The following is a 288,358-nucleotide window of genomic DNA, read 5'->3' as shown; positions in this document are numbered from 1 at the left end:
ATAGCACACCGTTTTTCATCATTTTTGAGGATTTGAAAAAAAATCAAAAATTCAAAAAACATGGGTTATACCCCATCGTTTTTTGAATTTTTGAATTTGTTTTTAACCTCGTTTTTCATCATTTTTGAACATGGGCTACAGCCATTACCGTACGGCATACTATAGCACGCCGTTTTTCATCATTTTTGAGGATTTGAAAAAAAATCAAAATTTCAAAAAACATGGGTTATAGCCCATCGTTTTTTGAAATTTTGAAAAAAAAAATTAACCTCGTTTTTCATCATTTTTGAACATGGGCTATAGCCCCTACCGTACGGCATACTATAGCACGCTGTTTTTCAACATTTTTGAGGATTTGAAAAAAAATCTAAATTTCAAAAAACATGGGTTATAGCCCATCGTTTTTTGAATTTTTGATTTTTTTTTACCTCGTTTTTCATCATTTTTGAACATGGGCTATAGCCCCTACCGTACGGCATACTATAGCACGCCGTTTTTCATCATTTTTGAGGATTTGAAAAAAAAATCAAAATTTCAAAAAACATGGGTTATAGCCCATCGTTTTTTGAAAATTTGAAAAAAAAAAATTAACCTCGTTTTTCATCATTTTTGAACATGGGCTATAGCCCATATCGTACGGCATACTATAGCACGCAGTTTTTCATCATTTTTGAGGATTTGAAAAAAATTCAAAATTTAAAAAAACATGGGTTATAGCCCATCGTTTTTTGAATTTTTGAATTTCTTTTTAACCTCGTTTTTCATCATTTTTGAACATGGGCTATGGCCCCTACCGTACGGCATACTATAGCACACCGTTTTTCATCATTTTTGAGGATTTGAAAAAAAATCAAAAATTCAAAAAACATGGGTTATACCCCATCGTTTTTTGAATTTTTGAATTTGTTTTTAACCTCGTTTTTCATCATTTTTGAACATGGGCTACAGCCATTACCGTACGGCATACTATAGCACGCCGTTTTTCATCATTTTTGAGGATTTGAAAAAAAATCTAAATTTCAAAAAACATGGGTTATAGCCCATCGTTTTTTGAAATTTTGAAAAAAAAAATTAACCTCGTTTTTCATCATTTTTGAACATGGGCTATAGCCCCTACCGTACGGCATACTATAGCACGCTGTTTTTCAACATTTTTGAGGATTTGAAAAAAAATCTAAATTTCAAAAAACATGGGTTATAGCCCATCGTTTTTTGAATTTTTGATTTTTTTTAACCTCGTTTTTCATCATTTTTGAACATGGGCTATAGCCCCTACCGTACGGCATACTATAGCACGCCGTTTTTCATCATTTTTGAGGATTTGAAAAAAAATCAAAATTTCAAAAAACATGGGTTATAGCCCATCGTTTTTTGAATTTTTGATTTTTTTTAACCTCGTTTTTCATCATTTTTGAACAGTTTTCATCATTTTTGAACTTGGGCTATAGCCCCTACCGTATGGCATATTATAGCACGCCCTTTTTCATCATTTTTGAGGATTTGAAAAAAAAAAAAAAAATCAAAAAACATGGGTTATAGCCTATCGTTTTTTGAATTAAAAAAAATAATAATAACCTCGTTTTTCATCATTTTTGAACATGGGCTATAGCCCATATCGTACGGCATACTATAGCACACAGTTTTTCATCATTTTTGAGGATTTGAAAAAAAATCAAAATTTCAAAAAACATGGGTTATAGCCCATCGTTTTTAGAATTTTTGAAAAAAAAAATATCCTCGTTTTTCATCATTTTTGAACATGGGCTATAGCCCCTACCGTACGGCATACTATAGCACGCCATTTTTCATCATTTTTGAGGATTTGAAAAAAAATCAAAATTGCAAAAAACATCGTTTTTAGAATTTTAGATTTTTTTTAACCTCGTTTTTCATCATTTTAGAACAGTTTTCATCATTTTTGAACTTGGGCTATAGCCCCTACCGTATGGCATATTATAGCACGCCGTTTTTCATCATTTTTGAGGATTTGAAAAAAAATCAAAAATTCAAAAAACATGGGTTATAGCCCATCGTTTTTTGAATTTTTGAATTTGTTTTTAACCTCGTTTTTCATCATTTTTGAACATGGGCTATAGCCATTACCGTACGGCATACTATAGCACGCCGTTTTTCATCATTTTTGAGGATTTTAAAAAAAATTCAAATTTTCAAAAAACATGGGTTATAGCCCATCGTTTTTTGAATTTTTGAATTTATTTTTAACCTCGTTTTTCATCATTTTTGAACATTGGCTATAGCCCCTACCGTACGGCATACTATAGCACACCGTTTTTCATCATTTTTGAGGATTTGAAAAAAAATCTAAAATTCAAAAAACATGGGTTATAGCCCATCGTTTTTAGAATTTTTGGAAAAAAAAATATCCTCGTTTTTCATCATTTTTGAACATGGGCTATAGCCCCTACCGTACGGCATACTATAGCACGCCATTTTTCATCATTTTTGAGGATTTGAAAAAAAATCAAAATTGCAAAAAACATCGTTTTTAGAATTTTAGATTTTTTTTAACCTCGTTTTTCATCATTTTAGAACAGTTTTCATCATTTTTGAACTTGGGCTATAGCCCCTACCGTATGGCATATTATAGCACGCCGTTTTTCATCATTTTTGAGGATTTGAAAAAAAATCAAAAATTCAAAAAACATGGGTTATAGCCCATCGTTTTTTGAATTTTTGAATTTGTTTTTAACCTCGTTTTTCATCATTTTTGAACATGGGCTATAGCCATTACCGTACGGCATACTATAGCACGCCGTTTTTCATCATTTTTGAGGATTTGAAAAAATTTCAAAATTTCAAAAAACATGGGTTATAGCCCATCGTTTTTTGAATTTTTGAATTTATTTTTAACCTCGTTTTTCATCATTTTTGAACATGGGCTATAGCCCCTACCGTACGGCATACTATAGCACACCGTTTTTCATCATTTTTGAGGATTTGAAAAAAAATCTAAAATTCAAAAAACATGGGTTATAGCCCATCGTTTTTTGAATTTTTGAATTAGTTTTTAACCTCGTTTTTCATCATTTTTGAACATGGGCTATAGCCCCTACCGTACGGCATACTATAGCACGCTGTTTTTCAACATTTTTGAGGATTTGAAAAAAAATCAAAATTTCAAAAAACATGGGTTATAGCCCATCGTTTTTTTAATTTTTGATTTTTTTTTTAACCTCGTTTTTCATCATTTTTGAACATGGGCTATAGCCCCTACCGTACGGCATACTATAGCACGCCGTTTTTCATCATTTTTGAGGATTTGAAAAAAAATCAAAATTTCAAAAAACATGGGTTATAGCCCATCGTTTTTTGAATTTTTGAATTTGTTTTTAACCTCGTTTTTCATCATTTTTGAACATGGGCTATAGCCCCTACCGTACGGCATACTATAGCACGCCGTTTTTCATCATTTTTGAGGATTTGAAAAAAAATCAAAATTTCAAAAAACATGGGTTATAGCCCATCGTTTTTTGAATTTTTGATTTTTTTTAACCTCGTTTTTCATCATTTTTGAACATGGGCTATAGCCCCTACCGTACGGCATACTATAGCACGCCGTTTTTCATCATTTTTGAGGATTTGAAAAAAAATCTAAATTTCAAAAAACATGGGTTATAGCCCATAGTTTTTTGAATTTTTGAATTTTTTTTAACCTCGTTTTTCATCATTTTTTAACATGGGCTATAGCCCCTACCGTACGGCATACTATAGCACGCCGTTTTTCATCATTATTGAGGATTTGAATAAATTTAAAAAATTCAAAAAACATGGGTTATATATAGCCCATCGTTTTTTGAATTTTTGATTTTTTTTTTAACCTCGTTTTTCATCATTTTTGAACATGGGCTATAGCCCCTACCGTACGGCATACTATAGCACGCCGTTTTTCATCATTTTTGAGGATTAGAAAAAAATTCAAAATTTCAAAAAACATGGGTTATAGCCCATCGTTTTTTGAAAAAAAAAAAAAAAATTATCCTCGTTTTTCATCATTTTTGAACATGGGCTATAGCCCATATCGTACGGCATACTATAGCACGCAGTTTTTCATCATTTTTGAGGATTTGAAAAAAATTCAAAATTAAAAAAAACATGGGTTATAGCCCATCGTTTTTTTAATTTTTGAAAAAAAAATTAACCTCGTTTTTCATCATTTTTGAACATGGGCTATAGCCCCTACCGTACGGCATACTATAGCACGCAGTTTTTCATCATTTTTGAGGATTTGAAAAAAAATCAAAAATTCAAAAAACATGGGTTATAGCCCATCGTTTTTTGAAATTTAGAAAAAAAAATTAACCTCGTTTTTCATCATTTTTGAACATGGGCTATAGCCCCTACCGTACGGCATACTATAGCACGCCGTTTTTCATCATTTTTGAGGATTTGAAAAAAAATCTAAATTTCAAAAAACATGGGTTATAGCCCATAGTTTTTTGAATTTTTGAATTTTTTTTAACCTCGTTTTTCATCATTTTTTAACATGGGCTATAGCCCCTACCGTACGGCATACTATAGCACGCCGTTTTTCATCATTATTGAGGATTTGAATAAATTTCAAAAATTCAAAAAACATGGGTTATATATAGCCCATCGTTTTTTGAATTTTTGATTTTTTTTTTAACCTCGTTTTTCATCATTTTTGAACATGGGCTATAGCCCCTACCGTACGGCATACTATAGCACGCCGTTTTTCATCATTTTTGAGGATTTGAAAAAAATTCAAAATTTCAAAAAACATGGGTTATAGCCCATCGTTTTTTGAATTTTTGAATTTGTTTTTAACCTCGTTTTTCATCATTTTTGAACATGGGCTATAGCCCCTACCGTACGGCATACTATAGCACGCCGTTTTTCATCATTTTTGAGGATTTGAAAAAAAATCAAAATTTCAAAAAACATGGGTTATAGCCCATCGTTTTTTGAATTTTTGATTTTTTTTAACCTCGTTTTTCATCATTTTTGAACATGGGCTATAGCCCCTACCGTACGGCATACTATAGCACGCCGTTTTTCATCATTTTTGAGGATTAGAAAAAAATTCAAAATTTCAAAAAACATGGGTTATAGCCCATCGTTTTTTGAAAAAAAAAAAAAAAATTATCCTCGTTTTTCATCATTTTTGAACATGGGCTATAGCCCATATCGTACGGCATACTATAGCACGCAGTTTTTCATCATTTTTGAGGATTTGAAAAAAATTCAAAATTAAAAAAAACATGGGTTATAGCCCATCGTTTTTTTAATTTTTGAAAAAAAAATTAACCTCGTTTTTCATCATTTTTGAACATGGGCTATAGCCCCTACCGTACGGCATACTATAGCACGCAGTTTTTCATCATTTTTGAGGATTTGAAAAAAAATCAAAAATTCAAAAAACATGGGTTATAGCCCATCGTTTTTTGAAATTTAGAAAAAAAAATTAACCTCGTTTTTCATCATTTTTGAACATGGGCTATAGCCCCTACCGTACGGCATACTATAGCACGCCGTTTTTCATCATTTTTGAGGATTTGAAAAAAAATCTAAATTTCAAAAAACATGGGTTATAGCCCATAGTTTTTTGAATTTTTGAATTTTTTTTTACCTCGTTTTTCATCATTTTTTAACATGGGCTATAGCCCCTACCGTACGGCATACTATAGCACGCCGTTTTTCATCATTATTGAGGATTTGAATAAATTTCAAAAATTCAAAAAACATGGGTTATATATAGCCCATCGTTTTTTGAATTTTTGATTTTTTTTTTAACCTCGTTTTTCATCATTTTTGAACATGGGCTATAGCCCCTACCGTACGGCATACTATAGCACGCCGTTTTTCATCATTTTTGAGGATTTGAAAAAAATTCAAAATTTCAAAAAACATGGGTTATAGCCCATCGTTTTTTGAATTTTTGAATTTGTTTTTAACCTCGTTTTTCATCATTTTTGAACATGGGCTATAGCCCCTACCGTACGGCATACTATAGCACGCCGTTTTTCATCATTTTTGAGGATTTGAAAAAAAATCAAAATTTCAAAAAACATGGGTTATAGCCCATCGTTTTTTGAATTTTTGATTTTTTTTAACCTCGTTTTTCATCATTTTTGAACATGGGCTATAGCCCCTACCGTACGGCATACTATAGCACGCCGTTTTTCATCATTTTTGAGGATTAGAAAAAAATTCAAAATTTCAAAAAACATGGGTTATAGCCCATCGTTTTTTGAAAAAAAAAAAAAAATTATCCTCGTTTTTCATCATTTTTGAACATGGGCTATAGCCCATATCGTACGGCATACTATAGCACGCAGTTTTTCATCATTTTTGAGGATTTGAAAAAAATTCAAAATAAAAAAAAACATGGGTTATAGCCCATCGTTTTTTTTATTTTTGAAAAAAAAATTAACCTCGTTTTTCATCATTTTTGAACATGGGCTATAGCCCCTACCGTACGGCATACTATAGCACGCAGTTTTTCATCATTTTTGAGGATTTGAAAAAAAATCAAAAATTCAAAAAACATGGGTTATAGCCCATCGTTTTTTGAAATTTTGAAAAAAAAATTAACCTCGTTTTTCATCATTTTTGAACATGGGCTATAGCCCCTACCGTACGGCATACTATAGCACGCCGTTTTTCATCATTTTTGAGGATTTGAAAAAAAATCTAAATTTCAAAAAACATGGGTTATAGCCCATAGTTTTTTGAATTTTTGAATTTTTTTTAACCTCGTTTTTCATCATTTTTTAACATGGGCTATAGCCCCTACCGTACGGCATACTATAGCACGCCGTTTTTCATCATTATTGAGGATTTGAATAAATTTCAAAAATTCAAAAAACATGGGTTATATATAGCCCATCGTTTTTTGAATTTTTGATTTTTTTTTTAACCTCGTTTTTCATCATTTTTGAACATGGGCTATAGCCCCTACCGTACGGCATACTATAGCACGCCGTTTTTCATCATTTTTGAGGATTTGAAAAAAAATCTAAATTAAAAAAAACATGGGTTATAGCCCATTGTTTTTTGATTAAAAAAATAAAAATGTAACCTCGTTTTTCATCATTTTTGAACATGGGCTATAGCCCCTACCGTACGGCATACTATAGCACGCCGTTTTTCATCATTTTTGAGGATTTGAAAAAAATTCAACATTTCAAAAAACATGGGTTATAGCCCATCGTTTTTTGAATTTTTGATTTTTTTTTTAACCTCGTTTTTCATCATTTTTGAACTTGGGCTATAGCCCCTACCGTACGGCATACTATAGCACGCCGTTTTTCATCATTTTTGAGGATTTGAAAAAAAAAAAAAAAATCAAAAAACATGGGTTATAGCCCATCGTTTTTAGAATTTTGGAAAAAGAAATTAACCTAGTTTTTCATCATTTTTGAACATGGGCTATAGCCCATATCGTACGGCATACTATAGCACGCAGTTTTTCATCATTTTTGAGGATTTGAAAAAAAAATCAAATTTTCAAAAAAACATGGGTTATAGCCCATCGTTTTTTGAATTTTTGAATTTGTTTTTAACCTCGTTTTTCATCATTTTTGAACATGGGCTATAGCCCCTACCGTACGGCATACTATAGCACGCCGTTTTTCATCATTTTTGAGGATTTGAAAAAAATTCAACATTTCAAAAAACATGGGTTATAGCCCATCGTTTTTTGAATTTTTGATTTTTTTTTTTTACCTCGTTTTTCATCATTTTTGAACATGGGCTATAGCCCCTACCGTACGGCATACTATAGCACGCCGTTTTTCATCATTTTTGAGGATTTGAAAAAAAATCTAAATTAAAAAAAACATGGGTTATAGCCCATTGTTTTTTGATTAAAAAAATAAAAATGTAACCTCGTTTTTCATCATTTTTGAACATGGGCTATAGCCCCTACCGTACGGCATACTATAGCACGCCGTTTTTCATCATTTTTGAGGATTTGAAAAAAATTCAACATTTCAAAAAACATGGGTTATAGCCCATCGTTTTTTGAATTTTTGATTTTTTTTTTTTACCTCGTTTTTCATCATTTTTGAACTTGGGCTATAGCCCCTACCGTACGGCATACTATAGCACGCCGTTTTTCATCATTTTTGAGGATTTGAAAAAAAAAATAATAATCAAAAAACATGGGTTATAGCCCATCGTTTTTAGAATTTTGGAAAAAAAATTAACCTAGTTTTTCATCATTTTTGAACATGGGCTATAGCCCATATCGTACGGCATACTATAGCACGCAGTTTTTCATCATTTTTGAGGATTTGAAAAAAAAATCAAATTTTCAAAAAAACATGGGTTATAGCCCATCGTTTTTTGAATTTTTGAAAAAAATTTTAACCTCGTTTTTCATCATTTTTGAACATGGGCTATAGCCCCTACCGTACGGCATACTATAGCACGCCGTTTTTCATCATTTTTGAGGATTTGAAAAAAAATCTAAATTTAAAAAAACATGGGTTATAGCCCATTGTTTTTTGATTAAAAAAATAAAAATGTAACCTCGTTTTTCATCATTTTTGAACATGGGCTATAGCCCCTACCGTACGGCATACTATAGCACGCCGTTTTTCATCATTTTTGAGGATTTGAAAAAAATTCAACATTTCAAAAAACATGGGTTATAGCCCATCGTTTTTTGAATTTTAGATTTTTTTTTTAACCTCGTTTTTCATCATTTTTGAACTTGGGCTATAGCCCCTACCGTACGGCATACTATAGCACGCCGTTTTTCATCATTTTTGAGGATTTGAAAAAAAAAAAAAAAATCAAAAAACATGGGTTATAGCCCATCGTTTTTAGAATTTTGGAAAAAGAAATTAACCTAGTTTTTCATCATTTTTGAACATGGGCTATAGCCCATATCGTACGGCATACTATAGCACGCAGTTTTTCATCATTTTTGAGGATTTGAAAAAAAAATCAAATTTTCAAAAAAACATGGGTTATAGCCCATCGTTTTTTGAATTTTTGAATTTTTTTTTAACCTCGTTTTTCATCATTTTTGAACATGGGCTATAGCCCCTACCGTACGGCATACTATAGCACGCCGTTTTTCATCATTTTTGAGGATTTGAAAAAAATTCAAAATTTCTAAAAACATGGGTTATAGCCCATCGTTTTTTGAATTTTTGAAAAAAAAAATAACCTCGTTTTTCATCATTTTTGAACATGGGCTATAGCCCATATCGTACGGCATACTATAGCACGCAGTTTTTCATCATTTTTGAGGATTTGAAAAAAAAAAAAAAATCAAAAAACATGGGTTATAGCCCATCGTTTTTTGAATTTCTTTTTAACCTCGTTTTTCATCATTTTTGAACATGGGATATAGCCCCTACCGTACGGCATACTATAGCACGCCGTTTTTCATAATTTTTGAGGATTTGAAAAAAAATCAAAAATTCAAAAAACATGGGTTATAGCCCATCGTTTTTTGAATTTTTGAATTTGTTTTTAACCTCGTTTTTCATCATTTTTGAACATGGGCTATAGCCCCTACCGTACGGCATACTATAGCACGCCGTTTTTCATAATTTTTGAGGATTTGAAAAAAAATCTAAATTAAAAAAAACATGGGTTATAGCCCATTGTTTTTTGATTAAAAAAATAAAAATGTAACCTCGTTTTTCATCATTTTTGAACATGGGCTATAGCCCCTACCGTACGGCATACTATAGCACGCCGTTTTTCATCATTTTTGAGGATTTGAAAAAAATTCAACATTTCAAAAAACATGGGTTATAGCCCATCGTTTTTTGAATTTTTGATTTTTTTTTTTACCTCGTTTTTCATCATTTTTGAACTTGGGCTATAGCCCCTACCGTACGGCATACTATAGCACGCCGTTTTTCATCATTTTTGAGGATTTGAAAAAAAAAAAAAAAATCAAAAAACATGGGTTATAGCCCATCGTTTTTAGAATTTTGGAAAAAAAAATTAACCTAGTTTTTCATCATTTTTGAACATGGGCTATAGCCCATATCGTACGGCATACTATAGCACGCAGTTTTTCATCATTTTTGAGGATTTGAAAAAAAAATCAAATTTTCAAAAAAACATGGGTTATAGCCCATCGTTTTTTGAATTTTTGAATTTTTTTTTAACCTCGTTTTTCATCATTTTTGAACATGGGCTATAGCCCCTACCGTACGGCATACTATAGCACGCCGTTTTTCATCATTTTTGAGGATTTGAAAAAAATTCAAAATTTCAAAAAACATGGGTTATAGCCCATCGTTTTTTGAATTTTTGGAAAAAAAAATAACCTCGTTTTTCATCATTTTTGAACATGGGCTATAGCCCATATCGTACGGCATACTATAGCACGCAGTTTTTCATCATTTTTGAGGATTTGAAAAAAAAAAAAAAAATCAAAAAACATGGGTTATAGCCCATCGTTTTTTGAATTTCTTTTTAACCTCGTTTTTCATCATTTTTGAACATGGGCTATAGCCCCTACCGTACGGCATACTATAGCACGCCGTTTTTCATAATTTTTGAGGATTTGAAAAAAAATCAAAAATTCAAAAAACATGGGTTATAGCCCATCGTTTTTTGAATTTTTGAAAAAAAGAATAACCTCGTTTTTCATCATTTTTGAACATGGGCTATAGCCCATATCGTACGGCATACTATAGCACGCCGTTTTTCATAATTTTTGAGGATTTGAAAAAAAATCAAAAATTCAAAAAACATGGGTTATAGCCCATCGTTTTTTGAATTTTTGAATTTGTTTTTAACCTCGTTTTTCATCATTTTTGAACATGGGCTATAGCCCCTACCGTACGGCATACTATATCACGCCGTTTTTCATAATTTTTGAGGATTTGAAAAAATGTCAAAATTTCAAAAAACATGGGTTATAGCCCATCGTTTTTTGAATTAAAAAAAAATAATTAACCTCGTTTTTCATCATTTTTGAACATGGGCTATAGCCCATATCGTACGGCATACTATAGCACGCAGTTTTTCATCATTTTTGAGGATTTGAAAAAAATTCAACATTTCAAAAAACATGGGTTATAGCCCATCGTTTTTTGAATAAAAAAAAAAAATTAACCTCGTTTTTCATAATTTTTTAACTTGGGCTATAGCCCCTACCGTACGGCATACTATAGCACGCCGTTTTTCATCATTTTTGAGGATTTGAAAACAAAAAAAAAAATCTAAAAACATGGGTTATAGCCCATCGTTTTTAGAATTTTTGAAAAAAAAAATTAACCTAGTTTTTCATCATTTTTGAACATGGGCTATAGCCCATATCGTACGGCATACTATAGCACGCAGTTTTTCATAATTTTTGAGGATTTGAAAAAAAAATCTAATTTTCAAAAAAACATGGGTTATAGCCCATCGTTTTTTGAATTTTTGAAAAAAAAATTAACCTCGTTATTCATCATTTTTGAACATGGGCTATAGCCCCTACCGTACGGCATACTATAGCACGCCGTTTTTCATCATTTTTGAGGATTTGAAAAAAATGCAAAATTTCAAAAAACATGGGTTATAGCCCATCGTTTTTTGAATTTTTGAAGAAAAAAAAACAACTCGTTTTTCATCATTTTTGAACATGGGCTATAGCCCATATCGTACGGCATACTATAGCACGCAGTTTTTCATCATTTTTGAGGATTTGAAAAAAAATCAAAATTTCAAAAAACATGGGTTATAGCCCATCGTTTTTTGAATTTTTGAATTTTTTTTTAACCTCGTTTTTCATCATCTTTGAACATGGGCTATAGCCCCTACCGTACGGCATACTATAGCATGACGTTTTTCATCATTTTTGAACATGGGCTATAGCCCATATCGTACGGCATACTATAGCACGCAGTTTTTCATCATATTTGAGGATTTGAAAAAAAAATCAAAAATTCAAAAAACATGGGTTATAGCCCATCGTTTTTTGAATTTTTGAATTTTTTTTTAACCTCGTTTTTCATCATTTTTGAACATGGGCTATAGCCCCTACCGTACGGCATACTATAGCACGCCGTTTTTCATCATTTTTGAGGATTTGAAAAAAATTCAAAATTTCAAAAAACATGGGTTATAGCCCATTGTTTTTTGAATTTTTGAAAAAAAAAATAACCTCGTTTTTCATCATTTTTGAACATGGGCTATAGCCCATATCGTACGGCATACTATAGCACGCCGTTTTTCATCATTTTTGAGGATTTGAAAAAAAATCAAAAATTCAAAAAACATGGGTTATAGCCCATCGTTTTTTGAATTTTTGAAAAAAAATTTAACCTCGTTTTTCATCATTTTTGAACATGGGCTATAGCCCCTACCGTACGGCATACTATAGCATGCTGTTTTTCATCATTTTTGAACATGGGCTATAGCCCCTACCGTACGGCATACTATAGCACGCCGTTTTTCATCATTTTTGAGGATTTGAAAAAAATTCAACATTTCAAAAAACATGGGTTATAGCCCATCGTTTTTTGAATTTCTGATTTTTTTTTTTACCTCGTTTTTCATCATTTCTGAACATGGGCTATAGCCCCTACCGTACGGCATACTATAGCACGCCGTTTTTCATCATTTTTGAGGATTTGAAAAAAAATCAAAATTTCAAAAAACATGGGTTATAGCCCATCGTTTTTTGAAATTTTGAAAAAAAAAATTAACCTCGTTTTTCATCATTTTTGAACATGGGCTATAGCCCATATCGTACGGCATACTATAGCACGCAGTTTTTCATAATTTTTGAGGATTTGAAAAAAAAATCTAATTTTCAAAAAAACATGGGTTATAGCCCATCGTTTTTTGAATTTTTGAAAAAAAAATTAACCTCGTTATTCATCATTTTTGAACATGGGCTATAGCCCCTACCGTACGGCATACTATAGCACGCCGTTTTTCATCATTTTTGAGGATTTGAAAAAAATTCAAAATTTCAAAAAACATGGGTTATAGCCCATCGTTTTTTGAATTTTTGAAGAAAAAAAAACAACTCGTTTTTCATCATTTTTGAACATGGGCTATAGCCCATATCGTACGGCATACTATAGCACGCAGTTTTTCATCATTTTTGAGGATTTGAAAAAAAATCAAAATTTCAAAAAACATGGGTTATAGCCCATCGTTTTTTGAATTTTTGAATTTTTTTTTAACCTCGTTTTTCATCATCTTTGAACATGGGCTATAGCCCCTACCGTACGGCATACTATAGCATGACGTTTTTCATCATTTTTGAACATGGGCTATAGCCCATATCGTACGGCATACTATAGCACGCCGTTTTTCATCATTTTTGAGGATTTGAAAAAAATTCAACATTTCAAAAAACATGGGTTATAGCCCATCGTTTTTTGAAATTTTGAAAAAAAAAATTAACCTCGTTTTTCATCATTTTTGAACATGGGCTATAGCCCATATCGTACGGCATACTATAGCACGCAGTTTTTCATCATTTTTGAGGATTTGAAAAAAAATCAAAAATTCAAAAAACATGGGTTATAGCCCATCGTTTTTTGAATTTTTGAATTTGTTTTTAACCTCGTTTTTCATCATTTTTGAACATGGGCTATAGCCCCTACCGTACGGCATACTATAGCACGCCGTTTTTCATCATTTTTGAGGATTTGAAAAAAAATCTAAATTTCAAAAAACATGGGTTATAGCCCATCGTTTTTTGAATTTTTGATTTTTTTTAACCTCGTTTTTCATCATTTTTGAACATGGGCTATAGCCCCTACCGTACGGCATACTATAGCACGCCGTTTTTCATAATTTTTGAGGATTTGAAAAAAATTAAACATTTCAAAAAACATGGGTTATAGCCCATCGTTTTTTGAATTTTTGAAAAAAAAATTAACCTCGTTTTTCATCATTTTTGAACATGGGCTATAGCCCCTACCGTACGGCATACTATAGCACGCCGTTTTTCATCATTTTTGAGGATTTGAAAAAAAACAAAATTTCAAAAAACATGGGTTATAGCCCATCGTTTTTTGAATTTTTGAATTTTTTTTTTAACCTCGTTTTTCATCATTTCTGAACATGGGCTATAGCCCCTACCGTACGGCATACTATAGCACGCAGTTTTTCATCATTTTTGAGGATTTGAAAAAAAATCAAAATTTCAAAAAACATGGGTTATAGCCCATCGTTTTTTGAATTTTAAAAAAAATGTTTAACCTCGTTTCTCATCATTTTTGAACATGGGCTATAGCCCCTACCGTACGGCATACTATAGCACGCCGTTTTTCATCATTTTTGAGGATTTGAAAAAAAATCTAAAATTAAAAAAACATGGGTTATAGCCCATCGTTTTTTGAATAAAAAAAAAAATGTTTAACCTCGTTTTTCATCATTTTTGAACATGGGCTATAGCCCCTACCGTACGGCATACTATAGCACGCCGTTTTTCATCATTTTTGAGGATTTGAAAAAAAAATCTAATTTTCAAAAAAACATGGGTTATAGCCCATCGTTTTTTGAATTTTTGAAAAAAAAATTAACCTCGTTATTCATCATTTTTGAACATGGGCTATAGCCCCTACCGTACGGCATACTATAGCACGCCGTTTTTCATCATTTTTGAGGATTTGAAAAAAATTCAAAATTTCAAAAAACATGGGTTATAGCCCATCGTTTTTTGAATTTTTGAAGAAAAAAAAACAACTCGTTTTTCATCATTTTTGAACATGGGCTATAGCCCATATCGTACGGCATACTATAGCACGCAGTTTTTCATCATTTTTGAGGATTTGAAAAAAAATCAAAATTTCAAAAAACATGGGTTATAGCCCATCGTTTTTTGAATTTTTTTTTAACCTCGTTTTTCATCATCTTTGAACATGGGCTATAGCCCCTACCGTACGGCATACTATAGCATGACGTTTTTCATCATTTTTGAACATGGGCTATAGCCCATATCGTACGGCATACTATAGCACGCAGTTTTTCATCATTTTTGAACATGGGCTATAGCCCCTACCGTACGGCATACTATAGCATGCTGTTTTTCATCATTTTTGAACATGGGCTATAGCCCCTACCGTACGGCATACTATAGCACGCCGTTTTTCATCATTTTTGAGGATTTGAAAAAAATTCAACATTTCAAAAAACATGGGTTATAGCCCATCGTTTTTTGAAATTTTGAAAAAAAAAATTAACCTCGTTTTTCATCATTTTTGAACATGGGCTATAGCCCATATCGTACGGCATACTATAGCACGCAGTTTTTCATCATTTTTGAGGATTTGAAAAAAAATCAAAAATTCAAAAAACATGGGTTATAGCCCATCGTTTTTTGAATTTTTGAATTTGTTTTTAACCTCGTTTTTCATCATTTTTGAACATGGGCTATAGCCCCTACCGTACGGCATACTATAGCACGCCGTTTTTCATCATTTTTGAGGATTTGAAAAAAAATCTAAATTTCAAAAAACATGGGTTATAGCCCATCGTTTTTTGAATTTTTGATTTTTTTTAACCTCGTTTTTCATCATTTTTGAACATGGGCTATAGCCCCTACCGTACGGCATACTATAGCACGCCGTTTTTCATAATTTTTGAGGATTTGAAAAAAATTAAACATTTCAAAAAACATGGGTTATAGCCCATCGTTTTTTGAATTTTTGAAAAAAAAATTAACCTCGTTTTTCATCATTTTTGAACATGGGCTATAGCCCCTACCGTACGGCATACTATAGCACGCCGTTTTTCATCATTTTTGAGGATTTGAAAAAAAACAAAATTTCAAAAACATGGGTTATAGCCCATCGTTTTTTGAAATTTTGAAAAAAAAAAATAACCTCGTTTTTCATCATTTTTGAACATGGGCTATAGCCCATATCGTACGGCATACTATAGCACGCAGTTTTTCATCATTTTTGAGGATTTGAAAAAAAATAAAATTTTCAAAAAACATGGGTTATAGCCCATCGTTTTTTGAATTAAAAAAAAAATGTTTAACCTCGTTTCTCATCATTTTTGAACATGGGCTATAGCCCCTACCGTACGGCATACTATAGCACGCCGTTTTTCATCATTTTTGAGGATTTGAAAAAAAATCTAAAATTAAAAAAACATGGGTTATAGCCCATCGTTTTTTGAATAAAAAAAAAAATGTTTAACCTCGTTTTTCATCATTTTTGAACATGGGCTATAGCCCCTACCGTACGGCATACTATAGCACGCCGTTTTTCATCATTTTTGAGGATTTGAAAAAAATTCAACATTTCAAAAAACATGGGTTATAGCCCATCGTTTTTTGAATTTTTGAATTTTTTTTTTAACCTCGTTTTTCATCATTTCTGAACATGGGCTATAGCCCCTACCGTACGGCATACTATAGCACGCCGTTTTTCATCATTTTTGAGGATTTGAAAAAAAATCAAAATTTCAAAAAACATGGGTTATAGCCCATCGTTTTTTGAATTTAAAAAAAAATGTTTAACCTCGTTTTTCATCATTTTTGAACATGGGCTATAGCCCCTACCGTACGGCATACTATAGCACGCCGTTTTTCATCATTTTTGAGGATTTGAAAAAAATTAAAATTTTCAAAAAACATGGGTTATAGCCCATCGTTTTTTGAATTTTTGAAAAAAAAATAACCTCGTTTTTCATCATTTTTGAACATGGGCTATAGCCCATATCGTACGGCATACTATAGCACGCCGTTTTTCATCATTTTTGAGGATTTGAAAAAAAATCAAAAATTCAAAAAACATGGGTTATAGCCCATCGTTTTTTGAATTTTTGAATTTTTTTTTAACCTCGTTTTTCATCATTTTTGAACATGGGCTATAGCCCCTACCGTACGGCATACTATAGCATGCTGTTTTTCATCATTTTTGAACATGGGCTATAGCCCCTACCGTACGGCATACTATAGCACGCCGTTTTTCATCATTTTTGAGGATTTGAAAAAAATTCAACATTTCAAAAAACATGGGTTATAGCCCATCGTTTTTTGAATTTCTGATTTTTTTTTTTTACCTCGTTTTTCATCATTTCTGAACATGGGCTATAGCCCCTACCGTACGGCATACTATAGCACGCCGTTTTTCATCATTTTTGAGGATTTGAAAAAAAATCAAAATTTCAAAAAACATGGGTTATAGCCCATCGTTTTTTGAAATTTTGAAAAAAAAAATTAACCTCGTTTTTCATCATTTTTGAACATGGGCTATAGCCCATATCGTACGGCATACTATAGCACGCAGTTTTTCATCATTTTTGAGGATTTGAAAAAAATTCAAAATTTCAAAAAACATGGGTTATAGCCCATCGTTTTTTGAATTTTAAAAAAAATGTTTAACCTCGTTTTTCATCATTTTTGAACATGGGCTATAGCCCCTACCGTACGGCATACTATAGCACGCCGTTTTTAATCATTTTTGAGGATTTGAAAAAAAATCAAAAATTCAAAAAACATGGGTTATAGCCCATCGTTTTTTGAATTTTTGAATTTGTTTTTAACCTCGTTTTTCATCATTTTTGAACATGGGCTATAGCCCCTACCGTACGGCATACTATAGCACGCCGTTTTTCATCATTTTTGAGGATTTGAAAAAAAATCTAAATTTCAAAAAACATGGGTTATAGCCCATCGTTTTTTGAATTTTTGTTTTTTTTTTAACCTCGTTTTTCATCATTTTTGAACATGGGCTATAGCCCCTACCGTACGGCATACTATAGCACGCCGTTTTTCATAATTTTTGAGGATTTGAAAAAAATTAAACATTTCAAAAAACATGGGTTATAGCCCATCGTTTTTTGAATTTTTGAAAAAAAATTTAACCTCGTTTTTCATCATTTTTGAACATGGGCTATAGCCCCTACCGTACGGCATACTATAGCACGCCGTTTTTCATCATTTTTGAGGATTCGAAAAAAAACAAAATTTCAAAAACATGGGTTATAGCCCATCGTTTTTTGAAATTTTGAAAAAAAAAATTAACCTCGTTTTTCATCATTTTTGAACATGGGCTATAGCCCATATCGTACGGCATACTATAGCACGCAGTTTTTCATCATTTTTGAGGATTTGAAAAAAAATAAAATTTTCAAAAAACATGGGTTATAGCCCATCGTTTTTTGAATTTAAAAAAAAATGTTTAACCTCGTTTCTCTACATTTTTGAACATGGGCTATAGCCCCTACCGTACGGCATACTATAGCACGCCGTTTTTCATCATTTTTGAGGATTTGAAAAAAAATCAAAAATTAAAAAAACATGGGTTATAGCCCATCGTTTTTTGAATAAAAAAAAAAATGTTTAACCTCGTTTTTCATCATTTTTGAACATGGGCTATAGCCCCTACCGTACGGCATACTATAGCACGCCGTTTTTCATCATTTTTGAGGATTTGAAAAAAATTCAAAATTTCAAAAAACATGGGTTATAGCCCATCGTTTTTTGAATTTTTGAATTTTTTTTTTAACCTCGTTTTTCATTATTTCTGAACATGGGCTATAGCCCCTACCGTACGGCATACTATAGCACGCCGTTTTTCATCATTTTTGAGGATTTGAAAAAAAATCAAAATTTCAAAAAACATGGGTTATAGCCCATCGTTTTTTGAATTTTTAAAAAAATGTTTAACCTCGTTTTTCATCATTTTTGAACATGGGCTATAGCCCCTACCGTACGGCATACTATAGCACGCCGTTTTTCATCATTTTTGAGGATTTGAAAAAAAATCAAAAATTCAAAAAACATGGGTTATAGCCCATCGTTTTTTTATTTTTTTAATTTGTTTTTAACCTCGTTTTTCATCATTTTTGAACATGGGCTATAGCCCCTACCGTACGGCATACTATAGCACGCCGTTTTTCATCATTTTTGAGGATTTGAAAAAAAATCTCAATTTAAAAAAACATGGGTTATAGCCCATCGTTTTTTAAATTTTTGATTTTTTTTTAACCTCGTTTTTCATCATTTTTGAACATGGGCTATAGCCCCTACCGTACGGCATACTATAGCACGCCGTTTTTCATAATTTTTGAGGATTTGAAAAAAATTAAACATTTCAAAAAACATGGGTTATAGCCCATCGTTTTTTGAATTTTTGATTTTTTTTTTTAACCTCGTTTTTCATCATTTTTGAACATGGGCTATAGCCCCTACCGTACGGCATACTATAGCACGCCGTTTTTCATCATTTTTGAGGATTTGAAAAAAAAATAAAAAATTCAAAAACATGGGTTATAGCCCATCGTTTTTTGAAATTTTGAAAAAAAAAATTAACCTCGTTTTTCATCATTTTTGAACATGGGCTATAGCCCATATCGTACGGCATACTATAGCACGCAGTTTTTCATCATTTTTGAGGATTTGAAAAAAATTAAAATTTTCTAAAAACATGGGTTATAGCCCATCGTTTTTTGAATTAAAAAAAAAATGTTTAACCTCGTTTCTCATCATTTTTGAACATGGGCTATAGCCCCTACCGTACGGCATACTATAGCACGCCGTTTTTCATCATTTTTGAGGATTTGAAAAAAAATCAAAAATTCAAAAAACATGGGTTATAGCCCATCGTTTTTTGAATTTTTGAATTTTTTTTTAACCTCGTTTTTCATCATTTTTGAACATGGGCTATAGCCCCTACCGTACGGCATACTATAGCACGCCGTTTTTCATCATTTTTGAGGATTTGAAAAAAAATCAAAATTTAAAAAAACATGGGTTATAGCCCATCGTTTTTTGAAATTTTGAAAAAAAAAATTAACCTCGTTTTTCATCATTTTTGAACATGGGCTATAGCCCATATCGTACGGCATACTATAGCACGCAGTTTTTCATCATTTTTGAGGATTTGAAAAAAATTAAAATTTTCAAAAAACATGGGTTATAGCCCATCGTTTTTTGAATTTAAAAAAAAATGTTTAACCTCGTTTCTCATCATTTTTGAACATGGGCTATAGCCCCTACCGTACGGCATACTATAGCACGCCGTTTTTCATCATTTTTGAGGATTTGAAAAAAAATCAAAAATTCAAAAAACATGGGTTATAGCCCATCGTTTTTTGAATGTTTGAATTTTTTTTAACCTCGTTTTTCATCATTTTTGAACATGGGCTATAGCCCCTACCGTACGGCATACTATAGCACGCCGTTTTTCATCATTTTTGAGGATTTGAAAAAATTTCAAAATTTCAAAAAACATGGGTTATAGCCCATCGTTTTTTGAATTTTTGAAAAAAAAATAACCTCGTTTTTCATCATTTTTGAACATGGGCTATAGCCCATATCGTACGGCATACTATAGCACGCAGTTTTTCATCATTTTTGAGGATTTGAAAAAAAATCAAAATTTCAAAAAACATGGGTTATAGCCCATCGTTTTTTGAATAAAAAAAAAAAAATTAACCTCGTTTTTCATCATTTTTGAACATGGGCTATAGCCTCTACCGTACGGCATACTATAGCACGCCGTTTTTCATCATTTTTGAGGATTTGAAAAAAAATCAAAAATTCAAAAAACATGGGTTATAGCCCATCGTTTTTTGAATGTTTGAAATTTTTTTAACCTCGTTTTTCATCATTTTTGAACATGGGCTATAGCCCCTACCGTACGGCATACTATAGCACGCCGTTTTTCATCATTTTTGAGGATTTGAAAAAATTTCAAAATTTCAAAAAACATGGGTTATAGCCCATCGTTTTTTGAATTTTTGAAAAAAAAAATAACCTCGTTTTTCATCATTTTTGAACATGGGCTATAGCCCATATCGTACGGCATACTATAGCACGCAGTTTTTCATCATTTTTGAGGATTTGAAAAAAAATCAAAATTTCAAAAAACATGGGTTATAGCCCATCGTTTTTTGAATTAAAAAAAATAAAAATAACCTCGTTTTTCATCATTTTTGAACATGGGCTATAGCCTCTACCGTACGGCATACTATAGCATGCTGTTTTTCATCATTTTTGAACATGGGCTATAGCCCCTACCGTACGGCATACTATAGCACGCCGTTTTTCATCATTTTTGAGGATTTGAAAAAAAATCAAAAATTCAAAAAACATGGGTTATAGCCCATCGTTTTTTTAAATTTTGAAAAAAGAAAATTAACCTAGTTTTTCATCATTTTTGAACATGGGCTATAGCCCATATCGTACGGCATACTATAGCACGCAGTTTTTCATCATTTTTGAGGATTTGAAAAAAATTAAAATTTTCAAAAAACATGGGTTATAGCCCATCGTTTTTTGAATTTAAAAAAAAATGTTTAACCTCGTTTCTCATCATTTTTGAACATGGGCTATAGCCCCTACCGTACGGCATACTATAGCACGCCGTTTTTCATCATTTTTGAGGATTTGAAAAAAAATCAAAAATTCAAAAAACATGGGTTATAGCCCATCGTTTTTTGAATGTTTGAATTTTTTTTAACCTCGTTTTTCATCATTTTTGAACATGGGCTATAGCCCCTACCGTACGGCATACTATAGCACGCCGTTTTTCATCATTTTTGAGGATTTGAAAAAAATTCAAAATTTCAAAAAACATGGGTTATAGCCCATCGTTTTTTGAATTTTTGAAAAAAAAAATAACCTCGTTTTTCATCATTTTTGAACATGGGCTATAGCCCATATCGTACGGCATACTATAGCACGCAGTTTTTCATCATTTTTGAGGATTTGAAAAAAAATCAAAATTTCAAAAAACATGGGTTATAGCCCATCGTTTTTTGAATTAAAAAAAAAAAATTAACCTCGTTTTTCATCATTTTTGAACATGGGCTATAGCCTCTACCGTACGGCATACTATAGCATGCTGTTTTTCATCATTTTTGAACATGGGCTATAGCCCCTACCGTACGGCATACTATAGCACGCCGTTTTTCATCATTTTTGAGGATTTGAAAAAAAATCAAAATTTCAAAAAACATGGGTTATAGCCCATCGTTTTTTTTAATTTTGAAAAAAAAAATTAACCTCGTTTTTCATCATTTTTGAACATGGGCTATAGCCCATATCGTACGGCATACTATAGCACGCAGTTTTTCATCATTTTTGAGGATTTGAAAAAAATTAAAATTTTCAAAAAACATGGGTTATAGCCCATCGTTTTTTGAATTTAAAAAAAAATGTTTAACCTCGTTTCTCATCATTTTTGAACATGGGCTATAGCCTCTACCGTACGGCATACTATAGCATGCTGTTTTTCATCATTTTTGAACATGGGCTATAGCCCCTACCGTACGGCATACTATAGCACGCCGTTTTTCATCATTTTTGAGGATTTGAAAAAAAATCAAAAATTCAAAAAACATGGGTTATAGCCCATCGTTTTTTTAAATTTTGAAAAAAAAAATTAACCTCGTTTTTCATCATTTTTGAACATGGGCTATAGCCCATATCGTACGGCATACTATAGCACGCAGTTTTTCATCATTTTTGAGGATTTGAAAAAAATTAAAATTTTCAAAAAACATGGGTTATAGCCCATCGTTTTTTGAATTTAAAAAAAAATGTTTAACCTCGTTTCTCATCATTTTTGAACATGGGCTATAGCCCCTACCGTACGGCATACTATAGCACGCCGTTTTTCATCATTTTTGAGGATTTGAAAAAAAATCAAAAATTCAAAAAACATGGGTTATAGCCCATCGTTTTTTGAATGTTTGAATTTTTTTTAACCTCGTTTTTCATCATTTTTGAACATGGGCTATAGCCCCTACCGTACGGCATACTATAGCACGCCGTTTTTCATCATTTTTGAGGATTTGAAAAAAATTCAAAATTTCAAAAAACATGGGTTATAGCCCATCGTTTTTTGAATTTTTGAAAAAAAAAATAACCTCGTTTTTCATCATTTTTGAACATGGGCTATAGCCCATATCGTACGGCATACTATAGCACGCAGTTTTTCATCATTTTTGAGGATTTGAAAAAAAATCAAAATTTCAAAAAACATGGGTTATAGCCCATCGTTTTTTGAATTAAAAAAAAAAAAATTAACCTCGTTTTTCATCATTTTTGAACATGGGCTATAGCCTCTACCGTACGGCATACTATAGCATGCTGTTTTTCATCATTTTTGAACATGGGCTATAGCCCCTACCGTACGGCATACTATAGCACGCCGTTTTTCATCATTTTTGAGGATTTGAAAAAAAATCTAAAATTCAAAAAACATGGGTTATAGCCCATCGTTTTTTGAATTTTTGAATTTTTTTTTAACCTCTTTTTTCATCATTTTTGAACATGGGCTATAGCCCCTACCGTACGGCATACTATAGCACGCCGTTTTTCATCATTTTTGAGGATTTGAAAAAAATTCAAAATTTCAAAAAACATGGGTTATAGCCCATCGTTTTTTGAATTTTAAAAAAAATGTTTAACCTCGTTTCTCATCATTTTTGAACATGGGCTATAGCCTCTACCGTACGGCATACTATAGCATGCTGTTTTTCATCATTTTTGAACATGGGCTATAGCCCCTACCGTACGGCATACTATAGCACGCCGTTTTTCATCATTTTTGAGGATTTGAAAAAAAATCAAAAATTCAAAAAACATGGGTTATAGCCCATCGTTTTTTTAAATTTTGAAAAAAAAAATTAACCTCGTTTTTCATCATTTTTGAACATGGGCTATAGCCCATATCGTACGGCATACTATAGCACGCAGTTTTTCATCATTTTTGAGGATTTGAAAAAAATTAAAATTTTCAAAAAACATGGGTTATAGCCCATCGTTTTTTGAATTTAAAAAAAAATGTTTAACCTCGTTTCTCATCATTTTTGAACATGGGCTATAGCCCCTACCGTACGGCATACTATAGCACGCCGTTTTTCATCATTTTTGAGGATTTGAAAAAAAATCAAAAATTCAAAAAACATGGGTTATAGCCCATCGTTTTTTGAATGTTTGAATTTTTTTTAACCTCGTTTTTCATCATTTTTGAACATGGGCTATAGCCCCTACCGTACGGCATACTATAGCACGCCGTTTTTCATCATTTTTGAGGATTTGAAAAAAATTCAAAATTTCAAAAAACATGGGTTATAGCCCATCGTTTTTTGAATTTTTGAAAAAAAAAATAACCTCGTTTTTCATCATTTTTGAACATGGGCTATAGCCCATATCGTACGGCATACTATAGCACGCAGTTTTTCATCATTTTTGAGGATTTGAAAAAAAATCAAAATTTCAAAAAACATGGGTTATAGCCCATCGTTTTTTGAATTAAAAAAAAAAAAATTAACCTCGTTTTTCATCATTTTTGAACATGGGCTATAGCCTCTACCGTACGGCATACTATAGCATGCTGTTTTTCATCATTTTTGAACATGGGCTATAGCCCCTACCGTACGGCATACTATAGCACGCCGTTTTTCATCATTTTTGAGGATTTGAAAAAAAATCAAAAATTAAAAAAACATGGGTTATAGCCCATCGTTTTTTGAATTTTTGAATTTTTTTTTAACCTCTTTTTTCATCATTTTTGAACATGGGCTATAGCCCCTACCGTACGGCATACTATAGCACGCCGTTTTTCATCATTTTTGAGGATTTGAAAAAAATTCAAAATTTCAAAAAACATGGGTTATAGCCCATCGTTTTTTGAATTTTTGAAAAAAAAAATAACCTCGTTTTTCATCATTTTTGAACATGGGCTATAGCCCATATCGTACGGCATACTATAGCACGCAGTTTTTCATCATTTTTGAGGATTTGAAAAAAAATCAAAATTTCAAAAAACATGGGTTATAGCCCATCGTTTTTTGAATTTTTGAAAAAAAATTTAACCTCGTTTTTCATCATTTTTGAACATGGGCTATAGCCCCTACCGTACGGCATACTATAGCATGCTGTTTTTCATCATTTTTGAACATGGGCTATAGCCCCTACCGTACGGCATACTATAGCACGCCGTTTTTCATCATTTTTGAGGATTTGAAAAAAATTCAACATTTCAAAAAACATGGGTTATAGCCCATCGTTTTTTGAATTTCTGAATTTTATTTTTTAACCTCGTTTTTCATCATTTCTGAACATGGGCTATAGCCCCTACCGTACGGCATACTATAGCACGCCGTTTTTCATCATTTTTGAGGATTTGAAAAAAAATCAAAATTTCAAAAAACATGGGTTATAGCCCATCGTTTTTTGAATTTTAAAAAAAATGTTTAACCTCGTTTTTCATCATTTTTGAACATGGGCTATAGCCCCTACCGTACGGCATACTATAGCACGCCGTTTTTCATCATTTTTGAGGATTTGAAAAAAATTCAAAATTTCAAAAAACATGGGTTATAGCCCATCGTTTTTTGAATTTAAAAAAAAATGTTTAACCTCGTTTCTCATCATTTTTGAACATGGGCTATAGCCTCTACCGTACGGCATACTATAGCATGCTGTTTTTCATCATTTTTGAACATGGGCTATAGCCCCTACCGTACGGCATACTATAGCACGCCGTTTTTCATCATTTTTGAGGATTTGAAAAAAAATCAAAAATTCAAAAAACATGGGTTATAGCCCATCGTTTTTTTAAATTTTGAAAAAAAAAATTAACCTCGTTTTTCATCATTTTTGAACATGGGCTATAGCCCATATCGTACGGCATACTATAGCACGCAGTTTTTCATCATTTTTGAGGATTTGAAAAAAATTAAAATTTTCAAAAAACATGGGTTATAGCCCATCGTTTTTTGAATTTAAAAAAAAATGTTTAACCTCGTTTCTCATCATTTTTGAACATGGGCTATAGCCCCTACCGTACGGCATACTATAGCACGCCGTTTTTCATCATTTTTGAGGATTTGAAAAAAAATCAAAAATTCAAAAAACATGGGTTATAGCCCATCGTTTTTTGAATGTTTGAATTTTTTTTAACCTCGTTTTTCATCATTTTTGAACATGGGCTATAGCCCCTACCGTACGGCATACTATAGCACGCCGTTTTTCATCATTTTTGAGGATTTGAAAAAAATTCAAAATTTCAAAAAACATGGGTTATAGCCCATCGTTTTTTGAATTTTTGAAAAAAAAAATAACCTCGTTTTTCATCATTTTTGAACATGGGCTATAGCCCATATCGTACGGCATACTATAGCACGCAGTTTTTCATCATTTTTGAGGATTTGAAAAAAAAATCAAAATTTCAAAAAACATGGGTTATAGCCCATCGTTTTTTGAATTAAAAAAAAAAAAATTAACCTCGTTTTTCATCATTTTTGAACATGGGCTATAGCCTCTACCGTACGGCATACTATAGCATGCTGTTTTTCATCATTTTTGAACATGGGCTATAGCCCCTACCGTACGGCATACTATAGCACGCCGTTTTTCATCATTTTTGAGGATTTGAAAAAAAATCAAAAATTCAAAAAACATGGGTTATAGCCCATCGTTTTTTGAATTTTTGAATTTTTTTTTAACCTCTTTTTTCATCATTTTTGAACATGGGCTATAGCCCCTACCGTACGGCATACTATAGCACGCCGTTTTTCATCATTTTTGAGGATTTGAAAAAAATTCAAAATTTCAAAAAACATGGGTTATAGCCCATCGTTTTTTGAATTTTTGAAAAAAAAAATAACCTCGTTTTTCATCATTTTTGAACATGGGCTATAGCCCATATCGTACGGCATACTATAGCACGCAGTTTTTCATCATTTTTGAGGATTTGAAAAAAAAATCAAAATTTCAAAAAACATGGGTTATAGCCCATCGTTTTTTGAATTTTTGAAAAAAAATTTAACCTCGTTTTTCATCATTTTTGAACATGGGCTATAGCCCCTACCGTACGGCATACTATAGCATGCTGTTTTTCATCATTTTTGAACATGGGCTATAGCCCCTACCGTACGGCATACTATAGCACGCCGTTTTTCATCATTTTTGAGGATTTGAAAAAAATTCAACATTTCAAAAAACATGGGTTATAGCCCATCGTTTTTTGAATTTCTGAATTTTTTTTTTAACCTCGTTTTTCATCATTTCTGAACATGGGCTATAGCCCCTACCGTACGGCATACTATAGCACGCCGTTTTTCATCATTTTTGAGGATTTGAAAAAAAATCAAAATTTCAAAAAACATGGGTTATAGCCCATCGTTTTTTGAATTTTAAAAAAAATGTTTAACCTCGTTTTTCATCATTTTTGAACATGGGCTATAGCCCCTACCGTACGGCATACTATAGCACGCCGTTTTTCATCATTTTTGAGGATTTGAAAAAAAATCAAAAATTAAAAAAACATGGGTTATAGCCCATCGTTTTTTGAATTTTTGAATTTGTTTTTAACCTCGTTTTTCATCATTTTTGAACATGGGCTATAGCCCCTACCGTACGGCATACTATAGCACGCCGTTTTTCATAATTTTTGAGGATTTGAAAAAAATTAAACATTTCAAAAAACATGGGTTATAGCCCATCGTTTTTTGAAATTTTGAAAAAAAAAATTAACCTCGTTTTTCATCATTTTTGAACATGGGCTATAGCCCATATCGTACGGCATACTATAGCACGCAGTTTTTCATCATTTTTGAGGATTTGAAAAAAAATCTAAATTTCAAAAAACATGGGTTATAGCCCATCGTTTTTTTAATTTAAAAAAAAATGTTTAACCTCGTTTTTCATCATTTTTGAACATGGGCTATAGCCCCTACCGTACGGCATACTATAGCACGCCGTTTTTCATCATTTTTGAGGATTTAAAAAAAAATCAAAAATTCAAAAAACATGGGTTATAGCCCATCGTTTTTTGAATTTTTGAATTTGTTTTTAACCTCGTTTTTCATCATTTTTGAACATGGGCTATAGCCCCTACCGTACGGCATACTATAGCACGCCGTTTTTCATCATTTTTGAGGATTTGAAAAAAAATCTAAATTTCAAAAAACATGGGTTATAGCCCATCGTTTTTTGAATTTTTGATTTTTTTTTAACCTCGTTTTTCATCATTTTTGAACATGGGCTATAGCCCCTACCGTACGGCATACTATAGCACGCCGTTTTTCATAATTTTTGAGGATTTGAAAAAAATTAAACATTTCAAAAAACATGGGTTATAGCCCATCGTTTTTTGAATTTTTGATTTTTTTTTTACCTCGTTTTTCATCATTTTTGAACATGGGCTATAGCCCCTACCGTACGGCATACTATAGCACGCCGTTTTTCATCATTTTTGAGGATTTGAAAAAAAAAAATTTTTTCAAAAACATGGGTTATAGCCCATCGTTTTTTGAAATTTTGAAAAAAAAAATTAACCTCGTTTTTCATCATTTTTGAACATGGGCTATAGCCCATATCGTACGGCATACTATAGCACGCAGTTTTTCATCATTTTTGAGGATTTGAAAAAATTTTAAATTTTCAAAAAACATGGGTTATAGCCCATCGTTTTTTGAATTTAAAAAAAAATGTTTAACCTCGTTTCTCATCATTTTTGAACATGGGCTATAGCCCCTACCGTACGGCATACTATAGCACGCCGTTTTTCATCATTTTTGAGGATTTGAAAAAAAATCAAAAATTCAAAAAACATGGGTTATAGCCCATCGTTTTTTGAATTTTTGATTTTTTTTTAACCTCGTTTTTCATCATTTTTGAACATGGGCTATAGCCCCTACCGTACGGCATACTATAGCACGCCGTTTTTCATAATTTTTGAGGATTTGAAAAAAATTAAACATTTAAAAAAACATGGGTTATAGCCCATCGTTTTTTGAATTTTTGAAAAAAAAATTTAACCTCGTTTTTCATCATTTTTGAACATGGGCTATAGCCCCTACCGTACGGCATACTATAGCACGCCGTTTTTCATCATTTTTGAGGATTTGAAAAAAAATCTAAATTTCAAAAAACATGGGTTATAGCCCATCGTTTTTTGAAATTTTGAAAAAAAAAATTAACCTCGTTTTTCATCATTTTTGAACATGGGCTATAGCCCATATCGTACGGCATACTATAGCACGCAGTTTTTCATCATTTTTGAGGATTTGAAAAAAATTAAAATTTTCAAAAAACATGGGTTATAGCCCATCGTTTTTTGAATTTAAAAAAAAATGTTTAACCTCGTTTTTCATCATTTTTGAACATGGGCTATAGCCCCTACCGTACGGCATACTATAGCACGCCGTTTTTCATCATTTTTGAGGATTTGAAAAAAATTCAAAATTTAAAAAAACATGGGTTATAGCCCATCGTTTTTTGAATTTTTGAAAAAAAAAATTAACCTCGTTTTTCATCATTTTTGAACATGGGCTATAGCCCATATCGTACGGCATACTATAGCACGCAGTTTTTCATCATTTTTGAGGATTTGAAAAAAATTAAAATTTTCAAAAAACATGGGTTATAGCCCATCGTTTTTTGAATTTAAAAAAAAATGTTTAACCTCGTTTCTCATCATTTTTGAACATGGGCTATAGCCCCTACCGTACGGCATACTATAGCACGCCGTTTTTCATCATTTTTGAGGATTTGAAAAAAAATCAAAAATTCAAAAAACATGGGTTATAGCCCATCGTTTTTTGAATTTTTGATTTTTTTTTAACCTCGTTTTTCATCATTTTTGAACATGGGCTATAGCCCCTACCGTACGGCATACTATAGCACGCCGTTTTTCATAATTTTTGAGGAATTGAAAAAAATTAAACATTTAAAAAAACATGGGTTATAGCCCATCGTTTTTTGAATTTTTGAATTTTTTTTCTAACCTCGTTTTTCATCATTTTTGAACATGGGCTATAGCCCCTACCGTACGGCATACTATAGCACGCCGTTTTTCATCATTTTTGAGGATTTGAAAAAAAATCAAAATTTCAAAAAACATGGGTTATAGCCCATCGTTTTTTGAAATTTTGAAAAAAAAAATTAACCTCGTTTTTCATCATTTTTGAACATGGGCTATAGCCCATATCGTACGGCATACTATAGCACGCAGTTTTTCATCATTTTTGAGGATTTGAAAAAAAAAAAATTTTTCAAAAAACATGGGTTATAGCCCATCGTTTTTTTAATTTAAAAAAAAATGTTTAACCTCGTTTTTCATCATTTTTGAACATGGGCTATAGCCCCTACCGTACGGCATACTATAGCACGCCGTTTTTCATCATTTTTGAGGATTTGAAAAAAATTCAAAATTTAAAAAAACATGGGTTATAGCCCATCGTTTTTTGAATTTTTGAAAAAAAAATTAACCTCGTTTTTCATCATTTTTGAACATGGGCTATAGCCCATATCGTACGGCATACTATAGCACGCAGTTTTTCATCATTTTTGAGGATTTGAAAAAAATTAAAATTTTCAAAAAACATGGGTTATAGCCCATCGTTTTTTGAATTTAAAAAAAAATGTTTAACCTCGTTTCTCATCATTTTTGAACATGGGCTATAGCCCCTACCGTACGGCATACTATAGCACGCCGTTTTTCATCATTTTTGAGGATTTGAAAAAAATTCAACATTTCAAAAAACATGGGTTATAGCCCATCGTTTTTTGAATTTCTGAATTTTATTTTTTAACCTCGTTTTTCATCATTTCTGAACATGGGCTATAGCCCCTACCGTACGGCATACTATAGCACGCCGTTTTTCATCATTTTTGAGGATTTGAAAAAAAATCAAAATTTCAAAAAACATGGGTTATAGCCCATCGTTTTTTGAATTTAAAAAAAAATGTTTAACCTCGTTTTTCATCATTTTTGAACATGGGCTATAGCCCCTACCGTACGGCATACTATAGCACGCCGTTTTTCATCATTTTTGAGGATTTGAAAAAAATTCAAAATTTCAAAAAACATGGGTTATAGCCCATCGTTTTTTGAATTTAAAAAAAAATGTTTAACCTCGTTTCTCATCATTTTTGAACATGGGCTATAGCCTCTACCGTACGGCATACTATAGCATGCTGTTTTTCATCATTTTTGAACATGGGCTATAGCCCCTACCGTACGGCATACTATAGCACGCCGTTTTTCATCATTTTTGAGGATTTGAAAAAAAATCAAAAATTCAAAAAACATGGGTTATAGCCCATCGTTTTTTTAAATTTTGAAAAAAAAAATTAACCTCGTTTTTCATCATTTTTGAACATGGGCTATAGCCCATATCGTACGGCATACTATAGCACGCAGTTTTTCATCATTTTTGAGGATTTGAAAAAAATTAAAATTTTCAAAAAACATGGGTTATAGCCCATCGTTTTTTGAATTTAAAAAAAAATGTTTAACCTCGTTTCTCATCATTTTTGAACATGGGCTATAGCCCCTACCGTACGGCATACTATAGCACGCCGTTTTTCATCATTTTTTAGGATTTGAAAAAAAATCAAAAATTCAAAAAACATGGGTTATAGCCCATCGTTTTTTGAATGTTTGAGTTTTTTTTAACCTCGTTTTTCATCATTTTTGAACATGGGCTATAGCCCCTACCGTACGGCCTACTATAGCACGCCGTTTTTCATCATTTTTGAGGATTTGAAAAAAAATCAAAATTTCAAAAAACATGGGTTATAGCCCATCGTTTTTTGAATTTTTGAAAAAAAAAATAACCTCGTTTTTCATCATTTTTGAACATGGGCTATAGCCCATATCGTACGGCATACTATAGCACGCAGTTTTTCATCATTTTTGAGGATTTGAAAAAAAATCAAAATTTCAAAAAACATGGGTTATAGCCCATCGTTTTTTGAATTAAAAAAAAAAAAATTAACCTCGTTTTTCATCATTTTTGAACATGGGCTATAGCCTCTACCGTACGGCATACTATAGCATGCTGTTTTTCATCATTTTTGAACATGGGCTATAGCCCCTACCGTACGGCATACTATAGCACGCCGTTTTTCATCATTTTTGAGGATTTGAAAAAAAATCAAAAATTCAAAAAACATGGGTTATAGCCCATCGTTTTTTGAATTTTTGAATTTTTTTTTAACCTCTTTTTTCATCATTTTTGAACATGGGCTATAGCCCCTACCGTACGGCATACTATAGCACGCCGTTTTTCATCATTTTTGAGGATTTGAAAAAAATTCAAAATTTCAAAAAACATGGGTTATAGCCCATCGTTTTTTGAATTTTTGAAAAAAAAAATAACCTCGTTTTTCATCATTTTTGAACATGGGCTATAGCCCATATCGTACGGCATACTATAGCACGCAGTTTTTCATCATTTTTGAGGATTTGAAAAAAAATCAAAATTTCAAAAAACATGGGTTATAGCCCATCGTTTTTTGAATTTTTGAAAAAAAATTTAACCTCGTTTTTCATCATTTTTGAACATGGGCTATAGCCCCTACCGTACGGCATACTATAGCATGCTGTTTTTCATCATTTTTGAACATGGGCTATAGCCCCTACCGTACGGCATACTATAGCACGCCGTTTTTCATCATTTTTGAGGATTTGAAAAAAATTCAACATTTCAAAAAACATGGGTTATAGCCCATCGTTTTTTGAATTTCTGAATTTTTTTTTTAACCTCGTTTTTCATCATTTCTGAACATGGGCTATAGCCCCTACCGTACGGCATACTATAGCACGCCGTTTTTCATCATTTTTGAGGATTTGAAAAAAAATCAAAATTTCAAAAAACATGGGTTATAGCCCATCGTTTTTTGAATTTTAAAAAAAATGTTTAACCTCGTTTTTCATCATTTTTGAACATGGGCTATAGCCCCTACCGTACGGCATACTATAGCACGCCGTTTTTCATCATTTTTGAGGATTTGAAAAAAAATCAAAAATTAAAAAAACATGGGTTATAGCCCATCGTTTTTTGAATTTTTGAATTTGTTTTTAACCTCGTTTTTCATCATTTTTGAACATGGGCTATAGCCCCTACCGTACGGCATACTATAGCACGCCGTTTTTCATAATTTTTGAGGATTTGAAAAAAATTAAACATTTCAAAAAACATGGGTTATAGCCCATCGTTTTTTGAAATTTTGAAAAAAAAAATTAACCTCGTTTTTCATCATTTTTGAACATGGGCTATAGCCCATATCGTACGGCATACTATAGCACGCAGTTTTTCATCATTTTTGAGGATTTGAAAAAAAATCTAAATTTCAAAAAACATGGGTTATAGCCCATCGTTTTTTTAATTTAAAAAAAAATGTTTAACCTCGTTTTTCATCATTTTTGAACATGGGCTATAGCCCCTACCGTACGGCATACTATAGCACGCCGTTTTTCATCATTTTTGAGGATTTAAAAAAAAATCAAAAATTCAAAAAACATGGGTTATAGCCCATCGTTTTTTGAATTTTTGAATTTGTTTTTAACCTCGTTTTTCATCATTTTTGAACATGGGCTATAGCCCCTACCGTACGGCATACTATAGCACGCCGTTTTTCATCATTTTTGAGGATTTGAAAAAAAATCTAAATTTAAAAAAACATGGGTTATAGCCCATCGTTTTTTGAATTTTTGATTTTTTTTTAACCTCGTTTTTCATCATTTTTGAACATGGGCTATAGCCCCTACCGTACGGCATACTATAGCACGCCGTTTTTCATAATTTTTGAGGATTTGAAAAAAATTAAACATTTCAAAAAACATGGGTTATAGCCCATCGTTTTTTGAATTTTTGATTTTTTTTTTACCTCGTTTTTCATCATTTTTGAACATGGGCTATAGCCCCTACCGTACGGCATACTATAGCACGCCGTTTTTCATCATTTTTGAGGATTTGAAAAAAAAAAATTTTTTCAAAAACATGGGTTATAGCCCATCGTTTTTTGAAATTTTGAAAAAAAAAATTAACCTCGTTTTTCATCATTTTTGAACATGGGCTATAGCCCATATCGTACGGCATACTATAGCACGCAGTTTTTCATCATTTTTGAGGATTTGAAAAAAATTTAAATTTTCAAAAAACATGGGTTATAGCCCATCGTTTTTTGAATTTAAAAAAAAATGTTTAACCTCGTTTCTCATCATTTTTGAACATGGGCTATAGCCCCTACCGTACGGCATACTATAGCACGCCGTTTTTCATCATTTTTGAGGATTTGAAAAAAAATCAAAAATTCAAAAAACATGGGTTATAGCCCATCGTTTTTTGAATTTTTGATTTTTTTTTAACCTCGTTTTTCATCATTTTTGAACATGGGCTATAGCCCCTACCGTACGGCATACTATAGCACGCCGTTTTTCATAATTTTTGAGGATTTGAAAAAAATTAAACATTTAAAAAAACATGGGTTATAGCCCATCGTTTTTTGAATTTTTGAAAAAAAAATTTAACCTCGTTTTTCATCATTTTTGAACATGGGCTATAGCCCCTACCGTACGGCATACTATAGCACGCCGTTTTTCATCATTTTTGAGGATTTGAAAAAAAATCAAAATTTCAAAAAACATGGGTTATAGCCCATCGTTTTTTGAAATTTTGAAAAAAAAAATTAACCTCGTTTTTCATCATTTTTGAACATGGGCTATAGCCCATATCGTACGGCATACTATAGCACGCAGTTTTTCATCATTTTTGAGGATTTGAAAAAAATTAAATTTTTCAAAAAACATGGGTTATAGCCCATCGTTTTTTGAATTTAAAAAAAAATGTTTAACCTCGTTTCTCATCATTTTTTAACATGGGCTATAGCCCCTACCGTACGGCATACTATAGCACGCCGTTTTTCATCATTTTTGAGGATTTGAAAAAAAATCAAAAATTCAAAAAACATGGGTTATAGCCCATCGTTTTTTGAATTTTTGATTTTTTTTTAACCTCGTTTTTCATCATTTTTGAACATGGGCTATAGCCCCTACCGTACGGCATACTATAGCACGCCGTTTTTCATAATTTTTGAGGAATTGAAAAAAATTAAACATTTAAAAAAACATGGGTTATAGCCCATCGTTTTTTGAATTTTTGAATTTTTTTTCTAACCTCGTTTTTCATCATTTTTGAACATGGGCTATAGCCCCTACCGTACGGCATACTATAGCACGCCGTTTTTCATCATTTTTGAGGATTTGAAAAAAAATCAAAATTTCAAAAAACATGGGTTATAGCCCATCGTTTTTTGAAATTTTGAAAAAAAAAATTAACCTCGTTTTTCATCATTTTTGAACATGGGCTATAGCCCATATCGTACGGCATACTATAGCACGCAGTTTTTCATCATTTTTGAGGATTTGAAAAAAATTAAATTTTTCAAAAAACATGGGTTATAGCCCATCGTTTTTTGAATTTAAAAAAAAATGTTTAACCTCGTTTTTCATCATTTTTGAACATGGGCTATAGCCCCTACCGTACGGCATACTATAGCACGCCGTTTTTCATCATTTTTGAGGATTTGAAAAAAATTCAAAATTTAAAAAAACATGGGTTATAGCCCATCGTTTTTTGAATTTTTGAAAAAAAAAATTAACCTCGTTTTTCATCATTTTTGAACATGGGCTATAGCCCATATCGTACGGCATACTATAGCACGCAGTTTTTCATCATTTTTGAGGATTTGAAAAAAATTAAAATTTTCAAAAAACATGGGTTATAGCCCATCGTTTTTTGAATTTAAAAAAAAATGTTTAACCTCGTTTCTCATCATTTTTGAACATGGGCTATAGCCCCTACCGTACGGCATACTATAGCACGCCGTTTTTCATCATTTTTGAGGATTTGAAAAAAAATCAAAAATTCAAAAAACATGGGTTATAGCCCATCGTTTTTTGAATTTTTGATTTTTTTTTAACCTCGTTTTTCATCATTTTTGAACATGGGCTATAGCCCCTACCGTACGGCATACTATAGCACGCCGTTTTTCATAATTTTTGAGGATTTGAAAAAAATTAAACATTTAAAAAAACATGGGTTATAGCCCATCGTTTTTTGAATTTTTGAATTTTTTTTTTAACCTCGTTTTTCATCATTTTTGAACATGGGCTATAGCCCCTACCGTACGGCATACTATAGCACGCCGTTTTTCATCATTTTTGAGGATTTGAAAAAAAATCAAAATTTCAAAAAACATGGGTTATAGCCCATCGTTTTTTGAAATTTTGAAAAAAAAAATTAACCTCGTTTTTCATCATTTTTGAACATGGGCTATAGCCCATATCGTACGGCATACTATAGCACGCAGTTTTTCATCATTTTTGAGGATTTTAAAAAAATTAAATTTTTCAAAAAACATGGGTTATAGCCCATCGTTTTTTGAATTTTAAAAAAAATGTTTAACCTCGTTTTTCATCATTTTTGAACATGGGCTATAGCCCCTACCGTACGGCATACTATAGCACGCCGTTTTTCATCATTTTTGAGGATTTGAAAAAAATTCAAAATTTCAAAAAACATGGGTTATAGCCCATCGTTTTTTGAATTTTTGAAAAAAAAAATAACCTCGTTTTTCATCATTTTTGAACATGGGCTATAGCCCATATCGTACGGCATACTATAGCACGCAGTTTTTCATCATTTTTGAGGATTTGAAAAAAAATCAAAATTTCAAAAAACATGGGTTATAGCCCATCGTTTTTTGAATTTTTGAATTTTTTTTTAACCTCGTTTTTCATCATTTTTGAACATGGGCTATAGCCCCTACCGTACGGCATACTATAGCATGCTGTTTTTCATCATTTTTGAACATGGGCTATAGCCCCTACCGTACGGCATACTATAGCACGCCGTTTTTCATCATTTTTGAGGATTTGAAAAAAATTCAACATTTCAAAAAACATGGGTTATAGCCCATAGTTTTTTGAATTTTTGAATTTTTTTTTAACCTCGTTTTTCATCATTTTTGAACATGGGCTATAGCCCATATCGTACGGCATACTATAGCACGCAGTTTTTCATCATTTTTGAGGATTTGAAAAAAATTAAATTTTTCAAAAAACATGGGTTATAGCCCATCGTTTTTTGAATTTTAAAAAAAATGTTTAACCTCGTTTTTCATCATTTTTGAACATGGGCTATAGCCCCTACCGTACGGCATACTATAGCACGCCGTTTTTCATCATTTTTGAGGATTTGAAAAAAATTCAAAATTTCAAAAAACATGGGTTATAGCCCATCGTTTTTTGAATTTTTGAAAAAAAAAATAACCTCGTTTTTCATCATTTTTGAACATGGGCTATAGCCCATATCGTACGGCATACTATAGCACGCAGTTTTTCATCATTTTTGAGGATTTGAAAAAAAATCAAAATTTCAAAAAACATGGGTTATAGCCCATCGTTTTTTGAATTTTTGAATTTTTTTTTAACCTCGTTTTTCATCATTTTTGAACATGGGCTATAGCCCCTACCGTACGGCATACTATAGCATGCTGTTTTTCATCATTTTTGAACATGGGCTATAGCCCCTACCGTACGGCATACTATAGCACGCCGTTTTTCATCATTTTTGAGGATTTGAAAAAAATTCAACATTTCAAAAAACATGGGTTATAGCCCATCGTTTTTTGAATTTTTGAATTTTTTTTTAACCTCGTTTTTCATCATTTTTGAACATGGGCTATAGCCCCTACCATACGGCATACTATAGCACGTCGTTTTTCATCATTTTTGAGGATTTGAAAAAAAATCAAAATTTCAAAAAACATGGGTTATAGCCCATCGTTTTTTGAAATTTTGAAAAAAAAAATTAACCTCGTTTTTCATCATTTTTGAACATGGGCTATAGCCCATATCGTACGGCATACTATAGCACGCAGTTTTTCATCATTTTTGAGGATTTGAAAAAAATTAAATTTTTCAAAAAACATGGGTTATAGCCCATCGTTTTTTGAATTTAAAAAAAAATGTTTAACCTCGTTTTTCATCATTTTTGAACATGGGCTATAGCCCCTACCGTACGGCATACTATAGCACGCCGTTTTTCATCATTTTTGAGGATTTGAAAAAAATTCAAAATTTCAAAAAACATGGGTTATAGCCCATCGTTTTTTGAATTTTTGAAAAAAAAAATAACCTCGTTTTTCATCATTTTTGAACATGGGCTATAGCCCATATCGTACGGCATACTATAGCACGCAGTTTTTCATCATTTTTGAGGATTTGAAAAAAAATCAAAATTTCAAAAAACATGGGTTATAGCCCATCGTTTTTTGAATTTTTGAATTTTTAACCTCGTTTTTCATCATTTTTGAACATGGGCTATAGCCCCTACCGTACGGCATACTATAGCATGCTGTTTTTCATCATTTTTGAACATGGGCTATAGCCCCTACCGTACGGCATACTATAGCACGCCGTTTTTCATCATTTTTGAGGATTTGAAAAAAATTCAACATTTCAAAAAACATGGGTTATAGCCCATCGTTTTTTGAATTTTTGAATTTTTTTTTAACCTCGTTTTTCATCATTTTTGAACATGGGCTATAGCCCATATCGTACGGCATACTATAGCACGCAGTTTTTCATCATTTTTGAGGATTTGAAAAAAATTTAATTTTTCAAAAAACATGGGTTATAGCCCATCGTTTTTTGAATTTTAAAAAAAATGTTTAACCTCGTTTTTCATCATTTTTGAACATGGGCTATAGCCCCTACCGTACGGCATACTATAGCACGCCGTTTTTCATCATTTTTGAGGATTTGAAAAAAATTCAAAATTTCAAAAAACATGGGTTATAGCCCATCGTTTTTTGAATTTTTGAAAAAAAAAATAACCTCGTTTTTCATCATTTTTGAACATGGGCTATAGCCCATATCGTACGGCATACTATAGCACGCAGTTTTTCATCATTTTTGAGGATTTGAAAAAAAATCAAAATTTCAAAAAACATGGGTTATAGCCCATCGTTTTTTGAATTTTTGAATTTTTTTTTAACCTCGTTTTTCATCATTTTTTAACATGGGCTATAGCCCCTACCGTACGGCATACTATAGCATGCTGTTTTTCATCATTTTTGAACATGGGCTATAGCCCCTACCGTACGGCATACTATAGCACGCCGTTTTTCATCATTTTTGAGGATTTGAAAAAAATTCAACATTTCAAAAAACATGGGTTATAGCCCATCGTTTTTTGAATTTTTGAATTTTTTTTTAACCTCGTTTTTCATCATTTTTGAACATGGGCTATAGCCCCTACCATACGGCATACTATAGCACGTCGTTTTTCATCATTTTTGAGGATTTGAAAAAAAATCTAAATTTCAAAAAACATGGGTTATAGCCCATCGTTTTTTGAAATTTTGAAAAAAAAAATTAACCTTGTTTTTCATAATTTTTGAACATGGGCTATAGCCCATATCGTACGGCATACTATAGCACGCAGTTTTTCATCATTTTTGAGGATTTGAAAAAAAAAAAAAAAAAAAAAAACATGGGTTATAGCCCATCGTTTTTTTAATTAAAAGAAAAATGTTTAACCTCGTTTTTCATCATTTTTGAACATGGGCTATAGCCCCTACCGTACGGCATACTATAGCACGCCGTTTTTCATCATTTTTGAGGATTTGAAAAAAAATCTAAAATTCAAAAAACATGGGTTATAGCCCATCGTTTTTTGAATTTTTGAATTTGTTTTTAACCTCGTTTTTCATCATTTTTGAACATGTGCTATAGCCCCTACCGTACGGCATACTATAGCACGCCGTTTTTCATCATTTTTGAGGATTTGAAAAAAAATCTAAATTTCAAAAAACATGGGTTATAGCCCATCGTTTTTTGAATTTTTGATTTTTTTTAACCTCGTTTTTCATCATTTTTGAACATGGGCTATAGCCCCTACCGTACGGCATACTATAGCACGCCGTTTTTCATAATTTTTGAGGATTTGAAAAAAGATTCAAAATTTCAAAAAACATGGGTTATAGCCCATCGTTTTTTGAATGTTTGAATTTTTTTTAACCTCGTTTTTCATCATTTTTGAACATGGGCTATAGCCCCTAACGTACGGCATACTATAGCACGCCGTTTTTCATCATTTTTGAGGATTTGAAAAAAATTAAATTTTTCAAAAAACATGGGTTATAGCCCATCGTTTTTTGAATTTTAAAAAAAATGTTTAACCTCGTTTTTCATCATTTTTGAACATGGGCTATAGCCCCTACCGTACGGCATACTATAGCACGCCGTTTTTCATCATTTTTGAGGATTTGAAAAAAATTCAAAATTTCAAAAAACATGGGTTATAGCCCATCGTTTTTTGAATTTTTGAAAAAAAAAATAACCTCGTTTTTCATCATTTTTGAACATGGGCTATAGCCCATATCGTACGGCATACTATAGCACGCAGTTTTTCATCATTTTTGAGGATTTGAAAAAAAATCAAAATTTCAAAAAACATGGGTTATAGCCCATCGTTTTTTGAATTTTTGAATTTTTTTTTAACCTCGTTTTTCATCATTTTTTAACATGGGCTATAGCCCCTACCGTACGGCATACTATAGCATGCTGTTTTTCATCATTTTTGAACATGGGCTATAGCCCCTACCGTACGGCATACTATAGCACGCCGTTTTTCATCATTTTTGAGGATTTGAAAAAAATTCAACATTTCAAAAAACATGGGTTATAGCCCATCGTTTTTTGAATTTTTGAATTTTTTTTTAACCTCGTTTTTCATCATTTTTGAACATGGGCTATAGCCCCTACCATACGGCATACTATAGCACGTCGTTTTTCATCATTTTTGAGGATTTGAAAAAAAATCTAAATTTCAAAAAACATGGGTTATAGCCCATCGTTTTTTGAAATTTTGAAAAAAAAAATTAACCTTGTTTTTCATAATTTTTGAACATGGGCTATAGCCCATATCGTACGGCATACTATAGCACGCAGTTTTTCATCATTTTTGAGGATTTGAAAAAAAAAAAAAAATCAAAAAACATGGGTTATAGCCCATCGTTTTTTGAATTAAAAAAAAAATGTTTAACCTCGTTTTTCATCATTTTTGAACATGGGCTATAGCCCCTACCGTACGGCATACTATAGCACGCCGTTTTTCATCATTTTTGAGGATTTGAAAAAAAATCTAAAATTCAAAAAACATGGGTTATAGCCCATCGTTTTTTGAATTTTTGAATTTGTTTTTAACCTCGTTTTTCATCATTTTTGAACATGTGCTATAGCCCCTACCGTACGGCATACTATAGCACGCCGTTTTTCATCATTTTTGAGGATTTGAAAAAAAATCTAAATTTCAAAAAACATGGGTTATAGCCCATCGTTTTTTGAATTTTTGATTTTTTTTAACCTCGTTTTTCATCATTTTTGAACATGGGCTATAGCCCCTACCGTACGGCATACTATAGCACGCCGTTTTTCATAATTTTTGAGGATTTGAAAAAAGATTCAAAATTTCAAAAAACATGGGTTATAGCCCATCGTTTTTTGAATGTTTGAATTTTTTTTAACCTCGTTTTTCATCATTTTTGAACATGGGCTATAGCCCCTAACGTACGGCATACTATAGCACGCCGTTTTTCATCATTTTTGAGGATTTGAAAAAAATTCAAAATTTCAAAAAACATGGGTTATAGCCCATCGTTTTTTGAATTTTTGAAAAAAAAAAAAAAACTCGTTTTTCATCATTTTTGAACATGGGCTATAGCCCATATCGTACGGCATACTATAGCACGCAGTTTTTCATCATTTTTGAGGATTTGAAAAAAAATCAAAAATTCAAAAAACATGGGTTATAGCCCATCGTTTTTTGAATTTTTGAATTTGTTTTTAACCTCGTTTTTCATCATTTTTGAACATGGGCTATAGCCCCTACCGTACGGCATACTATAGCACGCCGTTTTTCATCATTTTTGAGGATTTGAAAAAAAATCTAAATTTAAAAAAACATGGGTTATAGCCCATCGTTTTTTGAATTTTTGATTTTTTTTTAACCTCGTTTTTCATCATTTTTGAACATGGGCTATAGCCCCTACCGTACGGCATACTATAGCACGCCGTTTTTCATAATTTTTGAGGATTTGAAAAAAGATTCAAAATTTCAAAAAACATGGGTTATAGCCCATCGTTTTTTGAATGTTTGAATTTTTTTTAACCTCGTTTTTCATAATTTTTGAACATGGGCTATAGCCCCTAACGTACGGCATACTATAGCACGCCGTTTTTCATCATTTTTGAGGATTTGAAAAAAATTCAAAATTTCAAAAAACATGGGTTATAGCCCATCGTTTTTTGAATTTTTGAAAAAAAAAAAAAAAACTCGTTTTTCATCATTTTTGAACATGGGCTATAGCCCATATCGTACGGCATACTATAGCACGCAGTTTTTCATCATTTTTGAGGATTTGAAAAAAAATCAAAATTTCAAAAAACATGGGTTATAGCCCATCGTTTTTTGATTTTTTTAGTTTTTTTTTAACCTCGTTTTTCATCATTTTTGAACATGGGCTATAGCCCCTACCGTACGGCATACTATAGCATGCCGTTTTTCATCATTTTTGAACATGGGCTATAGCCCCTACCGTACGGCATACTATAGCACGCCGTTTTTCATCATTTTTGAGGATTTGAAAAAAAATCTAAATTTCAAAAAACATGGGTTATAGCCCATCGTTTTTTGAATTTTTGATTTTTTTTTAACCTCGTTTTTCATCATTTTTGAACATGGGCTATAGCCCCTACCGTACGGCATACTATAGCACGCCGTTTTTCATAATTTTTGAGGATTTGAAAAAAGATTCAAAATTTCAAAAAACATGGGTTATAGCCCATCGTTTTTTGAATTTTTGAATTTTTTTTAACCTCGTTTTTCATCATTTTTGAACATGGGCTATAGCCCCTAACGTACGGCATACTATAGCACGCCGTTTTTCATCATTTTTGAGGATTTGAAAAAAATTCAAAATTTCAAAAAACATGGGTTATAGCCCATCGTTTTTTGAATTTTTGAAAAAAAAAAAAAAAACTCGTTTTTCATCATTTTTGAACATGGGCTATAGCCCATATCGTACGGCATACTATAGCACGCAGTTTTTCATCATTTTTGAGGATTTGAAAAAAAATCAAAATTTCAAAAAACATGGGTTATAGCCCATCGTTTTTTGATTTTTTTAGTTTTTTTTTTAACCTCGTTTTTCATCATTTTTGAACATGGGCTATAGCCCCTACCGTACGGCATACTATAGCATGCCGTTTTTCATCATTTTTGAGGATTTGAAAAAAATTCAAATTTTCAAAAAACATTTTTTCATTTTTTTCAAATCCTCAAAAATTATGAAAAACGGCGTGCTATAGTATGCCGTACGATATGGGCTATAGCCCATATCCTCGCGGTATATAGCGGTGTATGAGAATGGGTGTTGAGAGAGATTCCTCTCATCCTCCGCAACACCCAATGCATTCTCTATGGCAATAGCACAAACTTTGGCATGCTACTAGTCCTACATACTTACACCTAGCAACCCCATTCTAGCCTACTTAGGTTCATCTTACGGTGGACATGTTTGCCTGAAAAGGAATCTTTGAAATGTTTCATAGTTTTAGAAATATAGTGCTTTCAAATTTACAATGGGGCTCAATGGCAAAAATTATGAAAAACGGCGTGCTATAGTATGCCGTACGATATGGTCCAAAATGAGGATAATCTATTTTTTTTTTTCAAAAAACGATGGGCTATAACCCATCATTTTTTTTATTTTTTTTATTTTTTTCAAATCCTCAAAAATGATGAAAAACGGTGTGCTATAGTATGCCGTACGATATGGGCTATAGCCCATATCCTCGCGGTATATAGCGGTGTATGAGAATGGGTGTTGTGAGAGATTCCTCTCATCCTCCGCAACACCCAATGCATTCTCTATGGCAATAGCACAAACTTTGGCATGCTACTAGTCCTACATACTTACACCTAGCAACCCCATTCTAGCCTACTTAGGTTCATCTTACGGTGGACATGTTTGCCTGAAAAGGAATCTTTGAAATGTTTCATAGTTTTAGAAATATAGTGCTTTCAAATTTACAATGGGGCTCAATGGCAAAAATTATGAAAAACGGCGTGCTATAGTATGCCGTACGATATGGTCCAAAATGAGGATAATCTTTTTTTTTTATTCAAAAAACTATGGGCTATAACCCATCGTTTTTTTTATTTTTTTCATTTTTTTCAAACCCTCAAAAATGATGAAAAACGGCGTGCTATAGTATGCCGTACGATATGGGCTATAGCCCATGCTCCAAAATGATGAAAAACAAGGATTAAAAAAAAAAAACGGCGTGCTATAGTATGCCGTACGATATGGTCCAAAATGATGAAAAACGAGGATAATTCTTTTTTTTTAATTCAAAAAACGATGGGCTATAACCCATCGTTCTTTTCATATTTTCATTTTTTTTCAAACTCTCAAAAATGATGAAAAACGGCGTGCTATAGTATGCCGTACAATATGGGCTACAGCCCATGGTCCAAAATGATGGAAAACGAGGATAATTTTTTTCCCCAAAAATTCAAAAAACGATGGGCTATAACCCATCTTTTATTCATTTTTTCATTTTTTTCAAATCCTCAAAAATGATGAAAAACGGCGTGCTATAGTATGCCGTACGATATGGGCCCATGCTCCAAAATGATGAAAAACGAGGATACAAAAAAAAAAAATCTAAAATCTAAAAAACGATGGGCTATAACCCATCGTTTTTTTTTTTCATTTTTTCATTTTTTTCAAATCCTCAAAAATGATGAAAAACTGCGTGCTATAGTATGCCGTACGATATGGGCTATACCCATGGTCCAAAATGATGGAAAACGAGGATATTTTTTTTCCCAAAAATTCAAAAAACGATGGGCTATAACCCATCTTTTTCTTCATTTTTTCATTTTTTTCAAATCCTCAAAAATGATGAAAAACGGCGTGCTATAGTATGCCGTACGATATGGGCTATAGCCCATGGTCCAAAATGATGACGTTCTCTCTACCGCAACATACTTAAAAGTATAGCGGTGTATGAGAATGGGTGTTGCGGAGGATGAGAAACATTAGCATGTTTTGCTAACAACAGAGAAGCCTACATACTTACACCTATAGCTTAATGCTGGAGTGTTTCAACTTTACTAACTGAGGGCTAACACACAATTACCAGGAGATGTTCACTGCGTGTCTGACTGATGGTGCAATGGTCTAATGATCAATCTCTCTGTACGGACATTCCATGTTCAAGTCCCATTGCTCCTATACAGCACAATGCTCGAGTACTTTGAACTTTTCAAGGCTAGAATAAAAAATAAAAACTCAAAAGCATCAGGAGACATCTGCTGAATGCCCTAAGCCTAAGGTGCAATGGCTCAATGGTGAGGTGCGCTTGATCGGTTGCCTCTGCTACAGACAGTTGGCAGGTTCAAGTCCCATGTCATCAAGGTGCTGGAACGGACCATCGGGAGACGGTGCTCTCTCCCCCTGTTTCCTGAAAAGTAACAGTTGGGGGTTATGTTTGAAAGAACCCTGTCCACCTAAAATTTTACAGATAAGAATTAGGTCAAACGTTTAAAAATAAAATAGCAATGCATTTTGGCCCATCATCTGACAGAATAGTCTGTGTATTTGCATACTGGGCCCCGATTATAATCGTCGACAATGGCAATGTCATTTTTCTTGACTTTTGACAATGAAAAAACTACACACTATAGTATATTTGTTTTTTTTTTCATCTTTTTTTTTATCGTCGCAAAAACCATGAACTATAGTTCATGGTTTTCGCAACGATTTCAAAAACAAATATGAAAGAAAAAACGACATACTATAGTTCATGGTTTTGGCCCATCACCTGACATGCATACTGGGCCCTGATTGGTGGCCCAAAACTTGGTTGGAAAGTCCCTCTTTTATGTATTTTTTTTTTAATGTCTAAATTGGACATTTTCATGGTAAAAGGTTAGCTGGACAGGGTTCTTTCAGACATAAGCCCCAACCGTTACATCTCAGGAAACAGGGGGAGAGAGCACCGTCTCCCGATGGTCCTCCAGCACCTTTATGACATGGGACTTGAACCTGCCAACTGTCTGTAGCAGAGGCAACCGATCAAGCGCACCACACCATTGAGCCAAGGCACCTTTGGGCATTCAGCAGATGTCTCCTGGTGATTTTGAGTTTTTATTTTTTATTCAATCCTTGAAAAGTTCAAGCAATACGTTTTAAAGGGGGCGCTGAGGTGCTCTGGGGGGGGAATGATATACTGACCATGATACCACGCTGGGCACTCAACCTACATTGTTGATTGCCTAAACGGAAGTGCTGGAATTTGGCAGAATTGGAATAATGACAACTTCCAGGAGATGCTGGAAGCCCCACTTCTGGCTAGGCACTCTTAGGTCTTGACCAGGCTTTTCTCTTTGCAGATGAGGAAGGCTGGGATCTAAGCTACCATGATACTGATACAGGCCTGCCATTCCTGTGACAGGGCATGACATTCCTGAGACATCGCTGACAGGTTTAATGTAAAGTGTAAAATCTGATATTTGGAAATCGATGAGATGTTTTCTAAATTATATAAGGAACACAATAAACAATAAAAAATAAAGCTTACATTTCAATTGGATCTTGGGGGCGGTAAGGGACCAGGATATTGGATAGAGGGCACTGGCCCAAAAAGGTTGAGAAACACTGCCCTAATTATTATGTCTTTCCATGACAAATGACAGAGAACATGTAGTTTGAACTTTTTTATTCATCCTTTTTTTTTAGTTCTTTTTACTTTTTTGTTTTACGAAACAAATGTTTGCAGATGTCCTATGAATAAACAACAGCACCCTTTCTCCTTAGAACGAGGGTTCAGCACCCCTCTCCTTCCAAGAAAAGAGACTCTCCTTGCCCAATCACCACCTCTCCAGATTCACAAAGTGACTCCTATTTCATGTATGTAACATTCGTTTAAGTGCATTAGTAGACAGTGTAACCTTTTTTTTTTTTTTTTTTTTTTTAATATGTGCAATAGCTGGGAACTACGGCTGATGTGAAAAATATATTTACATTGCAGCTATGATCCACATTAACTGTCTTAACCATCACTTAAGCTAGCATCAGAACCGGAGAGGGAGACAATCACAACATGAGGAGTCTCCTTTCAAACACCGCCATCTTAAAACAGCATTACCTACATCATCATCATCATCATCATCATCATCATCATCATCATCATCATCATCATCAAGATTAACTAGACTCTTTAGTCGAACCTTTTATCCTCCAGTAAGACAAAAAGGTTAGAATAGATAGAATGGTTTAAAATAAAGTTTAGTGATTGTGCTTTTAAAACCAAAGTAAAACAAGTAACAAAACATTGACGACAACACAGAACATAACAGTGCATTACAAAAACAAACAAACGACAACAAACAAACAAAATCCCAAAGTGGCACTTTCTTGGGGCGGCTAAATAATATAGCAATTTACAACATGGATGGAAATGATAAAATAATTATATTTACTGGCATAATAAAATTATAATTAGCAAAATAAAACAAAGGGAGACAAATTTGAGGTACCACAATGGGTGAATAAACAAAAGGACATCATGTATACACGTATATTTACAAGACAGTCCACCCCTCTCTGCTTGCAGCTATTTGTTACAGTAACATCTGACTGTATGGGCTCTCCAAACTTCTTATGGATGCAAGCTGAGTCATGTCAATGTCTGGAGTACAATATTACTCCATATTGCATTGGAATAAAACATAAATATACTACTGCGTATTTTGCTTTGACTCCATCGTTCTTTTATTCCCTGTCAGTCACTTTTTAATTTTCTTTTTAAATGGACATAGAAAATGATAAGTTAGAAAAAAGAAACAAAAGAAAACAAAAAAAACAATTGGTCTGTTTTCCAGATGTAGAGAAACACTATTGACGTACAGTATGAAGTCAGCCAACATGATGGTGAAATACTGAGATATTTAAAATTGTAAGAGAAACAATGGTGCTCCGTTCTCAGGACAGTTCCTGACAGTTCCTCCTGGCTATTCTTCAGCTTTCCACCATCTGTCAAACCACAGAACAAAACACAGCAGTTATTTCAATTGTGCATTCATCATTCATTGACTGCAAGTTGTGAGAAAACTGCCAAACGCAACACTGTTAAAGCAGTGGTTCACAGAAAAGGGGACCGGGACCCCCATGGCGTCCTTGAGGGGGTTCCAGGGGTTCGCCAGCTAAATGAGTTATTTTAGCATTAAATAAAATAGCATTTAAAAAATATATATTATCCAGGAGTCCTTGACATGAAAATGAACCACTGTGTCAAAGAATATCATTGCAGAAATATCTCCATATTTCAACAATTTGTGTTTTAAACTTGACTTAAACTTTGTCATACAAGACTGTCAAGCAAAACTAGTGAAACTAGCCGATCTACAAGCCCACAATGTGTCGGATTATGACGCGGTGTGAGCTTGGAGATTGCTATTTTCACTATTTCTTGACATATGTTTTTTCACCGTTGATGGCATTCAGTACCTCAAGCTCTTCATCTCCTGGCTGGAAGGCCCCTGTGGTGTTGAGCCCCATGTCTGTGGGGTTCCTGCGGCCCCCTGGACAACCCTCTCCTCTCCGTCTGCCCCCCGACCCCCGGGAGGACATGGAACTGGAAGAGCTTGGGTCCCGAGGACTGTTCACTGTTGGGAACTGGGGCCGGCAGTAGGGCAGAATGTCCTCTGAACCTGGGCGACACAAGTAAACCATGACTTTGTAGTTAACGTATGATATATTGTATATACAAACGTGTTCAGAATCTACAGCTTGGTAGGCTGCAGATAACCAACACATCATCATAGGCAACACAAAATGTATGGTTAACAACAACATAAATATTGGCTACTGCCATTGGTTAATGTCAGTATTTGCCAATACCGATATTGACAGATAACGGCAAATATCGTCCGATAGCGATATGTGGCCGATACATTGGTGCATGCAAACTGTGCTGTGTTGTACCTGGGTGCTGGCGAGCCTTGTTGCCGGCGCCGCCCTCATGTTTATTCCCTTTTCCTCCATGTGCCGTCTTCTGTCTCTCCTGAGCCTCTCTCCGCTCAGATGAACTGGTCCGTGGGTCTGATCCCTCTCTGGGCCGATATCCCCCTGATCCACCCCTCTTGTCCCTGCTCTCACTCCCCTTGGGGGACAGCATTCCCCGACCTTCGAGGACCGACTTGGAGGGGTGTGTAGGGGACTTGAGCCCGGCTGGAGGCGGAATGGGGGGAGGTGGAAGATCTGAAGGATAAACACAGGAAAAAAAGTAAGATGAACCCCAGGGATCAAAAGAGTGTGGCTTTATCACCAGGCGTTATTGCCTGGCACAGCAGATCATGGATGTGTGTACTTTGAGGATCTTCTAATGTGTACAATGTGTCACTCAGTTGTCTCACACCTGCAAGGTGACATACAAACACAGCTGCGGTGTGTGTACATCCACTCAGGGTCGTGCGCACATCCAAGGAAACCGCTCCCAAAACAGAGTAAACAGAGCGGATGACATTGGAAGAGCAGAATCCGGGGAGAGAGAATTACGAAATTTGAGTTAAGAAAGGCAAGTGAGGAGAAGGAACCAGTGAGCAGAGAGGAGTGGGGACAGAGGAGAGTGTGACGGTCAGCAGCTGGCTCCGTGACCCGCTCCACTTCCCCTGTCGATGAATCAATGCTGCCTGTCCTTGAGCCATTATTCATATGACGCCAAGCATCGGGCCGCAAGAACACTTCACACAGCCGTCTACACATAAACGTAAATGCACAGAGAGAAACGCCTGGTCTCTCCTTCGAATGACTGCGATCGATGGCTTCGCATCTTCTAATCAGCTTGCAAACGTGAATGATAATGTTGTCGGTGGCCTGGCACCGTAATCAACACCAGATTGGAAAGTTAGTGAACATAGCGAGTGCTGCCGTTCACACCCAGCATCCTGAAGGCCACGGTAAACATTTTCAACATGTGTCCGACCAGCAAAGTCTTTTAGCGGAATCAAAAGAGTTTATTTGCTTTTTGCATGCTTAGGGCTAAAGGGGGAAGGTGACGGGACTCTGTGTCTTGGCATTGGGCTACAAACTAGTGGCTTTAATGCACCTTCCTGATTATCCTCCACCTTCATCCAGCCTCTCCTGAATACAAAATGGGCCAGTCAATATCACCCGGCAGAGGGGCGTCTGCAGTTTTTTAATATCACTGCTGCCTCCTGGGTCCTGCTTTGAGTCGATCAATGCCACTGTCTGTGAGATATAGCACACTACAGGGGAGGAGTGAACAACAGTCAGATTTATGAGGGAATATAGGGAAGGACAGAGTTCGAGTCTGTATAGCATCTCCGGTGCTGCCAGGGAGGGTGTATCAGGGGCTACTGTCAGACTGCCAACTGCTATACAGCATGCCGCTTATACATTTTCCTGATTCGTTACCTTTGACAAGGAGGTTATGTTTACGTCCCTGACTCCGTTTGTCTGTGAATGAAATTTCTCATGCGGTAATGAGTGAATTCTCAACCAGCTGCTCTGGACACAAGGGTAATCTCTCAAGAACAGATTCTGTCCTGCACTACCGAATCTGTCAGCAAGGCCATTCAGAATGTGTATACACTGATAGTGGGAATGACACACCACAGGAAGTGGAGGGCTGAGTCCGGGCCAACTTCCTGTTATCCACATTGTACTGGGGCCTACCCCCAAGCCCCCAGTAAGGCTATCCAACGTTGAAGATGCCACTACCTGCTGGCGAAATGTGGAATTGCAGCACAATGGAAGTGGACGGACGTTCATGACGTCACGTGAAAAGCCCGCTAGGCTAGGCTAAACTTCCGCCCGCTCGAGCCATTGAGTTATAATTATACTTCCGGAAGTCTTCCGGGTGCTTCAAAACGCCACTGAGCAACTTCCACTGAAATGAATAGCGGGGCGGAGTGGGGCTAACGCTCCAGTTCAGTATTACACGATAACTTATATGATATTATGATTGTATGGTTTTGCTTTTCAAGCTGTGGTGGCTTAATCAAAGTAAAAGATCCGAGCCACATTCCTTCTTCAATAATGACAAAACAAAACCCTACACATAACCTTAAACCCCCCCCCCCCCCCCCTGGAACTGGAACAGAGGCAGGCAGACATTAGAGATTCATGTGACTCATGTGGGGAAGGAAATATAACCTGGGTGTCTACAAACAAGCGTGAAATGAGTAGGTCAAAAAGGGGTAAGAGGAGATAGCAGGTGGGAGTGAGGGCATGCTTCCTGAGCTGGCTCCACTTGTCTCGCTTCCATTTTATTGCCCTCTTAACTGCTGGTATTTATGTGTATTTATGCCTGTGTTGGGTAGTTTCACTCTGACCTCCATGTGGAAGGACTTCATAAGGAGTAAATCAGGGGGTGGAGGAGGGAACTAAACTAAAATCATTTACATGAGGATATGAATAAAGGTGATAAATTGTGTCTGAGCATTTGTATAGGCTCAATGGTTTCCCTTTTTTCTTTTTCTTTTTAAATTCTGCCTCGCTTTACATTCCCGTAAATTTCCTTGTCTCACCTCCTGACCACCTGACCACACATGGGTGTAGCCGTGGCTAGGATGGGGGGTTGGGCAGACAGGCAGAGGCAATATACTCCAAATGAAAAACAATCCATTCAGATCAAATGCAATCAGCCTCCGTCCATCCCCTCTCTCTACGAACAAAGATGGAGGACAAGAAGCAGAGAGCTGGAGGAGAGAATGGAGAGGGATGGAGAGGTCACTTCAAAGGGAGGGGCAGCGGATGGGAGAGAGGCAGGAGGGAAGGATGATGGTGAGAGGACGGTGGAGGATGGGATGGTGTGGGGGGATGGTAAGGATTCTTCTGCACTGATATAGCTTGTCTGGCTCCCAGTGAGCTGGATATTAAATCTCCTGTCAAGTGCTTCCAACTCACAAGGACACCTGACACTAAGAGGGGAGCCAGCACCATGGAATGCACAATGTGTATGACACACACACACACACACACACACACACACACACACACACACACACACATTATATGCAAGGTCGTGTGCACGCATCCGCCTCGTTGACGGCAGACTGCTGGGCAAGCGCTGGCGCTTTGGCATGGGGGGGGGTCAGATCAACATGGAATTCATTCTGTACTGGCCATATAAGGAGCATGTCTTGAGTGTACAGGGTTTGACGAGGTCGGATCAACATATGGAATGTCAGAACAGGTCAGCTCCATGTAGATCTAAGGGTGGTAGCGGGGACATTCTCTTGAGTGTACAGGGTTTGATGAGGGCCGGGCCTTAATTTTCGGGCCTGCACTAATAACTTTGGGGCAGGCCTGTCTAGAGTTTGAATGGACCGGTATCAGTCAAAAGGGAGACATCGAAGAGGATGGATGGATGGGGAAGCATCAACATATGGAATGTTAGAAGTAGAACCTGATCTGGCATTCCATATGGGCTTCCATATGGTCTTAATTGCGACAGCAGATCGCATCAGATCTGGGCACCATATACCGTATGGGGGCTTTCCCATGTATGGGGATTTTGAGTGATACACTGACGCAACTAAATGAAAAAAGCTTTACAAAACCTCTAACACAAAGAAAAAAAGGAGTGGCTTTACTATGTATTCATATACATATACTGTATACTCATGCTGATAAGCCTACACATTGTTTGCTTAACCTCCAACGCTAAACATTTTCTCTACTGTACAATGTCTCCCCCAGTGTTTCGTTTATGCTCATCTCCCGTAGAGTAGAGGGTGGCACTTCAATATGAGCGTCAGAGCACCTGGATCAATTTCATTAGTGGCTGGAGTGGAGAGACAGCCCAGTGTCAGCAGAGCCTGGCTAGGCAGAACTCCCCTGAGACAGCCCCCCCCCCCCCCCCCTTCCTTTGCTGCGCCATGCCCCTGGCCCCTAGCCCACCACAAGCCTGCTCAGCACCACCGCAGATTAGAAGTGATGCCACGCATGCACACACAGGGGGAAGATGATTAAAACTCTGGCTTACGACACAGACACACTCAGTCATTGTGGACAGCGCATGGTGCTACTAAAGGGTGAGCCATAGATGTACATTGCTGCCCATCTGGCTTCTTTCAGGGTGCAGCCAAGTATGTTGTTATGCTACCAGTTCCTCTTTAAGCTTGCAAGCACTGCAAAGTTATTGATTCTTCCATGTTGTAGTCTGTCAACAAATATGTAAACAACAACAGTTTATTGATGGTCCAAGATGGAAATCTGCAACAGAGGGACAAATGTGTATCCATGTTTCTAGGGTTGTAAAAAGAACCATTGGAAAAGCCCTAGCACAGGTGTGCCCAAAAGGGAGATCGCGATCTACCAGTAGATCAAAAAGGCCAGGCAAGTAGATCACATGACATGCCCCTAAAGACAATTTAATTTAAATATAAACTATTGTTGGCATCTGCCACTTAAGTTGACTTGATTCATTGACATCAAAAGGGGCCTGTCAGCTCAAACCCACAATGCAATACTTTGTTTTCAAGAGTGTTGCTGCGCACAAATGTCAGTAGAATTACAAAGTAAATACAAAATCTCTTCCCATTCCAATTGTATTTGTCTTACATGTAATGCCAGCGCCGCTATTCCAAAGCCAGCAATGGTATTATATATTTTTCGGTGGGTAGATCTTATTGAGCTGGTCATTTTGAAAGTAGCTCTCAAGTCAAAAAAGTGTGGGCACCTCTGCCCGGGCCTAGCGCATTCAGCTGAATAATTGTCCACCACATAGAACTGCACTGACACTGTCTGCAGTAATGTAAATTACGAAAATAAATTAAGTGTACCCTCGTTGTAGGCTTCACGTCTCTGGTTCCCTGGGAGGCCTACAGGATGTTGTTTTTGCTTCTTAGGAGGCCTCTTTTGTATGACCGCCGTGCTCATGTTACTGTCTGTAGACACTGGGCTGCCTGGTCGGTGGCCGGAGGCATTCATTGGGTACTTTCGTGCTGGGAAAAAAAATTAAACAAAAAAGTTTATTTCACCAATAACTATAAAAGTTCCTGAGAGGAGATTATGCGGTACAAAAGTGGAAAGTCCCACACTCCTTACCCATGGGTCCAGCCATCTCCTGGCCCTGCGTGTTGGGATACTTGGCCACTTTGAGGCCTGCGTACTCTGCGGCTGCGGCGACGGCCTGGGCGAAGTCGGCGTCCGTGAAGAAGGAGCCGTCCGACGAGCTGACGGCGCTGGACCTCCCCGACGAGACGTTGTCCTCCTCGGAGGCCGAGCCCCAGCCGTTGATCATGGAGCCCGTGACCGAGCTCTCCAGGTCGCCCACGCTGGACGCCGGCGTCTGCTGCTCGAGCCCCCGCAGCAGCAGCCTCCGCGGGTGCATCTGGGGGTGAGGGGGGTGGGCGTGGGGGTGGGTGTGGTGGTGGCGGTGGTGGTGGTGCACCTTGGCCACCTCCGCGTCAGTCTCATCGCCTTCCTCCTCCTCCTCCTCCTCTTCCTCCAGCATCTCCTCCTCCCCCTCCTCCTCCATGCCGTCTGTGTCCAGGGCCATGGGGCTGGAGATGTAGCCGTACGTGTGTGAGGGAGACAGCGGTCTGGGTGGAGGTGGGGGGCTCACGCCGTGGCGCCTGGGGAAAATGAGCATTCCGTCAATACTGGTTAATTTAATATGCAATGAATATCAAACACCTTTTCATTACATGCTTTGGGTGTCACTGTTGCAGGGGATCACGAAAGACATGCATTTTCGTCAAAAACAAAAAGCCTCAGACAGAATCAATGGCAGACAACTGTATGGTAGGTCTCACAAACTTCAGAAAGGGACAGGGACAGTCCCTCAGTTTGAGCATTTTATTTTGGCCAGGAAAAACGACTCAGCATTCATCAGAGGAATTTTTGTATTGCATGCAATGCAACCAAACTATTTGTAAGATATTTTTAGGTAATTCTCAAGCCTTTATAGAGAGAAATGGGGAAGGACATGCAGCAAAGGGCCACAGATCAGATTCGAACCGGGTTGCACAATGACTGAGCCTTAATGGTATGTGCTCTACCAGACAGCCAAACTCTTATGCATCCTCAAAGAATTAAAATGTGTACATTCTCAGGGGTTTACTGTGTACATTGAAGCTGTGCAAACCTGCGCTCGTGGCTGTCGGACGTATCCTGCAGCATGGGCTGCATCTCCTCCTGTGGCGAGGGCGTGAGGGTGGCTGTGGACTGGTGACTGTAGGATACAGCAGCGGGGGAGGACGCCGCTCCACGGACAGGCGGGGTGGGTCCCCTCTCCATCTCCTCCTCCTCCTCCAGGTCGTCTGGCTGCAGGTACATGCGGGAGGGGGGCATGGGGCACTGCATGTCTGGATCGTAGCTGTCCACATGGAGAAACAAGGCATGTTACAGAACTTTTCATATCACTCACTGGAAACAGGGAAATAATTTACTAAATATTCATGTCAAGGTTTAACGTGTATCTAGTATTAATGTATTTAAACCCGGGGTGAATGAAAGGAGAAAAAAATCTAAGGAGAATGGAATAATAAAAAGCTGTGCATTAACATGTGTGTGTGCACGTGCACATATCTCACCTCTCATCCATGGACAGAGAGTACTCCTCTGTGTTCCGACATGGGGGTGGGTTGGCAGGGGGAGGGGGCAGAAGGTCAGCCCAGTTCATTGTGCTCTGTTTGGGTAGTTTAGGGGTGCGCACTCCCTTCTTCTGTCCCTGACTCCCTGCTCAGAAAAGAGGGAATTGTTCAGCCACAGACTACTCAATGCACTGAAAAGTCCTCAGTGTTCATTTAACTCTGAGAGTGTACAAATGGAAACAAATGGACTCCTAATGGTCCATTTCATTCCATCCTATATTAAAATTGGCTTAATGGAGGAGTGGCCGGCCACCCGGGCAGCTGACGGGCAGGCGGACCATGTCGCCCCTCATGTCACCATGACTCAGGCATAACCATAAGGAGGTATGACGTACGTAGGTGTGAGGGCCGCGTACTGGCACGAACTCCAGAATCTCTAGGCTGTAATATTCTCTTCATGTCTATGAAACTGCTAAAGAAATGTATTGCAAATATATATGAATTAAAAGCCAGCAGATCATGAAACATACATTTTGCAAAAAAGGTTTCCATGGAAAAAAGGAAAAAGAAATGTACAGATGACAGCTTTATCCCTAATGGAAGCTTGTCTTTATGCGTGTGCTAAAATGTATAAATGTTCTAGTTAATGGCATGGATGCCATCAAAAACAGTAATCTTTCAACGCTAAATGTTAACCGGTGCCAAGAGAAAAAGAGAAAGGGGGGGGGGGGAATTAAAGCATTAGAATTGCGAGCCAATGGGCTGTGAGGCACATGGAGCACTTTAAAAGCTCCTGTTTAATGACTCACGCATCAAACGCAATATAAGAATAGATCCCTGGCATTAAGGTGGCAGTGTTGCATGCTGTCTGCAAGGTGCAATCATTTGTCCTTGTCTGCACACTTCGGAGCTCTGTTGAAATTATACTCCCCGGCCAGAATAAAAAATGATGTCAATTAATGACTGCATCACAAGCTAAGCAATCACAAACATCATGAAATTATATAGTCAAAAAGCCAATTGAATACAAAATTGTATGCACAACGAAAAGGATCTTGCACTTATTCTTGCTTATATTTTTAGGGATACTGATGCACATGAACATTTCCATGGCTGGATACTGATGCACATGAACATTTCCATGGCTGGCATGCATCTCGTGTCTTTCTTCCATCATTGGTGTTGTTGTTGTCGTTCACCCCATCCTTTTATTTAACAATTTTCCACTTTCTGAAGGCATCTACTTTCCATTTCTCTTCAACATAGACTGACACGGAAATTAATCAAATTACCATTTTAAAACATCATGCATTATTAGCATCTAAAAGTGATTTATTGCTTTTGTGGAAAAGTGGGATTTTTGAAATTGAGCTTCGAGGCAATGAATGTGATTAAGTGGTTCGCTGCAATAAGAATGTGAAAAAGCACAACAGAACACCAAATGAACATTAAAGTACCTCAACCCATTAGGAGAGCTGGCAGTTCGTGGAGATAAATATTGATTTCGTTACCAATGATGGCTGCTATACCACTCTTTTCCCCTCCCATTCTTACCGGAGGTACTGCTGCTGCCTCGGTCAGAACTGTTGTAAGAGCCCCCGTGTGGCTGTCGTGGGCCTGGTTGTAGGGGATGGTGGCTGGCATAGCCGGGCTGTCCCCTCCTCTGTAGCGGTCTGATAGTTGGACACAACAGGAATGTATGGTTAGCTTCACCTTGAAGGACTTTGGGAACAGGAGACGTTGGAGCAGTAGATAGAATGAAGAAGGAGTGGGGAAAATACAGAATGCCACTGCATGGCACACACATCTATCAAATCAAAAGTTTAAGATTGTTTTACAATGACAATGTGAAATCTAAGTACAATGCTTAGATACACTGTCATTCAAGACAAGATGCATGCCATTCATGGCCATGGTCATAGTGATGAGACATGCAAAACAAACACACACACACACACACACACACACGCACACACGCACGCACGCACGCACGCACGCACGCACGCACGCACGCACGCACGCACGCACGCACGCGCACACACGCAAACGGTGTCATGTAGGCTGTGACTACATTGTGCAGGCGGAAATAATGTGATGATAGTTTCATTCAAAGCACATTAGACTGAACAATGTTATTCTTTCCTTTAGATATTTGGCAGCAGAGATAATCCCTCACACCTGTCTTCATCATGCAAGCACAACCCAGAAGGTACATAGAAAAATAGAGAAGTTCAACCCTGGAACTCATTCTAGGGCAGAGATGTAGGAACCCCAAAACACTAAGACAGATGAAAAGGAGAGAAAGAAAGTGATAATGGATATAAAAGACAACAAGAGAACCAAATGAAACATGAACATTCCCCTTCATGGAGATCCACAGTGATGCTGCAAGAGTGCGGAAAGAAGGGGATGGATCGTGTAGAGGAAGATCATGGCTCTGGCACCGTGGCCTCTGGGTTTCCACTCACCCTTGTTGAGTTTGTTCTGCTCCATTATGTTGTACTGGAGCTGGGAGCCCATGTCCTGCTGTTTCTGTTGCTGCTGGGCTGGGGTGGGCTTCCAGCAATGCTTCTCGTTCACCCCTTCACCCCCTATACCCCCACCTCCACTGCCACCAGTGCCTCTGTCCGTGTTCATGTTGTTGCCCATGATGGAGGACTGGATGAGCTGCGTGGTGGCGTAGGGCGTCGGCTGCCCACCTGGCCCGACAAAGCGCCCGTCCTTTAAATTGGGGCTGTTGAATGTCTTCATCTCGTTGATCTTGTTGGATAGGTCGACGTCTCCGTAGACGCCGGACTCTGGCACCATCAGGTTTGTCTGCTTGTTCTCCATCTGGTTGTTATAATTCGCGATGCAGTCGGCTGGAGAACATGGGGAGGGTTGTTTAATGTTTAGTAACATTGGCCAGGCTTCTAGTGCGGAACATCTTAGTAGCAGTGTTTGAGACAATAGAAGGTACTTATCCCCTTACGAAGTTACAAGAGAAAGTATTTTTGCTTTCTCTTGTAAAATTCATGAAGAATGAATGTATTCCTTCTTGTCTACATTACAAAAGAGCACTGTGCCTCTCAAACAGACACAACGATTTCAGTTCAAAAGCTCACTTTTTAATTGCCAAATGGCAATCTGCTTTACATGAGTGACGGGAGTGCTATTATACATTTCTGCTCTGGATTTCTACATCAGCCATGTCTCACTCCATGACTCAACGTGGTCGAAGACGGAGCATCATCTCTGTTCTTCCTCCATTTGACAGTGGGTCGGCTTTTGCTCATTGAGCGGGACAGAGGGACGTGTCTGTATCAAAGACCTGCGTTGAGGAGCGTGGTAAAAGCACAGCTCCGCTGACAGATCCCGCTGACAGATCCAATTTTCCCTGGCTCATAAAATATTCAAATCCTCCCGCAGATCTGAGAGTCAGCCTTGCGGTAAATACCAAGGACAGCCATAGGTGCACACTGCTCGCTCGCCGAGCATGCCTCACATTTCAGCAGAGTGTGGGATAGCTAAACACTTCAAAGGTGGATGTGTCAGAGGGCCCCTATGGCTGAGATGAAGGGACATTAACTCCTATCCTAGTCAGTGATCCTGTTAATGTTCACAGAGTTTAGGGTTGGCACACACACAAAGCAAGTGCACTACTAGGGTGCTAGTTGTTATGGGGGGTCATGCAATGTGTGGGGAGGCTTTTGACATGCTATCCCTTCTAAAACAACTCGGAGCATCCCTTATTCTGATTTTGCGTGCGTCCATGCACACACATGCATTTACTGTATGTGTGCACTACTGTATGTACAGTATACCCTTGTTAGTGAAAGATACAGTAGTGCTGACTAAACTAAAAGGCCAGCTGGTGGTTTACCATCACTCTCTCTCTCTCTCTCTCCTTCTGTTACCACCTGTCTCTCTGCTTTCAATACTGTATGTCACCATAACACACTTTCATTCTCTCTCTTCTGACATTTCAGTTTCTTCCTCAATCATTCTGCCCTTCCTTTCTTCTGCATTTCATATTTCAGGTGCATCTTTCTCTCTCCCTCTCCCTCTCCCTCCCCCTCTCCCCCTCTCCCCCTCTCCCCCCCCCCCCCCCCCTCGCTCTCTCCTCTCTCTCTCTCTCTCTCTCTCTCTCTCTCTCTCTCTCTCTCTCTCATCCCTCTCCCTCTCCCTCTCCCTCTCCCTCTCCCTCTCCTCCCCCTCTCCCCCTCTCCCCCCCCCCCCCCCTCTCTCTCTCTCTCTCTCTCTCTCTCTCTCTCTCTCTCTCTCTCTCTCTCTGGCCACAGTCTGCCGTCCAGTTCTGACCTCTATGCTCGCTCCACATTTCTTAAATAACTGAGCACTTAGGGGAAATTACATTACCGGCTATAACAACAGTATGGAAATCAGCAAAGCAATTCGATTAGCAACAGAGTAAAGCCATAAGCTCCTTCCAGTGTACCCCTTCTATTTCCTGCCTAAAACAGCTCCACTTTAACCTCAAATAAATCAAGTGTGCAGGCAGTACAGGCACTCTTAATCCTAATATTTCTCCAAGTTTTCTTCTTCATACGGATCCCTAATGAAAAGAGAAATACATGGAACAACTCTCCAGGGACCTAACCCAGATATTACTTGCTTTGCACTACAGCTCTCTGCAAGTTCCTATGTTCCTTTTTGGCATCTGTCTTGTGGGAATATTCTCTAAGGACTGAATGGTGACGGGCTATGTTGGTTCTGACACTCACCTGGACGACTGTATGTTGCCAGGTTGCTGTCACTGTTGCCGTTGCCAGCAGTGCAGCAGTTGATGCTACAGTCGTTGTGGTTAGAGCAGGAGTTGGGCCACGTGTCAGCCAGCCAGGGCTGAGTGGCAGACTCCCCAATATTCAGCAATCCGGGCCTACAGAGAATGAGACCAAAATGGTTAACAACAGCAGAGGACCAAGCCAGCCAATAGGAACCCAATCCAGTGAACCAAAACACAGCACAAAACTAAACACAGCAGTAAAGCAATATTGACTAGGTGAACACAAGCCTTGGCTTCTATTTATTTAACACAACATGTGTTACAGTATGCATTAGGATTAAAAATAAGAAATATCCCCCACATTTCACGTAGATATCTTCAGATTTGGATGTAGATATAAATAGATATCTTTCATCTTTTGCTTTGCTGTCTCTTTCTTTTTCACATCACCCGTTCCACTTGCCCAGGGTGCACATTAGGGAGAAGCCCAGCTAAATAGATTGTGTGCGCTTGACTTGCCCACAGCCGATGACACTGTCCCCTCGTGAGCATTAGCGATCCGCTTGGATTAGACTGCCAGATAGAAATCACCAATGTTGCCAAATGCACATCCTCAGCAGCCAGTGAACCACAAATGTCCCCCCATTACATTCCAAAGTGTCAAAGAGCATCGCTATCTTCTTGAAAGGTGTTGTAGCTTGTACACGAAGAGGGGAGACTCCATGATGTACAGTATGTGATGGATATCAGTACTTCTAGATTGTCCAGCTCCTTTATACAGGAGACTCAGGACAGACATTGGATGTTTAAATAACTGAGATTGAACAAACTCTTATATCTTATTCATTGAATCAATCTCCCATGCAAAAAAGGGCTCAGTAGGCTACTCTTTTTTCGAGCCAAGAGCCATGCATTGTTACCGTGCACTTTTCTTAATAGAATGACTTGTCTTGTGGTATACTGTACTTTACATATTCCAACACTGAATTAACATAGAACTCCCCCCCCCCTCTCAATTTCCATTCAAATGATTAAGTATTGTTTTTGAGTTGTATGATCATTTGAATAATTAACACATTGTCTTGTGGCGCCAAATACAATCTCACAATAGCTGCTCAATCACCCAGACAGTCGTGTGTTTGTATTGAATTGTCTTTGTCCATTGTCTTTGGGCAGAGCAATGTGTGATTCAATCACAGAACAGGATAATAAGCTGGCTGCATAGATTCATAGCTGGCGGCTCAACACAGCCAATGTACAGCTCAACACAGCCAATATACAGTATGCATGATGCAGGCACAAACACAACCCCATCCCATGCACACACATGTGATGTATATTTGAAACACTATTCATGCCAGGGCAATGAAACAAATATTCCACTCATTTGTCTGAATGTGAAAAAATCTCCCCAAAGAGGACAATGTTAAACAAATTCATGCAGCCTCAGCCAAGTCACTAGGATAGTACTAGTCTGTCTGACAAAACGCACCATCCCACAATATGTAAAAAGATGCTCCAGTATCACCATCACTAGTATCTGGGTGTGTGCATCTCTATTGATGTTTTACAGTGATGCTATGGCACAGCCTTGTGGCTGGACACGGCTTTCCTCCATTTGCAACGAGGATGGGCTGTTGGCAGAATAGATGGTGCTTTGTTCCTGTTGGTAACACACAGTGGTGTAAAGTAACTAAGTACAGTACATTTACTTAAGTACTGTACGCAAGTACAATTTTTAGGTACTTTTACTTTACTGGAGTATTTCCAATTTTGTATAGTTTTACTTGAACTCCACCACAATTATTTAAAAACTTTAGTTACTTTGTTTATTATTATTTATAAACTTGTAGCTTGTAGCTCGGATTTTTATACATTTGAAAACTTGTTAAATGGGACATTCTGCATAATGAGTACTTTTTCTTTTGTATATTTTGATTCCAATACTTTTGTACTTTTACTAAATGAATTACCGACGTTTACTTGTAACAGAATATTTCTACATTGCAGTATTGATATGTATATGAGAACTTTTTCCACCACTGGTATTCACAACATACATTGTGCTCCACCTTCTCTCCACCACTGCATTGACCGTTTGCTTAAGCACAGCACTCCCCCTAGTGTTCTTTTGGGGAAATTACACTTTCTGATCATCACCAACTAAGCTAAAGGGATTCGGCACCATTTCAAAAACAATTTTCACTAAATGTACAAAATGTTGTTAACCCTTAATGTAATTCAAATGTACTAAATGTCTGCACTATTTGACTCTTCCGACATAGAATACGTCAATCAATTCTTACCTCCCAGCACTGCTGACAGCTTCTCCTCCTCTCTGATAGGCCACTGTGGAAGGAGAGAAACAAATTGACACGCTGCCATCACCGCTGACACCAACATAAATCATCACCATTATCAACATCATCCAAGTATAAGACCCAGTTATTCACATAAAATGTGACTGTGGTTAGATTAGGACCTTGGTGTGTATGTAGTACGTGCATATGTACCTACAGTATGTATGTGTTTATGTATCCATGTATCCAATGCATGTGCATTCATGTGAGTAATACATGACAACCCCTAGGCTGAGTCACAGTCAGCAACAGTGGCTGGAAGCGTATAAGAAGCTTATCAAGGATGGGGCTGCACCGCTTGTTGCCCGCCTGGCGTAGCCTCAGCAGGTTTGGAGCTCTGTGCATTACAAGTTGGGCTCTTTCAATGAGGTCTAAGCCGCCGGTGTGTGAAGGCGAGATAAACTCCCAACTTTAATTACAATCTCCTCCCTGAGAGGAGAAAAGTTAGGACTGTGTGTGTGTAACAAGGGCTGAGGGAACGTCCATTGTGCCTGCCCCTCTTTCAAAACAGGACGTTCAGCCTGGGTCTCTGCAGATAGCAAGAGAACCAATGAAGAATTAAATAATGCAAAAACTTTGGAATTACAACACGCTTGTAGATCAAAATCGACATCATGTAGCATTCTGGTTGTTACATCGGGTGACACGGCTGGTTGAGGGATTATGTGCTTACGGAGACAGAACCCATAACATCAAGCATAAAAGACTTCACCCAAAAGTCAAGCTGACTAAATGTCTGAAAGTGTTCCAGCGGATTGCAACAGTATAAATACAAGAAGAGTTGATTCCAAGCCTTCAGGCGGACGGGACAAACAAAACCCTCACAGTTTAGACATAGATTCAGCCCAGATAGGAATAGGATTAGTCAGTCCAACCACAAAATCGTAACTCTCTCTCCCTACCTTTCACTCATTCTGTCTCTCTCTCGCATCAGCCCTGACACATCTCTAAGCTACAAAGAGAAAGCCAGATGCATGAGAAACCCTATGAGACAGAAGGAGAGAGAGAGAAAGCATCCTTCTTTCAATGTTCACGCCGTGTCACCTCAAATCAGAGACTACCACTTTATTTTTTCTTAGCTCCTCTCTACCTCTTCTATCTAATTGGTGTATCGCAGTGCTGGAGTTTGATTCTTTTAAATCCCTGTGGATCTGTAGATGCCAGCAACGCTTTGATCAAGTTTGGGCCAGTTTTAATAGCATCTTAGTGGCAAGGCCTGCACGTCTTTAACTACTACATTCTGACATGACCCTAACATTTGGTGGAATATTTTTTGATTAGCTCCTTCTCTTACATTCTGCAGTTTTTAATTGAGTGCCCCTTTCCAACCTGTATCCAGTCAATGGCTCTCTCCATAACTGTGGCAGTTCAGATCATCAGGGAAAATGTTTGACAAGTAAAAATATGCATCTGGTATACACAAGTAGGCACATTTTCCGCCAACCTGCAGAGCAAAAGTGGAGAAATTGAGAGTGCTTACCTGTAGGTGTGAAGGTAAAGGATGGCACTGTTGATCGAAGCACAGCCCGAGAAGAAAAGAAAAAGGAATACCAAATTAGGCACACCAGTATTTAAATGTATCTCGGTACACCAACATGTAAACAATGTGTCTCAACTTTCTGGAATGTGCTCGACTGAGCTTATTTCTCTCTGCCACAGCACTCAGGTTAGAGTACACAACATATCCATTACAGGGGGAACCCAGCCATGTGCCACACCATCACAAAATCTGAATAAGTTCAGCTCCACCTCTTAACTCCAGCTATTCTCACACAGCATGTGCTGGCCCCTATACTAGCCTTTGAAACCTTCCGACAGCCATGGAACCCAAGCCCAAATGCTGGTTCCAAACCAGGCCCTGTGCACCGGAGGCCTGCTGGGAGGAGGGCACACACTAATGAGACCTTGCCATCTCTTACATACATGTCATCACCCTCACAGCTCTACTGCTCACACCCAGATACACAGTGAAATGACATTGGTTTGCTTCTTTAACGATCACTGTGTGGATGATTATGGGTGGTTATGTGGGTCTCTTTAGAATATCGTCTATACTGTCTGGCTTCTGATTTAGACACCTGAGACAACTAAGACAGTTGTAACTTTCTCATGTCCTCTCATATATGAAAATAAGTCTTTCAATGCCAGCACCAAGAAATGTCCCGTAAATGTCACAATTATCTCATCACTTTGGATCTCTCTCTTTTGAAGATCAAAGAGGCATAAGAGATTTAAGCGCATGGATGGCTTTATCTGCTTGATGTACTGTACGCATTGGAGCTGGAGAGAGACTGACAATTGGTATGCAAGACACCGTCAGAAACGCTAACGTGATTGAAATAAATAAATCAAATTACCACTCTGACACGAGACTGTCACAGATGCTCAGTAGCTAGCTAGATGAATCCTCCTGGCAGTGAAATAATGGTCACACGCTCCGGGAACACACGTATACAGACAACTAACCCATATTATTCTCTTCAGCGACTGTTCAGGCATTATGTTGCTAGTATAGAGACTACCGTTTAGTTAACTAGCTATGCTTGAGCTATTTCTTGAAAAAATTTATAAATACAAAACATGGTCATTTTATACTTTATTTCAAATCAGCTCAAGATAGAGAGGGGGAATAATACTACTGGAAAGAAATTTAGAATTCTGTCCTTGAATAATTATACTATTAAAATGCTATTTATTTTGGTTCGGGAAGATCTTGACACACACACACACACACACACACACACACACACACACACACACACACACACACACACACACACACACACACACACACACACACACACACACACACACACACACACACACACACACACACACACACACACACACACACACACACACACACACACACACACACACACACACACACACACTCCTGTACTGCCTCCGAATTCAACCTACTTCGGCCTGAGTGAAGTGTTGCTTCATGTGGTTGCAATTATACTCTTCTCCTCCTCTCAAAACATTCTTAGTTACCAGTTCCAACAAAGACTATGGCCTCTTGTGGTTTGGGACTGCAGGAGAAGGAGGCAGGGGAGAAAAACTACTGTGCCCATGAACGGCTTTGTGAGTTAACGTGAGGAAACACCAAACCTACAGAGTCATAGGGAGCCACAGAGGAAACCTCACACACAGTAGTCTCCTCTCCTGTGGCTCCTGGCCGCGTCACATGACTGTACTCATAAAGCCTTCAGACGTCCTGTTCTGTAGCCACAGGTTCCGCAGTAACTGACCACTGTTCCAAAGTCACGTCGGTTCAAACTCTCCAGTGTGGGCACCGTTTTATTGTGGGCATGAAAGACAGACGTTTTCCACATGAATATAACTATTTAATCATCCACTGTCGTTAACTTACTAATATGTTTTGAAAATCATGATTTCCTCATGTCCCTGTGTCTATTATAGGTTACAGTAGGTCATCTAAGCAAAACAACAAATTGACTGATTAAATAAATGTTAAGGGTGTGGTGGTACAGAGCATTCTTGTAGTGAAATATTGTAATGGCATGAGAGAAATTGTTGTTATTCCTTGCCTCTGCATTTGGGGGCCTCCGCAATCTTGCCACTCCCATTATCCCCGACCTCAGGGGAACTCTATAAACTTGAACTATTGTGTGTCAATCATGTTCCCCACATGATTGACATAATTGGCATAGTACTTGTTAACTCCTCCACATGAAGCAGGCCTCATGCTATAAGAACAGCAAGAATACTTTGTGCTTTCTGTTAGAATGACTCAAATGTAAATGAATGTACAGTAGACTTGAGATGAGTTGAACCAGTTGCAAGGAATATAATGTGTTTGAATTAGAAAATTCAGACGCCTGGACTGTTGCCAAATATTCAGCTAATAACTGACTGTACATTTTCTCACTGACTTACATCTCACTGCCATTCAACATTTCCTTCTAATTTCTTACATACATATCATGTTAAAGGTGCACTGGAGAGTGTTTGTGCTTAAACGTTATGTTAGCAGCTCCAAGTGTCAGTGAGAGATAACTGTATATTCCCTGCCTCTGAATCTCTGCATTTCAATAAGGAGTCGATGGGATGATACGTTTTCAATTATTTATGTGATTTAGATTGATAAAACAGTTTGTTGCTTAAATATATTGTACATTGAAGTGTGGTGTGATGCTGTTGCCCTTGTGGTACTAACCCTTGCGTATGCCTGCATAGCTGCTGGAGAGACCACTCCTCTTCTTGCGGTGGCGGTACAGCCAAATGCTGAAGACCATGAGGATGATCCAGCAAGCGGCTCCTATGCCTGCTATGAAGGCTGGCTGCTTGACCACATCTGAGATCTGCTGCGACAGAGGGTTCTGTGGGTTCCCAATGCCCTCCGTCATTCTCCCCGACGCATCTGTGGAGGGGCAGGTACAGGGGACGGGGTTGAGTGTTTGGAGGGGGGGGGGGGGGGGGGGGGGGGGGGGCAGGGTAACGAAAGGATTAGAAGAAGGCATGAATGGAAATGATGAAGAATGAAAGGAAGCGTTTGGAAGAAAATTGAGTAGCGCATGAAAAATATGAAGAAATAAGTGTGAGGCAACAGTGGAAAATCTCAGCAGGAGAGTGTGAGGCTGTTTTCCTGCAGAGATGGAGCTGTCTCTCTACAATATTTAAAGGCATTCATTGCAAATCCCAGTTAACAATGGCAGCTGAGCAGACAAAAGTGTCGACCGAGGAACCCAGAGATTCAACACAGGGGCAGTTTCACCTGACAGGTCTGATGAGTGAGTCAACATTTGTTTCCCAATTACCATTATATTACTTGAACCCAATGAGATCAGCCTTAGAAAGAAACCTGGCGCACATTTGTGACCATCTGGTGTGTGAATGACTTTAAGCTTCAACTGTGAAATGCACTTGAACCACTTCAACTCTGGCAACAGAGTTTTGGCCATGTCAAAATAGTTGAAAATACTCATTTAAAAAATGGACACAAATAATTTATAAAACATTTGTGATTGAATGGTCCACAACACTGCTCTCATTTCATCTCATCTGTCAGTTCCATTTCTGCTGGATTGTTTGCCTGTCTTTGCCTATTTTCCTCATGTATTTTTCATATTGCAGACATTTTTAACTGTCAAGATTTTTCTAGCCAGAGGCAAAAACTAAACAAAGTTTTCAAAAGAGACAAGCTGTTAGCTTCTAAACGGTTTCTCTGTCTCTCTCTCTCTCTCTACCTCTGTCTGTTTGGTTGTTTTCATTTCCTCTGTTATTATACTTTTGTTTTTATGTTTCTCCTCTGTTCATTGTGTAGCTGTAACAAGAAACGTGTGGTGTGCTAATGTGACTAAAGCAGTCAACAAGGACGGCACAGGTATTTTGGCTGGAATGGCACACAACACAGCAAACCCTCACTGTGTGACAAATTCATTTGAGTGGAGCACCGGTCCCCGAGGCACACTGCTCCACTCCAGTGTTGGAACATGGCAACAAACCGCGGCAGGAACTCTTCAAGTGAGAGAAATTGTATCAGTCACAGCCTGTGCTTCTTCATGCCCATCCCAGCCCACTCAATACCCATTTAAAACAGACAGATCTCTTGCTCTCTCTGCCACACGTAGGTATTTCACATGCTTTCAATCTCCCTCCCCGGTGAGCTTGCTGAAAGCTTTTGTGGAACATAATTGCTGAAATGTCAGAAAATGTGTCCGTCTAGAACTTTAGACTGAAAGAGTGCAAAGATCTGAAAAAGAAAAAGAACTTGGATTTGACATGCATGCAGCCCTTACTGCATTGGCCCACGTTAATAACATGGCATGTGAAATCCTATGGCGCTAAGCTTATTGCTTTTGTTGTTTCAAATGAAAAACGGAGGAGGGCGTGGCAGGAGGCTAAACAACTCAGGCACGCAGGAACAGCATGTAACTGTTGTGATCACAATACGAGCTACTGAAGGTGAAAGGCATTTCAGGGTACACTGACAGTGTGCTGAACACAAGCATTAAGGTAGATCATTCATGCTCATCATGCCATGCATATGAGGGAGGATATGGTGGATAACCGGAATGTAATCATTTTAATTATAGTTTTAGCCATTGCTATTGACAGCACAGAGGCAAACATGATTGAATGCATTGTTCATTATAACAAGGAAACAATTTTTTTTGTAGCAATTCATTGTAGATGTCCTTTTATAATGTACAAACGTAAAGAATTAGCCCATAATATTTGGCAGTCTATTACCCTTGGAATCTAGGGTGCAATGAAACTAGTATTGGCCATACTGTATGTACAGTAAGTGAAATGGTATTTTGGCCTCCTGCAAAGTCTATTTTGGCATCGTCCCTGCGGACTCTACTCACCAAGCTGGAAGATGGTGACATCACTCTTAACTCCTGGACCAGCACCAGTGCTGGCTGCTACCTCCACGCTGTAGCGGATCCCCGGGGCTAAACTTGGGATCATCACAGAGAAGGTTGATCCGTCCACTGTGCGGTTGATGTGGTACCTGCTCTCATTCCCCAAACACCAGATCTGCCACAGAGAGAGAGTGTGTTATAATAAAGTGTTTTACGATGCCTTCATGACCACCTAGGCTGGACAGGAACTGCTGCTGAAAGTGTATAATCAGGAGTAGGCCTGAAAAATTACAGGATGTTACAATATGGTGGACAATACTGTATGTAGCCTTGCACTGTACTTCCTGCATTTCTGATTAGACACTGTTTTGACTCAGTATACCTGTATATACACAAAATATCACACCCGTGTGAAGTGAGGGGCGCTCTTATCATCGTACTGTACTGTACATCATCATCCATTCAATGGGTATTCAATGGAAATTTAGTTTGTGTAAGAGGAAAATCTACACTATAGCTGAATATAGGAGGGGCTAGCAGTGACAGATATGTTCTGTATCCATCGATCCAGACCCCATTAATCTTTCCCATAGGAAATTTCCAAACATAATACAGTACATTGATTATTTTAATCCTATAATAAAGCCAACCAGGCTCCTGGTGAATCATGACCATATGAAACATTTGATTCTGCAAATAATAATAATAATACCTTTAGGACAAATGCAAGGGGTCTGGATCGATGGAACCAGAAAATGGCATGCCCTAATGTTTGGTAGCTACCACACAGGAAATACAGTCAATACTAAACCCTCCCCAACACATTCAAATGTTCTCCATAATGGTCTCTATAACTCAACTACTGCATATCAACAATGTGTGTATCGCATTACGTCTCTCACAGTAATCCCAGTAGGAAAACATGAACAGAAACCTGTGCATTTTGTTTGTCAGGGTGCGTTCGACACAGGGTCAGTACTACCCTGGGTAGCCATAACATGTCAGAGTGAGGCCGTAAGCCCATGAAAAACAAACGTGAATCCGTAATCATCCCCATAACCCAATTACAGGGCGGGGAGGGGTCACCTCACTGCAAGGGCTGAACTAACTCAATCCAGGGTCACAAAGAGCACTATACATTCACCTCAGCATGATGCCTTCAGACCTCCACATCCTGAACCAGCCACTCTCTGCTTTTTTTTACTCCCACCACCTTCCACCCCCCAGTTAACTAGTTTCACAATGTGTGTGTGTGTGTGTGTGTGTGTGTGTGTGTGTGTGTGTGTGTGTGTGTGTGTGTGTGTGTGTGTGTGTGTGTGTGTGTGTGTGTGTGTGTGTGTGTGTGTTCCCTGGAAGAGTGTGCATGGTTGTGTGTGTGGTGCTACAAAGCTCTGAACATCTCGGAGGCTCTTGCAGCGAGAGAGGAAGCGCCCCTAGGGACCAGGCACAATAATGAGCAAGGAACACTTTCGACCTGGACTTAACAACCATGAAATTACTCTAAACCCCAGAAACCAGAAAACCTTTACCTGGAAAATGAACAGTGGCTTAACTTTTTAAACAGACTGCGTTGTACCCCCCCCCCCCCCCCCCCCCCCCATCATAATTTAAAATACATTCCCTATATACAAAACAAAAACGTTTTCCAATTAAAATGATACGACATACACAGAATAATACTTGAGCGGAGAGTGCTGCCACAAGTGAGGTCACTCCACAAAGAGAACGCAGAGCTGAAGCCATGTTAGGTCACTCCACAAAGAGAACGCAGAGTTGAAGCCATGTTAGGTCACTCCACAAAGAGAAGGCAGAGTTGAAGCCATGTTAGGGCAGCTAAGGCCTAATTTATCATTTGTCCGCTCGCCAAATACAACTAAATGTTGGCATAATCAAAGATTCAAAGTATAGAAATCATTGGAAGTAAAACAACAAATGTTTGTACAGTTTACTCCTTTCCATCCTTTGCTTGAAAGCTCATTACTTGCTCTTCTTCTGTCATTAGTGTATTTTTCTATCATGTATTTAATTGCTTGCAAGCGTCATACACAGAAAGGTCGGTTTCTAGTAATGAGACCATTATGCATGCATTCATATAATACTTAAATGCATGACTATAATACACATGACTGACAATTAGAAAGAGTACCTGTATTTATTTGTCATGTGTAATGAAATTAAATAATGAGCAATATTAGAGGGACTGAGCGATCCATTCATAAATATTAGAGACATTACTGTGTGGAATGAATACAAAGATGTATATGATGACCCTCTCCACCAGATGGCGGTGGTTCACAACATTTTCCTCCAGCTACCCTGCTCATCTCATTGTCTCCCACTCTCCAAGCCTCGCACACACAAACCGACGTGCCTTCGAAGGTGTGCCTCAACCCAGAATGCATTACCTTGCTGTATCCGTGCGCATTACCTCGCTGTATGTACCGTATGCATTGTCTGTGTTTTCTGTCATGGGCTCTGTGCCCACACAGCTGTCTGTGATGACTCCTTTGTGCTCCTCTGCAGTAAAGCCTATCAGACCTCAGACGTACATACATGGGGCTGCTGGGCTGGCAGACCTTACCTTGTATTCCTGGACCACCCCGTTTTGCTCCTCCTGCGGAGGGGGTTGCCAGGAGACCACGACGGCAGTCCCATTGTCCCCACTCTCCGTCACCGTAACATCCCGAGGGGGGGCGCTGGGAGCTGAAGGACAGACAAAAGACAAAAAAAACACACCTTCATACAACGTACTGTATGGTATTTTCCACACACACTGTACGCAGTCTGCTCCCATCCCAGCAGCAGCGCTTCTTTCATCTCCATGTGAGACTGAAGCTGAGGCGAGAACAAAGGAACGATAATCACACTCATATTTATAATTAGGCTGCTTCAGAAAACAGTCTCAATTCGATAGAAAGGTACATACAAAGATGTGCTGAGGGTAAATTAAGGGAAATTACTGTTTATTCATATACTGTAAAGTGGGGGCCATGATAGCGTGTATGATGCTGCCCCGGTGAGTATACTGTAATTAAACTAAATGAATTATGAACACAATGTAACCATCTTAATCGCATTCTGATTGAGTGTAATGAAAGCAGGCATTTTTTCCCACTCATGGGAGAACAGGCATCACATTTGGAACCAGAAAACAATTACAGACAAAATTGGGATCAAGAAAGAGAAGTCAAAGAGATGAAAGCAACACTCCCCACGCATCCCTTGCATACACACACATAAACAAACACTAATAAACACTCGTTAGTCACATTCTCGTGAATTCCGCGAGACCGTTGACTACAGAATCAACAATTAGGAACTGGGCTGGGATTGGAACAAACCTCGTGAGATGCCCAAAACCACACCCAGGGAGAAATTAGCACAGTATTCATTGGAATGTTGTATGGGGTTTTTGTCATGGTCTGCGTGGCTTTCGTGGGCCCTTTTCAAAGAGCTGAACATCCGTACTAGCATGGTTGAAAACACCACATTTTAACATAACATAATCTTGCCCACCCGGTGCCTGCTGTTAACAGCTCACGCACATGCATGCTGTGCATAGAAAATCATGTAAACAACATGTGCTGCGTGCGCGCGTGCGCACACACACGCACACGCACACACACACACACACACACACACACACACACACACACACACACACACACACACACACACACACACACACACACACACACACACACACACACACACACACACACACACACACACAAAAGACTAGTAAAGACTTGTCCCACTCACCTTCCTCCAGTGTTTTGCCAATTTTTACATCACTGTCTGTGCCCTGAAACTCGTTGAAGAAGGGGCGGACTTTGAACTCGTACGTCACTCCCTTGCGGAGCTGTGGCACCACAGCGATGTCGTCCCCCGTCGTGCGCACCTCAAACACAGCCCACTCGCTCCTCTGTAGGCCCTCTGGCGAAGGCCGGTACATCACCTTGTAGCCTTGGACGTACTGAGACTGCTGCTCCACCTAGTGGTGGATACAGGAACACAGACCGGGGTCAGCTTGACTCCATTGTGCCCATGCACAGTTAGTTTACAGTGGAAACTCTTACAGCACTGTCTGCATGGGATTACAGCACCAACAGGCAGAATTTGGCTCAGGGTGACTGATGGCACCAGCCCTAGCTAAAATGGGGTGCTAAGTTATCACATTGCTCCTCTATTTATCCATCCACATCGCCATCTTTCTCTTCATCTGTCTCTCTATGCGCCATTTAGAGCAGCAGCGTTCTGCGCTAACCACAGTATGAGGTCATCGGCCAGAGGTTCCTCAGAGTCTGGAGCTGGTTAAAGGGCTCCCGGAGAAGCCTCTCTCATCCTGGCCTGCTCTGCAGTCCAATGACTGACGGAGTAAAGGAGACATATTTTACTGAGGAACTTTAGTGCCTGATTATACTGTTAAAAGATAGAAAAATGTCAACTAAATAAAGAAGGCATAGCTAAAAGGCAGCTGTTGGTTAGATTTTGATGTTGCTGCATACACTTGGTGCATAGAAGACAGCCACTAGCCATTATGCTAATATCACTACCAGTCCCCGTGGAAGGCAGGCAGCACTGCCTTGTAAAGATTTTAATGATTTTCTCCATCTCTTGCCTATAAAGCTCTGCTGTCGGCTCAGGTGGTCTTCATTAGACTGAAACTGTGCAACCGCTTAAACACGACACAAAGGAAAATGTAAAGACCAAAAAACTCCACACTGGGAGTACATTTAACACCACAAAACCCAGGAAACCATAGCATATAAATGCACAGCTCTTTCTATATATAAAAAAAATTAAAACTAAAAAAGGTCCTGCTTTCTTCCCAGGACATTCCAGAAAGACAGGGGAACTGGGCAGTCGTGTTTTAAATCAGTCTTGGCATGTCAGTATCCTTTTCACATTTCCCAGTTGCCATTCATCACTCACTGTGGCACTTCATTACACCTGGGAATGTAGGGGTGGCCTGGTGTCAGAAAGGAAAGGTTTGAACTAAACCCCAGGGGTTTAATGTGGAGATGTTCATGTTCTACACCCGGATATCTACAGTAGTATTGTGTAAATCAGTGATTCACAACCGTCAGCCCTCTGGGCCACTGGTACTATTGGGTTTATATCCTTTATACTACCAGGTCTAAATACTCCCTGATACGACAGCTAATATAATAAGGTGAAAGCAATTTGTGTAAAATAATTTGAGAATAATTTGAGTAGTTTAGATGATTCTCAGTGTTAATTTAACCCAAAAGGGTCCAGGGTCCATTTGGGTTAAATTAACAGAAGACTGTTACACATCTAGCATCCACTAGAAAAAAGAACAAAAAAAGTCTAACCACCTCCACTTCACCTCAGATTATCTTCTATCTGCACCATTCCCTCTCCTCCTACATCTGCAAACCATTTCTAGGTAAGAGCACGAGTTTGCCGCCTCCTCCTTCTCAGTTGGATTATTTTAACAGCTGCTGAGTGTTTCCAATTTGCGACGGCACAGATTGGCACACCATACACTGCTATGCAGCAGTGCTTAAGTTATGGCAAAGGGCAGGGCAGGGCGCTACCGTATATAGTCTAGGTGTGTGTGCGTGCGTGCACGCCTGCTGTGGTGTTGGTTTGCGCTCTGGCCATCCGGCCAGTTCTGGTCCATGCCAGATGGACACTTAGAACACTTTTGACCACGTTCCAGACTCCCTCTCCCTCCACAGTGTCCTTCCTCTGCATGGCGCTAGGACGTTAGCACATTAGCACTGCTGAATGGCTAGACAAATTGACCGTGGGCATAGGAACACACCAGAACTGCCCATGGTGCTTCAGGGACCAGCTATTCAAATGACCCAAATCATAACATGTGGCTGAAATACAGTGCACCTGCATTTCACAAGGTCATCAATTATCAGCAGACGTGAGAGGAAGAGAGAGAGAGAGAGAGAGAGAGAGAGAGAGAGAGAGCACTCACCGTCCACTGTACCCTGACAGAGGAGGAGGAGAGGATGGTGGGGTTGTGTAGGTGAATGACCACTTCTCCCAACTCCCTCTGGATCTGACGATGGTCTACACCTTGACTGGTGGGGGGGATATCTGTACACACACGTGTGCGCACACACACACACACACACACACACACACACACACACACACACACACACACACACACACACACACACACACACACACACACACACACACACACACACACACACACACACACACACACACACACACACACACACACACACACACACACACACACACACATACAGTATATTTAAACACAAATAAGCTTAAGCTGATTTCCATTGTGGGGGATGAAATTATCAGAGACATACAGAACAGCCTGTGTAACTACCTCCGGTGGAATATCTTTGTGCATCATTAACTATAACGTAAATATACTTGACTAGATATGCGTAGCACCTTGTTAACAATCCTGTGGACCATACATTTGAATAATTTTAAACTCTCTCCTCCACTCTGAGCATTGTGAGCTTGTAGAGTTTCTATTTTCTCTAACTGATGTACTGTACAGGTATAGGGTTTAATGAGGTATGAGGTGGTAATTGAGGGCCCCTAGTACTATACCTTGTGTTTTCACAGCATCAGTGATAGGACTGGGGTCACTCAAGCCATAGGCGTTGGCTGCCCGTACTAAGAAGAGGTAGACTGCACTGGGCTTGAGATTCTTCAGTACGTAAGACTCGGTCTTCACATGTTCTGCCAGGGTTTGCCAACTGCTGCCTGATGCATGACTGTGGAAACAGCAGATAAGGTCAAGGATGGTCATCTTAATACTTGGAGGTGGTAAAAATGGCCACAAGGCGAATATTGTCAATGAATCCGTGACTTAGCTAGTTTGTCAATGCCTTTACCTGAAGGCCTCTATAATGTAGGACGTGGGTGTGGCTCCAGCATTAAGGTTGGGCTTCCAGGAAAGGGTGACGGTAGTCCGGGTGACGTCAGTGACCTCCGGTTTAGACGGGGCGCTGGGGATCAGGTTGGGGTCGGTCGGTCGTAATGGTTGCACTGGGACACCAAATTCTAAATGCATAACAGAGAAAGGGAGACAGTGTAATAAAGATACTGTATTATTTTAATTCCAGTGATGACATAATTATACGCCATCTCCATCTTTCATTTCCACAGTTAAGTTTATCTCACTGTCCTTTTTACCAAGTAATTTCACATAAAATCCAAAGCATTTGCAAAATGAGTTTAAGTTAAGTGAATTAAATTTTGACTCATTTCAGCACCTGCATACTGCTTTCTGTCACAGAATTATATTGTAGATTTAGATTATAAATACATTACCCACTTAAGACTAGAATAGATTTAGGTCATTTGAAAATAGCTGATCTACAAGCTCACAATGCATCGCGAGCTTGTAGATCTGCTTTTTTTTATGATTGTTATACATTTTCTACAATTTAAAACTTTTGAAATGGGACATTCTGCATAATGAGTACTTTTGGTACTTTAAGTACATTTTGATGCCAACACTTTTGTACTTTTACTAAAAACATAAATGTGAATAGGCCTACTGGACTTTTACTTGTAACTGAGTAGATTGTGGTATTGATACATTCACTTAAGTACTTCTTCCACCGCGATGGGTTGATGGACTTACCCTGCACCTCCAGGTAGGCTTTCCACGAGGCCTCCCCACTGGGAGTGGAGGCAATGCAGGTGTACATGCCAGTGTCACCAAGCTGGAGACAGAGAGGAGAGGAAACCAGTGACTTTGGTTAATGCTAATTTGTGGTTAATGCTAATTTGTGGAGCATGTGAGTGAGCATGGCATACACTTTACGGCTTTCCACGAGGCTTCACTACTGGGAGTAGAGGCAATGCAGGTGTACTGTACATGAGAATGACACCACGCCGAAGTCATAGAAGAGAGGAAACTATAGTGACTTTGGTTAAGGCTAATTTGCATAGCAGGCTCTCTCTTTCTTTGTCCCTGTATTGGGGCTGGGAAATATAATATATTATTGAGGTATTGAGGTGAAAAATAATGCCAAACCTAATAGCTCTCTCTCTCTCTCTCTCTCTCTCTCTCTCTCTGTTACTGCTCTGCTTATTGACACACTGGTGCAGTCTCTGGCAGTCAGCTGTCATTGCCTAGTAATCTCACCAGTCACCATCGTCTCCCTCACAGCACAAACTGAAAGCAGCTGGAAGGGCCAAGTGGCAGACCATTCTCAGTCAAATGGAAAAGATCTCCACAGAATCACAGACTAATTGGAGAGCTTTTTCTCAGCCTACATCCCCCAGAGTCCCAAACACGGAAGTGACGGCTCCATGCAACAGATGCGGTGACAATCTGTGGTGTAGAAATACGGTGGAACATTTGTTCAAAGATTATGGGACTGAAGCTTGTTCAGCAGAATGAAATGTTTGACATACCGACAATCCTGAGGAATGTTAAATTCAAATTTCACACACTGTGTGACATGATATAAAAGTATAATTATATTATTCATTTATTCAATATATACATATGTGGTTTCAACTGTTTGAAAGTCTGAGGTTAGGACAACAAAAAATATTTTGTTGTGGTTTCTAGAAGTAACAGTAGAGCACCGTGTGCTTGCGTGCACATGTTTTTGATTTAGCTTGCGTGTGTCTGTGTGTGTGTGTGTGTGTGTGTGTGTGTGTGTGTGTGTGTGTGTGTGTGTGTGTGCACGCGTGCGAGACAGAGAAAACTAGACTAGATTGTTTGCGTAATTGACTGTGAACAACTCCTCAAGGTGATGATGATCCTTTTCCTCCTGACAGCTAAAGCAGTCACGTTAAAAAACAACAACAATAATAGTCATGGAGCTATGGTGGAACCACATTAATGAGGAAAAAAATAGCTTGGCATGTCAAAGACATGACAAAAACAATTGTCGGCAAGAAATGACAAGTTCATTAATCTAAAGTGCCTGTGGAGTGTGCTGGGCTACAGCAGAGGGAGGGGTTGAGGCACATCCCTTCTCACTGGCGGTCCAATCACACTGTAGCCTTGTCACCACAAGACACCCCAGCCTTCATCAGAACACCGCAATCTGACGTGAACTCTGACCCTGTGACGCCTCCATCTGGAGGACACGTCAGCACCCCCTTCTCTCCCACACACACACGCACGCACGCACGCACACACGCACACCCACATGCACGCACACACTGCTGAATGACAGAACTAGAGTGTGTTCGACTTCACAGGATCCACTTCAAACCAAGACAGCTGACTGACAGCTTTACGGAGGCTGGGTGCTGGTGGAGACCACATGCTTTATTTGCCAAGCAGCAGGGGGTTTGCCTGCCATAGCAAGGGGTTTGCCTGCCGCGCCATACATCTGATACATAATCATATGCACTGCTCTGAAAGGTATTTGGATGTATTGGAAATGATTAAAAGGCACTATTTTCCAAAAGGGTTCGAATGTTTTAAATATAGGCTAGCCGATCTACAGTACAAGCTCAATGCATCACAGTGTGATGCATTCTTATCATCAATGATGCTGCTTTGCACAGCAAAAAAAAAAACAGAGAAAAAGAGGTGTTTCTCACCTTTGCATAGCGTATCTGTAAGGATCCTGTGTCCAGTTGTTTGACCCTGGAGTCATGCGTGGACACCAGCACGCCGTCCTTCCTCCACAGGATGGTGGGCGTGGGATTACCTGAAGCCACACAGCTCAAGACCACTGTGCCGTCCACAGCCACCGTTTGATTGGTTGGACCCTGACGGACTACTGGAGGGGGGCGGTCTGACACGACTGTGAAAAAGGGAAGGGGAAAAAAATGGCATAAGCGAGTGTGTGGAAATGTAGAAAACAAATGAAGAATGGTTGTGTTGTAGAGAGGATCGAAGGACGGAGCATTCAGGCAATTTCAACAACGCGTGTGTGTTGTCGACTGTGTGTGTGTGTGTGTGTGTGTGTGTGTGTGTGTGTACACAATAGGCAGAGAAGGGTACAAATGAATCTAACAACAGAGTGTAGCCAAGTGAGCATTTGAACAGAGCAAAGGGTAGTGGGAGAGAAAGAAATCCAATTTGAACAACTGGAAGCAATTTTCTAATCATTCAGCAGCAGGGGCTGACCTTAGCCAAACAAAGCGGTGTAATTAAAATGAAACAGGCTCAAATACTTTAGTCCTCTCTCTTTGCAGTTCCACCAGACGTCTGGTATTATACACACTCTCACAGCCGACAACCAAGTGGCCCATCCTCCAGCCATAAAACACTGGACAAGAGAGAAAATGCTTAAGAAAAAGAAAGAAAAACGGAACACAGTAGCATGAGGATTTTTCCATGTCTTCTCCCCTTCTCCGCCTGTGAGCGCTGGTGTTTTTTGAGCGGTACCTCCGCTCCATTACGCAGCTATGTGTGTATGTATGTCTGTGGGACAACACAAGCGTTAGCTAAACACAGCTCATTTGCATCTATCTGCGGCTAGTATGTGATGAGTGAACATACTTCAATCAAACAATCTAACCTCTAATTATGATGAGTGTGTGTGTGAGTGTGCGTGTGAGTGAGTGAGTGAGTGAGTGAGTGAGTGAGTGAGTGAGTGAGTGAGTGAGTGAGTGCGTGCGTGCGTGCGTGCGTGCGTGCGTGCCAGGGGGGCAGTGAAGCCAATAGTGTCTGAAGCCAGTAGGAAATCCTGACTTCCTGAAAGTTCATATAATGGCCTGTTGTGGCGCTGTCATTGGGCCCAAAAAACTCCAGGTCCATGTATTTGGGCCCAACTTCACCTAGACTGCATTACCTTAATAAACATGGTCATGAATACTTTCTGCTTCCAGTCACTAGTTTAAAGTCTCATTTCTCATGTCATAATATTATTTTTGTCTGGGCCCAAACGGATCTAGAAAGATTTACAATTCAAGGACTGACAGGCTTCATCTTACGTCCATATCAGACCCGGAGAACACTTTGTCCATATTGTTTTACAGTCTATGGTGTGTGCGTGTGTGAGTTGAAGAAGGAGACAGACAGACAGTGAGACAAGACAGGGAGACACAGACACAGAGAGAGAGAGAGAGAGAGAGAGATAGAGAGATAGAGGTTAAAATTACAGACACACCACAGTGTGACAGGCAGAGTCTGAGGGGATAGAGTATAATTACATACACATTTACATTATAGCATCACTTTTTCATTTTTATTTTGGCCACGGTGTGCACCATCTATCATGTGCGTGCTACTGTAGGGTTATCTAACTGCCTCCTATCATTGTTATGCACACTACTATTGATAACCACTGCTGCCAGCCATACTGATTTACAAGCTGGCCCTTTTCAGTGAGCAGCAATCAAATGAAAATCTAATGCGGTGTAGAAGTGACACAGAATGATGCATGCACATGTGCGTGCATCGTAAGATGAACACTGCGGTGCAACTCTCTGTGCAGCTTTGTCTTTGCTTTGGTACTGGGGATGGTGCAATTACAAAAACATTGTCAGCATGACCTGTAATTACCAGATCTGCCTGTGGAGAAGTAGGGGCCTGCTTACTTTAATAACTGTTATTATTATCCAGAGAGCAAGAGCGAATGAGAGAGAGAGGCTGAGGGAGACAGAAGCCATGCTGGTTCGGGCTTGAAATGAAGAGGGATGGTTGGCAAATTAAGGGATGAATCAAGGTGAGTGGTAGACAAAATAATAACTGTCCATGCAGGTCCGTATGGGAATGGCAGGAATGAAGCCAAAGTTAGTGCACCAGGCTGACAGGGACTGGCTACTAGGGTAATTAGAGGGGACCTGATCCAGACCTCACCACACAGCCACAATCCTCCAGCACAAGACGGCAGCAAACCAGCCGTACAACACTGGAGAGACACTAGCCAGACTGAAGGCTCTGAAGCCAAACGCTGAGCCACGGTCTGGGTGAACAGGCACCAGAGAGTCTCTACCCCCTGACAGGAACACATACAGTGGGCCAGACCAATCCCCACAGACCTCAATACGGATATTAATACGCTCCCCAGCACAACCACAGCCTATCAGATGTACAGTCTTAGCGTCATGAGTAAGGATTTACTGAAATACTGATATTTATCCACTCAAACTTTTTCTTTCAATGTTCCTCTCTGTTTAGTCCCTCCCCGAGCTCTGCCATAGACAGAAACCGCCTTGAGAAAGGCTGCCACTCACCGTCAGTGACCTCTAACAGTGCTTTGGTGATGACACTGCCAGCGATGTTGAGGGCCTGGCAGCTGTAGTAACCCACGTCTGAGCGCTCTGCGTCAGTGATGGTCAGGTCTCCAGTCTGAGATACAGAGAAGCGGCTGGATGGCTGCGGAGGCTGATAGGAGAACAGCAGGTTCTGGAAGGAATGAAAGAAAATATATGTGTGCTGCAGTGGGACTTTTATTAATTCTAATTATAATATCTATATCTATATTTAAACAGTAGGGGCCCTATCTTGCACGCCGCCGTACCCCTCATCCCTAAACGTTTTTTTTTTTTTTAACATTTCTAAATAGTTCAAATAGCTGTTCTACAAGCTCACAACGTGTCGATGTAGATCGGCTAGTTGAACTATATTAAAACGTTTTTCAAAATAGTAAAATAACTAAATAAGGCTAATAAGTTCAGGCATAAGGGCCCTATAGGTGTCAAATAATAATAATAGAAAACCTCCATACAGTAAGCATCCATAATACACATCATATATACCTGACTGCCCTCCCGTTGCCAGAAGATGGCTGGCTGAGGGTTTCCAGTAGCTTCACATTGGAAGGTGACAGTTCTGCCTACTCCAACCACCTGGTTTCGAGGTCTCACGACAAATACTGGTGGCACTGGGGAAGGAAAACGGTTGGTCATGTAGAGCAGTGGTTCCCAAACATTTTAGCCCGTGACCAAAAAGAGAAATTTGATGTCTCTCCGGGACCCAAACTAATGAAAATAGCATACAAGCTATCAGCTATTTTTGTTTTTTATCTTAAACATTTGTTTTCTAATTTATGGAAAAAGAAATTAAGTCAAGAAAGATTTTGCTTTTTTGGGAAAGTTTTTTGAAATGATAATAATTAAAAACAAAATGTAGTAAACAAAAAATAAAGGGACCCATAAAGATGTGTCCACGACCCACAAATGGGTCCCGACCCAGTGTTTGGGAAGCAGTGAGAGAGTGTGAGAATTGGCCATATTCAGACCGCAGCCATCTTACCAGCCATACCATAGACAGCCCATTCATCCAAACAGAAAAGTCCTAATTATATTAAACAACGTCAAAATCACCAAAATTGCAGCTGTAGGGAAAGCTTGAATTAGCCTCTTTCAATCTGTAAAGTGTTTGTTTCATAAAAATCTTTTTATGAGCTACTTCCTAATTCCTTACATGTGATTTTTTTCTGATTGAGTTTGGAAGCGCTCAACGGGCCATGTGTACCACCTGTTTTGAATGTGCACATAGTGCAGCAGGCAGCAGGAGGTTGCTTTACAGATTAGATAGGACTTTTCTGTTTGGATGAATGGGCTGTCTATGGGAAGTAGCACCTAGGTATCACCTTGCTGGCTGCGTTCTGAATATGGCCAATAGCATGGCTTCAATAGGGATATTTGAATTGAGAACCAGTAAGAATTTGACTGGGGCAAAATATATAGTGTCTGTATACAAATTAGTTACGACTGACTGCATACACAGTATATAAAGATTTCATGGAAAACTACAACCAACGGTTACCATGCCCCTTCATTTACATGGGCAAGGGCATGGTCCAATAAAATTTACATGGAAATGGGAGATAAATTTGAGCCATCTGTCCACGCTGACACCCTCCAATAGAGCAGGCCAGGGCCAGGATGCAGGGTCCATGCATCTTAATGATAAATCCCATCTCAGACTTTGCACAGTGTCACAGCCCAATGTCATCCACGTGGGCGGCTCTGAGTTGACATTAGACTTTGCTGTACTAATAGGACATCAATGTTGGGTGACACACCCTGAATACAGAGGGCCAGAGGCTGGGCATTTTCCTTCTTCATTTCAAAAGACAGCAGATACGCCCTCGTAATGTGATACTTCTCCTCACATCTTAATGCTTTTTCATACAGCAGCTGTGCAATACATCCACACATAAAAGCAATCTGGAAAATGTCATATTGAATACAGCCACAATTTGTCCATAAATAGGATGGCGTGGTGTTGGGCAATGCATAAATGCAAGAAGGGGGGAAATAATAGAATGCAATGATGTGGCTTTACCTTGGATGCCCAGACAGAGCATATCTTTACCCATTAATGTCCTTTATTCGCCGTTGCCCGTGACAACAGAAACATGAAAGCTGATTGGAGGGTGGAGAGGTGAAAGGAGGATGGAAGGGGTTGTGACAGCATCCTGCCTCTGTCAGAGCGGTGAATAGGTGACGGATGACATTTCAACTTACCAGAGATGACTGAAAAGGAAACAAAAACACACAACAAAAACACAAAGGGGGGATAAATAAATAATAAATTGGATGACACAAAGGGAAGAGATAAGGACAACAATGTGATGTTCATGGTATGGGTAAACAATACCAAATCATGTCAATGTCATTTAGTGAGGATGAGACATGATGGCATAATCACACCCCTAGTTTAAACCCCAGTGACAAAATTGCACGCACACACGCATGCACAGACAGACAAACAGACAGATACAGAGATCTCCATATATGGGCATTAAAATGGAACACATGCAGACAGACTCGGAGACTTGGATTTTCGGTTCTGGATAACTGTTTGTCTGACCGACTTCCCACTCACCCTCGGGTTCTCAGCGATACACGCGGAAATTATTTTCATCACAAGCAGGCTTGTATTCATGAAAGTGTTGTTTGTGTCGAATTGCTTCACAGTGAATGGAAATGAACAGAAAACTTGATGAATAATAGAAAAATGTGTATATAAACTCCAACACAGCACTAGGAGTATAATGAAATTGTGGTGTTTTGGATTTAATGAGGACATGGACTGCTTACAAGACACAAGACATCTACAAGCTTGTGAGCATTCAGCCTTCCATTTTCGGGGGAAAACATGCCCAAAGATAAGTGTGCTGAAATTATATATTAAAATGATGAAGAGAGGCACACATATCGTGATGAGACCGTCTTTGCCATTGATCTACATTGTGTGATACCCACATATCTTTTTCATGGTTTTGCGGGCGTTGCTCGCGTGTGTAAAGATGAACGTCTCCGTGGACTCTAATGAGGTCTTGGAGTACCCCCCTATAGCCGCAGCTGGATCACAGAGTCTTTCAAACATAGCCTTGCATATGTAAGACCGGCCCCATAAAAACACAAGGTGAATGTTAACTGTCACTCTCTGGTCATAAATCTCTCCCAGCCAATCACTCACCTTATCTAATCTGTCTGCTTCAACGGCTCCCACGGAAACATAAACGCTGTCAGTCAGAGTAATGACCCCCCCCCCATAGCTCCCCTCCTCCTAACACTGGCCTTTAAAATGCAGATAAGGCACACATCAAAAGGTCCCAGAAAAAGAGGCTTCGCCGCCATCCGTGCGTCCAACCAGGAGGGAAGAGCGGAGATAGACGCAATCATACGCACATGCACAAAAGCACACACACGCAAGCAAACACACACACACACACACACACACACGCACACACACACACACACACACACACACACACACACACACACACACACACACACACACACACACACACACACACACACACACACACACACGTAGAAAATAAAAAATACACCACGTAGAAAATACACAACCCCTACACACATCCGTTCATGTGCGTCTAAGCCTTTAATTAGGTAACCCTACCCCTGCCATGCCACTGTGATCACAGTGGTGGACCTGGAGGGAGAGGTGAGTCTTAAATCTGTCTGGGCTACTTTAGTGAGAGATCTCTGCTGTTGAATCACGGCAACACTGTAACACAGAGGGGAAGTCTCTGTATCAATAAGCTGATCACAGAGAAAGAGTCAAATGTATTGAGCAGTATAGCCTCCAGCCCACCCGGGGGCAGACTATAATGCCAATGACCACTGCAGAGACATTAATAGGGATTTGAGCCATGCTGCAGACCGGGAGGCTAGAAATGGACAACAGCATGCTGAGGACTTAGCGTGATTAATAGGAGCTCCCATTGGGAGGCCTGTGGGAGCGTGTGGTCAGCTTAAAACCTCTGCCCCATTGTATGTCTCTAAATGTTTGTATGTCCTTAAATGTTTTGATGAATTGAACAATGTGGACCCTGTTGTAAACAAGTGTAATGCTTAATTGGGTCGTCCACTCACAGTTGACAGTCTTTGTATTGAGTTTGTGCTTAAAATGTACTGTAAATTCTACAAACTGTTAATAAAGATTTCAATCAATCAATCAATCGGAGCCCTTCCATGCCATATATCCACTGCGTTGTGACTTACACAGCACCGTCTGTGACAGGCAATACTACATAAGATGGATGCATCTGATGGTAAATGTACACATGAGATTTAGAGAAGGAGTGATGAGAAGAAAGCATGGCCTCTCTAACAGCTTTTTGGAGCTTTTTTTTAATCTCCTTGACTGCATAAAGACTGCTGACCTGATTAATATGAGAACAGCTGACAAGTACTGTAGAAAGCCCAGTAAATGAGTAAACGGTGAAGGTTCTTCTCATTCACACTGTTTTGGCACAGGTTCCAGGTCTCATTCCAGTCCTGTTACATGGGTTATTAGCAACGCTGTTCTGGGGACTACCATTCTATTCAAGGCCTTTCCACTAATAAATCACTGTTAATGGCAAAACTTACCAGATGAGAAAAAAACACTAGTTCTGTGAATTATCTTTCCACTACATAATGAATTCACATTCGTATGATGAATATTCCAGGGTGAGGTTTCTTTAACAAAACATAAACATCAGTTAACCACACACCAAAGCGCACTGTCGTAAAAAAAGGAAAAAGGTGGGTCTGTACAGTACACACACACTTCCAACCACATGCAACGACACACGCACACGCACACAGACACATGCACACACACACACACACACACACACACACACACACACACACACACACACACACACACACACACACACACACACACACACACACACACACACACACACACACACACACACACACACACACACACACACTACTGGAAAGACCATCTCTCTATATTGTCATCTGGCTTAGATTAATGATTTTACAATCAACCCGTAAATATAACCTGTGGCTTGGCCAATTATGTGTTCTTACGTCAATAAATGGAAATTTTGACTTGACATGTTTATGAGTGTGTAAAGGAGGTGCTGTAGACAGACAAACGCATGTGTAAAACAATAATTCACTGATTAAGTTAGTAACGAGAGCAGAGCGCAGAGAAAGAAAAATAGCCCCAGGCGCCAAGTGCACAAAGGCTGCATTGTTCACTGACACTCTGGCCATGGAAGGTGCTAAAAACTCTCAGACCATTCTTCTTCAAAACAGTCTTCTGATTCTTTCATGGGCTTTGAAATTAAATTAGGTTAAAGGATGGCAAATTCAACAGAACATGCCGAGTAATATCAATTTCACAGACTGCGCTGCAATGATAAACAAATTACATAACAGTTCTTGTAGGAACAACTTCTATTGCTATTGAGTTTAAGTTGCTGAGTGAGTTTCCCTTTTCCATTTCAATTCATTTGGTTTTATTGGCCATCCAGCCATCAGAGAGGATTTGGCAGAGACTCGAGTTCAAGGAATGTTTACATGAATTCCACTTAGGCTCACTTTGACTAAAAACGAAATGTTATTAACTGTATTGTGGTGCAGTATTCTCTGAACGACCCTGGCCTATCATTAAAACTATATTACTAAACTACGTTTGAACTGTTAAGGAACTCTTGTTCAGTGCATCAGCAATATCCCAAATATCAGAATATGGTGCCTGTATTGTGTTTGTGTTTATGTGAATGTGGACAACCGCCTGTTCTGGAACCCTGGACACAGATAACAGCACAGCAAATCTATTCCATAACATTTATGAAAGCTACACATAACATCCAGAGTGTAAAAACTTTTTTTCCATGTACCAGGCAGAATTAAGACAAATTGGTTGTGACTAAAAAGACAGACAGCTTCTCCCCTGGCCTGGTGTGACAGTATTCTTTCTTGACAACTTCAGCTACATCTTAACTCCCTCCCTCTACGCATTGACCATTCTACTCCAGTTCATTTAGACCTGCAATTACCAGACTCTCCATCCCTTTCCTTTTGGCTGTGTCTGTAATTAGAACCAAGTCATTTCCGGGCGTGGGATTGTGGCTGGCTTGTCTTTAATTAGCTGGACTACTCAATGCCCACAACCTCCCTGGCCTCTTCATCTCCTGGTCTGGCTACAGCTGGAGATGATGGAGATGGACAAGGTTTATAGGAACTAACCATACTATATATATATTCGATACACAGAGACATATAGGTAGGCTCAAATAAGCCATGATACAATCATATAGTATGACTTGACACACCATTATGTCTTATTATTCATCCAATATTGCATTTGGTGGACTGTTAATTAAAAAAACGGGGGGGGGAAGAAAAGAAAAAAAAACATCACACTTGTGTGAAGTGAGTGGTGCCTTTTATCATGATGTCACAGGGGGCGGAATAGATACACACACACATAGCCACACATTAGAGCGGTTCAGCACCGCTCAAAAAAAGAAAAACATCTACAATGGTGCCTATAACCTAACTATTTAATCAGTGATCTTGCCATCACTTTTTGCAAAAAAAAAAAAAAGGAACTGAATTTATCTTACTCTGCATGCCGGTTTTAGCTTACTCATACAGTAACGGAGCCATGAGGCCCTGGATAACAGATTGCATGCCTGCAGGGGCAGAATCTCCGATAAAAGTGACTAGGATGTTTTGCCTACGTCTCTACTTGCAGGCCTCAGGGAATCCGCCTGAGGACAGGGCGGTCATGTGCTAATGAAGAGAATGCAAAGGTTTTAGCCTCTCAAAAATTATTCGAAGCCATGTGGGGGTTCATTGAACCAACACATCAATGCTGTTCTGTTTCATTAGTCAAGCTTTCATCAAGAAGAGCGAAAGGGTGGAAAAAAGGCAATAAGAGAGATGGATATATTGATGGGCTTATTGACAGGACTGTCTAATCTCGTCCCTCAAAGCAGGCCAAAGATTGCTGGGTTGTGGAGAAAATGAAGAAATAATTGCAAAGGGCAGCCATGTGAAGATGAGGTATCTGTGTTTGTGGGTAAAAAGGGGGGTTGCCTGTGGAATGGAAATGTCTTGTCTCTCTATATCTCCTGTAGACTGCTGGGAGTGACATTAATATAACTGACCTCACCGCAGAAACCTCTATTCCCATTCATCCCCACGACCACAATATGCCCCAGTCCCTATTCCCCTCCCGTTCTGCTCCAGTGGTGAGCCACCATCACCATACTTGATACCCCCTCATCCAACCTCCTCCATCCTCCATTCACTGAACCTACTACCTCCCGCTTTGCCGGCTTTTCTCCTCCCTTCTTCTCTCTCCTGACTCCCCCACATTCCCATTAGTTTGCCGTTAAATAGCCCCAGTGTTCCCCCTTGGTTCTCTGGAGAGTTTGGGGAGGGGGTGATCCCAGCCCCCAACTCCCACTGAATGGCTTCTTTCTGAATGTTCACGCTCTGTGACCAGCTGCTTTAGATTCTCGCTGTGTTAATAGGATGTCCAATCGAGAGCGGACCACGACAAACGCCATAGGCCCACTGATGATACTGTATGTCTCAAATGTGAAGGGAGACCACCCTCTGGAGAAATGCCACTTGTACAGGGCAGATGAGATCGATCGCTGTTGAGCTCCCATGTGCACGATGTAACGGGCGCTATGGATTTTCACATTCTCCATTTATTAGAAATCAATCAGCTAATTGAGAGCGAATAGTTGAAAGTGATGAGCACGGAACACTAAAGCCGAGAGCTATAATTGCAATGTGTTTGGGCTAAATTGCGTCTGAAAAGAACCCCGCTATAATCTATGAGTGGGATTTAATTTAGAATAACTTGGGGTATGAAAAAGAACCATATAGGACAATTAACTCACAGCCCTCAGAGGGGCCTATGAATTAAAAAGTTGGGCAAATAACAATTAGGGTGTAAAAATGTGTGACTCTGTGGTCTTTACCGTGAACGGTGAGCGTCGCAGCTGCCTCCGCTTTGCCCACCATGTTCTCTGCAACACAGGTGTAGGAGCCCACATCAGCCGAGGTCAGGCGACGGATCTTCAAGGTGTGGTCTTCACGGATCTCAAATCTGAATAAAAAACAATGTGTCCGCATAATACTGGTCAGGCACACAGTACCCTTTTAAACGCGAAGCATCGTAAATTAGCCGATGACAGAGACAAAATGCAAGCAGTGGGTTCAAACACAGAGAGGTGGAGAAGAGGGGAGGAGGAAGGTATTGTGTGCAGAAAGGGAGAACGTGATGAGTCATATTGTACCTTCCCTTAGGCAGGTCCCCATCGTCTTTCCTCCAGCGCACGGTGGGAACTGGGTCACCACGGGCCTCGCACCTGAACTCTACACTCTGGTCCACCAACACCACCTGGCTGCCTGGACGTTTCACAAAGCTGGGGCGCTCTGCACAGAAACATACGCAGCATGCAACATGTATCAGAGACCATGCAAAACATGCTACGGTACGGGTGTAGCTGCATTACGTTCAATACATCATGTCTCAAATATGTCTCTTTGAATTGAGTTACACTTAAAGGACCACTTCACCACTTTTCAACCTATCTTCATATAATAGGTCCTCACTAATAATCATGATAAAATGGCACGATTTGTTTCTACTCAGTCTGTGTCTCATAGGAGGGCTGTGGGCAGTTTAGAAACTGTCTTCCAGTGACATCATTAGGCAGAATTTTTTTTAAACAAGTTTTTTTACAAAAATTGTTAGATTTTCATTATCCTGAGAACGATGGCTTCCATTTTCGCATTGCAACTTTTCAGGACTAGAAAGCCTGCAGTTTCTATTAGCTTGTATTCCCCACCGATGATGTCACTGGAAGACAGTTTCTGATTTGCCCACAGCCCTCCTGTGAGAGACAGACAGAGTAGAAAAAAATTGCGCTGAGGATCTATTATATGAAGATAGGTTGAAAAGTGGTGAAGTGGTCCTTTAAGATCTGGTGATCTGACGGTTTTAAATGGATTGAAATCAAATTGAATGTTGGATTAAGTGCAATGAAAAGACAACCGACTAATCCCAGATATCTGGTGTAGCTTCAACTGCCTCACTGAAACCTGAACCATTCTCTTTCATCCTTTTCTTTCCTTCCTTCTTTATTTTTTCTTTCTTTCCTTTCTTTCATTATTTCCTTCCTATATAGCATATATTATGTTATTTCCAAGAGCTCAAAAGTCAAAAGTCCCTCTGAGAATTCCTTAATAAGCAACCACTACTGTTGTTTACTCAAACAAAGGCAATAGCTAAGGGCGCATGGCTTCTTTGAAGTCTTGTATTATTTCTGCATGCATAATTATTGATCTTGTGAGGAAAGACTATGCAGGCTCTGGTGCTGTTCTTGTATAAAAGGTCCATTGGGAACGGAAGTGAAGAAAGTGAGAAGGGATTGCTATAAGTTCAGTAGCATGGGCGCTCTACACTGGAACACTGCTCTGTGCGTTCGTGTGTGCATGCGTGTGTGTGTGTGTGTGTGTGTGTGTGTGTGTGTGTGTGTGTGTGTGCGTGTGTGTGTGTGTGTGTGTGTGTGTGTGTGTGTGTGTGTGTGTGTGTGTGTGTGTGTGTGTGTGTGTGTGTGTGTGTGTGTGTGTGTGTGTGTGTGTGTGTGTGTGTGTGTGTGTGTGTGTGCGCGTGTGTACTGAGGTATGTCAGAGGTCACTCATGGTGAAACAGGGTGCAGCTGGTCAGAGGAGAGAAGCTGATATGGGATCAGTGGGGGATTCATAGTTAACTGTTGAGATTGCATGGAGGTCATCTCACACTCTATTTGATATGGGTCACTGACACCATTTAGTTTCCAAGAAGATACACACTCTTAACATCTGGACTCTGTTGTGTCCATGTATGTGTGAATGTGTACAGGGGGTGTCAGGCAGAGATAATAGATATAAAGGGGATTACCTACCAAGCACAGTAAGTTCAGCTATTTCACTTTCACGTTCTCCAACCATGTTTGTGCCCACACACACGTACTTCCCAGCATCGCTCTTCCTGGCGTTGGTTATCATCAGCTTCCCTCCACGTATCTGAGTAGCAGAAGAAGAAATATGAGGTCCAATCAGGAGAGAAGTGACTGGAACAGGGGAAATATATCCTTCTTCTCAGGAACATATTCGTGACAACATATTTTCAGCTTACATTGTCTAGTGACGTGGCCGTGCATGTATAAAATAGGCTTAAGAGAGAAATGTTGCCCAGGGTCGTTTTCACAGACAACCAAAAGTCACACAACAGAAAGTCACATAACAACATACTGTAACAGAGTCTTAAAATGTCCTGGTACTGAGCTATGTAGCTCTGCTCTTGGTTCACAGAGATGTACTCTATATCCTCTTTGACTTATACTTGTGGTCTGTATTACTTTATCAGTCAACTTGCTCCTTCTCAGGGAAGGCTCAGCCAAAAATCACTTTCCCAATCTGACACAACCACATTGTTCCCTGAGGGAACACCTACAGTGAAGCACTGCGGTGGAGTCGATTCGGTGGAAGCACTTTTCCAGTTGTCAAAGTGAGCTTCAACACAGCTCTCTCATCTATTGGCAAGAATGTTTCTAAACTGGAAGGACCATTGCCGTTGAGTACAGTATACATTACATACATACAGGTGTAAGCAACAGCATGCATGTGTGCATACTGCATACGTGAGCATTCACGGCACGCACCCAATAGGCATGTGTTTAGTCCAGGTGAATGTGATGTCTGTTATTTCCCAGGGCTTTGATTACAGGCTAGAGGAGGAGGCTTTGTTCTCAGGCAGCCAGAGAGGCAGCCCAGGCCCCAGTGCAGGCCCCCCAGCCCCTCTCTCAACTGACAACCATGCCAGTCAGAGCATGGACAGACAATAGTATGGTGCACCACTGATCTGCCTGCTCTGACGGGGCTTAAGGTTTTAAATGCACACCTCGGCCCACAAGACGGGGACCCCCACCCTCACGCATGTAATGGATCCCCTTATTAGAGAACCACTGAGGTGTGCATACTTGACAGAGTTGCACATGCACACAATCCCTGGTTTACTCAAGCCCTCATACATGTGTGTTCGGTTTACGCTTTGCTTTGCTATGTCTCACTCAATCTGCTTCACGGAAGTAAACACTCCACATGCACATGCATTGCACTGCAGGTGATCATAAAGCAGTTTCGTCACTGACATAGGGAGCACAACCTTGATACCCCTCGCGCTGAGTTTTAATAGGCATTGGAACCTTACGTAACAGCCAGACACAGAAGCCATTGATGTATGCTGAATGAGATGAGATGAGATGAGGATTTATAACACTATGCAAAATCTTACTTACTATGCAAAAAACACAACCCATCTGTGCTGTATTAAAATTCATATGCAAGGTAAAACTTGAATAGTTATTCAAATCTGGAATCTACTGTAAATATGGACATCACTTTTTACTACCTTCTATGCATTTGCTTATGATTTGGGATTTGTGAGATTAAAATTTAAATTAACTTTACATATTGTAAATATGTAATCTTAAAAAAGACTGTGGCCTCGCTGGAGTGGCGGGGGAGGGGGGGTGTCAAGTGTCCTTGAGGAACAACTCAACTCACTTCAAAACCGGACACATTCTTTCTGGATTCTGAGGCCTTCCTCTGCCCCTCACGCCACTGTTTAATATTCATGGTAAAAGAAGAGGCAAGGGGGAACATGAACTGTCAGGCAACAGAAGGCTGGCTTTTTTGGGGCACCCCGCGGTGCTGGAGGGGTTTGAAGTGTCATTATGTTACTGTTTGTTTGAGGAAAGGCTTAACAGCTAAAACATTGTGGCACTCACAAAGGCCCAAGGTCAGGTCGGACCAGAGGAGGAGGAGGACCGTTGGTCCCACAAGGTTTTGACATAAGGATCCACTTTGGGTCCAGTGCACTCTGTGTATTTTCCCACCTCGCTTTCCCATACTTGAAGTGCCAGAACAGCAGGGATCCTGTGAGCACTTACTTTCCTCGCCGCTTTCGTGCAAACAACTATTATTATTATTATTATTATTATTATTATTATTATTATTATTATTATTATTATTATTATTATTATTATTATTATGTATTTATTTTTTGTGTGAAAATTGTCGCCTATAATGAGATAAGGAAACCAGGTTGAAACTAAGTAGTTAAGTCCATCTCTGGCTTCTATAATTCTTTAACCAAAAGTATTAACAACAGCTCGTGAATAATAACTATAATTGAATCCGCTGGAACACTGGTTCTATTTTTCCTTTTCCTAACGTAACGTTTTGGTCATACAACAAGGTTTCCTAATGTAACGTTAAGGTTTAACGTTAAGGTTCCCTTAACATAACATTAAGGTTTCCTAATGTAACGTTAAGGTTTAACATTAAGGTTTCCTTAACGTAACATTAAGGTTTCCTAATGTAACGTTTTGGTCATACAACAAGGTTTCCGCCCAACAGCGACATTATCCTCTGTATGCAACACAAACATCACAACAAAAAAGCCTGCTGAAAGCCCCAATAATCTGACCATTATCCCTGCTTTACAGGGAGATGGCTCTATCCTGCTGCCTTTTGTCTCATGTCTCATTTGGCAGTGCTGATAATGCAAAAGCCCAGCCATTCTCCATGCACTCTGTTGGTATTCATGATGAACCATTTCATTTCCCAGGCTGATAATTAGCCATGACTATACTATACAAAAAGAGCCTGGACAATGTATTGCACCTTGGCTATTTGTGATGCTGCTGATTGATTGTCTCTGTCAGCAGACAATGGTTGGTTTAGACTCAAAATATCACCCGTCCCACAATGTTGTCATTTCTTCCTCTCTCTGTTCTATTATCATGCCCTCATCGCTCCTGTCAGACCTGTTTTATTCAGGTGTGAAGAAGCCATCCAGCTGCCAGCCAGTGGTACAGCAGCATTAATGGATTGAAGACCTTGCTGTCTTTTGTTTGCGTCTCGGTGGAAGCCTGTCATCACTCGTCCAGATGCAGGCATGGACGTACAGTATGTGCAAGATGCCGTACGACATGTCATCGCCATTTATACAGACAGCTGACTGAACTAGATAGGAGAGCAGAAACAGACACTTCTCTCAGATGTCCCTGCCTCTGTGAAGTTTACAACCCTCGTCTTTATCCTTGCAGCCACCAAAAGCCTAGCAGACCGCGCCGCAGTCGAACAGAGAAAAAAGAGAGTAAATCCCTGCTGCAGGTGGTTTGCGGAGTCTGACTCTGATCGTCAGCGATCACCAAGGAGACCGCACGTCCCAGCATGTCGGGGTGTTGGGGAAGGAATGGCCTGAACCCAAGACAACAATGCAGGGTGGCGCAGGAGCCCTTTGATGAGCTCAGCTGTTCATCACATTATGGAGCCTTAAATGCCCCCCCCCTCCCCTTCACGACCCAACCTTCATTTCAATCCGTACCAGCTCTTTATCCACCCAGACCACCAGATCATTTGCTTGCTGTAGACTGGAGACACTCCTTTTGCTGACAGTCAACCATCTCAGAATTCAACTTTCTGGATCAAGCATTTGCACCATGAATTCTCCCACCTGTCAGCCCAGCTAATTGCACACAGGGGGCCAGGATTTAGATGTAGAGCTGCCTTAAAAGCACTCATAGGGGAGCAGTCATCCTGAATGTCCTCGTCCTAGACCAGCACTTTGCTGCCTGGCTGGCCCAGACGGCCTGTTAAATCTACTACTTCACTTCCGCCCACAAAGCCCAACTCCACTGCAGGCCACAGGGACATAGCTTCAAGTCACGGAGCCAGTTACAACATCCTACATTTGCTATTCATACTGTACATACAGTACATCATTGCACAAAATCGCAAATACAATCGAGGGTGTACGTCTTCACTTCCACCACGCCGGCATGTGGGGGACTGGACGGATGTTATCGTGAAGATTTGTAAACAGCAGTACTGGCTGGTGTGTGTTCTATTTAGAAGGGCTGCAATCTAATTATGAGAAAGGCCATGTGCAAGAGAGCTGCATATAATACTGAGAGAACTGGAAACAGTGCCTCATTGTCCTCAAAGTTCCTCTCCTGTAGTATATTAACGCAAGAGGCATGTTTGGCAGGGTTGATAATGATGAGAATTACTGTACTGTACTGTACTGTACTGTACTGTACTGTACTGTACTGTACTGTACTGTACTGTACTGTACTGTACTGTACTGTACTGTACTGTACTGTACTGTATGATACACCAGTGATTCTCAAACATTTGTACAGCTCTAACAGTGATTCTCAACCATTCAAAGACCCCCAGTGTGACATGCATTAGGCAGGCTACGGACCCAAATGGCATTTCAATCTTTTGATATTTTATATTGTACAATCTGTGTCAATTGAATAGACCCTCAAGGGACCATTTGGTTCCCAGCTATCCATTTGGCTGGGGACTCCCTGGTACTCCCTCAAGAACCCCACTCTGTGAACCACTGTAATACACAACATATACATACAATAACCTAGATACGGGGCAGAACTCGCTGAACGGAAGATCATACACTGAAACCGTTAAAAAGGCCAGTTATGATTTGATTCAATTTAAACTAGATAATGTACTTGTTACCTTCAATTATAATGGTGCACAGTCAAGACGCTGCCTCTTAATCTTCTGCCAGCGGAGCTTGCACCTTTGAGTGACGAGCGTGCACACTGTTTATGAGTTAGAGCTGTGATTAGGCTCAATGCGACCAACCTTATCCAGCCCTCACTAAGCAGAGGTCTTGTGCTTAGTCATGTACAATCCTACACTGAAGACAGCCAACAGTGATAAATCACTGTTTTGACTTGGCCGGTAATGAAAATGTATTGAGCACAACCAGCTTAGGCAGGAATTCAGTGCTGCGCTAAAGGCATACAGACAAGAAAAGACATATTTAGAAGCAGGTATAGTGTTTATTGTCTTGGTAGGATTTGGTGTCTACACCAATGACACCATACTGCAAGCTATCTGTCCAATGAGCATACATTATAAACACATGAGTCAGACTTGAGAGAATAAGCTAACTACAGCCTCCACACTGTCTGCTTCTGTTACTTTTGTGTGCTGAGTCACAGCCTTTCCAAACCTAGAGCACACATCCAGTCAGCGTAATCAAAAGCAATAACCGTAAATCATTTCCTGCTCAATGGGAATGACCGATACTGGTAAAGAGTTGCATTGGGTTGGGTTCACAGTTCAGCCGGGGCTTATCGAGCCCAGAACATTCACACAGAGTTTGATTGATGCCGCCGTGCTGTGTGAAACGGTCTTCACTAAAGAAAACTAATTGGTGGTCGGTGTGGTTCTAAATCAGACGTAACGAGTTGTTTGCATTCCCTGGGCACTGCAACTGACACTAACTTTCCCTCCTTTGATTCTGGTCAGCTCGTTTCTTGGTGCTAATCTTCTTGATTTCATCAGTGGGCGATCCAAATCAATGTGTTGTTGCTCACTAATGTAACGGGACTCAAGGCTCACTCATTAAAAGCTCCATCCAATCAGACTGGCTACTTTTGACCTTTCACTCTTTCTGTAGGTGAGTAATGAGCTGAATGAACCGATGGCTTCACCTGCCTCACCAGGTCGGTATGCAGGCTGAGTGACAATAAATCTTACAGTACGCTTGTAATAAAAATGTAATAACAAGCTTTTATCACATACCCAGCCTTGATTTGCTCTGGGTGAGGGGGGTGATAAAAAGACAGAGCGGGTGATAAGCTGGCAGCCAAGGCAGCTGACCAATCAGTGTAAGCTTAATTACCACTGTGCGCTGAACCTTCACTGCGAGAGACCTTGCAGGGAAAGAAACTCATCATGTCAAAGATGACAAAACTCGGCTGCAAAATCAGGGTTGCTGTGGATGGTTTGATGGGATTCATGGCTGATGCACAAAGGAACCACAGCGCAGAGCGGAAAACAACTAGTGACCTTTGACGGTTCACAGAATGGCTGCATACCAACAAGGGTAAGGCCCATTAGCAGCACCTGCCATGTTCTCAGCCAACTCCCTCCTCAGACTGCCAGGACATCCCATTGGGAGAAAAAAAAATTCCCCCGTCGCAGTTCCTTGTTGACAGTAATGTTGTATTAAATTCAAGTGTTACTGTTAAATTAGTATTAAATTAAATAAGGCAGTTCAGGGCCACCTAACTTTCATTTGGGGTGGCGGGTACATTTTAGATCCAGCGTTTGTGCCGTGCATAGCTACAACAACGCTACAATATAACAACACTCACATAATACTTTATTTAAATCATACCTATAAAGCAAAACAAATCCAATTGCGCATTAGATACGAGTCTGGATGAATCAAGCAGGCTGGACTGTCCAACTGACAGCCACATTCCTCCTGCATGTCATGTTGTATTTACTGTAGATGCTGCTGTATTTATCATATGAGCATTGTAGCCCGCACCATGCACAACAAACAGCATGATTGTATAAATACAGATCAACCCAATATTTACTTTGTTGCCTTACTTAGTATACCATTCAGCGTATGCATTTGCCACCCCCTCATTATCCAAAATGATTATGCCTGGCAGCCTGGGTTATAATCTATTGTCTTAGACTACATTTAGAGGGTTTTTTACATCGTTTAGTATTGTCTAGTCAGTCATGTCTATGAAATCTCTGTTCATGAAGTCTTGAGTATAGTCTACTGTACTTACAGTGATCCTCTCATCTCGGTCATCAATGTTGCTCCCGTCTTTCTTCCACGATATGCTGGGTTCAGGATGTCCACGTGGGGGTTGACACTCCAGGACTGCAGGTTCGCCGGCTGCTACTATCACATCTGCAGGGTTCTGCCTGAAGTCGTCACGCAGGACTGCAAGAGGACAGAAGGAGAGGACAAAGTTAGGCATCTACTTAATCCATTTTGACCTGAGATCAGATTCGAAAAATATCTTCTACATCCTGACAGATTTCTGAAAAAGCTATGTCAGTCGTTCTTCGATTTTTCAAAAATAGCAGACCTACAAGCTATGAGCTTGTAGATCTGCTATTTTTCAATAGCTAAAGCATAACATACTACTAACACCAAAAGGGGTTCCCACCCAGAATGGGTTAAAATAGAATATGCAATATGCAAATACATTAAAGAGAACTCGACACATGCTCCCCCCAGTGTCCTCTCTCTTCTCATGTGACCTTTACAGTAGGAGTGATAAACATATAGGCTATCAGTGTCTATCAACATCTCTAATGGTATTGATCCGTCTTTCTTTCACAAAGACATGCACACACACACATGCCCACTCATTAACACGCACACACGTGCGCGCACGCACACACACACACGCACACGCACACACACACACACACACACACACACACACACACACACACACACACACACACACACACACACACACACACACACACACACACACAGTTCGTCACATCCCTATCGTCACCTATTCATATCACTTACTTCCCTCTACCCATACAGCCCTTTTATGCTGACATGGATGTTTATTTGCATTACATCCAATCTGCTACCAGGGCTGCATCCCTGAAGATTAGCAAGATAGGTTCCCTATTTGCATTGATTTTCCTTGCTAGAGGAGCTGCATTACCATGGAGATGGCAAAGAAAGATGCCACTGCTTTGATTCAAGAAATCACCTCCACAGACTCAGATGAATGCATTAATTCACGCATTATTTTGAGGCCGCTATTTTATTCAGGCTATGTTTGAGCATAAGTAAAAACAAAAAGGGGAAACTTTTACTTTTGTGCTAGGTCAAAATCACAGAATCCTATTGCAGTGACTTAACATATTAACGCTTGATTTCTTCAACTACAGTATTTTGTCTGGAATATTTAATACCATCAGTTACTATCATAACTATAGTAGCAACACAGCATGTCCAAGTATGTCTTCTGCGTGGGGTCACAGTTAAAGCAAGCTGCCTCCAAATATCTAGTCTTGAAGATAAACTGAGGAGATTTATGAGAGGAAAGAAAGAAATGAAAAAGCAACAACCTCCGATCTACTGTACAGACATTGTGTGCCAGTAATCATTTTCCCAGCTCCACTGTATACTTGCATAAAACATACGAAAACAAGCGCTCATAAATTTCAGGCTGAAATTCAAGCCAAGCTTAACTATGCAAGGTCAGCACAATGTGAGCTTATGCATTGTTGTCCCGTTTCCCGTGTGTAGGTGTGGGTGGGGGAGGCCGGGGGCCCGGGCGAAGACGTGTTTGATGGTGTGTGTGTGCCTCACGTATAGCTTCACATTAAAGTGCATTTTGTTGTTCTTCATTTGGAAGATGAACAGATCCAACTCTTGTGTTATCTCACGCTCCTCAACTTGCTCCCGGTCACCCGCGCTGTACCTCCGCCGTAGATCAAAGTCACGCTCACTCCGGGAAGCCTCACCTCCTGACAGCCTACAAATTCTTGCTTAAACCCTTTAAGCACTTAATTGGCCATTGCCGAGCCCCAGATACTGCTGTCTGCTTCTTGTAACATGGAAGGGGAACCCTATCCCAATGTAGGGAATAGGTTTGTGAGGGAGATGGCAGGTAATGGGTTCCCCAGTCCTCACATTTAAATCAAAACCACAGCTCCTCATGTACTGTATATCTGAAACACTACTGTACCGGACCTCACTAGTACTATACTCTTCATACTGGGACATATGAGTTTAACAAAACACCATTTAATTGAATATATATATTCAATGAAATTATATCTCATAGTCATCATAATAGAGTAGAAATGGCAGAAATGCATGGGTATGTAGACACGGTTCGCGAGGAGGGAAAATGAGAATGCAGCATAATGTAGACTCACTGTCATTCAAGTCAAACTCTACAGTAGAGCTGCGTGTTGAGCACGATGGGTTATTTGCCAGAGTCAGAGGTCATCTATAGACAGCTAGTAGTGTGAATGGACACTGTAAAGCATGCATGCAAAGCAATCAACGTCACCCTTATCATTTTTGCCAGTGTGGCAGCCTTGAGCACACGCTCTCTGCGGTTTTCTTTGTGGTCGCTGCATGGTGATTCAAACATACCAAGCATACACGATAATGTGATCCTAGCTCTTGAGACTGAGTCATGCACTGAGAACATGCTGATGTACAACCTCACAGCAACTCGTCGTGAGCTTCTAGATCTGCTACGTGACTCTCTGAGGCAAGTATGAACCATCAGGCTTTGGATGGGTGCCAAATTACAATGCACAGCACATTTGCACGTCTGATTATTTGAATCCTGTTTTCTGAAGTTAGAGTGAACAGTGTATTCATGGTGTGCACACAGTATGTGAACATTAGAGAGTTAGTGTGTGCGCGTGCATGTTTGTGTGTGTGTTTTTGCCTGTCTTTCCCTTATCTCGTGCTGTTTGTGGAGTGACTCCTGCACGTACGTATCCAGTGATATATGTTTGGGGGAGTGAGATAAGTGAGTTTCAATGTCACGTTAAGCTGCCTATTCTCAGTGGATCACCACTGCTGGCCTCGCTGTATACCCTCTGGTAAGCATTCATACACCTTCTCACCGGAGATGGTGGGCAATAGCCTGGTTAATAAACCAGACCGAATCAGCCGTTGGCAAAAATAAATTGCTTGCCGGATTACGGTCTGGAGAGGCTCAATTGTACGCCCATTTCCTACACCAGAGAAATGGGGCGGCCAATCGGGACACGGTATGCAATATGGGCGGGCTTTGGTACAGTGACTTTCAATGCTTGAGACCTTTGACTGACAGTAGCTCTGACCAATTGCGTCAAAGAGAAAATGTTTCAACCCGCCCCCCCCTGGAAATGAAATCCAAGCTGAGCCTCCCAAGACTAATATCCCGCGGTCTGTGCGATATTAGTCTGGTTTATTAACCAGGCTAGGTGGGCAAGGGAGGAAGGATGCAGGAGAAGCGGATAAAAGGATGCTTTATTGACTAATGCGAGGCCCGAGGGAGAGATGGCATCACCGAATGTTTACACCAACAACTCTGTGACCTACACCCCCTCGTCAACATCCCTGGTGGACTCCTCTCCTCCTCCCATCCGACACCTCTTTGCTATAAACACAGCTGAGTACAGTGCAGCTCACAGCCCTGAACATCTGCATGGGAAACAAATCCTTTGGGATGGAAGGAGAGTGGGAGAAAGGGGGGGCAGACGGCCAGACAGACAGACAGATGTACATTTGGAAGAGGTACAAAGCCCCCCCAAAAGCCCTATCAGATCCGGAGATTCTCCCTGGATTCAGTGAGATGTCCTTTGTCGCTCCTTGCTGTGGACATACAGTATCAAGCATTTTTCCTCCTATTCCCAAGTGGGAAAGTGACTCTCATTCTGTTGTGTTCCGTGTGTGTGCGTGTGTGTGTGTGTGTGTGTGTGTGTGTGTGTGTGTGTGTGTGTGTGTGTGTGTGTGTGTGTGTGTGTGTGTGTGTGTGTGTGTGTGTGTGTGTGTGTGTGTGTGTGTGCACTCGTGCGTCTGTGCGTGCACGCGTTGCTTGTGTGTGTGTGTTTGGGATAATGAGTCTACTCTTGCATTCTGTCTCTCTGTAGAGGCTGCAGCTGTCCCCTAGCAGATACTATTTCCTGTGCTATTAACAGGCCAAGCTCTGCCTGTGTATGTATGTACTGTATGTGCGTGCGTGCGTGCATGCATTTGTGTGTGTCTTGAGAGATTCTCAGGTTGACGTTTAATAATGTGGAAATGGGCCAAAGACACACTGGTCGCAGCAGGAAGACGCCTCATTGTCCATCCTGGATTTTCTCAAAGCAATACACTGCTGATTGTTTGGGACAGTGAAACGTGTGGTTGTGGCACTGCCTGCATAAGCTATAAGGAAACACAGTATTTTCCAGTGGTCTACAACTGAGACGTATCTTTATCTCATCAGGATGACATGGCTCACAGTCAAGACAGCTGACTGCCTTCGCTATAAAACATCCATACTTCTCACTGCCCACCTGCTTTGGCAGTGACAGACATCTGCACTGTATATATACTAGATAGACCATTTGTATGCTCTCAGAGTTAAATTAACACTTAAGATTTTTCTGTGCAGGGCCCTGACACACTCACGCTAACCACGCTGCACTGTACTGGTTTGACAAATCTCTCTCCAGGTCCACAGTAGCGTGCTGGGAGTGTTCTGGGCCTAACACAATTAGCTACCATCATCTCCTACACTCAATCACTCCCTTAAAAAGGTCAGTTTTGCCCTCACGACTCCCAGGTTTGCTCGCCTTCCACCCCTCTCCCGGGTGTGCACACACACACACACACACACAGACACACGCGGCATGCACATGCACGCTTGTGCGCTCTTTTTTTTCCAGGGGGAAATTGAAAACAGATGCTGAAATGTCAAATTGAAATGAGATTCTCCCGTGCTGCGCCTCCATCCTACATTAATGAAAATAAAGACCTAATGCCACACACAAGCCTGGCCGGGAAGATCAAATGTGCTTTGTTCTGAGGAAATTAAACAAGAGTGCAGCATGCTACCACCAAAAATAACTTTGGGAGTATTAGACACACAACAACAAAGCAGTACATGAGTATGGCTTGGGGTATTTCCTTGAAACAGAATGGACAATGAGTCTGTCTGTCTGTCTGTCTGTCTGTCTGTCTGTGTCTGATCTCTCTCTCTCTCTCTCTCTCTCTCTCTCTCTCTCTCTCTCTCTCTCTCTCTCTCTCTCTCTCTCTCTCTCCTTGCCCCCATTTTTTATGAAGCAAGCTGTGTTCTCTAATAAACTGAACAAATTTGCTTGATTTGGGCCATGGGGTGCAGTAACGCGAGGTTGTCACGGGCCAAACATCGCTTCTAATAAATCACCCGGGAATACGAGCCGGGGGACCAAGGTACAGCACAACAAACACTTACAGAAAATATGAAATGACTTAATCCCTCCCAGATGTGCATGGTTACACACATCTGCTTAATACGGCTGCAGGACAACCTCTCCCTTAGTCCCTTTCGTGTTCCTGACTCATGATCTTTACTCTTCTGAGCCCTCTTTCTTTGCAAGTACAGGACAAGCTGAGGTCGAATAACATCCAAAACAAAGAGTGCACATTTCAAAAACAAATTAAAGAGTGGCTGGAGGCGCGCTGTTTTCATTTACTAGTTTAACTGTCAATCAAATCACCCGTTTAGACAGATCTTTCTGAAAAAACTAATATTTATTCAAAAATTACAAAAATGTTATGCTGCTATGCTGTACAAAGAACCTCTGAACCTCCTGAAGGGTAAAACCACAAAAAGGGATTCCCATCCTAAATGGGTTAAACAATAATTGCCCAGATCAGCACAAATCAATGCTTTTTCCAGTTAACTGGCAATTATGCTAACATGTTACACCAAAAATACAGTTTACAAGATCTTGTTTACAGTACAGTTTTTTGCACTCAGGTAATACAATGACCGCTCTCCCCTTACATTGATCACACTGTACTGTACACTGTTTGAGAATAAGCACAATAGATTGAGGAACACTGTGTTTGCACCTGCTGCATATGATAAAGCCGCTTGAATTTAATTGATACTGTACACCAGGTATATCAGTTACAGTACATACAGTAAATAGTAAATACCTTTATACCTGACGTGAAAATAAAGTTTAAACGTGAGTAATATTATGTGTTGTTAAACTTGTTTATGCCGTGAGCAAATGTTGGCCTGTTCACTCAGCTTCCCTGAGTGCTGAGAGCATCCATATTGATGCTTGTTGTTCTTGCCTCCGGCTCCGGCTCTGTCCCGTAGACCAAACACCTCTCATACACCCCCTCTATATATTTCCCACTGTGTCTCCACATTTCGATCCCTCTCCAACCCTGTAGCGGTCGACCCCCTTCTCTCACCTCCCTCTCAGCTCACACACTCCCAACAGTTTACATCAAAACATGCATGGCCCACAGCTATAGTGTCTTATACCCCCAATTGCCTCGACTGCTAAGGCTGATGTTGCTGGATAATTTGCCAGAAGTGTATGCACTATGCAGGGGGTGTGTGTGTGTGTGTGTGATTATTTTTCACTGTATGACTGCGTTAGTTTTGCTGCTGGGTGTGAAAAATAACTGGGATTGCGCTGTGCTCTGGAGATACCTCCTCCTTGCTCTCTTTCTACTCCTGTTCATTCCATCGCCCCTCCTCCCCCTCTCATCCCCACCACAGTGGATATGTGAGATTGGACACGGCAGCTTCCCGCTTCTCTTTCTCAGTCTGGTTCTCGTTCCTCTGCACTGAGCTCATGCCCTCACGCTCCTTCTCGCCCGGCCCACTGACATTGTATCCGTCAGCGCGTGCACAGTGTTAATTTAACTCTGGGGGAGTACAACATGGTCCATTCGGTTACATGTTGTATATACTCTCAGAGTTACAAATGGATACATTAACACTTTGTGCATTTTGCTATATGCATGAGCCTCATGAGGTTACAGTTACAAACATTACAGTATGTCTGACAACGTCTCTGCGGACACAAGCAGCTGCGTGATTGGTGTAGAGGGAACATTTACAGTATTATCGTTTCTGAGTGTCGAGTGGGGACCTCATTATGTTCAAAACTGTGATGTGACATGTTTTGAGCTTGTAGATCGGCAATAATTTCTCCTTTAATGTGACACTGTAGTGTGTAGTATGACAAAGTATGGCATTAACTCATTCCGCTCCATCTGGTGGCTGAATTTGCCCTACAGCAACGGTATGTATATTACTGTGCGTAATGTGTTACTGTAGTGTACAGTATTTCTTTGGAACTGAGTTAATGGCAATCGATTCCAAGTAAGGTATGAACGCTCACCGTTCACGATTTTAGTTTTGCTTTTATAATGACATCCATGACATTTGATTTGAAGTCCCATGAGTTTAAAATACTCGACGGTCTAGGTGCCTGCTTGATCGAGAGGTCCCTTGTAAACATGTCAACAAGGACACAAAGACTATTACCAAAATGGCCTTCAGAGTTTGCACCTGCACACACCAAATGCCATTAGGTCATCCAAGACTTAGACATGATGCGATGTTTCTAAGAATAGATGCAGGATCTCCCTTATAAACCTCATTGACCTTTGGAGCAAACAATGTCAACCTCTCTGCAAACAAGTCATGGGCAAATATCCAACGTCTAAAAGGTTCCTATTAATAGCTTTGCATGTCTCTCCACGTTAAGATGTAATGTTCTGCTGCACTGATAAACAGGCTATTAGTGGGGTTCCGTCTCCATGTTAAATTTAGTTGTCATTTACAACTCATGTAAAAGTTTCACTTTCAGTACCAATTTGAAGGTGAGGGTCTATAGAACCATTTTGGTTTGAGTGGCAATCACCAAAATAAAATAATTGGCCTATAGGGGGCGTAGTCAGGTGCCAACCCCCATCAGCCCTACCAAAATATGTAAACTGTTGTAACTTTTGATTAAATTATCCAATCTGAACATATGAGATATGTATGGATTCACAATCAGGAGTAGCATTTGGTACGTAAACCTTATTACACATATAATTGGTGTAAATCCACAAAAATAGCAGGAAAAACGAGCTAAAAACTAGTAGTGGGGTCCCTAGACAGACCGTCATTTACAACTCAACAAAAGTTTAACTTTCACTTCTAATTTGTATATATATATATAACAAATATATATATTCATAAAAAACACTTTAGGATCCGTGTTTAACTTTTTTGCTTACCTTCAAAATATCAATTCCACAAGAGAGCAATCAGTGCAGCTCATGCTCTTCTGCAGTATGCTTAGTTTTATAACTAAAAAGCTACCAAGTCTAAACAATTAAGACACACCTGCTACTCTTCCCCCTATAGTGGCAGTACATAGTATAACTAATAAAATAAAATAAACAAATATAACACAGGAGTGGTGTATTATATTCCAATATCTAACTTTAGTTCCCCACATATGTACTGCATTGTCTCATTTGTGTGAAATATTATATATTGTCCTATTATATGTATTTTGTTTTTATACAATTAGTCATTCATGATAACATAGGTATTGGCACCAACATCACCATTCTAGGTTCAACAGGATAGAAGTTAGGCGTAATGTAGTAATTCAATGTACATTGGCAGCCATCTTTATTTTGTTTCTATATCAGATTATTCAAAACATTAATATTTGAAATCCAGTTGATTCTTCACACAGGATTAACTTGATATAGCAAGAAAAACAAAGAAAAAACAGCAATATAAGAAAATTAAGACATTTTTCAAATAAACATAATTCCGATTTTGGCCATTTTGGAAATTTGGCAAAAAAATATATTTCTTTAATTTGTAGACTTGCCACTCGAACTAAAATTATTCTATAGGTCATTCTCTACAAATTAGAAGTGAAAGTTAAGCTTTTGTTGAGTTGTAAATGACGGTCTGTCTAGGGACCCCACTACTAGTTTTTAGCTCGTTTTTCCTGCTATTTTTGTGGATAAACACCAATATTGGGTGGAAAGAAATATATGTGTAATAAGGTTTAAGTACCAAATGCTACTCCTGATTGTGAACCCATACATATCTCATATGTTCAGATTGGATAATTTAATCAAAAGTTACAGTTTACATATTTTGGTAGGGCTGATGGGGGTTGGCACCTGACTACGCCCCCTATAGGCCAATTATTTTATTTTGGTGATTGCCACTCGAACCAAAATAGTTCTATAGACCCTCACCTTCAAATTAGTACTGAAAGTGAAACTTTTACATGAGTTGTAAATGACAACTAAATTTAACATGGAGACGGAACCCCAACTATATAGTCCTTCTCACAGCTGGCCCGGGTTCAAATCTGACTCAACTCACCAAGGCTCTCTGCAGCAAGTCACCCCTACCCTCTCTCTCCAGCCTTTCCTATCTCTATCGAAAATAAAGCAGAAAAAAAAAGAATAATAATAAAAGCAGTTTGGAGTTTGGACATGAGATGAGATTGCTGCTGGGCGTGAAAAATAACCATGGATTACACTGTGCTCTGAACTTATGAAGATTCCTCCTCGCGCTCTTTCAAATTCAACTCTTCATTCCTTTGCCCCGGCCCCGCCCCCACCCCTGCAACCCTCGACCCCACCACAGGCTTATGAGATTGGACATGGCAGCACACAGAGAATGAGCTCCATACAGAGTACCATCCTGAGATTTCATTTAACCATGATGAACCCAATACGAGCTTGTAGATCAGCTATTTTTGCTATTTGACGTACAGCAGTAAGTACAGTATATAGTGGTTAACTCAGAAAGTATACAAATGTAAACATACAGATGTAAACCAACCATGCCGTGTAGTTGAACAAGGGGCCGGGTCTAGAGTGGTTTATTACAGTCTGAACACAGGGCTGGGCTGCCGGCATCCAAGGCACAATATGGCATCCTGGTCCTCTCAGCGGCAAATAGAGACACTCGTGGGTGCACTCGTCATGCTACAAGGAGCCAATGTGGCGCTCACTGTACACTTGTACACTGGCGCTCATTTACGTTATACACTCAAACAATTATTAGACTACACATGCACACACAGATCTTAAAAAGCAAGGACATGCACTGCACACACATGACTCCATGGACACGCATGCACACACGCCACACACGCATGCACAGTCACACACACACACACACACACACACACACACACACACACACACACACACACACACACACACACACACACACACACACACAATACAGTACAGCCACACCATCTGCAAATGAACACACATGCACACGCACCCATTATGTACGCACGCACAGTCGCACACACGCACCGCATAAAGGAAACCCTGCCCTGCAGCCGTACAGACAGAGAGGCCATTGAGTGCCTGTGTTTGTTTAAATGGTCATAAGTCTTCTCGTCAAGCTTGCAGAGAGAGATGGCGTTTGGCGAACATGGCGAGAGGCACTCAGGGCAGCAAGGAGGCAGATATATGTACTGTATGAGTGAGTGAGTGAGTGAGTGGGTGAGTGAGTGAGTAAGTGAGTGACTTGGCACCTCCTAGTTCAATAAACAGTGCCTACTTGATTGGAGTACTGGAGTTGGACTAAAATGATAGTGCTGGGGCTGAACAGGCAGGAATGCACCGCAACAACCCCCCCCCCCCCCCCCGGTGCCAAAGAAACTCAGAAAATACAATCCCCATAAAATGCCAATAGGGGGGCTCGATCGCCACCGTGCAAACTGTGCAACAAACATCTGCATGGGATTATCACATTTAAACTTTATGATTGAACAACACAGAGGAACAGTTTATAGTCCTGTCCATGCCTGAGACGTCATGTGATCTATCCGCACATGCAAGTGATTTGGGGGGGCGTTTCGGTTCTTTAAGGAGAGCGTGTTACCTGTTGTGGAAACATGCTGTCAAATATTATAGCTGCCAAATGCATTCCGACATGTAGCGCTCTCTCATTAGGGACTGCTAAGCTAAGTCAAACACACTGCTAACACCACAGTGGTCTTTCTGTTTCCATCTGGGGAGTTTCACACTGTTGTCACATAATATAAGTGAGATAAAGAGACCTTTCATTTGCACCATCATCAGTGTAATGCCTAATTTATGCTCCACCGTACGTTGCCGTGCGCCCGAAACAAAAACAGCAGATCTCAAAGCTCAGACCGTGTCGCAAACGCAAACTTGTACATCTGATATTTTCCACATTTACGAGACATTATGCAAGGTATAACTCACACTTCAAAAGGGCTGTAACAACCGTGAGGTTGCAGCAATCAACACTTGTGTACTATGATTGATCTACCAATGTTATTTTTGCAACAGCGTTTGGTATCGTTCCACCATTTGAGACAAGCTATGTTTTCGTCCTGCAGTGTTCCACATCTCACCTGTAGGTGGAGCTCCACAGCCCTCTCCTTCCAATCAAAGATCTGCCACCCCACTAACCCAGTTCTCCTTACTCATTCGCTGACCCCGAGACTGAAGCCGCCTTCACATCAATACAAAAGATGCAACACTGTAGTAATAGTACACATATAGACGTGCACACGTGCATGGACAAGCACACACACCAGTGATACCTGCAGGCACTAGACCTCTGTTCATATCATACTGGCCCTCTGTGAAGTAGGGCAAGAGAATCTTCTGCTTTGTGTGCGACTGTGCGTACACAACACGCAACACTCACACCACACACAGAGGCGAATAGCCCGGAGATGAATTGATCTATTTACTACTTTGTGCTTAAGAAGTTACATCAAATACTGAACGTCTCCTCGTCCCCTCCTATATTCAGCTATAGGGTAGAATTTTGTCCTAGCACAAACATTAAATGCCATTGACAATGAATGGAGAATTTACTGTACGTCATATGTGTCTGAGAAAATCGTACAATTCGTACAATTTGTCACACACGTTACCGCAGTGAAATTTGTTCTCCGCATTTGACCCATCTCTTGGAGCGCTGAGCCACAGCCAAGGAGCGGTGAACTGCAGCCGTGCCGCGCTTGGGAATCATTTGATTAGTTGATTTGACCCCCCAATCCAACCCATTGATGCCAAGCAGGGAGGCATTGGGTCCCATTTTTCCAGTCTTTGGTATGATCGAACCCCGACCTCCCAGTTTCAGGGTGGACACTCTAACCACAAGGCCACTGTCTGGTCAGATGATAAGAGCGCCCCTCACTTCACACAGTTGTGATTTTTAATACAGAAAATGAAAAATGCCCTATTATTATGCATTGTAATAATGTATTCACCTCATTTTTATTTAACATTGCAGGGACTCATTCTTGTCTATTATGTGTTCTGTGATTGTGACACTTCAGTAGAAGTGTTTCCTAATTATCATCTCACTTAAGATCTGTTCCCACGTTCTTACAGTGGGAAGGAGAGAGAGAGAAGCAAATAGGCTTAGGTTTCACTCTCTGTCTCTCTTGCTACTCTACGGTAATATACTGTGCCCCAGCAAGGGTCTTCATGGTTTAATGGGATTTTACACACAACAGAAATTGGTGAGCGCAGGCTCATCATTTAGACATTTACTGTTGTGGCACGCTCATTACTGTAAATCCCTTTACTGCACTAAAATCAGACCTAAACAAATCAACAGTCATACGTCTTCGCTACACCCATTCATAAAATCCACCGTGCAGCTTACTGTAGGTGGTACGGTGGTATCTCCGTGAGCTGTTCTCCTTCCCCGTCTGTGCGGTCCCAGCCCTCTCTCAGCATCCGCGATGAGGGCCTTATTAAAACAATCTTGCCAATTAACATTCCTGGCCCCCGGAGCCCCTTCGACCCTCCCCCCAGACCTCCTCTATTGCTCCTCCAAACCCAATCACCCCTCCTTACCCTATCGACTGCAGAGCAGCTACACACTGCTCGGGACCCTTAAGTGTGGCTCGGCTGAGAGGCGCCTTTAATTCCCTTTCTCCTTCTGAGAAACTCAAATCAGGGTGTGTGCGTGGGTGCGTGCGTGTGTGTTTGTGTGTTTACAGTACGTTTGGACTGTCTGTACACTCTATCTGCCCGTGTCTTTGTACACGCCTGCATGTTTTGCTGAGTATACAGGTATAGTGCATTGTTTGTATGCTCATGTCGCATGTGTCTCGTGAAAGAAAGAGAGAAAATAAGTCAGACAGGTTGTAGAGGGCGTATAATTGAGTTAGAGCACCAGGTAGCATGTTTTATGGACTGTGCAGTTTATACAACTACCTACTAACTACTACCTAATATGACTTGACGTGCAATGACATAGGCTCACCTGTGCAGGGTGGACAGCTTGTGATTCTGAGCAGAAATGGGGAGCCTGTCAGCTAGTTCACTCACACCAGCTAGGAGAATATATCCACACAGTAACATCCTTAGTGCTAATTTAACTGACAGTGTAAAAATGTACCTTTCCAGGTTCATTTCTACACTCCCACAGTAAAATAAACACTGAGGATTCACCCGTCGCCGGAGTGCGGCATTTGACCCAGCGCTTACCCTCATCCCGAGTGTTCAGGAATAAAAACATCTGCTCCAGATATCTCCACTTGCCTATTAAGCCAGAGATCCCAAGAGCAGATAAGAGTGCCTTCTCCAGCCTCTCACTCATCTTCCAAAAACAGAGATCTATTACAGACAGCACTGGAGACTGATATTGTGTTATTCTATAGCGGCGCTGTGCAAATAGTCACCAGGGCCAGAGTGGATGAGACCCTGGTGTGGAGCTTACAGAGGAGGCCATCGACCCCAGCCTGGGCGTCTGGCTCTGTTTCGGATCAGAGATAATGGATATCATAAACATAATCGAACCTCCTGCCCAATTGCCACAGCTCGACTCAGCTGGAACCGCCACTGGCTGACACACGGCAGCTTCCACTGTACGCCAGGCTCCCATGTTGTGGATATGCCGCAGCTTGTGTTTGGTAGTCGTCGTTCACTTCAGTATGCTTTCTGTGCCTCTAACATGGGCTACGCTTGATTAAACCGTTCTTAATGAGATCCGGTGGAGGTTGACATGAGGTTTTTCTCTCATCTGAAGTATTATGCCAAACCATCTTAATACAAAGCAGACAAGCTGGAAGGTCTCCCTTTGATCTTAATTTGGCGTAATGGAAATCTTAACCTAATACACTTAGTTCCCAATGAAAGTCTAATTTGATAGAGGTTTAAGGGGGTTGGAAACAGTAGGAGTGAGTGATTGTTGTGAGGAACGCACAAGTCTCTCGGCGAGGGAGAGGACTGTAAGCTAGCATTACATCAACGGCTGTTGCGGAGGTAACTGGGGGTGGAGGAGAAACCCGATAGGGGCTGTGTGGGGAGGAAACAGGCAGCCCGAGAGGAAAGAGGGATTGAGCAGGGAGGGGGTGAAAGGGGAAAAACCCAAGGGGATCCAAAGTAACGTTACAGCCGATCCTTCAGCCTTTCGTCATGGCCACTTTCATTTCCACCAAGCGCTGGGGAGAGAGGGAAGAGAGGATGGAGGAAGAGTGAGGAAACGAGGAATAGTTTGGGAGGTTAAGTTGAAGTGTAAGTGTGTGTGGGGTGGGGTGGGGTAAGGCTAGGGGGTACCAGAGATAGAGCACAGAGGAATGTTAAAGAGGCTAAGACGAAGCAAATAAGGGTCCTGGGATCCCAACATGTGCTGCTCCTAGAGGGGCACATCTTTCTCTGATCAGTAAGCGTCCCCGTCCCAATGGCTTCCACATGCACCCTAAACTCTCCCAGATGGACCCGGGCAAGATGAAAAGATGGCCATATCCCTATCTAAGAAGGGATCCGTTACACTGGGAAGACATAGACTAGAGAGAGAGAGAGAGATAGAGAGAGGGACAGATATGAAATTAGATCTTTAGTATAGGCATGTTACAAGGGCATGTACTGTACTGTACGGCTACATTATCATTGCCAAACACTTTGCCGCTATAGATTTACACTATATGGTTGTCAAGTTGTCCAACAAGCAATATCAAGCATGGCTGATGCCAAGGAGAACATTTCATATTATGCGTGCCAAAGATTACACTGATCCCTGTGAAATTTACACTGTGTAAGGTTTCAAGGACTGATGTTGAGCCCAGCATTTTCCATCTTCATAAGAAGGGGCTCAAACTAACGAAAATAGGGAAAAGTGCCCTCATAGTTTTTTCTCCTTTGTTTTATGAGTTTCTTTGCTACTGTTAACATGGCTGAAACATCCTGGAGAGCTGATTTATGATCTGTCTCTCCAGGGCACAAAGCCCAACCCTGTAGCAGGGGGAAATTTAAGGCTACTACACCAACATACTCACAGCAGACTCCAAAATATCCACTAGATTTATAGAGGTGGGAGAGAAATCCTTTGCTCTCTTCTTCCCTGCTCGGTCTCAAGGAGTCAGACTTACTGAGCACAGGCAGAGGTAGGCTAGGTTAGATTTACCCTCATTGCGAGTTGAGCAGTTTTATGGTGCATTCTGGGTAAACATCTATTCTAGCAATGACTTCAATTTATTTCATGCAAGACTACCTTCTCTAAGACTCGACTGTGGAATTGGCAAGTTTTTTCCTTTTTTTTACTGAGGTCATACTTCCTAAACCGCATGAGGAAAATTTCCCCAACAGTGTTTATTCTTGAATCATTCATGGCATGCATCTGTGTAAAAATACACATCGACCATAAGCTGGTGGTCTAATAATGTACAGTATATACTTACAACTGCAATGCTTTGATGTCCCTACATTGACACTACATGGTCACACTGTTTGTGTGGATGGGATAGATGCCGTTGATGAAAATGGTGAGATATAAGCATTCAAGCAATGAATTACCGGTACATCCAGAAATGTTGGACAAAGCATATATACAGTATATCATTATTTTCGACCCCAATCCTTCAACACCAGTCATTATAAAGGACAGCTTGTGTCTTTAGAGGACGAGTCGGTGACATCTTAAGTAAAATACCCCTTCTGGCAAGTTCAACTTCTTTTGAACAAGGAAGGCCTCTGGCATCCATGGTATGAAATATATCAGGTTTATTGTAAACAAAAACATTCACTGGTGGCATGTTTCAATTGCTCATTTTAAAATGGAACCTCATACCCGTAGTTACATTCTTTCTTTTGTTTGTTCCCTGGTCTGTTCTGTTAGATTATCCGTCCTTTCTGTTCTCTTATTATCTTTCTATGGTTGCTGTCCTTTGAATAAAACAAACATTGCCTGATCTACCTGTATTGGATAGCCAGACTGTGATATTAGGCAGCTTCCTATGCCACGGGAGTATTCGCATAGAATCCACAAACAACTCCATGCATTAATTTATTTTATTTATCGTATTTAATCATGTGAGGAGGTGTATGACAGCTAAGCCTTCAGAGCTAACCATATAAGTAGAGTATCATCATCACTCACTCCCATGTTCACCCCCTACCCCACTGTGATCTGCTGAGCAGGTGCCTATAGGGACCTCTGGATCACCCCTCCATAAAGAATCACACTCAACATGGATGCCATTCTCGACATCCAAAGGCATGTGGTCAGTGCAAAGCCTCCGTGCATCGTAGAGGGATTACGTCGAGAGGGGGAAAAAGAGCCCATCTGGAAGAGGCGGGGGACCGGGGAACCGGGGTGGGGTGGGGGGGGGGGGGGGGCTTAAAAAATGGAAAGGAAAGACCTGGGCCGGGTGATGCAGAGGGTCGGGGTGAAAGACGCAATAGGAGGAAGAGAAGGGGGGCCAGATGTTTGAGTCTCCTCCCTGCCAAAAGGAGATGCAGAGATGCATGAGCGAGTGTGCTGCTGGAGCGGTAGACTTGGAGAGATGGGTGTGTACCGTACTGTGTAATCAGGCCATGAGAAAGGCAACAGAGGCTAAGCAGGAGATCATTTGAAGGACAGATTAAACCTTGGCAGAAGGTTGAAATGCCTGAGAGGAAAACCCCTGTCATCATTCAATTAAGAAATGAAATCTAAGCTTCAGTATGATGACACTACAGTATGCAACACTGTGTGCTACTTCTGGCTTCTGGATTGTTTACTTAAGCGAGTGAGAGAGAAAGTAGGAGTTGATCATGGGTTGTTTTTGTGTGTGTGTGTGTGTGTGTGTGTGTGTGTGTGTGTGTGTGTGTGTGTGTGTGTGTGTGTGTGTGTGTGTGTGTGTGTGTGTGTGTGTGTGTGCGCGCGCGTATGCGTGTGCGTTAAAGACTGCCAGGCCAGTGGTACAGCTCATTTAGCACCTGCTGAACCAACTAGCTTACCACACTCACTGGGCTGAAGTGTAAAACAAGCAAATGTTAAAACCAAACACCAAACACTCTGTTCTCCTAGCAAACAAACTTTGCCCTGGCATTGAGGGGGTAGAAGGAACGGGGAGTTAACGAAAGACACCACCCGGCAGCGGAAGTAGCCCCTGCCTCGCCTCTCCTCTCCTCTCCTCTCCTCTCCTCTCCTCTCCTCTCCTCTCCTCTCCTCTCCTCTCCTCTCCTCTCCTCTCCTCTCCTCTCCTCTCCTCTCCTCTCCTCTCCTCTCCTCTCCTCTCCTCTCCTCTCACTCTCCTCTCACTCTCCTCTCCTCCGTATCTACTCCTGAAGAGCAGAGAGAGGTCAGGACTCAGTGAATAGATAAACTCTCCCTCCATGCTTAGTTCCTAGCCATCTACTGAGATAAGACATGCCTCACGTTCCTTACGGGGAAGACAGCTTGGCTCTGCTACAGCAGTACTGCATCTCACCATCGAAGCAGATCAGCACACGCATCCATGTTTACTTGTTTTTTCTACCAGACCCAAATATGACAACAAAGCCATGATAAGAAGGCATGGAGCTAAAAAGCTACATTGTGCGCAACAAAGAGGAAAAACTAATCTGGGCACGGATGCGACGGGGCTTGTTGCCCTCGAGAGTGGGGCAGATGAGGGCGCTCCGTTTGTTTTGGGACAAGGGGAAAATAAATCAGAGTGGTTCTCATGGTATGCGGGTGAGACCTGCCTGAGAGTTCCAGCCCATAGGGGTAGGGTGAATTAAATACTCCTCCAACATTTCTATTGAGTCTGGTGTATCAAATATATTCTGTGGGGTTTCAATATCTCAGAATAAAAGCTTTGGTTGAAACCGCACATAGCTTAGCTAAATTATAAAGAAACATTAAATTTCCCTGCAACCAACTAGATCCAACCACAGAGTTCTGGGAGACTCCAAGACATTCTGCCCCATTGTGTTTCTCGGATCTCCAGTAAAAGTTGCATGTGCCTCTCATTGTCAGACACAGAGCCCCTCCCCAGATGTCTGTATTTGTGGGAGATAGCATCTCAGTGTGCCTCCTCCTCCTCGGAGCTCTGTGGCTTTTGTGAGACGTCCAGAGCCTGTGGGAGGCAGCACACCTGCACAACAGACAATAGGAGAGACTGCTGTATAGATGCGGTTTTGTCTTTGAAGTGGTGATGGATGTGAGCTCAGTACCTGGGGCCCTCTTCTACCGCACGTATCACTCCGTGGTCTTTGACGAGAACATGCTTTGAGAAGAGTCAACTAGAGCTTTTTAAGGGTATTTAAGAGGTTGGTTGACCCACAGTTCCACATTAGATGAGACACACACATTGAGACGCACGCAAAGCAAAAACCACAACACTGTGTGCGTGGAAATGGTTACAAACGCTCCAACCTAAGTCACAGTGAATGTCAGCTGGTCAATATTGAACTCAGCAGATGTTCATCGCCGTTAATTGCCGCAGAGGCGGATCAGAGTTGGGTATTAAAACAGAGTATAGTTGAGAATGTACTGGTTGCCAGGTGGGGGGTGTACACATTTTCGATTGCTTGGCAGTTCCAATCACGCACACCATGGAAGATGATTGGAGAAAGACGGGGGGTAGCTCTCATATTGCGATATAAAAATGAGACGCATTTCTTACCAGAATATCACAGACTCGCCTCATTTCTCTCTTCACCATATATGATGTTAGTGTGCTGTCCAACAAGCCTCCTAACCATCAACTAGCTGTGAAATATAACATCATAAACGGCAGCAGGTTTTTGATTATGAATATCCATGAATTATTCAAAAAGTACTGATGGTAGCATTTCTCTCTCCCTCTATCTATTCCCCCTCTCTCTCTCTCTCTCTCTCTCTCTCTCACCCTTTCTTTCTTCATCTTCCGTGATGAGTTGGACCAATCCGCCTAACACCTGTCTTCCAGTAGGAAAGCTAAAAGAAATAAGACTAAACATTCCCGGGGCAGTGATGGGGCAGGGAACACATGGCAGTGTGTGGAACACAAGCTACTGTACCAAAACACTGTGAATGACTGGTGTTAAAGTGGACACCTCACCTCTTCATTGAAGCACCTTTGAGGGTGACAACGAAGTCAAGTGAGTGGAAACCTTGACTAGGGTAGCGGAGGCAGCCCAAGCATGCAACACACATGAGTGACTGCGCCAGCGCCAACTCTGTCAGCACATAGCTAAGTAGCCCGGCGGCACTGTCCTTAAAAATCCCTGGGTCTGACCCCGTATCTGTCACCATCTATTTCACTGCCTCCTCTTCAAGCACAACCTCATGACTACATATCATCATCAGCACAGCACTACAGGCCTTAGAATAATAATATACATTGAATCTTACTGTACATCACTGTAGTCTGCTGGAGTGATAGGAGCCAATGGGGAATAATAGTTTCCTTCCCTCAGCCACTGACAGATAAGGCCATATGTCTTACCTCAGTGATGACTAATGATCTCTCTAGGGGCCTCTCTAGGGGCCACAGCATTGTTACAAAGATAAGGCTTTAATTTAAAATTTAAATGTTTTTTTGTGGCTTTCGCCTTTATTTTATATTTTTTATGGAGGGACAGACAGCCAATTTCCTGTAGTCTGACAGGACATGGGGAGAGAGATGGGGGGAAGACATGCAGTAAAGGCCGTCGGGATCGGGAGTCGAACCCGCGGCACACTGCCAGACTGGATTACCAGCCAAGGTGCCTGGACCATTGAGCCATGGCCCAGGCCATAAGGCTTTATTTTAATCCTTAATGTTTTGTGTTGTATCCCAAACAGACACGAGAACCGTTTCTAGGAAGCCTTAGAACAGCTTTTTTTTTTTTTTATAGCCACAAAAACAAAAGATTATCATGTGCAACACTGCACATGATAACCTACCTCTGAGAGTGTAAATGGACCCTCTCAGGAATGTACTGTGCTTATACAATTCAGGCCACCAAAGAAAGGTTTCTGAGATGCCTTCCAGTGGCCACTTGGACGAAGTCTTTCATGGGATACAGGTAGCCCTGTAGCCAAACAACACTGTGGTAATTTAGGCCACCAAGGGAAATTGGTTTCCACAGCCCACTTAGAAGTCTTTCGTGGTGCATGTACAAGTGGCCCCTGGAGCCAGACCAGTAATTTTGTACATCCATAGTTCCATAGACCGAAGAGTTGCTCTCCACTCTATCCCAGCTGTGCCAGCTGTGAAATACAGTCCATTTACCATTTACCAATACAGAGTTTCTCTCAGCTCTAGGGGCTCCATTTTCGTCACCGCTAAACCCCTTATCCCCTTAGCCTTTTCTTTACTATTTTGCTAAAGATTTTTTAATAGTTAAAATGGCCAGTGAGCACAGAGATAGTCTCTATTGACTTAGTCCAGTACACACAGGCAAACAAGACAAGTCACAAAGGAAAGACTATGATGAAAAGTTCTCAGCCAAGAATTGACTTTTCTGAAATAGCACCACTAATGAGAAAGAAAATGCAATCAGTCATTGAAATAGATGGTGCATGACATCCATTCACTAGTTTAAATTCTCTCTCTCTCTCTGCCCCCCCCCCTCTCTCTCTCTCTCTCTCTCTATGTCTCTCTCCGCTGCACTCGCTAACAAATAACACATAGGCTGACATCGCACTCATATGCACACAGTCACTTGGCATGAGCAGTGTTTTTCTCACTCAGAACACAAATGTCTGGTCACACTTAATATTATATTATATTATTTATTTATATATTAATTATAATTTCTTATATCCTCGTCCTATCCCATCCATCCACACATCTAACACACTTCAAATGATGTGTTCCAGATCAGAGCCCCAACCACTAGCAATGTACATTGTTTCGAATGGTTGAGGTGATCATACGCCACTGTGATAAGAGCCATCTAGGGCCATTCACAAGAAATAGGTGAGCCATGTCGGCTTAAGGGTCTCTCCATCTGTCCAGTAAAAGCCCCCACACGACCGTCCTCACCCACTCAAGAGTCACGACATGCGTATACGTCCATCATGGATAAAGCATAGAATAACATCTCCCCACTCATGTATGCATGAGCGTGTTCGAGAGCACTCGTTGCACTGCTGTTTGCGTGTCCTATTAAATGATTTGAGCTCCTTTGCTTAGCTTGACTGTGTGTGTGTGTGTGTGTGTGTGTGTGTGTGTGTGTCACAGTGTGTGTGTGTGTGTGTGTGTGTGCGCGTGCATGCATGCGTGTCAGTGATTGCATCACACCACAGGGCTTGTTACAGAAACCATGTTACACATTCTGAATGGCTGCTACGCCTATAAAGGGCTTTACTGTACATAGCACGCCACGACAGAATATTTAGTCTTACACTCTGTGAGAATGTACAAACATTCCCGTGTCAAACCTTCCAATGTTTAATCTCTGTACTGAAAACCCTGAAATCTTTGCACATCTCTCTGCTAATACACCAGCTGTTGTTGTCAATGAAGGCTCCAAATCAGTTTCCATTCTTGAAGTGGCCTGCACCTTTGACTCTAGCTTAGAGGAAGCTTTTATGACCAAATACCAGCAGCTCCTCCAAACCATCACAGAGCTATAGGCTTAATAGGTGCGTTCATTTTTGGCAGCCTTGGACATGCTAAACAGACTAAACCCTCGAGGCCTGTGCAATAGGACAGCACTGATGGTCTCCAGTTAGTTCGCTATCCTGGAACAGAATTCCTTGGCAGGTCATCATGAAATACAAAAGGCCACAGGCACATGGATCATATCCAGGACGCCATGCTTGATTTTTATACCTCAATCTCCTGATAGAGAAAACTAAACATTCTAGGCATAGATCACTATATTTTCCTCCAGCCCCGCAGTTAAACAATTTCCACTCAGATAACCACGCAAATGGAGCCTCTGGGCAAGCCCCAAGTCACAATTATACTTTAAGAGGGCAATATTTGCATTAAACTAAACTGTGTGAGTTCAGTTGTCTACTCTACACAATGGCACATTTGTTGAAGTCCTGATATACAGTATTTGTCTGAGAGGTCTTTCTTTCTTCTCTCCTGCTCTGTCTTTCTTTTCCTCAGGCCAAGGGGAAAATGATTCTGGTTTTCCCTCTGCCTTGCTCTCTCCCCCATTTTTGTCACAGCTATTATTTCATGAAATCCGACACTCAATGTTCTGTTTCTTTTCAATTTCCTTTTCAGCGTGGCCCGAGTTTTCCCTCCTCCCATTTCAACCGCCTCTTATAGCATGGTGAAACGTGCCAAAAATATCCTCGTGCCCAGTAACAACAAACACCACTTAAAACTTTGTTCTATTAAATCCTTCATTCCTCGTTCAATACACGAGCAAAGAACAGTGGGTCATTCAGTTCTCCACCGAGAAACGTGTCTCTCTTCACCCAGAATCTTTGCATTGGCTCCTGTTGCACCTAAGTGTGTTTGCTCCCTCCTTTAGAGAGTTTGTGCAAAAACAAGTGCAAAAACAAGCTCAAAACATACACAGACAACAAGAGCACCACAGTCTTCCCTCCCTCCCTTCACCACGACTTCCCCTCCACATAGATAATATCCACACTAATGTGAAAGAAGAAAAGCAGGCTAATTGACCAGAAATCAAGGCTAATTGACTCCTATTTAGCCTCTTCCTGTCCCGCAGCAGTATAGGGCTCCGGGAGGGTGTGGGTGGCGGTCTCAAGCCACTTCACAGAGTACCACCAACAAAGGTAATAGGCAGAAGGAAGTGTGACATTGGGCTTGATCCTGGCTGTCTTATGTATCTGAGTCTCCTATCTGTGGGGTGTGGTGTGCTACTGAGCTACTGTGGTGTGGCTGAGCTACTGGGAGCAGAGGCCTTGACCTGCGTTAGCTTCTGCTCCATTGGCTTAGCTGATACACATCTCCTCCCCGGGCTGTTCCCACCATAAAGACTCATTCAGGCATTACCACTGCATGGAGGAATTACCCAAGGCCTCTCTCTCCCCGCCTTGGAAGTTACACTTCTGACTTTCCTTTCCGGCATGATGTTTTAACATTTCCTCTGTGTGTCTGCATTAATAGGTGTGTATCTATTGCGCACGTGGCCCAGCGAGCATTGCTGACTTGATTTTGCCTTGCTCCATGGGTGACAAAGTGGAGCATGGCAATTGATCTATGAGGTGCAAAAGCAGAACATGGCGATGGGTAATAAAACAAATGAAGCAAGACTTAAATGATGTTTGCAACCACCGTGACTACATGACCTACATTTGAAGAGTGGAGGAATGCTGATGCTTATCTACTGCAGGCTCTTGCCGGAGGGACAAGATGAGTCAATGTGGTACATAAAAAAGAACCCTTGTTATTCACTCTAAAGTTCTCTTGGCTCCCAGCTGCGAGGGATCACTGCTGAGCAGGCGAGTGTCGCCTTTTACTGATGCTGCGATAGTTTGCTTTGCGCAACATTCTGTGAGGACCGCCATAAAGTATCAGACGAAAGCCCCAGCAGGGTTACATTAAAGGAATTCCTGTGAAGCCTCACCACTCCAAAGCATCGCGTGGGGAACAGGATCCTTGTTTCTGCTTCACCCCCTTCTACACAGATGCCAAAGTCATTGTTGCTTCAAGCCGTCTTTTCAGATGGGGAACCGGATCCCACTGACTGCCAGTGTCACCAGCGCCCCCCTGGTCCTCCCTTGTCATTCAATACCAGCTCTCCTCCTCACAGGAATGCACTCCACTCTTTCTTTATTCTTCTCACCTCTCATTCTTTTTTCCCCTTCTCTCTGGACTCTGGTGCCCCGGGCAGTCTGAATCAGTGTGTTGGGTTCTGTCACATGTATTAAGCTTGTATAAAGTGAAACGGGAGACAGTGACCTCCTCCGTGTCCAGCAGCCCCAAATCCCAGGCCCCTCGTCTGGTCAGTGTCAGAAGACGGGCTGAGAACATGAGCATGTCAGGCTCCACAGAGAGATGACACTGGATCTCAGAGAGTGGACCATGAGGAATGTTCTGCAGAGGGTTTCCGTTGACTGAACTGAACCTCATCACTCTAGTCTGGACCACGCTAGAGTACTCAGAGAACCATCTGCTCTGCTGTCTGAGGACAGGCAAGCATAGTCTCTCTAGGATCCAGACCAAGAAAAATAAATGATGCTCGCTGGTGCAACATGTCATAATATCTCGACATGGGGTAGACAGTAACATGGCCACTTCTTTTTTAACGCACTGCCACTGCCACACTTCAACATGATCCTGTGGAGAGAAAGAAAACCTTTTTGCGTCCTATTAATGGACAAAACTAGCGGCAATTATAGAGGGGGCTCTTCCATTACAGAGGGGAGGGCTATATGACACCCCCTACCTAGGTAGACACGACAACTCTCCACACTTCACATTAGCATAATCTACGTTCACCACGTGGACAGCAATTTGTCTGGAAAATATCTTTCCCCACAGGTTCATAATTGGGAGGGAGTCCATTAAAAACAACTGAATTACCATCACAATGGGCTCACCATACGGTATGATGCTGCCAGTGTTTGAGAGAGTAATTGGCTCCATTAAAGCAGGATAGTGTACGTGAAAATGAGATTTTGACGGCATGCTTTCCTCTATTGATGTGTGCCATATCAAACTAGTAATTGTATGTCTAGTCTACTGTGTTCAGATGTCATGCTGAGATAAATTTGGAAGATTATAGCAGTTAGTATAGCAATTCTCTACAAAATAATACAATACTGACCAGTCAGTAGGGGTTGGCATTTCAATTAACTTAAACTACATGCTTTGTTCATCAGTGTCCCAGGGGTCTAGGTCCGCTCCTTTTTCCCTCTACACCAAATGTCTTTGCCGAAAGACGCTTTGCATTGTGAGCTTGCAGATCGATGGGTCATGGTTAAGTTATACTTGTGTCTTTTAGCTGTCTGTCTGTCTGTCTGTCTGTCTGTCTGTCTGTCTGTCTGTCTGTCTGTCTGTCTGTCTGTCTGTCTGATTCTTGTATGGATAGAGCAGGGACAGAAGAAGGGGAGTTTTAAATGATCCACAAGGCTGATTGCTCACCTCTGTACGGTATGGCAGGGCACTGGAGAGAATCCCTTTACAGTTTAGCCTTAATAAAAGCCCCTTTAACTCTGCAGCACCTGCAGCTCAGGACAGCTCATCTATAGCTAATGTTAACAAGCTGTACGGGAGCCGGCCCCTCTGTGATAAATCTGACCACTGGCCGAGAGCTCTTCCAAGCAGACCTTCCCTAATGATGAATGGAACATGTTGCAGCAGTCCTTGAAGCACTGGGGTTACTATCTGTCTCAATTGAGTTCAATGGCTTGTGATTTCTACGGCATCATGTGTGCCCTAAAATAAATGAATGCAATAAACCTATTACCTGTCTGAAATGGTGGCCCAATTATGACTGTCTCCTTCAGCATGTAGCCTTGCAAAACCAAACTGCATGAAATTGATTGCCCAGACACCTGGACCTCATTCAGTGACTCAATTTTCTTTCTCATTCTCTGACCCTGTCTGAATCTGTATATATCCCATCAAGGGGAACGCTTTTAAAAATACATCTAACAACGATTTTGTGTTCTATATAAAACTAGAACAAGAACAGAAACCGAGGCTAATCATTTGATGGCACAAACGCAAAGAGGAACCCAATGCTTTTGCTGATAGTTGTGATATTTTAACAATAGATTTTTCAGATCCATTTGAAAGAAAGAGAGAAAGGGAAAGAGAGCAAGAGAGTGAGTGGGGGAAAGAGAAGCAGAGAGAGAAATGCATAACTTCCAGATGTTGAATAATCACCTGCCTCTCCATAGTGCCCTCCTTCCTCCTATCATTAACATCCCTCAGATTCTGATTATTTCATTCTATTCACTATTCTTCATCATTCCTGCCTTAGGAACCCCCCCCCCCCCCTCCCCCCTCCCATTTCTGACCTCATCTATTAGACTCTCAAGGTTACTGGGCCGAGCACAAGGACAGTCCTTTGAGACAAACAGGGAAGCCATAGGTCTTTGCAACACATGGATGCCACAACTGTAGATAAATAGAGATGTTTTATGGTTGCCGGTGACAATAAAACACGCTGAGATCAGAGACGTGCTTGCATCTGCAATGTGCACATTGTAAGCCTTTGTGATCTCAGAGGGATAGAAGTATATCCGACCCGACACAACACACATGGTTTGGCTCCTTCAAAATAAGGGTTGCACGAGTAAAATGCTGGCGGTATACGGGTGAATTAATTATTTAATCAGTCAGTGAGACAGGAAAGACAGGAGGATGTCATACAATTAAGGGCTTCGGGTCAGATTCAAAGTCAGGCCAGCCGCTAGAAGAACTTATTCTTACCAGCCTGTGTTAATTAGTAAATTATGTTAATGACCATGCAATGGAGAGAAAAAACACATAATTATGACTCTTATCGGGTGGCAGACTGCAGGTTGTAATAATATTGCAGTACACAAAGCTTAGTGTGTCTCACCTGTCTGCATATGTACAGCATGCATGAGTGCACGCACGCACACGTGTGTCACGGTGGTGGGTCCCACGCAGCAGTAGCTGCTGTGTAAGGCCGGTGTAGGGGGTTGACTGCAAACCGGTCTCTCCTGACTCTTGTTTTGCATTCTTCATAATTAGAAGCGTTCGAGCATGCCAGGCATTCCTAATAGAGGTGTTTTACACTAACGGCTGACACCATCACTCAGTGTGAAGCCAATGGTTCTTTCCCAAAGGTCAACAGCCTTGTCTTCCTTTCCTGCAAGCTGCCCCATCTCCAACTTTGGGTAGGGTGGTGGGAACACTCATCTGCCTCCCAAACCCCCCACTCTCTTGTTCCTTCTGTTTCCCCCTACCTCTAGAACACCTGACAACCAACACTAGGGTAGTGTAATAGTTATACCATGCCCTCCCCATAGTGACGGATGGCTCCAGTGCTCCCTATAGCAATGGAGACGAATGCTAAGCATGCATTATTAAGGGCCAGGCCAGAGCGGAGCAGAATATTTTGATATTGAACCCCCCCATCTTATGAATAATTCCAGCAGGGTTCCCCCAAAATGGATTACCTTGTTCCCCGTGTATTAGAGGAAGAGAGCCTGCTTCTTTGTCTCCAGGGGGTTCAGGTAGCGAAGGATGCTGGTGATTGGAGATAAGATTGCATGCTATAGAGGGCTCATAATAATATTTGCTATGGTAAGAATGGGGAGAGCTTGGTTGGTTTTTGGATGGTATGGCATTGTATATTCCCTTTGATCCGGTGGTCAAAAGACAGCTCCGTAGAGAGCTGCGCAGTTCGCACTGGGCAGAGGAGTGTGTGGAATGCAGAAGGAGGCAGGAGAGGTCTGGGATAGGGGTGGGGGAGGGAGGGAGGGACAGGCCCAATTATCTAGCAGGCAGGGAGAGAAGGGAGCTGGGGGCTCTGCTACTTAACACTGGGCCAATTAGGGAAAAGTGAGACAGACTCCTGCCACTGGCCTGGTATACTGTACACCCCCACAGACAGACAGGCAATCAGACAGACAAACAGACAAACCCTGTTGAAAGATAGATAAACCAAGTAGAGGTAAAACCTTATTATATATAACATGTGGCACCACGCAAGCCGGGAACAATGCAAATCAGGAACAATGCACGTTGGGATTGCATGTATGCATTTGCCGAATATACTCGTTGTACACATTGTACACATTGAACCCGTGGTTGGATTTACGAGTTCGGTACCCAAGGGCACAGGCCTACTCGGGAACGATGCGCATCGAGAACTATACAAGTTGGGAATGCATGCCCCATGCACCCGTTCATGCAATATCAGTTCTCAGAGTACCCAGTGCGGTACACACTAGGGTTGGGTGACGATACGAATACATCGTCAATCGCGAATATACGAATCCAATCGCCGAATATTTTTATTAGGCGATTTCTCGGGACGATTTAGCCCAATTAACATGTAAAGTGTGAGCAACATGTAGTAACAGCGGCCGGGTGAAAATCCCCCGTTATAATGGTATGCTCCCAGCCTCCCACTGTCCCCGCACTCAGCACTGTCAGCAGCCAGCATCGGGCACCGGGGCACGGCACTTACGGCAGCCGCCAGCCAAAGTAAAGGCTGGGAGCTGGGAGGATGTAGCCTACATGTTGTTTAAGCTCCGGAGTCCAGACCCATGCAGTTTAATAATATACAGTCACAACAGAATGCACACTGCTGTCTCGTGTCTCATCACAATCCCAATGCGCCACCCGTGAGTGGCGGGGGGGGAAATAAAAAAAACTTTCTACTAGTGTTAGTGTATAGGCTCGGGGATCATAATAGCGCTTAGCTTAGCATTAGCTTAGCGTGTAGCCAATACTGGTGCAACCCACTGATTGAACTTCATCTCCGCCTGTAATCCAAGTTATTTTTATTGACAACGTGAACGAACCCCGACACCAGCGCTGCAAAAATAGACAGATCTACAAGCTCTCAACGCGTAGCGAACGGCACTGCAAAAAGAGGCAGGACGCGATGCCTTGAGAGCCTGTGTGGATCAGCCCGGGGCGGCCGCAGCAGCTTGTGGGCTCCGCTCCGAGCCTCCGACGTGCGGGGAGGGAAGGGAGCTAGTTACCCTGCCTGGCTGCGCTGCAGTCTGCAGAAACAGACTGATCTACAAGCTCTCAACGCCTAGCGAACGGAGCTGCGAAAACAGGCAGGACGCGGCGCCTTGAGAGCTTGTAGATCTGGCTTTTTTGCGACCTGCAGTGAGCTGTTCTCACTTTACTTTTATGACACGAATACATCGTCAATCGGCGAATATTGGTCAGACGATTGGCGGTTGAAAAAAATTGGCATATCGCCCAACCTTAGTACACACTACCGTATGACTGATCAACTAAATATGGAAATACATGGATTCTGATGTGTTCAGAATGTGCTGACATCACATTGATGTACACAAATGGAGTTCCATTGTACATGTTACCGCTTACATATATTGGCGGCACAAATTGCAGGGCAAAGCCGTGAAGCAATTCGCGTTGCTTTGGCCAATCGGGAAAGCTGATGCCAGGGGGAAAATTGCACTATCCTAGTGCCTATATTTATTTATTTTTGCCTATAGACATACGGTACAGACATCTCTGATTTATTTCTGCATGGAAACAATTACGTACATTATTGTAGCTCCATTCAAATGAAGACCAGATTGTTCAGTCAATGATTTAATTATTTAAATCTTGTTGACTGAATTCTTATTAGTAATTAATTGATAGTGAATGAATTGTTGAACATTCATGTGAAATAAAATAAAAAATCTCTATGAATACATTCTTCAGTAACATCACATCAGAAACATATACATACTATTCTCACAGCTCAAGGAATAGAGAAAATACTAGAGGAACACTTTTTTTCACCAAGCTGAATTTGTTGACAGCTAACTTGAGAAATATCAAGATGATTATAACCTATGGGCTTATATACTGCTGGTATATAATATTGTCATATTTCTTTCTGAGTGGCTTAATAGCGTCATTACTTAGTATGCAATGTATCCACTACAACAAAAGATCTCTATGCTTGTGCCAGTCTTCGTGAAGATTGACAATAATTACCCTCTCTCTTAGAGACTTATCGAAGTGACTGGGGATTATATCTTGTGGTAAACAGAGAGCCTTTCACCAGGCTATGCCTTCCTCTCCTTCTAAAGTATGTTATCCCCTCTGTAGTAGAGAGTCTGCTGTACCACAAGCCTGATTTCCAGCATGTCTGCATCAAAGATAAATGAAACAATCAAGTGTAGGCTACTCCGTTTAATTCGATGACAAAGTTAACAAACTTTAATTCATTCAGAAGCCTCACTATAGAGCTTTCATGTTTTGTAATCGGCCCCTTTTTTGTTAAAGGATTAGGGTAATTTAAAGCTATATAGCAGCTTACAATTTTTATGGGATCAAACCTGTGCTGAATGCCTTGTGAATCTCACAGTGGCCTTTTACAACTAGCTACTCGGGATGAGTTACTGACACAGACATGAATAATGAAATGAAGCCAACTTAGGTCCTTAGTCATTGACCCACAGAAAGCGTGATAGGACTGGCTGAAAATTAGCACCTCAGTTCCAGGAAAACATTGTATTCTGGTAAAAGCAACCCATATCTACCGTAAGCCATGGATGACTGTATACCGGCCTTATTATCTTCCACTTATTTTAATTATTTTATTGTCACCTCTAATTTTTTAACAATATAGACAAATTGTTCACTCATTTCAGGAATGTCTGGCAATGTCTCATTTAAGTTGAGGCAAATTGGAGGGTTTCTGATCTAAACTGCAATGCATTGCCCAGTCAAGTCAAGTCAAGTCAAAACAGTGGATTCTCTGGTTTCAGACCAGTGAGTGTATAATTTCAAGTACCACAGGAATGGAGCCTCAGCTCCGTATTGAGACAAAGCATAAACTCTCCTCTGAACGTAGTAGTGGCGCACGTACTGCTCTGAATTTGGTTTACTGCTCTGCTGTTATCGCAGCAAATCCAAAAAATGGTCTCCAGTGCAATCAAGAAGACCACAGCATTCTCTCCAGCAACCTGCATTGCAGATTAGCATCTGCTTGTAGGGCTGGAGGACAGGCCCAATCATTATCAAAGTGCCAGCCTGTATTTCTGTGTTCCAGGAATGCTCCTCTTTGATACAAGGAAGCATTTAGGTGTACACAGTAAAATCTGCAGTGTTAATTTATCCATATGTTACTCCAAGAGCGACACATGGATCCTTACCTGATTTTGGTTACATTTGTATATTCTCATTTGTATATTGTATAGTTCAAGTAATGCTGAGGATTTGACTGTGTAGTAAACAGGATAAAGCGCTTCGTCCCCTATAGTCTACAGCTGGTTCCCAGTACAAAGGCTCATGCAAGCCAATAATTAGCCACATGTCCTCTTCACACGCTTGTCCTGACCCCTGACCCCTGAACTTTTTTACTCAGTGCTATTTCCTGTGACCCCGTTTTAAGGCTTCTAATGTATGTGACCCTTTGATCAAAGAGCAGCGCAGATGTTTAATACATGCAAAGCTATTAGTCCCCTTTGGTGCTTTTTAATGCATCATAATTTGGAGATAAGCAGATAAAAGGTCAAAGGGGCACTTTGCTATGACCTGGGAAGGGCCACGGTGCTTGATCAGTGGTCATCATTTAACAGGCCTGCTCCTCCAGGAGAGTTGGCGTGTCAGCTCAGGCCACTTAGATATGTACGAAGCAGTCCAATTTAAATCACGTCTGAGCAGAGATTAAAAGTCAATGGTGGAAAGGACAAAGTCGTCAGTCTTCTATCCCTCAGGCACACTCCGTCCTCTCACCTCGCCTGCTAAGGACAGAATAAGTACTTTTCTGTGGAACTAGACTAAAATGTGCTCAATAGGAATTTTATCAGAGAGAATTAATGTTAACTGAAATTATTTTTTTAGGGATTATATAGCCAATAAAACTGTGAATATGAGTCAGGAAGAAGAGGACCCAGTTTATGGACAGTGGGAAATGACTGTTGAGAAAATGTGTATTTGTGTAAGACTGAGTGCACTGCTAGAACGTTGGTTTCCTGTGATGTGCAGCTGTTCCAGCTGTGTGTAGCTAGATGTATGCACGCACGCACGCACACACACACCACACACACCACAGATTAATCTAAGTTTACCGTCTTCTCTTTATCATTTCCAAACATCGAACAAACACATAAATGTTTGAACATTTTTCAACACAATAAGTAATGTCAAGATGAAAAAGGCCTTTTCCATTAGGTGACTAGAATAAAGAGTTGAATTACAGTGGGTATGCAGATGGTCCGGCATGAATCACTGGATGGGCAGCAGGTTGTATAATATGCTGATGGGGATATCAAATGAAGACATCAATAAAAATTTGTACAAAGAATGAAAAGACATTATGAACTATGTTTTTCATGAATCAATCTACTTATACGCTATGGGGAAAAATCTATTGCCCCTGTCAGCAGTGAGAAAGCATTGCGAATGAGCCATTCATCATGAAAACTATGGTTTATACGAATCCATAGACCTATTATTTCTACCTCTTCGGTGCCACTTAGAGCACTAAATGAAAATATCAGATGGATGATTGAATACGCAGCAGATTGTAAAAGGAAAGTAAGGGGTGGCAGCCGAGAAATGAAGCACAGATAACTTATAATCTTCTTTCTCCTTCAGCAGTCAATGGCTGTCCATGCATCTTCCTGATTGTAATCCGTGGACGGCCACAATCAATGGAGGCTGCTGTGTGTCCAATCAGCAAGGACAGTACAGTAGCAGGTGATAATGATTTATCCTGATGAGCAGTTGACTAGGGGACATTGTGTTGGGGGTAGGGTCTGTTCACCTAATCACAAAACACCTGCATACACACACTGCAACATCCCCTGCACCACTGGCATCCACTGGCCCGTCTTCTAGAAAAATGAGGAGCAACTGGCTGTGTCCCTTCACTAATCACGCCCTGGTAGACACATGTGCACATGTAAACATGAGCACATAGACACATACAGTACAAAGAAGTTATAGATTGAGTCAATTATAATTACTAGCCCTTACACGTTGTGAGGTATTTGCCCCGGGTGCGTTTGTAATTGACTAATAAATTCGTTACGCCCTCCATATACAGCCAATGCCTGTGTGAAAAGAGGGAGTGATTGGTGCAGGCAGTAAGGAGCTACGGCAGTCACAGTGACACACAGACACACACACACACACACACACACACACACACACACACACACACACACACACACACACACACACACACACACACAGACATTGTTAGAATTATAGTATGATTTAACTGTTGACACTGTATTTCTGTACCTTTTGTATGTTGTAAATAAAATAATTCTGTCCACACAACCTTCATTTGATAAAATATCTACACACGTGACGTGAAGACAAAAACTACAAATGCTCAAACAAGGTGGTTGGGCTAGTAGGTGGCGACAAAATGTACTGTATATCCTGATCCAAGATATCCAAGATCCAACATTCTGAGCTTATTTGCCTTTGGTGGTAGCGACTTCTGGCAAAATCTCATCTGTGGAAGACGGCACTATATTCAACATTATTGTTGTTGTTGTTGTTTCAGGCTCATGCCGATTATAAAGCAACAATGGCCAGTCACAAATTCAGTTTGGTAATTGTTTTCCAAACGCTCCATTTTACATTTACAGTTTTTGAAAGTCTTCTCTTTTTAGTGACCTAAAATGGCATGAAAAGGAAAAAAGAAAGGAAAAGGCAAGAGCAGCCAGTCCATAAAAGGCTGCTTTAGAAGACATGAGAAGAGAGAATGCTCTAATCCTCCCAAATTAACAGAGTTTTTATATCTAGCCAAAGATATTGGCGCTTCTCCATTACATCACCATGCCCAGCGTCTTCCATTTGATTCATTTTGTAGTAATTATTTTGTCATTACGTTTCTTCAAACACAACAATTATTAGACACACTTTCAGCAAGTAATACAAAAAGACAATAGGCACAATAAAATGGGGGAGGGGTAATGTACTGTAGTAATGAAAAGTAATAAGTAATAGAGTAAAGTAATAAAATGGGGGAGGGGTAATGTACTGTAGTAATGAAAAGGCAGAGAAAAAGCTCATGGGAATTTATGCAGACAAAGTCTTAAATCTTATTCAAAATCTGCATATAAGCACACACGTGGATACAAGAGAGGAAGATCGCACGCACGCACGCACGCACGCACGCACGCACGCACGCACGCACGCATGCAGGCACACACATGCATGCAGGCACACACACACGCACACCCACACACTTGTGCGCGCAGCGCACGCACACACAAACAGCATACATACGTATGCATTATGCATACGTATGAACTGAATTAGCATAATAAAATGAGTGGAAACTGGAAAGTGCAGTAGGAAAGACACTGAGGATGATTTACCAAGGGGAATAGATCAGTTGGAACGTGTTGGGCATGCAGGGTTATGTGTGTACACACCAGTTAGATGCATTTACCTCCCTTTTAACACTCAATATGCTTGTTTATGCCCGACGGTAGTACCATTGACCTTGGGTTCATCCGCAGAGTCTTAAAATAGAAAGAAAAGCGCCTATAGCTTGAGCATATATTTAACATACACCTACACATTGACCTGGCTTCAAAGGCGAGCACGTTTCCAGCTAGTTATTTAAGAGGTGCTTTAGCGTCGAAGTGTGGAAGGAACACCCGTCCGTGACCAGATTATTTAAAGTCATGACCTCTCACCTTTAACCATCGACATGTCAATACAACAATTCTTTCATTGACAATATGTAAAAGTTAGCTAAATTCGTACAGCCAAGTGTGATTACTGAACCAGTATGAGAACCTGATGAGTTAAAAAAGAAAAAAAAGGACTTGAATAGGCTACATTGAAGCCTATAGGTGCCAGGACTGCTACGCCATTGGTCCGGGCTTCTCAGTTTAAACTTTTGAGTTTATTTTCTGAGTTTATGCTATGCAAAACTTTGTACATTCCCAGCTGTATCCCTCGTCAAGCACTAAAAAGACAAAGCTAGGTAAAGGCCTGGGAGCTGCTAGAATGAGGCAGTGCTCCATTAAGTGTAGCAGCCATTTGCACGCATGGCAAATGGAAGAGGAAGGAAGGTGGCATGGACCATGAACCCCTCCTCTGTCCCGGGTAATGACAGAGCAGAATTCCCCAAATGAAAGGGTGTGGGGAAAGACATGGAGAGACAAGTGAACTAAATAAGACGAGAGAATAAAAGAGGTAAGAGGAACTCTCACAGTCATCCGTTTTGGCCCCATCAATGGGTCTACTGTACCCTTTTGGATCTCCGGAAGCAAAGTTGACCAAAGTTCCTCTTTGGACTCTTCCTCTAAAACTCCTCACAGGACGGAGGTTATCCTCTAAAGCATGACTTTCTGTTTTTCCAAGCTTAATTATTACCAACGCATCTGTCAGAACATGAGGCCTCAAAGAGGCTTTTTGTCAAAGAAAATACATAAAAGATGAGAGGGAGGGAGAGGAGGGGAAAGATTCACTTTGAAGAAAACACATTTAGGCTGGTTATGGTCGTTTTCCCCTGTGTTGTATTTCCATTGCCCTCCCTCATGTTCAGTGAGATTTGAAGATCGTCTGGAATCTCCCAAATCTCCGTCGGCATGAGGCCTGCTTTGCGAACGACCACATCCCCAGAGAAATGTAAGATGGGATTGCTTTCATCCCGAGTCAAGAAACATTCTCTCTCTCTCTCTATGCTGCCTTGGATACACACTGGTAGGGTTCTGGCAGCTTAGACCAAGTGGGCAGAGCTCAGAGAGGTTACCTTTTACAACTTCCTGCAAATACAGCCATAAATGAAAACCTTTCACAGAAAGTCATTACTCTTAATGATAGAGCTGATTAATATCACCATTATCTTCACCCTCTCATTTCTCCCTCGTTAAGAGGAAGGGGATGTTATGAAGAAGGATTAATTAGCCTGTTTAACTGACACCTGGCGATTGGAGTACATTGATAACATTTGCCCTTGCACACAGTTGACAGCGACAAATAAGTCAACTTTATATTTATTTATCTGAGTCATATACTCTTGGAAAGGAGCCAGCTTAGGTGGTTTGGGCATCTGTCTAGGATGCCTCTCGGGTGTCTCCCTAGGGAGGTCCTCGAGGCACGTCCCACTGGGAGGAGACCCCGAGGCAGAGTCACATCGACTCACTGGCCTTGGAACTTCTCGGGATCACCCAGGAGGAAGTTACTAATGTTGCTCTGGAGAGGGAAGTCTGGAGCTCTCTGGTGGAGCCCCCACGACCCGACTACAGATCAGCGGATGGAGATGGATGGATGGATTAGTCATATACAGTAGTTGTATGACATAGGGCCTAGTAAAGCAATGTCATACAGCTTTACTGTCAGAGTCAATTTGCTTGCGAAAATGTACTGTATTTATGTACAGGTATTCAAATTTGACCGGCTAGACAAAATTCGACATTGAAATGAACACTGTGCACTGAAATACTATGTGAAAATGTGAAACCAAGTCACGTAACTATGTTCACCCAAATGCACACAGATAAAACTCTGCGCACACATTGCAAAACAAGACATGAAGTGCTGTACCTATCTTCCCTTCATTTGCTGCTGTTGACATTCCGGCAAATTAAATAAGCCAATTCAAGCCGAAAAGATAAATGTGACCACTGCTCACATTTATGGAGTTTATCCGGAGACAGTCTGGCGTGAAAGTGTGGATATGGCACAGTGAACTTCCCTGTTCCGGGTGAGAGCTCTGGCTATTACATTGTGTTTCAATTACCGGCTGCAGCTGACAACCATATACACACAGCCTTAGCAAACAAAAAGAAGGACAAAAAAAGAAATATCATTCCATTCAAAGATGTGTTTGAATTTAAAATTATTAATAATTTAAAATTATTAATAATAACAACAGCCTTCTGCCCTGGACATCCAAGCACTGATGGAGGACAGCAGCCACTGCGAAACAAGACAGCGAGGGAGAACCTCATTCTGATAATGATAGGTCAGCTAGCTACCCCTCCCCCACCCCAACCCTGTATAGTATACTGTCTTGTCAATTTGACTTATGTGATTGAAATTGTACAGCGGGTCACCTACTGTAACCAGGGTGAATTATACCCCATTATGGCTAACTGATACTCATACAGTTCCCGTTGAAGCTAGCCCGGGTCACGAGGCTGACCTTGATGACTGATTCCGTGGCTATATATCACGATAAAGAGCTTAGCGATGAAACGTGTGATACACAGGGCTAATAGGTGAGCCTATCCTTCAGTGTTTATACACAGAATCATTTTCACTTTCGTCAGCCTCGTCTCCATCACTACGTCGATTTCTTCTTTTCCTGGCGAGACATGGTGATCTCAACCGAGGTGAGACATTATCAGTGAGAGACATGAATAATAGCGAAGTCAAGGAAGCAGCCCAGGAGCCCAAGGCCTCCTGCAGTGATAGATAGGCAGGAGGACGAGCACCGTGGCACTCTGTTGGTATGCTGTGAACTGCAACCAAGTGGGACCAATTAGTTATTGGGAACTGGAATTATTCACCGTCAACCCGAGGTATTGATTAATGATCTTTCTGCACTCGTTTATCTAAAATGTGTGCGAGCCGCGCGCGTGCGTGTGTGTATGTATGCTCGCGCACGAGAGAGAGAGAGAGAGAGAGAGAGAGAGAGGCAAAGAGAGGGAAACAGAAACAAACAAGTTAGACTTGAGGTATGGTGATGAAGTGTGACAAACAGATCGTATTAACACACAGAGTAAACCTGCAAGGCCCCTCTTCACCCCAGTCCACTCAAACACAACAAGACAAACAGGGTGACCCTGCTTTAACCCCAGCTCTGTCCATCCATCACCCAGCAGTGCACGTGCCCTTGCAGGTGTGCGTGCACTGCACACACACACACACACACACACACACACACACACACACACACACACACACACGCGCGTGCACACGCACACACACACACACACACACACACACACACACACACACAAAACCATCCTCTCAGACTGAGGCCCATATCTCTGAGTTGTCAACATGGGGCCATGCAACCCTGTCGAGAGACTTCATGCTGCTTCACTCCATTAATGCCTACAATGTGAAAGCACACACACACACACACACACACACACACACACGCACACACACACACACACACACACTAAAGGTCTAAAAGACCTCCTAGCAAGTCCACATGCTTTGATCAGGATTGGTGTAAAAAATCACACTTGTGTGAAGTGAGGGGCACCTCACTCCTTTAAACACACATCATACTCTAAACAAACATTAAAAGGCTATAAACTTGGCTACATGACTTGGCCACACACGTTTAGTACTCTAAACAACAAACTGAATGGCTTTCCACCACAAAAACCTTCTGTGTTCATAAAAAGTAGATACAGTCTGTGTGCAACTTTTCAGTACTAGTAATAAAGCATAGTGTACATTCAATTAAAAATAACCCAAAGATAAGGGGTCACTGGCAATATTCCCTCAGATTTCTCTCTCTCTCTCTCTCTCTCTGACTTGCTGTTTATTATATTTCTAAACTATGGGCATGAATTAGGACAGATAGATGGTACTTCCATTCCTCGGACCTCAAGACAACAGACAGACAGATACTGTGGAAGATAAGGTAGATAGACAGTCAGACGTATTCCGTAAGGCAGAGGAAATCCCTATCATTTGTCTAGGGCCCTGCAGACGTATGTTCAAGCTCAAGTCAGCACCCCCCCCCCCCCCCCCGCCCCCCTTACCACCACCACCACCCCATGTCTCTGGTTTAAGGTTCATGTAGAGGTGAGGGTCCCCGGTACCCAACCCGCCCCCTTTTCAGTGACCTCTTGCTCTCACCGTGTCTCAGTGCAACAGACCTCCTCAGGGCTCGACCTCTTTCCCCCTACAAACAAAAAACACACGCACACACATGCACACATTGCTCTGCTGTGCTCTGCAGGTGTTGCAATACGCGGGCAAGCTAGGACCACCCCTCATCCTACATACACAGTGAAATGCTCATTGATAGTTTGTACATTTTAAACTCAGAGAGACTGTAAATGTAACAAAGGATTTGAAATAGAAAGAAAGGTGGTTGAGAGAGACAGGAGAGAGAGGGAGAGAGAGAGAGAGGGAGAGAGAGAGAGAGAGAGAGAGAGAGAGAGAGAGAGAGAGAGAGAGAGAGAGAGAGAGAGAGAGACACCAGGTTGACAGAAAACACACACATTGTGCCTTTTCTAAGAACACAAAGAGACAAGAGCTGACATCGCTCTTACACTGCATTTTTTCAGTCTGGTCTGTCACAGTTTGACAATACCGACTGCTGAGTGTGGGTAAAAGAAACACAAGGGAACAGATCTGCACAAAGACGCAGGTCTTAATTCCAATGGCAGGTAGAGCGCTCTGTTCATCAGAGGATAGAAAGGATTGAGTGTGTGGTCAATGTGACTCAAAGTAAATAACAATGGACGTTTGATCTTAAATGGTAAAGCAAGATAAGGAAAATAAACTAATCTAAAATGTCCTCTCTGCTGGAAGAGGCAACCTTCCATGGCGTGAATGAGACAAGACCTAGGATGACCCTGTGCCACCGAGAAGATTATCTGTCAACATGTCACAACGTCTTTAAATGGCCAACAGTTTACAGCACGGCCTGTCTCTTGACACGTGCAATAAAAGATGGTTTCACAGTGTGACGTGCTGTCTGGGCCCATGCATGGGTTTTCATTTACCGCTAACCCATCACCCCTGCACCCTCTTCATACTCTGGGCCAGAACCGTGTCACTTTGTCTCTGTCCCCACCTTCCCCCCTGCGGCGAACAGAATGTCACCACCACTGATGGACTGACGGATGAGTGCATCCTGGGGCAGGTCATTACAGAGGATTACACACTACTGCGCTGCTACACGTATGACTGCAGTTACCGTGCAACATGCACGTGTATCTATAACATTAAGCCGACAGAGAGGCTCGATCAATTTCCATCATCCATAATCAATAGTGAGTGAGTGTGCTCATCCATAACAATGTGATATGTGATCGGTAATTATATAGGCTGGCCTCATTGCCAGGCAAGGCGGTGCTGTGCCCTGACCCCCACCTCTTCACCTCTCCGTGCCCTTGGCAGAGCTCTAGGTGGTAATGAGAGGGCAAAGGGACAGGGTTAGCCCCGAGGAGCAGGGGCCAGGGGCAAAACACACACATGCACATCCATGCTAAGCAGACATCCATTACGAATTCCACTGGCAGCATTCCATGATGTCAGTCCCATCACGGCTAATAAAAGTGGCCTGTGATCCACAGAGCCCTGCTGAGGACAGGGGATTCTAAAATGAGAATTCTGCATATCTTAATCCCTGTGTCAAAGGCGGCACGCCTCAACATTAATTGTTCTTGTCACCTTAGGGCGGGCTGGGGTTGATATTGCGGGGCAATTTCTCTTCCTCCCTTTTCATAATAGAGGTTATAGGATAAGGCAAGACGAGACTACAGAATATCACTCTTTTGAACATTTCAAAGTCAACCAATTAAAAGCAACAAAATTAAATTTTAAGCAGTACCTGAAACGAGCATTACATGTGCCTTTGATGTGACATACACACATAGAGGAGAGAGAGAGAGAGAGAGAGAGAGAGAGAGAGAGAGAGAGAGAGAGAGAGAGAGAGAGAGAGAGAGAGAGAGAGAACAGTGTGTCCTTTACTCCCCTAACAGCAGTGCGTTTCCCCACAGGACTGTGGGTTAGTGACAGCTTGGGCCCATCACTAAGATGAATGGTTCTGTCCTACACAAGGCCTTTTAATTAGCTCCACAAGCTGCCTTTCATAGAGCACACACACATGGTTATATCCACATACGCTCACAGACACACACACAGACACACACACAGACACACACACAGACACACACAGACACACACACACACACACACACACACACACACACACACACACACACACACACACACACACACACACACACACACACACACACACCTAGAAAGTATACATTCGGCAGGACATTTCAAAACTTTGGATAATCAGCGAATAATGGTTTGTAAATCAATTAATCTATTTCCACATAATATATGCAAGCCCACCATCCATGCACCACCTACAACCTGTTGGTGATAAAAAGTCATTTCCGTTGAGCACGATCAATCCATCATCATTACAGTGGCAGAGAGGAGGGGCGTGGAAAGGGAAATGCCTGGGATGGTGAGTGGGCGGGGGTGGCATTCAGCAGACAACCTGGCAACCAGCAGACAACCTGGCAACCAGCAGACAACCTGGCAACCAGCAGACAACCTGGCAACCAGCAGACAACCTGGAAACCAGACGGGTACCATCATGGACCCGGACAGGAAGTAAGAGATCATACTCCTCTGATCATACTCCTCAGCTTCTCATTTCCACCCCTCTCTCCTTCCCTCTCTCCTTCTCCTTCTCATTTCCACCCCTCTCTCCTTCCCTCTCTCCTTCTCATTTCCACCCCTCTCTCCTTCCCTCTCTCCTTCTCCTTCTCATTTCCACCCCTCTCTCCTTCCCTCTCTCCTTCTCATTTCCACCCCTCTCTCCTTCCCTCTCTGCTTCTCCTTCTCATTTCCACCCCTCTCTCCTTCCCTCTCTGCTTCTCCTTCTCATTTCCACCCCTCTCTCCTTCCCTCTCTCCTTCTCATTTCCACCCCTCTCTCCTTCCCTCTCTCCTTCTCATTTCCACCCCTCTCTCCTTCCCTCTCTCCTTCTCATTTCCACCCCTCTCTCCTTCCCTCTCTCCTTCTCCTTCTCATTTCCACCCCTCTCTCCTTCCCTCTCTCCTTCTCATTTCCACCCCTCTCTCCTTCCCTCTCTCCTTCTCCTTCTCATTTCCACCCCTCTCTCCTTCCCTCTCTCCTTCTCATTTCCACCCCTCTCTCCTTCCCTCTCTCCTTCTCCTTCTCATTTCCACCCCTCTCTCCTTCCCCACACATGGTTGGGAACAGAGAGCCCCCGTCTACTATTAGGGCAATGGGGTTGGGTTGGAACGAGAGGCTCAGAGGAACCACCGCGCCGAGGTGGTTTCAATTACAGACTGTCTGAGAGCAGAGGATGAAGCTTGTGGCTGCTCGCAAAACATTACCATCCGCCATATCTGCAGCGTCTGCCCAGATGGAGAGAGAGGCGCTGGGCGCTCTACACATCGCTGTCCAATTAGTGGAGCTCTCCACCTTCACGTTGGAGGGAGGAGAACAAATAAAATAAAGTAGGTTCTAGATGGGCGGGAGTCTGTCGAACCTGAGTGAAGGAGCGGTACAATAATGGCACTATACCTGCTCAGAAAAAGCTCCCTCACTTGGACCAAAGGGATTTGGACAACCACAGCACCATTTGTGTGCAGTGTGTGTGCACACACGCACGCACACACGGGCGCACGTGCGCGCACGCACGCATACACACACAGTACACACACACACACACAGATATCTTCATTCTCCTCATTTGTTAGTGCCATGGATGTTCAGTGAGGTGTACAAGATGTTCAGGAATTTTCTCCTTCTTCAACATCTTCAGTCTTCTAAACAGTAGATTAAACACACACACACACACACACACACACACACACACACACACACACACACACACACACACACACAGCAAAGTACACAGACAATAAAAGCAGACAAGAGGCTTACATCTGTCACACTGCTGGAGCAAACATACCGCAGCCTCACAAGACACCACCAGCTGTTCCTGGAGCCCTGACCCAAGGTTTGTTTAAGGGCCATAGTTTTCCCTGTCCTGTCTTTCGCCCCTCAATTTCAATTTACTCGAATACACACTAACACAAAGGCGGGCAGTGTGTCAACGCCCACAGGTCTTTGAAGTGCACGGGGCAATGTTGGTTTTAGACATCTGAGCAGCTTCAGAACGAGAGTGTGCTCTCTCTACTGTCTGCCTCGCTCGCTCCCATTTATCACACACACACATTGGCCGGGATAGAGGGCACTCAAAGTAAAGAGGAACAGAGGGAAACAACACTCCAGCACTCAGTGACGGGGACGGAGATGATTGGCTATTAGCCAATCCGGGCTGCATCATTGCTAAAGGCGAGGTTGACTGCTCAAGTACCCTCATAGACATGGAACAAGAGTAAACCCTTGATTAAACTACCCCCCACACTCCAACATATCCCATGTTTGTATCTTTTGCATTGGGCTATGGGCCTGGAACTGACTTCCTAACCCGGACCCTTTGGATATCATAAGATCTTTATCAGATCTATGTGAAATGCTAAAATTCTATAAATCTGTCAGGCGTGCTGTGAGTAACTGCATTCCATTCACTCAATCTTGACATTCCCTGTCTGTGTGGAAAATGGTCATAGCCAGCAGGCGAGTCAAACAGATTTGATTTCACTCATATCTAGTAACAGTGCGTTTTTCTTTCTCCTGCGCTGGGTGTAACATTATCTGCCCTGTCTCCCCCCCCCCCCCCCCCCCCCCCCCTCCCTCCTCCACACACCTCAGTCACCCCCCACCCTCACTCCCCCAAGCCTCAGGAGAAATCTACTGGCTAGCATGCCTGGAGATGGACAGAGAAAAACCTGCCTGATTGCAGCTCTCAGCTGATCTGTGGGGACCGAGGCCTTTGCTATTGGAGAGAGAAAAAAATGGGTGTATGGATGGATGGATGGATGGATGGATGGATGGATGGATGGAGGGAAGGGGGAATGAAGGAAGGGAGGGTGGGCGGTAGAGGAGGAGAAATCAATAAGCCAGCCAAGTGTGTCCTTTCTTTGGATTGAGCTGGTCCAAATCCCCCCTCTTTCTTCCGCACAAAGGAACGGTCCACACCATTCCAATCACTCTATATTCTAGAGTCTAGAAGATCATATCTAGAGACAGATATTGTAGACAGTCTTACGAGAGCAGCGGCTCCCATCATAGGCTACTTACCTTATCTCACAACAAATGTATGGAATACCTCAATGTTTAAACATTCATAATCATATTACAGTCAAAACGTGTAAAATGTCTCTAAAACAATAGAATTCTACAGAGAATGTATTCACTTGTATGTATTAAACATATTCCATAGGCGTTTTTAGATTAAAAAAATCTTGGCTGCTGTATATCTTTCTACACTAATCACCAAAGGCACCATTATGTATGCAGCCTACAAACTCAGAGCAAAGCAGTTGTCCAATTGTCTTTCCAATTAGCTACACAAATTGCTCAAGTTCATTTCTGGTGCATCCCTAGCATCCATACGGAAACAGACTTGCGCGCGCACGTGTGTGTGTGTGTTTGTGTAAAATGCTGCTTGACACTCTTCCTCTTACAGCTTTTGTCCGTGTCCGCCCTCAAAACTGCGTGAGCACTGTCCTTTTTATACAAGCAACCCCAACGTTGCAATCAAGCATATTTTTCAAATAAAGCATACGTTTCTCACCTTAAATAGGATGGAATAAACCCCATTACTCTAACACCAAATGCTACTTCACCTACCCTTGCATAAATACACATGTATCATTACTACAATGTACACTTTCTTTCTAGGTAAATGTAAGAACCTGCTTATAACAACCAATAGAAGTCAGCAACCCCATGGCAGAGAATAAATAACAGACAAATACCTGACAAATATACCTAGACGATCGTAGTGAGGGGATTCAAGAAAACTAACTCAGAAGGACAGACAATGTGAGACATCTTTCCCCCACAAACGTTAGTGGTTGGATATGGAAGCAAAAGGTGATGGAGAGGGAATATGATAGCCATCTCAGACACATTTCACATCGTAATGGTTGGATATGGAAGGCAGCAAAAGGTGATGGAGAGGGAATATGATAGCCATCTCAGACACATTTCACATCGTAATCCCTCGTGTTGTGCACGTGTTAAAAGGGCATCTGCCTTACCCTCGTTCGTAAGCGAGAATGCATTAGTCAAGGCAGCCTTCGGACACTTAACCTCTGCCCGTGGAGTACGCAAAGGACCTAATCGATTCCTTCAGAGCAATGGAACGCAGCAAAACAAAGGTCTGCAGTCATTCTGTGCTGGCATTGAGGGCCAGGCCAAAAGCCTCTCCCACAAGGTCAATATTGGAGCCTCCACCTTGATAAGGACCCAACAAATGCTAAAGACAGGACGGTATAGAGGCAGTGGTACTTTCCAGTCAGGCTGATTCATAAATAAGATGACATCATACCCTTTGTATGGCTGTCTTTCTGGTCAGGCTCACAGCCGTGTGCCCTAAAGGATGGATTATACTGTATGACTATAACTTAGCTCATGGAGCACTGACTGTTGATACAGTATTTGGTATATCAAGAATCATGACAGGCCCTGAAGATACCTCATCATAGATTGGCGGCTAAAATCATTCATCCCAACTGTTGCCAACAAAGCAGTGTCACTGTTCTTCAGGCTTCATCTGACTGAAAGGGCCATGTTTGATGAAAGGACAGCTGTCATAGTGGGGAACAAACATAAGTAGTATGTTGACAGAGAGATGCAGAGGGAAAAGAAGGTCATATATCTGAGGGGCACTTAGGAGCCATGGACCAGGGGGGCCAGGATATTGTTCGTCAACACGACTAACCCCATGGGGCTCTCAGAAAACAGTCTGGCTCTCATTTAGTCTGTCCTTGTCTGTCGGAGACCAACTCATAGTACAGCAAACATAAAACAAATATAATTTCAAAGTAGAAAGGCTTTATTGATATGCTTTGTTTTTGTACAACATATCTACAGTAGGTCATCAGGTTAACAGTATAATTCCAGCTGAGGGAATGGGATAATTGAGTAGGCCTACTCAAAACCAACGCAAAGGTTTTACAGTGGGCACTTGAAGTAATGTACACATGCAGGCAAGCCATAAATTAATACAAATCTAAATCTGTGGTGGTTAAACTCTAAGTGGTTAAATGTCCTTCAGAAACTAAATAAAAAAAAGGTAATATGGAACAAGCCAAATCATTCAAAATTAATCTAGACAGTGAAAGAAAAATAAGCAATGCCTATGTGTCATGTGTCTTGTTGGTTTAGATTAAATGACATACAATCAACTTGTTTGCTCCTTTTCATCTATTTTCATGACAAGAGCTTACAGACAAAACCATCCTATCTGAACAATAGGGCCATGATTGTTGCGGGCATAAAGTGAAACTGTATCTGTCATGTAGCCCCCTTCCAGAACGCAAGGCCGAAGCCTTCAGACGAAAAAAGAAAAGCCAAAAAATGTCCCTCCGGTACAATGGCAGCCTTTGTCAATCCGCAGGCAGATACGTAGCAAACAAAATGGTAAATGTTTGAGCAATGAAACTGAATCCATGTTCATTGCTGAAAGCAGGGCCAAACCTATTCAGCTCTTTGGCAGGCCATCTCTGTGTCTGGGGAGGGGAGAGGAAAGTGAAGTGGTAGAACTTACCAGGAACATTTCCCTTGATTCACAAAGTAACCATGAGCAAACGTCACTTTAACGCAACTGATTATCTTTCTATTCTGTCACGAGGGGCTGTTTATTTCGTTTAGTTTGGAGTGCAGAAAATAGTTTGTGGTGCACGTCTCTCTACTGCTTACAAAACTAGGCCATATTTCCACATGTTTGGCCCTCATGTCGACAAGGCTTTGTTTGGATTTTTCGGTCAAAGTCATGTGTTCTGTTTGGATTCGGGCCCCTGATCTCGGGCTGCCAACAAATACAGTACAAAATCCATAAGTCACTATATTGGCTCCTTAATGGAACCACGTCACTGGGGCAGATTTATTGTGATTAAAGAGAATGCCGACATTGGCGACGACTTAAGCAGAAATGGAGTAAAAAAATCACACTCGTGGGAAGCGAGGAGCACCTGGTAATGTGTGTTTAAAGTGCCCAAAAAGAACATAAAAAATCCATAGACTTGGCTGCCAGCCTGCCACATGACGTCACGTTTAGTGCTCTAAACTCCAATACTTCGTCTGCTAATGAGGGGTGACCAACAACCAAGCCAGTATACTCGAAACACACATCAGAACATTTCTACCACTGTAGATAGGTTTGCTTAGTCTACCTACACACATTGTATAGTCCTGAGCCATAAATAGATGTGACCAAACGGTATAACGTAAACTAAAGACAGAGTTGTGTCCTGCAGAAGCATGCATCTGCCATGGACTAAATCTACCCACAGCCTGCAGCTGTCAACAGGAAGCCTAGAGTGACCCACACACGCGCATGCGCACACGCACACGCACACGCACACGCACACACACACACACACACACACACACACACACACACACACACACACACACACACACACAGTGTCTGATCTGGCCATGATTGGCCCCAGACCAAAAACTACATATCTGCCCCGCTTTCCCTGCCAGTCGCTGTGTTCCGTCATTGTCATCAACGCTTTGGTTTATTCATGAAAATCAATAGCTATGATAAACACAGTAGCATTAGAATTAAAAGTGCTATCGGAGATTTTGTAAACATATGCTATATTTAACACACGTGTTGGCAAATGTACACCACAGCAGAGTGCCTACAAATGTACCCTCTCAGGGCAACGAGGGGCTTCTGGTTTTCGTCATTATAATGGTCCCCAGCACCTCAAGGGTTCTGTCGGGATTGTCAGTTTGCTCATATTTTCCCTGGCTCGTCGGGGGAAAATTTACGAGAATGTTTTTTAACGGTTTGTTATTTCATGGGCTGGCAGAGTCGGTGTTGGTGAGAGCCTATAGTAAACGTCCTGTAGGACCTCCACTCGTCATGGGGACCACAGGCACTCCAAAGTGGGCAGAACAGCTCAGAACAGTTCTTTCTTCCAACAATCTATCATACAGACACACGGCCCCAGGTACACCCTGTGGAGAGAGGCCAGAAAGTATATACTGTAGGGAATGCATGTGTGATTATACTGTAACGTCCTCTCTCCTCTATGTCTCTTTGTCCCCTACAGAACCATACTGAATTGTGTATACGTATATATATCATAGTGCCTTTGCTTGTTTAAACCATTTTTCTCATTCATCATTAGTGTAGTGTCAGTTTTGATGAGATGAGATGCCCTGATAGTTACAGATGGGATTTGAAAGGCATGTAATGTAGCTGAAGTCAAATCCCCGATCAGTGTTCATTAACAAAACAACAAGTGAGTCCAAAAATGAAACAACAGGAACACACGCACCCACACACGCGCACGCGCACACACACACACACACACACACACACACACACACACACACACACACACACACACACACACACACACACACACACACACACACACACACACACACACACACGTTAACACACCATCACTCTTGCTCACACACACAGCCAAAAACACATTGAGGAGCCAAAAGTGATCCATTAACCGTAATGAGAGTGGACTAGTTAGGAGGATCTGGGTGTCTGATAGGGGAACAGAGACAGGGGGTCGGTGGGGTGCCCTCCCTGCTCCAGTGCCAGCCTGCCATCTGCGCCCCGGCACAGAGTTAATGAGGGGATTAGGCCCCCATGCACAGCCCTGGGACAGCCCCCAACCATGCCACCAGCAGGAGCCCACTCAGCCCACCACACCAGCACTTTAATATGGAAAACATGACAGTGGCAAGGTGGTTTATACTGCACACACGCTGAGCAGGGACCATGCTGAGTATCGATGTGCAAGGGCTTATATACCGTAGGTTGCCTGTTGGCCATTCCTTTCCATTTCAGTATGTACAGTGTGTGTGTGTGTGTGTGTGTGTGTGTGTGTGTGTGTGTGTGTGTGTGTGCGTGCGTGCGTGCGTGCGTGCGTGCGTGCGTGCGTGCGTGCGTGCGTGCGTGCGTGCGTGCGTGCGTGCGTGCGTGTGTGTCTGTGTGTGTGTGTGTATGGCATTGTACATGCATGCATGCATTTGTATGTAATCATGCTGGTGTATAAATAACTCTACAGAACTCCAGACAGAAGGAAGGATGGAGCAGAGGGGATAACAGGGATGCCCTCTTTCAGCAGCCACCATCTCCCTCTCCCGCTCTCTCTCTCTGGCAGAAACAAAATATCCAGTTGATTAAATGAAACCAGGAGGCAATATGAATCTGTCCACCTACTGTAGGAAAGATGAATACAAGGAACAGTCTGTTGAACAAAGAAGGAATTTGTGAGCGGCTCCATGAGCCAGTAACCCTGCAGCCAGGCAATGACAACACCAGGGACACACATCTGTTTACACGCCCAACAACATATTATCTGCCGCTCCAGGTCACCAGGGACTACTGCTCCCGCTACAGTACAACAGTCTATAAGGGTCGCAGTGTGGCCTTTACATGTCACTGACTTTTGCCTCACTGTCATCGCTGTTCTGCTGTAGAGAACATGGAGGAACACAGAGCTATAGACCAGGGACTGAAAGCTAAATGTGAGTGAGATAGGATTAGTTAAAGCTGTCTAATCACAAAACAAATGACTTACAAATGAATAAATCCATTGACCTTGGCTGCAATTAGTCCTTAATCACCCTGCCCAGGGAAAGGCATACATTAATTAAAAGGGGATAATGGAAGGCAACAATTAGGGCATAAAGGTTTTGCAATGAAATACCTGCAGGTCCACAATGGCTAAGATTCCTTTTACCATGAAAAATAACTAGATTAGATCAGATCTAGATTGCTTCTGTTGCTTAGTAACATCCTAATTTATCTCAAAATAGAGAAGAAATGTGAATTTATTGTGCCAGTAAATAATAAATAATCTATAACAACATTAATTAAGTAAGTAAAAGCCGCTGGCTTTGTATGTAATGAGTCAAGTGATAAAATATTAACACCTTGGAATTCCCATAAAGACATTATAGACATAAATTATAAGTGATTTGAGAGGCAAAAAGAAAGAAAAGAAAGGGATGAACAAAACAATGGCTGTCATGACAGTTGGCACAAAAAACTAGCCTGGCTTTGGCCAGACTGATAATGTGGATTCACTTGCGCTTCCTCCCCGGAAGGAGGTGTGAGTGAATCCACGTGAAGCCAGGATACAAAAAAAAATCACACCCGTGTGAACTGAGTGGTGCAACTACACATTTATTGTTATAGTTACTGTACTGTAAGGTATTTGTAAAATTTGCCTCAAGTTGTAAAACATTAGAACCAGGAAAGCATCTGTGTCATTTTACATTTTTGGTTAAGTACTCTAGTCTGTGCATGAATTTCAAGGTTTCTCAACAGTGTCACTTGAAGGTCTCACACACACACGTGCGTGCATGCACGCACGCACATACCGCGGTCATGCACGCACGCAGCATTGATGTGTGTTGCTAGACGCAGCATTGTGTTGCTACGTGCTATACACACACACGTGCGATACCGCACGCACGCAGCGCACGCAGCATTGATGTGTGTTTTATTTGTGGATATAAATTATATATTTCCCCTCAAATATCTTAGTTTTACCAACATTGTTAATGTGAAATAGTTTCAAGATGCTTATTTATTTAAATTGTGATAATTGCTATAGCTATTGGAGCTCTGATGGTCCCACCGTCCCAGACAGACAGGGGACGTAAAGAGGAAATTAATATGCCCGGGTAGAAGGCATCATGACTGGGGGTGACTGGGAGGAGTGACTGGTGTTGACATCGCGGATCGTCTGACTCTGCCAAAACTGAACAGTTACCCTTTAAAAAAACACCTCCATTCAGTTTCATTGTAACTGAGATTTCCGATCATAATTCATAATTTTTTAATACCGTATTTAGCTATAACGAGCGCAAATGTTCGATGCTAATTGACAATGCTACTGTGCTACTACCATAGAGCGCAGGGGAAAAAATGGCTACTCTCAGCCGCACAAGAGGAGATTAGACCCCATCCCTCCCAGAGAAAATCCCATAGCCTGGAAGGACGATCGGCCTGGCTCGGCCAATGATTGAACGACTCGTTCGAGTGACTTTGAATTTAATTTAATTGAATTGACTGGTGGGTCCGTGCCATAGAGTATGGTCCGTACGGGAGATCCTATAGTTTACAGGACCGAAATGAACTAAATGAACGAATCATTTTAGTGAACGAACGAACGACCGATCCGTTCACTGAAAAGAACGAAAGTTCCCACCACTACCGCGTTCATGCACGGCACTACACACACACGTGCATGCGCACACCACTGATGCACGCATGCGCACACCACTGGTGCTCACTGATACATACATACATACATACATACAGGTACATACATACACAGGTACACAGACATTGCGGCTTGTAGGAGTGGTTGCACCACTCAAAAAACAGCCTGCACCAATGTCAGACATTTTTGGCCTCCTGGCCAATGGCCATAATGAGGAGACTCGTTACCACTCGTCAACCGGTGCCTTTTCAAAAATGATAGCTTATTTTCCCTGTCAAAACTCTGTCAGTATCTTCTTGTCTGTATACCGCTAGACAGCAGTATACAGACAAGAAGACACTGACAAGCTGAATCTAAAATTGGAAGGCAGCTCTTTCCTCCTTTAGGACTAAGGGTATAGGTCCATCTTCATTACACATCAACATTTAAGGACAGAGATATTAAACACTCAGTTCACAACCCACAGGGAAGTTTCTATTACTACATCACAGCAGTTGTTGTTTGAAGATTTTTTTGCTCCTAGTAACCAAATGACAATAACTTATGTTCTTCTAGTCTCTCAAGACAGACTGTTTTCCCGTTATTTGCCGATGGGATTCTCAGATTGATGTTCTTCTGACTGTACCCATTCTTCACCTTCTGCCCCCTCCCAACCCACACTCCACCTGTCTCTCCACATGGCTGAGCCCTCTAATACCAGCCGGTTTGGACACTCATCACTGATGTCAATTAGAGGATTTGTCTCCTCTGAACCCCGACATGGAGACTCTTAAAGAGCTGTTGACAGGCCCAGTCGTCTCCGACTGGTTAGTCACAGAATGAGTGCTCTTTAAAGACATCATCTCAAAACATCCCCAGCCTGTTGGCCTAGTAAATTCGTCAATGTCCCCATAAGCTGTTAGCCGGTGACTAATATGGTTCATGGCAGGGGGCCAGTGGCAGGAGAATCGATGTGAATGCAGTGCTAATAACAATACAATGAAATAAAAATTACTGGCGCGCCAAGGTACGACATGAGTCATCGCTATTTAACCGGAGGCTGATAATGAAAAACAGAACCCGGAATAGAGGAGGATGGAATGAATGTCATGGCCTTTCTGTGCCTTGCATGCAGCCGATGCAGAGCCAGAGGAACATTGTCCAGCGGTGGTGGTGTTTTATTGGAGCCTTATATTTGTTAATGTGTCTGGGCTCCTGCGCTGCAGAGGGAGGGAGCGCCTAACAGAGAGGCTGTTGTGCATGGGTCTGGATGGGGGCCACTGGACCCTCCAGCCAAACTACCACATTCACACTTTTTATAAAAGCCTTATGAACTGGGGGCACTCTGTGTGGGTGAATAGTCACTCTACCTCTCTCTCTCTATCTCCCCCCCGACACACACACACACACACACACACACACACACACACACACACACACACACACACACTTTATTTTAGAGTTCCAGTGTCAACTAGGCTGAGAGCAATTGTTCCGCCAAGAGTGCTGCCACTTTTCTCTCCATCCCTTTTCTTCCTCGTGTCCTCTTCCTCTATTTCTTTCCGGGCTGGTGAATAGCCGCCTCCACCCCACTCTTTCTGTCGCTAGAGCATTGACGCTTAGGCAGGACCAGGGCTCTAAATAAGGGCCTGAGACCTGACATATGTGGCCTGTAGACTGGCAGCAGCTTTGTGGCAGGGGCAGAAGGGGTGGGCGGGAGTTGATGACACACACACACACACACACACACACACACACACACACACACACACACACACACACACACACACACACACACACACACACACACACACACACACACACACACACACACACACACATAGAGGAGAGACAAGCTGAAGGAGCCCCTTGAGAAACGGCCAGGGCCAACAACCACAACAACACCTCAACAAGGGCTCCAGTCATCCACCAGAGTCAGGCTGGAAGGAAAAAATAAAAAAGAAGGAAGAAACAGTACCACAATCTGATGCCAGGGTAAGTCCTGGCCTCCACAGCCAACAGGAAGACAGAAAACATGGCAAGAGAGGGAAACAGGGGTTGGCAATGAGAGAAGAGGTGACTGGAGATAGAAAGTCTGATAGATTGCACTGTTGGCTTCTCTGTTCCGTCTGTGTTTCATGGCCGCCTCAATGCTTTTCCAATGGAAGTCACGTGGTTTGAACAAACACTTGTGTTTGATTGCCCCTCCCCCCCCCCCATCAAACACAAGTGTTTGGTCAAACCACGTGACTTCCATTGGAAAAGCATTGAGGCGGCCATGAAACACAGACGGAACACGGAATGCTTGTTTGATATGTGTGAATGAGGCCCAAGACTCTCACAAGACAATTGTGTACATGCAGCTTCTGTATGGTATGGAACTGGCACTAGGGAGTAAAACATGAATAGTAAACGGGGAAACATCATCCAAAACTGGGGCACTATGGCAGAGGAAACTGTAAGGTGCTGTAAGGTGACATTGCATATTAAGATATTTGTCTTGTAAACAGCCTTGGCAAGCTTTTTGTTCAGCATCAGTATGTTACAGCATCATGCAGAAAACAAATTGTTCTCTCACATAGCACCAATACCCTCGATGCAACTGCACTACAAAAGGCCCTAAGCTAAGGGCTCCGTTGGGAAGGGAAAGAATAGAAGAAGAAGGGAGGATGAGATTGGGTGTTGTTTCAGGACAGCAGACAAAGAGAAAAACAATTACAGAGGTTCTGGAAATCTATTCAGTCTAATTTGCTGGGAACGGATCACCCTCTTCATCGCTCTCCCCTGTCTCCCTGAGTCACTCTGCTCTACCCTGGCCCCCTGCCCGGCCTACACCCCTCCCCCAGCTCCATCTCAGATGATTTCACAGTTGTCACTGAACGCTGAATTTCCTCTTTTCTCTCAAATGTTAACCAGGGGCAAAGCCAAGATGGTGCCAAGGGACTTAGCCAGTTAGAGACAGATAAAAAAGAAGGGGGAAAAAAGCGTTGTGTCTCACAAGCTTGGCAAATGTTTCCCTATAACGGTTGTTAGCATATTCTCCACAGTTTGATTAACAGTGTCATCTCTGTAACATGTGCAGCAGAGGAAAGCTCTCATTGTGACGTCCGCGGTCCCTCAGCGAGCTGGCCAGAACAGGGGTCAGCCACGCCAGCTTGTGTCCTTCACTTGACATTAAAGCCATCAACATCTAACTACAGGTCCTCTGTGCTGCCAGAATTTCCACGTCAAAGGGATTCTGGGAACGTCACACGCACACGCACACGCACACACACACACACACACACACACACACACACACACACACACACACACACACACACACACACACACACACACACACACACACACACTCTCACTGAAGGTCATGATGATATCCGCACCTGTCTCCAGCCAATCAGCTAATGTCCACACATGAGGATGGAAGCCATGTCTGTGGCTGGTCTTGAAGGCAGGGATTTGGGAGCTGACTCCCTGTCTAATTACAGTTAAGAGAGGCCCTTGGCGTTGCTCGTCCAGCTAATGTGGATTTACTGACATTAAATCCTATCTTAACAAGCCGTGGAATGAAACTGACAGCAGAACATACAGCAATGCGTCATGAACAGACACGGCAGAGTAAAGAAAGGAACGGCAAGCTAAAAGTTTAAAAATGCTAATGACAAATAAATCCTTTCTGTCATGTCATACAAGTGTGCCATTGATTCCGCACTGATTCCTTTCTGCAGCTGCATCAGCGTTTTGTTATCCGCACTTCAGATCACTTGAGCTTTGTGCTATGACGCTATGCTACTGGTATGCTACTACTCCAGACACTACTATGACACAGGTTTGAAATGTGGTAAGAATAGCTCAAAGGGCCATGTGTCACCCTGTCAGTCCTCACTGTACTTCCTCGTCCGAGGTAGTGAGGCACAGTAATGCCTCATTTATATTTGTTTGTGTCACGCATCAAAAATAATCAATCTGCAAGTCGTTGTGAGCTTGTAGATTGGCCAGTGTGTGCAACTAAGCGTAACTCAGGCTCAACAGTAAACATGGACACAGGAATGCACAGGGCAGCAAAAAGCTACACAGAGCCATTCATCAGAGTGTGCAGGGCTCAGCGGGGGCACAAATATCAACATTGCCCCCCCAGCCCAGTCCCACATGCCCTGCTCTACATAAAGACTTCAACATACATTCCTCTCTCCTCTCTTTAATTATCCTGCCCAGAACTGTACTAGCCGTACTGTATGCCAATTCAGACTAGCCAGGCATTCCTGCTGGCTATTGCCGGTGTGCTCTTCAACAAGGTTTCTTATTAATAGTGCCTTGGTTAAACCATTAGAGGTTTAGCATAATGCCACATAGGTCATAGTGGTAGATGCCTAAGAGGGCACCTTTGGGACAGAATGCTAGCTAAGCCCCCGGCTATGAGTCCGGGGTCCAGGGCAACACCAGGCATGTGGCAGGTGGGGAGTCATGGTCTTATATACACATTCAGGAAGGAACAGGTGGTTTTGATATTTGGAGGAAGGGTAAAGGGGAAAAGTGATGCCAATAAGACTAATCCTAATGTAAATTGTACTGTACTGACAGGCTATAATGATAAAAGTTTATTGTAACATTAACCCATTAAGACCTGAGGCTGATTCTACAAATGCCATCTAAATCAGTAGTTCTCACACTTTTCAAGCTTTTTCAAAAAAATAGCATACATTAGCATACATTAGCAAAATAGCATACATTACAAGCTTGCAGTGTGGCACAGATGCTTTCCCAGTTTTAATGGGTTATAAATGTACATTTTGCTGTGTAATCAATGAGAAGAGGTCCACTTCATATAAACATTGAGCTAAGGATAATTTATTATGCATAAAATGAAAATGCTTGAAAATCACTGAGACGTACAAATGGGGGTCCTTGTTTGGGAACCACTGATTTATTCTACTGGCAGCAGAGGAGACCAACACTGCCTGGAAGAATGGATGACAGGCCACTCATAGACAGAGAAAAGAGACATGCAGGAACACACAATAATGTATATGTAGCCGCATGTATACATTCTTCGTAGTCTTAAGGCTATTGTAAAGGCTAAATTAATTAACAAAGAGCTGGGATTAGACCAGTGTGTAACAAGATGCTTGAAGCAAAAACAAAGAAAGGAAACAAAGAGCGATAAGAAAGACCGCGGAAAGGAGGATAATTAATGAACGGCTGCGTCAAATAATACATGCTGTAACAGTGGGAGCTCTTGTCCTACTTTGAATAGCACAAATGCACGCACGCACGCACGCACACACACATGCATGCACACACACACACACACACACACACACACACACACACACACACACACACACACACACACACACACACACACACACACACACACACACACACACACACACACACACACACACACACACACACACACACACACACACACACACACACACACACACACACACACACACACATGAAGCAGAACTAAGAACCTGCAGCTCCAAAAGGCATTTACTAGTAATTTGCCCAGAGACTTTTCACAAAAACAAAACGGAAGCATTATTAAGCAGCATGGCTCATTGGAAAAAGCAATCAACACAAAGACAATCTGGCTGTAGGGGACCTTGGACGCAATGATGATGATTAGGTCACATGCCACATGGCATGCAAAAAAAGAAAAGGAAAAAGGTATGAGTTTATAGCAGACAGATTTAGGTTTAGTGAAGGAAGTGGCTGTGTTCCTGCAGAGAAATACACTACACGCCTCATTTATAGCCAACTTATACTCCAAATGTAGCAGATCTACCAGCTCACAACACATCACGCCACGACACTTTGTGTGAGCTTGTAAATCGTCTATTTTTGTTGTGCGACACCTGCACACAGCTATGTATAGGCTTAAGAAAGTCAGCACATAATATACTTCCAGGCTAGGGGGTGGGGGGAGGGGTAGGTAGTTGATCGGACCAATGGTATGTCGGACCAAAGTATAGTAACCGGGGGTGGGGTGGAGCTCACAGGGGGCACCTCTCTTAAAGACAGGCCCAATCAAAGCACAAAGGTAAACTAAACAACCTTTAAGCTACTTCACATGCAAATCCTTGCAGAGCCGTCACATTAGCTGCAACAGTAAACAGGAGTCTGATAACAAACAAATACATTTTCCCTTATATGGTCGTAGATGAGAATGTGAATTAATTCTGTGGATTCCATCATGGACTCAGTGTTGCATTATGTTTTGTGAGGTGAGTCTGCCAGCGTTAGAGCCTTATTTCTCAGGCAGGTAATTGAGAGCAGCGATGTGAATAGACTCAATAGAGCATCGGATGTGGCCGAGGCCCTGGCCACTGTCCCCTCAGCGCCAGCGTCCCTCTCTATCCCTGGACCACATTCGGAGCAGGAAAGACAACTATTGTTCCATACCACGACACAAAAAAAGGATTAATTTAAATTTGGTTTACAATGCCATGCCTTTCAAGTTAATCCATCTGGCCTGTGCCCCTGCAGTTGCCCGCTACTACACCCTCCCTACTTCCCCATTCACCCTGCCAGCTCTCTTTGTCTAAAAGAGGGGAGTAGGGGATGTCCACTCTGCCACTGCTTGGACAGACAGTGCCCTGAAAGAAACGGAGACGGAAGAAAATTGGGAGATGCTGAAATAAACTGTTTGTTTGTTTGTTTTAAATCTCAAATCTGCTTTTTATAATTATATATTTGTCTATTTGATAATACAAATGAAAATAAATAAACACTGTCCTTAATGGCTGCATCTGTCTGCTGTATGCCATGCAGAGGAATGGCACCCAGAAGCACAGTAATGCGGTTAAAACAGATGGGTATATCTGTGTTTCAGGATCTGCCAACAATAGGCTGGGCTGTGCCTTCCCTCGATGTAGTTATTAGTATGTGTCCCATATTATATGGGACCCCTGCTGTGAGTTTTAAAATTAGACTCCCCATGCATCCATCATGTCATGTCTCCCCACTCCCCCAGCCAATAAATACATAAATAAATAATTCCAGATCCTACTAAATTACTGTAATGGCCCACTGAGGGACATAGTTATGTTGTTATTTGTCTGTCTGTCTGTCTGGTCTGTCCCGTCCGTCCGTCTGTCCGTCCGTCCGTACAACATTTACTGTATAGGTATCTCTCATAACTGTATTTTCTGAAATGTATACACTACTCGTTTGCTTCGCCCCTTTGCCCAGCTGCTGCCCTGGCAATCATGCATCTGATACGGTATAGTAAATGAAGGGAGTTCGCCTCAGGGCAAAAATGAAATATGATCTATCAAACTCTTCACAACAATGAGAAAACCTTAGCCATATCACTGGCTTCTCTCTCTGTCGCACACGCACGCACGCACGCGCACACACACACACACACACACACACACACACACACACACACACACACACACACACACACACACACACACACACACACACACACACACACACACACACACACACACTCTTATCCCAAGGCTACTGCCACTGACCCTTGCATTTGCCGTGGAACTCCCTCTACACTGCTGAAGGACACACACTTTGGCAGTTAGATAGAGGACAAACTGCGTAGTGGTAGCACACATCTGCACACAGTGCACAGTGAAAGCCACGAAAAGGTAATAGCCAAGGATACAGATGGGGCTTTTGAAGCTTCTTGGCTGTTACCTGACTAACAGGCCTTTCAATTAGCAGGCATGGGCATTTTCACCAACAGCAACACATATCTCTAAAGCCTGCCAAAATGGCCCATTTGCAGTTGAAATTAATTAAAAGCTATTTATCTCCATCCCCGGAGAGCAAAGTAAAACAGAGATTATATACAGGCTACAAAGAACAACAGAGGAAACAGATTTTAATTAGAGAGGTTTGTATCAAACAACTCTTGCTTATCGGCATCTCCTCTCTGTGCCTCTTAAATACTCCTTTGCATTAATTAGGCAGCTCACTGTGGAGTCACTTATGCATAACATTTGTCAGAAGAAATCTCCAGTCTCCACCTTATTATGAAGCATGGGAAAAGACTCTCCACTTTGTCTTCAGTTAACGTCTTTAACCATGGTAATACTTCTTACTTTGTGCTCATTACAGTCAATTATTTCTCTGGAGATTGAAAATAATTCATTACGAATCGATATTGTTTTCAAGGTTCCATTATAAATTATAAATACTGTAATGAATAAAACGAATCAAACCCCACTGTGGAATTTTGTGGAAGATACAAATTATGGCTATACATACTATAAACAATGAGCTACTAATTGAAAATAATAGTCTGATTCTACGATTATTTTCAAATTGAGACTTCTCACAAAGAAAAGCATAATAATGGGATTTAAAAGTGTGTTGATATATTATATAAACACAATTTTAAAACCCAAGTTTATATTATTGTGAGTGTTTGGGCAATTAAGTCCCAAATCCCAGTAGCCATGACCAGGGTGTTCAGCTAACACAGAAACACAGTTCGTCCGCTAACGGCTGTCAGTAAGTGTTTGACAACATGCAGCATGGAGGCCGAATAAAGGGACACAGTGTTGTTGTCAGCTGAGTAAAAACCGATGGAGATCTGCATCCTGCTTCCACTTCCAGGTAAACAAGCACGCTGTCGACCTTGTTCATGAGAAGTCTTTTTCATAGGTTTAAATACCTCTGTCTTATTGCCAGCTGTCAAGTTGGCATACTATTACATTGTATTTTTAGTCATTGCTGACAATGAATAAAACACACTAAATACACACTAAACACTCCAATCCTTAACACTGAGGATTTGACTGTGTATGGCTGTGCACATGCAGGCCCCCACACAGTAAAGAGGTGCATTGGGTTGACAGCTCATCCCGCCCCCGCTCTCATAGACCATTAGTCCTGGCTGTGTGCTGCACATTCCAGCACCCTTCACTGTGTCAGTACGGCGGGGCCCCTCCACTGCGGATCCACCTTTGGAGTGTTAATCCACCACTGGGCCATGCATAACAGGGGGCAGCCAAACATAAATAAATACCAATGAGTCCAGTCTCTGCCTACTTTTCTCATTTCAATCAAGTGCAGAGATAGAAAGCAGACGGCATGGTCACAGGCAGGGGTCAGAACAGGCACAATTACAGCCACCCCCTCCCCCCTACCCAAACACACACACACACACACACACACACACACACACACACACACACACACACACACACACACACACACACACACACACACACACACACACACACACACACACACACACACACAGTGATTATTTTGAAGCCCTTAACGTCTTTCTCCCTGCTGACAGAGAAGTGGAGATGTGGGGGCACAGAATAAAAAGTGGATTTGCCCCCCTCTTCCCCCGCCCCGGGTTGTCAAAATGTATAAAGTTTATAAACAGAGGCGGACAGGGTTAAAAGGTGCAAGGAGGGAGGTCACAGAGGAGGGAGGCAGAGATTGAGGACCCCCAACTCTCTCGCTGACAGATAGCAGTCGCAACGCAGCACCAGCCGCTGAAAGCTAAAGTGGCTCACAAAGACCCCACTTCTTTAGGGGAACACTAAGAGCACTTCAATCACCTTTGCATGGGAAAAAGTGCAAACTTTGCCGTCCTTTCTGATCAATCTTTGTTTAATCACAACTGTCCCCTGCAGGCAGTAGGAAGATAAGTCCTGACTGGGGTAGAGAAACAAACAAGGTGGTGGCCATGGTGTACACTTTGACATGTAAATGTGGGGATATTGTACAGTACAATCTTCTTGTACAAATTATGCTGGGTCTGACAGTGGGAGGGATGTCTCCTGAACATAAGTGCTCTTCAGGGATACTATCCATGCTTTTTGTGAGCTACATCAAAGAGACAGGGCCTAAGAGCTTCCATTCAGTTTCTGTACAGTGTACACTAAGTACTTTTAGCATCCATAATAGCGCCATATCCGTCTCTCTGACAGCAACCACATATGCACACAAAAGGTGCATACATAGTCCTCTAAATTGATGGTACTGTACCGTGTAATTCTAGACTACAGCCGGGTCCGGTAAAGACCCGCCCCCCCGCCTGCCTCTGATTGGCCCCCCTCCTACTAGTAGTATAAGTATTAGGCACCCACGGGGCGGAGCATTCTCGCCTTCTAATGCAGCCTGGAAATCAATTCTGCCAGCCAACTCACTAGCATAATGGTCTAAAAATTAGACTACGTATCCACCTCCTGGATTTGAATCCCGCTGCCGCCACTATTCTTCCGTCAGTGTTGGTAGGTCAATCAGAGGTAGGCAGGGGGGGGGCTTTACCAGACCAGGCCGTAGTATTGAATCACGCTACTGTACCTGGGTAGGTCACATGATCTCATTGGTTTCCATTACTGTCTGGGACCCTGAGTTGTACACTACAGCACAGTGATAGTATTCCAAGATTCATTGAAGAGTTTAATAAAGCTGCACTTGATTCGGGAAGGGGGGGGGGGCACAACAAGTATTTCATTAGAAGCTTGATCACACGGTTCATTAGATTACCTTGATGACATCCAGCTAGGTTAATGCTCCACAGCTGTGTGGCATTAACACACCTCCTCCATCACCCTTCACTCAGCCTCGGCTTAATTTCACCCTGAGCAGTACTCGTAGCACAACGCTGTTTCATTAACTCCACCACCATCCCTGTAATTTACCCTAATGTAGCGACGGCACATCTTTGGATCAGGAACAAAGAAATAACAATAGTGTGAAATGGACAGCTGCGGGAGATCTTTGGGGTTGAGTGATGCAACATGGTGGGTGAAATGAAATAGAAGAAAAACGAGTCATTTTTCCTCCAAGTAAGCGCTGCAGGCTGGCCACGCCAGTGACACTCTGTGTTCCAGACCCTGGGACATGCTGTCTACCGGAGGGCATGGAAAAAAGGAAACACTAAGATTTCTCAAGCTTTGGTCAGTTCCACTGACAGATAACTCAACCAATTACAGACCAATACTGTCAGCAGGACGCAGTGATGCTGAAGCTTTCTGATGAATTGTGGCATTCTATGTGACTAGATCAACTTAATCTAGTGGAAACTGCCCAATGGACACACACACACACACACACACACACACACACACACACACACACACACACACACACACACACACACACACACACACACACACGCCTACTTGTGCTGAAAGATTTCCCCCTGGGTCTCATACGTCTCACTTCGGTCCACAAACTCACTTGCAAGCGTTTGCAGAAAGACCCTTACTGAGCATATTAAACTTAGAGCTGAAGGAGAGCTATCCAACTCTCTTGTTCTTAACATAATAGTGACTTTAACTGTCCAATGAATAGTCTCTACTCAACACTCATACTGCACGCAGTCCTGAATCTGGAGTCAACATGTGTGACTATACTCAATGTTAATTTAACTCCGAAGGGTGTACAAAATGGTACATTTTGGATTTAACAACTTAAACTCTATATACTTTGTTGGCTGGAGTCCCCCAGGGGTCTATACTAGGTCCCCTCTTTTTTGAGTGGCGCTATCCCCTCTAACGTCTGGCGTTCGGAAATTATGTCATATGCTAGTCAAGTCTATGGATTTCTTTAATGTTTGTTTAGAGCACTTTAAACAAACAGAGTGGCAGCCATGTCTATGGACTTATGTATGATGTTGGTTGCGACCATAGGTTTACTACTTACTCACTACAGTCACGCGTCATGTCAGTCAGACTTTCTGAGTTGTGACACACTCCATATATGGCCGTCTCCATATATGAAGATCACGACACTGACCTCATCAAACCCTGATAGCCATACATGGAGAAGACATCACCTAGATCTGCATACATGGAGCCGGCCAGCAGCTCTACATCTGACCTCATGGACACCATGTTGATCTGACCTAATCAAACCCTAAGGGCCGATTCATACTCCTATTTTTCCGCTGTTTCTGCGCTGTAGTGCCGAAATGATTTCGGCTCGTCAGAAATTTTCTGTAGCACCGAAGAGCCGACTTTAGGACGGTACCCGCCCCCCCGAACCTCAAATGACGTCAAATTGTAGGCTTTACAGCGCCAAACCGACTTTTATTCGGCTCTAAAATAGGAGTATGAATCGGCCCTAAGCCCCCATTTACACTGGCAGCTAAATCCAGCCTGAATCAGATCTGAGCCACATACAGATTGGAATCTGATTTGTTTAAATGACTCAGACTCATTTAAACCAATCGGATTTCAATCTTGATGTGGCACAGATCAGATTTAGGATAGATTTGTCTGCCAGTGTAAATGTGGCCTTAGATCTCCATATATGGAGCTGACCTGTTCTGACATTCCATATGTTGATCCTGCTCTATCCGTCCTGTATCCCTTTTGACCTGTCCATTCAAACTCTAGACGGGCCCACCCCAAAGTCATTAGCGCAGCCGCGCCCGGCAGCCAGAAAAAACTAGAGTTCTCGCAAGCCATAAAAATGGCCCTAACTGGGCTGGCTCGAGGCTCCGCCTGGCCTTACTAATTATCACACATTTTATGCCCTACCCGGCTCGAGAACGTCAATTAGAGAAGTAGAAGGAAGTAATGAAGTCCATACTGTATATGGGCATTCCCAGACCAGTTGTTTTAGCACGACCTCGTCTTACTGGTTTAAAGGAGTGAGGCGCCCCTCACTTCATACAAGTGTGATTTTTCCCTCTACACTCAATCTTTGTGGAAAATAGCTGCTTTACGAACTCACAATATGCCACTTGTCCACGTGAGACACTAAGAAACTTAATATGATTCCCTATTTTCCTATTTCATTGCGTTACCCACGGAAAATCTACATAGGACTGTAATATAAAGCCAGATTGAGACCTGTAAAGGTCAGTCTCTATGGTTACTTTTCAGCAGCCGCTGTGGAGTATCTTGTCACGTCCCTGGCAGGAGAAAGACCAATTCTTCAACTCTGGCTGAGAGGATTAACCGACAGGGCGAGAGGAGAGTCTTATCTCACCTTGCAGTGATAAATCAGGCAGAGGCCACACAGTACTGCTCACACACTGCTCTGGATTGGAGCAGGGAGGAACAGAAAGATGCTGGAAGAGACAAACCACACACAGGCTCTGAAGACAACTGTTTAGCTTTAAAACCAGGCTTTATGGGTTTTTTGCTCTGCTCTACCTGCCCCCAGGAATGAGTGGCCGAGGGCCACAAGCTCCAAGGTTGTTAGGAATAGGAACGATGGTCACCTTGATCTTCTCTCCCATGACGATTCCCAGACACCATGAGACAAAGGGCTAGGCTCTGCTGAGGAACTGGCCTAGTTTCTCTCTCTCTCTCTCTCTCTCTCTCTCTCTCTCTCTCTGACCAACCCCTGGTTTTCTATACCAAAACCCTATACCAAAACCATACACACTTGTGTTGTGGTCTAGACAGAATCAGAAAACCTGCTGTGAATTTCAGGCAGGAAACGAACACAGCGTATGACTCTCTAGGGATGCACGAATAAACAGAAGAGATCCGGATTTGCAGTCCTGCTATGACTAATGCATGGCACGTGAACAGTATAGGGTTGTAAGTTTCTGTGTTATGGTACGTCTGCTATACCTTGCTATCACTGCATCATGTTGTTATACTGGTATATTGAAAGCTGGCTTAGAAAAAAACATGGCGATCAATGGCTGCATGAAGAGTATTATCGAGTCCTGCACACTGCAGTAACTTCTAAACCAAATTTAGATTAGAAAAATTGATAGAATTTTGGCCACAGTGTCCGACAAAGCTAGCACTAAGTGGCCCAACCTCTAGGGAAAATGCAAGAATCCTGTGTGGGTGAAAGAAGAAACCTTCATAATTCTGAAATAATCCACACTAGAGAGCATGTCAGAATCCATAAAAGAGGTCCCATTTGTTTCTTGCAATCTATTTCATCGCAAGGATATTTTAGCTTTGCAGTGCTATTACTGTTATTACCGTTTTCAGTTATGGCAGTGCATGAAAAACATAACCACTCTAAATATTGTAAACTACGATGATGACATCTGACAGGCATTATGAATTTGTGAATTAGGTAGCACTTTGGTTGGCGCAAAAGTGCCATTATGGGACACTACTGATTATAGATCAAAACACACTCCCTTCTCCACCAGTCGGGGTGGAGGACGGAAGGAAAAGTAGAGACAGGACAAAGATAGAAGAGGCACTGGCAGATGGTACAGTTTCAGTGGCACATAAAAGCCTACTTTCATCTAAAAACAACATACATCTTTATTTTGCATATGAAAGAGTTCCCAAAAAAAGAAGAAGAGGAAGACCTGTACAAGGTGACCCCTGAAGGGATGAAACATCAATGGATCAGGTGCAGGCCTACCATCCCATTGAAGGTGGAATTACACCAAGTTCAAAGGAATCATTGATGGAGCACCGAGAACGAGAGGACATGTATTACAGTTGACACTGTAAATTATGACTGCAAAAACGAGCTCCATTTCAAAATATAACATTGGTGCCTAAAGGGGCATGTCATGTGACAGTATAGCAGAGATGGATGTACACATTGTACAGTATGTCTACATCCAGAGGGTTGCAGCCACAAAGAGTGCAATGAGCGGAATATCTTGGACTTAAAAAACCCAGCCAGTCAGAGCTCAGTATAGCCGCCACAGCGCTCCTCCAGCGAGGACATAGGGTCTTGTTTGCCAACACCAAATAACTACCTCTGGCCCATTTAGAACCATCTCTCTGTTTTTTTCTTCCCCCGACTGCAAACAAAGCACTCTGCCTGCAGCTGAGATGACATGGTGCTCTGCTCTGTGGCCACGACCACTACAACGGGGCATCAAACGCAGAGCTGTATATGTGGACTGGAGCGAACCCAAAGTCAACACAGCAAAGAACTCTGAACTAACCAGAGCACTTGAATGTAGCACACTGCCAGACCAGCACAGAGGTATTTTTAAGAGTCCCCTCTGTCTCTGGCTCATTTCATATTCTAGCGTGTGCCCTGCATGGAAATGTGTTCACTGGTCATAAAATCAGGTTTACTAGGCAAACAAATTCAACCCAAATGACTAGCTTGGGAGTGTTTAGACTACATTTTTAGAAGTTTCCACGTTGCAACGTCTATGTATATTATACATGCCAGCTGTGAAATGATAGAATACTTCTCCGAGTCTGGAATCATGTCACAAGCATTAGCATTAGTCATTAGGTGGTAATGCACAGGGGCAAAGTCCCAGAGAGTCACAAGTCAAAGGAAGATAGGAGTAGTAGGTAAACGTCAAGGAAAAATAAACACTAAACGCTCTTCACCGCGAGCAAGCGCTCCCCAATGTATGACATGAGTCAGAACTGCAAACACTGTACAGGGCTTTAAAACATCACTGCTGTGCATTACAGCCCCATATGGGAGAAGAAAAATACTCCAACGGAACGGACTGGCATGAACTGGCTCACTGCCAAGTACTGCAGGCAAATTCTTTTTTTAAGTAACAGGATGGAACAAAGCATGGCATATGAGTTAAGGCTGGCTTAAGGGAGATGTCTCAGCTGGCAAGGGCTCAGACAACCACCAAACCACCTAAGCACATGCATCTATAAACACATGCATGCACGCATGCACGCACGCACGCACGCACATCATACACAAACAAATGCTAACACATGACACAGAACCATGGACACAGGCACACACTGCAGGACAGACGCGTGCACACTGCAGTGCACACACACACACATTCTGCAACACAACAAGCTAACAGCAAGAGACCTGCCAGCTGTCGGAGATCTTTGAGGCAACAGAACACCACCTGTCCCCTTATCTCTCCCTCGCAAGCCAGGAGAGACTCCCCCGTCCAACTGGACTCACCTCCTTCTATCTCTCATCCCTCTCTGAATGGTAGCTTGTTCCCTATTTTCTCCATAACATTTTACTCCTTTCTTTGTTGTTCCTTCCTCCCTGTCTCCGATCCCTCTCTCTGTGTTTGATCTCAATGCCACAGATTCCACGCAGCTGTTACCAATCCCACGAAGCCATTACAGAACAAGAGAGTTATCTAGCGGCTGCACAGCTACAACTTGGAATAGATGAGATGAGTTTCAAGAATGGACGGCCTGGAGAGCTTTGCCACATGTTGCTCCAGTTGTCTTCCAGATGCCAAGTAAATATTTGGCCATTAGGTCAGTGTGTGTCTTGTCTTTTTTTGCATGCACACATGCACGACAGTGCAGACCGGTACAACGTCGACATCCCTGCCTCTCTGTTTACACTATGTCCTTCTTTCATTCCCCTCCCGGTGACTGTTTTTCTCCATGTCAACTGAGCGTTTCGGTGCAGACAGATTGATAAAGGCCAGGCTGTAGCGGTAGGCCAGTGACCGGGCGATGGCTAAAACCAGTTTGTAGTGCTCCCTCCAAACAGCAGCCCATGCGATACCCTCACAGGGGCGCGAGAATGAGTTAGAGCAGAGCCACTTGGAGGTTTGATCCTGGAGCTCCAAACATAATCACTGCTGGTTCACAGCAAGTTTTAAGTTAAAACTCTAGTTGGCCAAAACTGCCACAGTCCGTGTGTTGGATGAAAAGCCACTATAAGATGTGGAAATAGACAGTCTTTCCCCAGGCTTGTCACGGCGGCTACACGCTTCAAGCTGAACAGAGAAGAGAGAACCAAAAGGCCACCAGTCAAATAAAAGCTGCATGTGCAGTTTCCATTTAACCAATCATTACAAGAGAATCTGGTGTGATGGCAGTGCTAATGGGCCAAGATTGCTCAAAGTATTAATTTAACTCTGAGAGTGTAAAGACGCCAGGTCTATTTTTATACTCCCAAAATGGAATGAATGCTGCAGGATTGTGTGGAGCATAGAAGAACACTTTTAATAGGAAGATAAACAGCATGATGTGAGTGATGGGTCAGCCAGCTGTCTGAGAAATGAGGTCTGGACAGGGGAGGGTGGGACCAATGTGTCTAAAGACAACCTGAGCAACACTAACAGATGGAGGTCACCACTGGGCAGCATGTCTAAAATTAACCCTACAGCTTAGCATGAATTAAACCAGGGCCCCTGGGCAGGGAATCTGTCTCCCTCTGGATTGAGGCAGGAGCCAGGCAGAGACTACTGGAAAGGCTGCGCCCAGACTGCAGCTGAGGCCTGGTTTCAGGGACTCAGCAGGTTCCCTTCAGTCTCTGAGCATTGTCGCTCAAACTCCTCTGAGGTTGAAAGTGAATTTAAATGCCAGTGAACCTCGGGTAATGTGATTAAACCCTGCTAGCACACTGAGCGATGATTAACTTATTCTGTCCTCTCTCTCTGTGCCTTTCCATTCCTTGCATCTCTGTCAACCAATCAATAAGCTATTATAGCTCCAAACAGGGAGGCAAATTAACTTACGACCTCACCTGCAGAGTCGGCACTCTCCGCAAATCCTGTTGGATGGGTAAAATGAGACTGGACTGGATACGTTGATGATGATGATGACAAACCAGCACTGATATTCACAAAAGGAAAGACAGCTTTCGGTTACAGCTTAATTCCAACACTGTAACATTAAGGGTCAGGGTCAGGTTCACCATGTAGGAGGCAGGCCTATTAATGTAGTTGTACTGTTGATCATTACAAATATAGTGTGATCATTAACACCTCCCCCCCATTCACGAGTTACACAAGTTAATTGATTGTAGAACAGCTTAATTCCCTCCCAATAACGAGTTACACAAGTTACGATTTTTCATTGTTTAATTCGCGTTTTAAGATTTACAGGGTTTTCCATCGGACAGATTGGGATACGTAGGTGACGCGTTTTGATGACGTCATCAGAAAAACATTGGCATACAAAGGGTTCTGGGGAATTGAGGCCCAATGCATTCCAATGGCGGTGGTGGCACGCAGCGGACGCGTTCCTCCTCCGCTCTGTTGTTGTGATCGACACTTCAACACTACGACGAAGGATCACACCTTTTTGAAGCGGATTTTCATGAAAAGGAACGATGATGTCGGCACGGTCGTTCTTCAAAGGTTAGTGAAATCCAGACAGTGAACGTGGCATTGTGATTGAATTAATTCCGCAGTCAAACTGTGGAAATAAATATGGTTTGCAGAGAAGTGAGTGTAAGAAGAGTGTCTTAAACCAAGTGTACCATGCATGATCAGTGTATTTTTAGAAGTGAAGACCAGGAGGTCTCGGAGGAGGAGCAGCCGTATCAAACGTTGTCAGTAAAGGGCTTACTACCTCATCCATCAGAAGTGAGCCAGTGGTCGAAATGGAACTGTGGCACCGATGACAGATTACAACCTGATACCAGTGCAGGGCGTAGTCGGAGAGAGAGAGAGAGAGAGAGAGAGAGAGAGAGTTTGGAAATAAAATAAAATAAATGTCACCTCGAAGCCTAACAGCAGCTATATGATCATGTAATACTCTGTCTCACTGACGCCAACCGTTTCCAACTTCCCCACAGCAGTATTGACTCCTGTTTGAATTCTGAATGGATCCCACCTTTGCTTTTCTCTTTTTTACCCACGACGTCCCTCTGTCTGTCTCTTATGGGACTCTACGCCGTATATGGTTACATAGACATTCTTTTGTGTCCACGCCACACCCTGTTCAGAGAGGTCAGGGGACACAAAGAGGAGGTGAGGGTGTATCTGTCCTATTCAGCGCTCACCCAAGCAGCAGCCCTCCGTATGCTCCTAATTAGACTTGTGCTTTATGTTTACATATTCTCCATTAAGAGTGATTATGTCTACCACGTCATGTTTTCGAGCCCGAGGTGCATAAACAACATTCTTTGTGTTAACAGGATGAGACAGAGACTTTAAACAAGTCAAACAAAGCCGTTTGGACACTTTCATTTCATAAATTGTTTGTTGTCTTTACCTCCTTATCTGTCACTGGCCATTAGTAGATCATTACTGTAGTGATGGACCCCCAACACGAGCAATGCGAACCCCTTGTGTCTGAGGCTTAGACGTGAACCGCTAGCAGAGAGGTCAGGACATCAGAGAGTTTGCACGAGAGCTACACAGCGATAATGAGGCACCTTCGAACCAGTCCTATTTTAAGACCAACTCTAGCATCTATGACACAAAGAGGAGACACTAATTTTCACTCAATTGTGGCTCTAATGATGAGATTATCTACCCAGCGACCAAGGACAATTAGATGACAATTGAATGCCATCATGCCCCCTGTACCCCCCCCCCCCCCCATTCCCCCCCTGACATTTGCCAGTGACTGATGGTGACAGCAGTACACTGAACATCCACAGACAGCACTGGTAGACTCCATTCCATAGAGATAGCAAAAGGCAGATCTTTATCTGCATGGTCTGGGTCTACGGCTTACCTCACCACCACCTCTTCCTGTCTGTCACGCTCCAGGCTTGGCAACATGCTACACATGTGATAGAATTTCAGTGTTCTTCTCCCATCCATACCCCTAGGCAGGAACCTCGACTATACTCTACAGTCTACAGCCTGTCAAGTCAAATCTCTCTCTCTCTCACTTGTTCTCTATCTATCCTGCATGCCTCTCTTTTCTCTTCTACTTTCAACTCTTCACCCCCCCATTCTACAGCACCCTTCTTTACCAGACTTTTGGATTCAAGATGGGGTGGGGACGGTGGGAGGTTGGGGGGTAGAAGAGATAGCATGTTGGAAGGGCAGGTCTATCGGATAAGGTCTGAGATAGCAGCAGACACGGTTTCCTGTCTTATCTCCCTGTGGAGCTGGCCTTTACCTGCTGGTGAGTACCGCTGGGGCATCCAATATTATCTGCGTGTCAGCGCCCCACTAGCCCTGCAGATCACACATATGCCACCCGCCATTTTCATCGACGATAGAGATCATCACCCCTGACATCGAGCCTCTCTTTGAATTTGCTCCATTCCATGACAGTGTATTAGAGGACTTTTACTGGTGAACAGTTGCAGTATGCTCTATGCATTAAGATGAACAGCTATCAGCAGACATACACATACAGTAGTAGCTTCTTATTAGTCATTCCGTGTAGTCTTTTTAACACATTTACTGCTTATGGCGGAATATTCTATAATTCTAAAATTCTAATTCTAAAATTCCAACCGTGAACTTCTGACAGAATTCTTTGCTTGGCAAAACCAGGATCGGCCATGCACATCATTCACTTCCTTGTTTACAGGCCGACAAAACTGTCTATTTACTCTAAATCTACGGCACTCTCCATGGTTTTGATCATCAATTCTGACTTAACCAAGCATCTTGTTTGGAATATTGACGCTTCTAGAGAGACATCAGATGAGGTAGCGCAATGTAGTAATGGAAGAATTCACCTCCCGGTTTTGGGGGGAAATGGAAGGCGGGGGCTTTTCAGAGTAAAATCTGCCCATCTGCTTGGCACTTTATTCTGAAAAATTCCCCGGCAGTAAGACGGTTTTAATCGGCTCTGAAGAAGGCTGTTGCCGAAACGTGTCAGTGTTCTCATTTTGGAGTGCCGCTTTTTCCACTTTGTTGGTTTATGAGTTACTGTAAGTTATATTTAAAGCTGAGCACCCACTGCCTTAACCAAGGGCAGTGTCCAGAGGAAGCGCACCTGCTTATCTTTCTAGTCCTGATTTATATTAGTCCTGGGAGTAAACAGTGAGGGGGGCAGCACAGGTATCATAAGATCAGTGCAAATTCATCTTGAGTTACACATTGTGTAAATCTTTCAAATTTTTGCCTAAAAGTTGGGTGAAGTTCCAGTCTCGCAAGCCGTTAATCTCCTCTAACCCCATCGTCTCGGATCGAGGAGCCTGAATGAATGTTCCAAGTGAGGGCTTAACCCAGGTTTAATAACAGGGATACTTTCACAGAGCAGAACGGCGTCATATGACCAGACAACAAAATAAATGCATGCGTACTAGAACACAAACACACACACATTTTCACATGTACAGTACTTGCACGCATGCATGCACGCACACACGCACGTCTATGCCCCTATTGCCAGAGGAAAAACCCATACCATGAGGGAATTACACACACAACAACAGTAATACCCAGCCCTCCAAAGGAGAAGCAGAGATTAGAGCTAACATCAGACTCACACACACACTCACACCCTGCTTACAATCAAGAACATTTATCATATGGAGCACTGCCAAGGACAGACACACCTAAAACACAAGCGGAAACGAATGAATGAAAACACAGTGATAAAGTTATGCATACCAAGTACACACACACACACACACACACACACACACACACACACACACACACAGAAAATGAAGGAGTATGAGGCCGTTGGACTCAAGAGCACACATGCAGTATCTTATCTGCCCCTGGCCAGTGCTTCATGATGTTAATGTCATACGCACACACTTTCCTGGGACCATCCTACCCATGATCCTCCTCTGTACCGTAGCCAGAGGCAAGGATTACATAGTGACAGTCACCGTGGACTCGTGGAGACCAGAGGCTGGGATGTGACGCGAGAGGCTCAGGGCCCACAGCGAAAAGGCTGTACATTAACATGGCTCTTAAAATGACATCCCTAGATACCAGTGCAATGTCATTCTGTGAAGGAGGATAGACTTATAAAAAAAAGTCAGGTAAAAAAAAGGAAATTAAATAGACTTTTTGAGTCAGAATACGCTGCTGTGTTAAAACAATAATTAATTTCTTACATATGGAGAAAAGGATAGTTGCCTGAATCATCCTATACTCAATCTAGATCTTGCACATTTAAACCACTTTTTATTCTGCCCCAAGATATATGTCAAAAGCAACCCAGGGTATCTTTTTAAAGGCTATTGTAGCACCTTAGCTGATCGTTTATTGTTTTACAGTGCTGTTTATCCCCTAACGCCACCCTTGTCCCTCTGATAAGACAGAGGTTACTGGTAATGGACATTTCTTCTACAGAGCAGAAAAAGAGAACAATGAAATACAGGAAATGTTCATTTGTCTATTACTGTACGTTATCTGGCGTTTCGTGCCTCACTCGCAAACTGTTCCATCTATGGTCCCGTTTTAACTGAGAGAGCATGGCAAAGGGATAGATAAAGAAGGATAGAGCTGGCCCGGGTGGCTGGCGTAGCCGTCTGGGCACCGTGGCTGGTAATCCAGTCTGGCAGTGTGCTGTGCACAATTCCCGACGGCCTTTACTGTGTGTCACCCCCCATCTGTCTCCCCATTTCCTGTCAACCTACTGCATACCTATCCCTCTATAAAATAAAATAAAGGTGAAAGCCACAAAAATAATATCTTAAAAAAAGGAGCTGTTTCCTTTCTACTATATAGATAGAGGACATGGGCATCTCTTCACCGGCCTGGCAGGCTGTCAGAGGTATGTGGCATGTGGCGTGAGCTTTGGCCCATATCTCTACAGTACACCTGACCCTTCAACCAGTGTAAAAAGGGTCCTTAACATGACACAGGCTCTACATCTAACTAACACCCTCAATCATTTAGCTTTGAGAGTGCAAAAATGTACCCATTTGTGTCAATTTGTTACATTACATTACACTGCACTAAACACTGTCCACCAAAATGATGTAGCCTCGATACCCAGGCTTTCATTTCGTCTGCGCGAAAAATGAAAGCCTGGATTTACGCATGGGCTGCACTGGCCTAAAAGTGGGAGTCCACCCTTCCGCGTAGGCGTCATTCCAAATGATGTGACGTCAGGGCTCTGAGCGGTGTGCACCCCTCAAAATAACACAGTGAGGAAATCATTACCAGTTCAAACGAGGCTATGCGAGGAAAATGAGGAGAATGGCTGAATAACCCACCACACCGTCTAAGAAAAAACCCAACGTGTGCCGACTCTGTGGAAATAACTTTGACAGTCCGTTAGAATGGTATACTCCAGCAACCAGGGGTTTCTGCTTCTGGTAGACACAATAATAGTGCTGCACTGGGGGGGGAGGAGAGACCGGGGCTGACTGACAGATCGGTGAACCAATCACAATCAGGGTGTGCGCAAATCTGAGCCACGACCCTCCCATCTAGGCCAGAAAGGTCTAGCGTTAGCTCAGGCTACACTGCACTAAACACTGTCAAAATGATGTGCAGTTGTGCACAGTGCACACTGTGATGGATTGACACAGAGGAATAGAGAATAAAGGCCTCACCCTTTCTTGCTGTAGTGAAGACTTCGTTCTTAGATCAATCCATTCATCCACATCATCCTCCCTTTCTCCGACCTGCAGGTCAAGCTGGTCTTTCTGTTTCTATGCTATCCAAGCCCTGTGTCGAGTTTTCTCCACAAGGTCTCTACAGTACCCTGTTAAAGCTCTGACACTTATCCCTGTTACCTTGCAGCCCAGTCCCATGTAGGCAGGCTGTTACCCCTGTGTCACGCCTGACTAGCTGCATTAGTTGTGTGTTTGTGTGTGTGTGTGTGTGTGTGTGTGTGTGTGTGTGTGTGTGTGTGTGTGTGTGTGTGTGTGTGTGTGTGTGTGTGTGTGTGTGTGTGTGTGTGTGTGTGTGTGTGCGTGCGTGCGTGTGTGTGTGTGTGCGTGCATACATGTGTGTTAACCATGCTCTAAAAAACCCACTATCAGCATGACATTTGACACATCATGAAAGGGACAGCACACACGCACACGCGCACACACACACACACACACACACACACACACACACACACACACACACACACACACACACACACACACACACACACACACACTGCTGTGACAGCAAGGAGTACGAAGTACATTCTGGGTCAATTAGCGAGGCCAATATAGTCACTGATCTTTATTATGGAAATGAAGTCTACATGAATGAAGTAATGCATCCTAGCCGGCAGCAAGCACTGCATGTTAACCACTGAACCTCAAAGAATTTCAAAATCATTTAAAAGATAACCTCAGAATGCATCACAAGGTGACAAGCTCACAACGCATTGGAGAGTTAGATCCGCTTTTGTCTAAAATGTGTTAAAATTCTTCTACAATGACATGTCCGAAATAGGAATACCAGGGTTAAAGTGGTTAAAGGAGGTAACGCACACTTGTTATGTACGACGGGAATCCTCTGGCATACTGTACTAGGTTTCGAGCGACCACACACAACAAATAGATGAAGCAAGTTTAATTACACAGGCTGCATTGATTTAATGTAAAAACCCTGAAGTGCAAAATAGGCTCAGTTCAACAGACCATAATCAGTATGCATGATAAGAAATCTCACTTTGCATGTACTGTATATGGATTGATAGAAGACTAATTGAAATGCAGGTGCTCTCCATATCTCGCAGACATTGAGATGACAGTTTAGCGCTAGAGGGATAGTAATTAGACAGTAGTCTGTAGTTTCCCATGTAATTTCAGGATTAAGGATATTTGACTGAAATAGCCCCAAACAACAACCCACACCCAGCAACCATGAAGAACAAGTAAGTCAAATGGAAAACAGAATTTAATAGAATATAAAATGTCTTAAAGCCCATTGTACAATGTAGCCTACATCCCAGGCGATGGGATGGGCCCATGGGAATGGGGCCATTCTTATGTGCCCATAAGACACAAAGCTTTCATATCAGGGTGAAGACATGGTGTAGTGTAGGATTTGTAGGCACAAGAAATTATAATGAAAACACTAAAACGCGGGCTTTTATAACTGTAGAAGGTTTTAGCATTCCAACATGAAACAAATTGGAGTGGCGGCCAGCAAGGTTTTGTGGTGTAGAGCCCATGGCTCAGCTGCATGTTGACTCGGGGAGCAGACCCTGGCTGTGCCGTTTGCACCAATTTGCTCTGAACCTCCCTGAGACAAATAACTGCCACAGAGCAGTAACACACTCTGCCTCCAGTCCCCTGGCAGCTCGCCAACACGCTCACTGCTGCTGCTTCTGCTGCTGGGGATAGGCCAGTGGTAGAAAGTAACCAAGTACTCTACTCAAGTACTTAATAAATTACTTAATTTTGAGGTATTTTTACTTTACTGGAGTATTTCCGATTTTCAGTACTTCTCTACTCTTCCTCTACAGAGGCAAACATTGTACTTTTACTCCACTACAATTATTTGACATTATAGTTACTAGTTAATTACTTTGTAGATTGTGAGTATTATTGCAAATCATACATTAACCACTTCAGCCATATATTTCAAGCTCACAATGTGTCGCGATTGTGAGCTTGAAGATCTGCTATTTTCTTTTTATAAATTTGAACTTTTGAAATGGGACATTCTGCATGATGATTACGTTTACCTTTGGTACTTTAATTACATTTTGATACCAATACTTTTGTAATTTTACTCAAGTAAATTTAGAATTGTACTTACATTAAAGATACTACATTAAAGATACTTTTACCTAAGTACTTGAGTAATTTTTCGACCACTGAGATCAGCTGTCCTGGTTCTCTCCACCACCGCTCTGGCTCTTTCCTATTCTTCTCTTACTCTTTCCTTTCCTTTCCTTTCTTTTCCTCTCTCTCTCTCTCTCTCTAACTCCATTCTAGCACCTCTCCATCCGTTTCCTTATTTCTTTGAAACTTTCATCATTGCCCAGTCAAAGGGGAAAAGGAAGGAAGGTGAAACAACAGTGTGACATAGACATAGAGAGAGAGAGACTTTCTAATATAAAAAAGACCAATGCAAAAGCTGCCACACTATATCAGATAGCAGAGGACACAAAGGACAGAGAATGAAGGTTGACAGGGGGAGTGGGCGTAGATGACAGGGGGAGTGAGGCATGGATGGAGAGACACATTTAAAAGAGTAAGACAGACGGCAGTTTCATATGTGTGGAGGGGAGCTGGGGAGGGGGTGAGTTTTGGCACTGTGGGGGTTAGAGGAAGGGACCAGCTAAAAACCCAGAGTCTTTGAGAACCAACAGATGTAGTACAAGGGATTTCCTGTGAGGGAGACCAGGCGGGTGCTTGGAACAGTGGGAGGTGGCCATACTGGCTTCAGATTGGCGCATGCCTGCCAACTGTCCTCCGCTCTGCAGATGACCCTCAGGCATGGCCTCAAGTCCGTTAGGCTGAATCCTCCCTCTCTCAACCCCCCCCCCCCCCCTCCCCCTTACAACCCCCATCCCACTCAGATGGATGCTGACATAACGTTGGCCAAAGTGATTGTGACTCGCAAGGTTTTTTCGGGGGAGCATTTATGATGAGTGAAATTCTGCAAAACATTTGGCGGAATAGAGTTATTTGCAGTGGCCCATATTGTTTAAGTAAACATCCCATGGCTTCTGCAGCTAGCGAGCGCTGAGTGAACGCTCTCCCCTGGAGAGTGGGGCCAGTTAGATGTGAGGCCTGCAGCCAAGACAGTGCGGTCAGCACTGTGCAGTCAGCCAGGCCACCAGACAGCAGGCCCCAGGGTTATCTCCTGCTCAAGTAGAGCAGTGTGCCATCCATTACCTCGCCTCACAATCTCCTCATCCAGCAAGAGGGACACAAGCTATTCATAGAACCTCTGAGGATCCCATGTAGAGCTATGGCTAAGAGGAAACTACTTATATCATTGAGCGATAGCACATACTGTAGTGTACATGTGGGTTGTGGCAATGAATAGCAGGTATGGGGTAAGGGGTCCCACATTGTACGCTAATATCTGAATGCTTGGCCAGCAGGCTAAAATCAAAGGTGAATCATGCCAAAATGAGTTGCAGTAAAATAGTGCTAAAGGAGACATATCCAATGTTAAGTACAGTAATTCAAAGCTTTTATATTGCTTACATTTGAAATGCACTCAGAGAGAAGAGAGGCGTTACGGAATGGCATGACCTAGATTAGCAGTTAGCACCCATGCAAGCAGTTAGCAGTAAGTAGGCAGGCTATATGGACAGTTTCACAGAAGAGTGCATTTTGTCCACCCAAACTCTTAGAGTTTGTATACACAGTTTGATAAGGTTTTGCAGTCACTTTTTAACAAGTTGGTCTTCTAGTGTTTGAATCACAAATATAAAGTTCTATCACATACTCCTAGTAGCACTAGTTTGCTTAAACACAACCACAAAGTCTTTCCTAAAAAAACACAAGACTATGCCTCTATTATACTCTTTGTAATAGACTTCCATTATGTTTGCCCAAAGCAACCTCATTATTTGATGTCTCCATCTCTAAAGAAAACACAAGAAGGGGAAAATCCTATCTTAATCCTGCTTGCATACTACACAACACAAGGCATTCAAATACAGGATTCATGGTAAATGCATTATCCCAAGATATGGGTTGAGATGTGATTGTGGTCTGTAGGCCTACTGTACATGTGGTTAATGATAAACCAAACAAACTGGGTTAGCTCTCCTAGCCTGACTAAACAGGACTTGTTGAAACTTGGATTATGTTTACAATCGCTGGTGAGCAAGAAAATTGTAAAAGCCACACTCCAAGAATAACCGCTCCAAAAGTTGTGTTTTTAGCTTTTAACGGGAAATCTTACAGGTCTAGTAGAGCCAGGCAAAGTAAACAGAGCTAAACCATGACTTCCTTCACTGGAGTTTCATTGGAAATTAAAAGCCTGGTTATACCCTGAACCCACTGTTGGACACGGTCAATCATCTGTAGTTTTCTGTTTCATTTTGAGAGAATATAACATTGACTGGCGTCTTTAGCAAACAATCCAGAATAGTAGTTCCTTTACCCCTAGAGTTTAAAGGAGACCGTATAAAAAATCTCTGAGCTTTCTTTTTCTGTATGCTGGCTTCCTTTTCTACGGCAGGGTTCCATCTTGGTTGCTCTGACAACATAATTATATGTAGTGGAGCATGAGCCCGGAGAGTGGGGAGTGAGAGACCCAAAGAAAGAGAGAAAGAGAGAGAGGTCTGGAGTGCAGTGGCTTGTCATTATGTGTCTATTTGAACCTTATGCAGAATAACAAGCAGTCCAACTCTGAGCCCAAGCCAATGGCGCTCTCTCTACTCTAGCCCACGCCGAGCTCTCGCCAAGTCGCTTGCTTTTCTACTTGAAAAACCCACCTCTGAAATAAACACCCCTATATCATCCGCTTCTGGGAGAAATATTTTTAGCATTTTTTTGACCTATGGAAAGTTGTACAGTATCGTGTGCCAAGCACATGGTTTCTCTTTCTTTTACTTTTTATTTTCATTTTATTTAAATCTATTTCGGTTTGGAACATAATGAGTGCAAAATGTAAGGCACCAGACAGAAGCAGTCTGACTTGGTGTTAGAATTAGATCTAAGAGGAGGATGTATGAAGACCATACACCATCTTAACTAGCATCATGAACCGCATGGGTGCATCTCAGCTCATCTGTATGATCCCCACATGAATGTCTCTTACTCTCTTTCATTTCAAAGGGCAGGAGCTCTGTGCAGATGCAACCATAAAAAAACCCAATCTAATTCCATCTTATAATTATTAACCTATCAAAGATCTTTAATTTACACTCAACTCTTCACCTAGCAGACATCAAAGGCTGTAAATATCTAAAATATCATTGAGCACTTGGCTTGCGGAGTGCAGTGTTTCCAGATGCTCTGCACTTGTATGACTATGTTGGAAAATGCAATGCACGCCCTGCTGCGCACCGGGAAAATAGCCAATCTACAAGCTCACAACGCTTCGCACTGTGACACGTTGTGAGCTTGAAGATAGGCTATTTTTGGTGCGTGACGTCCACTAGCGTGCAACAAAATATAAATCACCCCTTAAGCACACATCTCATTTCATTCGAAACTGATTTGATTTGATTTAATCTGATCTATACATTCACACAAGACCAGTCCCATGAAAAGCTAGTGCAGACCCCCCCAACTCCTTTCTCACAGACGCACACATGCGTGTGCGTGCACGCACGCGCACACACACACACACACACACACACACACACACACACACACACACACACACACACACACACACACACACACACACACACACACACACACACACACAGTGACACACACACAGTGACACACACACACACACACCCCGTTCTTTCTTTCTCCATCTTGATTAGATTACAATGAGCGGCTTGGTGACAGCCTCTGGGCATGCTAAAGGAGTGGTTGATATCTGAGCTCCCCTCCTCAGCCTTCACTCTCAGCCAGTCATGAGCGCACAAAGATAATGTGTCTAAAGAGCTGACCTCACCAACCAAAGCAGCCTTTAAGGAATCATGAGAACAAATTTGTCAACACACAGCACCGTATAAAAAGGGTTTTTAGAAAGTTTATTTTTTCGTCTTAAGTCATATACCTACTGTACTATGTTCAAAATATGCATTAAGCATACCTGTCAACCCTAAGCTAAATCATTCCACTTGACACTCAAAGTAAGCCTGTCATTAAGTGGATGTAACAGGCAATAAAGAGCAACTCCGTTACTCTGTTACTACTGGTTTGTATATCAAATCTCATATCTATCTCCCTGACAAACAGAAGAACCGGGACCAAAACAGAAAGAGCTTTGTTCCCATTGTAGGTCCTGACCACCTACCAAGGGCCCTTTAGAGGAGCATTCACCCTGGAATGATCAGGCCACTTCTCCCCCAAGGCTCCCCAGGCCTATGGAGACCAGTGGGCCAAACACATCCTGCCCATCTCCTGAGAGATTATCCAACTCAATGAGCACATTCAAGCTAGGAACACAGGAGGAAACTGGAGCCTGCTATCCAGCAACACTAAACCTAAACTTTTCCACTCACACCCATCCTGGAGGCCAAAGAGGAAATCAGAATAGACCGAACACATGCTACACTTACTGGCTACTTCCAGCGAGGCGTTGTGGCTCACTGCCTCTCCCAGGTAGTTGCGGGCGACACAAACGTAAGACCCCTCGTCTGGTTTGCTCCGTCGTCCATGGACGATGCGTAGGAAGAAGAGGGAACCGCTGGGCAGAAGCATGCGCTGGGAGCGAGGGTTGTCTCGGTCCGTTTCCACACGCTCCCCGTCCTTGTACCACTCTACCGTAGGGGTGGGACGACCCTCCGCCTTGCAGTTGAGCGTGGCGGGCTCCCCTTTGGACACGATCAGGTCAGAGGGGTGCTCCACAATCCGGGGTGGGGAGTCCTCCTGGCGCAGACGGGATCCTGGAAAGAGAGGAGAGTGAAAGAAAAGGTGTGAATCACTCAGGTTACACATGCAAGGAGTACATCTAAAAACATATTTAGATATTGCCGTTGGAGTGTTATCATAACCTCTGTGTGTATTTAATATACTCAACAACATGATTACAGCCCTGTAACTAACCATGGCATTGTATGGCAATGGACTTCCTTGATGTATGAAGTACAGTATAAGGCAATATGCAATGCCGCAGCAATGTGACATCTCACAGATCAAAGAGCAGAAAAAACTAAAACTAAAAAAAACAAGGTTAAGAGCAAAATAATATGAACTAGAAAAGGGTACAGAGCAAATCTCTGCCAGGACACAGATGCCCTACCTCTCTACATCTCTCTCTCTGTCTGAGGCATTTTATGATTGTTTTGGGGGTTGTGCGTGACTATGAACAGGCACAGGGCAATGGGGGGGAAGGGTCCAGGACATAATATAGTGTGACTGTCATTACATCATCACATTGCAACCAGAGTAGACAGGAGACAAATCTTTGGACAGTGAACACATTGAACACATTGAAAAGTAATGTGACATGATGTCATCACTAGGACAAACATGACATTATAATGTTAGCCTAACACACGGCAATGTGTGTGCGTCACGCTCCCAAGCTGCAATTTTGGTAAGATCCTGCGTGTAATTCTGAACAGATTTCAGTCATTCAGTGTGATCTGAAATGTTAAGTGTCAGGTCACCACAGTCGCATTGTGAAACTTGATACTACAGTAAATACTAACCTCATGGAACTGAAAAGTAATGGCATGGTAATTGTCTAATCGCAAGAATTTTAGATAACCCTGATAATTTTTTGCATAATCGTCATAATCATTTCCATGTTGAAACATTTTCATATATTTTCAAACATTTTCAAAAATTGTGGAAATAGCAGAGCTACAAGCTCAAAATAGTTCATGGTCACGATGTGACGCGGTTTGAGCTTGTAGATTGGCTATTTCCACTATGGGGTCTATAAAGTTATTAAACTGTCTAAGTTGTTTGTCATATCTGCCCTGTGCGCCTTTTGTGTATGAAGACCTAAAAGCCAAACAAATGTAATTTCTATTCATAATGTTCCAATGTTCCAACAACAGAAACGCAATTAAATCGTTAATCGCAATTATGTGAAGGTCAAGGACAATAAATCGTTTAATAAAATGTCATAGTCGTGACAGCCCTGACATGTCTGATGTCTGCTACTGTCCCATAGCCTGAAGGGATGGGTCGCTGTGATTGGTTCAGAAACATACAGCGTGCATGTGTGCTGCTCAGTATGAGATGGAGATAAACTCCGTAGGTATACTGTATCCAAATTAAATCACCCAAAACATGTAATCAAATCCAGCATGGTTATTCGGCAACTGTACATGTGAGTGATTTCAAGACGGTGCTATATTAGACAATAATGTACATTTTTAGTGAATGCATTTAGTGAAAGTTGGAACTCTCTTTGTCGCACACACACACACACACACACACACACACACACACACACACACACACACACACACACACACACACACACACACACACACACACACACACACACACACACACACACACACACACACACTCTTATCTTATCATCATGCATCATCATAGACATCATCTCATTCTGGCCAATCACAATTTGCGTCCTCACTTTTCTGCCCAAAGCCAATGCTGTGTTTACACAAACCCAGAAAGCTGGGCACAGGAGGGGCTAGCGCCCCTCAAAAATCACGACTAAAGAAAGGGCTGTAATATACAGTAGATACACATTACCCTATTGCTTTGTGGTACTGAAGAAGCATGAGCCAAAAGCCATTGATTATACAAGGAAGAAGAGAGAAGAGCCAACAACAATGCCATGGGGGTTAACACTGTGAAGCTATCTCAGGTCATTAGTGCTGCTCCCAGACCAGTCAACTGTGGTTATCACAACTGATTTACATGCAAATTAGCTTCCTGTTGTTAATTCCTCAAGGATGGAACACAGTGGATATGAACGTATTGTGAGTGCCTGCACAAGCATGTGTGTGCGTGCTTGTGTTCGATCTTGCATGCCATATCTCCCAGCATAGGCCTTTGGAGCCCATTCAGCACCAATTAAAGGGAGCTGGGCCTAATTGGAAGCACAGTCCGACAATTAATTTGCCCAGCGTCCCATGGACTTGGCCACACTGCTTCATTTCAATGCCCTTTGCCCATCCCCCATATCCCTGAAAATCTGGTGCTGAGAGTGCAGCTTTCTGTGCCCGCCACAGATTTGAGGGAAAGTCAGCATAATTAGAGACAGCTCTGTGGCAAGATTAATCACTTCAATGCAAATGGGGAGATCAGCCAATAAAACATAGTTAATCCAATACCATATAGGACATCAAGCTCATCAGGCCCAATTATTTTCAGTCCCTCCTTTACAAACATTTATATATTACACTTACAGACAGAGATGCCTGGCTTACTGATACTAGACAACAATGTGTTAATTTATCATTCATGGATGACTTAGTTTCTGGATATGTGACCTAATATTACAATAAATATAACAGATCATACAGATTGTGTTGTAAGAGTCCTTCCAGACAGCACTGTAGTACACTGGGCACTACAACTCGCCTATATACGTTTAGCTTTTGAAGGACCGGTACAAAACTGAATTGAGTAAAATGTGTAAAATGCTGCGGCCTTCTGGTGGTCTCAAAAACAAAGGGAAGCTGGCAGAAAGACTGCATAAAATATGAAGGAATACTCATTAGACATAGACTAAGACAATAGTATTTATTTTATTTTATATGCTCATAAGGTGCTCTGTGCTCAAAGTGAGGGGTGCATACATTTAGAAAATGTTCGTCAGGGCTATATGAGGTATTTTGTGAAAGAATGTGCAACTGCAGTTCATTTAGCTTTTAAGCAAATAATCATTGCAAATACTTTTTCTCCAACTTACATCTGGATTACATTTTGCAGTACATTTGGGGAAAATATTTGAACATTTTGGGTGCTCAATTTCAGACCCATTTTTCCAATGAACTTCCCATCATCCTGCCAGTTTAAACTTCCTATGTTAATAGAAAAGCACCGCTAGTTTATTTGAGCAAAATCCCTTTAACGTAAAGGACCATACCAGTGGTCTGACATGTTTTTACTCCATTGAATATGACTCACAGCATTATTACCAAGTTGTGCTGACAATTTTTCTTGAAATATATTTCTAAAATCTATGTCTAATGTTTTCTAAGGGGAGCAATGTGACAAGAAATTAGTTCATACAGCATTTCAGTTGTTCTACTAAAACTGCAACTCTGTCTCTGTGAATCCCTCTTTGCAGAAGTTATTGTAATATTGTAAAAAATAAAGTAAATAAAGTCCTGCTTTAATATTATTGTAGGCCTATATAAGCAGTGTTATGAAGCATATGGCATTCTTTCACATGTCTACATGAGAACCATTGTCAGCAGTTCTTATCAATGATGGAAAATGGTGGAGAAAACCTCTTAACTCCACTTGAGTGGTGATAATATGACGCGTATGACAATAATGACAAATCTGATAAATGTACTACGTCACAATACTAACTTTGATGAGGCAGCATTGCTTTGTTTTAAAAAATATATGGTTTTCTTCATTTTCTGAAAAATGTATATATTGTTTTTTCATTTTCCTGAAAAATTTACATTTTTGGATTTAGGTGGGTTCTGCCCGACAGCAGAGATTTGTAGCCTGCTCCCATAGTCGATCTTTGATCATTCTACAGACTATGCTAAGAATTCTCAGCCCTTTGGTCAAAGCGGAGCTCATTACACGCCCAAACCCCTACCACCACCACTGCCTTGCTGCCGCACCGCAGCCACCCCTCACCAGAAAACATGCTCTAATATGTTTTATTAAAGAGGTCTTTGAAGAGCTCCGCCACTATCTGCTCCATCTGCTCCCCACTGACTTAGCCAGCTCCTCTCTAATTTGGATCGGTCTGCAGCCTTACACTTTTACGGCGGAACCGTTAACTATTTAGATGCAGCCCACTGTGAGGACTGAGGAGAACTGTGCAGCACTGCTGGATCACTGGCTGTTGTTTACTGTAGATGATTACACATGAGGCAGAGAGGAAGAAAATGCTAAATTCAATAAGATGTTCTGCTTCCTGGCCGGTAACTACTTAAAGACTAATATTTGAATAAAAGAGTGTTGGAACTTAGTGGCTAAGCGTGATTCTATTCTACATCCGAGCATAGACATGGTAACGCCCAGCCTGCCTCTGATTGGCCGACCCTCCGAGGTGGATAGCTATATGCTGGATGCTTGTGAATGTGAATGGGTCAGTGTGAAATAGCGCTTTGAAGGTTCTGAAAGACTAGAAAAGCACTATATAAATGCAGTCTATTTACTTGTGAACCTGAATGGGTATATGAAAGATTGTTTTGTCGGAGTAGATGGATGTTTGTGTAGCATTAAAATATAAAGTATAGTACACATGTAAGAGATAGGAAATATTGATTAAATACACTGTGTGTGTGTGTGTGTGTGCGTGTGCGTGTGTGTGTGCGTGTGTGTGTGTGTGTGTGTGTGTGTGTGTGCGTGCGTGAACGTGATGTACAACCCCATGCAGTAAATTCCAGGGATTATATTACTCTTGCGTCATGGCACTCACTTTCTCATGCCTCTTCGACAGGTGTACCATCAAGAGACCTGCAAACCTGCTTCCCTCCCCGCATCATACTGTACCTCCAGAAACACGAGAGAATGAGGAGCTCACTGGTACTACTAAACAAGGAAACTCTCTTGTCTCTTTCTCACTCTCCCACAAGTTGTGTAACCTCCCTTTATTTCAAAGTCTTTCTCGCTCTCCTCTGCCCTCTCCGCTGTTGTTGTGCCTCCCCCCTCCCAGCAGACAGAGAATATGAGATGAGCTAATGCAATCCACAGCCTCACCAAAGGGAAGCTGGGAATTCTACTGTGCGGATCTGATCGATTGGTGCCTGAGGCAAGTTTCTCCTCCTTTAGCCCTCTCGGTCGCTGGAGTGTCTTTCTTTTCTCTCATGGTCTCTCACTCTCACTCTCTCACACACACTGTAGACTACAGTCAAACCAAGATGGAGGGAGCCTCTGCTCACTGTGGAGGCAATTAGAAAACCTGTGATTCTTTGCAAAGTGTCTTACTCTCTCACTTCTAAAAGCTCATCTCTCTCTCTGCAGCAACACTGTGTACCATTGAGATAAGCACACTACCAACTCTAGGCAACTTGCTGCTATGCTGTGTCAAATTATTTACGGAATTATGGTGGTTCTGAATGGTCATTCTGCAGTCATTCGTGGTATCAGTAGTCGGATCAGTAATGTGGATTACAGCAACCAGCTCCATATTGATCTGTGTATGTCTTGGGGTCTAAACTTGATTTTTCACAGTCATGTACCATGACTTGATGTAATGCAACTATATATTCTGTACTAGCCCTCTAATCTGATTGTAAATAATATGCATAGCAGGCAGACTGATAGCTATCATGCAAATGTGTAATATAATGACGGAGGCAGTCCAAATGCACGAGCAGATTTCATGAGGTGAAACCACAGCCACTGTTACAATGACTGTGAGTAAACCAGTGGTCTTTCACCACCTAATCAATAACACTACGCTGCATCTCTGCGGTACTATGGAGTCATAGGGTTAGGGTACATGTCTGAGAGGCACCCATCGATCCAACTAAACTAAACCTAGGGAACCAAAGATATACCTTGTTACGGAAGACACTGAGGAGCCTCAGGACAGGCAAGAGACGGACTGGGTCAGCATTTCATGGTGCCCTTACCCCAACACCATGGCCCTAGTGCACAGCTGCCCTATGTATTTCTAACCTACAGTATTTACCCCCAAAGCAAACATTACAATTCCGTCAGATAGAAAAATAAAGAAAGATGAGATGAGGAGTAGGAAAGAGACAGACAGACAAAGAGATACTGTACATGGCCAGAGAGAGGGAAGAAATAAGAAAGGCATGCAGGCAGGCAAATAAACAGAAATAAAAAAATGACTCTGCTTCAGTAAGATGTGCTCCAGTAGCTTAAAATTGGCTTCATATGGAAATGTGCCTCTGTCACTTTCACCGCTGATTTATTGACAGTGGAAGAGGAAGAGGAGAGGAGCCAGCCACCTGCCCTCCATCCCACAGAACTCACGGAAAAGGACAGTGAGGCAATTTAGATCTGTGTCACTTAGGTCCCCTGAGGCAGGGAGACAGGATAGCGTGTCTACTTCCTCAAACGATTAAACAACTTCACAGTGTGAGGTCATCCAGACCGATGCTATAGAACTTAATGATCCAGCTTTGATTGCATGCAACAACCATATTAGAAAGATGCAGCAGCATAATTGCCACCATAAAGATGCTCACGCCTTACAGTATAAATCTAGCAAAAAAACAACAAAACAAAAAACTGATGAAACTTTAAATGCAGCAAAGCTCAAACATCTTACACCATGTCCCACCTCCGGCTGAGCTATGGTGATATGGAATTAATTGGGTATGCGATAAGGCCATCGGAGCACGGTAGGGCACTCCCTATCAGCAGGCCCATTAATCTGTGATTAGGGGACTTTAGAGGGATTTATGGCAGAGATAAGAGCAAGGGGTGTGTCCCTTGGGTAGCCAGGCGGAAACTGGAGTCATGCTAGCTCGGGACAGCACTAGCCAATAAAAGGAATATTCTACATGCATTAGAAATGGTTCCCTGCTTTGATAATATCAATTAATTATCTTTTATTTAAGCTGAAAGAAATGGTCATTTAGAGTTTTCAAGAGCATTCTGCCACAAACAGGCAGAAGGTTAAAACAAATTCAAACAAATAGAAAATACAGTCTTCAAAATAAGGGATCAAACAGGGGCAATAGAATCAATAATGATATCTGCAGCCAGATGTTACAGTATATACTTTATTATCCCCTGGGGGAAATTTAGCCCACAGCCAGATGTGACTGCCTGTAGATTTCTTTTTGATTGATTCACATTGAATATGACGAATAATCACATGAAAGATGAAGAGATGAAAAACAAAACGCTGGGATAATCAGCGGTATGAAGTATTGCAACAGAGAGTGCAGGAGAGGAAAGGGCAGGTAGTGTAATCCGGCTGATCGGATGACATTTGCAGGAAAGTGAAACAGAATCTCGCAGCATTCCAACGTCAGAATCCCACCATGGAATGCACTGCATGCAGGATGACTCCGCCAGTTGCATCAGATCAGGCCTGTTTTTAATGTTACACAAGGCTATCACTTACACTCCTAAGAGGCAGGATTAGAGCCCTGAGTGTGAGTGTGTACGGGGAGACCGAGGAAGGAGGAGGTGGACGCGGGGGGTGATTGATATCTTTATGGTCTCTTTCTTTCCTCATCTCTTTGTCTCCGTTTACCAAACAGAGTGGGGTCCAGTTACTACGCTGATACCGAAGCAGCACTTGAGAAGAGATATCGGTTGCCAAATAATATTGCCTGTGTCTAAATCTGTGCTTTATTTTTTTTAATAAAGGAAACATTAAAGGCTCTACCTAAGGGGTAGTACTGTACCTACAGTATGCAACTCTGTAACCGAACACTGCAAATAAACAATGGAAGAAGTGAGGTTTATTTGATTCAAGTGTAGTAATTGTTGTTATGGAAACTAGGTCTAGGTGCTTATGAAGATTACAATGCATCCTTTGATATAGGAGTGAAACATGTCTATTTCATGCCACCGCTAATGACGCTCCACTACAGATATATTTTTTCACGAATATTCTTATTACTATCCCAAATGAAAGAAACCATGATGTATTGTGAACCGAAACGTGTCGCCACATTTAGACGTTTGTCTCAGCACATTAACCACATACTATATACTGTTACGAACATTCGCCAGCAGATCTCCAAGCTCTCAACATGTGATCCATTAATATTATCAAATGATTAGCATTTTCATGTGACCCTTTATTTTTAATTCTTCATTATACAATTTCCTGATGACTAATCTGCTGATAAGTAAGCAACCCTCGCTGCCTTGCTAAAGGGCAAAGGGTGCCAGTGTCCGCTCCAGGGCTGTGGCATCATCACAATCAGTCATCAGGAGAGGACCCAGCGGAGGCCATGAGGCCCGGAGCACCGGACCCAGCTACTGGATCCGTCAGCTGGGAAACCCATCCACGGATCTCCCCTGGCGACGGAGGGCAGGGCGGGAGTGAGACAGCCCAGCGGAGTGCTCCTTTGGGATAGTGGAGCCCATCCTGTTCTGGGGCCCCCATCTGGAGCTAAGACAATAGCAGCAGTATTTCTCTCTGTGCTCCAGGCTTATTCTATGCAGGCTTTATCCATATGGAAGACACCGGGAATGATACAATGCATGGCAACGCTCATGAAGCACCTCGTAAGTCACCTCCGATTCCATAGATGAGTGACATCAACATTATACTTATTCAGCAGGCTGAATTACTCGGGAATACAGCAAATAAAGTGTAAACACATTTTAAATTACGTGAATCAAGACAGGTTGTTCAAGAAGAACAAAAGGAGCTGATGTGAAAAAACAGATAAATACATAACACTACACAACTGGATTTTTAACAGAAGCTTGGGAGATGCACTCTCATGTCTACTTGTTCGCAAGCAGAGCGCACCGTCCATGAAGTGCGCTCACCACTGCTGGTACAACTGCTGCTCTGAGTCCTAAAGCTCTCTGCTGTCTGGGTACGACTGCTGCTCTGAATCCTAGGGCTCTCTGCTGTCTGCCTGGGTACGACTGCTGCTCTGAGTCCTAGAGCTCTCTGCTGTCTGTCTGGGTACGACTGCTGTTCTGAATCCTAGAGCTCTCTGCTGTCTGGGTACGACTGCTGCTCTGAATCCTAGAGCTCTCTGCTGTCTGGGTACGACTGCTGCTCTGAATCCTAGAGCTCTCTGCTGTCTGTCTGGGTACGACTGCTGCTCTGAGTCCTAGAGCTCTCTGCTGTCTGTCTGGGTACGACTGCTGCTCTGAGTCCTAGAGCTCTCTGCTGTCTGTCTGGGTACGACTGCTGCTCTGAGTCCTAGAGCTCTCTGCTATTCTAAATCCTTTAGACCCGTTATTGACATTATACCAACCTTGAAACGTACCTTAGTTACATACATATACATACATACATACATACATACATACTGTACACACACACACACACACACACACACACACACACACACACACACACACACACACACACACACACACACACACACACACACACACACACACACACACACACACACACACACACACATACAATACTGAACAAGAACATGTTTATAAGTATTATTCACTGAGACGAGGAGGAAATCGTTGGTAGGACGGAGGCTTGTTACAGAAAGCAGTCTGTCAACTGAGGAACATAAGCAGATGGGCTCAACAGAGAAAGTTGGATGCAGAGGTCTGTTTGCATATATCTGTCTATGTATGTTCATGACATGTATTAATCTATATTTCTGTCTGTCTGTCTCTCAACAGTGTGCCTGCCTGTGCCTGTCAATCATCAACAGTCTACATGCATAATCCACATTTATGATCACCAAGTATATTGACCATATGGCCCCACAAGAATAGAGTCCCTTTCTTTCCTTAGAGAACTGGGAATTGGGCATTCCAGCGTTCATTCGGCCAGTAGTGAAGAGCCTTGGAACCGAGCTTTAATTAATTTGACGTCCAGGTGGAGGGCTACCCTCCATAAGAAAGATACTGTATGTACTGTAGTGCAGTCTTGCTTTGGAAGCAGGGGAGTGTTACTGTTACAAGAGAGAAGCATGAGAGCGTGCACAAGTGGGCAATTACTTCTTGTTTTTGTTTTCCAGCATTGCCAATTTTTAATGAGGTCTGACCAGTGTGATCCCGGAGATACATCAAAGAAGCTTTCAGCAGCAGGAGAGTAGAAGTAAGGGGTAATTGAATATGCTGGTACATTTATTTCCCAACCGGGGACAGCTTTAGTCTCAGTGGTGAATTCTTCTTCCGCAAATGGCTGCTTGAAGAATGCTCAGAGGATTCATAAAGCTTTATTTCACCACTACAAATTGTGTAGCACTTTGAAAAACAAATATATTGCTTAAGGCATGAATTAGAAAAGTCAAGTGAATGAATTGGACATATTCAGATTTTATCCTGCACTCTAAATTATGCATCATGCTGCAGAGGAGGGGTGTTAGCAGCTTCAGCTTCATTGAAAATACAATTTATTTGAGTTAAGACTCCAGCGTCTGTCTGTAGTAGTTGGTTGCAGACGGTATTTATTTTACTATGACTGGCCAAGACGGAGTTGCTATAGGTGCAGGGGATAAGAGGAGGGACTAGGGTGGATGGTGTGTGGGGGGTACATGATCAGCATGCTCAGCTGGCAAAGAGCTACCACAGAGAATATGGCATTTGGGCTCGGTGCCAAGAAAATGAACTGCTCTGAAAGAGCTGGCAAAGTGAATCAGGACGTCCGTGGCCAAAGAAATCCTAATGCCTTTTAAATGTTATTTAGTAGATTGCAGAGGCTGATAGGGGCCTACTGTTCGCAGTGTTAGGTTACCGTTTCTGTCTACTGAGCTGATGACCTTAACAGCTTATAGGCTCTTCTAAATGTTCGGCCAAACACATTCTGAAACAAATCTCAGACAGCTGGGTGTTGAAAGGGAATTTCAGTTACAGCATTTGGTCAAGGATACAATAGTAATGTTCGAGGGAACAACCATTTCTATTGGTGCCAAGAGGTTGAAAGGGTAAGTGTTTGGCATATATGTAGCACACGTCAGTGCGTGTAGTATGCATGCAGACATGTGTATGTGCATGTACAGTATGTATGGGGAACATTGAAAACTGTAACTGTGTTTGTGAGGTATTTTTATAAGCTGGCTCCCTGAGGCATGCTGTAGGTTAAGACTTGGTGGAGCCAGTTCCTCCTGTGGCAAAACCCCATAGACACGATCCACAGAAGCCTGCTGAGTGGGGCATGGATTGAGTCCAGCCAAATGGAACGCAATTCTCCCCAAACTCTTTAAAACCTGGTCTGGAAAAAAGGGACATAAGGCATGCCATGCGATGCACAGTAAATATTTGGTCAAAATTAATGAAGGGGCAAAGTCTGCCAAAAGGCCCTTTCTAGACGTCCACAGGAGTGAGTGTGTGCCCAGTCTGGCATTAAAAAGAAATTTCCTGCTCCAGACGACTTCACATAACTCAGTCTATGCTCCAGCACCCACTTAGCATGTCCTGTCTTCTTATGCACACATGCTAACTGTCCAGGTCCAGTGTGTCCAGCCAAGTGCTCAAATCTTTGCAGGCTTTAACTGAAGGAATTCATCATAATTGTTTCCCTGTTCCTTGCATCCCACCTGTCAGCTCTGTCTCCCTTTGAAACGCTGTGAGACATCTAAACACATTCACACAAGCCCACGTTTCCCCTAGACTAGAGCCAGACACGCAAAGGGTGGTAGAGCGAAGTCTGTGTAAGTTCAGAGCAACAAAAAATATATCAGAATTTTAAATTAATACCAACACGTTTTAATGCTGTAATCCGAAATGTTTGTGTCCTCACCAGGATTGTGTCTTGTCTCTCCTATGTGGGAGACCAAACAATGCAAACATACCACTGAGCCAAATTTGGCCAAGGTACTGTAGATATTGGCATTTTGGGTCAACCAAAAGGTGTTCTACACGACACCAGGGTCTACATTTCTCAATGGAAGAGTAGGGAGACCACATCCAACCACTGCAGCCGCAGGAGCTACCCAGCTAACATTTCCCCTCTAGGTACCGCCTCCCGCTGTCTATTTCACAGCGTAGCACGCCCGAGCTGGCTTGGGATTCGCCCCGCTGTCCTTACGTCAAACGATCGCGCTCATTTACATTTTAATGCCTCGTGAATTTACAGCGATGTACAGCCCCAGACGTAAGGCTTGCCTCCCCCGCCCGACTAGAGAGTCTCTCTCTCTCTCTCTCTCTCTCCAGACAAGGATGTGCATTTATATGTATAACTATTATTGAATATAATTAAGTGGATTCTTCTTCTACTTCTTCTTCTTGCAGCTATATTTATTATTATTATTGTTATTATTAATAATAATAATATGTACCTGCAGACTAGTAATTGTAACACTTTAGTTCAGGCTAGCCTGGGGCTGAGGCTTTACCCGGCATGCATTGCAGAATTGCAGGCTGTTGCCTGCAGTGTTGTTGTTTTTGTTGACTGTTGAGTTGACGCTATGGTGGAGGGCTGGAGGCAGAAGACAAGACTGCCCAACAAATGCTTATATTACACAGTTTTGGACAGGGGGATAGGGTTAGCAAACGTATAACTCATGCTATTTTAACAGGCTTAAAAACATCTAGCTCCGTTGGAAAGAAAGAGAAAGCTACTGCAGCTTAAGCCTTATGGTGTTTTATATTATATAAGGTAGCTCTGGTCCATAGCCCAATCTGGACTCTACTGCCGTTGGACAAAACAAAAACAACAAAACAAAAACTAAAGCCTACTTTCCTTAGTCCCCCTCTTTTGTAACTTCTTCTTGTGTTGATAAGTCCTTAAACACAATTATTCGAATTAGATAAGATTTGATATGTTGCTTGTGTAGGCTACATAAACAGCATTTAGCTGTAAATCACATTTTTTGTCATTCTTTGTTTCAGAACTTCTCCTACCACATCAATACAGCATGGAAATGTGGGGTCTGCAAGGCTAAATCTTCGTCAAATGTCTGTCTTGCAAATGTAAAAAATATCACATAGTAGGCTAATGTTTAAAACAGACTTTTTTTGTTCTATTACAGGTGCAGATGCAGTGACCAACATGGTCACTGCCATGCAGGTACGTTCTGAGCCATTTCTTTTACTCTTCTCTCTGTTCTTGTCTCCTCTAAAGGAACTCACAAAAACTGCCCTGTCTCTGCTCTGTCTGAACAGTTATTTGGTGGGAACCACTGAATTAAGTAATTACTTTTTGAAACAACTGAACGTTATTTACTGAAAACAAAACAACAAACAAAACTGTCTTTTCCTGTCTGTAAACTTCTCAGGACTGGAATCCTGCGTTCTCTACCGCCCTGTCCCTGGTTTATACTCCAGTTACTTCATGGCAATTAAGTACTACACAACAGTAGCAGCTATACATAACAAGGTTAAGCCATATATTTTGTGTAACTTCTGTATATATTGGCCCTTGGATCCTGCTGCTGTCTCTCTGGTACCACACAGTCCACACTGCATCATTACAGCATGAAACAGTCATTTTAGTCATCTGAAATGTTGTTGAATCTCTCTTGCCTCAAGTTTGCTGTTACATTTGAAAGAAATTTGACTTGAATTTGATTTCATTTTACATACAAGGTGACATGCTGTACAGAGCTGAGACATCGTTCTTTAATTTAAGGTAATTGTTCATTTTCATTTTTACCAAGGACAGAAAATTGGCACCCAACAATGTGTAACTGTGTACCAGTTTTACCATCATAACATTTTGTAAATAAAGATTTGTCTATAATTTGTTTGTCTGAAAGCATTGAGTTATGTCAATTTGTTTTATTTGTTTTTACATTATAGGATGTTGGATTAGGAGAGGCAGGCAAACTTGTTGAAGCAGACGGCACAGAAAAGCCGGTTGAGGACGAGGACAATACAGAGGTGAGCTGTCAAGTGAAATGATTATGATGAGTACAGTGGCACTCTGTGCCACACTATGAGCTTGTAGATCTGCTATTTTTCAACAGCTAACAGCATTTAAAATAATGTTTAAAACCTATGAGGCGACACAGATGCGTCCTCAGGTCTAAATGGGTTAAGGCAGTGGTTCTCACAGCCATCAAAACGTTATCCCACATTTCACAGCAGTGATGATAGGTAGGCCTATTTCAGAATGCCTGAATTTACACTTGCATGGTGAAAATAGTCGATCTACAAGCTCACGTGTTGTGAGCCCTATACAAATGCAATCCATATCAATTTTGTATTTGATTTTGTTCAAATTACAGATGAGGAGGTCACGTGGAGGAAGTGGAGATGATGGTGATGGATAAAGAGGAATCCAGTCTATACCCAGCCTATACCCAGCCTGCATTGTACTGTGTGGGGGTCCCCGCAACATCCAGACCTCAAGGAACGCACCCAGCTTTACGTGCTCGGAAATACAGACATGGGGACATACACACATTGCTACGCTCAGAAACTCCTGACTCCACTCAGAAGAGAATTGTTGTTTTAAAGACTTAAGAACTGATATGTCTTCTAAATCCTCACAGATTTGAGTTAAAACGTTTGCTGCAAAAGAATATATATTTACAGATTTGTGCCACATTTTCACAATGTTTCAAAATTAGCAAATCTACAAGCTCGTTTTCAACAGCTTACAGCTTTTTAAATAATGGTTAAAGTGGCTAAAACCAGGGGATCTTGGACTTCAGTGACGGGGACCTGGGGTCTGAGAGCCGGAGACGTTGGATAGGGTGCATTCTGGAACTTCTGCTGGCGGCCACCACCAGTCAGGCTTCATAAAGGAAGGAAACGGCCAGGCACAGCAGGCAGCCAGGCAGCTCATCAAACGGTGGTCCGTGGCTCAAATGCTGAATAACTTTGGCATGAATCTCGATTGTGTGTTCTGTTTATTGCTGTGTAACTGTTATTGCAACATTACTGGGCCTACATAACTAACCACACAGAATAGACTTGTTGTTTTATAGACATAAGAAATTAAACTTGAGAACTGATTCCACAAAATGTCTTCTAAATCCTCGCAGATTTGAGTTAAAACGTTCACTGGGTTTGGGCCACATTTTCACGATAAAAAAAAAAGAAGCAAATCTACAAGCTCGTGAGCTTGTAGATCTGCCAACAATCTAACTGCTTTTAAAATGATGGTTAAAGTGTTTAAATGGTATGACTGTTTTCTGAAAACCCTAGATGTTTCTGTATCATTGGTGTTCAAAAGATTTACTCCAATCTGAAAATATGTTGTTCCAGGGACCGCACTATGGTCTATTTTGTTTTATCCTGAAAATGTGCAAATCTTTGAATATATATTATTTCAGAGCAAACGTTTTTAACTCATGTTTGCTTCTGGGTAGTCCCTGGAACAACATATTTTCAGATTTCATAATATTTCTGGGGTCCTTGACATGACATAATTTGAGAACCACTGATATAGAAACATAACTTTTTCAGAAAACTGTGGAATTGTGGACACAATCTTATCCAACAATGTTCTAGTGGTTTCAGGAAAGTTGGTGTTTTATCTATAAAACAGTTATAGATTTTAGAAGCCAGTGGTTCTCAAAGAGTGGTCCTAAAGTGCATTCTCAGCAAAAATGTACATATTTCCATGTTTTTTTAATGTTCTATGTGCCTTTATGTTTAATGGCTGTCTAAATGTTTTCATTGTAACCTTTTTTTTCCTAATAAAGAAACAAAATGAAGTATACATTTGCTGCTTAATTATGTTTCTATAAATATGTGGGAGGGAGGTGAGCATGGGGGAGGATCGAGGGGTGCGGGTCGCAATATATATGGGGGGGGGGGTGTCATAAGACAGCTCCACGCTGTCCAGCTGCTGCCGTCGGTAGCTGACGTTCGAGTCGCGGCAGAGAAGCGGGGCGCCGGCTACACGCGCGTCGGGGCGCGCGGCCCACGCTGATCAAGAACGACGGAGGACACGATCGGCGGCGCGCGGGGACCGCCTCACGTCGGCGGCGCGCCATGACTTGCTAGCTGGGTAGTTACAGTATACTACTACTAGTTACTCTAGTAATTCTACCATACAGTTAATATGTTTTATTTATATAAATATATTCTGTATTACAACTTTAAAACAGTTTTAGATATGGCAAATCCTTTTGGGGATACTTTCACTAATAATCCAGAGATTTATTCACAACTCGGGTAAAACACGTAGACACTAGTCATCATAAACTAATATGATTATTATTATTAATACATCATAAAAATATCTCAATAATACGAGTAAAATCAGTTCTGTAGCACTAACACACAGGCTATATATAGTCTTCTAGAATATTATATCATGGTGTGCGACAACTGCCATCAGACTTGCTAAATACAGCCAATGAATCTCTACCAGAGAGGTCATCCATATTTGCAACAGCAAAATCGGATGAAGGACACATGAGCTCAGCCCAATCAACATCAAAGAATGTAGCAAATGCTTTGAAATAACTTGAGCAATGGCTATTCAGGATCCGAGAGGACAGAGGAATGTCTGGCATGGCCAAATGCACTTCAACGTGTCCCAAGGGTGCCCATCATTATCATTAGGGCTAAGGATGGAGGTTGAGGGAGAGGTGAACGGCAAGCTCTGATTAGTGTATGTAATGAGCTGATTTAAATCATACAAGTTAGGTAGAACAGCATTTTGATGCTGCACCAGCCAAAAGTGATGGTTTCTCAAGCCAAGTATATGTTGCAGGCTGCAGCACTGGCTCCAAAGCTCAAGTGCACTTTCCCTAGTTTTTAAATATAAAATAATAATAATAATAATAAAACTTTATTTGTATAGCACCTTTCATGACATGAAATGCAGCTCAAATTGCTTTACAGAACAATGGAGAATAAAAGAAAAGCAAGGCAACGACAAAAAACAAGCAGTAATGCAATACAGTGAGGACATGAATAACAAAAAATAAATAAAAATAAAATAAAAGATCAATTAAAAGAAATGTTGTAGAAGTGGGTCTTGAGCTGAGCTTTAAAAATGTCTACAGAGGCTGCCTGACGAAGGTACAGTGGGAGCTTGTTCCATGCCGACGGCCCGTAGAAGCAAAAAGCTGCTTCCCCGTATTTTTTTGTTGCGATTTTTTTAGGCAAAGCGAGCAGGCCAGCAGTGGAAGACCTTAGGGGGGGCGGTTTGGGACATATTTAGGCAGGCAGTCATGTAGGTAGGAAGGTGCCGAGACCATTGAGAGCTTTATAGACAAGTAAAATAATTTTAAAATCAATCCTAAAAACAACCGGAAGCCAGTGCAGTGATGCCAAAACTGGAGTAATATGTTCTCTCATCTTAGTTCTAGTTAAAACTAGTAATCTGTCAGTTGTTTTCTTAGGCAGTCCTGAAAAAAGTGCATTGCAGTAATCAAGCCGAGAAAAAACAAAGGCGTGGATTAGCGTTTTTGCATCGTCCAAGGACACATAGGCTCTGATTCGTGCAATATTTCTAAGGTGAAAAAAGGCAATCTTGGTAACATGATTAATGTGTGAATTAAAATTAAATTCAGAATCAATAATAACCCCCAGGTTCTTTACTGTACTGTTACTTTCTACAGTCAGGTTGCCAAGTCTGCTTAATATTGATTCTTTCTGTTCACTAGAACCGATTATGAGAACTTCTGTCTTATCCTCATTTAGCTTGAGAAAGTTCTCACTCATCCAACATTTGATGCTAGACAGACAGGTAACCAGCGGGTCTAAAGCACAGGGATCATCTGGAGCCACAGAAAGATATAGTTGGGTATCATCAGCATAGAAATGAAAATTGACTCCGTGATTGGCAATGAGTTTGCCCAATGGCAGTACAAGGAGAAAAGCAGAGGGCCAAGAATCGAGCCCTGTGGAATACCAGAACTGATGTCGTGTTTGTCTGAGTTTGCTTCTGAGTATTACCCAAAGCAGCAGTTCCCAAAACGCACCACCCCACATGGAAATCAAAATTGTATAAGCTATATAGACATATAGTTCCTATTTATCCACAAATATGAACCTGAATATATAATATATAATATATATGCAGTATAGGCTATATTCTGCATATACTATTCTGCATATACTTCTACCTCTCAAGATTGAGATGGTGAAAATGTACACACTGCTTGTGAACTCTACATTAAAACTTACATAATATGACAACTGTTGCCGTGTTGCCATATGGATGCTAGGTTTTTTAAGAAATGCCACCTGTTTTCAAAATGGCAGGCAAGGATTAACAGACACTGGCATGAAAATTCTTTCACGGAGTGAATAGTGTGTTTACAGTTACCCAGTATTTTGAAGTCTCCTCACCATGGTTACGGCTCTGTAGCAGGAGCTACCCCCAATATCAGGCCAGCAGTGTGAATTTCAAGGTCACCTTCTGGTTAATTATGTTTTCCAGCTCTTGTGCTTAATAAAAGCACACTCCTCCTGCTTTGTATCAGTCTCTGTATGTGTCAGAACAAGCCCAGAGGAACCATACTTTGATAAAGTCGCTGATGTAATTGAAATACAAAATAGACACTTTTGAAAAAGAATTCTTGAGACAATCCAAGGGTTGTTGATGTCGACTAGCATGTATGTAGAAGAGGGGGGGGGACCAAGGCTATTAATCAACTAATTAGCAGCCTCTCTTTTACTGCTAATTTAATCTATTCTTCACAATCTCTTTAATAGTATTTTCTCCTGTCAATTATAACCAAAGGAAGGTTTAGCATTTCAAAAGTGTATCTAGGCCTTGCAGCGAGGGGGGCAATAGAATGGTCACCAGGGCCTGAACTCTGGGAGGGGGGAGTTACAGGGAGGGAGAGAGAGAGAGAGAGAGAGAGAGAGAGATTAAGAGAGAGGGAGAGAGAGAACTGGGGGGGAAGAAAGACTGTCCTTAATGCCAGTATCCCCCATTGGGCAAAATGAAAGAGGAGAGAGGGAGGGAGGTCTGAGACTTTTTTTTTTCTCATCATGGTAGCCTACTATAGCTTCTCCATACAACAGCAAAAGCTGCACCCAAGGCAGGCCTTGTGGGAGCCTCTGAGTGTGCAGAATTTGGATACGTGGATGAGGATGTTGGCTGGACCGAGAGCAAACCAACCCCAGAGCGCCATAGTAAGACCTCTGACCGTCATCTTTCATTTACTCAGCACTTTTGAAATGAACCTCACCTCCCTTCCCCCAGATGTCCACTTTAAAAAATTAAAATACGCAAAAAATAGAAGGAACAAACCAACGTCCTTGCCTCACAGTCTCTAACATCGTAATTCTAATCAGCACATTCTAACCCATGAGAGACGAGGGAATATACTGCATGCGATGTGAGCACAGACACCCACATCAAGAGTATTCCCTTGGCTGGTGTCGCATGCATGTTTGACTGCTCCGTCCTCCTCTTCGTCCTCCCTCCTCGTCCTTCCCCCTCCAGCCCCTTCCACACCCTGGGGCAGTCTTTGTGTGTACCCCCCCCCCCCCCTCACACACACATCCTCAGTCCTTCATGTGGATTTTCTCCCCTCCTCCATGCCTTACAATCGCCCTGTTGAGGAGACACAATGCGTCCTCCCCATGGCCGTCCCGTCCCCCATAGGCTCTTTCTGCATGTCGCCTTGCTTTATCTATGAAAGGCTTTGCAGTGACCGACCCCAAAAAAGGCAAGTTTTAAAATCTGGGCCAAAACCAGTGTGTGTGTGTGTCTGTGTGTGTGTGTGTGCGTGCGGGTTAAGACAAGGAGTGAAGACAAGGGTGGGAAGAAGGCAGGCCCTCCTTTTTCTCATGATCATGGTGCAGTGACGTTAGCCTACTCAAATGAGCAGTGAACCCACATGAAGAGAATACTCACATATGGGATATTTTATCATTATGTGATTATCTTGTGTATTTTATTTTTGCATCTGCCGCAGAATGTCCTGTTTTGTATTTGTCATCTGATCACATGGATGGTTGCCATCTTCAAACATGCCAGAGTTGATGTCAGACCTTTCTTCTAACATATCTATGCCATTTATTCACATGAACCCTAGGCAGGGCATCTCATAATGCAAACATTCAAGAATGAGTACAGGAAAACATTCTGCAAAAATAGAAGATCCAAGCTCTTAGGGTTAGGGTTATATACAGGGCTGCACACAACTTTTTTGGTCTAGTACTCATAAGAGCACCTGGAGGAGTTGCTTGGTGCTCCTAAAATGCGGCGACCCGTCTCGCCAGATGGATAAAAGAGGGATGAATAACTTATAGCAAAACAATATTTATTGGATGAGTGGGGAGTCAATGGAGGGTATTGCAACTCTAGATTTAGCCCTAGAATGGCTCTTGTTGTAGATTCATCCCATTATTAAAAATATATAAATTTGCTAAAATCTAGGTCCATGTGTGGTCCAGCCCTATGGAATGCATATTATAATAAAAACAAGTTAACAACTTAATACTTCCTAAGGATAATATGATATGAGCATCAAAGCAATATTTAGATTTTTTATTATTTTGTATTTAAATAACCAATCTACTAGCTCACAACGTGTTGCGACACGTTGTGAGCTTGCAGATCAGCTATTTTTTTAACATGCGACACATCGTACGGCGAAGCATACATCAGGCTTCCCTAGTTCCCTTTTGTTTTTAGATGAGGCGACGTACGTAGTCAGACAGTCAGAAACACATGGCTCCTCGGTGCAAAAATAAACAGTGTACACTACCCGACTTTACGATAATAAGGCACAGTATGTCGAGACACGGTGTTCATGTTGGGCAGCAGCAGTGCCAGTCCGCAATGCTTTAAACTCTTCCCACTCCACTATGTCGGAACTAAAACCTTAGTACCCGTAAAAAGTCGGTGGCCGGTGCCTAGGCTGTGAGAGACGCTAATATGGTTTCTGCCTCGGATTCGGGTTTTGAGACGGCATCGCACACGAGCAACCATGCTGCTCCAACAGCCGGAAAACAAACACAAGCACAGCGGCAAATGGGAAGAGTGCAAAGCATCCAAAGCATGACCTTTTACACCGGGGACTACAGTAGTTTGCTATCTGAAACGGAGAAGAGAAGACGAAACTATTTGTGTAAGGTTTTCCTGTCAACCGCCCTCCGCCTCCTCCCAGGCTCCTAGCAGAAAGCAGCATGGATCCTCCCCCTTTTGAGTAAGGACGCGCTGTGATTGGGCCAGTAGCCACTTTGAGTGGCAGTCGGTGGGAAATGCTCTCGCCACAACATTTTCTAGTATTCTGGCCATAATAATCATTCTGGGCGGCCCCAGCTGTTGGTACGCAGAAGCGCTTCCCGGCGCTTGATTGACAGCGCATTTTAAATTTTTACCGCGCATGCGCACCTGCGCACCACTTATGTGCAGCCCTGGTTATATATTACGACTAAGATTTGGTGTCGAGGAGAAAAAGGGGCCAAGTAGATAGCCTGGGTTTCAGCCTGAATCGCTGCGTTCTGTGCATTCTGAATTGTCACTCGCTACTCAGTCAGGTCTCGCATTTCGTCAACTGTTACGTAGCCACGTTGTTGCTGATACGTCATCAGCCAGCGCCACTCTGTCCATGCTTCTCACTGTTGAAAAAAAAACACCGGCGAGACTTGAGAGTAAAAACCTACGGTAAAAAGTAAATGATTCAGTAGTCCACTGTCAGATTCAGTAGTACAAAAAGAATCACGGCTGTGTGGGGTGAGTTTAGTGAATGACAAGTAAGACGCGCAAACGCGGGAAGCGAACGCAGCTCGTGTGTGTGTGTGGTTGTGTGTGTGTGTGTGTGTGTGTGCTACAGCTGCGCCCTGTGTGTGTGTGTGTGTGTGTGTGTGTGTGTGTGTGTGCTACAGCTGCGCCCTCTGGTGGCGGGCCGGTGGTGTAACAGCGTGACACACACACAGACATTCAGCCCTTGCTGTCATAGTAAGTGGCTCACTGCGTTCGCAATAAGGGGACGTTGCAGGACAAAGCTGCGCAGTGTGCATTGATACAACGTCAAACTGGTGTTTTTCCTCAACCCCCACCACAGACCAATCAGAAGCCACGGTTCCATTTCAACCTTCATATGTCCCGCCTACCTGTGGAGAATAGGACTTTCCAGACTGAGTAGCGCAGTGACTGATTTTCAGATCCGTGGAACGCAGCGAATCAGGCTGGAACCCAGGCTACAAAGTGTTATAATCATGATCGCCCATGTCTGTGTACTTGAACGTGAGACACAGTGTACTTGATATGTATTGTGTACTGCCTGAACTGTAGCATACTTTATAATTAGGCTACGAGAGACATCTCGGTGACAGCAAGGTCAGCCTTGCTGCAGTAGGCACGTTATTATGTCTGATATCTTGTTGTCACGTCATTATGATCCAGCACTATATATGTTCCTGTTTGTGTAATAAACTTTGTGAACCTTTAGCGTGATACTGTCTCGTGTCGCATTATTGTTCTCCCGGGCCCACCGTCGCCGTACAGAAGGAATACTTCAACCGGATTATCACACACCACCCAGCCTGCACACACCACCTGTCTGTCAAACCAGACGAGAGTCCAGTACTTAGAGTTTACAACACCAAGTAGACCCCTGAAAGAACTATAGCCTACAGTTTAATTAGGCGGTTATCCCAAAGACTAATTCTCTCTGTATCAGCTGTCAAAACAACATGCGTTATCCATGAGAACTAAAACATGGGTCCCATACTGTATTTGTAGGATCACAGTGACATACGGTATGCCTACTGTCCTCTATTATCAGATCAAGATTATACAGTTACTTTCAAGTTATGCCTTGAACCAGTGTCCTCTTGCTATTCTTGATCCAGAGGCTTAACTGTGTCTGGACACATACATTTGTTGCAGCTCAGACAGACAGACAGACAGACAGACAGACAAACTGGCACACCAAGTTGAGCCTGAATAAGTTCATTATAGTTGCATTTAAAGTGTTAACCAGTGACCGCTGACCTATGACCCCCTCCTCAATTTTCACTTCCCAAACTGAAGCCTGGGAAGAGGTACTGTACCACTGCATTCTGGGAAGAGGTTCCATTGCAATTCTTGAGGATTTGACATATTTTAAAAATAGTGAGAATAGATGATCTACAAGTTTACCAGCTTGTGAGGTTGCAGAGATGCTATTTTCACTATTTTGTATTGAAGAAAGTAAGGATATTGAAAATGTATTTTATTTTTTACTTTTGTCTTTTTTGACGTTCTTTGATTTTTATTTTATGATATGCTTATTTTCTATGTTGGGCTAGATGCCCAAAATAATGACACACATAGGTTAAAGTGGTAAAATGAAAAAAAGTTAATATGAAACATGAGGATGGAGTTTTATCAAATGATCTACATTCTACAGACTATCTAGTCCTCAGAGTCTCCTGTCAGGCATGCTTATCATTCTTGCTGCAGCCATGGCAAATTGCAAACTATTGACATCAAATGGATCTGCTAATTAAACCAATTAAGGAGCTCTTTTAGACCCATTAAAGGAAGAGCAGTTGGGAGGGAAAGCGGTCAGTGGATCATTAAGAGTCATCGCCTAATTTATCTCCCCTCAAACAAACGTCTTTGAAATGTTTATCTAGTCAGTCACTAATGGCATGAGCGAGTCAGACACATTTGGCCGTAGCCCTCGAGAAAATGGAGAGGACGTCGGCTGCCCTCCCTGCATTCCTCTGTAGGTTTCACTGAGCCAAAGTAGATCTAATCCCGGATCTCGGGGTGCAAACTCATGCTTGATTGGGATTAAGATAAGATTAAAGGGCATTAGTGGAAGTTAATATAGACATATAGCTCTGCGGGCACCTTGTGCAGGTGTCACTTATCACACCTCAGAGAAAGGGCAGAAACCTCACTATCTCAATATTTATTTATTTATTGTTGGTAAATGAATGCCCTACTTTTTATTGTATGACAGTGTTGGAATCCAAGGGTTGTTGATGTCGGTGTCAGTGTGTGAAAAAATAGCAGATCTACGCTGAGAGCATAATAATGTAGATATGCTATTTTTGAACAATTTTGAATGTTTTTCCTGTAATGATGCACAGTCACACCACGTTGAACTTGGTTATGGCTATGGGTTTTATAAACATTCAACCAATTAAAAGTATTAATAAGAGCTTGTCACTAAATAATTACATTAGATACATTGGAACACTTTTTTTTTTTTCAATTCCATAAAGATGATGGTTTAACTTTAGAACAGGTTTCCACCCGACAGCAATGATACACTTCTTTGCTAATTCAATAACCTCACAAAAAAGCAGTTCATGCGAAAGGGAACCAAAGAACACTCTAACTCATGCCTCTTTTTCTGAATTGGGGACTCTGTGATATGTCTATTATTTCTATTTATTTATTTGTTTGTTCTATCTCTCTCTGATGAAGAGGGTGGTTGTGCAAGTATAGCAGTGAAGGGAAGAGGGGTTCAGCAATACAGAATATGTATATGAATATGGCCAGGGACATACAGTATGAAAGTGAGAAGCCAAGACAAGCAGGAGACAGGCCTCACCTGTGGTCTCTGGCCATTAATTGGCTGTGGAGTCGTATGTGTCCTGTCATATCATCATGATGTAGGAGGTGTAAGGGCAACACAATTTATCTGCACTTAAGAGACAATTTGTCAAGACTTCAACTGCTATGGGCTGCAGGGGCTGTGTCTGATTTACAGAGCACCACTCCCACTGCCATTCTCTTTACCAACACGATGACTGACACACACACACACACACACACACACACACACACACACACACACACACACACACACACACACACACACACACACACACACACACACACTTATGCTCAGACATATTAATGCTGAGGATTTTATGGCTGCACTAATGCGAATATCCCATAATAAACAAATCCAAAGTAGGAAGATCAAAGTGATATCTTTAAGGTAAGATCTGACTAGCACTTGGAGGAGAGATACCAGTGACAGATAACAACCATTTAGGCTGTAGCAGGAGAATAGATCACCTGATAACAGGGCAAGACCTGATGGATGGAGGCATCCATTTACAACCTTCAGACAGTCCAAGGTGGCAATAAGCAAGTCCCCACAAGTCAGACGAGGGCAAAGATCACCTCTCTCTCTCTGTCTCTCTCTCTCCCCTATTGTAATATCCACTCGGCTGTCATCTGTATCGTTACCTGTGGTTTGTGCTGAGGTCATAACTACGCACTTCTGTGTTCTGCTTCAGGCAGTATATTTGAATACGTTTGTATACTTTTTTCTTAACAAATAATTGATGGTGTCTATTGTGATGTCACACTTACGGTATCTAACTGTACTTCTAATGCCCTGTATCTGTAACTATGCTGTCTCTGGTCCCTGAAATTACCTTGTGGGAACCTTACATACTCCATTGACTGTAACCCCCGAGGGGTCTATACTTGGTCCCCTCCTTTTTTCATTGTGATGTCAGAACAGGCCAGCTCCATATATGGAGATCTAGGGGTGATCTGGATATAGGGCCCTGTCCGGAGCCTGGGCAGAGGCTTTTGTGCTGGTTCTGGACAACTGGCAATCCAACGGACTTGACGCCGGGCACTGCACTCCCTGTGGTGGTGTGGAACGTGTCGGTGGGGACATTATGTGGATTACACATACTTAGTAGACGTGGTGCATTTATATTAGGGTATAATGCTGGTGTACTTAAAGCAAAAAATAAATGTGGAATGTAAAACCATTCCACGGACAGCTAGTGTCCTACTCCAAGTTCAGTGATTTGAGCATATACTGCTGACCAGTACAGAAGGACTTCACATGCCTCTCCCCAACAAACACAGACATCCTGTGTGCCAAGCGTAATTGAAAACCCTGGTGTCTGAGAGAGTTCATAAAGGACGGGAGAGGCAGTACAGCCCAGGCGCAGAGTGTCAGGGCCCGGCAGGGAAGAGCACGCCAAGGCAGCTGCCATCTATAGTTCCTCACTCTCACCTCTGACCCGGCTTCCTGCAGTCGCTCATTTAGATGCAACGCCGTTTCCACAGACAGTGGCTTCAATAGGTAGGCCGTATCATCTCTACAGTATCTGACCCTCTAGCTCTGACCATATGCCTGTCTCACCCTTGCCCCTCAAACCCCACAGTCTGTGCCCACCACACGCGCATGCACGGCACACACACAGCCAACATCAACTTTTTTCCCCCCCGATAGAATCTTTTTAAGAGAAATAATGACTCCAACAGTCAACAAGCACCACTGCAGATCTCTCCCTTCAGTTTAGTATTTGTTCTGGTGAAGGTCTAACAGATCTAAAGCTCAATAAAGTGAAGGCTGCAATCTCTGCATGAAATGTGTGGTGAAATGATTCTATTTTTTATGGATCTTTAAAAAAAAAGATATTTTTTAATCTGAAGGATATTTTACATTGGAGCTACAATAGTATACCATATACACTTTTGAGGTATTCTTTGTTTATAATGCTCGTCTTCAACTAACATTTTACTCAAGTGGTGTTGAAAGACTACTTTTAGGCACATTAAAGGAAACAGACACAGTATTTAGTGCAACTAAGCCATTACGCTCCTTCATGTTTAAACTTGTAAAAAACAATTACCCTGACTGTGACTTATAGATAATTACATAGGTGAGCTAAGGCTATAATGTTATGCAGTAAAGTAAAGAGGTTGGAAGTCAGCAGCTCAGTTCCTCTCACACAGGCCAGCAATAGTTAGCTACAAAAGAAATAGAGGAAAGCTAAAGACATCTGTCATACCTTGATAACTTTTCTTCTGCCATTGACTATCATATACTATATAGTGTGTGTGTGTGTGTGTGTGTGTGTGTGTGTGTGTGTGTGTGTGTGTGTGTGTGTGTGTGTGTGTGTGTGTGTGTGTGTGTGTGTCTTTTGTCTACTCTAGGCTGTCCCACTAGCTTCGATCCTGGATGCATAGCGCTTAATGTGTCATGGTGGGATGACAGGCATTTGCTTTCTCATAACACAAGAGCAAGTGACCTGGAAAACCCCAGCCAGCATGATCCAGGACGTCTATAAAGACATCCGTGTGATGGGTGAAAGAAAAAGTATGTGTGACAGAGTAAGGCGCAATACATAGGGCATGAGCAGAGAATGAGAAATTTAAGCCAAGCGTCCAAGTTGTATAAATGGAACAACAAGTAAGACAAGTTCAGCAGCCATACATAGAACAAGTTCACAACTAGTACAGTACTGAAGCTGTAGCAACCTCGATCATATGTCAGCTGATGACCTGGAGATAGCGAACAGTTATTATAAAAAAAATGAATGAAAAAAATGTTGCACTCAGCAATAATGGTCATCCCTGGCCAGAACCCTGATAAACATAGAGACTAAGTCTCAGAGGGACTAGCACTGTCTCTATGACTGATGATAGCTGGGCTTTCCATTATCCCACATGGCTTCAGCACTTTGTGTGTGACTTTCTGTGTGCTCAGTTTATATGTGCTATGTGGTATTGTAAAAGATTTTTTTTGCAAGTAGGCCTATATACATTTGAATATAATTCCCCTTGTAGCCTACAGGAAAATACATTGAAATAAAGGAAATTGTAATTCAATGGCCTACAGGACATTTTATGATACCTTTTTTTTAAACAATTCAATAGGTCAATTAGACTGTATGCAAACTTATAATATACCAGACCCATCATAGTTTAAAATAATAATTTCCTTACCTGAGCACACATGGATAATTCCTACTAGAAATGCAATTCCAATAGAAGTTGGAGACATTATTCAATGTCTCTTGCAGGAGGAAGTTTTCTTTCTCTGTATAATCCAATTTATTCGTAAAATAATTTAAGCATCCGCTCCTTCATAATCGTGATTGACCAAGACAATGTTTAAGAATTCAGAGATAAAAATATATATACTGCCGGGCTTTGCCTGGTTGAAAAAGCAGTAGGCTATAGTCCAACAACTGTGTCCCCCAACAGCTTGCTTTAGTGTTCAAATATCTAACGGGGAAATAGAATAGCCTAATAATAATAGTATGAAAAAAGAAGAAAATAAATAAAAAAATAATTTAATTAAACTACTTCAAACCACTAACAAACTATAAGTTCCAAATAGTTTCAGTGGTTAACCTTAACAGATTGACAGTAGGCTAGCCTTCTGACCAAAGCCACTCTAAATGTTTCACCAAAAACAAAACCCTGATCTTATGCTTTCATTGAATTCATCCCGTTTCTGCGTGCGCTCACTTGGCCGAGCGCGTCATTTCATTCAAATCATCTCCTTTGTGCGAGACAAAAAAAATCACTGGAACTAAAAGTTGAAGTTCTGACTATAGTTTCCAGTCGGGAAAATAAAGTGAACGTTCGCTGTATTCCAAGCCAAGGATATCCTTGCAGTCACATTATTTCAGTCCAGGTTTGAATCTGTCAGTGAGATCGGAAACTTTCAAAGTTAGGATTCTCGGCTCCGCTACAACAGTCCTGTGTGCTGGTTGCTTACTCCTTCTTCATCCACAACAGAGAACCATTCCAACTTTTCCGTCACTCTCGTAATTAAATTCTGTTGCAAATCCAATTGATCCGTATTTGGGTCGTAGACCCCGAACCTCAGGCAGGGGAATAGGAATTCACATTCACAGCATTTCATTCAGGAGAGCGGAGTGCCTCGTCAATAGTATGTGCCATTCTACCCCCTCCATAGACTGAACAATGTTTCCCAGAGAAGAAATTTAACCCCTTCCCGCCTGGATCCCAGTCAGAGCGCAGCTAACCATGCACAGGCTTGGTCGACTACTGGCTTTAAAGCCTTTAACAAAAGCTATAGGAGCCGTGAAAAGCAACCGGACATCTACTTTTTAAACTAAATAAATAAAGCATATAGGTCTAATACAAAATAAAGAATTATAAGCCTATGCCTCTCATTATACAAGTGTAACTGTAACATGACTGACAGGCTGAGCTCGGCTACATAAAATACACATTTGTTTACATATTTCTATCATAATGTGTGAGTATTTATTTTATATGCCTAAACATACTCCTAAATGAATGTGGCATCCCAATAAGGCTAGGCCTAATTACAATTAAAAAAGTAATCCAGTGATCATGCTAAAATGTTTAGGCTGTGTTAGGCTATTATTTGATGACAGAATTTAAACTTTATTGCCAAGTTTCACAATCACAGCAAACACGAAAAAGAATTAGGCTACTGAATCTAATTCTGAACATCCTTTTTTGTAGAGCCAAAAAAGTCATTGCCTAATTTGTCTTCATAAGAAATTAAGAATCATAACCAATGCAAACTGTAGCAATTAAGCCACATGGCCTATCCAATCCATTTAAATATGTAGGCTACCCGACTCCACGCAGTAGCCTATTCAAAAATAATGAAAAGAAAAAAACACATTCCAAAAGACCTGGGAACCCTGCTCAATTCTGACAAAGCTCCACTGACACACTGTGTAGATTCCATACAGCGCCGGTCTCCTAGTGGGGAGATTTCTTACCCAAGAGCGCCCTCCAGTGAGCCTTATGATATCACATCTGGGCTATTTTAATCAGAAAGCAGCAGACAAAGAAAGAATGTGATGCCAATATTTGCAGCATAGGCCTGCCTGCCTATGTCAGAAAAGGGTATGTTGTGTTAGAAAATAGGCTACTGGATTATATTTGTATTACCTCGACAATAATACCTCAAAAGAAGATGGGTTAGTCACTGTCACTGATCAAATTGAGTAAAGCAAGCCTAACCACCAATACTCGTATTCATCCGAACCACATGATGTGCATACCGGTAATATACGTTCCAGTTTTTCATCCACATGATGTGCATACTGGTAATTTACGTTCAAGTTTTTACATCCCAGTCCATTCCTACTCCTTCACCAGTGCCTTATTTTCCAGAAATCCTTTACCGTCCTAGATCTGCAACTGGCTGCAGCTCAGAGGAATGCTTTCACTTAAATGGTAAAATTGCTGGAGCCAGCAGGAGAGAACTGTAACATTAAAGCAATTATCAGCAATGTCCCACTTAGACCCACAGCATGGGGTCTGGGGAAGAATGGCTACTGCCACTGCAGAGGCAGAACAGAGCAGTTGAACAGACATCTTTATGAATAGTATTACTACTACTACTACTACTACTACTAGGCCTACTACTAGGCTACTATACTACTACTACTACTACTACTAATACTATACTACTACTAGGCCTACTAATACTATACTATACTACTACTACTACTACTACTAATACTATACTACTACTAGGCCTACTAATACTATACTATACTACTACTACTACTACTACTAGCCTACTACTATGCCTACTAATACTATACTATACTACTACTACTACTACTACTACTAGCCTACTACTAATAATAGTAATATATAATAGTTTAATTAATTATAATTGGATAGTGTGTTAAATAATGTAAACAACGCAATTTAATTAATCAGGTAGTTAATTGATTTTACTTTTATAAACATTATTTATTTTTATCTTCTATAAACAGCCTTTGTCCCCACACGTCTCAAGATTTGCCATTGACCACGGTAAGAGAATTCCGGTCAAATGTCCACTAAATGTTGTCCCCGCCCGTCTCAAGTTTTGCCATTGACGATGAACGGAGAAATGATGTCAGAATTCCGCTAAATATGACGGAAATTAAACATCAAAACATTAAACGCCATTGACATTGAAGAGAAAATGTACGTCATATATAGACGAGCAAATCAGCCAACAATCACAGGCAACAGGCATTCTGACTGGCCAATGGCCAGTATGAGGTGATGCATGATGATGTATGATGATGAGAGCTGATAATTACGCTAAATATGACGTAAATTAAACATCAAAACATTAAACGCCATTGACATTGAAGGTGAATCGGCTAACCAATCACATGTTGGTGGAGCGCATGGCCAATAAGGGACCACTTTATGTACCTTATGTAGCAATGTCAAATGTCCGCTAACATAAATTGATGTACGATGACAAGAGCGCCCCTCATTTCACACGGTTGTGATTTCTTTAAAGGACCACTTTATCCATGTTTAACCAAACTAATAGTGCCAGCATTACTGAGGACCAATTATATGAAGACAGGTTGAAAATGGATGAAGTGGTCTTTTAAGATGTGTTATCATCAGTGTAGATATGCACCCAAAATTGTATGTTAAAATAATGCATGATAAACTCTTTGATTCAATTTATTTAAACATCCGACAAGCTTTTGTGACCGCATTTATACACTCTTCTCCCCTGCCTGCAGAAAAGAGATTCATGCAGTTACAATAGCTGAGTTCTCTAAGCAAGAACATTCTCTCTGCTCCCATGCGACCTTGATCAGACAGTCACAGAGACAGCAAAAGTGACACAGTGTCTTGAGGTGCTGAGGAGACAGACAGCTGAGAGCTTTAAACACAACTTAAGAATATGAAAAGATGGCATAGTTCTACATCTTTGACTGCAAGTCTGCAACCCAGTACATGGCCCAAGTCAACATTTGAATTTGTTATATCCACCATTATGAAAACAGCTCTGTGACGCTGTTATTTGGAGAGCCGTCATTCCCTTCACAGTTCACAGAGATTATATAACAGCACTTATTGGACTTACTGAGGAAGATCTGGTCACATTTGTGTGCCTTGTTGTGGGAATGCCTTGGAGTTGGTGTGTGATGATGGCTTTGGTGAAACCCCAAAACATCAGTCAGCAGCCGCTTACACCAGTAAGACTGGGAGTTCTGAAGCTTGGTGTGGCGATGGGCTCCATCAAGACCCTTATGGCCTTTGGGCACACCCAGCATGATCAACATGGCAAGCAGCACGACCAGCAGAGACACAGGCGGCATGGTGGCTTGGTAACATGAAGCCTGGTAACAGACTAACAGTCAAACTATAGGCTTGATCCAGCTATAATAAAAGACGATTCAACAGGCCTTAATATCTTCCCAAGCCTCAAGTAAATCCATAATTAAGTGCTGGCTAAAATACAAAGTGCTCCCGAGTACAAATTGCTTCTCAAATCCGTTTTGGTTATAAATTGTAATATGTATGCAGTTTCTGGTCCTTATTCCTTTTTCGCCCTTCAAAACGCAGGTATTCCTTGATCCATTCAAAGGTTCTCAAAAATAGTAGCACAAATCTGTAAAGACTATGCCGTACTTCCCAGAAAGTTTTGTTGATGATATACCAGCCTTGAGTTCTGCCTGTCCATAACACCCCTGCAGACTTAGCAGTTAGCAGATCTTCTAAATCCAGTGACAATGTTTCCCCCAGAGCACCATGGGATCTTAATGAGGGGAACTCCATGCACAATGAACACCAGTCAAGTTCACTCCCTCTCTCTATCTCACCAATCTGCCACTCAATGGACAGAACCTCTCTCATCTCGCCGGCCTATTATGTCTAATAAATCTCCTTTATATATTCAAAAGGAGTTTGGACATTGCATCTTTTCTTATGAATCATGTGCCTGCCTGTGAAGCGGGGCGGCGGATTTCGGCAGACTACATGCTGTGAGTCTCTTTCAGATGTGGTGGACCCCTCACAAAACCCAGGCTGCTCAGCATAGAGGTGAGGGGTAACACACAGGCGGGGTAAGGTGAAGGAAGCCCACATTCCCATTCCCCCCTGACAAACACTATTTAATGGCTTTCATTCCCAGCTCACCAGCACACAAAACAGAACGGCATAAAACAAAACCTTTCTCCCTCAAAATAGATACTCCCCGTTGAGAGAGACAAACATGGAACTCTATGCCAAAGACAGAAAAAGAAGACCAATCCTTCCTCAGAGACAGTGTTGCACCCTGGGATTTGGATTTGGCACTCTGCATGAGAAGTTTTGTGGTGCCATAAAATAAACAAGCTTGGAGATAAACGACTGGCAGAGTTGCAGATGGAGTGACCTTGAGCCGTGTTGGTGGCATGGGAATGCGTGAGCTCGTTTCAGGCACTGAAGTTGATTACGGCACTTCACTTCATACCTCACATTCATACATATGCCTGCATACATTTTTGTCTCCACCAGGCCGAAGGCATGGGGGGAGAGTATGTTTTGCACTCCGTCCGTCCGTCCGTGTGTCCGTGAGCAGCTAATCTCCGGCACCGTTAACCCGGTCGATGCCAAATTTTGCACACACACTCCCTGGATGCCAACGATGAACCTCTGCCCCAAAATCTCCAGAACGGCCTGTTATAGCGCCACCAGGAGGCCGCTTTGTGCAAAACAAGTTTTTGCACAGTACACCTACAGATTTTGTCCAAACATCGCGCAAATTGGTACACAGTCTCTCTAGTTCACATCTGGCTTTTAGAGCGCCACCAGGAGGCCGACTTTTGTAAAACACATTTTTGGATATTACTCCTCCGGGTTTTGTCCAAAAATCCCGCAAATCGTTACACAGTATCTCCATAGTCATGTGCTCAAGACGGATGTGTCTGATATTTCATATTCCATCCTAATTGGCTAACATTGGCTTTAAAATTTTGCAGGATTGGCCTGTTTTGAACAAAAAGCCTCAAATCATGAACGCAGCGTGCAATTTGACGTGAAATCTTTCACGCACTTTCCTACTAGGCTGAGGAATATAGCCCACCCATTTCACATTGGCCTGTTATAGCGCCACCAACAGGTGGATTGTGCATGTGTGCGATCAACACGGATCTGCACCATTTCCCATATTCCATCCTGATTGTCAAAGATTAGAACAAACAAACAAAAAACATGTTTATATTACTCCTAAACATTCCTATCCTCCTGGTGGAGACCTGTGCCCAGAAGGGCACTTTTTCTAGTTTATTCTGCTTCTGTCGGCAAAAAATAGAGATTTGAATTATGTGTCAATTTAAACGTTCTGTTTTCAAATAACAAACAATAAATAATATGTGTGTTTTTCCCTGCAGCTGTGATGTGAACCATCTTACAGTTAATACAGGCAGTCCATCACAAACCAGAGGCAGTATGCTGACTGAGTGAAGGAATCACGATCACCATGTCCTCTACAAGGGAAGGACAAAACTCTAAACACTTCCACATATTTCTAGACAGGCTGGAATGTGCACATAATGTGTTAGGAAATTGGATGGGACACTGTCTCACTGACAGCATCAATCTACATTGCCTCATAGCAAGACCTTCTTCTGATATCAACCTCTGTGGATGACCAGAGGCAAATAGCGTGATCAGATGCCTACCTTTGCGTGCGACAATCCCTCATTTCCAAGACTTTTCAGTAGAGGTGCACGATGAAACTATGACCAGATATCTGATCTCCGATTATTTGCAGGGTCATATCTGCTGATACCGATTCTGACCGATTCCGATATTATACAGAAGGACCACAATGGAAACAAGCCTAGGCCCTAGGGGCTTGGCCCAAAGCCTGTTAATAAAGTATTCAATCAATCAATAAATAATAGCATATACTCAACTGAATGACTACTGAATGAGATTAGTACACAATCTAAATGTAGATGTATTTATTTATTTTTTGCTGGTGAAAACCGATTAAATAATCTGTATTATATTGAGACCGCTCCGATACCGATATGGCATTTTTATGGCCGATATGGCAGATTCCGATTATGCTACCGATTAATCATTGGCTACTTTTCAGGCGTCAGTGTTCAAATGAATTAATACTTAGTCCCCTAATAAAGAAAAAAAGACGATCTGGGCACAACATTATAGGCAATATTAGGCCTATGGTCGAATATAAAATCGACGCAATTAAATAGCAACTTAAGAAATAATTTGCTAACCCCCCCCCCCCCCCCCCACACACACACCCATCCCACACAAGGGATACTTCTGTCCCTCAAATGAACAGTTTGGATCTGGTCATGACCGGATCCAAATTCTTCATTTGAGGCAAAGTATACATAACAATAGTCCAAACTGATTGGACTATAGAATAAAACCAATTAGGCTTACATGTCTTCTATCATCTATAACCATACCAGAGATCGGCCCATTTTGTCTTTTTGTTGTGTGTGGGTTTATACTTTTCCTTATGTCACTTTCCAACCCAGCACCTCAACCAAGTGATGTGATGATCAGTTTTGGTATCAAGTTCAGGAGTCTCAGAGAAATTGAGAAGCGTCTTGAGAGAGTTGCGTGACAGTTGCTAAACATGGAATTGAGAAGGAGTCTAGGAAAGGAGTGCTAGACAGGAAGTTAAGATGAGGGAAAAGAAGAGACATTTCGGGTTCCCTCCGGTGTGTAGTGTTGCTCAGAGGGAGATGACCTGCACTTCTCAGGAAGTTACAAATCATAACGGTGTCAGTGTATACCCTTCCAGCTGTACTGGGAGACTACAAATCATTTCTGATTGGACATTGAGGGAGGGGTGAAGCTCAAGGTAATATCATCCTACTGATGAGGCTTAGACATCCGCCATTTCCAATGCAAGTCAGCATAAATGTCCCATTGGTGGAAAAATATCACAATTTATGTATTAAGATTGAATTTGCACACCGTTGCTTTGTACCTGGTTCTCACAGCAGCACAAAGGCTACATGCATAGAAAAACTATTGAATGTGTCCTATAATACAGGGGATTTCAAACTTCCTGACATGACTCGTGAACCACCAAATTGACTTTCATTACACCACAGACCACCATATCTACGTATGATCCTTTCCAAGAGGGACATTGATTTGAAAATATGTTTTGGCATCACTATGACATCATCAGGGATGATAGTAAATCAGGGTTCATATCATAGTAAATGCAACCTGCAGCAATTAAGCCCATATATGGAGATCACTATGAAATCTTGCGTTGTTTTGTCACTCAAAATTCCCATACATTTTTGTCACTCAAAATCCCCATACATGGGGAAAGCCCCCATATATTGTGCCCAGGTCTCGTGACATCACTATGCCATCATCATCCCCATACATGGGGAAAGCCTGCCCCAAAGTGGCAGCCCGCGAAGACTAGAGTTCCCAAAAGGCCTGGAAATGAAGGCCCTCCCTACCTGGGCTCTCATCAAACCCTGTACATTCAAGACACTGCCCCCGCTGCCACCCTTAGATCTCCATATACTGTATGGATCTGACCTGTTCTGACATTCAATATGTTGATCTGACCTCATCACACCCTGTACACTCAAGACACGCTCCATATATGGCCAGTGCACGCAACCTTAGGCGTCTTACGGTTATGTAGTGAATTTAATTATATTGATATTAAACCTCCCCTCATTCGGCAAGATAACAGAACTGTTAACTTTCTGTGCCGGTAGCTGTTAGCATATATGTAGTTAACCTGTGCCACCATCAGTGTTCATTTTAAGAGAAGGAGCTCCCACCCCCCGCCAGCCCCATACACACACTCAGTACACACACTTTGCTATCATTAGCATTAGCGCACATTGTTAGTGTTTACCTCTCACCAAAACGTTTACATGTCGGGAGCGACGTGGTACAAAGTCACAAATGACATCCTCCTTTGAATGGCTGAAGATCCACCAAGGACAGCTCTCCTGGATTCTGACTTATGGAGGTTTGAAAATCCTCCTTTGAACTGCGGTAAACGGAGATCAGATTTAACGTCCCATAGATGGTGGTGACGGAGGCGTTGCATAGCAACCGGATGCTGCCGCGGGGCTCAACCATTATATACACAGAGTATACGTTGGGGTCCATATAGGCCTACAGACCTAGCAAATGTCTCCTAGCTGGGGGGTACGTATATATACCGACATGGGAGAGAAATAATTAATTTGTTTAAATGATGATATTACCAAGGCATTTACAAATAAAACAAAACAGTTGGATTGGGAAAAAGACTATGGTGCCTTGTTTAAGTTAACAGACATATGGGACTGTACTTATCGTAAACACTGGAGAGTCATCTGACAACTAGTCACTATGATGAGCCATTAGGGTGTTTCTCAACCTTTTCAGGCCGTGATATTTTAACTGTAAGTCAGGCAACTTCATTGAGCAAAACAGACAAATCGGTTCAGATCATGTTCTCTTTTAGTCTCTCCATACAGTGCTATTGTGTCCCTGTACGTAACAGAAAGAATGTAGCACAGTATGTGCAATTCAAATGAGCTTTATGCACGCGCGTGCACAATGCACATTGATGACGCGGTCAACACCTAGAACATAGCGGTGACGCTGCATACCTCCAGACAATATGAATACAATATGTATTAGTATTATTTATAAACATAAGCTCCTCGTGGCTATCATTGCACTAGTGTTGCGTTGTCTGTTTATTAGTCACCCTGGTAGACAATTTAAGTGGAATAACGTTGAGTTTAGTAACTTTAGTTTACCGTAGTTTAGTTTGTTTTTCGATCATCATCATCAGTATTCATAAACATAGGCCTACTGTACATCCAACATTTCTTTCTGCAGGCTAAAGTTATCCCTGACCGTTGTTGGAAGTTGTTGAAAGCAATGTGATGTTATAATCTTGTAAAGGGCTTTTATATAAAAACTAAAAGGAACATAATTAATTGAAACCAAAATAAAAACAACAAATTAACAAATAACAATGCAACTGCACATGCATGCGCGCGCATGTGCATTGTGATGTGCACGTGGCGTGCATGTGACGTTATTAAAATACAGCCATACTAGTTAAAAAATCCACAGCACACCACTGCTCACAGGGATGCAGGGATTAGCAGAGCTGCAGCTCCTTATTCCACTCCACAGCTTGTAACTTGTTGAAGTAGCATCTCACTTGTTCTTTTTTTGTTGTTCTTTTCTAAGTTGTGCTGCCCAAATTAGTCTAAATGCGAGAGAACATGGCCGAATGACTATCAGTTTCTATTGAGAGAGAGAGAGACCATGCAGAGATGCGCAGATCATAACCTCTTTATTATTAACCCACAATCGAATGATATTCTATTTAATTTACTTGCATAATTGGGAGGGACAGGGTATTTTCATATTGGCCTACATTTATTGCCGACATGAGACACCTCAACGCTATATATTTAATTCATGAATCCAAACGTAGGCTATTTGGACTGCTTGCATGCATGGACATCTGACAGTAGGCTATCTATGGCACCTACAGTAGGCTATTAGCAGTCTGTCTGTCTGTGCTGTGCGTAACATGACAAAATATAAAAATCATCATACGTCATCATACATCGTCTCATTCCGACTAATCACAATTTCACATCTCCCATCATCTCATTCCGGCCAATCAGAACTTCAATGTTTGTGTTAAACAATGTTTGTGTTTACACAAACCCTCAAAGCTGGCCATTCATTGTCAATGGCATTCAATGTTTGTGTTTGCACAAACACTCAAAGCTGGCCATAGGAGGGGCTAGCTCCCCTCAAAAACTTCAGAATTAAACAAACATGCATGTTTATTTCACCATCATCTATCAAACTTTAGCTACACTTGGCATATTTTAAATATTTATTAACACATTAACATTCAATGTGGTTCATGTTGCACGTAATGTGACGTGCCTATCCAAAAAATAGACATACAGGCCATCAACACACTGCACCATGGCTGTCGATAGCTTAGAGATCTGTTCATTTGGGCACATACGCTGGAGACAGCAGCGCAAAATGAAGCCGACGCATAGAGTTATATGAGCCAAAGTTTCCTAAACTGTCACAAGCGATCCGATAACCTTAAATATGTCAAGTTAGTTAAAAGTTCTCTAAATGATGCTGAGATGAAAATATTAATTTAATTTCAGTGTTTTTATATTTAGGGTCTTCTACCATCCCAGCCATTGCAAAATACCCGGTAAGCTGGGGCCTCGAGTGGCTTATTGCTTTTCTAAAACGGTTACAAACATATAGCAATATTAACCTAATAAAACTATATTGAATTCACAAAAGCAGCTACGCTTTGCGCCACCAGAGCGAGCCACATCACTTCCTTGTTGTGCTCGGCAAGTAGGCTATGTGACGGGAGAATAGCGCTTGATATCTTTACGGGGCTGCCTGGAGCCACACATTCACAGTCATATGAGCCGGGCGGTGCTTAGACGCCCGCACGGCATGCGTTTGTAAGGAAATCAAGCGCTCCCCTTCCCCAGTACAGCTACAGAGATGCGGAATCAGCTGTGGATGATATAAAGTGATTGAAGGTGTGGGTTATCGGTGGAATTTACACCGGTCACGTGACGGTAACCAGCCAATCAGAGTCAAGTATTGGGACTAAGCGTTTTAGAATTTTGCATAACCAACTAAGGCTATCGGGAAACGGTTTAACTTCTAGAAGCGGCCTTCTGGGCATGTGCACATGCGCTGCACACGTGTGCAAGCTACGAACGACCCAAAATTGCGTTGGGAAACCCGGCCAATAGCTCTAGCAAGTGGCAGTGTTTTCTACATAATATTAGTATTTTATCGCTGCATTGTGTGTTGGTTATATTACATTATTTTATTTGTCATATTGTACTATTGATGTTGTCCTGGACAGTCAGCTCTCGTTCAAAGCTCACATCACAGCTGTCACTCGATCCTGCAGGTTCACACTCTATAACATACGACGAATTAGACCGTTCCTCACCCAGGAATCAGCCCAGCTCCTAATCCAGACAACAGTCTTGTCAAAACTCGACTACTGTAACTCCCTCCTTACTGGCCTACCAGCATGTGCACTTAAGCCTCTCCAGCTGATCCAAAATGCAGCAGCTCGCTTGGTCTTCAACCAGCCAAAATTCTCACATGTCTCCCCCCTGCTCCGCTCCCTCCACTGGCTCCCGGTCGCTGCCCGCACAGAATACAAAACTCTGATGCTGGCATTCAAAGCAACCAAAGGTATGGCTCCCCCATATCTTACAAGTATGATTGAACCCTACAAACCCTCCCGCGCACTCAGATCAGCCAACGCAGGGAAGCTGGAAGTACCCTCACTAAAAACGCCGGGACAACGCTCCACACGTCCCAAACTCTTCTCCCTTCTGGCTCCAAAACTGTGGAATGCACTTCCCATTGCAGTCAGAACTGCAGCATCACTCCCAATCTTCCGCCGTAGCCTGAAAACCCACCTTTTCAGACTCCATCATGGCCCATAGCACTTACCCTACCCCCTTAGATAGCATTTATGTTGCCTTAGATAGCATTTGATACAGACTTATAGCATGTTATGTAGACAGCACTATAATTGTATTGTATTTAGTCATAGCACGCCATAGTACATATGTATAGCATAGTAGTAAATATGTATAGTTTATATGTATATATAGTATTATATGTATAGTGTATGTATAGTTTCATTATATGTATGTATAGTTTATCTAAGCTCATCTCGCTCAAGAATCGCCTAAGGGTGGCGCCATTTCCATGGTGCCAACACAGAATAAATCCATATACTCACGAAACAATACTGATTGGGTCGTGCAGCTGTCAATCACGGATGTAGCTGCTAGCTCCGCCCCGGAGTCTATAAAGCAGCCCACCAGCCGGAAAGACATCATTCCTGCCTTTTTCTGAGCTAGCACAGATGTGTTTTCTAAGACTACCACTTCCTTAACTCCGTTGAGACTTTTATTCCCCCTGGACGAGTGCTTCACTTGTACCCTGGAATTCGCGGTGGAAACCCGGTGGTCTTACACTCACGAAAACGAAACGCAGTAAGTTTCCGAAACAAAAAAAAAGGGGGCTTTTTTCTGTCAGTGCTGTGAAGCCTCTCGGACATAGCCCCGTTAGCCTTGGCTAACACTAGCTTAGCTTAGCCTAGCTGTTGACAAACGCTAGCTTAGCCTTGGCTCAACCTAACCAGCGTCGGGAGACCTCGCGTTAGCCGTGAAGCCTTGCCTGGACCGTGGAACAAGAGCCAGCCGACGATAGACAAGAAACAGCCGCTCGTCGGAAAGAAGCTCAGCCCGGCGATCCGCGGAAGTCAACCTGCACTGCTCTGCTAACGGTGAGTTGATAAACCTCCGCTTTGCAACCCCAGTTAGCTCTGTTTTTTCCCCTGTTTCTCTACACTATTGTCGGAAGCTTTGAGGGACCCTACTAGCTAAAACGCAGTTTTCACAGACTCCCTCGGCCCGCGCTGACCCACGTTCTTTCCCGCTACGCTGTGTCGCAAGACTCTTCGGCTCGGAAAGCTCTTTCCCGCCACGTTGTGTCGTAAGACCCCGTCGGCTCGGAAGCCCGTTCCACGACTATCACAGGCTCCCACACGGCCGCAAGGCCTAGCGCTAGATTGGCGACGCACGTTGCTCTGTGTCGGCAGACCCTAGCTACTAGCTAGCTACTATCTAGCTGCCCTCTGGCTACTTCTAGCCTCCTCTAGCTGCTTTCAGCTACTCCTGTTGCTTCTAGCTACCTTTGACTACCCCTGGCTCTTGGTGTGTGTTTCTGTAGCTGTTTATAGCGATTTCTAACGTCATCTAGCTACTTCTAGCGGAATCTAGCGGATTCTAGCGGATTCTAGCTACTTTTCCTCCAGACCTCTGGAGAACACTGCGCTTGGCCTACGAAACTCTCTCCTTGTGTCGGAAGACCCTGGTTGGTTTTTTTCTAGCCTCTTTACACCTCAGTGGATAGTTGAAAAACGACACTAGTCAACATGGCTACTGGCAGTGACACTACGCGGCACGACCAGACCCAGGGGGACCGTGAGCGGATCTGTTTCAGTCGTACCTGTAACAGAACCCTGGCGTCAGACGACCCGCACACCTCGTGCATGTTCTGTTTAGGCCTTGAGCACGCTCGTCAGGCCTTCGAGACACATGGTTTCTGTCCATGCTGCCTTGTCCTCACTACTAAGGACAAGGGCCGCCGCCTCTCACGGGTTGGCGCACACTTCAGAAGGATCGCTGACAACCCCGTCCGGGGCCCTAACAGCGATGGAGGTCCTGACCTCAGAGCTGCCCTGTCCCGCCCTGCCGTTGATCCTTGGCCCTCCCTCCCTACTCCCAGTGGTAGGATCCCTGCCAAGTCCGGCTCCACTGTGACCAAGCCTAAGGCCCGCCCTACGGCAACGGTCACGGGACGGGATTTGACCATTGGGTCTAAATCACCGACCAGGAAGGCGCCCAGGATAGCGACGAAGAGGGCCCCATCCCTCCGTTACGAGGAGGAGCCCTGCGAGGACGCACGGGCCAGACCACAACCGGCGCCTAGACGTCGCCAGCCGGCCGCGTCCTTCACCAACGCCTGGACTGACAGAGCCGGAAGGGCCCGCAGTCCTGACACTTACTACAGCTCCGCCGGTGCTGCTAGAGCCGGAATGGCCGGCAGCTCCGCCGGTGATGTCTATCCCCCACAGCGTATTAACGACAACTGGGGCGAGGAGATGGAAGAGGTGGATCCTCGAGACGACCTGCCCTCATACCAGGATCCCCATACGGAGGATTTCACGGTCCTCGACGAGGTGTACTCCGACGACGAGGACGACAGGTCCTCTGACCCCGACGTCATCCTGGACCGTGACGTACGCTTCGGTGACCTACCGGACACCGACCAAGCGGACCCGGACAACCTCCCTCCACTGGATCTCCTCCCTCTGGACAAGGCAGACATTGTGGAGGTGTTCATGGTGGCGGCCATCAGGTGCGGCCGTGCATGGCCAACAGCGGCGCCCCCTCCACCAGAGGAAGAGGAATGGGGATCACGCCTCAGACAGACCGCCAAACCGGTCCCTCGAGTCAAACTTCCCTTGGCCCAAGGTTTCAAAGCCCACCTGACAGCCATGTGGAAGGAGCCGCTGACACCGCTCCCCATGCCGCGCCGCGTGGGCCTCTCCCTGGACACTGAGGACATGCCCACGGTGGGCCTCGACAAGATGCCGGCCATCGACAGGATCATGGCGGCTTTCCTCCTAGACCCCTCCTCCTCCCATGTCACCCCACTGTCCAAGGACCCAGTCCTGACAGATAGGAAGGACAGGGAGGCTTCCGCAGCCAATGGGAGGCTCTACACACATTTGGCATCGGCTGGCAGGCACCTCAATGCCGCCCTCCTGCTGCAGGGGTCTCTCACGAGCCTGCTGCTGGAAATGGGGGACTCCCCATCTCCAGAGCAGATGGCAGAGGTTCGTCGTCTCCATGACGAGTCTGTAGACTTCGTCCACACCGTCACAGAGCAGGTGGGGAGAGCTATGACTCTCTCCATCATGGCGGAGAGGGACAGATGGCTCGACGTCTCTCCAGACCTGCCTGCAGAGACCAAGGCGAAGCTCCGGAAGGCGCCCATCAAGCCTGGTGGCCTCTTCGAGGGGACACTGGAGGAGCTGGCTCTGACCTGGGAAGGCCAGAAGAAGGGTCGTGAGACCCTTGCTGCCTACGCCGCTCCGGCTCAGCGTACACGCCAGCCTTCGCGCCAGTCCTCCCGCCCACCTACGCGCCAACCCCAACGCACCAGCGGTGGTAGGGGTGGTCGCTCTAGCTCCAAGCCCCGCCGGGAGAGGACAGGAGACCAGCAGGCACCGTCCGGTACCTCGGCCAACGCCCCCAGCCGTGACAGACGCCCGGCTGGGCGTGGCCGCGGCCAACCAACCCATGGCCCCAGACGAGGCCAGGGCAGAGGCCGTCGGGAGCCGCAGAACAAGTGACACCGTCCCCGTCCCAGGGGAGACGAGACCAGACGTCTCCCCTCCCCCCCCGAGCCTGGATTCGAGTGTCCTTCCCACACTCAGACCGCCCAGGAAGAGGCGGCGGCTCATGATGCGGAGCGTCACCACGGGTGCGGCCGTTCATCAGAATGTTGTTGTTCCAAATGTTGTAAATGTTTATTTTCCTGTAATAAAGGCCTTGATGCCATTAAAAACAAAACAACAACAACAACATCGGGGGGACATGAACCCACTGCCAGGAGTAGCCCCCGGGCTCTCCGACACAGTGGGGCGGGACCTTGGCCTTGTGGCGGGCCTAAACGCCACTGGCAGGACGGGTCATGCCGAAATTTTCTCTGGTCCACCAGGGGGCGCCAGCCCTGCGCGACGACGCGCTCCCCTGGCGATGGAGAACCCCCTTGCGCGTCGCCTGACACAGTGGGAACTGTGCGGAGCGTCTCCTTGGGTTCTCCGCACCATAGCGAGAGGTTACAGGCTCCAGTTCGCTATGAGACCCCCTGCATTCGGAGAAATCCTCTACTCCGATGCACGCGGCGAAGCGGGTCAGGTTCTCCAGCAGGAGATCAACTCTCTGCTGGAGAAGAAGGCTGTCAGAGAGGTACCCCTGAGCCAGAGTCGCAGCGGGTTTTACTCACGCTACTTCCTGGTCAAGAAGAAGGGGGGGGGGCTGCGTCCAATCATGGACCTACGAGCTCTCAATCGGTACCTCAAGTCCTTCCGCTTCAAGATGCTGACAGCCAAGTCTCTTGTGCGCTCTATACGCATGAACGACTGGTTCACATCTATAGACCTGAAAGACGCCTACTTTCACATCCCTATCTACCCACCTCACAGGAAGTTCCTGAGGTTTGGTTTCAAGGGGAAGGTGTACGAATACACGGTTCTCCCCTTCGGGATGTCCCTGAGCCCCAGGGTGTTCGTCAAATGCACCGAGACGGCTCTGGCCCCTCTGCGGCGACGAGGTCTACGTGTAGCGAGCTACATCGACGACTGGCTTCTGAGCGCAGGCTCGCCACAGGAGGCACTATGGAACACCACTCGGGTGGTGTCCCATATGTCCTCCCTAGGGTTCACCATAAATCACGAGAAGAGTGTTATGGTGCCCGCCCAGTCGATCAACTTCATAGGCATAGCACTGGATTCAGTCTCCTTCACGGCTCAGTTGAGCCCGGAGAGGATCGACGCCTTCCTGAAGTGCGTGGCCCTGTTCCAGAGAGGACACAGACTGCCACTCAGAATCTGCCTACGTATGGCGGGACTGATGGCGTCGGCCATCTCCCTGGTGCGGTTGGGCAGACTCCACATGAGACCCTTTCAGCGCTGGTTGAGGTCTCTACGGGTGCCCACCAGATTCCTCTCGCGGCGAGTGACAATCTCCGGGGAATGCACGCTCGCCCTGAGATGGTGGTCGGACAGACGGATCCTGACGGAGGGAGTCCCCCTCGGTTTACCGTTGACCAGGAAGGTCGTCACTACGGACGCGAGCCTGAGTGGGTGGGGGGCCACCCACGAAGGCAGGTCGGCCAGAGGGATATGGGATGGAACCTTGAGGTCCGCCCACATCAATTATCTGGAACTCCTAGCGGTCTTCCTCGCGCTGCAAGCGTTCGAGCCGCTCATACGGGGTTGTCATGTCCTCGTCCGTACCGACAACACGACAACGATGTGCTACATCAACAGGCAGGGTGGACTGAGGTCCTTACGCCTGCACACGTTGGCATACAGGCTTTTGACTTGGTGCGACGGGCGTCTTCTGTCACTGACAGCCTGCCACGTCCCGGGACTACTGAACGCGGGTGCAGACCTGTTGTCCAGAGGTCCCCTCCGTTACGGCAACTGGTCCCTACACCCGGGTGTAGTGGAACAGATCTGGGACAGGTTCGGGACTCCGGTGGCAGACCTGTTCGCTACAGACGAGAACAAGAAGTGTCCACTCTTTTTCTCCTTGACGGGCTCGCCAACGTTGGGACTGGACGCGATGGCACATCAGTGGCCTCGGGGCCTACTCTATGCCTTCCCTCCACTGGAGCTGATTCCCTTCACCTTAGCCAGGGTGAGGGTTCAGGGCTCGAACGTGCTACTAGTGGCTCCAGCCCGAGGGTCCTGGAGACAGGACATATTTCCCCTCCTCTACGACCAGCCTTGGCAGCTCCCTCTGTGGAGGGATCTGCTTACCCAGGCGGGTCGCGAGATATTCCATCCGCGCCCACAGGACTTAGACCTATGGGTGTGGCCGGTGAGGGGTCGACTCTAATAGCCACAGGCTTGCCCCCTAGAGTCATTGAGACGATCTTGGGAGCCAGGGCCCCTTCGACTAGACAGCGGTACAACACGGCTTGGAACGTGTTTATGCGCTGGTGTGCGGCAAGGCCGGAACGTGCCGTTCCTTTTCAGGCCTCGGTGGTTCTTATCCTAACCTTCTTGCAAGAGTTGTTGGATAGACACTTGGGGAACTCCTCAGTGAAACTCAACCTGGCGGCCATATCGGCCTACCATGTGGGTATGGACAACAGACCAATAAGTGAGAACTTATTGATTCGACAGTTCATGAGGGGTGTCAAGCGTGCTCGGCCGGTATCTAGATCCTTAGTTCCCTCCTGGGATCTGACCTTGGTACTGCACGCTCTGTCGAGAGCCCCCTTCGAACCGCTGAACACGGTGGGTTTGAAGTTTCTCTCTCTTAAAACTGCCCTGCTGGTCGCTTTGACTACAGCGAAGCGTTCTAGTGACATGCATGCGCTCTCGGTGAGTCCAAGCTGCATGAGATTTAGTGGGAACGGTACCAGGGTTTCGCTCAGGCCGAACCTGTCGTTCCTGCCCAAGAACTTTCCTTCCGGATGTACTCCGGTAGACTTGGCAGCTTTCCACCCGCCCCCTTTCGCATCGGCGGAAGACGAGAGGCTGAACAGTCTCTGTCCGGTCAGGGCACTGAAACTGTATGTAGACAGGACTGCTGCCTTTAGGAAGGGCAATCAGTTGTTTGTCGCATGGGACCCTCAGAGAAGGGGGAATCCCATAACCAAGGTGAGACTTTCACAATGGGTTGTGGAAGCCATACAGTTGACCTATGCCGAAAGTGGTGCACAACCCCCGGAGGGTTTGCGGGCTCACTCTACGAGAGGCATGTCTGCATCCTGGGCTCTTGCGAAGGGAGCTTCACTTCAGGATGTGTGTACGGCGGCGAGTTGGTCGTCCCCTTCGACTTTCGCCACGTACTATAACTTGGACGTGGCATCCCTTGGAATTGCTCACGCCGTTCTGGGAGCTGCCGCTACGTGATGGGACAGTTGGGAACAACGGTCACACGCGCGCACTTCAGGAGTTAGATCCTAGGGCATATAAGATGGGGAACCATCAGCCCGCATCTGAGTGCTTAGACAGTTTTCACTGGCTAGCTCCTTAGATAGGTTCTTGTCTACTGGGCCTGTGGTCCAGATAGCCTCCTTGCCTTTCCTTCTCCCCACGGGCAGGGGACTGCTGGGGGAGGGGTCCCGGGTCGGGCCTCCTTTTCAACTGGTGGTAGTGATACGGGGGGTTTATGTACACCCTTAGGCGATTCTTGAGCGAGATGAGCTTAGATAAACTCTGGGTTACTTTAGTAACCTCAGTTTATCAAGCGAATCGAGCGAGAGAATCGCCCTTACTACCCTTCTTGCTTAGAAAAAGCACAGAAAAAGGACTGGTTGATAGGAATGATGTCTTTCCGGCTGGTGGGCTGCTTTATAGACTCCGGGGCGGAGCTAGCAGCTACATCCGTGATTGACAGCTGCACGACCCAATCAGTATTGTTTCGTGAGTATATGGATTTATTCTGTGTTGGCACCATGGAAATGGCGCCACCCTTAGGCGATTCTCTCGCTCGATTCGCTTGATAAACTGAGGTTACTAAAGTAACCCAGAGTTTCATTATATAGATATTCCACTGTTACTTTCTTAGCTTACGCATGTTTCATGATAAATGCTTTTATGTGATGTATTCCCATGCTTTTGTTCTTGCTTAAATGTAAGTCGCTCTGGATTAAGAGCGTCTGCTAAATGCCTAAATTGTAAATTGTAAATTGTAAATTGTAAATTGAGCTGTGCTGTGTCCTAATCTAATTTCTTCATGGGGCAAAGAAGTACATTTTGAATGTTTAACATATTTAGACTATACACAAATTAATACACATAGGCATTAGGCACATATGCTGGCAGGGAGTGGAGTCAAATACAGTGCTATCCACTATCATGTCTCTAGCATGTTTGAGCCAGAAACGTGTCAAGCCAGCGCGCGCTTGCCAATTTTTGTTCCACCACTGACAATAGTGCTGGTCTCTTGATCAAGAGCCCAAGAATCCTGCATCTTAAATAACAGCAAAATGTCACAAGCCAACCTTAAAAATAAGACAGTTAAGTTTAAAACACCAAGAATGTAAGAAAGAGAGAGCAATTAAGGCAGTATGGAGGGGAGGGATCGAGGGAGGGAGGGAGAGAGGGATTAAACAAAAAGGAAAGGTACAAAACAGATTGAGAGAAAAAAAAATACAAGCAGAATAGTGAGGACATTTTACTCCTCACTAAAGCTTCTCTGTTCAGCTTTTAGACATGGAAAAGACAGGGACTCTACTGAAAGAGAATGACGGCAAACTAAACAAATCTGTTTCTGTTCACAAGGTACCCCCATGCGTGACGCTGCATACGAGAAAACAGAGGAGAGAATGCAGGCACAGAGGAGAAGGAGAAAGAGAGTGAGCCTCACAGGATGCCGCAACGAGGTTTTGAGCACAATGCAGGATGGGGCGATAAACAGGCTGTTGCTTTTCCGCCTGCTTGCGCTCACTGAATTCCCCTTTGCCTGTGTCTGTTAATGGGCCTCACATTAGCATCTGTTTGGCGTCAGTCTCAACATGGCCGGCTGATGCTATATGGAACTTTCTGGAAGTAACTGTGCTTTTACCACAATTTATTTTTTACATATGGTAAATTAGCATGGATGTTTTCCACCTCAGTAGTCTTAGAAAATGTTAAGGCAATTTAGTTTCTTCTGTACAAACCAGTGTTCCTGTGAGATTATTATTGTTGTTTGTAATGTAGGCTACAGCCATGGGCTTATTATGGTAATATAGATAAAAGAGCACAGAAGAAAAATGTTCAACATTGGAAGTTCATATGCAGGAGGTTAGCAGTACGGTTAGCAGTACAGTATCTAATTTGTGACGTGCCATGCATGGCTGTATCAACAGAACAGGCAGACAGGATTTGAGCACAATTACCAGTAATTGAAACAAACTGTTGACTCTTCCCTTCCCATTGTCATAACATAGCTTGTTGAATGACATGCACAGCTTTCCTTCCCTCATAGAAAAGCAGTGGCAGAAACAAGTGCCAGTGTGTGTGCTTCATGCTTAATTGGCTTAATTGGTTTAGTGGCAGGAGAGCTTTAATGGCTGAGAGCGGGCTCAGGGTAACTAAGGGGGGTTAAGGGGTGACTTTATCTTCATCACTATGACAATGCTATAATGAAACTCGATCCAGCCAATCATAGCAAGCTGCAATACATGTGAAATCATGTACATTAACTTTTATTATTAATTATAAATATATTATTAAATATATTTATTTTGCCAGTTTGTAAATAGATTCAGTCAGGAACAGTCAAGTCAAAGTATCCATTTATTGCAACAAATGGAATAGTTAAACTGGTATTAATGGCTCCGCTCTTGGGATGTTCCCTAAATTTAGTTTCAGCAGCATGCTAAGACAAATCTGGGAACACAAAGCAAAACTTGCTCTAATCTGTTATACTGTCTTAATGTAGTGTTTTTGTTATGTTTTTGTTGGTATGTTTTTTTGTATGTGATGGGTGGATATTTGTGAGGGTTTGTTCTGTTATTGTCTGTTCTGTTTTAGTTTATTTTTTTGTTTTGTATTGTCTCTCGTTTAATTTCCTCTTTTATTTCCCTGTTTGTTGTCATGTATGTGTGTGTGTGTGTGTGTGTGTGTGTGTGTGTGTGTGTGTGTGTGTGTGTGTGTGTGTGTGTGTGTGTGTGTGTGTGTGTGTGTGTGTGTGTGTGTGTGTGTGTGTGTGTGTGTGTGTGTGCGTGCGTGCGTGTGTGTGTGTGTGTGTGTGTGTGTGTGTGTGTGTGGCAGCAAGCCTACTGCAGACCTCACCTATCATGCACAGATAAGAGGGATGTAAGCATGCGCCAGTAAAATGTCAAATTATCTACCGTGAATCAGAATGAACCGTTGCCAAACCACTTTTGAATGCAGCATCTTTACTTTTGGTGCCACTCATTGCTTTTTGAGTATAAATAATGTCCACTTTAACTGGGTGAATGTAACGTTCATAAGCTGTTTAAGACACTTTAACTAGGTGAATGTAACGTTCATAAGCTGTTTAAGACAGGTTAAAGCAGCAGCAGAAGTGTAGCACGCAGCAAGAGCAGCAGAGATCTAATGGATGGAGAAGCCATGTTTAAAGGAGCCTCTCTGTTAAGAGCGTGAACTCTGATTGGAGTGTAGAAAAGCGTGACTGCTTTGGTAATGGCCAGCAGAGCTGTGAATGGAGAGGAGAAAAGCTACAGGTACAGTATAGGCTGACTGATTGTAAACAATCAGCAGACTGACAATATGTAGCCTACTTCAGTACTTCATTATTAATACAGATTCAGACAAATGTAATAAAAACATGAGTACTGATTCAGGAAAAAGGTGACCAATGCAGCAAGTCAAATTGCTTGTACAGTAAATGGAAATACCGTACTTGGCCACTGGGTAGGTGTTACGATGAACCTAGTCTCTCAAGACAGGGGACTACCATCTATCAACAAACGGGGAGGCGCTGTTTTCCCGAATATTTGACGATGGGATTCTCAGATTGCAATGAACCCAGTGCATGTTCCGTCGTTGGAAATGAAGCGAGTATGGTAGTAATGAAAACGCTTCAATTATCATTACTGACCTAGAAGGTGTCGTTGCTATTTCCCCTCCTGCTTTAATGCTATTTTATTTCCATTAAAGTCTATGGGTATTTGACCAAACTTTACACTTGGTACCTAACCTTAGTGAACATTTTCATAAATAAGAATCCTTAGTCACTAATTTAAACTTCTATTATTCAATTTTTATGATACAGTATGCGCTTTTGTAAATTATGCAAAATTGCTCCCATAATTTTAAAATAAAGTACCAGTAATACACCTTAATTTTTTTAAATAAATTATAAAGATGGGTATGGTTCTACTGGTTCTAATACATTTGGGAGAAAATGCTAAAAGAAAAAAGAAACAAAACATATCGAACACAAAAGTGAGAATGAGAACGTAAATGTAATTTACATTGAACAAGAAAGAGGGCGAGAGGACATATCACTGTAGGCTCCCAGCTGTTTGTGCATGTGCGATCAAAGCAGCGATGCGGATGCAGTGACAAGATCAAATTGGTACTTTCTTTTTATGTCCAGTGACTAGAAGATGTACTCCCAGCTTAAAAAAAAAGATTATAGCACAATTATTTTTTTAGACTACAGCTATAGAATAGCTTAATTTAAAGGACTAATCACTTTTTACAGCCTTTGGGAAGCAAGACAAACATTCCCAGTTGTTCTTAATTCATCTAAACAAACATCATATTGTTAACCTAAACTGCAACAGGACTGAACATGACTTTATTGCTTTTTCTTCCCGTTCAAAAAGTGATTCCTCCTAGAACGTTTCCAGACTGGTACTTATCATATCATTCCACAGTATTTGTGGTTTTCAGAGGGCCTGCGAGCAGTGATCAGTGATGGATCTCTCTCTGTGGACCCTCTGCAGAGAAAGAAAATGCAAAGACACTGCCCATACTAAAAGCATTCCCCATCTCTCTCTCTCTCTCTCTCTCTCTCTCTCTCTCTCTCTCTCTCTCTCTCTCTCTCTCTCTCTCTCTCTCTCTCTCTCTCTCTCTCTCTCTCTCTCTCTCTCTCTCTCTCTCTCTCTCTCCTCTCTCTCCTCTCTCTCTCTCTCTCTCTCTCTCTCTCTCTCTCTCTCTCTCTCTCCTTGGTGCTATCAGCTGCCAAAACAAACGGCGATGAATGTAATAAATATGATGGATGGGTTATCTGGTGTTGCTGACCTCACACCACGTGCCAGAGTCCAAAGAGCAGGTGCTGCTCAGATTTAAGATTTACAGCCCCCCTCCTCCCCTCCTCCCACCCAATCCAGAGATATTCACCCCTCTCACACAAAGATGCTGGGCCCTGCTGAGGCCCAGCCATGCTCCTTTGGATCACCAAAAAGCTGTAGGCTATAGTATTAGCCCTTGTTGAACTTGAAGTGCCAAAGAAATGACTATGTGGAGACGTATCAACACTAATAAAAAATAATAGTAATGATTATAGTGGCCATGAAGCCGTCAGTCATGCCTGACAGTTATTATGGGCTGATTATGGTGAAGGGCAGACAGTGCTGTAAAAAACGGGTGACGAATGAAAGAAAACGTGTTTGGGCTCATAAGCTTGGCTAATGTAGCCAGACACTGCTAAAGTACAGAATAGAGACATAAAAAGACATCACTTGCAATGTATTACAAGTTCTAAACTGAAATAGGCCTGGAACAGTTAATAAAACTATTCTAGAGTAATTGATTATAAAAACAATACTTTATTTTATACTCCGCAGCTTCCTCGACTACAACGCATGACTTGCCACAGGGAAAACACACTTGCAATTGCTTGATATTGTCTAGTTTGTATTACTTTCATAGTCTGACTAATAAGCTGGTTGTCACGCTTTGGCTGCATGCTCAAAACGTTATCCTTTTTTATGTCAATTTGGATAGAGATGGGGGCCACTGTTCCCAGTCTGGCACTACACACATAATTAACACAAAGCATTTCACGTTCAGAATCATATGTCTTAGCATTAGTGTGCCAATGTCATCACATACAAATACAATGGCGGAGATTTGCACTGCACAGAGTGTCTCTTTTTCTAGTATTAAACAGATTACTTCAAACCATTATTATTTGAGCTGAGAATAAACAAACTATTCTAGTCTGTCTGTCTGTCTGTCTGTCTGTCTGTCTGTTAGCTAGCAAGTCCCTTATATGTGTGCAAATCGACCAGAGGCAGATGGTGCTGAAGCAGCGTATCTGTGTACACCTCTAGGTTGCCCTGTTATAACTGAACACTCTCTAAAAGGATTGTAACCGATCCTGATCAAGTGCTGTCTTTTCACCCATATTTCCATTGTGCAATATCGGTAATCTAACCATTTTTAGGCTCACTATGGTGGCGCCCCTTAACCTGACGCTGCCAGATGAGGGCGGTATTGGGTAACCATGTTCCCCAACACAGCACTCATCTGGGATCTCTCAGGCAGTTGAGCTGACAAAAATCCGTTCCGTACCGGACCAATCAGCGTGAGCTAAGGGCGGGATATGTGCGAAACTGGATGTGAAGCTATATAGACACGTCAATATGATTGGTTGTGTTTGCACGCCCACACGGTGATAGACAGACGGTCCCATCCAATCATCTACCAAGTAGCTTGAAAATAAGGAACAGCCCCGTCATCGAATTTGCTTCCGCGATCCCAGATCCCAATAAGCTGTGAAACAAATTTGTGTAGCAAGCTTCTTGGATCTGGCAGCGTCAGGTTAGGCGCCCCTGGGCTAGACAACATTTCAGGGCCCCCTCTGCCATGCGGTGAAGCTTGAATTTATTTGTGGGTATTTTCATTAATTTTGGTGTAATTTTGACAGACAGACAGACAGACAGACAGACTAGTCGCTGTCCATGGTGCTGAATGAACGCAGCCACTATAGGTCTTTCAGGGCGGATACGGAAGTGGTGCGTGCGTGCGTACGTGCGTGCGTGTGTGCGTGCATGGAAAATTAGTCCAGATCAGGCTTTCCACAGCTACCCTACAACACAACAGGCACTGTCTAGTGTCTACAGTACAGACAGCAGAACCTCTCAATGTTTTATATAATACAACTAAATATACAATAACTAAACACAAATCACACTTAAATTGGATTGCAATACTTTACAATTTCATCATAATAAAGGGCCCCAGTCAACCCACGCAGCCCAACGGTAAATCCGGGCCTGATGTCACCAGACGCATTACAGCGGTCACAGTAGGTTTACACTCTATAACATCCGACAAGTCAGACCCTTCCTTACCCAGGAGTCACCCCAGCTCCTTATCCAGACATCAGTCTTGACTATTGTAACGCCCTCCTTACTGGCCTACCGGCATGTGCACTTAAGCCTCTCCAATTGATCCAAAATGCCGCAACACGCCTGGTCTTCAACCAGCCAAAATGTCTCTCCTTCTCCGTCCCTCCATTGGCTCCCGGTTGCCGCCCACAAAACTCTAATGCTATACTGTTCAAAGCAACCAAAGGTATGGCACCCCCATATATTGAATGTCTGATTGGACCCTACAAACCCCCAAGAACATTGCAATCTTCTGAGATAATACCCTTTCATTTAGAAAGTGAAAGCTGTTTGATAGTAGGAAGAACTGTTTATTATTTCATAGCAACACCCTGGCCTAAGTATATCCACTAACCGCATCAAGACTCTCAAAAACAACATAAACGTGGACATGAATATTCTAATGTAATTACAACCTGTGCTCCTATAAACTCCCATCACAAATCCTTTCACAAACCCCTCTTGACCACAGTACTTTACAATCCTGAGAGGAAGTGCTAATAGCCTATTTCCTCGGATGTATACCAAGTCAACCTGTAGGGATGATCAGATAGATGAAAAGAGATTGCATGGGGGACAGGATCACTCTCAAAGTCTTAAAGTGGCCTTGCGGTACAGGGACAGCTCAGTGAGCAGGACGTTGATGCAGTGTTATAACTAATTATATCTCAAGTGGAATCACTCGTGCTGCTGGCTTGGCCAATAAGGATCTTGCTTTGCTCTAGAGACAGCTTTGTGGCTGGGCTCTGGACTGGGCCTAATGTGGAAGAGCGCAGCTGGCAGGACATATAGAGCCATCGCTCTGCTTCCCGCATCATCATGAATACTGGAGCACAAACACTGATGAACATAAGCGAGTGTCGTGAGGACATGACTCACTGGGGGCGTACTGTATGCGGGGTAATGTATGTGGAGAAGCAGTGCTAGCAAGGAAATTGGTTTTCAGGGTGGGGACTCAAGGCCAGCGTAAGAGCCTTGTAATGAAAGCACCGGATGGATGGAGAATTGAGCTCTCCATCTCGCTCATGGTAAAGCTGTCAATGCCATGCACCCAGACACACGCCATTCCACCTCCACATCAATTATAGGGAAACCGGACACACTAAGGCCCATGAATCCCAACAAACCCACAGACAACACCAGCCTGCCCTCAACTGATACTCACCATTAGACGATTAGAGGATGACTCATCAATCTACGCAATCTATGGCTATTTAGCCATTATAACATCAGGTGCCACCCATAGCCTTCGCCGGAGACTACACTTTGTTCTCACACCATCCATCAGTAAATCCGTCAGTAAAGGGAATTGTCTGTTCTAGACGTTCAGGGGCATTCGCCTTCATGGGAGCAGATAAAATATTATGGCTGTCTGGAACATTCCACTCTAAAGCCAATCAACAGTGAAGTGTGGAAACCTTCGGTTCTTTAAATAAGAGCAGGGCTACAAAGTTGCTGTCCTTTGTGAACTGTGACAGATGCAAGAGGAGCTGTCGGTGGCAAGGGGGGGTTATGAGTGCCGATGTCCTCTCAAAAAGCTTTTCATATCCAGGCCAAGATAGGACCCTTTGTGTGAGTCTGCCTGTCAAACAGGGGATAAGTATGAGACTTTTAGCATCATACTTTTCCACTTCACAATCTTCATACAGGTCAGATACATTTATAATGGAAATAATGTGTCAGTGCCAGCCAGACCTTTGGGTATAATTTAGATATGTCAAAAGTAAATTTCTTGACAAACTACTCCAAAGCAATTTCAAAGTGTTTTGAACTTCAGTTGTGGTTCCTACTAAGATTCACAGTATAGTGAATTATCTACATAGGTATTGTATGGGCCTAGCTATTTATACGTTTGATGTGAAATCTCAAAATATGACAGGTATCACACATTAGGTATCTTGTACAGATCATCACTGATATTACTAGCCTACTGAAAATACTACCCTATATACAATGGTAGAGAGGATTAACAGACCACCTAGGGTAGAGATACCATTAGAGATATCATTCTAATTGGCTGAGACAATGTACTTCATGGAAGTGGATGGTAACAAGTAAAACCTGGGGGACAAATATTTGAATGAATGACTGAATGAATTTGAAAAGTGCGCTCCTCAGAGTAGTTCAGCACAAACATATGCGTAGGGTAAGGAATTAGTCAGCAATGTCCCTGGTCAGGACACTTTTCTATTCTAACATTTGCAATATGTTCTATTTTGCTTGCATGCCATTTCAAGCCTTTGTAAATCACGTTGAAATGCCTTTGTGTATCGCTGTACAATTAAAGTGTGCTTGATAGAGAGGGACTGCTGAGACAGGAGTCAGAAATAGCTCTAAACTGACTCACCTTTCTATTGGTCAATGCCATGTTGGAGTCACGTGGTGACAGTTACCCCTTAATCAATGAACTTATACCTCTCTATGAAGGACACTAAAATTACAAGCTGGGCAAAGAGCCAAAAATAAAACCAGCCAGGTACCTGAAGGATTCTTCAAACGTTTTACACTGTAGAGCGTTTGAAGGTGATCTTCACCTGAGCTAAAATTGGCATCTGTCAAGATTAGCCTCACATTCCATCCAACCTGTCACACTCTCTGCAAATGGAGTCTTTGGCAGCCACCCACTTTGTCATATCAGCAGTAGACTGAGGTAGTATAGGGCACTGGGCACATTATCTTCATTTCCATTCTAACTGGGCCAGATCGATGTCCTTCATTTTTCATGCACAGATGGGATTAAATTGGCCAGATTAGAGGTGAACTCCTGGAACTGTCCACAGAGCAGACTTTTTTGCAGGTGTCCTCAATATTACCCGGTTCCTTTCTTGCTCCTGATACAAAGTTTGCCAGTATGGAAGAAAGCTTGAAACTTTCAAAACATATTACCTCTGAGACATGTGAATTGTAGAAGCTTGGTATGGCATACAGTATCTAGCTGATATGGCATATGGTGCAAAAGTTAACAATAGGGTAAATATAGCAATCTCATATTATCTACGCTCAGAGGTAATAAATCTTCTTGTGTCATGCAAATCTCCGCTAGGATTGTCCAGCTACCACACACAGTGATGAACCTCATAATGGTTCTAGCAGTTAATGTGGACTTCCTATATCTGCAGAAACCTTTTCCGAGAGCAGAGTGAGGCTGTGTGAGGTCCAGTAAATCACACAGGGAAGGAGAGGCCTCCTCACATGGACAACAGTAACACACCGAGCACACTTTCCCTCCTCACCCTAGGGAGAAACGCTGAAACATAACCAAACACATGCCTCATCTGCTGCTCCACACTACAGTAATCTACTCCACATTCACTTCCTGTGTGTGTGTGTGTGTGTGTGTGTGTGTCTGTGTGTGTGTGTCACAGTGTGTGTGTGTGTGTGTGTGTGTGTGTGTGTGTGTGTGTGTGTGTGTGTGTGTGTGTGTGTGTGTGTGTGTGTGTGTGTGTGTGTGTGTGTGTGTGAGCGCGCGTGCGTGTGTGCATGCGTGCGTGCATGCGTGTTAGTTGGACAGGTGAGGGTCCCATTTGCTATTCTTCTTTCCCTACAGAACTGTGTCATCTTAAACACTTGTAACAGTGCCATTAATCCCCCATAATTCACTCCAAACGAAATACAGTCACTATTGGTGTCTTGATATTTTCTGATTTCTGTCATTAACCAGCTGAAACAATTAGGATCACAATTCAGATTTATCCAGATTCCTTTTATACAAAACATGTTTTAAATTGTGTTTGATCCATTAAGGCAGATTTCAGTCATACGCCTCTGTACATTAAAAAGCAATGTTTATGATGACATTACCTTGCCCTATTTATAGTAACTATTTTGTGCAGACCAGACCAGTACATCTCTGGTGCATACTGTATATTTGTCATCAGGGACAAATCAAGGTAAAATGGTAAATGGTAAATGGTGCATTTATATAGCGCCTTTATCCAAGGCGCTTTACAGAGATTGTGCATTACATTCACCCATTCACACACACATTCATACACCGATGGCAGCGGAAACCATGCAAGGCACAAACTAGCACATCGGGAGCAATTAGGGGTTCAGTGTCTTGCTCAAGGACACTTCGACAGTAACTCTGGGGGAGCCCGGGTTCGAACTGGCAACCTTGCGGTCACCATCCAGGCACTCTACCCGTGAGCCACCGCCGCCCCCCCCCAGGTAATAATCTGGCTTTGAATCCCATAAACTGTAACATGGTGAGCATAATATGATTGAACTTAAAGTACAGTTTTCCCAGTAGTGTACTAATAACAACAGTTGTATGTACAGTATACTATATTAGGATTAACTCATGACAATTGTCAACATCATTTGGATTCGCAAGCATGTATTTTGACATTTGTTTGTAAGTGACTTCAAGATGTTTGATACAAAACTAAACCAGAGATATCACAGCTTCCCTTAGACATTCAAAACATGACATAATTTAAGGTTGTGGAGGATGAATAATAGATTAAATAAATCTTATCTGATTGTATCTTGTGTATATAAAAACAAAACAGATGGATATGTATGACTTCATTACTAAACGGGTTGGTCTAGCATCATCCAGGGCATGTCTGTACGATGCACGATGACAGGCATGAGATTTGATGAAGAACGTAAAGTAGCAACAGTACCTGTGTAGCCCAAAGAGTTGTCATCCTCATGTTCACTGGTAGGAGCTGGTGTTGCCCCTTCGCTGGCCCCCTCCTGAGCTGCTCCCATCTCTGTCAACAATAACACCACAGCAGGGACTGAGACCTCGGGCACACTTTCCCCAACTTGCCCGCCCATGGTCGCAAACTCAAGACCTCTTCCCCCCTGGCACAGGCAGAGAAGGAACGCACTGAGTAGCACCGGACTCCGACCTCGTGGCCTTTTGTCCAGGCCGCAGAAACCAAACTCCCACATCACAATACCCGAAGCATCCACAACTCTCCTCTCCAGCAGTGTGTAATCCAGTCTGACTCTCAAAGTATCCTGGACAATGGTCACAGAGAAGTATGTCAATCGGTTGCTGAGCACAAATCCATGTGTGCAATTAGGTGAGAAATAAAAAAGGGATTGTCTAATTCTGGCCTCAGCAGGAGAGAATCCCTTTTTGTTGCAGTGTGCTAAGATGGTTACACTGTGAATGTGGGTGTGAATGTATGAGGGGAGAATAGGGGTACCCTGGTCCTGTCAATAGCCATAAGTGGTTGCACCCCTGTGGGAGCATATGGGAAGGACTGGAGAAGGGGTGGGAGGGCCTGGGCACTCTTAGCATGATTGACAACCCCATGTTTTGAACATGCTGACAGGCACGCAAGCATGCACACACGTGCACTCACGCACACAAGCACACGCTTCCAGCATTTATATGCAAAAATAATAATACACCATTAATTGCTAATTTGTGCCTTTTGGGATTGGGATCCTGCATTGTGCCTATGTCGTCATTGGAGTGACAGGTTGAGAGTGTGACGGGCAGAGTGGGGGCGGGGCAGTGGGGGGTGGGAAGCCAAGAGTGCTGGGGCGTATGGCTAATGGGGGAGATGGGAGGCCAACTGTGCCCTATATGAGGGCTGTGCATTGGATAAATCAGACTAGGCCATTCTCTTTGTGGGTTGGTGACAGGGGGTTAATTTGGACAGGGTGGGGGTGGGGGGTAAGGAGAGCCTAAATCAAAAGATGGTCTAAAGCCTCCAGCTGACCGAGTTGCAATGGGTCGGAAGTATCTGTTATCTAAATGAGATCTGACATAATTCGGGATGAATAGCGGACGAGGCAGACGGAATAGTTCACTGGAGAGTACTTTAGATCAACTAGAGTGTGAAGAGGAGGGTAACATTTCAACCGTCCCCCCACCTATAGAGCGCTGACAGTAATAATCCAGGCATACATTTTCAACCACAGTAATAACAGCTTCGGACACATGGTTAATAGTAAACATAAAAAATGCACTTCAAGTGGAGTGACACCCCCTCTCCCACACACACTTTCCACGCCTCGTGTCCTGTAGTGTAGTAATTATTAGTGTGACAGTTAGAGAGCATCGTGCAGGGCCAAGCTTATTATGTGGCATTACTCTGCCACAATGTTTATATGCAAACAGCAGTCTCTGTTTGACAAAACAACAGGCGAGTGGAGAGTGGAGCTTTTGAAACACACATAGAAAGGCGAGGCACTGACAGACAGACATTTGATGGAGAGTGCAGATACTGTACACATCATGCATGAAATGAGAGCACGTTGGACAGAGGTGAAAATACAGACATCATGCACAGTCTGTTGCACTTGCTGACACCAGTTGTAGAATTATAGCTGTGTATCTTCAGCAATTTCAAGCAAAGTAAATAATAATAATACATTTGTAATTAAGCTTTCCTATTCACTGCCAGTAGTATTACCGGTATATATATTTATATATATCATTATCGCTCATAACTGAAACATATTATTATATTTGGACAAAATGTTAGCATGACCACTAATTACACAAAACAATTCTATCCTAAAAAAATGAGTATGATCCAGAGTAACAATTGGTATATTTGCCATTATATCTATAGTGCCGCACAAACAACAATCATTGCGAATCTCTACAAATATCACAAAATGTTTGTTGACATTTCACACAAGATGAACCCTGCGTCTGTCTTTTATAGTCATCCTCTGTCTGATTCACTGGGTGGTCCAAAGCCAGTGGTCCAATTAGAGACCACTTCAAAGCTCATTACCATGTGGTGGTGCCCAGCTGCCCCAGGGCCACCAGGACAAGAAAGGACCCCAAAGTTCTTCTAGCCTTGACTCTGCACCCTGCCACCTCCCCCGTTGAGTAATTACTTGGGCACATGTGAAGATAAGTGACTGCTCACCAGCAAATATAAAGGCAGGCTTGCCACCTTGTTCCCCCCCTGGGCCCTAGTAAGTCGTGGCCCACTTGCCATCCTCCCCTCAGCTTAACACCAAAAGAGCACATCCTGTGGGCTCTCATTAGGATGTTTTTACATACCGCACCCACAACGATCAAGGACCTTCCAAATCACAAGTTCTGCTGTATCCAGACTTGGCTTAGAGAGTGTTTGTCTGCAACACACATTGTGACTGTAGACCTCATCAGCACATGAGCCCACATGCAAGCTGACAGGACAATAAACTCAGTTGTTTAGTTTGACAAACACAAGGAGCTCTTAATAGATGTGAATGAAGGTGCTGGAGAGGCTGGTTGCTGTGTCATTGTTATCTTGTCATGTATTGGCAGCAGCGCTCTGGGCCCAGCAGTCAGGGATGGTGATGGATGGGTTGAAAATGATGAGTGTGGAAGACTGGCCGGGGCCTGTTAACAGGGCAGACTGATTGCCTGCCTAGCTGGGATAGGATGAGTTTCTTTCCACACACTAGGCTACTTGGAATACCTGTATTTTCAGGTATGACTTCAAGCATTTCCATTGATTAAATAAAATTACTTCTTCAACAACGGTTTGTTTTTTGCAGGGTGACAGCTCACTGGAAATGATTGGCTGAAGACACTGCCAATTGAGAGAGAAAAATTAAGTAATTTCTTCTTTAATTTGTTTGTCTGATTTCAACACTATTAGTTTCATTACTGGTGACAGAGCATTGGAAATTAGCTGCCAAAGCCACTGCCAGTTACAAGGCAAAAATTAAGCAATTTCTTTGATTTGTATTTGACACTACTTTATGTCATTACTGCTCAAGAAAATGAAAGCTCTAAATCCATCTTCATCATTTTACACCGAGATTGAACAGATTGCGCATGCACGCGCACGCGCACACGCACACGCACGCGCACACACACACACACACACACACACACACACACACACACACACACACACACACACACACACACACACACACACACACACACACACACACACACACACACACACACACACACAAGACAGTCAAAAACAAATAGTTGCACATATTGCAACTATATTCATCATAAAATAAATATACAGCAAAATGTTTGCCATTGCTTGTTAGTGTTATGGGAACAATATAATTTTGTGATGTATGCATAATGTACAGTAGGACGGGCCTACCTGGGTTGTTAGTATACAGTAGTTTGTATAGTGAGAATATTAGATTTTTGAATAATAATTTGTATGTATGTTAATGACTGCAAATTATGAGTTGCAGTCATTAACATAACACTTTATGAGTTGATATCTAACTTGATCCTGCTTTGTGAAATACTATCTACACAGATATTGAATTAAGGAGTGTTTCATTTCAATTTGTCATCAGGCTATGATTCATTATGAGGAAATATAAACTCCAAAACATTACAGCAACCAAATATAAAAATGTGAAGACAATAAAATATTTCATGCCATTGATTTAATGATTCTCAGTTGCCCTGCATGTCATTTTACAGTATAGCTGCTCTGAAAGAGGCGAGCCATATGAGAGGGTTTTTGTGCGTGTCAGAGCTCACAAAATGTTTGATTGATTAGCACCACGCTGACAGTAGGCCACAGAAGTATCTTTCACACATGTTCTATCTTTGTGAAATATAAACTTGGCTATTCTGAAACCTTGCTAAAATGTGTACGACTATACTGGCATTAGATCAGTGTTTCCCAAACAGTAGGTTGGGACACATTTTAGGGTTGCATAACTTATATATGGGTCGTGAGTAAATATACATATTTCTTTCCCTTATTATTATTATTCTTTCAACATTTTCAAAAATATGAAGTAAAATAATCATGAATAAATAAAGAATAAAAGCAATTGTAATTCTATTAAAAAGAACCGATAACTTATAGATCAGCTATTTACACTAGTTTGGGTCCTGGAGAGACATCAAATTTATCATTTGAGTCTCAAGCTAGTTTGGGAACCACTGCAGGCTATAGTTGATTTTCTAGTTGATTTTCTAGTTTTGCCTTAGCAATCTTTCAATGAATTACACAAATCTCTCCATATATAGGCATAAAAGTGAAAAAGAATTCTCAACGTGTATCGGCCAAGTTCAAGTTTAATGTAATGTTTGAAGTATAGCCGTAAAATGTATATTCAGGTGAGTGTCCCAGATTCAGCTAAATCTGCAAGGAATAAAACACTTCATCATATACATCCTCCCACTAGGTCAGATCCTCCGCCACCATGGACTTCAGTTCCACTCCTACACCGATGACACACAGCTGTACCTCTCCACCAAAGCCATCACCCCAACCACCCACTCCACTCTCACTGCCTGCCTCACAGACATAAAAACATGGATGCAAAAGAACTTTCTCAAACTCAATTGCAATAAATCGGAAATCACCATCATCTGTCCCAACTCCCTCATCAATTGCACCCAAGGTTTTTCATTAAACATTGACGGATCCACTGTTACACCCTCCACCCGCATCCGCAACCTTAAGGGCACTAGTAGGCCATTTATGGCCTACTAGTGTGCAACAACTAACTAATTAATTTATTCCACATTTTATACCCCAGTATTTAAAAATAGAGAGAGAATGCATGAATAAAGATTGTTCGGACTGAAAAATAATAACTCAATGGGGGGAGGCTCTGGAACTCCAGGTGAAGCAATGGAGCAGAGAGAGGGCACCAGACACAACGGTCACCCAGGAGACTGAAAAGGGGAGTGTGTCGGCTTCCTGTAGAGAGAAAAGGGAACTAAACACCACCTTTAATCTCTCCGAGACACCCCTCTCTCCTGTTGCAGTTGCTAATTGAGCGAGATAGAGAGGATTAGAGAGAGCCCCACACCACAGCCAGTATGAACACAGAATGCATCTATAATAATGAGAGTGTGTTGATGGCTGTCTTGCCATGTCTATATATTTTGACAAATGTGACACAAAACTTTGATGATCTAAAAATAGTGTTTGTCTGGGGGCAATACAGTAGTTGTATTTTTTGTGTGTATGTGTGCGTATGAATGCTTGCATAAATATATGTGCGTGTAAAGAGAAAAAGAGAGGAAGATGATTGATGGCAGTATGTTTTGTTCAAGTGCTGACTGGTGTGTTGTGTGTTTAACGGCTTCCTAGACAATTACTGACATTCATCTCCTCTTCACAGCCTGGAAAGATAAATCAGAGGATCCAGTTTTTCCAATGACAATATAATTTGTTGCTTTTGAGTTTTCAATAGGCTTCAAGGGTAGAATCTATAAGTGAGTGAACTTTTCTAATTCTATTAAAAAAAATGTTTGCCTGGTTTCTTTCCCAGTCACTGTTGCATTGCTAACTGATCCCATTTGAAGAGGCATGGAGTGGAATGCCAATCAGTTACCCATTCAACTGGATGTTGTGGATGCAGGGTTTACTTGCTGATGTTTACACAGGAGTTGGGTATCTCTCCACAAAGTCTCTTTGGTTACAAAATCCCCCAGTAAACATTGCTCATATCATTCTCAAAGAAAGTTGGCAAATAAATATGACTCATCTCTCTGCCTGCATTATTTGTCGATTGTTGTTAATTAAATGTACAAAAATGTCAGTGAGAAATGTCATCCCAATCACTGACAGATTTGCCCTGAGTACATACAGTACAGCAACCACAAAAGAAAAACAGATACAGCTCCAGAACAAATAGTGCTCAATGGCTTAAAGCGTTCTTACTGCTTCGTTTCGCATGGTCACCACTGTTTGAACTGTAAAATAATTCACTCAGAGCCAAGCAGGCTTTTCAATGCAGCAATGGTTATTAATTACTATCAGAACAGCTTTGCAATTATTCAAACATTTGATATGCCTGGTATGTGTGGCTTTTTAAGGATCAGATTTCGCATCAATATAACACACCTTCTCATTTTGTAACATAAATGTTACTCTTAATGCGCTCGACTTGAACACTTGACACATACCGCTTTTCCTTTTTCTGTTATTATAAAATAAGAATGGTGCCAAAGGAGTTTAAAGGCTTTGGAGGAGGGTTCTGAGCTTGCTCTAACATGCCAGAAAGAGCTGAAGCAAGCAACTGCCATGCTGCCAAAACCCAAGATGTCCTTCACCATGGATGGCACCACTTGACTTTTACCATCCAGAGATTGAACAAGAGACCAAAACAGATAGGACATCGACAGGAGGGAGAGAGACAGAGTGTGTGTGTGTGTGTGTGTGTGTGTGTGTGTGTGTGTGTGTGTGTGTGTGTGTGTGTGTGTGTGTGTGTGTGTGTGTGTGTGTGTGTGTGTGTGTGTGTGTGTGTGTGTGTGTGTGTGTGAGAGAGAGAGAGAGAGAGTGCAGGATAGTCCTCTTAGGAAGTAAGTAAGGCCTAACTGAAGTGAACAACTTCTGAATGCCTATAAACTAGTCTGACCACCATATTCACACGTGATTTTTCTCCTACAGTGTACACTGTAGTGTACACTAGTATTCTTTGTAAGAGCATTCAATGACTGCCATGGGTTGGATGAGGTGCCACAGCTGACAGACTCCCTTTAACTAAAAACTGTCCTAACTGTAAGCCATCACAAGATACAATGATTTAAAAGAAAGAAGAAAGAAAGAATGGAAAAAGATATGCAAAATGAGCTTAAAGGGGAGCAGAGGAGCATGTTTGTAATGCTCTGCTACTGTACATTTACCTACTGTATGCTCTTTTTAAACAAACACACAAATGTTATGTTTTTGCTGCAGTTTCCATCAAAATGCTCTTATCTGGAGATTTTTATTTGACAGTCTGTGAATGTATTCCACTTTACTACCACAAACTGAGAAGCAGAAAATGTACCCATATGCCCCAGACATTGGCATCTGTAATAGGTACGTATGATTTATTATTGTGGTCACAAAGTGCATTATAATCATGTTTCTAGTTTTGATAATGTACACAAATCGCAACTGCCCAGGGTGTTTTTATTACCGAAGGAATCCACATCTGTTGGCTAAAACTGTAGATGGCATTTGTTTATAAAGACCAGCTCACCCATGCTCTCAGCACCTACGTGACCAAGAATCCCTTTAAGATGCCCTGAGGCTCCAGCTGTCATTAGATGTGTCACAACCTCAATGAAGGGGAATTCTGAAAGTTTTAATTAGGGATCTGGAAAGAAGCAAAAAGCCACCATTGATGTACTGTATCACCTCATCAGTCTTTGATGTGATGACATCCAGCTCTCAGCTCATACCTGGCACTCCCACAAATGTCTTTTCTTCTCACAAGCTGTGTTATGGTCCAAACACATGAGGAAACACCTAATGCATTTTAGTTTGGTGTTTTTTGCTAAATAAATTACAGCATGACATACGTAACAGTATGTCATGCTGTAATTTACCGACCTCTGTGTGAATAGAAATGTGTGACGAAAGTAGTAAATAATGTAAAACAATATATGCTGTTTTAAAGAATTTTACATGAATCCTGTGCCTTTTTTGTTTGTTTGTTAGCTAGATAAATTCAGAATGGAAAGGCCGGGTTTCATGAAGTAATAAGTCTGCAGTAACTGTTTTCTCCAAAAGGGCGTCAACAGTCAAAGTCACAACCAAGGCACAGGGGAACACTGAGAACGGATGGGTGGATTTTCATGGAACTTTCATGGTCGGAATGATCAGTAGGCTGCCCCAAACAAATTATTAACCTTCAGAACAAGAAGGTAAAAGGTCACTGTCAAGGTCACTGACTGGGGCAGCCAGAGGGATGGTGTTTGGTGATCAGAAGGTCCATAGGTCGCCCCCTGGCCCACCTAGTCAGTGTGTCCAAGTGTCTCTAAGCAAGACACTTAACACCTAACTGCTCCCTGGGTGCTATATTAATAGTGCTTCTTTTCCACTGTACTCCATGGATCATTACGCTACTCTCCTTAATAGTCCCCAGTCATTTGTGACAGACTAAATTATTGCCATTTTGCGTTTCGTCAAAAGATGAATTATTTGTATATTTTCGGCCGACGTTATTCCACCCACTTTTCGACCATCACCATGTTCGCCTGCTATCGCCTCTATGCCAGTAGTTGCCAGGTCCCATTGACAAATAATGCACTTCCAAGAAATTCGTCTGGCTGTCGCCCGCTGTTAAGACGTACGGTTACAGAAAATGCATCAGGCTAACAAAATACCTCAACAATTTGTGGAGGCTCCATAGAAACTTAGAAATTATAGGCATGTACAGAACTGTACTGTAGTTTTTCTCTATTTACTGTAGAAAAACACAGAGAGAGAGAGGTGTGTTGCTCACAGAGGTTTGATAATGACTTTAGGGTAATTACTCGCTTCATTTCTTACATTGCCTCCGTTACAGTTCAATCATCCTCTGATCGGAAGTCAAGCAAAGTGAACAAACAACATGTCCCTATCACCCCTATCCAGACTCTGTCTTTACACACTCTCTTGCCACCACAGATTGGTGCTTGTCAGCGGGGAACATGTGTATGCTAATTTGTTGGAGCATGGTCTAAATATTCACAGTGAAATGAGAGAGGGAAGATAAACCAACTCGTGCTCTCAATATGTACAATTCTGATTAGAGGGGATGTAAATACTAAAGGCTCTGTGAAGATTATGGAGGGAATATTGCTGGCACATGGCCAACTTCTCAGGTCTCCCGAATTTAAAGTTAATGATCCCTGTCCCCATGCAGCAGAAAGAGAAATCAATACCAGTAGCTTAGCTAGCAGACACTGTCAGCACTAGCTGGTACATGTTGTGTCCACAGATATGCAAAGTAGTTGGTGAGACCACAAAGAAGAAACAATATTATGGGCAGAATCTGCATGCTAATATCATAAACCTTGTTCTTTGTTCCCATTAGTTTACATCTGGGGAAAAAGAGTTGTCAGCTAGCCTGTAGAATGACTGATTTCACCCCAAATTATATTGGATTTGTGATATCATGTTTGGCAGAGAAAACCAGGATATCACTGTAACATTCCTATACGTTACCTGACTCATGGCAAAGCACTGTAAGAAGAACAGAGTTGTCTGTAAGCCAAACGAGATTAGATCCGTTTATAATTTATTTAACTGTTGAACGGTATGTCCTTCTCGTGGTCTTCGTATTTCTCGTGTTTAAAGGAAAAAAAGGTAAATTATGTGTTAAAAAGCCTGTGCATATCAAATGTATTATGTCAAAAGACCATATGGGGAACATAGCTTCTAAGCAAGGAAATGAAGGCTATTCCAAGGTCAGAGGGCAAGTTCAAATTCTAGAGGGATTCTGAAAGATTTACAATGTGAGAATTCACCGTCTGCCTTTTGTGACAAGTTAAGCATACATTTTATGTCTCAGTGGATTGAATAGATATACAGAGGTAAAAGATTTAAGTGTATTTTTCTGAAAATGATACGGTATATTTTGAGGTGTATCTAAATTTTGGTAAAAGGATACCAAAATTCGAATCTTTAATGGTAGCTGAAATTATGGCCTGAAAAGAACCTTTCTAACTATTCCCCCCATTAAATCAAAACGTGTTTTCACTTGATAAGAATATCAAGCCAGAGGGCTATGAGGTGACAACATAATTACAGGTCATAAAACAATTCAGTATTTTTCATGACGTTTAACTTTTACTGCATTAACTCATTAACAGTGGAATATTGTCATTGAGGCATTTACTCAATTCATTAAAAAACTATATATCACTAAATTCAACTGAAAGCCTTCCATTGTTATTACAGTAGGCCTATATTTCTGACAGTAGAAAGTATTGGCACAGCATTTCTCTATAGCCTTGAAGTGATTACAGAATTAAACTAGAAAAAGTGACCTTCTGGGCACAGGTCTCCACCAGGAGGATAGGAGTGTGTGTGATGTTTGGCAAAATGTTTGTGAGTAATGCAGAGCCAGATCACTCATAGCATCTCTGAGGATAGAATGAGCAGGACATGTGCAGCATTTTGTATAAAACGGGCTACTCCTGAAAACTTTGTCTTGATCACATGACTACAGAGATCATGTGTACCGATTTGCGTGAGATTTGGATGAAATCTGTGCAATTAACATAAGCAATGTGTTTAGCAGAAATCGGCCTCATGGTGGCGCTATAACCGGCAGATGTGGAGGGATGCAGAGACGTTTTTCCATGGCATCTAGGGAGGGCGCATACATAAGTTGTATACAGATTGATGCAGTTATAGCTAAAAACAGGAATTGCCCTGTTATAGCGCCACCTTGAGGCTGATTTGGAAAAACATGAGTGGCATGTCGTCCTCGGCCTAGTGGAAATGTGCGTGTATAATTTCACGGAAATTGCACACTGTGTTTGTGAGTTGTGCCATTTTGTTCGAAATGGACCAATCATGTGTGCTTTGGAAGCCAATATTAGGATGGAAGATGGGAAATGTTGCAGATCCGTGTTGATCACATGACTATGGAGATAGTGTATACCGAATTGTGTGATGTATGGATAAAATGTGTACGAGTAATCTACAGAAATGTGTTTTGCCTCAATCTGCCTCATGGTGGTGCTATAACAGGCCGTTGAAGAATATTTGGGGCAGAGGTTCGTCGTTGGCATCCAGGGAGTGTGTGTGCAAAGTTTGCCATGGATCGGGCCAACGGTGGCGGAGATTAGCTGGTAACGGACGGACGGAAGGAAGGAAAAAAGGAAGGACGGACGGACACACACACACACGGACGGAGTGCAAAACATACTCTCTCCCCATGCCTTCGGCCTGGTGGAGACAATTAATGATGTTTAGGACACAAGAAACACTTTCCTGGGGATTTTGTGTTTTTAGATATTTTAGTATTTCAAGTGTCAGTGATGTCATATACACTGGTCTCGCTTTCTTCCTGGACTACATGTTGTCTCAGTAAGACAGCCCTCCCCCTCTCCACAAGGTGGGGTAAGTTCACCAAAGCATTATGGTCATTGTAGGAATTCAGCAATCCAGTCAAACCCTAGTCAAACACTACATTATTTTTCTGCCCATAGGGTGCAAATTTCAAATTGTGCTATGTTATCTAGTACATTAACACTAATACTATTAACATTGAGTGACTGCAGTTTCTTCCAGCGGTGAAATGTCCCTTTAATTGCACTATAGGCTACAGTCCATATAACCCATATCACATCTGTTTTTCACTCCTCAATATCCAACTTGCCATCTACCATCTTACCATCCATCTAATACTCTTCTCTCTCTATCCACTAATTATTACATACATTATTACTCCCCCCTTCAATATGAAGAGAGTGTATCAACTAAGAATAGAATAATGTATGTTACCTGCTAATATTTGCTCTCAAATTTATTCCTCTATTCTAATAACAATTTCATAATACAAATAATGATTATTAATTGCAGGCTATTTGTAACAAAGTTATCACACCCAAAATGAGGAAGTATGACTAAATAAGATATTTGGCACGGAGGATGATACAAGGAGGTCTCCAAGAAACATCCTGTCTCGGACCAGCCCCTGCGTGGGATTTGTGAAGCATTACAGTGTACTGTTCCCCACAAAGCAGCGGTATCACTTGACACATGTGAGCACTGAGGCGCGAGAGGGCCAGAGGCTGTGAGCAGCAGATCATAAATTCTGAGAAGCCATGAAACGCAACAAAAGACAAAGTGCAACTCTCCGCACCCCCTGTGGAGGCCTCACAGAGACCTCCTCTCCGTCACACATTCACCCCACAAAATCAGCTAAATTTATTAGTGGCAGGTGACTCTCTGGATAGAGGCTGGGATATGCACTGACGTGCCAAGGCGTATTACATTACCATCTGTTAGGCCTGAACACATTAGGCTAAAATACCCCCCCCCCCTGCCCCACTAAAAAAAAGAAAGAAAAAAAACATCAAGATACTTTTTTGCAAAGAATCTCCTCCTATCGTCCTTGAAAGTTGAGAATGTAAAAAGTGGTCACACGCCATACATCGTCTAATTGTTCATGCTTTGTTGCCAAGAAGCCACGGCGCTGTAAATCATACATGACATCAACAACATTTTTGTTACATTTATGTGTTCAAGACCAGACTATACAGAGAGGAAAATGCATGCCATGGTGTCAGACATCTGGTAGTAATATGTCCAATAGTGCCTTCATGTGGTATGGGACTATTTTTGTCCTGCCTCTACTTTTATCCTGCACCAGTAATACAGTACATTATATATTCCCAATGGAGGCCTAGCTGTGCTACCCGTATTATTCAGAGGCCAGCTAGGCAGCAAACAACACAGAACTACATAAACACGTTTTAGCGTGACTCAATAAAACAGGTAAAAATGGACTAAGTAAAGCCTAATCTTCTAACACAGACTGAAATGGAGAGTGAGTGAGTTTGACAATGTTTTCACTTCCAAAATAGAGAAAAAAACATACAGTAACTGATACAGGCATGGATTAAAATGGCCATGTGTGAAATAAAATTGTTGAAAGTAATCAAAAGATGCCTAAAATGTATAGTTCTTCCCAAAATGGAGATACCCTAAGGGAGGGTATCTGCTGTATAATAGCAATACCCTTGTTGAATTCCAAATGTCCAATTAGCAAATTAATTCAAGAGAGGCTCATTCAGTGTTTTATAGCACAGAGGTCCAATGCCAGCCGTCATTAGGACTTATTAGTCCCTGTGCTACTGCTGGCCTCCCACCACTGAGTCACACTTTATGATTGTCTCCTTAGTATTCATTTACCCTGCACTCAACTCTTGCAGTTCAAAATGTAGTAGCACCTCTACATTGCAGTATTCCGTTATCTTTACTGTAAGAGTAAATAGTATACTGCCTCCTTTGTCTGTTGTCCAACAATAGTGTGAGTGTGACATACATGTAACAGACAAAAAACCCTGACACTCCACTACACTGACATATTTGAGATTAAAAAAACACCTTTAAGTGACCATGGTGCAAATGGAGAGCTGGTTAAGATTAGGTTCGCAATCTATACTCGACCATGCGGGAATCCCCTTTCCCTTGGTCTTGTCATGTCATATCGTCTTCAAGCCAAAAGCTAAATCTCCCTGCCTGTGTTGTGGAAACACATGGATCGGATATCCCCACGCACACATACACATGTGGGGGAGATTGCATAGAACACAAGTTCAAAGTTAGGCAGGGTGTGTTCGTCGGGAATGAATTTCCAGTGTGACCGTGCTGATGCCGGCAGACAGAGCCAGAGATTGTTGTGAGGAAATGGTGTGTGCAAATGCTGTGTCAGCGACAGCGAGATGCTGATGCACAGACCTCCATGCTTCACTCCATCGCCAGGCAACCACTGACACAGCTGGATTGTGCTTACGTCGATGTTAGGGCAGCCACCATGGCAGCCACAATGTCAGCAGCCCTGGAAGGAGTTTCCACACTCCGAGATTCCAGTTCCTCTGCGTTCACAAGGGCTAAGGGAACCTTCCACATTGCACTGCAGCGTTAAATCTAATTTACACTGCATCGTACGACGGTGCCACATGCTGAAAAGAGACGACCTACAAGCTCAAAACTCTTATCGCAAGTGACACCAAGCGACACACCAGTCTACGACGGTCGACAGTGTATTATGCTTTAGCCTAAAGCCAAGTTATAGCATTCCTATTCTGGAGTGAATATTCAGCAAAAATAGCAGATATGTTCACAACACAACACGACTCGCTGTGAGCTTGTAGATAGGCTATTTTCGGCAGAAAGATACGGCAGAGGGGGAAAAGGAGCCGACCAAGTATGGAGCCCTGAGGGATCCCGGTCAACTAAGTATATACAGTAGGGTAATGGTTATAAGCCTGGTGGGCTACAGCTAAGATGGGCCAAGTGAAAGTGTTTCTCTGTGTTCACATCTAGCTGCAAAACACTGGATCTGATCATTATTTGAATAAAGGCAGCAGCCTGAAATGAACCTATCTTCGTGTAATTCATATGCATGGTGTCTCATGGTCAATAGCGTGACTAAAATGTGTCTGAAACAGGCATAACAACAGTCTGACTCCGTACTTGGTGTTTAAAGCTAGAGGTGCGAGGCCTCTCCTATAATTACTACTTCATCAGCGGAGCAAAGGGGGAAAAGGCAGCAGGGCCGTGTCTGGCAGTCTGGGATGGTAAACAGCTTGTCCTGCCTTTACTGTGGTTGGATGGCACGCTCTGCCTCTGTTAGCCCAGGCCTGCTCTGCATGCATGCATGCCTGCATTTAGTGTCTGGGTGCCCTATGTATTTCAGGAAACCGAAAAAAAAAAAAAAGGGTGAACTGCCTCATCAGCTAAAGTGGTAATGAAAGAGCTGGCGACTCGTTCTTTAATAAGGACTCATTCTGTCAAGCACACGCACAGACACGTGTCTGTTTTTACTCTGATATTTGTTTCAGCCAAACACAGACTCACGACTTGTGATGGTAAACAAAACTTTAATTAAAGTTATGCCTGCCCTCCATTTCTGGGAATATGTTGATTAAAATGCTCAAGGTGGGAATTCATCTCTTGACATTGTTGCCTATATGCCTAACTTGCCTATATGCCTAACTAGCAGTTTGGTTTTGTGCCCTATTTAAGCAGGCCCTCAATAATTACAGCAGACTGTCGCCCCCAGTTAACCCCCTAGCCATCTCACAATGGGAGGGCTGAGCATTAGCATGTTACTGACTTAATTGCTATCAAAATACTATTTAATACGCAACATTGTTACTGTACTGTAGGTTCTACAGTATATTGGTGGGAATTTATCCTACAGACTGGAAATGGAACAAATAATCTGTGTTCTAATGCATCCAATGTAGTTATTAAGTGACACGATCTTAATACTCTGTTAAATATTTATAAATCCACAGAAAGACTTAAACACTTGCAACCTGGCGTCCCTATCTATAATATAGATAGATATAAAATATTTAAAGCCTACAGTACATGCCTATAATGACAGCTCACAACATATTGTGTTGTGAGCTCATAGATTGATATATATTCTATATCAATCTATGAGCTCACAACATGTTGTATCACAATATGTTGTGAACTAGATAGGCAATTTTCACTACTATTGCATATACAAAGTATAAAATAGGCATTAATTTATTATAAAACCCCAAAAAGATAGAATATATGGACATACAAGGATTCTGCACAACAGCAACAATATACAGTACATATCACCACCTAAAGATTTCAGAATCTTAATGCTGATAGACATGCATGCAGGTACTTTATGGTTCTCATACAAGGTCTAGAAGGCAAGTAGCATCAATGTCACTAACGGACAGTAGGCTTGTGCTACAGTAAGAAAGGAATGGAGCACACAGATTTCATACAGTAGGTCAGCGAGTGAACGCAGCCTCAACGCAGATGTGGGAACGAAGACACTTTGTTCATCTCTGCACGCATGTTTGAGTGTCTAAGTAATAATAGTCAAATGAAAGGTAGAGTGCCTAAGAGCCATGACATTTGCCGGATAAAACATCAAGGGCTGTTGTCATTTGTTTCTTAACCTCTAAAGGCCTGCCTCAGCACTTAATAACCTTTGACCGCAGCATATCCTGAGAACCCCATGAGCCCAATGCTTTCACTCCACCATGCCTTTCAGAGCCTCATATTTATGGTCCATGGCTGATCCACACGATCCACCTGTTTTTTTACTTGCCTCTGTAGAAAAATCTTAAATTCTTCAAACAATTCACAACACATTGCTGTCTTCAAAAAAGACTAGTAACTAGTAACTCAAAGCATCAGTAACTGTTTCTCAAAGCAATACAATTATCTCACTGACAACTATTAGGCAACATTTTAATCAAAATAGTAAAATAACAGAAGAATGAAGCAAAACACACTAGGATATCAGGTTAAGCTACGGTAAGATTATGTAAACTACGTATAATTATTAGATACAGCCTTTCATGTTTTTTTAATCTTGAATCGACATACGGTGAAAGGCGGTTGGACTTTTTTTGTGCTGTGGTGTGAAATCAAGGTTGAGATGATATCGACCCTGACACTCTTCATCCTTATTGTCTTACCACCTCCCCCATTCATTCCCACCCGAGTGTCCACACCCCACCGCCCCTGTACTCAGAGCCCTGACCTTGAGTGTGTCACAGAGTAATTGAGATTCTCAGCTCATTCATTGTATACCTAATTAAAAAGTGGCTGAACCTTCTGGAGCCAGGAAGGGAGGGAAGTGATGGAGAACACACGCCATAGAGAGAAAGCAACGGTCTTGAAAAAATGACCTAAAGGAAAAAGGAAACATGCACCTGGGTCCTGCTGCCACCTCCTCATTAGCAGTTAAATTAGTTAATTTAACTATAATGTGTCTGTGTGTGTGTGTGGGTGTGACTGTGTGATGCATTTCCACTCGTGCGTGCGTTTTGCAGTGGGGAAATTATTGGACAATTAGAGATATAAATGAGAAAAGGAACACCACAAGAGCACATAATAACAGTGATTATTTGCTCAAATGGCACAACATCCTGTTCAAATGCCATAATCAGTTACAGTATATTTCCAAATAGTAGCTCTCGCTCAAATAACCACCCAGTTCCTTTTAAACGCCTGTAGTCTGACACCATTTTGCGTATATAATAGCCCCGCCAAATAAAAGCCAGGGCTATAATTCGTAGGGGGGGTATTATTTGCAGTTTCTTCAGCCTGATTTGGGTCCGTCCCTGCTATTATTTGCAGTTTCTTCAGCCCAATTGGAATTGTAACCAAATAATGGCCCGGTGCAGGACAGTGCAACTTTGCAAGAATAAATAAATAGCTGCCTGGTTCCTTTTAAACGCCCGGGGTCCAAATCGACAAAAACTACAGGCAATTGTTTTCTATTTGGGATCTGCATCTGTGTCATTTTAGAGTTCTGCGGTGTTCTAGCAGATCGGCCACAGGTCAGAAAATAGCAGAATCGGCCTCAGGTCTTAATCATTACCTCTTAAAACATAATGGGTTAAAAGGACATACGCCCCATGCACAGTGAGTCTATATAGCTGACTGGGGTCTAGGCTGGGTTAGGCTGTGCTGCTGATGAGAGCAGCTCTGTGGTTAAGCCCGTCTGGGCTCCATCTGGCCTCTGACCTAAACCACAAGACTCAGCCCACAGCTCATCAGCACTCTTTCATTCCAACCAGACCGAGAAGAGCATCGGACTCCACGTTGCCATACTGTACTATACTGTACATCACTGTTGCCATCTGTCGGATGGCTGAGTTCATATTCCAACATGTAGAGCTCCAAGGGAAATAAATGAATCCCACACTACGGTTAAAAATGCAACAAGCAAGTGGAAATGAACGTCAAGATAAAAAAGCATAATTGTCTCGAATCAGTGCTAGACAGTCGGTCAAGTCTTGCAACCAACCCTTGTTTTTGTCACAGAAAAAACATACATCAAAGTCAAGACAATACTATTAGGCTTGTAGACGTAGAGCTATCCATTGGGTATTCCGTCTTCATGGAAATCTCTTTCTATCTTAAGCTGTATACTGTAATTTGACAAGACTATTAGCGAATGCTGTTGGTCTGACCGTCTGAGAAACGGGCAATGAGAGTTCTATAAGCCTCCTATTAACATAGGGAGCACTGCAAATCTACCATAGATCCTATAATCTGCCTCATCCATCATAGCTGTGAGGCTATGTCAGGAAGTGGAAACAAAACCTCAGAGAGCAGCACCGAGCCACACATCTGCATCTGGGACTCAGGGGGGGACTTTATCCCCTCTGGACATACTGGGGGTATTTATTTACTCTCGCTGGACCAAAACTCATCTTATTTGTATAGACTGGACCATATATGGTCGAGGAGTGATGAAGTAATTTTCAGCGAGGGTTGTGCCACCTGCTGTTGCAGCTGCACAGCCACCTCCTGTGTGATGTCCTGACTTGCCCAGCTGGTTGTTGTAAAAACCGAGAGAGAATAGAGGTAAAGTAACAAGTACAGTTTCAGACTATAACAATAATGTGTTTGATCAAACACATACATATTTTACCCACACACATAAACACAACAGATCAGCTTACACTAGTATTGCATTGTCTCTGACAGAGACTGACCGCCTTACACTGGGTTCAAGGACAGTGCAGTGAGTGCGTGCGTGCGTGCGTGCGTGCGTGCACTTCAGTGCCTGGCTAGAAAACAGCCTGTGCATGTCTTATTAATACAGTTTCTTTCCAAAAATTTAACCTCTTACAATGTGTAGAGTAAACCATAGCATGTCACCCTCCATTCCAAGAAATACTCAGGCAAAGTTTTAGAGGCATATACTGTAGTTTGTGGATGTTTATGGCCTACTAGGTAAAATAGTCTAATAAGCACTGCTAGCAGCCCCTAGCCTAGAGGCTATAATTACAGTATGCTGCTCCTTGCACCCAAATGGAGGTTTTGTCCTGAAGTTGGCACTAGAGGAAGGGACATGGGGTCATTAAATGTCAGGTTTCATCCTCCAGGGAGAATGGATGCACGCAGCAAATTTCATACCAATCGAGATATTTTGACTGCAAGTAAAAATGTGGATGTCACTGAGGGAAGGCTAACGCCAGGGCTCCACCGGGCGCGTTGCGTCTCCGTCGCGTCCTGCTCGCGTCATGACAACGTCAACGTCACGCTAGAGGTGCTCCACCGCAGGCTTTTGAAAACTGCGCGTCAGCAACTTTCTTTTATACATGACTGGACGCGTGCGTGCGTCAAAAAAACGAACCGGGGCAATTTTTGAGTCACCGAATGCAACGCAACGCGGGCAGTGGAGCCACCCTCCATTGATTAAAAGGGAACATTCCCGGAGCTGACGGAGACGCGACGCAGACGCGACGCAGACGCGACGCAGACGCGCCCAGTGGAGCCCTGGCGTACGAGGTCATCCTCCAGTTTCATGCCAATCTGTCCACTGAATTTTAACATACTGTATTATGAACATATGAAAAATTAGCGCGTGGAAGGAGCACGTTATTTCAAACTCCATCAAGCTCCCCGGCTGACCAGGGAGGTAGTATAGAGACCAGGATTACAGCATGTTTTTCATGAGGGTACCTACTGCTACCTATCCTAGTAGACACGGGGAAAACATCCAAGCGGCACAGACAGGCCCTTTCGCCAACCCCGGGACCTTCTAGCTGTGAGGCAACAGCGATACCAACTGCGCCACCGTGCCCCCAGTGAGTAGTTTTTGAGATATTTTGTTTGGGAACAAAGTGGTGACGGATGGATGGCCCGATATTACCATCGTAAGAGACCCTCCTAGAATTGCAAAAATCACACTCGTGTGAAGTGAGGGGCACTCTTATCATCATACATCATCATACATCAGCCAATCGAATCATCACATTCCATGCTACAAACAGAAACACATGATCAAACCCACACAAAGCTGTACATAGGACTGGATAGCACCCCTCAAAAAAAGAAGAAAAATGCTATTACTAAAACAAAAAAATGTGTATGGACTATGGAATGTGCAAGGATCTACTATGGTGATTCCAAAAACACCTGCAGGCATTTGTGTGGTTTATGGACAGAATTAACAGAGTGAAATCTGTAACTGCATAGTAATGTGTCCACCTGTGTTGTTATTCTCCCGAGTCTGTTTTCACTGAGATATGTAAGGTCAATAGAGGGATGATACAGCCTCCAGAACCAGACTAGAAAGCTATGGCTCAAGATATGCATGCGGTACCAATACATTTGAATGACAGGGGAAATGCAAACCACTTTTCATGTTTAATACATGGTGTCTCCACCAAGTGCACGTCAAATGAGGAGAGGAGAGGAGAGGAGAGGAGAGGAGAGGAGAGGAGAGGAGAGGAGAGGAGAGGAGAGGAGAGGAGAGGAGAGGAGAGGAGAGGAGAGGAGAGGAGAGGAGAGGAGAGGAGGTTGTGTAGAACAGGGTTTGTCTGTATGTTCCCACAAACGCAGACCAAATAAAAAAACCTGGTCTCCACCAGGTTATCCACAGATCCGTGCAGTTAGAGGTAAAAACACTTTTCGGCCAGTTATAGCGCCACCTTGAGGCTGAGTTGAAATTGTTCATGTGGCATTTCGTCCTCGGCCTAGTGGGAATGTGGGTGCACAATTTCACGGAAATCACGCGATGTGTTCATGATTTGCAGCATTTTGTTTGAAACTGAGCACTCCTGTGAACTTTGGAAGCCAATCTTAACCAATCAGGATGGAGTCTGATAAATCTGAAAGACCCGTTTCGTTGAATGGCTCTAGAGAGACTGTGTACCAATTTGCGTGATGTTTGGACAAAATCTGTAGGTGTACTGTGCAAAAACTTGTTTTGCACAAAGCGGCCTCCTGGTGGCGCTATAACAGGCCGTTCTGGAAAGTTTGGGGCAGAGGTTCATGGTTGGCATCCAGGGAGTGTGTGTGCAAAATATGGCATCGAAAAACTTGTTTTGCACAAAGCGGCCTCCTGGTGGCGCTATAACAGGCCGTTCTGGAAAGTTTGGGGCAGAGGTTCATGGTTGGCATCAAGGGAGTGTGTGTGCAAAATATGGCATCGACCGGGTTAACGGTGGCCGAGATTAGCTGTTCACGGACACACGGACGGACGGACGGAGTGCAAAACATACTCTCCCCACATGCCTTCGGCCTGGTGGAGACAACAAACACAGTGCAGGTGACACTGCCACACAGCTCATGCTGCTGCTGCTACACCAATCACAGCAGAGCAACACAAAGGTCACATTAGCATGATGCACATCACCTGGTGATGTGCAGGGATGGAATCCTTTAGGATTTTAACGATTCCGGTTCTTTAATGATTCCCTCGTCACTATTGGATTCCTTAACGGTTCCCGGTTAACGACTCCTAGGGTTCCAAATGCTCTCTGAGAGTGTACAAATAGAACCAAATGGACTCTAGTGGTCCTTGAAATTAAAATATTTGAGAGCCACAGCTTACTATAATCGTATAACAGACGTGAAGTTCACATACCAGCTCTGACAGCTGTGATAAAACGGGTTCCGGAAACGGTTCCAAATGGAATGCAACCGATTATGGTTCATCAATGTTGGACCCGGTTCCTGCGGTTCCGGATCCTAACCCTAGTTGTACAAGATATATCACTGTAGTAGACCAATGTCAAAAGGACAGCAATTCTACCGCAAAAAAGTAAGCAATGTTTTCATTATATTTAGGGGCATTTAATCAGTTAATTGATACATTTGTAATTATGATGCTGGTTTCACCAGGTAATGAGTACATGGAATTGATACTACTGGTTTCTCACTCACAGAGCATAGAAGAAACGGATACATATAATTTGGTCTTATATCATGATTAATTAGAGATGACTTGGACATAGCCATGTATACAAGCCAAGGTTCTACCAAAGTTCAACATGAATTATGTATTTTCAAACCACTGTGAGACCAACTCATGTCTCATAATTGATGGACGAAAGGGACATACATTGGGCTGACTTAGTGCACCGCGTGTCCCTAGGGCTCTAGTCATTTAATCTTGGAACAGTATCAAGATAGAGATGTCCCTCTAACCTCCAGAGAGGGTACAGACAAAGAGGGAGAGACTCTCCCACTTCATCACTCAGCGTCAAGCAGTAGTGGCATGCCAAACAATCCCATTAGCTATAGCAGTCTAAAGGCATGGGGACAACAGCAGTGTCCAGAGTCAGCCACAGCTCTCTGCTTGTTAGGACATATCCTCTACCTCTCACCATCCATGCACTTATGTGTCAGCATATCTAATGAACTCACTCATGCCTCATGCAGAGATTCACTCAGCTTTTACTTGTGGGGGAGAAAATGGGCACACCCATCTCTCAGAGTAGCTTTTTACAACTCAACACTGATCAATTAATGACTGCGAATGAGATGAGGGGAGATATTCACAGGGATATGGTACGAGAGAACTGCAAAGAGAAGGTAGGCTAGAGACAGACACATTATAAACGACGGTAATACGGTATGTATAGCTGATTCATAACAAATTAAACAGCCAAAGGGTCATTTCAGAGTCACAGATATTGAACAACTCCAACCTGGCAGGTCTGGTGTTCCAATGTCATCAGACTCATCTGGATGATTTATTTCTCTCTTGTATTCCCCCCCCCCCCCCCCCCCCCCCCCCCCCCCCTCACCATCTCCATTTCTCCGACCCTCAGAGAAAATACCCCCACAGTAGCAGTGGGAATGAAGTTCAGCTCCTCATGAGGTTTGGAGGTTTCCGGAATCCTCATGTGATCCCGGCACAATGTCAAGGACACGGAAACAGAAAGTGGGAAGACTGGAGGCATTCAGGATAGTGAAAAATAAAGTGAAAGAAAGAAAGAAAGAAAGAAAGACAGCAAAATCCTCAGTGTTTATTTACAGTAGTAGGCATTTGTAACTCTGAGTATACAAATGTAACCAAATAACCTGCAATTAAACCTGGGGATTTTACTGAGCAAGGTGGTGGTTTACTCACGGCTCCGGTCTCCTTTCCACCTCCAGCTTCCCTTGTGTCTGGCTGAGCCGTCTCCCGGCACACAGCCTGCACTCAGCACCGCCAGCAGAAGCACCACCACGAGCAGGGCCGTACGGCCACAAGCCATTTCTGCCTCCACAGCATGCACTGGGGGCTAGAGCTGAGAGGAGGAGAGGGCCCGACGGAGAGCTGTCCCACATTCAGTCATATCTGAACACAGCTGTGAGGACAGGTCCGGAACCCCGAGCACAACAACACCTCCTCCTCCGATAGCCCGGCAGGGGCCACGGCACTGAAGATGAGGGGTCACGCAGTAACGGCAGACCCTGACACACCTCCGCCTCTAATTCCTCCTCCTCCTCCCCAGTGGATTATTGGACTGCTCCCTGTGAAGGCGTCTGGAATATACCTTGGGAGACGGACTGTAATTTCAGCATAGGCAGACAGAGTAAGCCTGGATTTCCGAGAGCTCCAGTCTGAAATATTGATCTTGTTTTTGCACTCTCTCTCTCTCTCTCTCTCTCTATCACTCTCCTTCTTCTTGAATTGGAGTATTTATAGCAGTCCAGGTGAAATACTTAAGCTCAGTTTAGTTGGTGACAGATTCCATGATCCCAGGGAACCCGAGGAAAGGGGAAAAAAAGTGTGTGCTCCTCTGGCAGAGAGTAGAAGTTGTTGTTGGTGACACATCACCAGTCCATCAGGAGCTAACAGTGGCCATCCATTGCACAGGCAGTGGCCGAATGACCGAGCTGCTGGTCCATGAGTGTGAGGTGTGAACGCACATGTGTCGCCCCTCTCTCTCTCTTCTCTCTCTCTTCTCTCTGTCCACCACCCTCTCCCCTTACATCACAGGAGACAGTCGATATGAAAATAAGGGATAAATCACAGAGACAATTCACCACACAGCAGCCTTGACATTGCCAACATAGAGCTTCTGAGAGAGAGAGAGAGAGAGAGAGAGAGAGAGAGAGAGAGAGAGAGAGAGAGAGAGAGAGCTTTATAGATAAGTGAGAGAGAGAGAGAGAGAGAGAGAGAGAGAGAGAGAGAGAGGAGGGTGAGGACTGTGAATGGCAATTTCCCAAGTGCAGCAGCTATTGTGCTTCTGTTCATCCATGATGATAGTATAGTCCATGGCTTCCAACATTAATATTCATTAATGAATTCACCATCACCAATACTCATGCAGTGGTTATAGTGTGTGTGTGTGTGTGTGTGTGTGTGTGTGTGTGTGTGTGTGTGTGTGTGTGTGTGTGTGTGTGTGTGTGTGTGTGTGTGTACGAGTGTGCGTGTGTGTGCGTATGCAAACTGTTAACTGAAGCAGTCTTTATTAAGACAGGAACAGAGAATCAACTCTTGTAGCAGCACGCCATCCTGCCCAACATGCACCTGTAGTCCTGTACAGACAGGCATGCAATCAAGTCAGCAAACAAGTGTAAAGCCCAACACACACCGTCTGTGAACACCGCGCGTCAAAACAGCCGCCTCCGTTATTTTCAATGAACCTATCCCACACCGGCGGCATCAGACGCGCGTTCACGCCTCACCTGACCTCACCTCTCACAATGCATTTTTCCCATAGACATTTCAAAAAGTATTTATTTACAGACCTTTTAAGTGTCGTACGAAGCCAACTCGAGTCGTGATAAATCATGACAACACACACAATATTTTGGACAAAACAAATAATTACATAGAAGAAAAACAACAAAAAAAGTGTAAAAAAAGTAACCTGCCGTTTTTTTCTTTGTTTGGCCCGAAATGTTTTGTTTGTTGTCATGATTTGTCACGACAAGAGTTGGCTTTGTCCGCAGCGTAAACATCTTTAAATAAATACTTTCTGAAATGTCTATGAGGAAAATGAACGGAGAATCATTTCCTGGGCCATGGTAGGGGGCGGGACTGCAACGCTCTATAGGCAAGACATTTAACCCCTAACAGGCCCCACACCACCAGAGGTCCGAGCACTCATCATCACCATCTGAGCAGCCATCAAGTTTCCACAAGTTTTATATTTTATACTCTTCTAGTGACTAGAGTATAAAATATAAAACTTGTGGAAACTTGAACTAGACTAGAGTCTAGTCTACAATAATCTCAAAATACAATGTCCTGTTGGGTTTCAGTCACACATTTTGTACATATACAGATGAAACTCAGAAACTGTATTGTGGGGCATCAATTTGGGAGTACCAGAGAGCCGATGATTTAGATACCGTAATGCTAGTGGTTCTCAAACATTTTCATGTCAAGTAGACCTACCCTAAAATGAATCAAGAATTTGGCCGCAGATCCCCATCACAAATATTTTGTGTCTAGGACCATACAAGATTTCAGTTTTTAAAATGTTAAAAAAATATAAATCTTTCACATTTCACGCTGTGAAATAGATACGCTATTTTCAAATAGATACATGTACTGTAGGTTAAAACTGGAAAATGTTGATGCTATATTATCTCATTATCGATATCGGTACATATGCAATACATACACACACACACATTATTTAAGTATTTTAGTAAAAAGGCTAACTCAGCGAATCTTGATTTTGAATTACACTACTTGTTTCCTCTGGCCGGCTAGGCCAGGCTGTCAGAAGGCAGGTGAGAGCAGGGCAACATGGGAAACTGGAGGTGTCAGCAGAACTCACCCCATGGCTCTCACATATGGCCTTCATTATGATTTCACCATCACCACCTGTGTGCTAACACATGCACGTAAACATACACGTGTGTATGTTTACGTTTAGTTAATGCACGTGCTTGCGACTTTGCGTGTGCACACGCTCACACAGCACTTAACCACCATGACATAGAAAATGTTCCTGAACACACTTCATGTAATCAGTGTAAATGGGGCGTAAGTGGGCGTGGTAAGGCAAGAGCTCTATGCAAGGTAACCTTGAGATTACTATGCTCAGTATGCTGCATCAATATCTTAAGATTCATTTATACTTCGTCGTACGACGATGTCCCGGGCTGAAAATAGCCAATCTACAAGCCTGACGTGACACATTTTAAGCTTGTAAATGGGCTACGCTGGTGGGACACCAACGCTCAACAAAGTAGAAATTAGGCAATAGCATCTACTTTTCTACAACCACCATAACAACTGCAAATAACAATACGCCGTTTCTTGACTGTGAAAACAGCATCTTTACGAAAGTGCACATAAATTCCTGAGTATTCATTTAACTCAAGTGTACAAATCGACCTAATTATGCACAAATTAAATTAACACTCAGGATTTGGCAGTGCGTATTTGTCAGTTGTGTAATCCTGATGTAGAAGCCTTCAAGGACCCTGCTCCTGGAGGTGTAATTAATCCTGTTTTATTAGTCAGTGATGGAAGCCTGATTAAAACGGCTCTCAAATGATTAAGACCTCTAGAATAATTACCAGTCCTATAAGAGGACAGGCCACTTCAGTACCTCAGGACGCCAATTACAATATACTACTCCTAGTCTCCTGTACCTGTGAAATGTCACTGCTATTACAAACTGCTTGCAGCCCAGCAATGTTGCGAAACGGGGATAGACCCCCATGCTCTGGCTGATACTGACAATAAGCCTCTCCGACTTCATTACGACTTATTTACTTAAAACGGATCATCCCTAATGGGAGGACGGGCTGGCCGACGGAGTCAGCCATAAACAAACTGCGGCCACGTCACTATGACAACATAAACAAACTACGGACACATCAGCGGGAGTGGAGTGCCCGCCATGGAGTACCTCAGATATCCAGTTGTCCAGAACCTGTATTTCAACGGATCCATTGTGGAAATTCCTTAGTTACAAGCTGTTAATTGATCTGGCTCTCATAGGAGGGCTGTGAACAAATGAACACTTCAGAAACCTGCCTACCAGTGACATCATTGGTACGCTGACACGGTTCAGGACAGGCAGGTGTTGGACCCATGCGCAGACAAAGGCAGAGGACAGGCAGGTCGAATACAAGGGGGTTTATTAACCAAAACAGGATTTCAAGAACATAGACTGGAACACGAGGAAACAAGGAAAATACTAGGAGCAAGGGAAAACACTAGGAACATAGAATATCACGAGGAGCAAAAAACCACTGACTTACTTTTATGAACGAACAAAGAACTGAAAACACAAGGGCATACTTATAGACAAGCACTAACTAGATACAGGTGAACAACTGACAAATCAACACAGGGATTGGCTGGGGAACAGGTGGAAAACAAAGACTAATCACAATGTTAGACAAGGCAGGTACAGAACTACAGGGGCATACAGGAAGGCACAAAACAATACTACAAAATAAAGGTACACAATGTAAGATCAACTCTAAACAGCAACTAAGAAACAGGAAACACAATACTACAAAAGCACAGTAAAGCAAAGTAGAACACTAACTAAAAACCAAGGAACACAAGCAAAATACAGAACATGTCACAGAATGTGACATACGCAGGTTTTGTCATTTCAAACATTCACATTTTTTGTCAGGTGAAACCTCATGAAATGTAGACGACCAATTGACGACCTAGTCATACTGACGGCCTAGCCTGATTGGCTGCCTTGTCTGCCTCCTCTGGCCAATGGGACCGCAAGCAACGGCAGGCCAACGGCATCCATGCACACACGCACAGCGCACACACTCGAGTCGACACTCGCAGTGAAATGAAATGAATCCGCAGCATGACAGGCAACGCTGAAGTGGCACAACAAGCACTCGGCTAAATACTATGGATATAGGTCCAGTGCTGGTTGATGTGTTTCTAAAGTGTTATACTATTAGTATTTATTATAGAGCGCCGAAGTCCTGCCGTCACTCACTCATCCCCTGGTTCACAGAACATCAGAGCATTCAAACTTTGCAGGAAGAGAAAGCCTGCCGTTTCTATTAGTTTGAATTACCCATCAATGATGTCACTGGTACGCGAGTTTCTGAACTGTCCACACACAGCCCTCCTCTGAGACACAGACCGAGTAGACAAAAAGGTACTAGCCAGTCACTGCCATCCACAATGGGAACTCCCTGACAAAAAGCTTGTACTTGGCCCAGGCCGTAGCGTAACGGTCTGGGCACCGGACTGGTAATCCAGTCGCAGTGTGCCGCGGGTTCGACTCCCGGACCCGACACGGCCTTTACTGCATGTCATCCCCCCATCTCTCTCCCGTTTCCTGTCAGCCTACTGTCTGTCCCTTCAAAAATCAATAAAAGGCGTAAGCCGCAAAAAAAATATCTTAAAAAAAAAAAAAAAGCTTGTACTTTGGGAACCAACACACGGAATCAATCAAAAGGACATCCCACAAGTAGGCTACCTACATGGATGTGCAAGGAAAATGCTGGTGAGGAAAGCACAAAAGTAGCTGATCATAGAGAATCGAGATTACTGGAGACACCAATGTAGGGCTTGTCTGCATGAGGACGACACATGATACCCTGAAATTGCTCCCTGTGCACTCACATGGAGCAGAACACCGCTCCTAATAGGATGGGTGAAATGCAGAGACCAGGGATCATGAGAAATAGCCTGTTTGTGATTTAGGTAGAATTTGCCATACAGCTGAGTAGTAGATATACTGGAATATATCAAGGCACAAAGGAACAACAACACAGCAACTCCCATGGTTCACAGAATGGCTTCATATCAACCAGGTTGGGGGCCAGCAGCAACTGTCATGTTCTCAGCCAACTGTCTCCCCAGACCTTTCGGTTCAATAATGTTAATCTACTTATTATCTCAAAGTGTTGATCAAATGTCATTTTGTTGTCTTTTGTTGTCTAAGCCTGTGAGTAGGTGATAAACACATCATCATCTGGCATTAGTCACTGCCTGAGGTTACACAGCTGCATCAGCCCTCGCCTACAGTTTAGGCTGATACAGTATGCTGCCCTCAGGTTGCCCGGGTGATAATCTAGATGTATCTCACCAGTCGTACCTTATATTTATATCTGACAAGAGTCAAAGAGGAAAGTCCCACAGCTGATGAGATACCTGGCACGATCATAGGACTCTCATTGGCAGGTAACAAGAGAGCTACAAAGATCAAAGTCTAAGGGACAATCACCTGGAGATGTGTTGCTAGAGGCACAGACGCTTCAGAAAGGTCTTGGCATGAAGGGCTGTGTTGACAGAAAGTTTTTTTTAAAGACACTACCACTGTATTTTGCGCTCTTGGTTAACAAAGCATTGTCAGTCATGAGTGACTCCGTGCCTTGCTCTAAAAACGTTTATGTGCGCTAGAAAAACGTGATGTACCATACAAAAACAACGGTGATGCATTTCTACCAATATGTTCGGTGTGATTGCCCTCTCAGGAAGTCAAATGTCAACACAGTTCAGCTATAGCTTTCAGGGTGTTTGTTCTGTTCTGTGACCGACGAGACACAATTTTTTTCCATAATTGAGTTGAGTTTGGGGGTGCGTTGGGATGAATGCCTTAATAAATGAGAACTAAAGGTCTGAATAATTTGACCACTCTTGTGATTATTATTGAACCACACTGAACTCAATGTTCTATCTCTGGTTGGATATACATACCACCCACGCACGCACGCAGGCAGGCAGGCACGCAGGCAGGCAGGCAGGCAGGCAGGCACGCAGGCAGGCACGCAGGCACGCACGCAGGCACGCAGGCACACACACACACACACACACACACACACACAGACACACACACACACATTCTGAAATCGAAAAGATATTTATCATTCTATATGAGAGTGATTTAGTTACTGACTCCATGTGCTGTGCATTAAACCCTGGATGGAGATCATCGTGTTTCCTGAGTCTATCCCTTTCTCAGACGATTATTCAATCTTTAGCTCTCATCTTCCATCTCTCTCCATCTCCACCAGAAAACTGACATCACATTATATACAGTATAACTGACAATGACTGCGTGCCAGGGTCACCGCATGCTGGTATAGCACTAACTATCAAAGTCCAGTAAGCAACACAATGGAACCTGTGTAACCAACCCTGATATTCTTTTATTTTCAGTCCAATGTTCAAACTTGTGTTCTGGTCTGTCTCTATGGTGTCCATAATATGTGACAGCAGGGTGGGGAAAGAGACAGCCAGCAGGGACAGACAGGAGGAGAACCGAACACCATCACACAGCTTGGAGCTCAGCAGGGGGCCGAAGGACTGGCATCCACCGCCTGTCATTGAAGAGCCACACATGCGCAGCCTGTGCACGCACGCACGCACGCACGCACGCACGCACGCACGCACGCACGCACGCACGCACGCACGCACGCACGGGGCTTGGACTCCTCAGACATGAAGGAAACCTGAGGTCAGTCCGTTGCTCTCCCCAGGTTGGCAGAGGGAGTGTAGTGCCCAGGATGACTAGACAATTTATTGACTGGGTGGAAAAAATTGTGGGATAAAAAAATTGAGAGTGAGAAAAAAAGAATGTTCGTATACACAGAAATACACAAAGCGAAAGCTTTTCACTTTTAATAAAAAATCCATATGTCCCATGTTAAGACAAGCAACAGTGGAGCAAAAGACTTAGGCCTCACTCACACCTAAGACACACTTGTGTCCTGTGTCTTCTGTGTGCCATGGCCTCCTCAATGCATTTCCAATGGGAGTCACATGGTTCACAATAGGGTACAGTACGGTTATATAAATCCAAATGAACAAATCATCTTTTACCGGTTTACAACATAAAATATTTGCGCCGTAGAAGGCGGCAGATGGAGCTTCAATTAACCATCAGGTTTCTCTGGCTGCATGATAATGTGATGTGATCGAGGTTGTTCTAGTTCTCATAGAGTAAAGTGCCACTTCATATTTCAGTTGGGGTCCATTTGAACCACGCAGACTGAATTCCTCTGTGATACGCAGCACTGCGTGACATCTAACCTACAGGTTGTAAATACTGTACACATAGCCTGTGCATGCTCCTTGGTGAGTGGAGTATACTGTAGCAACACTGCACTTGGGATGCCGGCTGTGGAGATACTGGCGCTACGGCACGCCACGGTGAGTTATGGTCCACATGTAAAGAGTATGATCAACAGGGCCCCACCCGACATTCCTTCCATGGCCAGGTTACGATGATCCACTCAATCACCCCCACCCCCCACCTTCTCACGACCACCACCCACCCCATCTGTCTTCACCGATGTAGACAGCCCCTCCCACTGGCACACTCCAATCAATGCAAAGTCACAGGACAGGAGGCTCGCTGAAGGTTAATGTGTGCATGGTGATACACATTTGAACACATTGGAAATGCAGAGAGGCACAGAAAGATCGACAGGGTGACTGGGGCTGGCCAGCCGGGGCGCCTGATGGAGGGGAAAGGAACTGCATGGTCGGAGTAACGTGTTCCTTCCACGCGCTACGTCCGGCCGGGGAAACTCTCCCCTGTCAGGTGAAAAGAAGCAGCTTGGACTCCTTGTGCATATAAAGGAAGCATGAGGTCAGTCGGTTACTCTCCCCAGGTTGGCAGAGTAAGTGTAGCACCCAGGATTACATTAGAAAATTTACACTGGGAGAAAAAAATTGTTGCAAGTATAGGCAAAAAAAGAAAAAATAATTAGCTCACATTATACTCTGAAAGATAATAAATGCTGCATTGTAGATTGGTGTTTAAAGTTGTGGTACCATTGTTCTGTGGTTATTATTATGACAATTCTATGAATTCCCAGGATCTTTTCAGAAAAGAATTTGAAGAAAAAACAAATTGTTAAGTGTTTCTGTATTTAGTTGCAGTGACTGTGTAGTTGTGGTAATGGAACACAGCTGCGGTTATGTGCTTGTTGACAACTGCTACTATTAAGACTAATTATTGTGGTACAATACAATTTTGATCATGTGTGGAATTTGCAGTGCTCGTAATTTTCTACATAATGCAAGAATTTATTTGTGGTGAACTTGCTATTAGGAACATATGTTGCATCCAAATTGAACCAAAGTTATAGTCAAGGACAGACTGCAGAGGATGAGTGAATAGCACAGATTGCTGACTTCACCAGAAGCCTCTAGGTCTAATGGCTTGTTGTTAAAGCCATACAATGTAGGTTATCCTAGCTCGCTGTTGGCTAACAAATAATTTGAACTTGGATCTCTGCTGATCCTTTTAATAAAATGTGCCAGTGACGCAGGATGCGTAGCAAACATCATCACTGTCCAACATTGTCACTGTCCACTTTTTCACAATTAAGGTTTTGTTGTCATTGGGGAGATTTCTACGATTGCAATGACACGCAGCATCTGTTCCACGTAGGGAGTACAGAGAGAGAGACGGACAGACAGACAGACAGACAGACAGACAGACAGACAGACAGACAGACAGACAGACAGACAGACAGACAGACAGACAGACAGACAGACAGACAGACAGACAGACAGACAGACATAAATTGAGAGACAGATGCAGGATAGTCATTAAGAGAGGAAGGCTGGAAGACGGAGATATACAGAACGACACTTTTCTTTTTCTTTTCTTTTTTAACTTTACTTCACCAAAAATAATGATTAAAGAATGCATCCTGGCAGAAAGAATCCCCTGCTTTGCCTAGCGTGTAAATTGATGCATGAATAATCCACAATTTTCTGCACTGTTATTGGCTGGAAGCCAATAACATACAGCCAGGGCCCATGCTCAAACGGTATTAATGCCCAAATACATTCCGGTCGACCGAAACAACAGTGATTTATTCTGCAGATAAACACCACCACAGTGACCAGAGCTGACCGCACTACTAAAGTCACAGAATAAGTGCTAATTAGGGGTTAAAATGTGTGTTTTGATTTTAAATTATACTCGACAAAGTTGCATAGCATGTTTTAAAAGTATAGCTGTAACTGCTGTACTAGTGCAATAAGCTCTCTCTTAGATAATAGTCTGTGCTCTGTTCCAGTCCTATATTGACTGTAGTCTGTGGTCTCACCTTGCAATGAGATTCCAGCCTGCTGCAGGCAGCACTATCTTGCTGATCACATCACACAATGTGATTTACTGCTGCATGGCCATCTGGACCATAACCACTCTTGAACACTCAGCATTAAGCTCTGACTACATCTCTCTCTCTCTCTCTCTCTCTCTCTCTCTCTCTGTCTATCAGTCCAACCATCCTTCGGTCCATCACTCTCTTTCTCAAGGTCTGTTTCTCACTGTAACCTTCTCCTTCTCTCCTCTCTCACACGAATGTAATTTATAATGCACAGACACACACCAATAAATCCAATTCCAAGGAGGGAGCGAATTACAAAGAAAAGAAAAAAAGAGCTGCTCTCGAAGCACTGAAGATTGAAATGAAGTGCACACAAAAGTAAAAGATGTTGTCAGTCAATATTAAGTCGCTGTAATTGGGACGTACCAGACTCCAAATGGTTTGTATGAAAGAAATTATTACTTTTTTAGAGGAGCACACAGAACTCCAGTACTGCTCCCAGAAACACTGGCATTGGCATGCCCCCAAGTACATAGGTGATAATCACATAAGCCGCTGTGTAAATGTGCCTCCTTCATGATTATGGCACTGCCATAACGGTAGATCTGCATCTTTTAGTACCCTGTGCCTCTGGCTGAACGAGCCTCTGAAGGCTCCTCTCCTGTAGCTTGTGTTCACTGGGATGTGTGATGAGAACCAGGTTCAACATCTGGCGCCATATAAAAGGTGTCAGAGCATTAAGAGCAGACCCGCACGCGCTTCTAAAGAGGTGCCAAATATAGGGCAGCTGCAAGCCGGTGCACTGCTAGGATACGCTGTATTATGTCTGTCCACCAGCAGAGGTAGTATTGGGTCAGTGATTAATATTCAGGTTAGGCACCAATGCAACTTGCTCCTGCCGAACGTCTCTTCTGCCACTCTGGGGTGGGATAGAACATAATAATGACAGCTGAGGCCTGACACCTGACAGTTGAGTCCTTCACATCTGACCAGTGAATGAGATGTGACACTGTAAAAGACCAGTCAGTCACTGACCATGTGTCACGAACATTTTTGAGATTAATCATTTAGAACTCAAACACATATTCACGCACGCACGCGCACACACACACACACACACACACACGTGCACACACACACACACACACACACACACACACATACACGCACACGCACACGCACACACACACACACACACACACACACACACACACACACACACACACACACACACACACACACGCACACGCGTATGTTGCTAAATAAATAAATAAATGCACACATGTCTCGTTATGTAATACAGTATTGGCCCATGTACAGTACATGAACACCAATCATGTTCACATGCATATATTGATTGGGACTTGCTGACTTCACAGGCTGCTCGCTGCTGTAGCTCAGGAGAGACCTGTCCATAATTAATTTCAACTAGCGCTAGTGTTATGTGATTCTGGTCTGTAGAGACTGAGTGGAGGAATAAGATGAAGACAGACTACCACAGAAGGGGAGAGATGCCAGAGCCACTGAATAATTGGTATCAAATGCCCCCCAGCCCAAAGTTTACAGTCCATTGCTGCTATAAAAACTCCAGAAACCAAAAAAAAAAAAAAAGAAAAAGAAAAGAAAAGAAAAGTGCAAAACAAGTTGTCTCCATGCATGCACGATTGCACGTACACATTTGTATGGGTGTATATATATATTTTAAACATATTCATGCATGTGGTGATTTGTGTGTGTGTGTGTGTGTAGGTATATCATTTATATGTTATTTATTTATTATAGTACAGTACATTAGGGAAACCCCCCAAGGCGTGGGCCTGGGGGGGTTGCCGCGCAAAACGGGAAGAGACGAGGCAGGGGCCCGGGCGAGCGAGTGGACCAGCCATGGCCTCCCGTGCCAGAGAAATGGATGCCCCCCGTTCTGTTTTTCTCACTTGTACTGTAACATAGCAGAAGTTCACAGCCCTATAAGCACTAAGTTGCACTGCCAATGCAAACGATATATGTCTGAGTCATAGTGTACCCATCTGTCCCTTTTATGGCAATATTTGATCTCTGTATCTGTCAGTGTCAGTTCATGCTTGCCTGACAGAGAATAAGAAACAAGAGAATCGGTTGGATGGCACTTATACAACCGCCTTCTAATGAGAGCGCAAAATATGTCTTGGAAGAGCCACCCATCGACTAATCTAATATACAGAAACCTTCCCCGTGTTTCTTCACTGGTCCGATCCAGAAGAGCGCAGGCCACTGCTACAGAACTGACAATGAGGTTATATCTTCCCTACTTTTCTGGAGTCCTGCCTCAGGACCAACGGTAGAAAGCTGTCGTTCCCTGATCATCGCTAGGGCCACATGCTTCAGTAGGCAGGAACTGGGGGTGGCAATGAAGGACCGGGAAGTCTGGCGTAGCATTGTGGAATCCATGATCTTGACCGTGGTTGAAAAATTATGATGATGATCATGCTTGCAACCACACTAATAAACAACAACAACAACAACAACAACAACAACAACTACTACAACATTCCCAAGTGTGGTTTCACACCTGCAAGTAGCTCGCTTGTAGCTAGTATGATGCGCTGCGACATCAGTGCCCATACCCGAGGTGGGGTTGGCGAAAGGGCCTTTCTGTGTTGAGTTGGCATGTTCTCCCTGTGCCCCCTAGTGTAGGTAGTGGTACCCTCACAAAAAACATGCAGTAATCCTGGTCTCTAAACTATCTCCCCCTGGCCAGCCGGAGCACCTGATGGAGGTGAAAGGAACTGGTCGGAAAAACGTGTTCCTTCCACGCGCTACGTCTGGCCGGGGAAACTCTCCCCTGTCAGGTGAACAGAAGCAGCTTGTACTCCTCATGCATAGAAGGAAGCATGAGGTCAGTCCGCTGCAAACTTGCAAAATAATTATAATTATAATATTATTTTCTTTTTTTTAGGTACAGTATGATAATGATGTATTTACCCACATGACGTCACAGGGACCCTGATTTGACGTAGGAAGTATGAGGTCAGACCAGAGGGATAGAGCCCAGGATTATATTAGATAATTGACACTGCATGGGTGAAAAAATGGGTTACAAAATCATGGGATAAAAATATAAAGAAGAAAATTAGAGCATGATGCTGAGAACCACTACAAAATGTGGCCAGTAGATGGCACAATCTAACAGGGAACCAATATGTCCTGAGAGGCACAGAGAGTGAGACATATCTGACTGCAGCAGAGTTGCTCATGAGAGAAGAATTCATTAGTTGGATGGTTGGAACGCTCACAGTCCCTCCTTTGTTCGGTTCATGTGGAAACCCGTTTTTTCTACCCTGGTTGTGTTATACAGCATGGAATGGATTGCCTTTTGCGAGTGGTGAAAGTGACACTTCCGGTGGAGTTCTGTCCAGTATTTTCCTATAAAGTAGGCCTATTATTGTATACTTGTTTGTCTTGTTGATGTATTTTATTTTATTTATATGCTATTGCCAATTCAAATGTTAATAGCAATCCAATTATCACACCTTAATTCGTCCTAGTGCCTTTCACATTAACCTGGGATAGTTTTACCTTCAAGTAAGGTAGATTGTCAGAGGTAGCAATCCTTAGAATGCCAAAGGAGGGCAGTAGAGACTCACATTGTGAGACACTAAGCAATTCCATTGTGAGACTATGTAATTTTGTTCCCCTCTGAGCTCTGTCCTCCAGTCCTGTATAGCCTCCTTGAAAGCATCCTCCAAGTGTTGTTTCATTGGGACTAATTACTGTGTCCTTCATCTAAAGCAAAATGTTAATGATTTATCCGTTTTTACATTGAAACATTGAAAATGGCTGCTTGGTGTAAGCACTCGCTAATGCATGCGTCAGGTGAACCCATACGCATGCATAATGCGGACTATACTGTAGGTACTAAAAACTGTCTGTAAAACTTTTACTCCCTAATGCACCCCTCATATTTCTCAACTTCCTCACTCTCTCGCCTTCTCTCACAGACTCACTGTGCCTTATCTCTCCTCGTTTCATAAACAAATAAGCCTTTAATCCCTCTAATGCTAGCAAACGTCCCACAGAATCACTTCTTAATTGCATAAAATAAGGACACATTTAGTTCAGATACAAGCAGATTAGGTAGAAAAGCAAGTAAGCCTGTGACTTATTTTGTGGTTAAGGAAAGAGAGCATGGAGAATAGGCTGGAATGTTCTCATAATTCCTGTGCAGCCAGGAGTTAGCCAACACATGAGGAGAATAATCATAGGGAGATGATGGTGGAGCCCCTGTGATTAATGGGCCCATTTTCCTCACACAGCTTGGATAGTAAGCGTACTTGGCCCCATTAGGAAAATGCCTAAAGCCACCTTCTCCCGCTCTGTACCATTCATCAGACCAAAATATGTAAGCAATGTGAGATACAGTATAAGCACCGCGATGGAGACCAGAAAATAGTTGCATCAGGTCATGTGAACCACTCGTTCCATAGGTGAACATTAAGTGCAACAACATAGTGAATTACAAAGACAACACACCATTTAATTCTAAGCTGTAACCTGAAAATCCTTTAATCATGACACTGCCTACAGTATGTGATGTAGCATCTGTGTCAGGGGCCTTCGTGGGTAAAGTACCTAAACACCAGAGGGGAAGGTGAGAGATAGCCAAATTCCTTTTCCTCATAATTGGGTCTGCCTGCTGTGCAGGGTGGGAGACAGTAAGTGCACTCATCTTGTCCCTTCCTTATACGAGGGACCGCAGGGGAGCGGATAGCCGCCTAGACAGCCATGGAGACATGCCAGGTCCCCCTTTTAGAGTAGTATGCAAATCCACTGTTAAATTTCATTTTTCTAATCCCTTTAATCAGAAACGGGGGAATAAAGCCAGCTGGTAGGTACCCATGTTAAGATGTAATTAAGCATCTGATTGAATTTCAGTGCATACCAATATGTGAGTGTGTGTGCCAAGACGAAAGTGGGAGGAGGAGGGGGGCTAGGAGATATGAGGCAGAGGGATGGTTACTTGCACACCAGACTGAGGGCTGGGCTTGGTGGGGAGACACATTGCCTGTCGGCGGGGGACCTGCAGCTCGGGGCGGGCTTGGTATTTTCCAGCACGCTCCACTGCATGAGCGCACAGCCATCAGAGGCACATTTTTATACATTACTAGGAGAGCCCCCCATGTCAATCATCTTCTGCTGGCTTTGGAATGGTTTTCTCAAATCGCGGCCTCAGTCTCAACACGCACAGCACATTGGAATACATACACAAACATAATCACTACAGGACCCGTCTATCACCAGGTATCTGACAAAAGGCGGTGCAGAGGTCGCTATGGTAGACTAGTTACCTGTTAAGTGAATTCTGACACTGCTTTTCTCTTTTCCTGCTCATTCAGTGTGGTTTGGAAACAGTGCCATGTTTGGGGCGATTCTGACAGACACTATGCAGTATGCACACACCTCCAAAACACCTGGGAACAAACCATGAATGTCTGCTCAACACATACATGCCTGTGTGCCCTCATACAGTGTGACACAGGCAGGCAGGCAGGCGAACACACGCACAGTCGCACACAGCGCGCGCGCGCACACACACACACACACACACACACACACACACACACACACACACACACACACACACACACACACACACACACACACACACACACACACACACACACACACACACACACACAAGCTTCTGTAATGAAATTCATTCACTCCAAATTTATTCGCTCGCACAGACAATACACAGCCTCGTCTGGGGAGAGAGAGGAGCTGTCACACTAGTTTAGGTGGGCTGGAGCAAGAGGCAGGGATATTGAGAAGATCCATTACCAAGGCCTTTCATCAACCAGCCACGCTGTAGCGCAAGCTAAACCTGTGGCACACTGCAGTAGAGGGGGGTTGGGGCCAAGCAGGAGAAAGCAATGCACACACACGGACATGTGAATCAGATGGGTCCTCCTGTCTTCTCCCGAGTGTTGCCACCTAACCCACCCTCTTCACCCTTCCCCTTTGCTGTGCCATCTCTGGGCAAGCTGCTTGGCTTCTCCCAGGACAGAGTTATGAGAAGAGACCACCACGTTGCGCTATCACTACGAACACCCTGCCTAGAAATAACCTGTGATGTGTTGCTACTAGGAGGCCGTGGCTTTGCACACACACAGTGTCGTGTATACAGTGTGATTAACATCTCAGCCTGACAGGAAGAGTTACTTCCACACCATTCATTTTTCTGTTTCCGTTTTATTTATTTCTCAATTCTTTCAGCCCAGACAGATTTAATGCCAATATCCATAGGCCTTAAATTCCAGGTGTGAGCAACCACAAGGAGCTCTTTGCCCACAAACAACAAAGAGAGGCAGGTCCTTTACCACAGTACAATCCAGAGCACTAACTCAACTCTGAAAGTATAAAAATGGACCCCCTTTTGTTTACAATGCTTGTGTTTTTCAGGGAGACAAAGGGACAGTGGTAAGCAGTGGTTTAGCGGAAGGTGATGTACGATCAGATGTGAAAGCCATATTGATTTTCCTCAATTGTGTTTGCTCCGTTTGCCACTATTAAATATGGATCCTGTGCAACTGCCATCTTGACTTTGTCTTCAAATTGACACTCTCAATAAAGAGCGATAGCTTTTTCAATAAAGCCCTGTGTCAAGAGAAAGGAATCAGCCCTATATGAGGCGCTCTGGCGCTTCATTTGCTGTAGGTGCAGTGCATCAGCACCACGGACAGAGGCACTTAGGGTGAACCATGACAATATGGGACAATTTAAATTCTCAGCCTTGCGCTCGATTTTCACATTTTTTTTAACAAGCAGCAGCAGCAGCAAGGAATGAACAATATAACAAACACCATTCAAACAGCCATTCAGCTGTGGCCAGCTTAATTTTTGCCTAGAAGTTACACATGTGACTTAGTATATCCATGGCTTTGTAATGTGACAGTGCTGGAAGGCAGAGTAGCTTATACTAGCTGCCTGGTCATAGCTAAAATGCAAAATTACCAAGGTATTACAGAGATTTAATTCAATGTGACCCCGTCTGTATATTCAAAAGCCCACATGCACATACAAACACAGATGTAGTGTACAATGACAAAAAAGGCAATGGAAAATAATGAACATTGTAAGTGGTTCTCCTCACAGACATGGACCATAAATAAACAGGCAGCGCTCAGTAAGTGGAGGAGATTAATCTTTGTTAAATTGTGTTATGGCACTACCCCATTCCCCTGGTGGTGGTGACACTTCAGCGGTGCTCCGTTCTCTTCCACCCACACCTCAGCCAGGTCTCAGGCAAAAACAACAACAGTAGCTCAGAGAGGAGAACAGCTGGATTACAAGAGAGAACTGGTTAAAAGCTCACCCCTATAGTCCTTTTAAATCTAAAGGATTGCCGCAGATGTGGGTGAAACATAGCCGGCAGTAATAGTTTTCATTACTTTTTCATTCTAAAGAAAGACATCACCACCAGACAAACGGATCTCAAAGTTAGCAGATGCTTGGCTACAGAATGAGCTACTTAATACTTTCTGTGGGCAATGTGACCATGTAATTGTAATCACCACTCAAGAATAGGTCCCCATAGTCATTCTAAAGGCCAAGTGGGCTGTTTGGCACTCTTTAAACTCCTGTCTGCAAAAGAATAAAGTGAACTTGATGTGCACCCAACACATTGTCGATTATTCTGCACTTTTGCTTCTATTCCAACATTAGGGGATCTTATACCATTAGATGCACTTTAGTGTTATTAACACCGTTATTTCCTATTTCGGTTAACAACATCTCTGCATTGTTAGTAGTAGTAAATCATTATGCTGAATCAGCTGCCAGAGCGATGAACGGATTAGACTTTTCACTTCCTGAAAATGTAATCACACCTACCCCACGATTTATGTTAATGTCCTATATGCTCTATGCAGGCTGCGTTAATGATATTCACGTGTGTGTGTGTGTGTGTGTGTGTGTGTGTGTGTGTGTGTGTGTGTGTGTGTGTTACAACAATAACAATACTACTACTACTACTACTACTACTAACAATACTAATACTAATACTAATAGTAATACTAATAATTGTTTGTACAGCACTTGGTTACACTGTCTAAACTGCTGTATTATCAATACAAAGCTGGCCTCATTATTCTATATCCCCTGACATTTCAGCACCGGGGAGAGCTCCGGTATTAATCTTCTGCTGCTTTTTCCCAAATCCCCAGCACATTCCCAGTCCTAATGACAGTTTTATCATAAGTTATTATTACTGCCCCAACCCGGAATCCAAATTATGTAAATGCTGTGTGTTTGGTGTGGAGAACATCTTTATGTTATGCTCAGTGCTCGCTCAAGCAGGAATCTAATTCTACTCGCCGACAGTCTAAATGAATCGGCTTGTTATGGTTTGAATAATGGCCTAAGTAGTGGGAGACGGGGTCGGTTAACTGAAGGTTGAGAAGTAAAGACCCATTCAGTTAAGCGCTGCCTTATCACATTGTACCCCCATCTCATTCATTACCTTCCTTATTCACAATAAGCAATATCATTACAGGATGATTTGCCTCAAAATGAATGTGAGACTGAAGCAACTGGTATATTTTGCAATTTGGTTTTGCAATATTAACCAGTTATGAAGCTCTTCATAATAATAATATAAAAAAAGAAAAACACTGTCTTGCCTTTTGAAGCAATCACTTTCACTTGCATCTAAATGCAATGGAAGTTAAGTCCCACAATATTTGACAGGTTGCAACCACAAAATAAGTACAGGCCCTCTGTCTGTCCCTGCTTAGATCTCTTTTATTGAGAATTTTCAGGAAGTGACAGCAGATTCTGATCACCCTATTAACTTCTTAGGTTGTTAACTGCTTCACAATCAGCAGTGCTAAATTAACATAACTAAAATTCCTACACATCTATGTGAATACCTCAGGCTTTGAGGAGTAGTAAGTGAAGGCTATAGGAATTAGGAAGTACAAAAGAAATGGTTCAGGCCAGGTTAAACTGTTACTTAATTCACGATTGGTTGCAGGTGTGATTGTCTCAAAGAGGAAGAATAGTGGGAAAATGCTCAAAGGCTCAAGAGTAAAGTGCTGGACATTTCAGTCATGCAGTCATCATGCCATCCAAGCCACAGACTGATGTGCTATAGGCCCTATAGTATAGGGCACTAGGCCAGCATACTGTAGGACGTAGGTGTAGGTAGGTATATGTGGCCACATGTGGCTCTTATAGGTCCTCTCCTGTGGCTCCCAGTTGCTACGGCAATGTAGTTTTTTTTTTCTTTTTTTTTTTTTTACATTTAATCATAATTTATTATTGTAGTAGGCATAAAGTTATTCATGATTATTTGTTTGTTTTCACCACCAATGCTGCTGGCATACTGGTATACTTGAGAAATTAGCAAACAATAAAAAAATACTTAAAGTTTGCTTTATTAAAGCAAACATATTTTGCGGCTCCAGATTTGTAATACGTTTTTGGGCCAAAAATGGCTCTTCTGATAATAAAGGTAGCCTACCCCTGGTATAGGTGCTCAGGGACACCACCGATACTAATCAAGGTAATCACCATGGCAATTACAGGAAAATAGATAAAACACTACTTCAGGCCCCATTTACATCATGATTACATCACGGTGCATTGTGAATCACCTCAGAATAGAAGCAAAGTTCTTTGGTAGGCTAGGCTAGCTATTCAACTACTGAACATCTACCTAGCTGTGTTGTTAGCTCCAACAAAAAGGATCGCATGTAAACTACCATCATCACACTTTCCGCCTGTAGTGCATGCTGTGTGTCAGGTGTGCGTTCAAGAAGATATATTCCAATGTTTTCTTGGTAGAGAAAAAAAAGCGAACTAAATTGATAGGCAGTGTTGGATCTACTGTGCCCACTGCGTCCACCTGCGCCCACTGAAAAAACAGTATTATAATATAGTTATAGTACTAGTATAGTATAGTAATACTAGTATTATGCATCAAACACAGGAAATTGTGTCATGTCACATAAAAAGTCCATGCAGGAACAACCTCCATATACACCACACTGACCACATTACAATACAAACAACCAATGCAGTGTAGTTCATATTTAACATGCTTTACAGATTAAATGTATCATAGTTTAGATAACACATGTATTTGTGTGTGCGTGTGCGTGTGTGTGTGTGTGTGTGTGTGTGTGTGTGTGTGTGTGTGCGTGAGTGCGTGCATGTGTGTAAATGTCTTGTAACTGAAGATATAATATGTGTCTATAAGGCACAGATGTGTGGACTGTTTGGCCTAAATATTGCACATTGCATTTATAAAAGATCATGTTTACATGAGAGCTGGAGTTGAAAAGAGAGCAACGACATGCACATCCCCAGATACTGAGCGACAAATAGTATAAGGAAGAACAAAATAAAATGCTCTCACACTGCGGGCTCCAATGCGACAGAAGCTTTTTTTTACACCAGAATTAAAACTAAAAAACCTGTTTAGTCTTGTGCTCAAAATGTCACACAGACATATTCTGGTGCAATAAAAAGCATCTGTCGCATTGGAGCCCTCAGTGTGTGAGCGTTTTATTTTTGTTCTTCCTTAGAGCTACAGTTGACACATTGTTTGATCATATATTGGTTTTTTTTGTTGGTGAGTGCACTTTTGAATGTTGATTTTCTTACAATGAGAACAAGCTACACATGTAGTCACGGCAAGGGTATAGAAGCCAGTGACTCTTGTCAAGGCGGTGTGGGGGTATGTAAAGCAATAACCACACCAAAGGGTCAAGACGGTTTTAGCGTTGTCTCTGCGGTGTGATATGTCTTGTTGCACATTGACCCACGTTGAACCACATTGACCCTAGTGATTCAACGCATGGAATTCAATGGCCCTAACTACACCAAAGGTTTTAGCGTTAACTCCTTGCAACCGTTTGGACCCAAGGAGTTGCCAGGTTCCCAGGTAAAAAAATAACATAATCTGTATTATATAGCCTTATTAGTATACTAGGTTCTCATTGTAACTACTTCACATTTGAAAAAAATCCTTGGTTTAGTGGGAATGTGCGTGCAAAGTGGCAACCCCCACAAGCTTTAGAAGCCAATCATAACCAGTTGGAATGGAATATGAGAAATGTGACAGATCAATATATATATTTTTAAAACCACCCAGTGTCAATCATCCAATGTAATCCTGGGCGCTACACTGCGGCAGCGGACTGACCTCATGCTTCCTTCTATGCATGAGGAGTCCAAGCTGCTTCTTTTCACCTGACAGGGGAGTTTCCCCGGCCGGACGTATAGCGCGTGGAAGGAACAGTTCCTTTCCCCTCCATCTGGCCAGGGGGAGGTAGTTTAGAGACCAGGATTACTGCTAGTACATCTTTGTATAATAAACATACAGACGCTCTGGATTAAGAGCGTCTGCTACAGTAAATGCCTAAATTGTAAATTGTAAATGGATGTATGTGGATTGAACAGGAGTACTAACATAAAATGTGTTGCGCAAAAATCATCGCAATGGGTTGTGCTATAACAGTCCGTTTTGAAATACAATTGGGTGGAGATTCTACCTCAACCTACTCGAGTGTGCAAGCAATGTTTCCCACCAAAGGGTCCAGCGGTGCTTGCAGCATAATTATTGGGTAAACCTTAGAAAGCCAATCGAGATAGAATCAGAAAAATCGGCGCCCGCTTGCCAAGTGGTGGCTTTGGCCCGTTCATGATGACCTTTGCTGCATTTTTTCTCTCTCTTCCTCTTTCCTGTCTATCTTCACTTGATACCATCAACAAAGGCAGAAATGCCAAAAACAAATAATAATAAAAAAATAAATCTGATCACATGACTACAGAGATAATGTGTACCAATTTGGGTGAGGCTTGGGAAAATTGGTAGTACTAGCAAAAACGGTGTTTTGCAAAGCCAACACAAAAAAACGACTTGTGGCCTAGTCTAGTGGGAATGTGCGTGCAATCAAAGGCTGGCTTCTAAAGTTTGCAGGAGAGACAATTTCCCTATATTTTCATACATATTGTGTGCGTGTTCCAGTGGTGGAAAGAGTACATTTACTTACAGTGTAAGTACTGTACTTAAGTGAGTTGAGGTATTTGTCTTTACTTGAGTATTTCCAATTTCCAATACTTCAAATATTCTACTTTTACGCCACTACAATTCAGATAACTCACGAATAGATTTAACCAATACTTATTATAGAATCAGAATTGTTCGGCTCTGCTTGTTTTCTCCCTGCTCGGCACAATTAAACACCATCAATAAACATGAAGAGCAGGGAGATAACTAGATAAAGTTACATTACAAAAGTCCTCCTGGTGGCGCTATAACAGGCCGTTCTGGAAAATGTGGGGCAGAGGTTCAAGTTGGCATCTAGGGAGTGTGTGCAAAATTTGGCATCGACCGGGGTAACAGAGATTAGCTGTACACAGACGGACGGACACACACACAAAACATACTCTCTCTCCCCTTGCTTTCGGCCTGGTAGAGACAATAACAATCCCCCATGGGCAACAGAAATAACAGAGCCCACCAGTGCTGCTGGGGTAGCGGTGGCAGCAAACAGTGCATAACAACAACAACCAGGAACCATTATGCAGATGAAGGCAAGGAAGATTAGAGAAGGAAGTGTCATGGTCACGTGACTGTGCTGCGCCATGACACTTTCATGGGAGCCAAATCTCGCACCGGAAGTTACATGAATACAATGCAATAAATGGAACAAGCTTGACCAGCTCATAAACATTATTTATGAACCATTGTAACCATATAATCGGTTCAGGCATATAAAAGAAGACATACACTATCACAGTTTGTGTTCTAATGCTTTTCGATGTGCACAGTACTCATTTTATTTGAGGATTTAAACAGCAGCAGGTATCGTTTCTGTTCGGGGGGTATCGCGAGATTTGGCTACCAGACAGGAAGCGGTGGACAGCCTTGCGATACTATGCGTTCAGAAACGTACTTTTTGCTCTTTAGATACCTCAAAAAAATTACACAGTGTACACATCGAAAAGCAACACAGCAGACAATGATGTGTTATATGTTTTCTGTTATTTGCCAGAAGCGATTACTTTACAAAAGATCTCAGTCATTCAGAAATAGTGTTGGAAATAGAGCTGGTCACTGAGCTCTCATTGACTCCAGTGCATTCTGCCGAACAATAGTATGTCGGAACTAAAGCCTGTACCCATGACGTGTGGGTCTTGCAAACACTGTACACGTAGAAATGCAGCATATTAACCCCTCGAATTTATGAATGTCCCTTGAGCATAGCATGAACCCGCTCGAGTATACCTGACTGAATTAACTCCGCAAGCTACGTATAATTTATTTCTATACTAAAACACTTTTGTACTTTCACTCAAGTACATTTTGAATTCCTGACTTTTACTTGAGAAACAGAGTGTTTCTACATTGCAGTATACCTATATCGATACATTTACTTAAGAAAAGAATGTGAGTACTTTTTCCACCACTGGCGTGTTCAGGGTTGGGGGTGGGGCGGCACCGGAGTCACTGGACCACAGTAGCAGCCTCCGTCATCAGGGCTGGGTTATCCCAGATGGGTGGGAGAACAACGGTGATGCAAAGTGATGCAAAACCACTGTGTAAGCATGCTGGGGGTAACAGCACTGGGACATTTGTCATGATTTAGGCTGGCTGGATTTGTTTCTTAGAGAGGGAAGGCACGCACTGACACAGAGGTTAAAAACAAATACATAAACAACATAACTCAAAGGCTGATTCTATACGATCTGTCTGCATCAGTATACAGCGGTCGAGTAAACAAAGAAATCGTGAGACGGCAATGCAGGCTGTGGTTAGGTTCTTCCTCAATTTTCAGGTTTGCTTGCAACGGTTTATGCCTCTCCTTGTTTCTCCTGTTCTGCTTCAGACATATCCAGCTTTCAGAAGAAAAAAAAGAATGGCCTCTCACCTCTCCATCGGTCAGCATGCACGCACGAGCTTGCACGTTCACGTACACACACACACGCTTGCAAGTTCACGTAAACACATACTCTACCCATCTTTACACGGACGACACAGTTTTATATTGTGTTGCCAATTCAGTCGAGGTTGCCGTTAAGAACCTGCAGCTTTCTTTTAATACTCTCCAGGATGCCCTGGTTGAGCTAAGACTCAACCAAATGTATGCTGTTTTCTAGGGCTATGAATATTGACTTGGATGGTGTACTTCCTCAGATGGATCCACGATTGAGAGGGTCTCTGAATATAAATATCTTGGCACCTGGCTTGACGATAAACTTTCTTTTAAATTTCATATTGTTGATCTTGTCTCCAAACTAAGACAAAAACTAGGTTTTCTTTAAATATTACAATAACTTCTGCAAATAAGGGTTCGCAGAGACGGAGTTGCAGTTTCAGTGGAACTAGAGAGACAATGTGCTCTCCTCAGAAAACACTACATAGATTATGTTTTCATAACATTAGCGACACTGCATATAGATACTTTTAACAGACTACGGGGGGAAAAACCCTACCTCATTTGTTTATGTTCCACTCCGCCAAAATACACACACATATGCGCATGCTCGCGCACACGCACGCACACACAAGCTTGCACGTTCACGTTCACGCACGCACGCAACACACACACACACAAGCTTGCACACACACACACACACACACACACACACACACACACACACACACACACACACACACACACACACACACACACACACACACACACACACACACACACACACACACACACACACACACACACACACACACACACACACACACACACATATTCTTCAGAACTGGAGGCTACTTGTCAGTGTGCAGACATGGCTGTGTATTTAGGTGAATGGAGCTGGAGCGCTCTCCTTGGCTCTAGGTCAGAGGTTTTGTCCACCAGGGACACTCGCTTCTACAGGCTTCTCAGTGCTCTAATGGGGCAACAGGGGAGATGATAGGTTTCAACAGGGACCATCTACCTCCTGTGGCAAGCTTAATTGGGTATAAAAAGAGTCTAGCCCTATACCTTAGGACTGCGGTCTGTGGTATGTATAAGTAAAGGCGTAAGACGTGCTGTGCAGGTTAAAGCAGGCCCCACTGAATTTGCTTGGCTGGAAGGGGAGATCTTGCGTATGTCTTGATATTGTTAAAGACTTGACTGGAATATCGCTCTCAGACAACCATCCTTTAGTCTTACCTAATGATCACAGTGGTGCACTTAAGGCTCTGTTTGAACATTTTCAAGGAGAAACCTCTGTTTGTGTTGCAGGAATACTGGGCCTCTCTTCAGGAATACTGGGACTCTCTTCCTTACTTCACATTCTCCTTCAAACAGATAAATCAGGTCAGTAACCACAGAAGAACTTAAGAGCTGGCTGAGCTGCACAGGAGTACAAGTGAACATAAAAAAAACAACAATACCAATAAAAAGGTAAAAGGTAAATCATGCACTCTGAATCTGCGGGGCAATCGTACTGAACAATAAACACCTCTTTTCCGTCAGTGTGTTCTGATGAGAAGTGCTAGGAGGAGGGATGCAGTGGGGGTAGGCTCACTGCGGAGGGAAGTGTTAATGTGTGTTAATACACTAAAAGCCATGGGGCCTTTTCTAGCGGATGGATTGTCACCACTAAATTAAAGTATGTGTGACAGCTCTAGGGCATGGCTTAAAGGCCCCAGTAGATGAAGGCTGTCACCTGGGACACGGCATGTGTAGAGAGGGGTATATAAGTTTGGTTTAGGCACTATATGAGTTTGACCGAGACCAGGCCAGGAATCTGTCACTCACGGATTTGGCCTATGTCCATGCATAAGCCCATGCTCAATGAGCAGAGAAAGGGAATTGTAGACGGCTCAAGGCATAACATATCGTAGCAGTGAGTCACTCACTGGTAAAACATTGCACTGAATATTTGTGATGGAGTGATGTGGAGGGGGAAGCAACAGACGCCTGAGAGGGAGAAACTCATAACAAAGGAAACAATAACGTGTGTGACATGTGTGTTGACTGACGGCTCTCAAATGCAGGCAAAGCCACGAGGCTGGAAGCATAGAGAGGGATTCATCATGGAGCACCTTAATACTATAGCAGCTCTGTCGGAGATAGTGTGAGAGAGGGGGAGAGGGAGAGAGAGGTAGTGTGAGAGTGGGGGAGAGGGAGAGAGAGGGGGAGAGAGAGGGGAGAAACAGCACGAGAAAAACAAAGAGAGAAGACGTGAGGAAAGCTTGGAAAAGGAAAGGAGGGAGGGCAATCTGTTTGTCAGCAAGTGACAAGTGTCGCTTGCTGACAAAAACAGATTTTCTAAGCTAAGAACGCAGTGCGATGCGATGCCTCCTGTGTTCTACTTATTCCTCAGTGCTGGGCCCAGCATACAGTAACAACATGATGGATGGCAAATCAATACTAAGCAGCCCTGTGCTCATTGAATGCATGGTGCGAGAGAAGAAACAGCAGGGAATCTGAAAGCTCTGCTAATCAAAGGCTAAACAAATTAGTCAATATACACACACACACACACACACACACACACACACACACACACACACACACACACACACACACCAACTACTGAAACTAATACAAGCACTAATACAAGCAGTCACTGAAATGTTGCTTTTGCCTCAGTGTAGATGATGTAATAGAGCGCAAAGAACATAAATCTTTTAATATGACTGCGTATTTGACCCATGGCGTTGTCTGACACGATGTGTTGTCCATGTGATGCGGCACCACAGCGCCGAGGACTGGCCGTCTGACAGCAGGTGTCAGATGCACTCTGATGGTGTCACGCAGGAGTCAGGACTGACGTGGGACCTGTCAGCTCGTCACTCACTCACACGCCATGCCGGGCAGAGCTGCGTCAGCTCCCTGGCTTTATTGATTGTCAGGTTTCTTTGACAAATTTGACTTGATCCGTGGTCAAGGGAGCAGTAAAAACCCAATTGAATGGAGGAATCAGATGTATAAATAAGCAATGTTCTGCATGAGGGTGCCCAGGAAAGACACAGTGACACAGCCACCTTGACATGACCCCAGCTGCACAGTTCCCTCCTAGCGATCTACTGCTGAAGCAATAGCTATAATACCTTGCCAGAATGACATGCCCATATCCCTAATGACCAGATATGTGCTTTTAAATAGAGTACTGACACCGAGCTTCATGAATTGATTTATATTGCGGTTATAAAACTATAACATAAGTGTTAAATCTGTCATTATAGGGCTCATTAAAGTGGGCAAATGGCTTTGCCAGATACATTCAACGCTGTTAAAAAGTAAGTGTCTCTCTCATTTGATTTGCTAATGTCGCCGTCTTTTGCTATGTCCGTGTATGGGCAATGACTCCATTCTAATAGTATAGTTTTAAAGCCTAGAGAGTAGTGCTCTAGTTCCTATCTACTGTGCACAATTAAATTAAATTCATGTCACTGTGAAGGAAAGCAAGACTGGACACAGTTCCTGAAACATTTCTCTTTGTTCTACCCACAATGCTGTGAGATAAAAATCCATCTAGAGATCCAGAGAAAGCAGATGGAGTGTAATAGGTAGACGCAGCAGTGGTATATTGACTTGAAATGTCTGAATCCATCCTTTACCGTAGGTGGCGATATGCAACTGTAATGATATTATAATTGACGCATTAGAAGACAATCATCATTTTGGCACTTTTCTTTTTTTTTGGCACGATTTCATATGTCATCACAGCTACATAACAAGTCATCAGTGCTCATAACTCTTTCACGGGGTGGCCAAAAGCCAAGCTGCCTATAATAGAGGCAATCACAGCTCATGCAGCTAATATGCATGATGTCATGTCACAAAACAGAGGCATTTCTGTCCAGAAAGCATAATGCATGATAAAAACATTTTTGTTGTGAAGCACTTTTGTACTATCTGTATCTATAAATGCACCAAGTCTCTGTACATGTATACTGTATGTACGTCTGTAATCCACATAACTTGAGAACCGTTCACCCCACCGACTTCAAATTTGACACGCGCGTTCCACACCACCACAGGGAGTGCACTCAGTGGGTGCTGATTCTGGACAACTGAACCAGTACAAAAACCTCTGCCTGGGCTCTGGACAGGGCCTCTGCATGCCCAGGCTCTGGACAGGGCCCAAATTAGCCAATTGATCATACCTGATCACCTCTAGATCTCCATATATGGAACTGGCCTGTTCTGACATCTCAATGTGTTCGGACATCTGCATAGACTCCATATTTGGGCATGCCTGACAAATAATTATATATGGGAATAAAAGGACAAAGACTGACTGGGTGGGGCATGCATTTCCAACTTGCATCATGATCATTCCAAGTAAGCCAGAGCCCAACGGGTACTGCTCTAGTTTATTAAATGTACTAATTCTGTTTGGCCAAAACAAAATGTCACCGTCACCATAGTCAACTAGACATGCCCACAAACAGCCAGCCTATATAGTACTGCTTCACCACATTTTGAATTGTGCTGCTTTGCTCACAAACTGCACACATAATATTGACAGTTACTCAGTTGGTAGTGCTGTCGCCTCACAGCTAGAAGGTCCTGGGTTCGATTCCCGCTGGGGACGCTGTGGGCACTGGCGGCGTGTTCCCTCCTCCGCGTCATCAGTGCCCATACCCGAGGCGGGGGTTGGCGATAGGGCCTTTCTGTGTGGAGTTTGCATGTTCTCCCCGTGTCCCCTAGGGTAGATACCCTCACAAAAACATGCCGTAATCCTGGTCTCTAATACTACCTCCCCCTGGCCAGCCGGGGCGCCTGATGGAGGGGAAAGGAACTGGTCGGAATAACGTGTCCCTTCCACGCGCTACGTCCGGCTGGGGAAATTCCCCTCTGTCAGGTGAAAAGAAGCAGCTTGGACTCCTCATGCATAGAAGGAGGCATGAGGTCAGTCCGCTGCCCCCCCAGGTTGGCAGAGGAAGTGTAGCGCCCAGGATTACATTAGATAATTGGCACTGGGTGAAAAGAAAAACTGGGTTACAAAATCGTGGGATAAAAATGTAATTAAAAAATATATATATATTGACAGTTACTATTGGACAGGGTGGCCATGCCGTCATTAGGCTCCAGGTCTAGGTATTAAAGACAGGCTTGCCAGAATTATTTTATTGCAACCTTGTTGCAGTCTGGTCACCAACGGATCTAAAAGCAGGATCCTCTACCCCCCGAACAGAATTATATACAGTATTTATTATATAGTATGTAGTATTTTATTATTTGCTTAAAAAAGCATTTGACACAATTGATCATAATATCCTTATAAGGAAAATGTCAAAGTATGGCATCAGAGGTGTTGTGTCAAAATGGCTTGAAAGCTACATAAAAGACAGAGAACAAATTGTTCAACTAGGAGACCGTAAATCCAGTAGTATGAAAATAATGTGTGGAGTCCCTCAGGGGTCCGTACTGGGTCCCAAACTATTCAATCTATATATCAATGATCTTTGCTCTGTGTCTAGTATACTGAAGTGTGTACTATTTGCCGATGATACGAACATGTTCTGCGCAGGGGAGGACATCCAGCAGCTCATGATGGTCTTAACAACAGAAATGAATAAATACAAACTCTGGTTCGATAGAAATAAATTATCCTTAAACTTAAGTAAAACAAAATGTATGGTATTCGGAAACCGCCAAATACCAATGGATATCCAGCTGACTATAGATAATAATAAAATAGAAAGAGTTTATGAAAACAAATTCTTGGGAGTGATCCTAGACCATAGGCTCTGCTGGAGACCCCATATAAAATATGTGGGGAACAAGATGGCAAAGAGCATCTCGGTTATAAATAGGGCAAAGCACCTTCTCAACCCCAGCTCATTGCACACGC

The 288,358-nt window shown here is 42.4% G+C and overlaps 1 protein-coding gene across 1 annotated transcript; it reads right to left on the bottom strand.

Moving 5' to 3' along the window:
• Positions 1 to 46,759: 46,759 nt before the first annotated feature.
• On the bottom strand, positions 46,760 to 206,380 carry LOC310864738 (roundabout homolog 1-like). Its single transcript, XM_083773463.1, is given in 30 exon segments — positions 46,760 to 47,842; positions 48,317 to 48,519; positions 48,794 to 49,069; positions 53,620 to 53,781; positions 53,885 to 54,414; positions 54,927 to 55,157; positions 55,375 to 55,519; positions 56,929 to 56,979; positions 56,982 to 57,047; positions 57,843 to 58,235; positions 60,096 to 60,250; positions 62,404 to 62,446; positions 63,938 to 63,964; positions 66,641 to 66,844; positions 68,796 to 68,967; positions 71,374 to 71,495; positions 72,555 to 72,786; positions 74,752 to 74,873; positions 75,375 to 75,541; positions 75,662 to 75,830; positions 76,417 to 76,498; positions 78,345 to 78,550; positions 80,931 to 81,102; positions 81,456 to 81,580; positions 88,928 to 89,055; positions 89,246 to 89,384; positions 90,899 to 91,019; positions 97,637 to 97,794; positions 177,736 to 178,062; positions 205,416 to 206,380. Coding segments are annotated over 30 exon segments (5,001 nt in total). The 5' UTR covers positions 205,474 to 206,380; the 3' UTR covers positions 46,760 to 47,827.
• Between the last annotated feature and the right edge of the window lie 81,978 nt (positions 206,381 to 288,358).

The sequence above is a fragment of the Protomyctophum parallelum genome (assembly GCF_964188405.1).
Source record: "Protomyctophum parallelum genome assembly, chromosome: 9".
Classification (NCBI taxonomy): domain Eukaryota; kingdom Metazoa; phylum Chordata; class Actinopteri; order Myctophiformes; family Myctophidae; genus Protomyctophum; species Protomyctophum parallelum.
The sequence above is the reverse complement of the archived record's forward strand: the minus strand, read 5'-3'. Positions and strand labels throughout refer to the sequence as shown.